The following is a 288,358-nucleotide window of genomic DNA, read 5'->3' as shown; positions in this document are numbered from 1 at the left end:
AAACCTCAAGGGATGTACCAGTGAGTTCACCCTGCTTCCTTGGAAGCAAAATCAGAGGAGGACCACTTAGGGTTCGCACCACCCAGGGAGAGGAGGGCTCTGCTCAGAGAAAGCTCAGAAAGCTTCCTGAATGGATCTCCACTCACGATGGTGTGGTCAGGTCGAAATCCTGAATGATCAAGGGTCGGTGGATTTCTCTACACTCAAAACAATGTAGAATAAGGAACGCTTATGTTGGTGCACAGAAAAGCCATAGAAAACCCCACGATGAGCAGCACAGTGCAGAAACAGAGCAACAACAGGTTTTCTCAGGAAGGCTGTGCCCTATGGGGGTTGGGGTGGGGAGCAGCGCTGTGCATCATGATGCAAGACTTCAAAATAGAGATCATAAACATTGGCCCCCCATCCCAGACTACCTCTGTGTAACTGCCCATAATCTAGACTTGTTATACGCCTCTCCCGATGCCCAATTTTCATTTTAGTTCCCCCCCCACAGTTTTGAATGGTCAGTATTATTGTTTCCCCCAATTCACTGTGGTATATATTTCATTTTCACATCATGTCCGGCGCTGGAGGTATAAGTTATGTAGAGACTGCTAGGCAGTGCTGATCTGTTTTGTAGTTTGGGTAAATTTGACGACACACGAGCACACGATCACAAGGCTGACTGTGTCTGTGAGCATTGTGTGAGTTTGTGGAAAACACCGAGAGCTGGCTGTCGTGGGGCACAACTGTAATGCCAGCACTTGGGAGGCAAAGACTGAAGGCCTGGGAGAGGCCAGCCTGGGCTGCGGAAGGAGACCATGTCTCAAACACACATAACATACACACCATACACAGAGGTGGCAAGGGCGTTGGAGGGATGGGGAAGGGGGAGAGAGGGAAAAGGAGGGACATGGAGAGGGAGAGGGAGAGAAAGGGGGAGAGGGAGGAGAAGAGAGCTCCTCAGAAAGTTGAACTTTTTAATACATAGCCTCTGTGGAAGAGTTCCCAGTGGAGTGCCTATCCAGCAGCCATGAGGTCCTCAGTATAATTTTTGGAACAATCATGATCTGTCAAGGTGACAGATCTGGGTGACTCATCTTCCATGGTGGTGGATCTCGTCAGGAAGTTCCCAGTGCCTAGTATGCACACTTGCACATTCTACCTTTTCACACCTTTCTTTCTGAATGGCACTGCTCTTTTCGCTGTTGAAATGGCTACTGTTGCTTTATAGCAGTTATGCTTAGAGATGAAGGAATGGCATTATTGTCTGTTTGATTGTACAAGTGGTCTCTGATGAGAGCTGCCATTTTTTTTTGTTTCTAAAATAATTATCCTTTTAAAAAGTAAATAAATTTCTCTCCCTCTTTCTTGCTTTTTTGTTTTTGTTTTTCTGAGACAGGGTTGATATGTAGTTTAAGCTGGCTTCAAACTTGTAATTCCCCTGCCTCCATCTCCCAAGTATTGAAACTACAGGTGTTTCATTAATATGCCCGAACTTAAAATTGTATACAAGTATATTTTAAATAATTAAAAAAATTATTTTCCCAGAATGTTTTCTGGATTTTGCTCTTTGGGAATTTGTGACTTTACAGGTTGATTTTTTTTTTTTTTTTTTGGTGATTTCACTACTCTGAACTATGACATTGGGATTGCATTTTGTAGAATTAAGACTCAGAGTCCCGCTGGGCATAGGTAGAATCTGTATTATGAAGCCATTTACATATATGACAGCATTGTAAATATTTTGAGACTATTTCATTCTTTGTTGAGATTCTTGGGCTTGTGGCTGTTACCCAGGACCCTAGCCAGTAGGATAAACAGAAAAGATGAATTTAATGTTTCAAATGTCACTTGGGATTTTAAGTCATGGCTGTTTTATTGACTGGGGTCTCTTTCCTGCCTCTATAGGAAATGGCGACCCACAGCTTACATCTATGCGTGCTCACAGGTTGAGAGAGAAATCAGAACTGGTCACCCTGCTAGGGCAGGCCATGTTCTCTGTGCAATCAGAGAGTCACCTGTGCCAAGAGAGCAAAAGACCACGCACAGGGCTCCAGTGACTCATAGCCAGTGGGATCCATTAAGTGTGGCCTCGTTAATGTCAGGTCTGTGTAGCCAGACCATTCTCACAGGGATTTTTTTTTTTGTGTGTGTGGGTCAGAGGTATGAGCACCATTGCCAAAGCCCTGCCCCGCCCACAGGAAGTGTGAGCATTCTCTTCTCATTGGGTTAATGCAGGACTATGAAAAGGGGAACAATTACTTCCCGCTAAGGTGCTGCTCTGGAGAAAGCTTGTATTTACAGAACAAAGTCATCGGGTGCTGTTGACAGATCCTGGCTGACCTTTGCTTGCCAACATGAGAGTGAGTCTCTCAGCAGTGAGACCGAATGCTTTCTGTTGGACAGTGTGACAGCTTGAACATTTAATAAAGCACGCCCCAAGACTTTTGTTACCTTCAAGTCCCTTAGAATCTAAAAATAGGAATTCTATGTTGGAAGGCTTCCCCATCAGTAAGGGAGCAAGAGGGCCCATGCCTCAGTCTACCCTCAGCTGTGAAATGAGTGCTCAAGTTTTCTCAACTAGTTTGCCCCAAACAATGCAATAAAATGTTCTAAGGGGAGAAACTCAAAATTCAGGGGTATCCTTAGGGACAGTGTATTTTTTTTTTTTATTATTCATTTGTTTATCTTTAATTTTCCTTACACATGGTACTGTGTTACATAAGGGCAGTTCTCACAGAAGATACCTTGTGCAGTGAACGTACCCCTGAATCCTCACCCACCCCCTTTTCACCCTCCGGCCTTCTGTTAGTCTTTTTCTTTCCCTAGACAGCTACACTTCTGTCTTCTACTTCCAGGTTATATACACCTACATGATTTTATTTTTCTATATACAATCTCAGAACAAAAAGAATTAGATAGATTTGTTATTCTGAGGCTGACTTACCTTGCTTAGTATGATTATCTGCAGTTACATCTATTTTCCTGAAAATGACACAACTTCATTCTCTATGACTGAAAAAAAAATCCATTGTGTTTATATCCATTTTCTTTATCTGTCCCTTGGATGTGTGGCTCCATGATTTAGCTATTGTAACTAATGCTGAAATAAGCATCGCTGTGAAAGGATCTCTGAGAGGTGTTGACTCAGAGGCCTTTTGCATAAACACCAGTGGGTAGAAGAGCTGGGTCTTAAGAAGCCTCTAGATAGACTTGTACAGGGGCTGCATAGGTTTACACTCCTACCAACTGTGTATCATGTTTTGCTTTGGGCCACATGTTCACCAGCTGTGAGGAGCAGCAGAAGCCGGGAGTAAATACTTAGGGAGCAAACGAAGCTCTTGGTGAACGTGTATCATTGACATGAGCACGGCCATGTCAAGGACCCCCGTGCCTCAGACCCATGAGAATGGCAACACCTTCCTCAGATCAGGCTCAGGGAAATGGCAAAGCCTTCCCCTGGTCTGTGGGCAGATCTTGGCAGTGTGTTCAGAGGGTATTGACTGCAGCTCCCTCTTCCCAGATGTTTATAGTCTGAGTGATCCCCTGTAGAGTCTCCTACCAAGGTTCAAGAAACCTGCCTCTTTGTTCATCTGTATACAATAAACCCACCTCCTCAGATGTATAAAATGAATGCCCAGAGTTTCTTTGCCCCTCCACCAGAGCATACTACCAAGCTGATCCCAATCCATGCCTCTGCCATGTGTGTGTGTGTGTGTGTGTCCCCGTCTGTCCATCCATCCGTCTTTTCTTCCTCATTGCCTTGTCAGGGGATCCTCAAGCTGTGCAGATCATAGCAACTAGCCTTTGTTGTTACTGAGAGATGGGGCTCTAGAGTTTTATTCTTTTACATGTGGGTATCTGCTTTTCTTGTGGGATTGTTTTTCACATTTTCATGGGGGGGGGGCAACAGGAAAGGGGTCTCTTCCATCAGTGAGAGTATTTACAGGTTCCTCAACCATTCTAGGCTTGGGTCCTCAGGGTCCTGGGGGGTGGTTGGGCACATCAGGCAAATTCCCATTATCCTTCATGGGCACTGGATAGTTGTGGGGTATGGTCTGGTTGATCAAGGCTATATATTTGATGTAGGGGCAGACTATGGGCATAATTATAGTCCCAGTCCTCTTGGTCTTGGTGGCAGCAAGGTCCAGGGTATCTACTTTTTAAAGCATAATTTGTTTTCTTTTCTCCATTGTGTGTTTTTACATGTTTGCCCAATATTAGAAGACTACAAACACATGAGTTTCTTTGGGTTCTCTATTTTGTTACATTGATGTAGGTGTCTGGGTTTTGCCACTGCTATGCTGTTTGTATTACTATGATTATGATATGAGTATAACTTAGAATCAGGTATGGTGTTGTCCTTTGCTTGGACCATCTGAGATCATCTGTACCTTCCATATGCATTTTTAAGATTTTTTTCTTTGTGTGAAGAATGCTGTTAGAATTTTATTAGAATTGCATCAAACCTGTAATTTACTTTTGGTAAGGTGGTCATTTCCACTGTGTTAATTCCAACAGTTCCATGAGTTAGGGAGTCTGACCATTGTCCAATACCTCTTCAGTATTTGAAAACTTTCACTGTGGAACTTCCTAGGTTAGGTTTATCCCAAGGTAACTTAATTTTATTTTGAGGTCATTGTGAATAGGATTATTTTTTATGATTTCTTTTTCCATGTGTTTATTTTTTATAAATGTAGAAAGGGTGTAGATTGTTTTTGTATTTTTGATTCTGCATCCTGCCACTTTGCTAAAAGTGTTTAACAGGTCTATTTTCTAGTAGAGTCTGTAGGGCCTCTCGTTTAGAGACCATGTCATCCTCAAATAAGAATATGTTGTCTTCTGCCCTTCCTGTTTGTATCCCCTTTATTTCTCGTCTTACTGCTCTAACTAAAGATCCAGGTACCATATTGATAAAGAGTGGGGCATAGTGGAGCCCTGCCTCATTCCTGATTCTAACAGGATTGCTTTGAGTTTTTCTCCATTTAGTGTAATATTGGCTATAGGTTTGTCATACATAGCCATTAGTATGTTGACTTACATTCCTTCTATTCTTAATCTCTTTGGGGGTTTTTAATTATGTATATATGTTAATTTAGTCAAAGATCTTTTGGGCCTCTATTAAGATGATCGCATGATTTCTGTCTTTGGAGTCAATTTTAATTATATTCATTGATTATATGTCAAACTATGCCTGCATCTCTGGAATGAAGCCATATTGATCATAATAGATGATCTTCACGTGTTCTTGAGTCTGATTTGCTAAAATTTTATTGAGAATTTTGCATCTATTTACTCTGTCTCTGTCTCTCTCTCTCTCTCTGTGTGTGTGTGTGTGTGTGTGTGTGTGTGTGTTTGTGTGTGTGTACATGTGCACATGAGTGTCATGACATACATGTGGCAGCTGGAGGACAACTTTCAGGAGTTGGCTCTCCTTTTCCATCATCTCTGTCCTGGGGGTCAAACTCAGGCCATCAAGCTTGGCAGTGAGCACTTTCACCCAGTGCTTATCAGCTATCGTCTGCATCTTTAGACTAATGAATTGAAACCATTAATACTCAGAGTTATTACTGAAGAGTGGGCACTCTAATTACTGTTAATTTATAGTATTTGGTCTTTTCTTGCTCCTCAATTGTGTAACTGGTGTTGTGGCATAGTTTTTTCTCTGTAACTTCATTGATGTTTATCTTTTTCTTCAGCCTGAAGGATTTCTTCTCATCTCTTTAGTAGAACTGGCTTGGTGCTCATGAGGCCCTTCAGGCTGATTTTGTCATTTTTCTTTCTTCCTCAGTTATGACAGATAGTTTTTTTGTGTTTGCAATTATTGCCTTTCACAGCTTGAAGTACACCATGGCAATCCACCCTGGCTTTCTAAGTTTCTGTTGAGAAAGCTGATATTATTCGGATGGACCTGTCTTTATTGTCTTAGTGTTCCTCTATGATATCTCTAATACACTTTCCTTCTTCTCATTTAGTGTTTACAAAATAACCTTACATGGATAGCCTCTTTTCTGGTCCTGTCTGGTCTATCTTCTAAATGGCTCTTGGACCTACCTGGATGGGCATCTCTTTCTCCAGATTTGGCTAACTTTCTGCTTGGAGTTTATTGAAAATGTTTTCTATGCTTTTATCATGAACATTTTTACTTTCTCTTATACTCATGATTTGTAGAGTTGGTATTTTAAAGCGTTTCTGAATGTGATGTTATTTTCTTATTCATTTATCTGTCATGGTCTGAATGTTCTAGTTCTTCTAGCTTCTTTTCAAGTCCACAAAGTCTATCTTCCCCTTCATCTATTCTATTGCTGGGGCTTTCCAAGGAGACTTTTATTTGACATATTGAAAATTTCCAGTATTTCAGTTTGAACTTTCTTCAGTATTTCAATCTCCTTATTCAATTCCATTTTCATATCCTGAACTGATTTCCTTATTTCATTAAGCTCATCTTTGTGTTCTCTTGGAATTCACTTAGTTCATCTGTGTCCTGTTTCATTTTTTTTTGCACATATTTGCAATTATTTTTAATTCTTTAGCTGGGATTTCATCTGTTTCACTATCATTGGAGGCAATTGCTGTGGGATGAGTCATTTCTGGAGGAATTATGTTGCCTTGAGTTTTCATTTTTTTTGTGTGTGTGTTTTTGCACTGAGGCTTGTGTATTTGATGTTAGGTTATTATTTAGAGTTTTTCAATGTCACCTTATTCTTTTAGTGAAAATCAATTGCAATGATGAAGAGGAAATAGATTGTAGTAGAATGGAGATGTCATTTTCTTCTACTCACCTGGTGTTGAGGGCATCAGGATCAATGCCCAACACTTCCCCCAAAGTAGAATATTGTCTTCAAAAACAATCATTGTCATATACTATGAAAATAAATTAAAAGTCCAATAAAAACAATCACCCTTTAAACACCAATCACTTTAGAAAGTATAGACACACTGACAGTGCTGTGTGTGTGCTAATATATCAGTTATGTGAGCACAAATAGAAAGTGAAAATCGGTTTGAGGCAAACAGTATTGAGTAGACAGGAAAAGATAGAGGAGGGAAAGCAATTAGGAAGGAGGACAGTTGGCTTGAGGGTGGAATGAAAAGAGAGGGTGAAGAAATGCAGCCAGGGCTGGTAAGGTGGATCCACGACGTATAAAGCCTCTTACTGCAAGGCCTGATGACCTGAGTTCAGTCCCTGGAACCTATGTGATGGAAGGAGATGATTCTTTTACCATTTATTAGTTAAAAAAAAAAAAAATCCCGTGCACAAATATTAAAGGAAAAGGAAAACCTGGAACAGATCCAAGCTACTGCCAGAGCACCCGCCACTGGTCGTTTCCCAGCTCTAAAAGGACCAGTGCAACCTTCGGGCTTGCCTCTTCCCTCCGGGTCACTCATTCCCCTTCTCCTCGGTCCTCCAAGACTCGCTAATCCACGGACGTTACAGAGACTGAGACAAACCAAGCTGACCTATGTGCTGTGTGACACTATGTCTGCTCACCCCAGATAGGGAACCAATGACAGACCAAAGTAAGGACACCACAAAGCCCAATTTGGTGAACCAAGGAGTTTGGGAGGAGAGGTTACCTACCAGAGCAGAAATGACTCGAAGACAGTGGCATCACTGAACCTCCCCACCACAGCGTGGGTGACAGCTCATGAAAGGTGGAGACCTGAAGGTGCTCCGCACCCCGCAGGTAGCTCAACAGTCTGGAGAGCATCTTTTCCAGGCAGCTCAGCTGATTTTCCAGAGAGCATGTCTGATTTGAGTCTCTTCTAGGCAGTTTGGCTAATCTGAGGGAGTCTTTGAGCAGTCCTTTCCGGTTATATTTGCTTGTGGGCAGTGGGGCAGTGTATCTGGTGAGTTTCAGGGACTCCCTGAAACTTTTGAGTTGTTTGCTTCCTGGGTTTTAAGGAGCTTCCTTGAAGGATGGACCTTTTCAATTCCCTTGAGCACATCCTGCGTCTTCACGAGCTTCCCTGCAAGATGAAATATTTTATCTCGAGGAGCTTGAGACCCACTGCGTTCTTTAGGTAATCCTATCTAAGGGGACGTGAACAAGGAAAGAAAGGTAAGAAAAAGAGAGAGAACAGCAAGACAGAGCAGGCCCGTTAAACTGTCACTGAGTACTAAATAAAGGAGAAATCAATGTGAAGAGGAGAGAGTCTGTAAGCAGTCTTCCTGTTTGCTGGTTCCAGTCTGGAGTTTCTTCTTGGGTTCCCAGGTGATGGTCACACCTCTGGGCAGTCCTTTGCAAGGTAGAATTGCAGATAGCGTCCCCACCAGCAGGCGGTCCTCCACCCCCTGGGTTGTAGATGCTGGTCAAAGGTCTCAGGGGTCCTTCAGCAGTCTGACTGTCAATGTTGGCTCCACCCCTGGGCGGTCCATCCTGATATCCCGCATGTGTTTGGAACCTGTTTCTGTGTTCCCCTGGATTCTGGCTCCACACAGGTTTATAGGGCAGTGAAGATTAAGCAGTTCTGATTCATAATTTCTTTCCTCTTGACTCTGCATGTTCCGAGTTTCCCTAGAGCACAGGGGTGTGGTTCTTAATGGGTCGGGGGGGGGGGGTAACCAAGTGGCTGGCTCAGCAGGAGCGCTTTTAAGTGGCGTCATAGTGCCATTCCAGGTTAATGCAGTTAGTGCACCCGGAAGTTGTTTCTGCAGCTGCACACACACAGATTGTGTCCCCCTTCCCCTTGAAATGCCCGTTACTGGGAGTGGAGTGCAGTTTCCAAGACTCTCCAACCTGATCATGGCTCTGCTTACTACCCTTCACTGGATGATGGAGTAGGGAGCCCCATACTTGCCATTCTCTCTGGGATAGACTGGAATCCCCTCCTGCTCTGCTCTGTTCTGTAAAGTTTCTTATTTTACTTTGCTGTTGAACTAGATATGTTCAGCCATCACACTCCCCCCCGGGATAGGTCTTCCACAACTTCCTCCAGTTCATTTCCCGCAGATTTTAGCACATTGTGCTTGTCACCCACCGTCTTCCTAAACTAAGTATTGTTTTCTTTTAAACATCATTAACACAATTCCCCTCAGTCATGCCAGGAGGAAGGGAAACGAGGAAACCAAACCAACACACACACACACACACACACACACACACACACACACACACACACACACACACACACCTGTCCAACTGTTCTTGGCTGGTTCCTTTCCCATCTTCCACATTTTTTTTTTTTTAATTTTGTCTTTAAGAGACTACAGATCGGCACAGAACTGTCTGTTTTTCCTCAGAATCATCGGAGGATGCCCTGTGATGCTGTGTTCTCCAACGCATTCATCTCCCATCTCACAGAAGAGACTGAGCCCTAGTGGCTGTGAATAGAAGCAGAATGACTTTTCCAAAGCCCAACATTAAGAACTGCCTGAGAGGAATTTGCTCTTCTGGATCAAGGGCTTGAGATTCCCAGCACATAATTTGTCCATTTATATTCTGATGACTTAAAAAAAATGTAAATATGACAGACAAGCCGACGCATTTAAATTATTATATTTGTTCTAAAAAAATTAAGATTGAGGAATTAACAGCTACATGAGTCTAGAAATATGAAATTTGTTTTTATACAGTGGCAACATGCTGTGCTGGTGTCACCTAAGTGGATTTGATCACAGAAATTGATATTCTATAATGAAAACGATAAGACCTGAATAGAGTTTTATACAAGAAAATTCTTAGTTTTAGTATCACAATACCTATTATGTAAATTTCTAGAAATACTTGAGAATCTTTAAGAATGTATGCATTTAAAATTCCTTTCATGTATTATCAACTAATTTTTAAAAAAAGACTCATTTGAAGAAGAGAGCATATGCTTCTAATGCTTTTATTATTGTTCCTTTCTCTCTATATATAAATATATATTTGTAAACAATTCATTTTACAAGCAAGAAGTTCCCTTTCCTTCCGTCTCAGCTCTACACTTGAGTGGTAAACAGTATTGGTAATTTAATGTAGAAACTGTCCAGTCTTGTTCCCTGTGCACAGAGAAATAGTTAATTTTGTTTACTTTAGTCTTTGTTATGAAAAGTTGGAAACTAAAATAATAATAAGCTAGTTTTAACTGCTGCTGAGCTACAAATATAATCAAAACGTCTTATTTTTTTTCCATTTCCCACTCAGCTTTCCTTCACACTTCACTGGAGAATTTGCAAGCCAATCTATGATGTACTACCTTTTCCCAGCCCTGGCATCACACAGGCGTGATGACTGTCTCAAAATTGGACATATTTATTTTTGGCGTTGTGTTCTCTTTTTGCAAGATGGATTTATTTATTCTAATTCTTTTTCTCTTTCACACATGGTAAAATAATTCGTCCTCACCTACGAAAGTCTTCCAGTTATAGTAAGGATTCTGTTAAATCTGTGTGATGGTTAATTTTACATACATCTTGTCTGCACCGTGGGGTTCACAGAAATCTGACTAGCCATGACTTCTGAGTGTGTCAAGAGGAATTTTTTAAAAAAAGGAATTTAGGGTTTCAATCAATAGATAGAGTAAATCAAGTAAATGGAGCTTTTTGTTTTGACCACTTCGTCCCAAATAAATACACAGAGGCTTATATATTAATTACAGAATGCTCGGCCAATTGCTCAGGCTTATTACTAACTAGCTCTTACATTTAAACTAACTCATTTCTATTAATCTATGTATTGCCACATGGTCCATGGCTTTACCAGTCCTCTGGCATCTTGCTTTTTGGGTGACTGGTTCATATTTCTCTTGACTCTGCCCTTCTTCATCCCAGTCCTCAGTTTGATTGTTCCACTTAACTTTATCCTGCCTTGCTATTCATCAAACAGCTTTATTATTAACCAATGAGAGCAACATTTATTCACAGCGTACAGAAGGGTGATTCCCACAGCATATATCTTCAAGTGTGTTTTCCCTCTATTTTCTATATGTCTTTTCTTCAATACATACATACACCCTGTTTTTCCATTTCAATCTCCTTAGATTGATTTCTGGAATCACTCACCCTTAAGACTTAGTGAGATATCTTTTTTTGAACAGTTTTAACTCATGTGTTTTACACATTTGTTTTTCTCAATATACTCTCAAAATATCTACATAATTATGTAATTAATAAGTGACCTTAGCAAAGTTACAAAATGGAAGGTCAACATTTAAAACTTGATCATATTATGGTGTTAATGTGTTTTTCACAAGTGAAAGAAAGAATGAAACTGTACTCTCATTAACAAAGATTAACTCAATGAGGATTCAAGAACTGAATATTAAAGTTTGAAAGTACAGAACTGTTCAAAACCACATAAGAAACAATTGAAAAATCTCGGTGCTGGATTTAAGGATTTGATAATAATAATAAAATAATAATAATAATAATAATAATAATAATAATAATAATAATAATAATTGCAGATACCACCCAAAAGTACAGTCAGTGGAAGAAACAAATTTTAAATTGGGATCATGAAAATTTAAGATTTCTATACATCAGAAGATACAATCAACGGAATGAAAATGCAACCAATGGGATGAGAGAAAGTATTTGTGCAAATTGTGTCTCTGAATAGGATTAGTACCCAGTATACATAAAGAGCTATGTACAACTGAACCTCAAAACACCAAATAATATAAAAATTAACAAGCACAAATATTCACTATCACTCATCCTTAGGGAAATGCAAATCAAAACCACAATGACCTTTCCCCTCACGTTGTGAGTCTGGGGCCTTCATCCTTCAGCCAGCCTTTCTCACCCTCAGAGTCCCTCAGTACATGTCTTCATCAGCTGATGGCATCTCATTTCCCTCTTAGCTCTGGTCACTGTTTTTCTTTTGCCTGTTCTTAATAATCTCAAATGACTCACCTCCAAGTTTACTGATAGCTTCTTCTGCCCACTGACTCTGCTGAACCCCTTCGCTGAAAATTTCAATTCCTGTATTTTGATTTTCAGCATCAGAATTGCTGTTTGATGTTTAAAATATTGCTCCCCTCTCTGTTGATGGTCCTGTTTTGTTCAGATATCACTTTGATAGATCCCAGAATCTAGGGTCTCAAGTGGGTGCCCCAAGAACCCAGACTCCGGTCCAGTTGATGCAACAGCACGAGGTTTATTGAAAGCGACTGTACAGATGGGCTCACTCAGTCCAAAGAGCAAGAGTCGCATATTACTGCAGCCATATGGGGGCTTTTAAAGGGAAAACCCACAAAAACCACAAGATTACAATTCCCATACAATTTCGTTTCGATTGATTTATGTCTAGAGGCTAATTTCATAAGATCATGGTCTGATCACAGAGTGATCACAGAGTGGGTGCAGTCACGCCTGCATGCACATTTTTCCTGAAACTTCAAGGGGGGTATCAGGGTGGGAGTGGAGTTTACACAAAGGTCACAGTGGTCCTTCCTAGAACACTTGCAACTATCCAAGTCCCAGTTGAGCACATCTCTTAATAGAAATCTCTTTACATTGTTACATTGTGGCAGGGGTGATTGAGTCAGGTTGCCCTTGGAACTAGTTTTCTTTTTAGTTCCTTATTCTCCTGGGGCTTGGGGGAGGGAGGGTGTAAGCCTGAAGGGTTAGGGTCTTTCAACTTTACTGTTTTGTTGGGTTGTCCGTTCATGTCCTGCTTGAACTCATTGGTAGTATCTAAGTTGGCTTAAAGCTGTGGTCAGGTTGGTCTGAGGCCACTGCTCTGGGCCACTCCATTCTCTGTTTCTTTGCACCTTGTGATCTTGTGTTGAGGGCTGAGTGTTGGGAGAACAAACATCCCCTCTCCATCATTTGCTGACTCCATGCAGGGAAAACTTTTACTACTTGGCTTGGCCTGCATCTTATCTACACTGGGTTTTCTTGAGCTTTGCTGTATGCCCGTTCCTCTAATTTCTCCTTCTGTAAGACCATTTTTTTTTCTTTTTTTAAAAAGGAAGGTTTTAACTTTAACATGGTAAAATTACATATAACAAAACAATTACCGAGCAAGAATTATAGTTACAATATTAAAGAAGATGTCCTATCTATCTTATATTTGTGAGTTTAAGGTTTTATATCTAACTTATCTTTTATCATAACTGAGGAAATTACAACTATCTAGATTTCAACCACATCAAAGACCTGAGAAGAAACATAATGGTACCTGAGAAATGGTAGATGGATGCAAGCAACTTTCGGGAATCTTGGAAGAGTAGACCAAGACAGCTGGCAGCCTGGACATGGACAGTCACCTAATGTTTCTCAGCATTGTTGGTACATTCAAATTGGCTACAGGCCTAGAGTATCTCACAGACCATTTTTAGAAGCAGGGATTTTGAGAGACCATCTTACCCTGTCTTGGCAGAGTACAGTGGTCGCTTTCCTTGTGTCCGGCTTGTCCAGAAAGGACAGCATTGCATTTGTACTGTCAGCCGTCAAGGCAAGGGCAGTTCTTTGCCCAGTAGGCCATTTTGTGCCAAAAAGACAAAGTTCCAAATGGAAATGTCTTAGAAGCCCAACATTCTCTCGGGATCAATTGGTGTAGCCAGGAGCAATTGTGTCTCATGTCAACAGAATTTTAAGTTATTTAAATGCCATATTCTCTAGGTCTATGAAGTGTTTGAAGATTACCTATCTATCTGAAATATATCTATGTATACCTAGAAGACTTAACTAACATGGCTACAGATATGATTATCATAGATGACTAATTATTAATCTATTTTTTAATTATCCATTACAATTTTAAATGAGTTACATAAACATAATACCTCAAACAAGAATAGAAATATATATATACAGTATAACAAAATTAACTTCAAGTTTGTATCAATAAACTAAAATTTATACCAATGTAAAACATTTTAAACAAGTTGTTCTTTAAAAGTAGGTTTATTAATCTACCCTTTTATCTTATCATGTCCATATCCTCCTATATATCTATATCATATCCCCTTTTCTTTTTTAGAAAGAGATCACATTTATAATCAACCTGTTTTAAATAAAAATATTGGTTTTTCTCTGTCCCACACCAGAGGGCTCTTTTGATTTGGGACACAAGAATCTCTTAACCATTTTTTTTTTAAAGCAATATGTCTGGGTTTAGAGGGGGAGTGAGCCAATTCCACCTCTAAAGCCAGCTTAGTATATTTGGGAATTTGGGCGTAGCATCTCTTACTACTTCCTGCTGGAGGGGGGCGCTGTATCTTATGGGGACACAAAGAAAATTTTAGGCCTATGGGGTACTCCGTGAGGCTGTATTGTGTGAACCAGTTGCCTTGAAACCGCTCTGGATGTTGGATCCTCTGGGCCATGGTGTCATCGGAGACCTTTCAGGGGGTTTTGGCTGGTGAAACCTGATGTATCTTAATCTGGAACAAATCCACAGCCTCTGGCTTTCTGTGGAAACAAAAGCAGAACCTCTTTTCCAAAGCAACATATCCTTAAATCCAAATTTTGAAGTCAAGGTACCTTTAAAATATACATTTAGGCATAACTCAACAGCTTTTGTAATCAAATGTTTTTCTTCAGTTATGAATATCAAAGACAAAATAATCCAGATTCTCTGTGTGGTAGCCATCTTTACGTGGCTTATTTTTTATATTACCTTGAGCCTATTGCTTTAAACTGTACCATTGTAAGACTGAAAAGGCACTGTGGCTGCTGGCTCCACCCACTTCAGCTTTCCAACATGGCGGTGGTACATTTTTCGCCAGCTCTGGGAGTCATCAAGTCTCAGAAATAGTGGGTCTAAGCTTTTATCAAAGCAGCGTGTAGCCCAGAAACCTCTTTAAAAAAAAAAAAAATACTAGTAAAGACTAAATCTACCACATAGCTTAATGTGGCGCTGGCAGATGCCTCATTTTCGCCATACTGTCGGTTAAACACACACGCCAGGAACCCGCCAGTGTTCAAACCTGCGTTTTGCGGCGTCTAGCTGCCCGTATGAGACAAGAAGCAGGAACCTGGTTTTGGCTCTGTTTAAAATTGGTTATTAAATATTCTCAGGTTTAAGGTGGAAACTCGAGCCGTTGGGCGCCATTTGTTGCTGGAGGGCTTCTCTCCAGGTTCCCCAAGCCCCACAGTCCCACAATCCACGTATAAAATAATCACTCAGACGCTTATATCACTTATAAACTGTATGGCCGTGGCAGGCTTCTTGCTAACTGTTCTTTTATCTTAAATTAACCCATTTTTATAAATCTATACCTTGCCACATGGCTGGTTGCTTACCAGAGTCTTTACATGCTGCTGGTCATGGCGGCAGCTGGCAGTGTCTCTCCCTGTAAGACCATTTTTAAGTGTCGCAGTTCCTGTGAGTTTCACGCCTGCTTCTTTTCCGGACTTCAGATGATCTACTGAATTTCTCTGCTGTAGTTTCTTGCCCATCACATATGTGGTCTTCTGCATCACTCATGTACCTAGTGTCCATCACTGCTGCCAAGAGCTTCTGACTTGAACCTGAGCTATGGTACTATCCCAGTGACCTTCAGAGTAATACAAAATAGAAACTAGTCCACTAGCCTAGTGGACATGGCATATAAGTTCTGTCCCTTTCATGTAGTTCAAAAGGAACAACCAGGAATTGGGCAGATTCCTCCTGGTTAAGCTGGGGACCTATTTTAGGCTAGGTCACCACAACATAGCACTGAAGTGCCCAGGCAGCTGACTTTACTTTTTTTATTCTCTGAATTTTGCCTCTGAAAATGTATATATTTCTTTGAGAAGGAAGAACTAGGGTAGATGCCATGTATTACTGCAATAATTAATTTACCTGCATTTTGCTTGATGAAGCATCATGGACTCCGATCCCAGGAGTCTAATGTAAAGGGGAACTGAGTAATGGAACTACTTGCCAGTTAGGAATCAGGATTTACAGCTTGCTTCTTGGACTTCAATACAAATGTGAGTTACCCCGTGATCTGTTTTAAAACATCCTGGAGGCAGAGCTCAAAGCCTTCATTTCCTACCAGCCCACAAAGGCTTCTGATGCTTCTGGTCTGAGCCAGCCCCAGAAGAAATTTTATAAGGTATGTAGTTTCCTTCGACCAGATGTTGTAGCTTCTAGATCCACGGAAGGATCTAATGTGTGCACAACTTCATTGTATCTGCATTCACACATGGCCCAGAGACCTCAGCCAACCTGGATCCTGATTGCATATCTGAATTATCTAGAGGCATGTTAGAAAAAGCTCAAGGCCTGGGCTCCACCATCTGAGAAGTGGCATTAACAACCTAGACAATGACATGAAGTAGGTGCCTAGACTGCTATTAAGTTTGAATCAGCAGATCTGAGACAGTCTGGCCAGGAGAAGTTTATCAGCTCACTTATAGATACAGTGCACAAGCAGGACTCAACATCAAAATAATTTAAAGTAAGTCTTTTTATTTAAGGTTTGACTGACTACCTACTTCTCAATGTAGAAAACAGACCCATCCTGATTGTGTGTGCTCTGTTTTCTGGGAACACTCATGGACCCCAGGAGATTGTTGCCTGGAAAAAGAGACGAAACTCTGATCCTGCTGGACTAGATAATTGGAATCATTTGGCATCGCCAGAATGGCACACTCTCAGAGATGGAGTGGTAGATTGGATTATTGCTACTGTTCTTTGTTTACTTTGGTATTACAGAGTGGCAGGAGCTCCGTGCCCTTCCTCTGCAACTTTACAGAACCTCTCACAGGAGCAGAGAGAGGAGATGTCCTTGTCTCAGTGGTGTGGGCTGAGAAAATGCATCACTCACACAGCAGAGATGTCCTAGGGTCCAGAGCCGTTTTTCTAGGCTTCTTGTACTACTGGCCAGTGCACCAGGAGGGAGGTCACACCAGCATTGGAGATTCTGGTGAAGACGATCTGGGGACAAATTCAGGTTTGTGGTCAACTCTAGACCAGAAAGTTTGCTGAGATGATGGCTAAGAGGATGAGAAAATTGAACAGCTGAGCCAGATGACTGCCTTACTGAAGCTTGAAAGTTAAACATATAGATTCCAGTTTACCAGCTACTGGCGGCTGTCACGGAGAAGTCACTGTGAGTTGTGGACACTGTGTGAGCCTTCGCCAAGCCACGGCATTTCATTTAGAGATTTTACTTACAATATGTTTCTGCTTTCTAAGCCCTGGTTGCTTTCATAGGATGATGGGGATGGCCCTTGAGCGATGCGTTCACCCCTTACAAAAACTGAAAATCCCTAATGTGGGTAAGGTGCAAGGATAAATGCAGATTTTTCTTTTAACAGCATAAAAACCTAAAAGACTCATTTTGACAAATCTGACAACTTCCTTCCATGTGGACCAGTCAATCAGAGTACTGGGTGAGAATGGAGCCAGCTTGCAGTCATGTCTTTCTCTGTGACTGGTAGCATATGCAAAGTAAGACAAAGAAATCTATATTTGGGTGCCACCCTCAGGGCCATATTTTGTCATTTGTCTTTGCTGCGAACTGCATCTTAAGCCTGTGAGGCTTCTCTGCAGAAACCAGAGAGAGAGAGAGAAAACAGAGTTCAGCCAGGCACACCTAGTCATGTAACTCTGTGAAAGTCAGTCTTCCGAGCAGTGTCGGGAGCCAGTCTAAAATGACAGGCAGGTGCTTCTGCTTTCTGAGATGGCTAACTGATGTCAGACTAATGGTGTACCACCCATAGCAGTTCCAATATTAAACAATGCTGGTAACACTTCTCCAACATGCCCTCGGCCCTGCAAACCGGAGCTGAATCGTGCGGTTTGCGGGTGAACGGCCCCACGGTTTATCATTTGGAAGGTGCGAAGTGTGGTGTGTAGGGAGCACAGAGCGTGGGGAAGAGCCTGGCTGGGGCAGTCCTGACTGGGGCTCTGGCTCTCTGGGTGACCTGGACGCCTCACTTACTTCCGAGCTTCTCTTTAGACAGTGTGATTGTAAGCACTGACCGGAACCGAAATGATCCACTTACTTCCCTATGGCACGTTTCCAGATGAGGAGAGAAGTGAGCGGACTTGGGCTGCCATTCCTAACCAGTGTCTTGGCAAACGAGTCAACAGTCACAGAGCGGTTAACTGCCCAAACCACACAAAACCTTACCCTCGGTCCTTTGCAGCTAGAGCCTTAAAAATGGAGAGACTAGGGGAAGGGTCTGAGAGCTCAGGTAAAGTCTTTCAATGAAATGATGCAACTTGACGAGAGCTCACAATGCCCATAACTCACAGTGACAGCAGCTGGTAAGGAATATTCTACATGTTTAACTTTTAGGTTCCTGTAAGGCATCTGGATTATCTGGGGTTATTTTTTGTTTTGTTTTGTTTTAGAGACAGGGTTTCTTTGTGTATCTTTGGAAACTTTCCTGGATCTTGCTTTGTAGACGAGGCTGGCCTCGAACTCACAGAGATCGGCCTGCCTCTGCCTCCCGAGTGCTGGGATTAAAGGTGTGTGCCACCACTGCCCGGCTGGATTATCTGTTTTACTTTCTATCAGCCTCAAAAAGCTATGGTCTATGTTTTCCTTTGGGTAAATATTAAAATTATTGTGTTTTAAAAAGTGAGATTATTAGACTCAGAAGAAAAACTTCGGGAGTAATTAAAGCAAACTCTTTGCAAATACCAAGTGCCTTTAAGAAACCCCAGGAACTGTTTGCTCAGCAACTGTCTTGTTTCCATTGCTATTCTGTGCACTTGGGAGGTGTGAGGTCGCTGGAGGGGTGTGCTGGAGCTTGCTTTCTTCCAGCACCTTTTGCTCATGTTCATTATTGCGCAGGAATCACCTGAGATCTCTAAAACACTGCCTAGAAGAAATCTTGCCATCTTGTGTCGGCAGATCAGGAGAGCATAGTACAGAAGTGGTCAAGAATGGTCTCAAAACCACATAGAAAATTTCAGTTAAGGCTGGGGTTCTGCTACAGCCTTCCTGGTGCTGAAGCCACACCAGCCTGATGCTCTCCTGGTGCTGACTGAGCTCACATCCTGATTCAAAGGACTGGAGGACTCTTGGGAAATGCATCTTTAACAATTCCACCTGGACATGGGCACAGGTGACATTCCTAGGTACCAGATGAGAGGCCTTGTTCAGGAATTCGGGGAATTAAAAGTATCAACCCAAGTATGAGGACAGTGAAGGTCACCGACCTCTGTCCTGGGTTTGAGCCCTAGGATCCATTTCCCCCTGAGCTGACCACTCCAGATGACCAGAGAGCATTTGTTTTTAATTTCATGCTCTCCTGAGATTAATGTACAAGGACATAAAGACATTGTCTCTTCTATTTGGAATTTTTGTTTGTTTGCTTAGGAAAAGCATATTTCCGTACAGTTTGTATGAACTCCTCGGATTGGCACTGCACAAATCATATCCAAACAAGTTTCCCCAACCTAATTAGAATATTGTTTTATTACACTGCACATTTCCTAAATCTCACGCTAATTAAATGTATGTTGTTCTTCATTATTACCAACAAAAACTATCTATGCTCCAGATTTATGTGTGGGTACCGTGGTGGCTGACAGCTATATCAGCATTTCAAATTGAAATGCATTTCAGAGGTTTAGAGCTTTTTTTTTTTCTGGAAAATTAATTGCAGCTGGAACCTGGCACAGCGGTGCTTGCAGATCAGCCCGGGGGCCTCTGTAGCTCCTGGCTCCTTTTTCTGGAACAGTGTGGCTAGGGGAGAGGAGCCAGGAGCGCTAGAGGGGAAGTAAAAGGGAAAGGGGGGGGGGGGACGGGACGAGTACTGTTCCTTTGTGGAGCCTTCCCACCCTTGCGGCCTCTGTCTGCAGGGAGATGAGCACTGCTTTGTCTAAAGAGTTAGTGGGCAGAGCCGGATCCCCGCCTGCCATAAACAAGCCTGCTAGGGCTTGGCCACCGCCAGTCATGGAAGAATTTCCCTTCTGTGTATTATCTTGAAAACCAACATTTTAGAAGATGGCTTGTTGGCGGTTGATCTCAGCTGAGATAGGGTTGGGGCTCTCCATGGGTTTGCTAGGTTGAAAGTGAGTGAATGCCCTTCTGTGGGGATTTAAATGTGAATGTCTTCCATAGGCTCTGGCATGTGAACCTTGGTCCCCTGTTGGTGGTGCTGTGTGGGAAGGTTTAGGGGGTGTGGCCTTGCTGGAGGAAGTATGTCATTGGGGGTGGGATTTGAGAGCTTAAAGCCTCACCCTGCTTCTGGTTTGCTAGCTTTGCTTCATGCCTGTGGTTCAGATAGGAGTGCTCAGCTTCCTGCTCCTTCCACCATGCCGCCACGCTCCCCGCCGCCACGCCCCCGCCGCCACGCCCCCTGCCGCCACGCCCCCCGCCGCCACGCCTCCCTGGCACTATGGGCTTTATCCATCTGGAATGATAAGCTCAAACATTCTTCCTTCTATAAGTTGCCTTGGTGTTTTGTCACAGCAACAGAGAGCTAACTAACACACCTCCAAGGCAACAGGACTTGTTTCCTGTTAATTTGTCCCTCAACTTTTCTAAAAAGAAGAGAGGCGACATTAATGACGAGAGCCTTTATAACTCAGGTTTCCCATCCCTGCTTTGTGAGATTTTTCTGGACCCCGCCCTCCCCACTTTTTTTTTAAACAAAGGAAAAAAGACTGCCTCAAAATACAAAACCAAAAATTCCACTAGTCTTGGCGTAGATGAGGAACTCTTCCTGCTTCTCCTGAACAAGGACAAGTAAGGAATTTCTGTTGAGTCCAGATGCTTGGCGGCGGCGGCGGCGGCGGCGGCGGCGGCGGCGGCAACTAGGGCACCCTGGCTTATGGAGGTGGGCCCCGAGAGCAGGAGCCCAGAAGTTTGGATCGTCAGCTGAGGAGCCTTCAGGAACAGATTACTGTGCCCCTCCTCTTCCTTTCCCTCGTCTCCACAGTTTTCATCCTGCAGGGTGTTTACCCTCGGCTCCTCCCTGCCATCTGCTCACCCTCTGCTGCACACCACAGCCTGGTTGCTTCCTATGTATCCACTCGGTCCCCAGACTGTCCCAGAGTTAAAAGTCCATCCAGTTCGCCCATTCTAGTTCTCTTAATAAGAGAATGGAGGGCGCTGGAGAGATGGCTTAGTGGTTAGGAGCACTGACTGCTCTTCCAGAGGACCTGGGTTCAATTCCCACCACTCACATGGCAGCTCACAACTGTCTGTAACTCCAGTGCTAGGGGACCCGACACCCTCACACAGACATACATGCAGCCAAAATACCAGTGCACATAAAATAAAAGTAAATTATTACAAGAAGTAAAAGAAAATGGCATTTGTTGACCCAGCATGAGTTGGGTGCCCAGCTTGGGTCAAATCCATCAGAATGGGTGTGCTGGCACCATGCATACTATATAGGTTGCTTTGCAGAGTCTTCAAGAACAGCATTGTCAAAGAACAGAGGTTGGCAGGGCCCAACGGTATACCTACCTATGTACAGGTAGATATGGGTGTACGTTTAGACATGGCTGAAAGAACATTATCATTGGTGAAAGATGGCTAATGTAAACTGGTTGGATTCAATGGCTGTTGAATCAGACATCAATACTCTTACAAAGCCCAGGTTCCCTTCAGAGACCCTGATTGAGAGGATAGAGAACAAGAGTCTGCACTCACGAGAAGCCCTGCTGGTGCATCTGATGAAGCGGCCACCTACCACCTTTTGAGAAGCGCCTGGACGCTGGACGTGCGTTCCAGCGTAGCCATTGATGAGTGCTGAAGTTTTTTTTCGTGGCAGTATTGATGGCTGTGGGGGAGCTGGAAGAGGTCCAGCAGTGGGAACGAATGCTTCCTTCTCCTGCCTGGATGGGACTGAGATGCACACACACACACACAAGCAAACACTTCTGGAGTTAATTCAAAGAACCTCTGAGTGTTTTCGTGTCTCTAGCTCTCCTGTCTGAAAAAGAAAAGGAAGTTAATCATGAAATAACATGGTCACGTTAATAATGCTGTCCCAGTCAGCACTAGTGAAATGTGCCAGGGTTGATTACATTACCAAGCCCAGAGGCTTGATTCGGAGCCATCAGGGGGGACATGAAAGGCACCTCTGTTGCTGCTGCTTCTAGCAGGAACATCAGCACAGAAGGTAAATTAATTTCTTTCATCCTTGTTTCCAGAGTGTCATACTTTGCTGAAAGTGCTAATTTCTAACTTTAAAACGCATGGATTTGTGGGTTTTTTTTTCCCTTTGTCTTTTGTAAATCCCAAAGTTAAAAATACAATTCCTGTTTACAAGTTTGCTGTGCTCTGTTGGCTTCAAGGGTGGTTAAGGTCAGCTGATGGGCAAATACCTATTGCACAGAGCCCAAGGTTCATCGTGGTTTATTAGGTTAAAAAAAAAAAAGGCATGCAGAACAATGAAATTAGAAAGAAATTTGGATGTGCGGTGCGTGCAGCCAAGCTTGCCACATTCCCTCCACATGCAGCGCGGAGGGTGGCCTTACAGCAAGCTAGCGCAGCGCACCTGCATTCATTTAAATGATTACATGTTCGCAGCCTCTGAGTGTGTGGCGCGAGCAGTCACATGCACTGCTCATTACACATTAAAATAAACCTGTCCGCACACAGCCTGTTCCCGCGGCGGCCGTTAGGAAACTAAGTGAATTAAATGAAAGCATGACATAAAGGCGATGCTGGGATTCAGATTGGACATCCAGGAAGCAGAGAAGTCACCACTGTCTTTGACCACGAGCTAGTTCCTTTTAGCCCGGGAGAAATATAGTTAGAGGAGCCACGAAAGAAAAGGGGTGTGTCTGCCGCTTGCCTCTGTCCGCCAGACCACTCGCTCCACACATGGCTTTGGGCATTAGCCCGAGAACTGTGCAGTATAAAGGAGGAAGCTGGATGGGGGTCGCCAGGGGGAAATGGGGGGGGCAGGAAAAAACTGAAATCCATGGAGTGGATGTATGCTTCCCCCTGATGTGTTACAACTGTCTCTAGTTACTATCTGTTCCTTTTGTTTGTTTTTAACTTATTTGCTGGGATGGGGGAGGGTGTGCTCATGCCATGGCCCACATGTGGAGGTCAGAAGTCAACTTACAGGTGTCAGTTCTCTCTTTCTACCTCGTGGATTCTGGGGATTGAACTCAGGTCATCATGTGTGGCAAGTGCTGTTAGCAGCTGAGCCATCGTGCTGGCCCTTAGAACAATATCTAAAAAATGAACTGGGTTTCTCCAGCTTCTTTGGGTGGCTCTAATCTGCAGACAGGTTTCTCATTCTCTCCTGTCTGTTCTTGGCTTTGTCAGCATGGGAAGAAATGACCTTCCACCCCTTTCTGAAGCATCCCCATTCCCAGCATGCTCTCCTGTCCTCCCGGTGAGGCTCCTCTTCCTCCTCTATCAGGGCCTACATGATTGGCAGGTGCCGCCGCTCTCTCCTCAGGTGACCATCACGTCCTGCCTTTACACATGTATGCCGATGTGAATCCACACTTACAACCCTGGCCTGCAGGGCTCTTGAAGTCCACATGTGCCTGTCCAGTAGGTTTGATGTCCACATCTGAAGATCTACAAAGATCTGGAACTCTACAGGGTGTGGTAGGACTCCACACCATTGTCCTCTAGGCCACCTTCTACCTGATTGCTCAGGCCAAAGCTAAGTCCCCTCTTCTGCCTTTCCCTTCTCCTCATATGCAGTCCATTAGCACATTGACTACAGACACCTCCCCTCAGGGCTTCCTAAAGCCTCCGTTGTCACATGGTGACTGCCATAGCTAGCAGCCTCCTCTGCTTCCGGTGACCATGATGCCCTTCCCCATTTTCTCTTCTGTGACATCAGTCTTGCCCATCCACCTTGGCATTGATGCTAGTTACAACCACCCTCTCTGAACTGACCTGACAAGGCAGCCAAAGAGATCCTCTAAAAGGACACGTCAGAAATGATTCCCCACCCCCACCCAACGTACATCTGGAAATGTACGCTCCCTGTTGCATTTGGAAAATATTAGAGCGTATAAGTGGCCCCATGCTCACATAGTTCTTAATCTCACAGAATGTTCTTTCAGGCGCTGAAATCAGACTCGTCATTCCTCAGATTAAAAATCTTCAAAGGCTAATAATCCTCACCACATTGAACAGCAGTTTGTCTGTTAAGAATGTGTTTGGCCCCAAGTAATGGAAAAACCAGCTAATGCATAAAAGGGTGTGTGTTTGCTAACCGAACAAGGAATCCCAAGTAGGCAGTTAATTGTGCTGGTGTGGATTTTTAATGAACCCAAGAAGTACGCAGATTCTTTTTTTTTTCCTCCCAGCAGGCTAATGCCATTTCACATTACGCTCAATATGCTTGTCACCTCATGGTTCCAAGATGGCCCTCACAGCTGCAGACATGACATGTATGCCATCCATGTTCAAGGCAAGAAAAGGGGGAAAGAGATGTGAATTGTACAGCAAACATTCGCACCCCACAGCTTTTGCATCCTTCGTTTCTTCCAGCTAGCATGTGTTTTCCCCAAGTTTCTACATTGTTTATTCCCTGTAACCACTCGTGTCAAAGCCCAGATGTCAACTACAAGAGAGGAGGGATCAAAACTAGCATTGGCTTGTTGCTCTCCGTCACATCTGTTCTCTGGCTTTGTCTTTTCTTATAGATTTTTATTGCCAGGACTGATAGAACCAAGTATCATGGGCTACTTCCCGATGACTGTCTCTTTTGATGTTTAATGTTTCGTTCTTTTCCTGGTTCTGTAGGCTGTTTCTTTACACTGCTATTTGAATCTTGGCTGTACAGAAGCTTTCCAGGTTTATGGGATCTCGTTGATTAAACCCCACTGGTATTTCCTGAGGTATTAGCATCCCATTCAAGAAGTTGTTGCCTTTGCTGGCTAGTCTTACAGTCAACTTGACGTAAGCTAGAATTATCTGAAAGGAGGGAACCTCAATTGAGAAAATGTCCCTATAAGTTCTGGCTGTAAAGCATTTTCTTTCTTTTTTCTTTTTTTCTTTTTCTTTTTCTTTTCTTTTTGTTTTTTGAGATAGGGTTTCTCTGTGTGGTTTTGGTGCCTCTTCTGGATCTCACTCTGTAGACTAGGCTGGCCTCGAACTCACAGAGATCCACCTGCCTCTGCCTCCCAAGTGTGTGTGGGGGGGAGGGTTTAAAGGCGTGTGCCACTGCCCCCCATGGGCATTTTCTTAAGTAGTGATTATGTGGGAGGGCCCAGCCCATGGTGGATGGTGCCGATCCTGGGCTGGTGGTCCTGGGTTCTATAAGAAAGCAGGCTGAGCAAGCCATAAGGAACAAGCTAGTAAGCATGGTGTCTTCGTCAGCTCCTGCCACCAGGTTCCTGCCCTTGTTTGAGTTCCTGCCCTGACTTCTTTCAATGATGGACAGCAATACAGACATGTAAGTCCAATAAACCCTTTCCTCCTAAACTTGCTTTTTGGTAATGATGTTTCCTTGCAGCAGTAGAAACCCTGACTAAGACATGGCTTCTGCCTCTATCTTGAAATGATTTCTCTGCCTTCCTCTCGTAGTTCCACAGCTTCGTGTCTGACATTAAGGTCTTTGTTTTTTTCAGAGACCTGAGAAGTCGAGGTTAACCTAGTCCATCTTCGCAGCACCATGTCTGTTTTGTGCCTTGCTGTCTTTGTTCCTTGGGCTCTGTAGTATTGTTTAAAGTCAGGTGCTGTGAATACTTTCTTTCTCGGCACTGCCTTGGTCTGATGTTTTCCTTATGACGCTTAGGGTTTTTTTTTTAATATTAAATTTCTATGATGAATATCAATGAGTATTTGATGGAAACTGCATCACCTCTGGATTACTTTATCAATATGTTCATTTTATCAATTTTATTTATTTATTTATTTTGGTTTTTCGAGACAGGGTTTTTCTGTGTAGCTTTGCTCCTTTCCTGGAGCTCACTTGGTAGCCCAGGCTGGCCTCGAATTCACAGAGATCCACCTGGCTCTGCCTCCCGAGTGCTGGGATTAAAGACATGCGCCACCAACGCCCGGCCATTTTATCAATTTTAATTCTGCTAAGTCTAGTGCCTTAATTTTTCTCTTTAGTGTTTTAAAGTTCCAATGTAAGTGACTTTAATGTTCATGGCTAAGTTTATTCCAAAGTCTTTTTAAAAGTTATTATAAACGAGGTTTTGTTTCCTAATTTCTTTCTTAGTAGTTCATTCTTGATATATAGAAAATCCCCCTAATCTTTGTGTATTTGTTTTGTTTCCTGCCTTAAGTGTTTTCTGGTGGGGACTTTTCATGTTTTTAAAGGATAAGGTGCCATTTGCAAATAGGCCTAGTTTGATTTTATATTATTTTTTATTTTTTTTCCTTGTGCCCTATATTGCTATAGTTAAAGCGTCAAGCACTGCACTGAATGAGAGTGGAGAGAGCAGACGACCTTGTCTGTTCCTCGTTTTAGAGGACATGCTTTCAATTTCCCCTACCTAGTATGCCAGCTACACATAGTTGCCTGTAGCTTTTATTACGTTGGGTTACATCCCCTCTGCTCCTAGTCGCTTCAAGGCTTTTATCAGGCAGACATATTGAATTCGTCAAAGGCCTTTTTTTCTTATCTATTGTTGGGAGAAAACCAGGGGAGAAATTTGTTCTTTTGTAATAACTTGGATTCTTTGAACATTCTCACTCTGTTTGTTCTTTCTTTGTAATTCATGTTTTCCTTTGGTTCTTTGAATTTATAACAGTTGTTTTAAAGTCTTTTTCTGTTATATCCAAATTCTGCATTTCTTTAGTTTTATTTTCTTGAATTGTATTGCTTTTCATGGAATTTTTCCATTTTTTTTTTTTTAAAGAGCATGCTTTGTGGTTTTGAGGGCAGGTAGATGCTTGTGGGAAAACTGAACACTTGCTAAAACAGCCACACTTCCTGTCTTGCTGATCACAAGGGAGGTGGTATCTAGGACTTCTGTGAGCATGCTTTCTAAGGTTAGAGTTTGGTCTTTCCTCCTATTTGTATGTATGTATGTATATATATTATATATTATATATATATATAATATAATGAGACACAATTTACTTTTAAGTGTCTTAATTTCTCTGAGTCTTATACTTGCTTCCAGAACATTATCAGATTATTATCCCTGCAATCATCTGCCTCTAGATGATTATGAGTATGAAATGTCCCTGTATGTTTTTTCTTAGGCTCAGTTAGTTACCTACCACTTGTTGTAGAATCTTATTTTAGCTAGGCAGAGATGTGTTACATTTGTTTATGCTGCAGAATATTACTTTAACTGTGTAAAGGTGTGTTACTTTTGTTTATGCTGCATTTGTGTAATTATATAAAGATGTGTTGCATTGGTTTCACCTTGCCTGCCTAAGGCACCTGATTGGTCTAATAAAGAGCTAAACAGCCAATATCTAGGCAGAGAAAGGATAGGCAGGGCTGGTGGGCAGAGAGAGTAAGTAGGAGGAGAAATCTAGGCTGGAGAGGAATGAGAGAAGAGAGGAGAGACAAAGGGAGATGCCTGGGGCCAGAAGCCAGGCAGCCGCCAGCCAACTAGACATGAGAAGCAGTGAAATTAAGATATACAGAAGTAAGAAAGGTAATAAGCCCCAAAGCCAAAGGTAGATGAAGAGAAACAGGTTAATTTAAAAGAGCTAGCCAGAAATGAGCCTAAGCTAGGCTGAGCATTCAAATCCAATAAAAAGTCCCTGTGCCATGATTTGGGAGCTGGTTGGTAGCCCAAAAGAAAAAAATCTGGTACAACCTCTGCTGTCCATAACTTTGAACCTGAGATCCAAGTCATGCAGCCATCCCATTGGAGCAGGTGATACAGAACCAAGCAAGCCCTTGGGTGACCCACATGTATTGCAAATAAGTTTTTCATTTTTTTCCTTTCATCTTGAAAGAGGGACCTGGGAATGGTTCATTTCCATCAAGCCATACTGTCTCAGAGAGCTGATGTGGCAAGGTTAAATGAAACACCATATGTTTTTAGCATTTTGTGTGTGGGCTTTTTTTTTGGGGGGGGGGGAATTGGGCATTTGACTGATTTTTGCAAATCTTTGGCTGTGTCCTAGGGGTCCACAAAGCAACTTAATTTCTTCATTAGTGCTTATTTGATATTTCCTTGGGGGAAGTAAGGGCCTGGCACTTTGCTTTTTTTTTTTCTAACATCACCGAGGAACTATGCTCTCAAACATACATGGAATATTAATAAAAATAAGTTATATATTCAGAAATCTAATCTCACCAAATTTGTCTGTATTGAACAAAAGTTTTTTTTGCTATTATGAATTTAAGGTTAGACTTAATATAAATGCAATCTTTAGAAGTTTAAATCACAGAATAAAACAACTCAGGTAAAATAAATTCTACTCAAGCTGCTTTTTAAATGTTAAAGTGAGACAAAGGCATTCATGGTCTTAAATTCCCAAATTAAAAAATTAATGATCTAATTAACATGGCCTCCAGCACAAAAGATAATACCTGCTTCATGACATATACACAGATGTTAGTTGAGTAAATTATTGATGAGAGAACTCAAAGTTGATATGAAGAAGGCAGAAAGAAGGATATCTTAGAGTTCCTATTGCTGCAGCGAAACATCACCACCGAAAGCATTGAGGGGGAAAGGGGTTATTTGGCTTATGCTTCCATATTGCTGTTCATCATTGAAGGACATCAGGGAAGGAACACAAACAGGGCATGATCCTGCAGGCAGGAGCTGATGCAGAGCCTGTGAAGGGGAGCTGCTTACTGACTTGCTCCCCATGGCTTGCTCAGCCTGCTTTCTTACAGAACCCAGGTCCACCAGCCCAGGGGATGGCACCACCCACCATGGGCTCTGCCCTTTCCCATCAATCACTGATTAGAAAATTCCCTACGGACTTGCCTAGAGCTCGATCTTATGAAGGCATTTTCCCAATTGAGCTCTCAGATGATTCTAGCTTGTGTCAAGTTGACATACAAAGTAGCCAGCACCAAGGATATAATAAAATGGATTTTATTGAAATAGAAAATAAAAATGCAAGGGAGTAAGTTCACAGAATCAAAAGTTGGCTCTTCTAAAAGTCTAATTTCATGGACAAATCTCTTTTAATATCTCAGTAAAGCCATGGGTTGGATACCCTTGTATCTTCAGGTTTCTTTTGCTGTGATGAAACACCATGACCAAAAGCAACTTGAGGAGGAAAGGGTTTATTTTATCTTACAACTCTCAGGCCACACTCCATCACTGAGTGACTGTCAGGACAGGAACTCAAACAGCAGGAACCTGAAGGCAGGAGCTAATGCAGAGACCATGGAAGAATGCAGCTTACTTGCTTACTCTCTATGGTTTGCTCAGACTGCTTTCTTATAGCATTCAGGATCACCAGCCTAGGGGTGGCACCAACCACAGTGGGCTTGGTCCTATTGCATCAATCACTAATGCCCTACAGCCTGGCCTACAGCCAGATCCTAGAGTGGCAATTTCTCAACTGAGGTTCCCTTCTCTCAGATGACTCTAGCTCACACCAAGTTGATGTAAAACTAGCCAGGACACCTGGTAATTATTGTCTTCAGGTAAGCTATATGTAAATGAGAACTAATGTTTATCCTTGAGTTTTGCTTAAAGGTACAAATTCAAACACTACCATGCCCAGAGAGATTCCTTTGAGTGTGACCATTTCCCTTCATGAAGATACTACCAGGATGCCAATATCTGAGACGCCTTCATGTAGGAGGGCAAGCAGGAGTTAGTCCTGAGACCCACGCTGTAGGTACAATCAGTGCAGCTGATGTTCAATGAGATGTTTGGAGTCTCAGGTCCACTTCATTGGCCTTTTTCACTGGCCTCTATGTGACCTGCAACTAATGCATTGCTCCAACCCTCTTAGAAGGCTGCTGTAGCTGCATCTTACACTCTGACTTGCACGAGCTGTATGCTAGATTTCAAGTAGCCGAGACACTTGAAGGACACTTTCTCACATCTCTCACTGGGACTTATTAACCATTGTACTAAACCAGCACTTCGGCTTTCCCCATCCTTATTCTGTATCTCAAGCAATCAGCTGTTGCTTCCATTTATATCTTATTCAACTTATGATGGTAAGTCATTTGGATGTAAAAAAAAAATCTCTTATTGAGGCAGATGAGGTATGCATTCATCAATTCAACAAATATTTATTGGACACCTACCATCTGCCTGGACTGCTGTATTAAGTGATGATTACAAAACCTAGTTCCCTTGTTTGAAGCAACTCTCTCTAACAGGATGGCTCAGTGCATACAGAGTACAGGATCAGCCTGTAGCCAGGTTTTTGCACTTGGCTTCTAAAGGAGACCGGAATTACAGCTCTGACCACTGTTTTGCACACTAGTCACTAAAACTGTTGCCCTATTATCTACCCGGAAGCCTAGGGTTTCCAAACATAATGAATCATCAAGGAATTCCACAAATATGTGTGGCATGTGGCAGGCTACCCAAAGGATACCACAGCAGGTCTTATCAGGCCCGGGATGGAGCTGGGAGAGGACAGAAGCCTAGCAGGTGGCAGGCAGGACGGGATAGTTGGAGTGTAGTGTATACACAGGCATAGAAGATAGCATCAGTAGATAGAGGTGTGACCGAGCGGACAGTGGGGGTCACGTGTACAGAGAGGGCAAAGTCTTTGGCGACACTCCCATCCTTCCGAGTTTTACTGTTCAGATTATCAATGGTAAGGTGACAGACACACTGTCATCCTCCACAGCCTTGAGGAGTTCTGAGACTAAGGGAACCTGGTCTTTCAGGTTCTCTAACTCAGGCCAAATTGAGATTTGTGGCTGATAAGGATTTCAGGACTAGCCAGTGTAATGAAGCGGAGTTGGAGATTTTATGAGAGATGTTTCACTGTAGGCTTAGGAGGGAGACTTAAAAGGAAGGATGCTCAGAAAGACAGACATACTGAGAGCATGGGTGGGGGGAGGGGTAAGAAAGACATATCCAGGTGTGTGTGTGTGTGTGTGTGTGTGTGTGTGTGTGTGTGTGTGTGTGTGTGTGTGTGTGTGTATGCTTCCCAAGAGAAAACACAGGAAAGACATCCCAAGCATGAATACAGGTTTCTCAAGTGAGGGTTGCAGGAAATTCTCTTAGCCTTAGCCATTGGTGGCTCTTACGTTACATGTCAAAAAGGTTCCTGAGAAACCCACCCTCTTCTCTCTTTTTGGATAAGTGAGAATGATGGGTAGCTCTGGAGATAAAGTTATAATCGGATGAGGTAAAAGCAGGAGCCTGTGGTGCTGCAGGAGGGTTTAGCCTGTGTCTTCCCCTGTAAACAAGGCTCTGGTGTGCTGCTTAGAAAATGGCAGGTTAGCAGCTGGGAAAAGAGAAAAGCCTCAAGCAGCTGTCAATTGTACCGGAATTCTCGCTTTTTCACCCAGATTCCTGGGCTAGAGATTCCTCTCTCCTTCTCACGTTCCTTTAGTTTGTCCTGTCTTTCTATCCTGCCTCAATGCTAAACATAAATGCTACAGTTGACTGGCTGAAAAAAGGTCTTCTTTATAAAACCAAGTCTTTGGCCTCAGCACTTTTTTATGCTAATTTTGAGAAGTCCTGAATTTACTTATGTGAATCGTATTTGTTAACATTTATTGTACTAGAAACAAAACCAGAAAAAAAATTAAAAATTGTCAATTTAAAAATAGCAAGATTGGGCTGGAGAGATGGCTCAGAGGTTAAGAGCACTGGCTGTTCTTGCAGAGGTCATAAGTTCAATTCCCAGCAACCACATGGTGGTTCACGACCATCTGCAATGAAATCTGATGCCCTCTTCCGGCCTGCAGGGATACATGCAGGCAGAACACTGTATGCATAATAAATAAACAAATCTTTAAAAAATAATAAGGTTAAGTTTATTGCACATGAAACAGAAAATGTTTTGATGAAACATAACTACTTTTCAAAATAATATAATGAGCAAACCAGACTGGCGTTATCTTATATTGTAGATATCTGGCTCAATATTAAAAAGTTAGGTGCTCAAATCCCTCCTGCATTCAGTTGGAAGCCATACCTCATACTCCGGAGCCTCTGGGAGGTGGACCACGCACAGAGAGAGGAGCTGGAGAAACAGGCAATGAGGATTTGGGATTAATACCAAATTGTTTTGACTCTGGGGCCTTCCTGTTGCCGTCTCGGGGCCTTTGGGAGAGAGCTACAGCTCACTGAGAGCCCCAGGTCTAGCCTCTGACCATGGACAAGCTGTTCCCAACACCTGTCTGCACTTCTTAGTGCTTTTCACCCATGTTCTGCCCTTGAGGACGAAGAAAGGTATAACCAGGAGGCAAAGATGAAACTCCCCAGTCAGTGGGGACCTCCTGTGTCCCTGCTCTCTGTCCCTTTCCTACTGAGACATGGTATCTGTACACTGAGGGGGCGGGGTGGGGGGGTGGGGGGTGGGGGTGGGGGACTGGGGTGATTCATCACAGATGGACACCATGCAATTGGCAAGCGAGAGGTACAAGCGCTCTCATTTATTCCAGTGTTAATGTTTATTTATTCTATATTTGTTTGTTTGAGACCTGGTTTTTCTCTGAAGCTCAGACCGGCAGAGAACTCAAAATCACAAACCTCCTGCTTTCACCTCCTAAAATCATCGTTTTTGTGTGTTGCGAATTTCTTATGCTTTTCTGGTCATTTGGAAATATAGATTATTTTAAGCAGCTGTTGCCTACGGCGCTATACAAGTGAGGACTAATGGCTCCTGTCTGTCTGGGGGCCACTCGTCTAATGTCTGTCTGGCCTCACTGCTGTCCCTTCCAAAGGTGCCTTCGCTTTCAAGCCTCACTCTTCTACAGGCCAGACTTCCAGTTTCCACAAATGGTGACAACGTGGGCTACTTGACCTTCTGTCTCTTTTACGTCACTCAATAGTGTCCAATTCCATCTCCATTGCTGGCAGTGATAGGCTTGCGTTAATATTGATAGTTTTATAATATTCAGCTAAGTATATGTAACACATTTGATGCATTCACTCATTCAGTGGTGTGTGCTGCTGCCAATTTCATGCTTTAGTTCTTGTACGTAGTTCTGCTGCACACGTGGACATGCCAGCGTCTCTTTGCTTCATCTCCTTTAGATATACTTCTTGTAGTGGGATTGCTAGATCACATGGCAGTTCTACTTTTAGTTTTTTAAAAGGCGTCTCCAGCCAGAGGGGTCAAGGACATCACAACACGGGCCACAGAATCAACTAAGCAGGGCTCACAGGAGCTCACAGAAATGGAAGCAACAAACATGGACCTTGTATGGGTCTGAGCTAGGTCCTCTGCATATATGTTATGGTTGTGTAGCTTGATGTTCTTGTGGGACTCCTAACAGTGGGGGTAGGGGTGTCTCTGACTCTTTTGCCTGAGCTTGGGACCCTTTTCCCTTTACTGGGTTGTCATGTCCAGTTGTGATATGAGGCTTTGTGCCCAGTCTTATTGTATCTTGCTAGGCCATGTTCAGTGAATGTCCCTGGGAGGACTGTTTTTTTTTTTTTTTTTTTTTTTTTTTTTAAGGGAAACAGAAGAGGATTTGATGGGGTTGGGGAGTGACTGTGAGGAGTGCAGGGGAAACTGAGGTCAGAACATAATGTATGAACAACAAAAAATTTTAAAAAAAGCAAAAGAATACTGTATCAAAAGTAGTATTTGTTTCAACAATGTAGTCATGGTTTAATATTAAGGAACAACAAGGATATAATTCAATGCATTGCTCACTAATGGAGAAAAATGTAATACTACAAAAGACATTTAATAAAACTTAAGTGTTCATTACTAATAAAAAAGTTTGCACAATATTTCCCATGATGGCTTCACTAATTGACATTTTCACCAGTGTGTCTGAAAGGTTCCCCTGCTGGGCACCTTCACCAACGTTCTAAAATGTCTCTGTAGTGATGACCACGCTCGTGGGTGGGTTCATCACCCACGGTTACCACTGCTGCTATTGGTTTCTGCCTGACACAGTCTTGCCCTGTGGCCAAGGCTGGCCTCAAACACCCAACCTTCCTGCTTCAGGCTCCCAGCTGCCGAGATGACAAGTATGTGCCACCCTGCCCTGCTCACTGGGGTTCTGATTTGCATTTCCCTGATGAGTACTAAGAACATTTTTATAAGCATGTTGGCCATCTATATCATCTATACCTACATCAGGCAGCTAAAACTTGTGAATTCATGCCCAGAAGATACTGTTTTAGCCCAGTCCTTCCCAACTCCTCTTCTACAATGTTTCTTGAGCCTTGGTGGGAGGGGTGTGATATAGATGTCCTGATTGTGGCTGAGCACCTCACAGACACATACTCTCTGCATTTTGACAAGCTGTGAATCTCTACATTATCCACTGCACACAAAGACACTTCTCTGATGTGGTGTAAGAGTCATGCTAATCAAAATACAGAGATAGATAGTTGGAAGGTCACTTGATACTATGTCCTTTTAGCAAAACAATAGTAACAGGTTCACTCCAGGGCCTCCAAGCTGCTAGCCATGCGTTCTTGCCAAATTTACTGTCTCAGGCATGTGATTCTTACTACGGTGAGCCTTAATAAGAAAGCAATTGGTTAGTCCAATAACATTAATGCCACTATTGTACTAATGGGCGTATCGTGCCATGCTGGTCTTTACTGTAACTTTCAAGATTCACAGGTAGATAGGATTTTTGATGACTTTTCTCACAGCTAATGCCTGCATAGCCCATTCTGGTACTATGAGAAGTAGCAAGAAGGAAGCTTCCAGGTCAGTATTGGCTTGATTGCCCCAAGTCCTGTCACCAAAGTCTATGGAGTTTTCAATGATAGGATCTTACTAACAAGTTGTGGTAGGTACCCAAAAGTAAATGGCAATGGCTTGCATTATATTGGGGGGTATGGTGGTATTTTATTTGTACTGAAACGTGATTTTAATTGTATGTTAATAAATAAAGTTGCCCGGGGGTCAGAGCTATTAGAGCCATAGCAAAAGGTGGACATTGGTGGTGCACACCTTTAATCCCAGCACTTGGTAGGCAGAGCTAGGTAGATCTCTGTGTGTTCAAGGATACAGCCAGCATTGGAGACACACGCCTTTAATCTCAATACCAACCATAGAAGACCTGGAAGTCTCTACAGACAGGAAGTGACGAGGCAGTCATATGTTTGGGTTTACAACCAATGAGAAGGCAGAACAGAAAGACTATATAAAGACAAACGCACAGGAAGTAGCTCCTTTTCAGAGAGGTCTCTTGGCTGAAGAGGCTAGCTGCAGCAGACAGGTAAGGCTCTTAGCTCTGATCTCTTGGCTTTCTTCTTTGCATTGGTTCTGTGTTTCTTATTTAATAAGACGATTGGTTACATCTATAGGGGGGTCTCTGGGATCACTCTGACCAATAACTCAAGGGGAGACATGCTGTGGGATGTTCTGTATGTGCTGTGGGAGCCCATTCTTGGGTTCCTCAGGGCTTTACCCAGCAGGTCCGCATAGAGGATGATTAGGACCACAAGCCTGAGTACAGGTTTCTGAGATGGTCTGCACTTGGCTGTGCTGGGGGATGGTCTGTATGTCAAGTTGCTCTGATTGGTCAATAAATAAAACCTGATTGGCTATGGCTAGGCAGGAAGTATAGGCAGGACTAGCAGAGAGGAAAAATAAAAGAACAGGAAGGTGGGAGGAGACACTGCCAGCCACCGCCAGGACAAGCAGCATGTGAAAATGCTGGTAAGCCATGAGCCACATGGCAAGGTATAGATTTGTGGAAATGGATTAATTTAAGCTATAAGAACAGTTAGCAAGAAGCCTGCCACGGCCATACAGTTTATAAAGCAATATAAGTCTCTGTGTTCACTTGGTTGGGTTTGAGCGGCTGTGGGACTGGCGGGTGACAGAGATTTGTCCTGACTGTGGGCAAGGCCGGAAAACTCTAGCTACAGAGACATCTCCCAACTAGTACTGGGCTTTTTTTTTTTTATTAGGCATTATGTGGCTTCTTGGGGGACCATTACCCCTTTGCAGGGTAACTCATCTAAGCTGTTTTTATTTATGTGTAGATGCAGAAATTAGGAATTTAGGAAGCATATAAAAGAGTGGAAGCTCATATGGCCTTTTCAAATATTTTTAGTGTTAGCTGCCCCCTTTTTCCTCTTCTGCCCTCCCCTCCCATTCCTCTTCTCCCTTACTCCCCCACCACCATTATTCCCTCTTTGCCCTTCATATCACTGGTGTTCTACTTTGCCTTCCTGTAGATGCTTCCTCCTCACCCAGCCCTCATGGCCACTTTCTAGTTTCTTGGCTTCTACAGGTACTCCCAAGCAAACACACAGATCTCAAGGTTTGATGTTGTGAGACTTACAGATGAGAGAAACTCATGATATTTGTCTTTCTGGGTTTGGGTTACCTCACTCAGGATGCTCTGTTTCCAGGTCTAGGATGACCATTTTAACGCACCAGTTCTCTTGGTTCAAGCACACAGGATAACGCTTCATTTCTCGTATCTTGTATAATTTCTTTACTAAGTGTTTTCTTTTTTTCCTTAGACATTTTTACTTATTGTTGTTTGTGCATGTGTGTATGTGATGGAACATGTATGGCAATTAGAGGACAATTGTGGGAACTGGTTCTCCTTCTATCATGCAGTTTCTGAGGTCAAACTCAAGTGGTCAAGCTTGGTGGCAAGATCCTTTACTCACTAGGCCATCTCACGGGCCTAGTGCTTTATAATTTCCATTGCAAAGGCCTTTAATCTCCTTGTTAGAATTTCTGTCTAAACATACACACACACACACACACACACACACACAGAGGCACGCACGCACGTGCACACGTACATGTGCATCCCATATGCGTGCATATTATATAAATGTATTTTGCTTATGTGAATTTGTTTTTGGTTTCTTATTTCAGTAAAGTCATTATTGGGGTATAAAATGTGACTTTTGTATGTTGATATCGTAAACCGACTGCAAACTATTTTTGTCATTTCTAACAGCTTTTTAATGGAAGGTTTACGTTTTTATATGTGTTGAACAATGTCATTTACAAATATGGATAATTAATTTCATCCTCTGCTACTTGGCCCTTCATTTTTTCCCTCTTGCCTATTTGCTCTTGCTGGTGTCCAGCACAATAACAGGAACAGTGAGAGTGGGTATCCTTGTCTTGTTCCAGATCTTAGAGGGAAAAATGTTTTTTCCCCCCTCTATTCAGTATGATATTGGCTCTGGAGTTTTAACTTTTAACCTTTAACGTTTTAATGTATATTTTACTATGTGTAGTGTCTGTGTGTGTCTGTGTGTGTGTGTGTGTGTGTGTGTGTGTGTGGAGAGAGAGAGAGAGAGAGAGAGAGAGAGAGAGAGAGAGAGAGAGAGAGAGAGAGAGAGAGAGAGAGAAAAGGATATTGAATCTTATCACATCCTTTTGCCCACGTGTTTTGAGATGATCATATGAATTTTGCCCTTGACTCTGCAGATGCCGCTGTGTTCTGTCAATATTTGTGTGACTCTGAGCCTTCTTTGTATCTCAGGATGAAATCTACTTGATCAGGGTGTGTGGCCTTTTGGTGTGTGTTAAATTTTGTTTGCCAGGATTCTGAGAAGAATTTTTATACTTCTGTTCATCACGAGTATGTTGGCAATTGTTCTGTAGCTGTTTTGGACTCAGGACAATACTGGCCTCATAAAAGAGTTTTGGCAGAATTCCTGCCATTTGAAATGGTTGATAGTTTAAGAAGAATTAGAATTAGTTCTTTTTAAATGTTTTATGGACTACAGCAGGAGAGCCTTCAGATCCTGGACTTTTTACAGTGGGAGACTTCTAATTACTACTTCAAACTTATCACTCATTATGGTCTGTTTAATATTTTCTATTTATTCATGCTTCAACTTTGGCAGTTTATGTATTTAGATATTTACCTATTCCTTTTAGGCCTCCAGTTTGCTACCATGAAATTGTTCATAATAGTATTTCTGTTATATCATCACTTGTTCCAGTTTTTCATCTCTGGTTTTGTCTAATTAGTTTTTTTTCCCCACTTTGCTATTGTAGCTAAGGGTAATCTTGCTTGTATTTTAAAACCAACTGTTATATTTGTCTTCTGTATTATTTTTGTTTAATGTATCCCTGCACTGATCTCTATTCTTTTCCCCTACTAATTGATTTTGGTTTATTCTTTCTTTCCTAAATCTTTGACATGTAGCATTTTTTCATATTTTGCCATGTTGGGCATAGGATACTGTACACAATAGCAACAATAGCAAGAAATCTACCACTGAGTGATACTCCCAGCCCAATACTCTTCTCTTCCTATTTAATTCTTTTCAATATATGTATTCATTAGTATAAACTTCTCTCTTAGAACTGCTTTTGCTGTGTCCTATACTATCCCACCCCCCCAGAAAAAAAAAAAAAACAGCATCTCATTCTGTAGCTCTGGCTAGTCTGAAACATGCTACGTGGACCAGACTGGCCAAGTACTCAAAGAGATTCTCCTGCCTCTGCTTCAAAATTCTGAAATTAGAGGCTTGCACCTCCACACCCAGCTCTGTGGTCTATACATTTTGACATGTCATGGCTTCACTTTTATTTGTTTCAAGACTTTTTGAAATTTCTCTTTTAATTTTTCCAGTGATTCATTGTCCACTTGGGATGATGTTGTTCAGTTTCCATGTATCTGATATTTATTTTTTTTATTTTTGTTTTATAGTTTTATTCCACTGTAGTCTGAATAGATACATGATAGTATTTTTATTTTCTTTAATTTTTTTTTAAATCAGGGTTTCTTTGTGTAGCCCTGGAACTGGCTCTGTAGACCAGGCTGGCTTCAAACTCAGAGTTCCACCTGCTTTCTGAGTGCTGGGATTAAAGCTGTGTGACACCAGCACTGGCTAGAATTTTTATTTTTCAACAACTTGTTGAAACTCAGTGTGAGGCTTTACATGATGATCTGTCCTATGAAACTTCTGCGTGCTGACAGGAATGAAGTGTGTTCTGCTGCTGTTGAGTCCAAACATCTGTAAGTTCACTGGAGGCACAGTATGGTTCAGTCCAGATGTTTACTGATTTTCTGTGTCAGTGATCTGCTCATGAGGAAAGTAGGGTGCTGAAATCTTACTATTATTACATTAAAGTCTATCTCTGTCTTTATGCCTAATAATATTTGCTTTATATGTTTAGTGGCTCAGTTTGAGAGAATTACACACACACAAATTCTTATTGGGTCTTTTTGAGAATTGATCTCTTTATTAACATTCTCATATTCTCATTCACTTTTTTCTCTCCCCCTCTATCATCCCTTCCTCCACCCCCTCTCTTTTCCCAAAGTCTTCATGTGTAGATTAGACTGGTTTTTGACTTCAGTAAATGGCCCAGGCGGGTCTCAAACTTACAATTTTACTTCCTCAGCCTTGTAAGTGCCAGGATGACAGATGTGCACCATGTCTGGCCCTCTATCTCTTTTTATAGTTCCCACTTAAAGCTTGCTTTGGCTGATGTTAATATAGTTAGTCATCTTAGTTTGGAAGTTCCGTTTAAATGATACAGCTTTTTCCAGCCTCTTATTTTCAGTCTGTGTTACTGGTGAAGTGAGTTTCTTGTAGGTAGCATATGGTTGGATTTTGTTAGTTTGTGTTTTGTTTTCTAGTTGTTTATTTTTTAAACAATTCAGGCACTTTGTCTTTGATTGGTAGATATAATGCATTTCCATTCAAGGCATTAATGATGAATATGACTTTCCTCTTGTTTCATTCATTGTTTCTAGTTATTTTGTATATTCTTTCCCACTTCTCCTTATTTTTGTAATTTGGTAGTTTTCAGTCATGTAGAATTCTTTCACACTGCTGTCCTGGTAAGTTTTGTACATTTATGTACATTCATGATGGTGGTTCTCATCCATCTGTGTCTAGTGTAGGATTCATTTCAGCAGTTATTATAGGAATAATCTTACATAGGTGAATTCTCTCTCTTTGTTTATTTTGGAAGACTTTATTTCTCTTTTTCTGAAGGATAGTTTCTGTGGGTGTGATCTTGGTTGACAGGGTTTTGTTCATCTCCTTCCAGGAGTTTGACTATAGCATACTATCTTCTTCTATTCTGGCAGTTTTTTGATGGGAGGTATGCTGTGTCTAATAGACATCCATTTATATATAAGTTAACAACTTTCTCTTTCATTTTTAGAATTCATATTCTCTGTCTCTCTCTCTCATATATTTGACACAAGCTATATGGCCTTGGAAAAGGTTGCTTCATGGAAGGTTCCAACTGAAAAGTTGGGATCTTTATTTTTATTTCACTTTTTAAATTATATATATATGTGTGTGTGTGTGTGTGTGTGTGTGTGTGTGTGTGTGTGTGTGTGTCTATGTGTGGGTATGTGCACATGAATGCAAGTACCCATGGAGGCCAGAAGAGGGCACTGTATATACCCTGGAGCTGGAATTACAGGTAGTTGTGAGCTACCTGATGTGGGTGCTAGGAACCAAATTAAGATCTCCTACAGAACTTAAAGAGCTTGTGATTGCTGATCCTAAGGTTGGAGCTGTAAATGAAGTAGGATAGCAGGGCAGAGCCTAAAAGATACCCTCAGGGCCCCACCCTACCATGTGGAGCATCACAGTCATGTGCCCATGGGTTGGTTACACTTGTCACATTGAATGAGTAGCAGCCTTCCAGAAGGTGACATGGAAGAAAATTATCTAGAAACCGCTTTGACTTGAGCTCTTAGTGCTATCTCCTAGATTGAAACAAGGAAGGTAACGAAGTGACTTATCCCCCTGAAGAGGGCTCAAGCATTCACTTGCCTGCATCATCATATGTGAAGGCAAGCACTGATGGGATGGTCTCCTCTGAGCTCCATTCAATGAGAGTGCCTGGGGCTGATTGACCCCACCAGTCATGTTCCTGGGAGAGTTTCCTTACATTTGTCTGCTTTCAAGTATTTGAGAAATGGCCAGAATGGACTATATGTTTTTCTTGGTTATATTCAAACATAGCAAAAATGAAGAGGAGAAGGGAACCTCTGTGTGTTGTTGAAATCTCCTGAGATACTTTCTCCTTTGTTTCTTTAGTTCCTTGAACCATTTGGACAATCCCTGTCTTCTACCCTGTTTCTGAGAACAGTGTTACTTTATACTGTTTGGGTCCTAAAAAATTTGGTCCTAAAAATAGAGCGGTGGGAGGTCAGGTGCTTCGGGCCAGAGGTATCAAAGTATTTGAGAGCAAAATTTTACTTACTGATTTTTTTTAAAGTGAAAGGCCCAGTATTGAGGTGAGCCCTTGAACTCTGGCTCAGCCAGGACTTGTGCCCCATCCTGCACCACAAAATAGTGACTCAGTTGTGGTGAGATCATCTCACCTCACTTGCCACAGACAATGTGGTGACCCACATGTGTGAGAATCCACTCTGAACAACATTAGGGATCATAGTCTACTGGCTGGATTTTCATATGAAGTGGTTCTAATTATGAGAACTAGTTAAGATCCCAGTGAAGCAAATGCCCAGACAACTGAGTGAAAATGATATGCATGTAGCAAGAGCCTGGCACTTTTCCAACTGGCTAAGTGTGAAAAATCCAATCACACTGGCTTTGCAAAATGTTCCAAATGTAGCATCATCTCAAGAAAGAAGCCAGGGGTCTGAGGGCCACCTACCTATGGGAATGGAAAATTTAGGGGTGTTTGCAGAACTTTGTGAGGAAAAGCAAACATCTCCCCAAATGAAATGTTCCCCACCAGTCACCCCATGATTGTTTCCTCCCGTTGATGCTCTGATACGCCACACACTCCAAGGCTCTAAGTGAGGTCTGTGCTCTTCTTCTCTATTCAGGAATGCCACACCATAGGCCCTCATTGTGAGAACTGCCACCCAACTCCCCATTGAATCAGACGGGCTAGACTCAAAGAGCATTGCAGATGGAGTTGGGAAGCAGAATCCTCACCAGGGCAAAGGTCAGATTTTTGCTTCCATTGTTCCCCTCCGAAACCTTCCTTGGACTCCCCACTTCTGTTAAGTTCACCTGCCTAGCGATTTGATGAGCGCTTCCAGAAGATTGACTTGGCAGCGGCTGGTACCCCTCCCCTCTGACTCAGGGCAGAAGTTAGCCAAACTAAAGCTTCCAAATATTTGCCCCCTACACACCCAGGAACACCCACCTCCTTTGCATTGATAGCGATATGAAACCCAACCAAATAGTGACAATGTAATATTATTGATCCATAGCTTGCTATAGCAAGGAGGTCAGCAGCCATCACCTCTGTTTGAGCAGAGACTCACAAGCTGGCAAAGGCGTGGGAAAGTGGCATGGAAAATGAGGACAACAGGTGTGCCGTGACTGGAGGTTGTTGGCAAGGAAGGAATTGGCAGCTGCTAAAAGTTGGTGTTCGATGGGGTTGGGTGGGGATGCATATGCAGCATTCTCTGATTTGATTCTAGGTTGCAACTGGGGACAGAAGTTGGGGTGGATGTCAGTTACTAATCAAGTCCTGGCAATATCAGGTCAGTTGTTACAAAAGTTCCTGTTTGTCTACTTGGACCATCACTAGAGATGGTGTAAGTCTGGCTTACAGCAACCTGGCATCCGGGCTGACTACTACAGATGAAGGGTTCATCTCCTGTGCAGGTTGCAAGACAAAGTTCTTTTCTGATTCATGATCTGGCCATTGTCCCTTGTCTATCCAGCCCCTCTTCTAGATAATTTGGGTAAGAAGGGGACATCTCCCTATATTTTAGAAAAAAAAAATACCTCTAGAGAGAAAGGCATTTGTAAATCTCTAGTTATATCCTCTCAACTAGGTAAAGAGGAAAGGAAGTACCTTTATCAATATATTTTAATGATGTATTATCTACAAACATTGGAGTTTAGTGTGATATTTCATAACACATCCAGCGTACTATGATTCAACTTCCCTCCCAATCCCTAGTAATAGCCATCCTGCCTTCAGACAGACTTCCTCTCCCCAGTTTTCATTGTGAGAACAAACCTTTCTTTTGGTGTCTTTAAAAAAATTATTTTATTTATGTGTGTGTGTGTGTGTGTGTGTGTGTGTGTGTGTGTGTGTGTGTGTGTGTTGGGGATTATATAGCTGGAGTGACAGGTGGTTGTGTACCACCATGTGAGTGCTGGAATTTGAACCTAAGTCCTCTGCAAGAGCAGCAAGTGCCATCTAAACCACTGAGCCATCTCCTCTGCACCTTCCTGTGTCTCTTACTCCATTTAATGTCTTCCCATTTCATCCATTTTGCTAGAAATTGCAGAATTCTATTTTTCTTCATGCCTAAATTGTACTTCATTGTGCATGTCTGACATATTTTGCTTATTTATTCATCTGTTAGGGACACCTAGACTATTCCATGCCTTGGCTATTGTAAAGAGTACTGGAATAGGCGTGCATCTCTTCAGTATGGTTAGGTAGAGAAGCTGGGCCACTGGATCATTTAGTAGTTGGAGGGTGTGTGTGTTTTACTTTTCATTATGTATATTCATTGTACACTGGTATTATATACATAAGGGCATTATGTATACATTGTATACGGAAGTACATTCTGCTTCATATCTCCCCTCTGTCCCCGACTCTTTCTCACCTCTCCCCCTCCTGAGTCCCCCTTTTCCCCAGGATCTTTTGCTTTTACTTTCATATTTTTACCATGTAGGGGTCTTGGTCAGTTCATTTTCCCTGCCAGTTAAAGAATTAAAAGGTGAGAAAATTTCTTGACTTGCGAAATCTAAGCACCACACACAGGAGCAGACAGAACCAGGAGTTGGAGAAGAGCATTCTGTAGGCACCTGAGAAAAAGACCCTCCACAAAGCAGAGGGGGGACTCAGGAAGCCTAAATCTCATCTCATCTCATGGCCTGGGGTTTAAGTCTCTGACAGTCTTCCTCCTCTAATATAGCATTGGTCAGTTTGAAGAAAGACTGAATGATTGATTGGCTCACAACTGTTGTACAACAAGTCTTGATCCAGCCTTGAACTTGTTGAACCAGTCCATAAGCAGGGGCCTATGGTGGGCGGAAAAGCCCACAAGGCCATTGTTTTAAGCCCACAGGCTTTTGTCTCAGGATGAGGAAGAAGCTGCCATCTTGAAAGGTCTCCACCCTTATTACCCAGCCATGGCCCCTCTCCCTATCTGTCTGCCTTCCAGGGAGTCTGCCTAGTTTCCAGCATCTCAATATCATATACACATGCATGATTTTATATATCTATATGACATCTGGAGCCACAGTGAGAGAACACAGGTATTTCTTGCTCTAACATGGACTCAATCAGCTCAGCATGATTATCAACAGTTGGCTCCAGTTTCTTGCAGATGATAAAATTTTCTTCTTTATGGATAAAAAAATAATTCTATTTGTACATTTGTATACCATTTTTTTTTCTTTATCCATCTTCTGTTGTTGAGCATCTCCATTGGTTTTATAAGTTAGCTGTTGTGAATAGGGCCGCGATAAGCATCAATGTACTGGTTTTCTCTGTGTTATGGTGACTTTTAGTCCCTTATGATAAATACTGGGGTTGCTATAGCTGAGTCATAGAGTGGTACTGTTTTTAGTTTTTTTGAGAGACCACTGTATTGATTTCCACAGTGACTGGATTAGTTCCCACAGAGGTATATAAGGTGCTCTTGTGTCCACATCCCTGTGAGTATTTGTTAGTATATATTTTGTATTGGTTGCCATTCTGCCTGGGGTAAGGTGGAATATCACTGTAATTTTCCTGGTGGCTAGTGGGTTGAACTTTTTTTCTATGTTTATTTGTAATTTGTGTCTCATCTTTTGAGAAATATCTATTCATTAGTTCATTTATTAAGTAGGTTAATTGATTTCTTGGGCATTTTTTAAAAGTTTTTTTTTTTTTGTGTATAGTCTAGATATTAATCCTGGCAGATTTTTAGCTAATGCAGATTTTTCTCTAATTCTCTAAACTGTCTCTTAAGTTGATGAACTGTTACTTCTGCTGAGCTGGAGCTTTTATTTTGTGAGGCCTCACTTGTCTTTCATTGGTACTGTTTCCTGAGTGAATGGAGTCCTACTCAGAAAGTGTGGCCTATGCCTCTCTCTTGAAGTGCTTTCCCTACATTTTCAGTTTCAGAGTTTATGTCCTACATTCAGGGCTTCAGTCCCTTTGGAGTTGATTTTTGTATGGAGTGAGAGGTGGAAACCCACGTTCACTTCATTCTTCTACATACAGACACTAGAGAAAGCTACCTTTCTCAAATGCATATTTATTTTTGGCATCTTCATAAAAGTAACTAGGTGGTTATTGCTGTGTGGATTTCTATCTGGGTCCTCTACTCCAGTCCACTGACCTTCAGGTCTGGTTTTGTGCCAGTACCACAGACCTGTGTTCTATGTTGTTTTGTTCTGTAGTATAACTTACAATCATGTACAGCCATAGGACTTTTGCTCAGGATTGTTTGGCCATCTGGGGTCTTTTGTGCCTCCATATGAATTTTAAGATTTTTTTTTTAATCTATGAAGAGTGACATTAGTATTTAATGGTGATAACATTGAGCCTGTGGATTACTTTTGGCTTCTGGGATCAGACTTAGGTCCTTGTACTTGTTTGGCAAGCACTATGTTGACTGACCTATTTCTCTCACCCTGAGAACATTTGCATCTGTGTCCATCAGTTTGTCTTTGCCTCCCCGACGCCTCCTTGTCATCACTGTCTTCCTTTGGCTTGGTTGTCAAGTCAACATTGGCTTCCTAAAAAGATGGTTGTACTTCTTCCTTTTCTATTTTGGGGATAGTTTGAGAAGCACTGGTGTACATTGTTTAACGGTCTGGTAGAATTCTATGGTGAATCCATCTGGACCTAGCCTTTTTTTAAAAAAATAATTTCTCAATCTTATTGTTTGTTAGAGATGATTTAAAATTATTTCTCTCCCCCCCTCCCTTCTCTTTTGGTTTTTTCGAGACAGGGTTTCTCTGTATAGCTTTGGTGCCTTTCCTGGATTATGTCATGTTGGTTTGATTTTAGTAGGTCATATGTATCTAGAAATCCATCCATTTCTTTATATTTTCCAAGTTAGTGGAGTATGAGATACACCATAATGATTTTCTGAATTTCATTGGAATCCAATATAATGTCTCCCCTTTCATCTCTTACTTTTATTAGTTTTCTTTTTCTTTTCTTTAGTTAAGGTTTTATTGGTCCTGTTTACCATTTAAAATTATCTATTAATTGTTTCATAGATTTTATTTCTTCTATTTCTATTTCATTAATTTCTGCCCTGCATGAAATAATTTCTTTTGGTATACTGTTTGGGATTGACTCATTCTTGTTTTTCCAGGGCCCCAAAGTATAACATTCAGTTATTTATTTTAGAACTCTGAATGTTTTCAGGGTAGGCACTTGTAGTTATAAACTTTCTCCTAGGACAGTCTTCATCGCACCCTATACATAACTTTTGGTATGTTACCTTTGCATTTTCATTTGATTCTAGTAATTCTGACTTCAAGACTTAGTTATTATCCAATATTGTGTTCTTTAATTTCTATATTTTTGCCTATATTCTGTAACTTCTTTTGCTGTTGGTTTCTAGTTTTATTCTGTACAGTCAGATAAAGTAAAAGAAATAATGACATTTTCATACATTTGTTAAGACTTGCCCTATGCCCTATAATATGATCTATTTAAGAGACGTTCCATAGACTACTGAGAAGAATGTTTATTCTGCATTGTTTGGTTGGAATGTTCTGTAGGTGTCCTGAGGTCTATTTGTTCTCATTTAATTCTAATGATTCTTTGTTATTTTATTGGGCTGACCTATTTGTGAGAGGGAGGAATTGAATTCATTGAATTCACTCATTATTGTTGTATTGGAGGTAATCTGTGTCTTTAAATATAGTATTATTATTTTTCATGAACTTTAGTGCACCTGTGTTTGGTGTGTATATATGTTTAAAATGGTAATATCCTTTCATGGATTGTTCCATAATTAGTATGAGGTAACCTTTTTTAAAATCCTTTCTGGCTGATTTTAGTTTGAAGTTGATTGTGTCAGGTATGAGAATAGCAATACCTGGTTCTTTCCTAGTTCCATTTGCTTAAACTATCTTTTTCCATTCTTTTACCCCCGGTTAACATCTGCCTTTGATAATGAGGTGCATTTCTTTAAAGCAACAAATAGATGGGTCTTTTTTCTTTTTTTAATCCAGTCTGAAAGCTTGTGTCTTTTAAAGAATTGAGACCATTGACACTCAGAGTATTGTCGGAAGGTATGTGTTAATTCATGCCATTATGTTGATTTTTGTAGTGTGTTTCACTATTTCTCATTTGGTTTGCTAATGCTGTATCATGGTTTATTCTTTCCCGTATACTTATGGATGAGCTTATCTTTCCCTTCAGTCTGAAGAATCTTTAGTATTTTAGTAAAGCTTGCTTAGTGGTCATGAATTCCCTTTTTACTAATATTTTTTATTTGTTGAGAATTTCACACATGTGTACAGTGTACATTGATCATACCCAAACCTTGCTCCTTCCCCCCAATTCCTCCTGGATCCTGACCCATGTCCCTTTCCCAAGTTCATGTCCTTTTTTTTTTTTTTTTTTTAATAACCCACTGTTGTTGGTTGGTTTTTACTCTTACTCTTTTGGCTCTTTGTTCTTTTTGGGGACCTGCCACCCAGCTCCCAAATAAATCACACGTAGCAGCTTATTATTTCTTATGAATGCCTGGCCTTAGCTTGACTTGTTTCTAACCAGCTTTTCTTTCTTTCTTCCTTCCTTCCTTCCTTCCTTCCTTCCTTCCTTCCTTCCTTCCTTCCTTCCTTCCTTCCTTTCTTTCTTTCTTTCTTTCTTTCTTTTTTTATTTTTGAGACAGCGTTTCTTTGTGTAACAGCCCAGGCTCTCCTGGAACTCAGTTTGTAAACCAACCTGGCCTTGAACTCACAGAGATCCGCTTGCCTCTGCCTCCCCAAGTGCTGGGATTAAAGGCGTGCACCAACACTGACTGGCTTTAACCAGCTTTTCTTAAATTACCTCATGTACCTTTTGCCTCTGGGCTTTTTCCTTTTCTTACTTCTGTATATCTTACTTTCATTCTTACTCTGCGTCTAGCCGTGTGGCTGGCACCTAGGGTCTTCCTCTCCTTGTTCTCTTGTTCTTTTTTCTTTTCCTCACAGATTTCTCCTTCTATTTATTCTCTCTGCCTGCCAGCCCCACCTATCCTTTCTCCTGATTTACTATTGGCCATTCAGCTCTTTATTAGACCATCAGGTGTTTTAGACAGGCAAAGTAACACAGCTTCACAGAATTAAACAAATGCAACATGAAGGAAAGCAACACATCCTTGCATCATTAAATAAATATTCCACAGCATAAACGAATGTAACACATCTTAAAATAATATTCTACAACAACCATTTAGTCTAATTAGTAATGCCTATATGTGTATGGGTATGGGGCCATCTACTGGAGGAAGGGCAACCTACCTGCATCTACACTCCAAAGAAAAATGACTCACTCTCTGGTAGCATCTTACCTGGCAGAGCAGTATTATAACATGCAGAGGCCAATAAGGCTACAGATGTCACCCCTGCCCCCCCCCCCAAGCAGTCTGTCTGTATAGCACCTTCCAGCACTATGATTACTAGCCAACAGGCAGGACATTTCCTGGTCAGGTTCAGCTCGGTTTCTTTATGTCCTGCAAACAAAAGGTATGGTGTCTTTATCAATAGGCTCTTACAATCTAGTGATTATGGGCAAGCAAAAGCAATAGCAATAGCCTGTGTTGTTTGGGGGGGGGAGTGCTTTGGGACCTACCTGACCAGAAACTCGTAGAGAGATATCCCACACCTGGCACTCACATTTTCATTTAACAATCCATGTCCTCTGGGAACAACGTTGTCTACCCAAGTTGGTTACCTCTGTTCAAATTCTTTTAAAATATTTTGAAGTGTACTGGGATCCCATACTGTTGTTCCTAAACCCATCATGTACTTGCACCACTTTATTATCAACTGCTAAGCTGATAGCTATCTAGGTTGATTGCATTCCCTAGCTATTGTGAATAGGGCAGTAATGGACATGGATGTTCAAAGTCTCTGTACCATGGGGTATATGCCCAGAAGTGGTAGAGCTGGGTCACAGGGTAGTTCTACCTTTGGCCTTTTGAGAAACCTTCACACTGATTCTGTAGTAGCTGAACTAATTCACACTCCCACCAACAGTGGATATGGATTCCTGTCTCTACATCCTTGACAGCACTGTTCTGTTTTTGTTTTTTGATAATAGGTATTCTAACTTGGGGGAAGTAACATCTCAAAGTAGTTTTAGTTTGCATTTCCCTGATGGCTGAGGATGTTAGACATTTAAAAACATGCATTAACATTCTTTTGGCAAACAACTCTATGTTTGGATCCATTTTTTAAATTGGGCTGTTTGTTTTCTTGACCTTTAGCTAGTCTTTGTATAATCTAGATATGAACCATCTGTTAGATATATGTAGCCTGTTGTGTTTTTAAAATGGCAGGAAGGAGTCACACTATACAACAGGGAGGTTTATTGAGGGGAGGGGAGAGAAGGGGCAGAGAAGGGGGCAGAGACCGGTCCCTGGGCACAAGAGCAAAGGAAGAGAATGAGACTGGAGGTGGGCAAGGCCTGCCTTTTATAAGGAAATGTAGTGAATGTGCACAGGGGTGCTCTTAGTGGCTGCAGCTGAGGACATATCCTGTCAGGACCCTAAGGGCAGGCCAGTACAGATGCCTAAATGCTAACATAGCCAGCAAAGATTGTCTCCAATTCTGTAGGCCGCCTCTTCACTTGACTATTTCCTTTGTTGTTGAGAAGCTCTTTTTAATCTCATGCAGTCTTATTTATCAGTAATTGGCAGTATTTCCAGAACAATCGGAGTCATGTTCATGAAGTCCTTACTTGTGCCTGTGTCTTGAAGTGTATTCTCTACTCTCCTGGTGGTTTAAGAGTTTTAGGTCTCATGTTGAGTTTCTTTATCCATTTGGGATTGAGTTTCTACAAGGTAAAAGGGAAAGATTTATTCCATTCTTCTACATACAGCGATCCAGGTTTCCCAAAACCATGTGTTGAAGATGTTGCCTTTTCTCTGTAGATGTAACCAATCGTATTATTAAAATAAGAAACACAGAGCCAAGGTAAAAGAGAAAAGCCGAGAGGTCAGAGCTCAGAGATAAAATCTTACCTCCTCCAGTGCTCCTAGCTTCCCCGAGAGAGCGAGGTACTTCCTGTGTCCCTGTTTAAATAATCTTTCTGTTCTGCCTTCTCATTGGTTGTAAACCCAACCACATGACTGCCTCATCACTGCCTGTAAGTACCGCCCTCCAGGTCTTAAAGGCGTATGTCTCCAATACTGGCTGTATCCCTGAACACACAGAAATCTACCTAGCTCTTCTAACCACCACGCTCTCACTATGGCTCTAATAGCTCTGACCCCAGGGCAACTTTATTTATTAACATAAAATTAAAATAACATTTCAGTACAAATAAAATATCACCACATTTCCCCTTTTCTATTTTAATAAAAAGAAAAAAGGCAAAAGGTTATAACTAACAAAAGAAAAACTATATACAAAAGTACAATAACTATATACAATATATACAAGTAACAAATACCTAAACGATGTCTAGTCCATTTGTATTTGACAAATCAGAGAAAATAATTCCCTTATCTATCCTATTTTAGTAAGTCCAAAATGTATCTAATTCACTTTCTATCCTAATTAATCTTCAACTATAACTAACTAATCTTCAACTCCCTCAGAGACCCAAGAAGGAAATAATATTAACTAACAAAAATAAAAGCAGGAAGTGCACAAAAGCAACTTCCAAAAATTTTGTGAGTTGACAGAAACAGCCAGCTGCCTGGACAGTCACCTGAGGTTTCTCCACAGTGTTGGGGCATCATCTTCAGCCTATAGGCTTAGCGTATCTGACAGACTCATTTGTGAAGTAGGTTGTACACAAGGTCAACAGTTCAACCTCACACTGGGTGAGAGCAGTCCATGTACCAGAAACACCTGAATTCCACTAGTGTCATGTCATGATTCAGGATTTTAAATTCTGGAAATTGTTGATGGTTTTTGAATTCAGCTGTCCATTCTTCTTGGCTGTGTATATATGGCTTCATCTAAGCATGCCCTTCTCCACATCCCTCTATTAAATGCCAGTCTACTATTGAGAGGCGTGAGCTTTCAGTTGCTGTTCCATTGCACAACAGAAGCCATCGGCCCACTGCCTGTTCAGCTGCCTTCAAAGAAAAGGGCACTGTACCTTTTCCAGATTGTGAAGGCCACTTCAGGGATGGTGCCATATTGTCCTGGCCTCAGAAGATGCCTTCTGATAAAGCCATAACCATACTTGTTTTGGCAGGAATCGGTAGTCCTTTGTTTCGTGTTCTGTCTGTCCATTTTGTCCTGTTGATTTGAGGATACTTTGTTGTCCAGTGGCTAACTTTTGCCACAATGAAAATTAACTCTATATGCAGTTTCTTCAATGCCCATATTTTCTCTGAAGTAGATTGGTACTGCCAGGAGCCGACATGTCTCAAAAAAGAAAAATTTCTAAGTTATTAAAACATTTTAAATGCCATATTCTGTAGATCTCTGAAGGGTTTGAAGATGACCTGTCTAAAATACATCTGCTCAATTTTTAAAACATATCTAATATGACTACAATTTCTATTGTAATGTCTAACTACTAACTTTCATTTCTTTATATCCTAATAGTTGGTAATAATGTAAAGTATTTAAAACTAGTAATTGTCTTTTTCTTTTCTTTCTTTTTTTTTTTTAAACAAGAACCTTAAATCTAATCTCCTTTGCTTAGCCTTTTTCCTAACCCTTTACAACTTGTAACCTACCCCCCTAAATAATGAAAATTATCCCAGACCCAAAACCCATTAAAAGAACCAAAAAACCACCTGCCCCACACCACTTCTTTGGCAATGTGGGTGTCATATTCTTAAAATTGCTTCCTGCTGGGTATGGGCGAAGTTATCTTTATCCTGAAAGAAAAATTTAGGTTAATTGTCAAATTCTAGGAAAGGTAACTATATCCTTCATTATTATCCAGTCTGTGTATAAAGCCAAAGTTCAGGGTTTATCTCAAGTCCTTATTCAAGTAGTCTTTGAGACTGGATCATCTCAGCTAGTCATCTCAAAATTGTTCTGAGCACCTTGTAGTTCAAAGCTGATCTGTAGATGATGTTTGTCAGCTTAGTGATATTATTATTGTCCACGTGGAATTGTTGTTGTTGTTGTTGTTGTGGGGCCCCATCTTCTTTCCGGAGACTTCAGTTGATGTTAGGCCTGGCCGTGATTTCCTGCAGAAAACTGATAAGAGACTCGAACACAAAGACATATATATGCAGCTAATTGAAGCCTTTTTTCTAGAATTAGTTAGTACTCTATATGACCATTCATATCTTAATAAAGTTTAAAATGTATATATATATAAATCTTGTAAATTTTGATATAAAATTTATACTTTAAGAAAAGTTTAAAGAATCAGAATAGAATCAAAGAGTTGAGATTAGTAATAGAATAGTCCCTTAATTAATTTGGCTTTTGTCCTGTCCCATAGCAGAAAATGGCTCTTTTATTCTGTCATGATACAGGGAGTTTGTATTTTCATTTTAACAACATGCTTGAGTTTAAAGAAGGAGAGAGCCATTCTCCAACTCCAAAGTCAGCTTTAAATTTTAATTGAACTGGGACTATTAGAAAACCAATAGTGTTAAATCTTTAGAGAAAAGCAGAAACAAACATTTAAGAAGACATAAAATTTTTTAGATAATATATACCCATATGCCATATACTCCCATATACTCTGTTTCCTGGGATAGATGATTTGTCCTTTTTCTTCAGTTGTCTCATTTGTCTTGTGTCCTTCAGATTCCTTAACCTTCATTCTCCTAAAAGACAAAAACAAAAACCTTCCCCCAAGACTAATTTTGGGGATGTTCCTTTTTGGCAAGTTATTATCTGATTAAATGAAAAGACATGTGTTACAGGTACAAGTTAGTTTAAATTGGATGTTCATGCTGATTGATGAACTATCACCTCCTCTAATTAAGAGGTTTTTCTTGTTCAAATCGAACCTTTATCAGTTTTGATGGTATCCACAGCTTATCTTCTCCTGTAGAAACAAAAGCAAAACCTCGTCCCCAACGTAATACATACCCTGGTTTCCATTCTGAGGTCAGCACATCCTTAAAGTATATAGGCTGATTTAATTCTGTAGTTTTTTCTATTACCCAATGTCTCTCTGCAGCTGTTGTTCCTTTCTCATTGGCATTCAGAAAATTCAAAGTTAATAGAGCATTATGCAGTCTATTTCTGGGGGTTTTTGTTACTCCTTTCTGTTTATTTAGCATATCCTTTAGAGTTCTGTTTGTTCTTTCTATAACTGCTTGACCTGTAGGATTATGTGGTATACCTGTAATATGCTTTATATTGTAATAAGCAAAAAACTGTTTCATTTTAACAGAGACATATGATGGAGCATTGTCAGTTTTGATTTGTGCAGGTATACCCATGATGGCCATAACTTCTAGCAAATGAGTGATTACAGAATCAGCTTTTTCAGAACTCAGAGCAGTTGCCCATTGAAATCCTGAATAAGTATCGATAGTGTGGTGTACATATTTCAGTTTTCCAAATTCTGCAAAGTGAAACACGTCCATCTGCCAGATTTCATTCCTCTGAGTACCCTTTGGGTTACATCCTGCTGGTAATGGTGTTTGATTATAGAAGGAACAAGTAGGACATTTCTTTACTATTTCTTTGGCTTGTTGCCAGGTTATGGAAAAATCCTTTTTTAAACCTTTACTATTGACATGATGTTTTTTATGAAATTCTGAGGCCTCCAGCACATTTCCTATCAATAATTTATCAATCTCATCATTGCCTTGTGCTAGAGGGCCTGGCAGACCAGTATGAGATCGGATGTGAGTTATATATAAAGGATGACTCCTTTTCCTAATTGTATCTTGTAATTGAATAAATAGTGAAGTTAATTCTGAAGCATCAGGGATAAATTCTGCAGTCTCAATATGTAATACCACTCTTTCAGCATACTGAGAGTCAGTTACTATGTTGAGAGGTTCTGAAAAATCCATTAATACCAACAGAATAGCATACAATTCTGATTTTTGCACTGAATTATAAGGACTTTGTACCACTTTACTTAAATTTTCTGATTTGTAACCTGCCTTTCCTTGTTTGTTGGCATCTGTATAAAATGTACGAACTCCAGATATGGGTTTTTGCCGTACAATTCGAGGCAAGATCCAATCAGCTCTCTTTATAAAATCAATTCTGTTGCTTTTGGGATATTTGCTGTTAATTTCTCCCAAAAAATTACTGCAAGCTCTTTGCCAAGGTTCACTTTCTGTCCATAATTTTTCAATGTCCTCCTTAGTTAAAGGTACGACAATTTCTGCTGGGTCTATTCCTGCTAATTGACGAAGTCTCAATTTTCCTTTCCAAATCAAGTCAGAGATTTTTTCCCCATAAGTTTTTAATTTTTTATTTGGTTTATTTGGTAAAAATATCCATTCCAATATAATATCTTCCCTCTGCATTAATATTCCAGTAGGGGAATGCCTAGAAGGTAAAATAACCAAAATGCAATCCAGCTTTGGATCAATACGATCCATGTGCCCTTCATGTACTTTCTTTTCTACCAAGGCCAATTCTTTCTCAGCTTCAGGTGATAATTCTCTTGGACTATTTAAGTCCTTGTCACCTTCTAAGGTTTTGAACAAATTAGTCAGTTCATCATTTTTTACCCCAACAATAGTTCGTAGATGAGAAATATCTCCAAATAATCTTTGAAAGTCATTAAGAGTCTGTAGTCTATCTCTCCTAATTTGCACCTTTTGGGGTCTAATTTTTTGTAGCTCTATTTTATATCCTAAATAATTAATAGAATCTCCTCTTTGTATTTTTTCAGGAGCAATTTGTAATCCCCAGCAAGGCAAAATTTTCTTTACTTCTTCAAACATTCTTTCTAAAGTATCTGCATTTGAGTCAGCTAGTAAAATATCATCCATATAATGATAAATTATAGATTTAGGAAATTTTTTACGTATCACTTCCAATGGCTGTTGTACAAAATATTGGCACAGAGTTGGGCTATTTAACATTCCCTGTGGGAGGACCCTCCATTGAAATCTTTTAACCGGTTGAGAATTATTATAAGTAGGCACTGTGAAAGCAAATCTTTCTTTGTCCTTTTCTTGTAAGGGTATTGAAAAGAAACAGTCTTTTAAATCAATAACTATGAGAGGCCATCCTTTTGGTAACAGAGTAGGCAAAGGAATTCCAGATTGTAGAGAGCCCATCGGCTGAATTACTTTGTTAATTGCTCTAAGGTCTGTTACCATTCTCCATTTACCAGATTTCTTTTTAATAACAAATACAGGAGAATTCCAAGGGCTGGTTGACTGTTCAATATGCTGAGCATTTAGCTGTTCTTCTACCAGCTCTTCTAAAGCCTGGAGTTTCTCTGTTGTTAAAGGCCATTGCTGAACCCATACAGGCTTGTCTGTTAACCATTTTAAAGGTAGAGCTGTTGGTATTTTTGGAGGATTATCAGTTGTTGTGCCCTGTTCCTGTATAATATGGATGGCTGGTGACCACTCAAAATAATGCCTTCTAATATTTCTCTCAGAAACATGTGCTAGTTTATGATTTGTTTCTGAGATTGGAGGGATTTTAATCTGAGTATTCCATTGTTGCAACAAGTCTCGACCCCACAGGTTCATAGCTATGTTAGTGACATATGGTTTTAATTTTCCTCTCTGTCCTTCTGGACCTATACATTCCAGCCATCTTGCACTCTGTTTCACTCCAGATAATGTCCCAATTCCTAACAGTTGAACGTTTACCTCTTGAAGAGGCCAAGCTGGATGCCAAAATTCTGGTGCAATTATGGTAATGTCCGCACCTGTGTCTACCAGACCAGACAACAAAACACCATTTATTTTTATCGTTAATTTTGGTCTCTGTTCATTAATAGAAGTTTGCCAAAAAATTTTCTTTATGTTTTCTCCTGAATTTTCTATTCTCTCTTTTTCATCATCCTGACCAGCATGATTTATTCCAATAGTCATTTGGTTATTTAATCGCTCAGAGCAGGGATTTCCTCTACAGCTGCAGGAAAGGTTTGAACTGGTTTTGCTATGGGGGCCTGCATGAGGCCCCTCCGGGAGTTTCCCGAAAACTGAGGCAAAGGATTACCCTGTCTGTCCTTTGTTGATCTACATTCGTTGGTCCAGTGTTTTCCCTTACCACACCTTCTGCATACTCCAGAAGGAAGGGGCATTCTGTTGCCATTGTTCCTTGAAGAAACATTGCTTCTAGGAATGACCTGTTTACAGTCCCTTTTAAAATGTCCTTGCTTTCCACACCCAAAACATCTAACACTCCTCAAACCTTTTGAAATTACTTCTCCTACCCACATATCATGCTCATCAACCTCAACATTAATTGTTTCTCTAATCCAATCTTCCAAAGGTGCAGATCTTGCCCTTAACGGCCTGATTATTCTTTTGCATGCTGCATTCGCATTCTCAAATGCCAAAGCTTCAATTATTGCCTTACTAGCTTCTGATCCTGAGACCATTCTGTTTACTGCTGAAGCCAGTCTTTCTAAAAAATCTGTGAAAGATTCTTTTGGGCCTTGCATAACCTTTGTGAATGACTCATGTTTTTTTCCTGGTTCATCAACTCTGTCCCATGCATTCAAGGCTGCCATTCGACATAAAATTACAGTTTGAACATCATATAAACATTGTGTTTGTATTGAAGCATATTGGCCTTCTCCAATAAGCTGATCCTGACAAACTTGTATTCCTTTATCCCTCCATTGTGTTTCTACGTTTCTAGCTTCCTCCTTAAACCAAGTCAGAAATTGAATTCTCTGGCTGGGTTCCAGAACAGCTTGTGCAAGGTCCCGCCAGTCCTGTGGTATAATCCTATTATATGTTGACCAAGAGTTTAACATTTGCTTTACATATGGGGAATGCATGCCATAAGATACTATTGCCTCCTTAAACCTTTTAAAATCCATCAGTTCAATTGGAGCCCAGATATTTTGTGTAGCCATTTGATCAGGCATCTGCTGTACGGTTACAGGATAAATTAAGGATGACTGTGTGAAAACAGGCTTTCTTTCTGTAACCTTATGATCCAAACTTGAACCAACTTCACTGTTAAAATTAACAGGTTTTTCTAAAGCTGTTATCCTGGCACTTAAATCGACTATCTTTTTAAATAGTAAAATGAGAATAAGCATGGTGATTAACTGCATAATTCCCATAATACTAATCTTTTCATATAGTTGTTCCATTGTCAGACTGCCTAAAATTTCAAACAAAACCCAATTTTCTTCCAATGTACACAGGAAACCCATTTTTTTTAAATGTGGAAAAAATTTGTCTTTTAAATAGTTTCCTTTATGACTTACCAAATCTGCGTAGAACAGTAGAAATCCGAGCGAATTTCAAAACAGCCACCTAGAGTCCTAGGTGTGAATCCAGAGAGAGAGAGAGAGAGAGAGAGAGAGAGAGAGAGAGAGAGAGAGAGAGAGAGAGAGAGAGAGAGAGAGAGAAACAGAGAGACAGAGAGAAAACAAGAGAGAAAGCAAAAGCGAAAGCGAAAGTGAAAGTGAAAGTGAAAGCGAAGGGGTAGCCGGCTAAAGCTTAAAGCCAGCCACTTGTTCCCTCTGAGCCGAGTCAAGGCTTGGCTTTACAGCCAGGGGCCCTGTTTAGCAGGGCAGGCCTGAGCTGTTTGTAGCACTGGCTTTAAGCAAGCAGCTCACAGTCCAGCCTGAGCCCAAGCAGACCTGGGCTGGGGCTAGGGAGCCGGCTGCTCCGGCTAGGGAGCCAGCCCCAAGCAGTTTTTAATGGATTCTTGTCACGTTGGGCGCCAGATGTAGATGTAACCAATCGTATTATTAAAATAAGAAACACAGAGCCAAGGTAAAAGAGAAAAGCCGAGAGGTCAGAGCTCAGAGATAAAATCTTACCTCCTCCAGTGCTCCTAGCTTCCCCGAGAGAGCGAGGTACTTCCTGTGTCCCTGTTTAAATAATCTTTCTGTTCTGCCTTCTCATTGGTTGTAAACCCAACCACATGACTGCCTCATCACTGCCTGTAAGTACCGCCCTCCAGGTCTTAAAGGCGTATGTCTCCAATACTGGCTGTATCCCTGAACACACAGAAATCTACCTAGCTCTTCTAACCACCACGCTCTCACTATGGCTCTAATAGCTCTGACCCCAGGGCAACTTTATTTATTAACATAAAATTAAAATAACATTTCAGTACAAATAAAATATCACCACATTTCTCCAATGCGTTTTTGAAAGTATTTTTTTAAAAAATCAGATTTGTGTAGTTTCAAGGCCTTGTATCTGCATCTTATATTCTATTACATTGATTTTTTTTTTTTGTGCCCGTACCATACTGTTTTCATTATTATGGCTCTGTAGAATAACTTGAAATCAGGTAAAGTGACATCTCCCACAATATTCCTATTGCTCTCTGGGGTCTTTTATGTTTCCATATGAATTTTAAGATTATTTTTTAACTATTTCAGTGAAGACAGTCACTGAAAGTTTGGTTGGAATTGCATTAAGTCTGTAGATTTTTTGCTGTGGTAGCATGGTCATTTTCACAACATCAATTCTTCCAATCTATGAGCAAAGGGAGTCTTTCCATCCTCTAGTGTCTTCCTCAATTTCTTTCCTTAGTGCTTTTATTACAAAGGTATATATATATATATATATATATATATATATATATATATATATATATATTTAGTCATGGATATTGCAGGGTTGGGGTTTTTTGGTTTGGTTTGGTTTGGTTTGGTTTGGGGATTTGTTTGTTTTGTTGAGGCTGTGAATGGAATTGTTTCCCTGAATTCTCAGCATACTTGTCACTGGTACATAGCAAGCTGCTAATTTTATGTCCTCTCGTTTTGCTAAAAGTGGGCATCAGTTAAGAGTTTTCTGGTGGAGTCTCTAGGATCTCTTACATATAGAATCACATCATCTACAAATAGGAATTCTTGGACTTCCTCCCTTTCCAGCTGTATTGCTATTGTTTGCTTCTCTTATCTTACTGCTGTAGCTGTGACTTCCGGCATCATAGGCAATAAGAATGGATAAAGAGACCATCGCTCTTGTCTCCTTCTTGATTTTAGGAAATGCTTTAAGGCTTCCCCCCATTTGATACAATGTTAGATATAGATTCTCATATATAGTCTTTATTAAGTGGAGCTATGTTCCTTCTAGTCTAAGTTTCTTTGTAAGTTTGAACAAGAGGGAATTTGGTTGGGCTTTTTTTTTCTGCATCTGTTGATATAACTATGTGGTTTCTTTCTGTCCTTAAGACTTTAATTTATAACATTTACTAATTTCTAGATATCAACCCCTCCCTGCATCTCTGGAATAAAATCAACTCGACTCTGTGGTGAATATTCTTTTTGGTGTGTTGGCAATTAAATTCAGTTGGCAATTATTTTGTTGAAAATTTTGTATCTATGTCCTTCAGGGTGTCTGGTTTACAGTTTTCTTTCTTTTTAGTTGCATCTTTGACTAGTTTGGGCATCATGGTGATAGGAGCTTTGTAAAGAAGAGTTGGTAGTGTTGTAGCTGAAAGTTTTCCTGTGTCCCGCCCCATCTGCAGCCACTCAGACCCAAATAAACACACAGAGGCTTATGTTACTTTATGAACTGTATGGCCTAATAGCTCAGGATTCTTGCTAGTTAGCTCTTACATCTTAAATTAACCCATTTCTATAAATCTATACTATGCCACGTGGCTTGTGGCTTACTGGTACTTTACATCTTGCTTCTCCTGGCAGTGGCTGGCAGCATCTTCTCTGCTCTCTCTCTCCAATTAGAATGTCCCACCTAACCTTATTCTGCCTCACCACTAGCCAAACAGCTTTATTTATCAACCAATCATAGCAACATATTTTCACAGCATAAGGAATGACATTACCCACCATGATGTTCTTTCCTTTTCTTTTTTGGAGACTAGCTGACACCCTGGTGTTAGTTTTTATTTCAGGTTTGATAAAATTCACAGTGAAGCCATGTGGACCTGGACTCTTTAGGATTAGTGTTTTAATCTCACTTCTTGGTATATATCTAGATTGTTTATCACATCTTGGCTTAATTGTGGTAGGTCATAGGTTTCTAGAAACTCATCCATTTCTTTAGATTTTCAGATTTAGTGGAATACACACACACACACACACACACACACACATTCCCTTTAAATATCTAATTTTATTAATTTCTGTCTTCACTCTCTTGGTTAGTTTGGCTAAGGGCTTATCTATCATGTTTATCTTTTTAAAGAACCAACTCTGTATTATTGATTCTTTGTATTGTTTATTTCCTTCTATTTCATTAATTCCTGCCTTGATAGGAATGATTTCTTTCTGCCCACCGATTTGGGATTTGGCTTGTTGTTCTTTTTCTCAGATATTTAAGCTGTATAATTAAGTTACTTTTCTGAGATAGCTCTGATTGCTTAAGGTAGGCATGAAAGTCATGAACTGCCTGCCCTCTGAGTATTGCTTTCATTGAACCCCACAGGCTTAGGTATGCCATATTTTCACTTTCCTTTGATTCTAAACATGTTTGTATTTTCTTCTTGTTTTTTTAAAGGACTCCATTGAGTAGTGTGTTGATTGACCTTCGTGAGTCCATGTGCACTCTGGGGTTTCTCTCATTGTTGATTTGTAGTCTTAACTCTGTTGTGATCAACAGAATACAAGGAATCATTTTGATTTTCATTTATTTGTTAAGACTGGCTTTGTGTCCTAAGGCACAATCTAGTTCAGACAAAGTTCTATGGGCTGCTTAGAAGAATGTGTACTTGTTGGGTCCAGGGTCTCATAATAATGGGGGACAGACCACCAAAGTCTATTAAATCAGAAGCATACTTTATTCCAGAAAAATAAAGAATAATAAAATTAAAAAAATAAAACACCACAGGGCACAAAAGCTTATCAGCTAGCTGAGACCACAGCCAATGTTGGAATTCTGAGGCTGTGGCTGTGGAGGCAGGTACTGGCCCCCATTTATAGTATCAGGCATGGGGTGCATGCTAGAAGTCATGTAGAAACATCAGGCATGGGATGCATGCTAGGAGTCACATAGAAACAACAATTAAAAGTTAACTTTGGTCTACGTAGTTGATGGCTATAAGAGTCAAGGGTGTTAAAAGTTAACCCTTGGCTGTTGACAGAGGAGCTGCTGTAAGCAGACAGCCATGGTTAGCAGTTAACCTTTAGAGCTGATGACTGTCAGTTTTCATCTCTTAAGCTTATCATTTTATATGTCTATATTCCCGGACCCTTCATCCTTTGTAGTGTTGAGTGGAATACTCTGTAGATGTCCGTTAAATACATTGGATCCATGATGCCACTTCATTCAGGTGTTTGTTTCACTTGTGTCGGGATGTCCAATCAACTGGTAAGAGTAGGGTACTGAACTTGCCCACTGTTACCGTGTTTTAGAAACTCTGTGACTTTGCATCTAATAATAGTATTTGTTCTATGAAATTTGGTGCACCTGTATTCCTGGTATTGCCAGAGGCTATGATGCCAGAGGCCATGTCAGAGGAGCAGCAGGTGGTGATTGAAGTTCAGGGTGTTGACCCACCTGGAAGAACCCCCCCCCCCATAATAATCTCAGTTAGGCAAGGCCCCTGAGACCCCAGACCCCAGAATACCTTTTGCTTCTGCTGTCCCTTTGCATGCTTGACGTTGCTATCTCTCTCTGGTATCTGCCGTGGTTGAATTGGGTGTGGGGAAATTCCCCACTTCCTGTAAGGTAATGTTTATCTCTTTGGAAACATTCCATTCTACTGGGCATTTTTACTTGAGAATTATTATGAAGATTACTTCCCCCCTAAGCTGTACCTCCTAATTGATAACAATATACAGAGCTTTGATAAATAAAAGTATATACAAAGATACGTTTTTCAGTCAAGACCTGTGAGTTCCACCTTAGAAGCTCCTTTAGATCACAGCTCAGGTTAATGATTAAAAGGGAACAATTGAATTTTCCAGCAGCCAGGCTGGCCCTAATTCTCTTAATGCTTAATAGAGAGAGACACGGTTCTTGGTGTCCTTGTACCCATTCCTGCCCTCAATTCTCCTGATAGAAGAAACTAGTGATAGATGGGTATACACCCTAAAGATCTGAAGTGCAGCCGACTGATTGTCTTTCATGTATAAAAGTTTAGGTTTGTGATTCCTTTAAGATTTCTTGTAAGATTAACTTTCTAGATAAACAGTAGAATGATTGATTCTTTGTAGCCCTGTGTACACCCTGCCAGTAAGGGAGCTGGTTGTAAAGAGATGCTTCCTGTCTGCTTATGCTCTGTGGATCTGCAGTGAGTTACTTAGATGTAAATGTGTATGGGATGTTGAGATGACTTTATTTTCAATCATGCAGAGGAGCTGAAAAACATGTTACCTGTATTCTGTAGGAATTTAGCAAAGTCACTGTATGGCGTAGAGATTAGGATAAACAGACATTTCTTAGAAGTACTTTGACCCTGAAGATTCCACGTGGAGAACAATGATTGTTTTACTGAGGGGCTGGCACCATCCCATGACCTTGGTCACAGGATACCTCAGGCACACCTGGGGCTCTTGTATTATTTGTGTATTGCACACAATGCTTAATGAAAGACTAGAGGCATGGAGGAATGCGATGCTCCCTTTAGTAAGATAGGTAGATTAAGGCTGGGGACCTTGGAATGAGGAAATAGTTTATGTAACAATTTATAAATACATCTTTGTACGGCTCTGAGGACACAGCTGGATCCAGCCCAGAGAGTCCATCAGCAGGGGCTGATGAATACAGAAGGAATAAAGAAGGAAATAATTAAGAGACTGTGTGAGTGTCCATTTTTCCTAACCCACTCAGACAGAACAAACCTTAGCTTCACCCGCACCATGGCTTCCCTCCGAACCATGAGCTGCCTAAAGGCTGGTCCCTGAGGCAGCCATATGGCATATATGTTTAGAGTCACACTGTCCCTCGATGGACTATTCCCTTAGTTTGTAGTAAGTGGCTCTCTTTATCTCTTGTCACTAGTTGTGGTTTAATGTCTATTTTTGGTCAGATATTAGGACAGTGACACATTCCTGTGTTTATAAGTTCATTTGTTTAGAATACCATTTTCTATCCTTTCATCCTAAGATACTGTCTGTATTAGTGGTGAGGTACATTTGTTGGAAGCAACAAAAATTCCTGCATTTTGATCCAATCTACTAGTGTATGGCTTTAAAAAAACTACTATTATTTTTTGTCCACATTTTAAACTCCTTTTGAAAATAATTACTTTTAATTAGCTGACAAATTTATCACTTATATATGTACTTAGTTATTAGGGGCATGGAGAGGCATAGGCACCATGGTACATGGGTACTGGTCAGAGGACAACTTGAAGGTGTCAATTTGTTGTATCCATTTCTTGAAACCCCCAGAGACCACCAAGGAGCCAGTTTTTGATGCAAAAACATAAGGATCCTTTTATTCAGGTTCAACCTAGGCCACCACACAGCAGATGGAAGGAAATGTGGTGGTGGCCATGAGCCCAGGTGTAGAGTTTTTATAGGGAAAAACCACAAGCCAGGAATTGGCAACTTGGGATTGGGTAGAAGGGATATGTATGAGGCAAGGTGATTTTTTTTTTTAAACTATTGGTCTAGACTTTGGGCACAAAACCACATTTGAAACCATTGGGTTAGACTTTTGGTGGGGAACCACAACTTTTTTGAACAGGATTATCTGGACTGCTCAGCAGGATTATCTAGATATCTTCAAGGGCCATAATCCACAGACAGGATGTCTGCAGGAGGATACTGCTCTGTATCCCTTCGAGTTGTCATGGCACATTCCTGAGGCCCTTCCTGGAACTGAGTCCAGCAGGCAGTCTGAGATGGTGGCCCTTTCCCTAAGGTGGAGCCTGTAAAGTCAAGTCTAGACCTTCACAGGTCTAGATATTCTCTTCTTTTATCATGGGTTACATAGGTTGAACTCAAGTTGTTAGTGTTTACCTATTAAGCAATTTTGCAAGTCCATTTGTGCCTTTTGATTGGTGAACTGAGACAATTAATACTCAGAGTTATTACTGAAAGTTGTGCATTGATTCCTGCCTTTTTCAAAAAAAAATTTTGTAGTGTTTGTTTTTTTTTCCTCCTTATTATAGTTTATTGTTTCCTGTGGCCTTGTGGATGAATCTGTTTTTCTCAATCTATATGATTCCTTCAAATATCTTTGTAGAGCTGGCTTAGTCAATCTAAAGTCCTTTATTTTTATTTTAGAAAGGTTTTATTGTTCCTTCAGTCATCATGGATAGTTTTGTTGGGTACAATAGTCTTAGCTGGCAGTTATCTTTCAGAAGCTGAAATATATCTTTCCAGGTCATCCTGGTTTTTAAAGCTTCAGCTGACAAATCTGCTGTTATTGGGATGAGCCTGCCTTTACAGGTGACCTGGTGGCTCTCTCTCTTTCACTATACTTACTTTGTTCTGTATATTTAATATTTTAATTCTGTGATGAGGAGGGGAGACTCATTCCTGGTCTTGTCTGTTTACTATCCCAAATGCCTCTTGTATCTGATTGGCTCTTCTTTTCCTAAATGGGAAAATTTCAGTTATGATTATTTTGAAAATGTTTTCACATCTTTAAAATGATATTCTTCTTCCTTTATGGCCATTATCCATAGATTTTTTTTTCAAAAAAAAAAAAGAACATTACATTAAATTCTCAGTAGCACCTTCTTTTAATGTGTTTTTCTTTTGTTGAAGTGTTGTTTCCTCCACATTGTCTTCAAGTTCAGATGTCCTGTCTTCTTGAGTCAGTCGATCATGGATACTTTACTTGGTATTTCTTCTTATACTTACATCATCACAGATTGTTTCACTCTAGTGTTTCTATCTCATGGCTGAATTCTTTTTTCATACTTGGTATGTAGCACCTTTCTTATTTTGTTCAGATGTTTGTGTCTTTGCATGTACTTAAAAATCATTATTTTGAATTTTCTGGGATTTCATCTAACTCTCCTCACTCTTACTGTAGGGTTAATAAATGTTGGAAGAATTATGTTGCCTTGGATTTTCATGTTTTGTTTTTGTGGTCTTTTTTGGTTTTGTTTTGCACTAAGATTTAAACATGTAGTGTTATTTTGCTTCTTGGTTTATTTTTTGAGCTATATTCTTTTAGTTGGGGTATCTGTCATATGCAAGTGGGCCTCAGTTGTAGAAGAGCTGAGTGCATAGTTCAGAAACTAATACCTCAGTCCTGGAGATCAGGGTGGCTGACACAGATTCTATACTGGTTCCCGTGTAGGCTATTAACTGGGAAGACAGCTGCAGCTGCTTGACTTTGTCACTATGCAAATGTCACATTAACCAATTTATAACTGTGGTCACTAGACTCCAGTGACTGTTGGAGGATAGATAACTAAGGGTGGATTTCAATCACTAGTGTGGGCAGGGGTAAAGAGCAGCTTAGAGAAGAAAACAAATGGAGGTGGGCAAAATATAAAGGAGGCAAAGCAGAGCTATTAGAGTCTACAGATTTTACAGATTCTAAGAGGTAAAAAGGGAGCAGATACGAGTGGGAGGAAGAAGAAAAGATGTAGGAGTGAGGAGAGGAGTAGATGAGATGTAGCTGAAGACTATAAGGGAAAGAGTATTGAGAAAGCCTTAACTGAGGGGAGAGACACAAACAACAATCTGAAAGTATAACCCAACAGAAGAAAAATATGAGACCTATGTGCAAGACTGGAAATGAAGTAGTACAAAGTAAGAACAGAGGGGGAAAGCTGGCTGCAGAGGTGTGGGTGCAGGAGAGCTGGCCCCAGAGGTGTGGGTGGGTGTGGGAGAGTGGGAAAGCTGGCCCCACCCCTCAGCAGGCCAGAGAGAAAGCCAGTTCTGGTGGCGTGGGTGCAGGAGAGCTGGCAGGCTGATCAACTCAACAGATCAAGGGCTTTGAGTTGGCCCACCTCACAATCTTCCCCATCTAGGAGCTGTTGGAATGCGTGAAGGGGTGGGTCCTTCAGATCGTAGCTGCAGGACTCTGTGACTCAGGGCAACAGCAGAATATCTGAGAGTCTCTATCAGGGTCCAGTGTTGATGTTGTAGCAGAAGCCAAAGGCCTTGAAGGAGCCTAAGGACTCAGTGAAATGAATACTTGCAAGTAAAGATGTTTGGGCTCTTTGGCAGAAGGGTATACTGCTAGACACACTGCAACTTGCCACTATGAATGAATGAGATGGAGATGTGCTGTGAGAGGACATCCTGTACACTGTGAATGTATGTTGCTCTCATTGGTTGATAAGTAAAGCTGTTTGGCCTATAGCCAGGCAGAATAAGACTGGGTAGGAAAGCCAAATGGAGATATAGGAAGAAGGGCAGAGTCAGGAGACCAGCCAGCTGCCAAGCAAGCAGGTCATGTAGAATATGAGATAACAAGCCATGAGCCACATGGCTAAACATAGATAAGACTTATGGGTTAATTTAATTGTAAGAGTTAGTTAATAACAAGCCTGAGCTAGTGGCCAAACATTTATAATTAATATAAGCCTCTGTGTGGTAATTTGGGAAGCATCTGCCGGGTATTTGGGAGTTGTTGATGGGGCAGAGACTTCCACCAACAGAGATGTAGGAAAGATGGAGGAATGATGCATGCACAGAATGATAGAGCATTGATAGAGAAGCAGATGTTGCCTAGGGGGTTGATGAGATGTTTTTTGTTTTTTTCTTTCTTTTCTGTTCTAATTTTTATTTTTTATTTATTTTTTGGGGGTGGTGGGGATACAAGGGTGGCAGGCAGATATGGATGGACTGAGAAATGAGTGGGTTTGGGGTACATGATGTGAAATACCCAGAGTCAATAAAAAAAATCATGTTAAAAAAAAGAAACTTAAAGAATCCTTATGGAATGAATTGACAGCACAGCTGTATTGAGTTCAGGGCAATGTTTTCAGATGGCTCTAGTTCCAAGGTTCCCAACCTTCCTAATGCTGTGACCCTTTCATACAGCTCCTCATGTGGCTGTGACCCCCAGTGATCTATAGTGTGGACTTTGTTCATTTGTCTGTTTTTGACAAGTTCTCACTATGTATCTCAGGCTGGCCTCAAACTCACAGATCCTCAGTCCATTATCATTATGGTGGGAAGCATGCTGGCATACAGGTAGGCATGGTGCTGGAGAGGGAGCTGAGAGTTCTACATCTTGGTCTGCAGGCCACAGAAAGTGAACTGTATGCCACACTGGGCATAGCTTGAGTGTAGGAGACCTCAAAGCCCACCTCTACAGTGACACACTTCCTCCAGCAAAGCCACACCCAACAAAGCCACACCTCCTAATAGTGCCACTCCCTATGGAGGCCATGTTTTTATTCAAACCATCAGTCAGGTCAGAGCCCTCATGCTCTATCAGTCCTGGGAAATGCTCTCATAGACACACTTGGAGGTGTGCCATACTATCTTCTAGGCATATCTCTATTTAATCAAATTAACACATGAGATTAATCATCATGGGGAAATCACAGAGAGATTAAGAGTTGATTTTTATGAGTGTAGATACTCTAGAAGTCTTGGAAGGTGTGGTGTTGGTACCACTGTGTGCTCCCTTGTGGCTTTCCATGTGGTAGGCTGCAGTGGGCTCCCTCAGGCACTATGAATTGACTGAAATGTGGTATTATTGCCCTAATAGTTACAAGGGACCTAACGTGTTTGTCCTCTGACACTGATGTGGAACCAGGCATTTAATGAGAAGCAGTGTCAAGAATCACAGCAGCGTAGTACCTGCTCCATAACATTCATGGGTTTTGTCAATGACACACGATCAGGTGTCATTGTAGGTGGGATACGTAGGTGCTGATGCGAGACAAATTATGCATTCTACTGCTGTTGCGGGCTTTTGTGCTTAGACACGGGGCTCCCCTCCCAGATGAGCATCTCTGTGGGGAGGTGATGGACATGGTCTTCTGCCCGGTGCTTTTAGTTTTAATGCTCACCAGATCAAGCAGAAGTGGACCACAGCTGGAGCCAGGCAAAATTGCTCTCAGCTGAGGTGCCCACAGGAGCTGTAAAGAATAGAATGATGATGACATCAGGAGCAGTTTCTACCTGGACCTTGTCAATCTGTACCTTGGAGTTGGGGGCACAGCCAGTCCTTGGCTGTAGAAGAAACTTAAGAGATCTTACTTGGTTTCTTTAGCGATGTGTGTGTGTGTGTGTGTGTGTGTGTGTGTGTGTGTGTGTGTGTGTGAGAGAGAGAGAGAGAGAGAGAGAGAGAGAGAGAGAGAGAGAGAGAGAGAGAGACCTAAATGAAGCCACATGTGACTGGCCACACGCTGCTCTCAGCAGGCTCCTGGACCCCAGTTCTTATGGATGGTACTTTCAGCTCCTCTCTGTGTTACCACACCCGTCCCCTATTATGTAGCTCTCAGTGGGTGTGTTAGCTTTCTCACGACCATGACAGAACACCTAGCATTAACAAGACTACTTACTCACATTGCAGAAGGCACAGGACATGGTCGTGGGTTTCTGGGACTGTGGTGAGGCACAACATCATGATGGTGGGGGCTGAGGGAGGAAGAATGAGCAAGGGTCTGGGGACCAGGCATAGAGGTAGGCCTCTAGTAACCTATTTTTTCCAGCTACCTCCTGTCTCCTAAATTTTCTACAGTCTCCCCAAATAGTGCCATTGGCTAGTGACCAGGCATGCACTAAATGACCCTATAGGAGGCATTTGGCATTCACACCATAACAGTTGGTCTGGGACAGTCCCTCCACCAAGTCAAGTCTGCCTCATGGGAAAACCATCAGCTGAGGCAATGTTGTAGAATGTCTGTGGAATCCCAGAGATGGCGATTTGCAGGGGTTTGACTCTTACATCTGTCCAAATTGGGACACTGTCTCCTTTTAAGACAGGTCTAGGCTGTGGTATTCTGAAAATGCATGTCTGTTTTCAAACGCTTTGAATGGTTTCATTCTCCTTTCCTCCCCCCCTCCACTCTCTCTCCTCCTTTCCCCCTCCCCCTCCCCTCTCTCTCTCCTCCTCTTTCTCCCTTGTTTGAATAGGTTATTTCAACAGCTTGGTTTTGTGGTCAGATATTCTTTCTTCCTGTTGATCCAGTTTGTTGTTGAGGCTTTGTGTGTGTGTGTGTGTGTGTGTGTGTGTGTCTCCCTCTCCCCTCCCCTCATGTGTGTGTGTGTGTGTCTCCCTCTCCCCTCCCCTCATGTGTGTGTGTGTGTGTGTGTCTCCCTCTCCCCTCCCCTCGTGTATATGTGTGTGTGTGTGTGTGTGTGTGTGTCTCCCTCTCCCCTCCCCTCATGTGTGTGTGTGTGTGTGTGTCTCCCTCTCCCCTCCCCTCATGTATATGTGTGTGTGTGTGTGTGTGTGAGTGTGTGAGTGTTAATCTGACTTACTGAGCTATTCATTCACAGGCCTCCTCACCCCTGGTTCTGAAACCAGGGTAATACCATGCCCTAACTCTCTCAGTCTTTTAAGATTCCAGGCTCCTGCTCATTTCCAATGTTGTCACCTCCTGTGCCTCTATGTCACTTTGGTTCTTCTGTGGAGAGAAAAATGAGTGCTGGATGCATCTATTTAGACACCTTGTCTTCTGAACATTATTTTTAAAATGTTAAAAATTTCAAGCAGAGACAAACATACAAAAGTCTCTAAAAAATGGTTAGAAAATTTGCATCTTATGGTCAGTTACTGGGAAGTTTCCTATTGAGAAGTGGGTGTTTTGTTTTAGAAGTGAACTTGTAGTAATCCTTTGCTGGGCTTATTAATGCTTAAAAGATAAAGTTCCTTATTAGTGCTGGTCTTAAGTGCATTTAAGATCCAAGTATGACAGCTCACCTATATAGTTCCAGAACTTGAGAGGGTGAGACAAGCCTGAGCTACAGTGAGACTCATTTCCAACAAAACAAAACACAACCCAAAGAAGGTTAGTGGTTGTGGTGATTTGAAAGAAAATGGCTCCCATAGGGACTGGCTTTGTTGGAGAAGGTAGGGCCTTATTGGAGGAAGTGTGCCACTGCGTGTGTGTGTGTGTGTGTGTGTGTGTGTGTGTGTGTGTCTGTCTGTCTGTCTTCTGTGTGGGGGCTTTGAGGTCTCCTTTGCTCAGGCTAAACCCAGTGAGACTCACAGTTGCTTCTGCTGCCTGTGGATCAAGATGTAGAGCTCTCAGCTCCTTCTCCAGCACCATGTCTGCCTGCATGCTGCCATGAAGACAATGGACTTAACCTCTGAAACTGTAATCCAGCCCCAATTAAATATTTTCCGTTATAAGAGTTGCCAAGGTCATGGTGTCTCTTCACAGCAATAGAAACCCTAACTAAGACAAAAGTTGGTACCAGGGACTTGGGTATTGCCGTGATATGTCAGACTATGCTTTTATTTGAAGGAATGTGGACTTTGGGACTGTAGATTAGAAATACAGTTGAATGCTTTCAGTGGGGCTTAATGGGCCATCCTAGTAGGAATATGGAAGACAGTGGTGCTGAGGGTGATTAACTGTTGGCTGGCTCAAGAGGCTTCAGAGGGGAATAATGTTAGTATGTGACCTAGAGATTATTCTTTTTTTTTTTTGTTTTTTCGAGACAGGGTTTCTCTGCGTAGCTTTGCACCTTTCCTGGAGCTCACTTGGTAGCCCAGGCTGGCCTCGAACTCACAGAGATCCGCCTGGCTCTGCCTCCCAAGTGCTGGGATTAAAGGCGTGCGCCACCACTGCCCGGCCGAGATTATTCTTGTGGTATCTTGGTGAAGAATGTGGCTGACTTTTGCCCTTGTCCAAAAAGTTTACCTGAGGCTAAAGTGAAGAGTTTTGCATTAATTTCATTGGCAAAGGAGATCTCAAAACAGTCTAATATTGGCTCTGTCATAGGGTTATTAGTGTTAAATCTAATGAAGATTTATAATGAAAAGGAGCAAGCTAAGCAAAGAAAAATACAAAATGTACAATTTGAGGAGAAAAGGGTACCAGGAAGTAGAATGGGGCTAATTCCTGTGTTCAAGGAGATAAACAGATTAAGAAGTGGAATAAAGGGAGTGATGCCTATGGACAAGATCCCACCTAGCTGAACTTCCAACTTGTGAAAAGGGATTAAAGAAAATTTCAGAGATAGGTACGGTGGTACACACCTTTAATCCCAGCATTCAGGAGGAGGAAGCTGGTAGATCTCTGAGTTTGAGGCTAGCCGGTTCTATAGAACAAGTTTCAGGACAGCCAAGCTTAGGTAGTAAAGGTAACCATGTAAAACAGAAAGCTGGTGAAGATGTAACTGAACAAAGGGAGCATGTTCCAGCCACAGTAAGCAGCAGAACTTGGCAGCTTTGGCCATGTGGTTCTGGCTGAGAGTCAAGGACAGAAGAAAGGGGTTATGAAATCTTCCTCTAAGACTAAAGAAAGCCTCTGAGTCCAGGCCTGTGTCAGGGGTGTCCCTGAATGAGGGCCTAGAGAGGCCAATGTGTGAAGCTGTGAAGGTGAAACCTGGATTGCCTTGGAGACCTCAAGATGTTGGAGAGGCCAGAGCCATGGGATACATGCTGAGGAGAGCTGCTAACAGCCCAAGAGAAAGAAGTGTGCTGCAGTCAACAAAGCTGGAAGGAATTGGAGATCTGAAGAGTGTTTTGACATCAGACATGGAGGTGCAGAGTTTGCTCAGCTGGTTTTCTGTCTTGCTTTGTCTAGTATTTCCTCACTATACTCCCTTTCCTTTGTTTTGGAATAGTAATGGATATTCTGTGCCATTATGTTGGAAGTATGTGACCTGCTTTTTGATTTTGATTTCATAGTTTACAGTTAAGAGATTGCATGCATCTCCGAAGAGACTTTGAACTTTAGACTTCTACTAAGTTGGAGACTGTCATAGACTATGGGGACTTTTGAAGTTGGAATGGATGCATTTTTGCATTATGATATGGCTGCAGGCCTGTGGGGGTCAGGGAGTGGAATGTGGTGGTTTGAAAGAATACGGCTTGGCTCCCCGTAGGGCGTGGCTTTGTTGGAGTAGGTGTGGTCTTTGTTGGAGGAAGTGTGTCACTGTGTGTGTGTGTGGGGGGGTTGAGGTCTCCTATGCTCAGGCTACACCCAGTGAGACTCACAGTTGCTTCTGCTGCCTGTGGATCAAGATGTAGAGCTCTCAGCTCCTCCTCCTGCACCATGTCTGCCTGCACGCTGCCATGAAGATAATGGACTAAACCTCTGAAACTGTAAGCTAGCCCCAATGAAATGCTTTCCTTTATAAGAGTTGCCGTGGTCATGGTGTCTCTTCACAGCAGTAAAACCCTAACTACGACAGTGACAAAGGCTGTCATCTCACCAGTGACTGGAGTGTCCCTGGCTTGGTGAGCAGGTGAGCCTTCAGCTCCCTTGGATTTACAGGCTCAGTTCATTGCTAGCAGCCACCCTGGCTGAAACCCCATCCCTAATTCTTTTAAGAAAATCCACGTAACCATAGGCCATGAAAAGTAATTTTAGATAGACTTCTACAGAAGTATACATCCATTATCTAAGTGATACTTACCCAGTTACTGGCAAATCTTAGAAACCTGTTCCCTTAAAAACATTAATAAGACAATTAAACCTAGTTAGACCATAGAATTGTTTGTAAAACTGAATTTATTAAAATGCTCATAATTAAAAAATATTAAAAGGCATAGAAATTAACAAACATCAGCTACAGACATTACACTGATGCTACATGGTATAGGGAAGCATCATGAATTTCAGTCCCTTTTCAGCTAAGCTGCGCAACGCTTGCTTCCATTTTTCAAACATAACGGGAACGCAAGGAGCTCACAAGAAGTGTGTAACTAACACGTCACGTTCTGCCCCCAACGCGAATGAATGTCCTATGAAACTCACGACTCATGCGCGCTACAAAGGAGAGAACTTGACGAACTTGTTACCAGATGGCCTTGTTTGGTTTCAAGACAAATTACAACCTTCTATTTCTAATGGAACTTCTAAAAGATCTGAGGAACGTTTAAAGAAAAATCCCCTGAGTATTGGGTCTACCGCTTCAATTCATTAAAATTCAAAGGCAATATAAAAGGATAAAACTTTTCTAGTGGTTAACTCGGGATAGGTGGAGGGCCAGATCCTCCCCCCACCCAGCACTGTCATGCCCTTGGTTTTCCTGGGGCTGGGGGCTACCTCACTGCTACTGACAGATGCAGACTGCCACTGCAGGTGTCTCTCCGTGCACCCCTCCCCCCCCTGCCCCATTCCTCTCCGTTACCAACTTGGCACAGGCCGGAATGGGAATGATACTGATGCCATGGGACCCTACAGCTCACTGCAACTCAGCTCTTCAGCATCCTGGTAGCATTAGACATCACACTTGCTCCCTTTGGAGAAGCAGGGTTTTCTTTCTTTCTTTCTTTCTTTCTTTCTTTCTTTCTTTCTTTCTTTCTTTCTTTCTTTCTTTCTTTCTTTCTTTCTTTTTTTTTGTCTGTTTGTCTTCTCCTGTCCACAGTGGCACTCTCTACACTGTGAAGGGAGTTCTTGGCTGGGGGACATTGATGAATAAATGCACTTTTCATTTGAAGTTTTCTCTGTGTATATGAAGAAAGGAGGAAAAGAGAGATCTTTCTTTCTCTGGGTTGTAAGGTGTGAGTACTTTCGATCCTTAGGAAACAAGCACAGGGTCTGGAGAAGAGGTAATAGAGTGAGTGAGGAAGACCAAGGCAGTCTGGGTGGGGCCAGGGAGTGGCACCTGGTGTCAACTGTGGGGTGAGAACATCCCTGGTGTGGGGAGAGGCAGTCGCTTCTGTCTCAGCCCAGTTAGACACTGTATGGCAGGTCCTGGACACCCAGTGCAAGGGAGGTGGGGAAATGTTCCCGCTGACCCCACTGGGCTACTCAAAAGCTTTGATTAATCATGTTGATACTCTAATAGGCCATTCCGGGCAGGCATTTAAAACTGCAGCCTAGAGAAGGTGTTCTCTAAAACCGTTCACTTTCCTTGGATTGGCTCCTGGGCACCCAGGCACTTCACACCACTCCAGTCAGCAGAGGCCCTTCTCAAATGCTGTGAGGCGGGTCCTCCCTTCTTCACCCAGCACTGACCTCTGTCATCCATCCTCAAGGGTGCGAGGTGTAACCACATCTCCTCTAGACCTACTAGAGGAACGCTGAGCATGTGTAGGCTGCAGAGCTCAAGAAACCGCTCAGGAGAGCAGCAGAGAGGGCAAGGCACCAGGGGGCAAGGGCTGAGCAGCAAGCCACGGGCAGACGACCAGCCCTTCCCTTAATTGCCTGATGGCCTGGGAGGCTGGGGGCTCACATTAAATCCAGGGTCTCCCCCCCTCCAAGAGCAGTAATCCAGGTAGATCTGTCTCCAGCACAGCTGTGATTACCAAATGAGCTAGCGGGCCTAGGAAATGAACAGAGACGGCAAGGAGGCTGGTCACTGTGGCAAGCAGAAAAGTCAGTAGGGCTCCCAGTGAGTGACATCAGCCACACAAGGATCACTGGACAGGGCGAGCAGTCATCAGGCTGCTGCTCTGGCCACGCCCGTTCCCGGCAGGCTACAGTAAGCCTTTGCAGTAAGACAAGCAGAAGGCGCTTCGTGATTGGTAGAGCCTTCCTTCTGGGTAAGTCAGTTTGCACAGTTGATGGGCTTACATTTCCCAGCCCATCGTGTTGATAACAACACAGTCATAACCATTTGATTATCCTGTCCCTAAGAAACTTACATAATCAACAAGAGGTAAATTAAATATCCAGATCAGTCGGAGTTACCTTTTTCCTACTTTCTCATCTTACTCCCTTAAGGTCTGCAGAGCAGTCAACACGGATCAGGTCCAGAGCATGCTGGGAGTGAGTGCTGCTGGAAGGCAGAGGTGTCACTGTGGAGTATGGGGACAGGCTTCATTTAATACCCTCTCTCTCCATGCTAATCTAGGATGAGTATTTCTCGGAGGGGGCAATGCAGGCTGAAATGAAGATGGAGTCTTCTGCAGCGAGGTCTCCTTCCTTAGGGGTGGAGTAAGACACTGAAATACTGTGAACGCTTCAGTCTACCTGGCACCGCATATGGCATCCAAACTCAATTCTGAGCTGGCTATTGTCAAGGACACAAAAGCGATTAAGGCTGAGGTATGCCTGGTCTTTGGTGATGGTACTGCCAGGACGAAATAGGTCTGGGATAAGATTTGGCAAAATGCAAAAACTAAGCACAGGTATGTGCTTGAGACCAGAAAAGCCAAGTCCCCAGGAAGGACTCAAGCATGCTTCGAGGCTTTTTTCTGTTACTAAAATTCCAATTTATCAAAAAAGGGGAACGTATTCCGGGTTTCCAGGTAGGTAGGCAGTTTTATGCCTTTCTTGATCAAAGTTTTCCATTTCCCAGTTCCTGTGTGGCTAGCCGAAACTGAAAAAACGGTACAGGCAGAAATCGGCACAGTGGAGACTCCGGTTTGCCTAAGTGACGGAGCAACATCCTCTTTAGTGATTCATGACACATCGGACAGTTAATTATTTTTAAAGTGCTTCTTGGGACATAAAACTCTCCCTCATTCGAGTTTTGGGCGGACGTTGTTGTCAACTACCTCTCCCATCTTCTCGGCTATGAGAAGCCCCATGTTTTTGGTCAGATCTTTGACGTGACTCTCATGAAGTAGCTTCTGCGTGAGGTACTTCTCTCTCTTGATCTTGCTTTTGGTGGTTTTGGACACATCTGGAATTGCATACGAAATGAAAAACTTCACGGAGTAGATGACATGCTGTGGGACAGAGGGAAGACAATGTTAGAGGGGCACAGCTAGTTAATAAGATTATTCTTGCTCGTCATTATGGCAGTGAGTCTGCACAGGACAGAGATTGCAGCCGTTCAGTCTCAAAGCAACAGGATGTAACAAGTGACCTGTTAGCCTTCAGATATCCCATGTTTCTGTGGCACGTGGAGAGAGAGAGAGAGAGGAGTGTATGTTAGTGTGTGTATCTTCATCCACATACATTCATCTTACAAAGAGTGAAGGCAATTGAGTTCCCTGTCATCCAGCACATGGGAGACTGAGCCTTAGGTCAGTCTAGGCTGTGTAGTAAAAAATAAAATAAAATGAATGCTCCCAGATCCTCTGTAAGTTACAAAGTCAGGCCAGTGACAGAGCGGTTGTATTTTGTGTGCCTTTTTCCAATTCCCTGTTCCTTTTCCAAAAGTAAATATTATATGTGCAAGTAAATTTACTATAAAGAAAAACACCAAAATGTGTATGTATTCACTACTAATGTATTTAATCTTACTTGATTTGAGCTTTATAAAAATACTTAGTCATTTAAAAACAATTTTGTGTATGTGTGTGTTTTCCATGTATGTGTGCCATGTTTGCGCACTGCCCGTGGAGAACACAAGGGGGCATCAGAGCTCCTGGAACTGGAGTAACAAATGGTGGTGAGCACCCATGTGGATGCTGGGAACTGTTTCCGGGTCCTCTGCAAAAACAGCAAGTACTCTTCCTAACTGCGGGGCCCTCTCTCCAGCCCCTCTACACGGTCTTCGGAAAAATGCCCCCTTTTAAATTCAAAACGGGTTTCTAAAATTCCTCCCTGCCACTTCTGTAGCCGGTTCATTAACTTTCACTGTTGTGTGATGCTCCTGGTGAGCGCACGGTTAACATACTCGTTCCCTACTGCCAGGCACTGGGCTGGCTTGCAGTTTTCCTATTAACAGTGCCCTCGTGAACATGCGGATCCTGGAACAGTCTCTGTAAGTTTCTAAAGAGCAGGCACCTGGAGGGGGCGCTGCTGAGACAGCTGGACAAAGGCATGTCCAGTTTTACAAAGTAACAAAGTACTTTCCCCGAGCATGGGCAGGGGGGCTTAGCTCACACCAGCAGCGGGCAGTGTCAGCTGTGTTTCATCGGGCATCACTTCGTGCCATTCCCTGCCCCCCCCCCCCCCCCCCCGCCTCCTTTTTTCCCTTTTTGCTAATGTTCTGATTTGCTAATGTTCTGATTTGCGAATGGACCCTGACTTTGGTCCTGCTTTCTATTTTCTGTGATTGCTGATGAAATTAAATTTCATTTCTTAGTCACTTGGTTTAAAGGCCCTTTGGCTATGTATTTTTGGTGTACAAAAGGCATAATGATGAATTGCCATAAAAATACTTAAAAATGGATTAAGATGAGTTGCCATAAAAATTACTTACAAAATTGGTTTGTGCCTAGTGCCAAACAGTGCTTGGAGCTTTGGGAGGACCTGGGTCAGTGCAACCCCACTGAGTGTGACAGGATGCTGGACATGTCGTAGACACTTCCGGCAGAGGAATTTACACATACATAACTCAGCAAAGGGAATAAATCATGCAGGTATCGGGAGGGCCAAGTCGGGGCAGGGGAAACTTCCAGAACATGATCTGGAGTGGCGATACTGGGAGGAGGAGTGATGGTGAGAACCACAGACAAGGCTGGACCGTGTGAGGCCTTGGAAGGCACAGCAGGGACTCTGGCTTTTACTCTGAGGTCAGAACACAGTAGTCTCCAGGTAGAGGCCAGGCCCCACCCAGGCAAGACACAATGGCGCCTCTGGCCTGGTGGACCTTGGTTTGTGTCAAGTTTCTCCAAAGCCCTGTGTTGAAGGTTGGCTGCTCGCCTGAAATTCAACTGAGGGGATGGGATTTGGCAGGAGGAGGTGAGGTTATCATGGTGTGTGCTAGACTCTATCTCCTACCCTCTGCTTATTGGCTGCCACGAGGGGAGTCGCTACCTCTCCACAGCCTTCTCCTGGTTTGGGATGCTGTCTCAGCAGAGGCCCGAAGGCAGCAGGTGACCATGGAAGAAACTATCAGGCAAGTAAACCTGCCAGGATTGCTCGAGCAACGTGAGGCTAGCCGGCACAGGGAGAAAGCAGGCAAGACTGCCGTAAGACGTGGTTAATGGTCTGCTGCTGAGGAAAGAGCCAACAGGCTAGGACGCAGTGGTGAGCGAGAGGAAAAGGGGCAGAGGGACTCTAAGAACACTGTCCCGAGCAACTGGCCAGACGAGGATGTTGTCTGGAGTACACAGAGGAGCAGACTGGGTAGACCAGAGAGGGAACGAGAACACGTGGGAGTACGTCTGGAGATAACCACGAGGAAAGGTGTGGTGGCGCTGGGCTCCGGCTGAGCTGGGCAGAGAAGCTTATGTTTCTCATCCTCGAGGCTGCAGGACAGGCTATATGGGGTTTCTCTGCTAATCTGATGTGGCCAATGATATAGACTTACCTCAGTACCACCTTTATGATATTCCATAGGATTCGGCACATTTATTTCCACTATCATTTGCTTAAAAGTTAAAAGAAAAATTCCTTCTTGTTTTCTTTTTTTTTGGTTTTTCGAGACAGGGTTTCTCTGTGTAGCTTTGCGCCTTTCCTGGAGCTCACTTGGTAGCCCAGGCTGGCCTCGAACTCACAAAGATCCGCCTGCCTCTGCCTCCCAAGTGCTGGGATTAAAGGCGTGCGCCACCAACGCCCGGCTCTTGTTTTCTTTATTGGTTGCTTGAAAATATGTCATTTAATTTCCGTGCACATGTGTACATTCCCAGATTTTTCTGATTAATTTCTCATTTAATTGCACTGTCCTCAGCAAAGCCACTTGATCTAATTTTAATTTTTAAAATTGTGCTGAGACTTGCTCTGTGGCTTCCCCACGTGACGTGCCCTGGGGGATGCCGCTCTGTGGAGAGGAACAGAACGTGTGCGTTACCCTGGGCGCAGCGTTCTGTGGGTGTCAGGCAGGCCCTCTTGGTCTAGAGGGCAACTTAACTGTGAGTTTGTTTTCAGTAGCGATGACCTGTCCACAGCCGAAGGGGGGGCTGATCCACATCTGGGCAGGAGAGGCTGCTCAAGGAATTCACCACAGGACAGATTGACAGACATTCACTATAGCCAGAGCGGGGGTGGGGTGGTGGTGGTCAGTGACTTAGGCAGTGAAGGAATGGTTACAGTGGACAGAGAGGAGAGGAAGGGGAATGGGACGCCAACACCGCCATGCCCTTGGGGACCCAGAGTGGATGCTGCGGCCACCAGGTATGACGAAAGGGGCACAAGAGAGGAAGGACAAGATTCAGCTTCTCCAACTTCATCTGCGCAGAGGTTGCTAACGTTCACAGGTGGCGGGGGTCATTTCCTGGTTTAAACCAGTATGGCACGATGCTGTCTTTTAAAAATTCTCCTGCAGGTTCAGCCTACACATTCCACGAGGACATCTGTATTTATGAGCCTGCGAGAAGGGCCTGATGGTTCTTCCTTTTCTCTTTAGAGTTGAGGATTTTTGTTTTGTTTGAGACAGGGCTGCACAGGGGTCAGGCACCTCTGCCTCCCCGGCACTGGGATAAAAACACGCCGCTGTGTCCACCAGATCCCCTCTTGTGCCAAGGCTTGTCTGTGTCTAGGATCTAGGTTAGTGGTTCTCGACCTGTGGGTCACGGTCATTGGAAAACACATATTTCCGAGGGGTTTAGGAGCCCCCAACTATAAATTTATTTTCATTGCTACTTCATAACTGTAATTTTGCTCCGGAGCGGTGTCTCAGTTCCTAAGACCATCAGAAAACACGCATTTCCGATGGTCGCGACCCACAGGCTGAGAACCTCTGATGTAGGTTCTTTCTAGCCTCACGGGAGCCAGGGTAGGGTTCCTCCTCTGTGTTCTCTGAGAGTCTGCTATCACTCTCTGTAGTGGCTCAGCAGTGTTGAACTGTGGAGAAATTGCAATTTTTCCCTCTCAATGCACTTCTAGGTCAGCACTCTGAAGTCGTTGTCTCCAGCTCTGCGGTCGCTGCGGAGAATCCTCCCCCATTCTAATCCTCCTGCTCTTTGTCAGCTGCCTGCCTCTTTTCTCTGGCTCCCATCTTGGGCGGGTTGCATCTTCCTTTATGACCCATGTTGTACTTTCCGCTCCATGTCCGACACCTTTTGTCTGTTACGGAAAGTGTTCCTCTCCTCCATCACCCGTTTTCTTAGTCTTCAGTGGTTTTCTTTTCTTTTTCTTTTCTTTTTAAATCAGATTGCAAAGCCTCGGCATTTGTTGCATTGGTGTTTGCACATGACAAAACACTTACCTAGAGTGGCTTACACAGGCAAGGGCTGATTTCTTTCTTTGCACAACAGATGTTGAGGCTGTCATTTGTTACCAGTTAATCCACTCTGAGAAAGACATTGGCTAGCTCAAGTGACAGTCTACAGCTGTGTCGTTTTCTCAGTACTAATGAGAGAGAGAGAGAGAGAGAGAGAGCACTAGGAGCTGATGTGCTACATGTAGCACATCATGATAACACAGATGTATCATAGCTCCATGGGCAGAGGCCTTTCGCAATCCAACACACTGTTCAACGCCCCAAAGTGCACAAGACACCCAGTTAATACTGTATTAAGTGGAACTGCATCTCCCTCGACATGGCACGCTTTTTAACATTGAAAGTGGACAGCCATTTCATTCACAGAGTTATGGAAGGTCTAGTCTCAGGCCAATGCTGATTCGATGGTGTCCTGAAACAATCTTTAGCAAGCAGTAAGAAGGAAGGATTATATAGTTTGTAGAGTTGGCAATACTTAAGGACATAGATAGCCTATGCACAGGCAGGACTGTAGACCATCTCAGAGCACGGTTCTCTCACCTCCATGACAATGATAAAAGCCAGCTTGGCGGCAATCACATGCCAATAGTAGATGTTGTGTTTATACTCTTGTGGGTGCCCAGGTGGGTTTCGGAAGTCACGGTACCTGAAAACACATCCAGGAATATCAGGAGAAAATCTTTTTGATTAATTAATTAATAATTAATTTTGATTAATTAATTAATATTGTAAACCAGGGCCAAATTTTAAAACCAGAGTTTTCTCTGATGCAAAGACTTTTACTACATTTCACTTAAAGTTCAGTTTGACATCAAACATTAGAAGAAAATTATCCAGCCGTCACTTACTAAGCTTGCAATCAGAAAATGATGGATTCTAGCTATGTAAAATAAGGCGCATCTTTATAAACTGACAAGTATTTACATATTTTCCACAAGGCTTTATCCCTGATTTCTGAAAAGACATAAAACACTTTAGCTATCTTGGGGCATCAGATCTGTACATTTCCATAGGGATCATCAGGCCGACTGGGCCATAGCGCCCGGTACTGCCTGCTGGTTAAGCCTTTCGCCTAACTCTGTTGTCTTCATCAGGCTGCCCACGTCTAGTTTCCTGGCTATACACTGTTAGACGACAAGAATGCAGTTACTGAGATCAGAATATGTACAGTCCGAACAAGCAGACCACTTGGAACAGTTGTTTTTGGCTCTGTCTGACTTCTAGGTTGTGTTATTGAGAATCTGAACCAGCATGGCTTTGAACAGTTGAATTAAATGAATTTGGGTTTAAGAATCCATAATAGAGAAAATAAATTTGCATGACCTACATGTTCAACAAACTACCCACTGGTAAGTGAGCTAGGCTGCACTACCCATGTTGACTTCCCAGCCCCCAGCACAGGGCACAGGAGACACCTCATTGCACCCATCTTTCTGTCTTTGCTGAGGGAGGTGCCAGCGTGTCATCCTTGAGCTGTCTTACTTCTCTTTCCTTGCGCTGCTGGGAACAGAACCTGGGGCCATGCCCACGGGAGGCAAGCGCTCCAACCGCGAGCCTGTGTGCCTCTTTCTTACTTTGATTTTACTGAAATAGTTTTGCCATATATCCTAGGTTGGTCTTGAACTCACTATGTATCCCAAGCTTGCCTCCACTAGAAGCAATTCACCTGCATGTCCCTCCTCAGTGCTGGGGTTACGGGCATGCACCACATTCCCGGTTTCCCTGCTTTGTGTAAGCTAGGCAAGAACTACCAATTGAGCTACATTCCCCAGCCTCACAAGACAGTTTTAAGAACTGAATGATATGAATGTGTAAAACTCTCAGCTATCTCCATTTCTAAGAATTACAAGGCTTTTCTCCTCCATCAGTTATGATGTATCCATTTGAACACGTTTCAAATTTGGCTTAAAAGTACTACCCTTGGTCTTCATTAGCTTTTTTTTTTCTTGAGTATTATTAAAAAGAAAGCCACATGAAAACTGTCTCTTAACACAGACTTAAATCACACCAGATAGAACCTTATCACACATGCCAAAAAGGCTTTTCATAAGACGAAATCCATTTTTAAACAGGTGAATCAAAACTTGCCTGCACAGGGTATAGTTTCCAAGCCCAATGTATGGGTTTTCCTTGTCTGCGTTTTTGAAGTCGGTGATGTTGAAGACGGAGAGAGTATTGTTGATGTAGCCGTCCATGGTGTAGTAAGTGTGCTCCCCGTAGGGAGGGATGGAGAAGGACCAATAGTATACCAGCCGGGGGATCATGTCTGACGTGAAAGCAATGATCATGGCCTACGGTGGAGGAAATGAGAAAAGGAATATTAGAATGGTCGCTAGATGGTCATTAGAATGGTCACTGTGGCTCATGGCGTAACAGAATCATTGTTTTTACCGATTTCCTTTCTAAGTGTCAGGTATGCACCTGTAAGCAGAGGACGCTTTGGGAGGTCTTCCATTCTAAGGGCAGGTATGGGGGAAAGGCCCGATAGTTGCTCGCTGAGCTTCTGAAATTCTTTAAACGCCATTTGTGGAGAATAACTGTACTGAGGCACCATGAAGAGCAGGACTGACTTGCAATAACTTGTGTGTAAATCGGTGCTACTCCAAGTTGTAATAGCTAGTTAGCCTCAGAGCTCTACTCGAGAGAAACGAGAGTCTACTGTGGTTTAGATTTAGAACGCTCTTGCAATATAACACTGAGGTCACTATTAGGAAGATAATCTTGCTTCATAGGACTCATTTGTGTGATAAAGAATTTATACAAAGCTGATTTTTTTTCATAAAAATCACTTGTCTCTCACAAAGAAGAATGAAAACTGAATAAAATACATCTCTCTTGATGTATAGTTATATACAGCCACTGGACTCACGCTCCTTACCCCCATGGTATTTTAGGCTTACTTAGACAATCCATGGCCTGATAAACAATATTGGGTTTGTTTTGGTCACCCAGTCAGAAAACAAGGCTACCTTATGACATCTAGTATCTGAGCATCCAAACTTCCAAAAGATTAACTGGATAAAGTTCTAAAATCATAAATTATCACATAACACAGTTTCGTATGTTCCTGCATAGAAGGAAGAGACAGGTCAATGATGAGTCCATGTCTGTGCCAGGCAGAAGTGTCCTAGGATGAAAGCCTATTTAGAACCCCACAGACCTTCCCCAAAGATCTTTAATTTGGGCTTTTAACTCTGGTATATGAAATTGGTTTGCAGGAAGGACAAAGGGTATGTACTTTAGGCTTCACCAACTGAAGCACAAGACCAGACATGTTTTTGGCACCAAGTGACTTTTAATAGTATTCATCTGGACACATGGTTTAGTTACAGTGAGACCACAAACCAACAAACAAGATTCGGGCAAAGCAAGAAAACAATTAAGCCTCCCTACCCCCCACTAAAGCTAGTTACCTTGCTTTCTGCAATGTGAAGAATCTGAGTGTGAGTGTGTGTGTGTGTGCGTGTGTGTGTGTGCCTGTGCATGCACACATGTGTGCCTGCGTGTCAGCAGTGAGGTATGTGTGTGTGTATATGTATGCATGTATGTATGCAAGCATGCACACATGTGTGCCTGTCTATCAGCAGTGAGGTATGTGTATATGTGTATATGTATGCATGCATGCATGTATGTGTGACTGTCAGCAGTGAGGTATGTGTATGTGTGCATGCATGCATGTATGCCTGCTGCATTTAGCAGTGAGGTGTGTGTGTATGTATGTATGCATGCATGTGTGTCTGCCTGTCAGCAGTGAGGTAAGACAAGAAGATTTGGTGTTTGCCAGATTTCAGTAGATGAAGTTTTCCTGTTATTATTTAGCTAAATGCTATCTTTTTACAGAATCACCTGAAGACGTGCTTCAGGAAAGTACAAAAATCCCAACAAGGAAGATAAGTCTCTCGTTTCCTGACAAGGTATCTTTCCCCCCCTGAATTGAGTGGCTCCGAGATACACTGCAAGAATACACATAATGTAGCTTGCCTCATTTCCCATGCTGTTCTACACACAAGTTCCATTTATATCAAAATAAATTAAAATTGCTCTTCAATAGCAGATGCTCTGGCAAGGCACAACAATGTCAGCTGCGCTTATTTATGGAACCAGCAGCCTTAACCCAAATGACTTCCCAGCACACGCCTGCCTGGCGTCTCCTACCTTGGTGGCCTCTCTTCCCTCTTTTGTACACGTTGGGTTGTGGACATCATGTGGGGGGTTCCAGGGGGAGGGTTATATATGTGTGTGGTGACAGATAGTGTCTCATGGTTACCTGTATGCATGTGTACAGTGCATTTTATAAGTATAACAAATGCTAATTGTACGGACTGAAGGATGGTCCACAGTGTAATCAGTGACACAGTGTAATCAGTAAGGGGCTTTGTTAAGGTATATTAGAGAAAAAAATAATCAGTAGTCCCAGTTAGCCAGTGGGTGTGGGGGGGTGTGCCCCCGTGTGTGTGAACACACACACACACACACACACACACACACACACACACACACACTCTCACACTGCTTTGGAAACCTAGCCAATCCTCCATCTGTGCTCGTGGAGAAGAGCCACGGCACGGATCTAGGGAAACGGTGTTTAACACAATCACTCCAGAATGCCTGAGGAATTGGGAATTTGAACCAGATCAATTTTCTTGTTTGTTGTTTGTTTCTGAAGGTCAAACAAAAAGCCCTCCAGTTTCAAACCTTCCTGCCCAAAGTCTTCCTAAAGCTCCCGGATCCACGTTCCTGCCCTGCCTAACGTACTGTAGCCTCCTGTATGTGACAGATTCGTGCTTTCGTGACGGTAGCACTCGAAAGGCCTGGCTGTCACGGTTCTAAACGTGAGTCTTCGTTTTGAAACACAGTGGTCATTGAAGGTAGGGGCCACTGGGGTGAAAGAAACTGATTTAATCCATCAGCTCCTCAAAGCTAGAGGTAGCCTGCCATTCAGAAAACTGGTGGGGGTGGGGGTGACAGCTGTGTCCCACATAACTTGTTTCATTGTAACCAGTCAGGGGTGGGGGGGTGCGATGACTGGCTTTGAGGTGCCTGTCAGTGCCTGTCAGAGTCCTCAGGGAGCCACAGTTAATGATGTCAGGTAATGAAGTTAAACAGTAGCAACCATGTGAAGGAGGACCGGGAGGGATCCATGTGTCTGCTGGAACTCACCGACTTCCCAAACCACGCTGAGACAGAATCCCTCATCTACCAAATACAAAATGGGGTTCTGAAGTGTGTGCACAGGGCCGGGGTCCCACAGCTCAAGCCGTGGTGTGGGAAGTGGAACTCAGAGCGGCCTGACTCCTCAGCCCACTTCCCTCCTCCAGAGCCTGTGACAGACATGGCCTCTCGCTCTCTCTTCTGCTTTCCCAGGAGTTCATGGGGGACCCAGAAACTGTGCTTTAAGAAGCTAAAATTTTTTTAAAAAATCATTTTGTCCGGGAAGCTGGCCTGGTGAGACTGGTAGTGAAATATGGGTAGAAATAATCCTGGTTTGGAAGACAAGGGGAGGCAAGAGATCCTTGGATAGGCTGCCATTAAACTGCTTTGCCTGAAAACTGCCTCTCGGCCTGTGCCCAAAGAAGCAACCTGTACAGGCCGTACAATCCAGCTGTGCTCTCACAGCTGGGACACATGTAGTCATGAAGCTGCTGCAGCCATGACGTAGGGACTGTCCCACCTCCCCGTAAGAGCCATTTCCCTGGAAACAAGAAGGTAACCAATACCCAGTTAGGATGGCCAATTTCTCCTTCATCACAGTTAATGTTTTAAAGATGTGATTTTAGAATATATAGTGATATATGGTGGGATTCTTTTAATGTGTTCTGACTCTAAATAAACCCATATCTGTCTGTGTTTAAAAGCACCCTTTGGTGATGCTTTCTTATGTCATATATGAGTCAAAGGTGTCAGTACTTATTACTCTGTTTCTTTTGGTAAAGACGTCAGCAGAGAAGCAGCGATACTACCCGTGGAGGATGTCCTGATGTGGTGAGTCAATAATAATTATAAGCAATTAAAATGTGTTGTAAAAAGATAGTTGCAGAGCAACTAAAAGCCATACTGGGGGCCAGAGAAGCAGCTCAGTGGTGAAGAACACTTGCTGCTCTTGTAGAAGACCTGGGTTCTGTTCCCGGCACCCATATGGTGGTTCACAACGATCTGAAATTTCAGTGCCAGGGGGTTCTAATCCCTTGTCTGTCCTCACTAGGCACCAAACACACATGTGGTCCACATACATGCAGGCAAAACACACATACCAAATAAAAATAATAGTGGGAGGTGTAGACTATGAATCCCAGGCCTACTCACATTGGTCACCACAGCCAAGATGGCTATTCCTTGCATGATGGGCTGCCACGCGCCGATATCCCGGGCTTTTTCTGGCACCATGCGTCTATACTGAGTCGTCAGCTTCCACGCGTCCACTCTTATTTCCAATATATTGTTCACCAGAGCCAGCAGGGGAGCCAGTGGAAAAGAGGCCACAAATAAGGTGACGAACCCAAACTGAATAACTGTCAACGGAATGGACACATGTCATGGAGGGGAGGACAGACGGCAGGACAACGTATTTTTCCTTTATTCTTGTAAAGAAAGAGAAAGGCAAACAAAGAACCCACCCAAGGGAGGAGACACATTCACAGTCAGTCACAACTCAGCGCTCACAGCAAGACAATGTAAACAAAACACAAATATGAAATCTAAAGAAAGGAGACTGAACATGGCTTATTTCCTTCACATATATTCACTCAAAAGAAACAACAGATTGAAAACTCATTGACTCCACCACAGTGACTTCCTGGTAATATGTTCCCTTTTCCTGTTAAGATAATGTTAGAAGCAGATTCATGGCTTGGGAATCTAAAGAGCAGAGTGGAAGTATCTAGCAATCAAAGAGAAACCGAAATGTGTGGCTATGAAGAGGATGACGGAGAATGTCGGGAGTGTGCTGGCAGTCAGCAAACAGAGTGCCGAGCCTTGAGAGACTTCCTCCACTCAGCCATCCTCTAAGCCCTACATCCCACCGTCCCACAAGCCCTCACCCCTGCATGGAAGCTACTCGTGCCTCCCTGAAAGTGGCTGCACATTCCAAAGCCCGGGAGATTCTTGACCCCGCTAAAGACAGATCGTTTTTGACAGGGCCAAGCATCTCCCTCTCCATGGGATGGTTTTTCTTGACTTGTTCCGCTTAATTTAAAAAGCCAAGTTATATATTAACTAAGAGCCTCTAAAACACAATTACCCACAGGGCTTCAACCGCTTTCCCAGTTGTAGCAACTAACAATGTTTTAGCGCTGACTTTTCCTCCTGTCTTATGCGCCTTTCTGCCATGGTCCAATCCCTCCTGAGCGATGATGTCACCCTCAAAAGCCTTCTCTGCAGAAATAACCCTGTTGGAGTCCTCCCCCTGCTTTGCTCCTTGCTCCTCTCTCCTGGCCTCCTCAGCACTCTGGCAGTCTCTCATGACTCCAGCTAGGCATGCCTGACCCACCCACATGGCCTCACCTACAGCTCCTCAGTGCCTGATCTGTGCACCCACTTTTCCCAGTAACATTGCCATCCTGATGTCCTACAGACCCCAGAGCCATCTCTACACCAGCTCCCCTCCTGCATATTCCATCTCCTGGAAGTTATCTTAGAAATTCTCTTCCTCATCTGCCATCTGAGTCACCCCTTCAATGGTCATCAAACCAGTCCCCCCTCTTCTATTCCCATGAATATTCCCACAACCTCTGTTAAGGCACTCATCACTTAAATGAACTAACTGCTGATGATGGGTGTGGTGGCGCACGCCTTTAGTCCCAGCACTCGGGAGGCAGAGGCAGGCGGATTTCTGTGAGTTCGAGGCCAGCCCGGTCTATAGAGATATTTCCAGGACAGCTGGGGCTGTTACACAGAGAAACTCTATCTCAAAAAATAAAACAAACAAAGAGTTAATTGTTGTAACCTCGTAATTATTGTCTTCTCACCAAATAGAGACCCCATCCCAAATAGCTTCCACTCTGCTTCTGGAATAATCTGACTGTCAACAAAAACACTACATAATTCTCTTGCTTACCAATATTCCCACAATCCCCCATTCTTTCTTATGAATCCCAAGCCCCTGCCATACACACAGAGGCCACCACGTACGTCTGTAGTTTACTTAATGTTCTCACCACTGAGCCTCCGCTTCAGCCATGCTTTGTCTACAGAACTCTGAAGCAGTCACAGGGGTGACTCTGTATTGTAAAACATGCCCGGTTCTCTACTATTCGTCGTGTACCGTCCATTTCCTTCCCCATTCTTTTGATACTACCATTCTCTTTTCAAAAATCAGATTCAAACACCACCTGCTTGACCAAGTCTTCTTTGGCTTTTCTAAAGTAAACCACTGTGTGTCAAGCTCCATGAGAACATGCACCAAGTCTTAGCTTGGTATCTCTGACAAATAATACAGTGCTTGGCACAGTGGTACACCCACCCCTGGGCACTGCAGGAAGAGACAGGACTTCCTCATCTGCCATGCTAGAAAGCCATTCCTTTAAAGACTAGAAGTCTTCTCTGCAGGTTGTAGATAGGGGCACAAGAAGCAAAGAATTGGAAGGCAGGCCCGAAGTCTAGAGAGTGCAGCACATTTGGGAGGTGTGGTACAGGGAGAAAAGGGGTGAGCCGAGGGGATGCTGAGGAGCCGAGACATTCACAGCAGTAAGCAAATGCAGAGAAGAATAGATGGGGATCACTGTGATGTGTCTTGCTGTCACCTTGACGGGACCTAGAATCTCCTGTGAGATGCCTCTGGGCACGCCTGTCAGGAGAATCTTGATTACATTTATTGATGGAGGAAGACTCTTTGACTGTGGGGTGGCTATTCTGTGGGCGGGGACTCCTGGGCCAATGTGGGCAATGTCAAAAGCAAGGTAAACATTAGCATGCATACATCCTTCTATTTCTGCGGATGTGATGTGACCAGTTGCTTCAGGCTCTGGCTGCCTGGACCTCCCCATTGTGAGGGGATGGATGTTGAACCTGGGGCTATAATGAACCCTTTTTCCCTTAAATGGCTTCTCTCAGGCTATTTTAACTCGGCAATAGGAAAGGAATGAAAATAGCCATTATTCCCATGACTGGAAACTGAGCTTGGAGATGGGCTGAACAAGGCAAAGGCAGTCCAGAGACACAGGGGGGCTCACGGCCTCACTCTGTTGCCCTTCACTGTGCCATCGGCCAACCATGAAGCTGTCACCAAAGACACCTGTGTCTAGGACAGGTAGAACCCAGGTACAAAACTGCATCTTCCGCTTCCAGCTCTAGTATCAATTGCTGCTCTTCTCTCTCCTCTTTTTTTTTTTTTCTCTCCAGACAAGGTTTCTCGGTGTAGTTTTGGTGCCTGTCCTGGATCTTGCTCTGCAGACCAGGCTGGCCTTGAACTCAGAGAGATCCACCTGGCTCTGCCTCCCGAGTGCTGGGATTAAAGGCGTGCACCACCGCTGCCTGGCTGCTGTTCTTCTCTTATGTTCGGCACCGTAAGTCCTCAGAGTTGAGGACCTAACATTTTGCCTTTGGCTAATACCTCCGAATGATTCAATCTCAAATCATGGGGAAATGTACTAAATAAAAAAAAAAAAAAAAAAAAAAAAAAAAAAAAACATTTGCTGGCAGCAGTAACAGCAAGAACAGAAATTCTAGGGCACAGCACACAGCCTCAGTGGGCACTGGGAGTAGGCGGGGCAATGCAGATGTGAGATTGACTAGCAGGTGCAGACCTGCTCCAAAGTCAACAAATATCTGTGAGTACTAGGCTCCAAGTACTGGTGCTAAGGGCTTGGTAGCTGAGTCTAGTAGGGGGAGGGGCATTCATACATGCACAGGATTATGGGAGCCAGGGCTGCTCGGCCCTACAAGAGCAGCAAAGCAGAGTGGCTTTGCCGAGGGCCAGTAAGAGCCAGTCAGACAGGGAAGAAAGGGAAAGAGCTGTGGTTGGTGGGAGGCACCGACCACCTGTGGGGAGCTGACATTGATGGATGTGGGAGAGCACTGTGAAGGTCACCTCGGAGTGACATTACTCCCAGAGACAATATTTATGTTTAGAGAAATGAACCAAGAATTCAAAGGGCACTGAAAATTATATCTCTCACAGCCTAGAAGGACTAAACACAGATTTCACTGTGTTACCAAATACAAAGTAACATATTGTCTATGCTCTGAAACTGAGGAAGCTCTCCAAGTCATTGGGAATTGTTGGGATGGCTATAAAGCATTGTCAGAAACCTCAAAGTCTGTCTATAGCAGCTGTTATGATAGAATATATGTACACATATAGTAGAATAGGATGAGACCAAATTAATTAGTTCATAACTATTTAACAGGCCCATGAAACCCAAAAAGTCTGTTCACCATCTCCCCAAAGCATGGCTATGTAACTTTTCTCCTTAATGTCATTCACTTAACTAATCAGTTGGTGTATGTGGGGGGAATAACTTCCTCTGTGCAAGTCTTCGTGCTGGGGAGAGGCTCCAATAAGTAACGTCCTATGCCAGGGAGCTACTATTAATGCTGATCACAGCGCTAGTAAGACATAGTAATTGTCTCACAATCCATTCCGTACTGATGCTGCGCCCTTAATAAAAACCAATCTTGATAAAAAACAAAAACGAATTTCAAATCTGACCCCAGGCTGATACACACAAAGTGGACTGTTTTCCTCACCCAGACAACTATTTCTATGTATTATGCATACTTTCTAAAAAGATATTTTATACACAGAATATGATTTAATAACCTACCAACTGTTTGCAGGAAGTAGTGTCCTGGCAGAGACACTAACCCCTTTGCACAAACACGAAGCCTATCAGATTTTGTGCCTGTTTTTCTGTTCTCCCAAGCTTAAAAAATTGTGATTCGTCGTAAAGGTTAGGTCAAAGGGCAGAGATACAAAATATGTAAATGGTCAGCCATCTTTTAGAACTAAGTATGTCATTCACAATAGAAAGGTTAGTGTTCCTGATGAAAATCTGTTCTGAGATGCATCGATTTAAGGCAACAGAGTTCAAAACCATGTTCATCTGATGAAGAGGGAGAGCCTGTGCAGGTAGTTCACAAACAGACAAGACACCCACGGAGGTGGGGCAGGCCCTGTGCCAAGTCCTGACTAACTCCAGGCCAGCAGAATGGCTCCTCACCCAGAGGGTCATTCAAGGCACCACATGCAAACCCTGCCCAGAAGAAACAAGAGGCCATCTAAAGCAGGAGTGAGGTATGAAAGGGAGCCAGGGACCCTTCCTGCCATGAGGAACTGTGTTCTCACAGGTTTGCTCAGTGATTCTGTTCTGGCCAATAACTGCATGGATGCTAGCATAAGCTGAATGAATCGTACCTAGTGACAGTGATTGGGGTTCATTCACAGACAACATGGTCAGCATGCTTTGCGAACTTACAGTGAAGACCTCATGGAAAATTCCATTTCAATGCATGGTAATAAATCCTTAGCTTTGAACAACAATAAGTACTAACAAAACCACACACAGCCATCATATTTGAAACCTTTGATTTTTCTCCACTCTATACTTGTACCCAGTGGAGAAAAAAAAAACTATTCATATCAATGCGCTAAATAATTTTGTAGCTCAACCACAGATTCCTTCAGCTCCAACACATACCCCAGCATATTTTACTGAATACTTACTCATTTCAAGATACTCATAGAACAACCCCAGCCTGCCCATGGGCTGCAGATGGTAATCCTGTTCCCATCGTGGAGTTATCTTCTCTGATCCCGAAACTCTTTTATATCGTCCAATCAGATTCATGACCCATCTGCCAGGGGAAAAAAAAAATCAAATTATAAATTAGAATGAATATTGTCAGACCCACATCATGAAGAATTTCTTTGCTGTCTCAAAGCTGAATAGGTAGTCCTCCCAAGAAATTAGCTTCTCCTTTGCACGCTAAATATCTTCAGTTTGATGGCTCAGCAGTTAAGAGCACTGACTATTCTTCCAGAGGACCCAGGGTTCAATTCCCAGCACCCACATGGCAGCTCACAACTGTCTGTAACTCCAAGATCTGACACAGACGTACATGCAGGCAAAACACCAGTGCACATAAAAAAAAAAATGATTAAAAATATCTTCAGTTTTCCATTTTTTCCCCCTCTAATCATTAAAAACATTTTTTTTTTTCAGGGTGAAAATAAGCAAAACGAAGACGGTGATGCAAGCTGGCGGTACCTGCTGCAGACAAGTTCTGTCTGTAACGGCGTGCAGGGGGAACCGAGGATGCTCACCTTGTGGCATTAAGTGTGGGGCTGTGACGGGGGCAGGGGACCTGAGCAGCAGAGCTGGAACCTCCAGGCTGGGGACTAGTGGCCACAGACAGCCTGAGGCAGGAGCAGACCTGCCTTAGACAGCACGACACAGACGCTCCGGGGTTCCCCGGAAGGAGGAAGCAAGGCTAGGTAGAGCATGGGGGTGGGGAGTGGGATCTAAGAGTGAAGGTTGGGGTATTCCTAGGGAAGTGGGGGGCTACTGCAGAAAAGCTAAGCACAACAATGTCAAACCAGGTCTCAGACTCTGCCATGAACCGAACAACTGCAGGACATGAGAAGACACGTATGTCCTTTAGATGGGACAGAGTCAGCCCTGCACACCACCGCATGCTGCTCCCATCCAGCTGTCTGTTTTCTCTTCTTGAACATCATGCTTCTCGTGTCCCTGATAAATGCTTCCCACCCTTCCCAGGGCACTCGGCCTGGAAGAGGGACCCGAGACGGCAACAGAATTGTCTCTCCATGCACCTGTGACATAGAACCTCCGCCCCCTCAAGTAACAGCTGGCTTCAGCACACCCACAGCACGTCTCCCACACTTTGGGTGCTTAGACAGCAGGTTCGTGTGGGTTTGGAATTCTGACACTGAGGACTCATTACGGGGCTGTGGAGACAACTGCTACAAGAAAATGGTTCAGGCCCTCACCTGTTCCTCGAGGGCACCAGGCGCTTAAGATTCGAGGCTGACCGAGTTGACTCGCTAGGCTGGGCTTCTCCCTGCTGCTGGCCTCTCTTCAGCCTTCCTGGACCTTCTAGTAAAGCTTACTCAGGGCAGGTGCTCTTCCACAGAACATAGGCCCGAATTCCCCATTTCTCCCCACTTCTTTATAGGAGGCCAGGCAAATGGAGGAACTCAGACTGGGATGCCCTTGAATCTGAACCCACACTCTCCTGCTTCCTAGCTTCTCTGGTAAAGTTAAAATGTGCTGATATACATTGGCGAGGGCTGATGCCGGGATTAATGGGATTCAAGGCGGGTAAGAGGAGCCAGGCCCTTCCTCACACTCACAGGACTTCCTGCCTACTTATACACGCTCACAGGCAGAGGCCACGGAAGACGGAGCTAAGATACTGGGACCTTGACTTCAAGGTGTGGAATGTGTGTGGACCCCGAAGCCTCTTCTATGTCAACCCAAAGATCTGAGGGCGCCCTGGAATCTGCAGTAGCCATTCAAGGGCCACACCTCACAAGCCTTCATGACATGGCAAATATTGGCTTGGACTCTATTTGTTTATTTGTTTATTTATTTATTTTTTTGCTCTGCCTCCCACTCCCCAGCTGCTTCGGCACACTGTCCGTGCCCTAGAAAAAGTAGGCATTTTTCTTCTGGGGATTCCAATCCACCTCACTCAGCAGATACTCCCCCCCCCTCCCCCCGCCCCACACACACACTGTAGATCACAGCAGACGACTCTCTGCCTGGCTTCAGGAGCTAGAGACTCCAAGCCTCTTGCTCCATTTCCCTGAATCTTTGGAGTTTTTCAACAGAAAAAAACCCAAAACAAACAAACAAAAAAAACCAAACAACAACAAAAATAAAAGCAAAAATAAAACTGGGTTGTGATTCTGTTACCAGCTCTTAACCTTGACTACACGAGAATTACCACAGATTAAAAAAAAAAAAAAAAAACAACAAACCAAAAACCAAAAACCCACCAGAGAGCCTCTCACGCCCCTGCTAAGATTAGAAGCTGAGGTTACAAAGTCATTTCTGTACAAATCTACCATTAACAAAATGTTAATGTTAATCTAACATTAACAAAACACATAGTACTAAATTTCCATTTACTCAGTTATTTTTTTTACTATGTTGTGATAGCATTTTGTATCTCATTCTCTCTTGGCCTTTTATCAAACTAGAGCCAGATGCCATTTCCATTTAGGTACATCCCCTCCCCCCAAGCACACATCACTCTGACTATTTCACACCTGATGTCAATGTTCTTGTGAAGGGTGAGTGTGTCTATCGAGGCCTCATCCACAGCCTCTCTTGAAGAGGGGTATTTTCTCCTACAACAGCCCCTTCTCTGGTTATGTAAGTGCATGGTCATTTTGACAAGATAAAAAAATACATAAGGAAAAAAAATGTCACATCCACCCCCTAGTTAAATCTAAGGATACTCATGTTCTAAGTGTTCGGGGGTTTTCATTATTATTTTTTTAATGTTAACACGGTCTTTTGTAAAGAAAAAAAAATCCCTAGGATGCCTTGAATATCAGTGCTGGGATGACCAGAGGGCCGACATTCTCAGGGTCCAACAACACACCAATCATTTATTCCCTCAGGTGCTTACACCCAGAGTTTTCTCTGTACCTGGGATCAGTCTCCGTGTAGGCTCAGCTCAGTGTAGGAATCCAAGCTGAATGAAGGGTGTGGACCTGAAGTGACCAAGTCTGAGAAATGCTGATCAAGTACCCTTTACTGCATTCCTTTGACATAGCAACCTCACATGAACGCTGTCAAGCCTCTTCCCTGACTCCAACACTCTTCAGAGGGGTGAAGTTCTGGGAGGAGGTGTAATGGGCACACCACTGTACCCGTTTCTGTGTGGAACTAAGGCACTGCTCCCCACACAGCACAGCCCCAAGGACACTGCTCCAACTGAGACTTGGCATTCTTAGGTTTAGAGCCAGGGGAAGAGAATTAAACACATGACATTATTTTCGTTGGCCAGAATGGAAATCTCTGTACTTGTTAACAATAAGCTTACTTGAAGTCAAAATTTCTCAGAATTAATTTAGGAAATATACCCTCCCCACTAACTTTTAAAAACTCAGAAAATAGTTCACGGTCAAGCAGTTCCTTATCAAGAAAATTTTGTGTTAAATAATCTACTTGGCTTAGAAAGTGCTGCTTTGGTAGTATAAGAATGAGTTAAAATATTTTAAAACACATTTTCATATTGAAACAGCGTGATTTGCGCATGACCTACTTTCACTTATCTGGAAAAACAAGACTATGAACTTGATGAAAGGAAGGGGTTGTTTTCTGTGCAGCAGGATTAAAGTTATCTCCCAGCTAAAGCTGGAATCCTTTCCTGGGATGGGAGTGTTGTCTTTGCTCTCTCTGAGAAGGGCCGTGACAGTTCCCATCGAAGAGGGAGAAAAAAGCCCCAGTGCTGTGGACGCACTGAGACCAGAGTCAGCTAACTATTCCAGAGAGAACGAACAGAAACCTGGCAACACAGGAGACACAGATTCAGGGCAGAAAGAGAGACAACATCGTAGGTGGTGGGGGAGGACAGTGGAGGATGCAGGATGCTGCAGCCTAAACCAGGTGGTGAGTTTTAAGCCAATCTACCCCACTGTGGAGCAGGTACAAGACTTTACAAAGCAAGGATTTTAATTTTGAAATGTAAATTCTAAGTTTACCTCCATGCGTGAGTGAGTGGCTCGAGAGGCCATTTAGGCGAGGTGATACTCTGCATCACACTCGGTCATCAGTGTTGACATGGAATAGAAAAGGGTTCACGGAGGATGCAAAGAGGTAGAAGGGGGAATCAGAACTTCCATGAAGCAAAGATGGAAACCAGGAACTCCTTTGAAAAAGCAAGCGTGTGGGCAGGGCAATGGTCTCCCAAAGGGGCTCCCTGCCAGTCTCCAGAACATCTGAAGAACGTTAGGTCTCATAGAAACATGGGCCACAGGAGACCATCCTGGATGTAGGGAGAGATGAGAACCACAGGGTGGGGACAGAGGCATGACAGACAGCATCCCAAGTGAAGGGTCTGGGTGGCCAGAAAAGGCAAAGGCTGTTTCACCCGAGAACTTCTGGAAAGGCCCTGGCTAGGCAGCACCGTGGTGTTAGCCCAGTGAGACCCATGTTAGACAGCTGACCTCCAGCTTACTTCAAACCTTATTTTAACCCAGTGACTTTGTAATAATAATAATAATTTGTTGCATTGCAATGGAAAACTATGATATCAAGTGTTCTGTTGGCAGGAAATGCAGATGGTGCTGGGCTGTCGACAGATCCCACAACAGGGCCCTTGCTAACTATCTGGAGGGTAACTGTGCCCTGCTGCTGGTGTCTGTCTCTCTCTCTCTCTCTCTCTCTCTCTCTCTCTCTCTCTCTCTCTCTCTCTCTCTCTCTCTCTCTCTCTAAGGAAACCATTCAAAACCCCCATGGTAACTGTTTCTGATGTCTTGGGGATGTCGGTTCTTGACAACACTGAGTCTGGAGTCACCGGATTCTGGAGTTGAATCCCACAGCAACCTCTCACTGCCAGTGTGATCTTGGGTAGACCATTTAACCTCTTAAAGCCACAGATCTTCATTAGCAAAAGGAAGATTCAAGCAAGATCTATGAAATTAAACTATATCAATGTATACATGCACACATAAACATGCACATGAGAAACACAGAGCACCTGCTGCAGAGACTGGTACACATGAGGCATGTAACACATTGCTACTAATGACTTGATGCATGAGGGCGGGAGATGCTATGTGGATGTACGGCCGTGTATAGTGCACAACTCTAACAAGGGCCCTTTCTCACAGGCCTCTGCCGAGTCGGCCACCAGTGACAGCCTAAGAGGCATAAACTACAGCCAGTGGGATTTCTGTTAAACGTGAAGATGAGGAAGGTCTTCTATAACACTACTCTATGTGCTTGTGTGCATGCGTGTGTGTTTACACATGTGTACAGGAGCATGTAAGATCCACAGGTTGGCATCAGGTGTCTTCCTCAATCAGTCTTCACCTAGCTTTTTTCAGGCATGGTCTATCACAGATCCCAGAGCTAGCCAATTCAGCCAGCCAGTGAGCTCCGGGGATCCGCTTGTCTCTACCTCCCCAGTGCGGAGGTTACAGGCATGTACGACAGTGCCTGGCTTTTTATATGGGTACTGGGGATCCCCAACTCCAGTCTTCATGCTCACACAGGAAGTACATTACAACTGAGCCATCTGCTGAGCCCCTGTAGGTCATCATTAAACACGTATAAACCACTGGTTAGACCTTTAATCTCAATGGATTCTAGTCTGCTTTAGAGAGAGCTGTGTGGCTATGTGGGTAAATCATTTCCGTGGGTGGGCTGACCTGTCCCCCACGCTGACAGCCAGGACTACAGATCTGGTACTCACGGGAGCAGCACTTCCTGTATGTTATTCCAGATTGCCTTTCCACCCATGATGATTGTCAGCTGCGTCGTCAGTTCAAGGAGACAGCCACCTGGGTCACACTGGCATGTTCCAAAGAAAACAACATTTAGATTTCAGGTGTGCAACTTGCAAAGAAGCATCACATTAACATCTCTACTTGTTCTCTTAGGCTAAAAATATCCCCGCAACACACAAGGAAGTCACTATTCATTAGGCAGGCGCGAGAGAGCTAGCAGCAGCAGCTTCAACTGTCAAGAGGGTAACGCCATTCTGTTTTCTCACCTCTTCGTTTCTGTACTTGCCCAGCCAGTACACCGGGTCCCCTGGATAGCCTACAAATTTGCCCTTAAAGAACGCGATGTAGAAACATGAAGAGTAGTAGTTGACGAACTGGAACAAGAACATCTTCATGGTCAGGCTGTTCTCATAGTCAGTCTGGGTCCTTGGGAGTTCTGCGGTTAAAACAAGAGCAAGAAAGACCCTGAAATCCCAAACGGCTCTGAGACGCTAATCAAAGACTCTGATACCTGAGATAACATGCAGAAAGGATTACAATTCACACTGTTTCTACTGAATCTGCTTTCCATTTCTTAAAATAGCCACTGTGTTAATTCTGCGTTTACACATTGTTATGCGTTCCCCTCCCATATAAACACAATATCCTCCACGGCAAGCCAAGCACGCACATTTACTTTTAAACTGCTCCTTAAAATTTATAAATGCCTTATCATCAAATGGGCAAGAACGGTTTTGGTCTAAAACCCCAGAGTTATTTTTGTTGTGGCTCTAGGGATCAAATCCAGGACCTCTGCCACTGAGGAACATGCTCAACCCCTTAGAAAATTAGCTGTGAACTGCCAAGGAGAGGCAATTCTTTTGTCTCCTGAAATTGTAAGATGGGTGGAAGGAGAGCCATTGGCTGGAGGCATGTGGGAAATACAAAGGTCTGTCCTCCTAGCTACGAATCTCAGCCAGTCTGACTGTCATTGTGAGAACGACCCGGCGCATGCGGGGTGTGGGAATCCCCCAACTCTAGCCATGAAGCAGCTGCTTGGGACGCAAGCCAGCCAGAAGCAACACCCATTACATCAGGCGGAGCTGCTGAGAACTGTATTAACAAGGACAGCGTGGGGGATGACATGCACCGACAGGGCAGCTTGTCCTCGCTTTGGCTGAGGCGCGCACTTGCCCCGGAGCTGTGACCCTCTTCCACTTGTTTGCAATAAAGAGACTGTTTGCTTTCAGCAAGAGAACACACGATCTAACGTCATCGAACATATTCTTCAGCCCTGTGTGTTTCCAGAGCCTGGACATTCCCGCCATTGTCTCCCCTGTGTCCCTTCTTCAGATACAAAGATGCACACCACATACTTCCCATAGGGGGCTAGAGAAAATACGTTTACACTCAAAATTTCCTAAGAATTTCAACCTACAGGGACAGAAATAGCTAAAGGTACTCTAAATATCTCGGAAATCATTCCAGCCAGGCAGGACCTCACCGAAGTTGGTGATCATGATGGCCACCTTCTCGTAGATCGTGTTCAGGATCATGATGATGATGAAGCTGATGATGGAGGCTGTGATGGAGGTGGCCATCTGCGGCGTCAGGTACTTCTGGATTGGGTCTGTCCCGTTGATGTTCTTGGGGAGGGTTGTCGAGAAGACAATGAACACGGACAGCCTGTAGACGATGATGCCGATCACAGAAGCGATGATGAGCAGAATCTGAAAGCACCAGCAGCGGCGGTGTGAGCCTCGGCGAGGGTCAGGACTGCACCGAGGCTGGCCCCCGTGCTTAGATAAACAAGCAGCAGGTGCCGAGTGCAGGGCATCTCTAGGAAGTGCCAGGGAAGAGTTGGAAAGTGGGGCGGAATGGGAAGACACATGGGTACCACAGGGGGAGCATCCTCCGTAGTAGGATACTGTTGATGATCAGACTGTGCCAGGCAAGAGGAGACACGGTGTCCTTTACTACATATTCTATACAATTGTCCTATAAAACTAAGAGTGCCGAGGAAGACAGCCTATGTTAAAAGAAGTGGTATCTTCAGACAGCACAAAAGAGGAGTAACATTCTAGGCGGAAGGAGTGTTCATTGTAGTGATATTTTCTTTGTGCTCTAACAAATAAAGCTTCACCTTGAGATCAGAGGAAAAAGCCATATTAAACATAGAGGTCAGGCAGCGGTAGCACACACCTTTAATCCTAGAGCTTTTGGGAGGCAGAGATTCATCCGGATCTCTGTGAGTTCAAGGCCCCACGGGGAACAGAGCCAGGCATGGTGGCACATGCCTTTAATCCCAGCACTAGTTAACCATAGAGGTCTGGAGGTCTGTACAGACAGACAGGAAGTGATAGAGCTGGGCGGAGAGAGGAAGTAAGATGGTAGGGCACAGAAAAGTATATAGGTGTGAGTATATAGGAAATAGCTCTCTTGGGCTGAGGATTTCCTAGCGGTAAGAACTTGTGGCTGTGGCTTGTTCTATTCCTTTGATCTCTCAGATTTCACCTCAATATCTGGCTCCGGGTTTTTTTTTTTTTTTTATTAAGATCGTTTAGTAATTCGTGTTACAGTCCATGATCACAGAAGCAATGCAAATGTCCCTTGTACAATACTAAATGGTCCAGGTGTGCACTCAATCCACAGAGAATCGGTCCTTCCACCAGAGAACCAGTCACCAAGAGTCAGCATGGGCTGCCTTTGCCTTTACCATGGTACCAGGGTCTAACTGCAGCACTGGCCAGTAGCGGGCCGTTGGTATTGGCGGCAGGCCTCTGCTTTAAGAGCTCATGCTTGCTATTCACATTCAGGACCTCCTGAGCCGTCGTTCACACGGGCATCCCCACAAGCTCTACCGTGCAGACCCGCTGCATTTCTGACTCCTACTTCCCAGGATCACTGGGTCGCCTGCTGCAAAGCCTGCATGTGGTAGGATTTTACTTTCTCAGTAAACAGGCTTGCTCTCTTTGGTCATCATGAACTGCTTAAGACCCTTAAGACCCTTTCCTTACTTGACAAAACAGTATTTAGACTGGTTGTTCTCAGCCTGTGGGTTATGACCCCTTATAAGGGTGGGGGTGGGGGGGGTCGAGTGACTCTTTCACATTGGTTGCCTCAGACCATCAGGTTTATCTGATATTTATGTCACGATTCATATTAGTATTAGCATATGAAATAAATATGAAATAGCAATGAAATAAATTTAAGATTGGGGTCACCACAACATGCGGAACTGTATTAAAGGGCCACAGCATCAAGGAGGTTTGAGAAACCACTGATTTAGACAACATTGGAGAGGCTCCTTTAAATTGTTCCCTTATATCTTCTTTCTTGGATATACTTCAGAACCCTGGACTCTGACTGCTTATGAGGAGAGTTGGGGAAAAGCAGTGGAGAACAGGACTCTAGCACCAAGCAAGACACACCACATGTCAACATGCGCTGAGCAACGTACAGGGATGAGCTACAGACTCCTGCACGTGAACCCCAGGTCTGCCACTGGCTGCGGATCCTTGTACAGGTCAGCCCCAGGCTTCACTTTCCTGATGTGATGGGAGAACACTACACCAAGACCTAGGCAAAGCACTTGGGTGGTGTTAGCTGCGATTATGGCGACCAAAGTGTTAAAAAGACATTTTCTAACTTGCCGTAAAATCTGCGGAAAGAGAAGGCATTGTATTTCCCTGTAATCTCGCTCATTATCTCCTCTCCTTCACAGCTAAGTCTTGTGAAATGAAAAGGATTGCGTGTGTGTACGTGTAAATTAGCTAAGGCTGAGAAAAATTGGAAAAATGTAGCGTCCTCCTCCCCCAGCATAACACAAACAGGCCATTTAAGTTTCTCTGATAATCACCCCCACAATTTACGTTTCCAGTTACTCAGCACCACAGCACCCTTTAGACGCTTGCTCGCTGCCAACCTCAGCGCCCTTTCACTATTGAATCCCTGTAAGTAGTCTGTACAGTAGGCAGGGTCAGAAGGAAGAGATATAGGCTGAGAGAGAGTTAAAATTAGTTCTAGATTAAGCTGACAGGCAGGGAGAGCATGAGCATCACAGACTCAAAGACAGACTCTGGCAGCTCGGCCTCTCCTTGGCTCGGCTTGAGACTCTGGTCAATCTCCCACGGCTCTTCCAAACCCGGAGGCCTCCACAACTTTCCAGTCTGCTCAGAGCAGGGCACTTTCTTCCCTCAGGTTTATCTCTTTCTGACTCCACCTTTGACATTTTTCAGATCAAACTCGAGTGCGTGCTCACTCTAGAGAACCTGAAAGTGCCCCGTGGTGGATGGACTTAAGAGCCCTTTTCCATCTAGGAGAAAAGCCCGGCTTTGCTCTGTAGGGTCAACCTCTCCTTATATCTCGGCCTGCTGGGTGTCCACTGGATGCTGTCTAGGTTACAGTAGCTAGCCCTCATCAAAATTATCCCTCAGACCTGGAGTTCAGTTTCAGGAATTGGAACCAACCTCCCCTATTTCATTATCATACACTCCAAATGGAAACTGGCTTTATCACCTACAATTTTAAAAAACCTTTTAATTATAAAAAAAAGTAACATAAAGAAAAATGGTAAGACCATTCACTATTAAAATAAAAGCAAAATTCTTTCAGAACTATGCCTTATTTGCATATTAAAAGCCAGTTTTCATATTTTTTATCTTTCCTTTTAACTCATCATAAGCCTTAAGAATTTCCCACAACATGGGATATTTCATGAGCATACTTTTGCAAGGATGTACAATATTCCATTGTCTGGCTAAGTCTGAAGTAGGAAGGACATTTTGGCTGTGGTGTTCATGTGTGTATAGGCCTATATGTGTGCACATGTGTTATAAAATGAGATAATGTCTATGATGAAATCTTAACCTCTCCATAAGATTTCCCCTTTATGACAAGATCTTGCTATGTGGCCCGGGCTGACTTGGAACTATCCTGCCTTGGCTCTGTGAATTACTAGGATTTACAGATCAGGGCAACCACTCTGGACTTTGATATAGTTCTTGATGCACAGTTTCTAAAAGCTAAACTAAGCTAGAGCACATAAATCTTTCTGAGTGTGTCTTAATACACACGGTCAACCTGCTTTCTAGGAAAGATGGAGAAACAACATCACCTGGTCCCAGGGGGAGAGGCTGACGCAGCAGCCTGTGACCTCAACATGGCATCTCCAAGGAGGCCGGAAGGAAAAGCTCGTCATGACGTGCACTGGTCCTCCGGGGTCAGGACATTTCCCACACGGGCCACTGTGTCTTTCTGGGTTGGTGCACACGTGTGTACATTGTCACCTGCTGTGGAGCTGCGGTGGCTGTCTCACAGCCGACTGTGGTTCCGTCCTAAAGGTATCTGTCTGTCCTCGCATCCCTCTGTGTGTTTGTTATTTTTTTCCGCTATTTTATTTACATTCAATGTGTCGAAATCTTTACTTTTCTCTGAATCTGTACTTTTGTCTTCCACGGCTAGCGAAGTTTAGAAAGTCATTTCAGACCTACAGACTGCATTCATTCACATTTACTTCTAGTTTATGGCTTACAGTTAAAAAAAAAGTATTTTTGGGATTTATGACAGCACGTGGTTCAAAGTACGACCCTGACCTTTCCTTTCCCCAACAGCTAGCAAGCATTCCCACTCTTCATTAATCTGGATCTATAACCCTGCCTTTCGTATGCATTAAATCACAAGACCAGAGCTTGGATCTGGCTGTCACATCCCATTCTTTAATCGGTTTATTCCTGAGCCCAACAAAGCTCTCATTAAATTGTGTTAATAATATATTTTAATTAATAATAAACCAGAACTATTTTGTAAGTCTGGTGTTTTTTAGCAATGTCTTTATTTTTTTTTTCTTCCCCACCTAAAATTGGTTGTTAAAATTCCTTTTCTTTTCTTTGGTTTTTAATGCCTTCTCCTTTGGCATATCTTTTTGTTATGGAAATTCCTACAATTTTTAATTTTAGTTGTTGCTGATGCAATTTCTTGGAGTCCCTACTGCCTCCCACCTGCTACTTCGGCAGCAGCGGGGAAACTCCTGACCTGTTGACAGACATGGAGTAGAAGGGACAGAAAAGCCACAGAGGACAGGAAGGTGCCCCGACCTGGCAATACTCCATGCGGCAGCCAGGGAGCACTCAGGAGCCATCTCCCTATATGACGCCATGTAGTGACCGCTCTGTAGGAGACCAGAAAGGCTTGCACTTTCCTTGGTATTTTAAATGAGATACTAAAGAAATCGTCATGTAATGTAATAAAAAAAAAAAATCAATTAAGCACAAGCTTGTGACAGTTTCCTACCCAGAATAAGACAGCGCTCGCACATAGGGTGATCCGGATACACTTCCCACAGGTAGTAAACGGGATGCGTTCCTCCTCCTGATGAAGAAAAAGAGCTGGTCAAGAGGGCAGGGCCAATGAAATGGTGGATACCTCTGGAGATGTCAACAGGTCTTAGACTCAGCTAACCACCACCAAAACCCCAGTTCGCACGCATACTGTTCTCACTCACAGCCAAGCAGTTAAATGATCTCAGACACCAGGCCAAGGACAGCATTCATCTGTTTGTTTGTTTATTTGTTTTGGTATTGGGTATTGAATTCAGGACCCTGAACTCACTGGGCATGTACTCTCAGTTATCAGAGCTGTGGTTTTTGGTAAAGCTTTACATGTTAACGTGGTGTAACAATGAATTTTTGGAGCATTTCCATCTTATAGTTTATTAAGAGAAGGAAACAAGGCTCCTCCTGATTTACCTGGAAGAACAGCCAGTGTGTAACACCAGGTGTTAACCCTGGCTGGCATTCAGTCTGTGCCAGGTAGTCTCCTGAGTTTTACACATATCAAACGCCATCAATGCTCATGATAGGAACACAGAAACATTCTATCACTCCATTTTATAGAGGAGGAGGAAACGGAGGCACAGATCCAGGATCCCCCCAGCCCATAAGCTGCTGCCATGCCTGCAACGTCAACAACATACGACTCTCCTCTCTCACCCAGGGAGGCTGCCCAAGGCAACACGGTGACGCGGGGAATAAAGGAAGGTGAGGTTTCATTCGGAAGTTTTAGCAAGCAGCATTTCACCAAGGATTTAATTCACGAGTTGACAATTTTAAATGACCAGGCCATCTTTGCTTTGGCTCTCCATAGGCTTTGTCACTGCTGGAGTTTCAGCTTTCATACTGAACTATCCACTCACAGGTACTGCCCTGTCCGCTCCAGCAAGCAGCAGTCATTATTCAGAATGGGGTTCCCTGCACCCCAAGAGACAAATGCCACCTGCTATGCTATTTATAAAATGAATAAAGGTGTTCCTCAGGTGTTCCCCCACCTCTTCTAGCACCCACATTCTGAAAATCTGGGGGCTGATTTAGGAACCTACAGTTGGGGATATTCCTCAGACATGCCTTCCAGGAGCTATTCCTTTTCAAAACTCTGTTCCCACACTGGTGACCAGGGGTAGCTCTGAATCCCCTGAGTTGTTAGAAATACAGTGGAAGACTCAGAGGTCAGCTCTTGGGGGTTGGGGGATGACCAGGGAGATGTGCAGCATTATTTCCTCTCTCTTTGCAGCAGTCATTGCAGCAAACATACTCAGCCAGTGACAAATGCCTCACTCACACAGCCCTGCCACACGGTAGGATCTCAATATGCGTTCTCCTCCTTCAACCCCTTCTGACTTTAGATTAAGAGTCACGGTATATTTTTGTGCCCATCCCAACCAGAAGGCGGGCCAGTGACTGAGACTGAGCACCAGAGAGAGGGATGGCCAGCTCAGGATGTAAAATGACTGCAAGGAAGATGCCTGTGACAGCCGAGACATCTGTAAATGCCAACGCATCTTTCCTTACTCACCTGTGCCATTCTTGCTGTCTCTAAAATAAATTCATTTTACCATAATTGCAAGAGAGGGGCCACAGTGGTCTCCACATACACTGTTCTAAGCAGTGCTCAGAACACATCTGGGATGGATACTCAGCACCTCAGAGATGCCACAGTGGGCTCAGGCATCTGCACTGTTCACCTTATGATGGCTTGGTGGATTGTGCTGCAAACTACTTCAGAGAAAGCACTGCACTAAATCACCATGCTGAGAACATGCAGGGGTTGCAGTGCACTGCATCACCTTGCTGAGACCCTGCAGGGAGAGCACTGCACTTCATAACCTTACTGAGAACCTGCAGGGACAGCATATACTGCAATAGAACAGACGTGTACCTGAGTGATCTCGTTTATCACCACGTGATTACACTGGGCTTCATACTCTGGCCGGGGCTGTTCCTCATGCTGTAGCTCAACAGTGTCCCATTCATACTCAAGCTCTGCCTGGCGCCGCTTCCAAAACTCCAAAAACAGCGTCACTGACAAGAGAGAAGAGGACAGCTTGGCTCTTTGAGGCTGGTGTCAGAATGCCATGGCGGGAATTACCACTCCCATTCTTGTGGTGAGTGCAATCTATTTATAGATTTAAGTAACATTTAAAAGGCAGAAAAGGGTTGTTTTCTTTAAATGAAAATGTTGGTCCTTTACAAATGCTGTAAAACATGATGGTCGGGGGGTGGGGGAGTGGGGTGAGGTGGGGTGGGGTGGGGCAATGGGCACAGTCAGAAGGCAAGTGTGTATGTCGGACACAAAGCCTGCAGCCCACGCTTCTCCAACTGGACACACAAGGAATTCACTATTCAAGAGCAGCCAAGTTCAGCCTCCCCCCACATCCTCAGTTCTCCTCTTCCTCCCTCCCTCTGGGACTGGAATGGAAAGGAACAGTTACTTTATCGCTCTCTAAATAAGCCCAAACAGTATCATTATATGGAAAATGGCTCTACTTCTGAATTTTGTACAACTATGAAAAAAAAAAACTTAGGCATCATTATTTTTCATAATCTGTAACTCAAAAGAGCTAAAAATGTTAAGTGTTAATGGAGGATGCAGCTTCCCTAGGCTCTTTTAATTAGCCTACTGTCTTTAACTCTTCTTAAAAACTGAAATTACTGCAGTTCCATTCACAATTACCACTCCAGTGTCCACTACATGCTGAGAAGAAGAAAAAGAAGAAGAAGAAGAGACTCCTAGCTGCGTGGGAATGACAGGCACAGCAGACAGAAGAGCAGACCTTTCTGGACACACAACAGAAACATCCAACAGTCCACTGGTTCTCAACCTGTGTGTCATGACCCTCACAGGGGTCACATTATCAGATAGCCACATTATAATTCGTCACAGTGGCAAACGTAGAGTTATGAAGTAGCAAAGAGAATAATGTCATGGTTGGGGGTCATCACAACATGACGAATTGTATTAAAGGGTCGCGGTGTCAGGAAGGTTGAGAACCACTGCAACAGATGCTTCAGGGACAAGCCACCAGAGGAGGGGACCATGTGGGTATCTTGGGACGGCTCAGATGATCAGGTAAAGGAGGAAGGCGGCAGGTGAAAAGCTTAGCTTCCTTAGGGAGCTGCCCATGAGGAGTCAAGGAGGCCGAGGCACTAGGTGCTTTCTATTCTGGTGCTGACTGAAGGGTTATGATGAGTGACAGGGGACAGCCAAGTGACAGACCTGCAGGAGGGCACAATACAAAGGATACGATGAGCCTTGAAAGGATCTAGGGGTTTAATACAGGTTGGGAGGAGCACTGAACATGGTCTAGTAAGAACACGATTGCAGGAAGACCTACATGCAAACACTAGATAATGTGTGAAGGATGTTGCAATGGACAGAATAGATACAGTTGTAACAAAGGGGCTAGAAGAGACCAGGAATGCAGGCCAGGCTTTGGGTTGAGCAGTGTAGTTAGTAGAGGATCACATCTCAAAGGGAAGACTCTGGGCCAGTGTGGTGCTTTGAATGAGAATGACCCCCCCCACCCTGGCTCATATATTTGAATACTTTGTTCCTAGTTGGTGGAACTATTTGGGGAAGACTAGGAGGTGTGGCCTTGTTAGAAGAGGTGTGTCACTGGGGCAAGCGTTGGGGTTTCAAAAGTCCAGGCCATTCATAAGCTCTCTGACTCCGACTGTGGATGAAGATGTGAGACTCACCATGACAGACTCAACCTCTGGAATGGTAAGCCCAATTAAACATTCTTTTATAAGCTGTGTTTTATCATAGCAACAGAACAGTAACTAAGACAGCCAGTGATAATTTGTATCTTGGGGCGGATGTCTAGTCAAGTACTGGAAGGGCCAGCCAAATCAGGAGTCTGTTTTAAGTGTCAGCTGCGGCCTAACTAGGAGCAGATGGGATCACAAAATGAGGGGTCGACAGGGGTCCGTCTCACCCGAGCTACATGCAAGATGTACTGGGGAGCTTTAAGAAAGTCCTAATCACAGGCAACAACCCCGGGATTCTGGTTTAACTGGTGTAATAGGCCTGGAACGAGGCATGCTGTCTGAGCACAGGTGTTGGTTGTTATTTTTTTTTTCTTGTCTTCCAGTCAATAGTCAAGGTTGAGAGTTGGTCCTGCAGAGCTGAGTGGGAAGCCTGCAGCTAGGAGGAAAGGCTGGGATGCCAGAGAAGGAGCCTGGACTCAACACTTTCCAAGAGAGAAGAGCAAGGAAATACTCAAGCACCCACTTCCCAGGCTTGCTCGTATGTCTACTTCACCCACAGTCAGCTGGAGTAAAAATGGTCTGCAGGTTGGAATTGGTTCCATTCAGGGCAGAATGCTGGTTCCACTGAAAAGCACTCAGGCCTTCAGTGTAAATGGATGTTTCCTGTCCCTACCACCAGTCCCAAATAACCGACTCAGAGGCTGAATATTACTTATAAATGCTCGTCGATAGTTCAGGCTTATTACTAACTTAAATCTTACACTTAAAGTAACCCATAGTTCTATTTATGCTTTGTCACGTGCCTCATGGCTTGTTACCTCTTTTTACACATCCTGCATGCTAGGTGGCTGGCTGGCATCTCTCCTGACTCCGCCCTCCTCCTTCCCATCATCCTCAGTTTGCCTTTCCTGCCTAACTTCCTGCCTAGCTACCTGCCTGTCAGCTTTTTATTAGCCAATAAGAGCAATACATATTCACATTATAGAAAAGGATTGTTCCACAGCATCCTGTGGTATCTCTGAACTTGTCTAAGGGGGAATGAAGTAACTGCTTGTCACTGGATAAACACCTTCAGGACACTAGGCAGTTTTGTGGAGCAAGCTGTGACCGCCAGTCTTGTTGCCCACAGGAGCTATGCTAGCCTCAAGTGGCAGGCATTTCCTGAGACCCCTTCTGGAGAGTATGAGCCACCTGGTGGCAGCCCTCTCAGGCTGACTATGGAACTGAAGCACCTCAGAAAATACCCACACAGCCTATCAAACAGAAGGCCTACTTTAATTTACCCAAGTATGCGGCCCGCTCCAGAAACTGACTCCACTGTCTTGTAACTATGAGACCTTTCTAGTAAAGCATACTCTCTCTCTCACAAAGAGCACCCTATTTCCTCTATCAATTGCTGTGGGATGTTCTGTATGGCAAATGTGTTGCTCTGATTGGTCAATAAATAAAACACTGATTGGCCCGTGGCTAGGCAGGAAGTATAGGCAGGACTAACAGAGAGGAGAAAAGAAAGACCAGGAAGGCAGAAGGAGTCATGGCCAGGCGCTGCCAGGACAAGCAGCATGTGAAGACGCCAGTAAGCCACGAGCCACATGGCGAGGTATAGATTTATAGAAATGGATTAATTTAAGCTATAAGAACAGTTAGCAAGAAGCCTGCCATGGCCATACAGTTTGTAAGCAATATAAGTTTCTGTGTTTACTTGGTTGGGTCTGAGCGGCTGTGGGATTGGCGGGTGACAAAGATTTGTCCAGACTGTGGGCAAGGCAGGAAAACTCTAGCTACAATCAATCCCCCTTTTAACACATGAGGCATGCATGTAAGCCTGACCTGCATTTGCTTCTAGGCTTATGTCTGTCACGGCCACCATGTCACTGTCATGGAGGCAGGGATGTCTTGTTAGCAAGCATACACTAGACATTAAACAAATGCACTGAGTGAATTAATTGAAGGGAATGTACCAGAAACTGAGTATCCCCCAACCTTGGCCTGAGGAACCAATCTTAGAGTTGCATATCAGATATCCTGCATATGATATATTTACATCATGATTCATAACAGTAGCAAAATGACAGTTATGAAGTAGCAACAAAATAAATTTACGGCTGGGGGTCACCACAACATGAGGAGCTGTATCAAAGGGTCACAGCATTAGGAAGCTTGAGAACCACTGCTCTTGTCAATCAGATGCAGTTAAAATTCTCCCAGTACCCACCAATGTAACAAGAGATGAAGGAGGGTTGCATGGATCTCAACATCAAAACGATTTCTACTAATTATGATAGTATTGCATCAAAAGAAAAAATATGTATCAGACGAAGATGACTAAACACAAAAAGCGGCTGAGAGCAGTGTAGTATTATGTTCTGTAACATAAAAAGGGCAAGACACGGACTCTGAGAGGCCGAGGTGCTCTGATGCTGTAAGAGTCTGAGATGTCTTAAAAGGCCTCTAACTCCAGATGTTGTTACTTACAAGGTTCTCTCTGTTACCCCATTCCGTGTTTCTAACCCAGACTCTCATGCAGACTTTTTAATGCTCACTAGCCATGTCTGCGTGTCACAGAAATGGGGACAGAGGAGGGAGCAGGATGGACAGCTCAGGCCTGGGACCACCACTTACAGTCAGTTCCTTGATCTCCAAGGGTAGGTCACTGGACCTTCCGATTCCCTGGATCTTCAGGAGCCAGGGGTCTGCCGGTTTCCCAGAGATCACTAGGCCTTGTTTAAGGCTTGCCCTCACATGTGATCACTGAAAACTGGCATTGTACAACCAGGTGTCTAAGCCAGGAGAGTCAGGTAAGGAGGAATGTCAGGGCTGGGATGCGGTCATGATCGTTAACCACAGCTTGTGCTTGGGAGTCCACGAGTCAACACAACCACCCAGGCTGGTGCAGCCTAAATGGGGGATATCTCTAGGTAAGTACACGATCAGCACTATACCGATGATAAAAGTTTTTCTCCCCTCAACCTTTTCCATTTTTAGAGAACAGAAAGAGTCAGGGCCAGACCCACGGTTCTAAAGGAGAGGTTATAGGAGCGGAATGGCCGTGGTGAGGGATGACTTCAGAGCATCCCACTGCCTGGATGCTGCCATTCCAGACTTTCTGTAACAAGGTTCACAGCAGCAGTCCTCACAAGGCAGACGTAACAAGGAAACCAGCATAAAGCCCTTGGAGAGTTCATCACATACACATGCTCAAAGCTTTGTACGTATGATGCTACAGGCCACGCAGAGACACTTCCTGCATTCTGAAGTCAGACAAGATGGATCGGCAGCCTGGTGCATGACAGTTCCGTAACCAGGGTGCAGTTAACGATCACAGGAGGGGAAGTTAATTAGGAAATCTGAGGTTTGGCTCTCCTGCGCGTGCGCGCACACGCGCGCGCGCGCGCGCGCGCGCGCGCGCGCGCACACACACACACACACACACACACACACACACACTAATGCCTCGCCTTTCAGGTTGAAATGCATGTACCTTTGAAAATGGGAATCCCCCCTCTATATAAGAATGTTTATACCAATTAAACACTCAAACGTATGCATTTAAATAAAATGCTTTCCTGTTACGTTATTGATGCTGCACAGATTAAAAAGGATGAACAGCACCCAGTTTCTGTGCAGATCTTGCATGTTAAGGTTGCACTGTTTCTATTATTACAGACAACTTGCTATTATCACTACAGTGAAATATACTTAAAAATTTTTCAATTTTGTGAAAGTGGATAAAGAACCAAGCTCACTGGTACCCCCATGCTGCTCCCTGCCCCCCCCCCACCAGGCAGGATCCCAGCTGTGGGAATTCTTGTAGCACAGGGGTAAGCATTCCTGACCTACAAGCCATGCTGAGTGCTGACTTTGGAATATTTTAGATTTTGAATTTTCAGTTTAAAGACGTCCCTGTGATAGTCTATTTCAAGGGGAAGAGGAAGAAGTAGAGGAAGAGGAAGAAGAGAAGAGGGGAAAGGAGGAGGAAATGACTGAGTTCTGAAACACTTGTGGTCCTGAGCATTTGGGATAACGGACACTGAGACTGTGATGGCTTCCGATGACTCACGCCCTCTGCCCTTGCGTAGTCCCCTCCACCTCATCCCCTCATTGCTCAGGCTTAGCTGCCTGACTTGCTGCAGCTGATGGGACATGAACAAACCATGCAATAATAGGCTCAATGCCACTGTTGCATGGGTGGGTGCATCTTGCCTGGCAAGTTGGTACCCAGGGCGCAAAAGTGGCATGACTTTTATAGGGTGACCAGTTGTTTTTTGCTTGGATTTGGGGTCTGTTTCACAAGAGAGATTTCAGGCCCGGTACTATAAACCTGTTCAAAAGCCCATGGCTGGAGAGGCCCTAGGCCCTAGGGTGGGATCTACTATTGTCACTTTGCTAAATGGCTGAGCTGTCAAGCTGTCACTTCTAAGCATCTAGTTTAAACCCACAGATCTGGGCTGCTCGCAGCCTCAGCGGAGAAGCTTTTCCTTGTGCTGAGCATCAGGTAATGAACACTTCTAACTGGTCAAAGTACCGAGACTAAGTAACCACGAGTGCTTAGCCCTCAATGGGACATCTTTTATCAGACCCCTGCTGAGCTCGGTTCAGGGAACATTGAAGAAGAAGAGGTAAAAAGAATTTAATAGTCAGAGGAGAGGGAAGAGTGCCATGAAATCCTGTCTTCTGGGAAAGACGAGGCTATTGCCCTCACAGACTCATAGCAGCTATGGGTTACCTGCAGGAGACTCACACAAAATAAGCCAGCCTGATTACCACACAGACTGTGGGTGAGCTCACAGGACCACGCCCCTAACTGAGGGGCTGTTGGCATTCAGTAGCTGCTTGGGGAGGGGGAGTCATTGGAGGGGTGGCCAGAGGTAGGTTTCCATGTTCCGTGGATGGTAGCACACCCAGGTAGCATTAACTTAGTGGGTTATTTTAGAAGAGGGGTCCATGAAGCTGAGAGAGGATCTGGGGGCAACTGGAGAGGGGAACTGGGGAGTGGATAGGATCATATTTCATTGTAGCGATGTATGAAATTCTCAAAGAATCAACATCAATACTTTTGAATGTCCGACACGTTGGGGCTGGTGTTCCTCTGCTTCCTTTTACAGCTCTGAAGCCCCATAAAGAATCCTAGGCTAGACCATTTGAGGGTGAGAGACCATATGGAACCCCACAGAGCAAGCCAGGCTTTGTCCTGCCAGATCACCTCTATACCATGAAGCCAGTGGCTTACCACAGAGATCAGCTGAGCCAGGAGGCAGGAGGCCATGTGTGACTCAGAGAATTGAGAGGAATAATAAAACGGGAAACCAGGTGTGTTGGCGAAGCCAGGGCCTCTTGAGGTAGATTCTCATACAGGAAAATCTAACGACACCTAGAAATGAAGCTCCGGGGGAGCCGAAGCGCAGCCAGGACACCGTCCTAAAAGTGGGCGAGTTTAATAGCTTACACAAAAATCGTACCAACAACACCATCAGACTGAGAGAAAAGTGAAAAGCAACTTACCCCACACTCCCATAAACACCGCGAAGACCAGGGTTCCAAAACTGTCAAAGATGCACAGTTTCTGGAAAACAGAACAATGGTATGTAAATAAATGAATGCTTCACTTGTCAGAATTCAGCAAATCCTGAGCGCTCTGTGCGCTCTGCAACCTGAGCGGTCGCTAGGGCCGGTGCCGTCTTAGCAACCACGACACGTACGACGTGCTCGCAGATGGAATTTCTCGCATTTTTAAAAGCAAACAGCTTTCGCCGCCTGAGCCCGAGTGCATTTTCTAGTGGAATCTTTCCCACACCGCGATAAAGAAATAGGCGCATCTGCTAAGATTGCAGGCCGTTAAAGCATCTTTTATGAGCTGTCAGAGTGACGCGAAGGACGGAGCCGGCGGCGCTAAGAACCGAGTGCCCTCTGAGCAACTTTATGATTTGCTTCTTATCATTGTCTCATTCCCCTCAGAGGATAAATTCCAGAAATACCTTCTTTTCTTATTATTAAAAAAAATATATACAAAGCTGAGTTTATGTGGTGATGGCTTTCCCCCAGGAGCGCCCTGCTTCCTCCACTCCAAGGACAGCTTCGCTGGACGGGCTTCCAGTGGGATAAAGGCTCTGCAGGAGCTTCTTCTATCTATGTCTGCAGCATTATTAGGTAGGACTACCTATATAATAATTATCATAGAGGATGACCCTCTCACTGCCGCCAAACTTGATCTCTTCGCTGGTCCATATACATAGTCTTTACGACTTCCTGGAAAAAGTTTTAGTCGGTTACCAACCTTCAATAGTGAGCATCTATCAACTTCCTTAAGAGAGAACCCACAAAGCTCACAGAAAAGTGGGGGACCTGTATTCTGCCTGCTTTACAAAGTGGCCACGTGGAGAGGAAACGGGGTGTGTGTGTGTGGGGGGGGGCAAAGGCTCCAGGTGAACAAGGACACTTCTGCAGTGATAACACATTCAAAGCTGCTTCTAAGTAGGGAGTGGACTTTGCTTTACATAGTTTTTCTTTTCTTTTTTTCTTTTTTTTTTTTTGGTGTGTGTGTGGGTTGCCTTTTATACTCAAAGTGATGTCATTTTCATGTATGCAAAATCATTGGTTATTTTCATAAGACCCGTATCTAGTTAGTTATGTTCTCCTCCACCTGGCTTCTGAAAGAGATAGATGTCCCTTCAACCATCCACGTGGACCTTGATCCAACAGCATGATTCTAAATGGTCGCATGAAACAATTCCTAAAAACACACAAGCAAACACCCCTTCAGCTCCAGGAAGAGGGACTTGTCACGCCTAGCTGTCCTGGGGAATAGAGCTGAGGCCTGTGTCCCACAAATGATGCTTTCGTATCTTCTTATCTTTGCCTTTTAGAAAAACTGCCTGCTCTGAGATGTCTTTCAACATGATGGTCTGCCCTTTATTGCAAATAACTGCACACAGGGAGCCATGAAAAGTATTCCAAATGTGTACTCTCCTCAAGACCACTCCCATTTGGAATTGGTACAAGTCATGCCAACTGCCTAGTGCCCAAGGAGTGATATGCCTGGTACCCCAGGGCAGGTGTAGACATAGATGAAGTCGCCATGCTAGTCACATATGGGAGAATCATGGGCACAGGAAAAGAAGTAGACATTTGGCCTTTCTGCTTTGTCCCACGAGAGCTACAGGAGCAGGAGCAGGGGTGATGATATGGGACATGCTTGGTTAGCAGCCTAACTTAGCTCAATTGGCAGCTGGCACAGTGGACCAGATGCCATAGTAAGAACAGCCCAAGTCAGTATTTTGTTGGAGTCACATCAGTTAGTGAACATCTCTTTAGAAGAGATGCAGAAATTAGCGAGTCAATGTACTAAAGATGGAAGACACAAGAAACTCCTCTTTTCTGCCCCACCCTCTCCCCCTTTCCCCCAGATGCTTGTCTTGGTCTCCTTCCCTTTGTCCATGGCTCCCACAAAGTTCAAGAAGTCCTCTAGGAAAAACAACAGAACCAAAGACCTCCAGGCACCCCCAGACGATGAAAGACACTTGAAAGTCCTGAGCTAAGGTGGGGTGAGTGGAGTCCAAGGAATGAAAGCATGAGTGAGGAGGGAGGGGGGGAGAAAGGACATCTTAAGAAGGGACCTTCCCCTGTGGCTTTCTGGGAGCACCACCACTGTACCCGCCTCAGGGCCAGAGCCTCCGGGAACACACTAACAAGTGTCTTTTAATTTATCAGTCAAAAGCCAGTGACCAGCAGCTCCCCTGAGTCTCTGTAATCTACAACACACAGTCGACTACTCCACAGTTCAGGCATTGCCTTGGCCCAAGGGGCAGGCAGTGAAATCTTTTTAAATCTATAAATTAAGCGTAGAAATCAGTAAGGCTGACAGTGGGCCACCATCATCATAATTAGTAGTAGGAGAAGTTTCTCAAACACAAATCTGGATTTCAGGGTTGTGTGCCTGGTGCTTACCAGCCAGTGAGGAACGGGGCATGGCGCTGGCGAGCAGCGCAGATCTGCTACAGCTCCTGTCCCTGCCAGTTTCTAGGTGTGTGAGCATAACAGACCGCTTCGTCTCTCAGGGCCTCCGTGTTTCATCTTGTAAAATGAGAGAATGATTCTGCCTACCTCACAGGTACTTTACATCAAATGTGATGTTATCAGTAAAATATAAAACAGGCCTAGCAAGATGGTCCAGGAGGGTAAAGGGGCTTTGCTACACAAACCTGGTAACTTGGAACCCCCCAAAAAGTGGCAAGAGAGAACCAAATTCACAAAATTGTCCTCTCCCTTTAATGCTTTCTTGCTTGTGTGTTGTGTGTGTGTGTGTGTGTGTGTGTGTGTGGACAAGAGGACAGAGAAGATTCACATCAGACACCAGCACAGTCAAGAGAAGCCAGGCTGTTTTCCTCCCTGCCGAGGAAAAGCATCTGTGATGTAGTCAGAATAACTCTTTCATTTTACAGGTTGAGAGCTGAGGACCCGAGCGATCAAGCTGTCTGTTAAGCTCGTTGCCCGTCGGTACACTCCCTCTTCCTTCACTGCTCGACCTAAGCTTCCTGGGTCATAAGAGCTCACCCCACTTGCCAGCATTTGGGGTATCACGTGTGTTTTGTCTTGCAAGGATGTTTTGAGGAAAGCATCCTTTCCCAATCACTGAGATACAAACCCTTCCTTCTATATTAACAGAAACAGTCTTAACTGACCCACAGGGTCCTTAAAAATCCAAGCAGAGTTTCCACATGCTTTGAAAGGGGGAAATACAAACTGCATGATTACAAACTTCAGGCTTCATTAGCACACATTTATAAGCACACATTTTAGGTTTTTTTATTCACTTGAATTAAGGCAAATACTTGCAATAGTATGTACCTATGGCCGAGGCTACAGCTCAGTGGTAGGGCAACCCCCAACTCTGAGAAAACTAAAACTCTATTCAAAACAAGCTGAGTTTGGGACTTTTGTTGGGTCAACTGAGATCCTTCGGTAGGTTCAAACCCACTGTCCTTACTCTCCCTGAGCTGTGACCCTCAATTTATTACCTGTAAATGTACCATAAGCATGTGCACGGTCCACTACCTTTCAGTGTGTTGGGAGGGTTACTCAAGAAACCCCTTTCTAAATCCCTCAGAGGGGGAATAATTTGTATGTTATGATTTACATGATTATTTTACGTAAGGATCTAGAACAGCAAAAGTTACCTTCGAGGATTCACAGGTGATATTCAGCCTCCAGAATGGACACAGCTTGTCGCACTGGGGACACATCAGGATCTGGCCGCCGATGTCGGGGTCACAGACCTCTTTGCTAACAGAAGAGAAATAAAGCAACTTAAAAACCTTAGCAAAGGGCTTCTGTTTTCAAGCCTCATAATAAAATCCAGGTCCATCCATGACAAGCAACAGAACCGAAGCCTATGAAACAGGATCACAAGTGACAGTCATTGTTCTGATGAAGGTTCGCCACACAGAAATGATAAAAAGCATACGGAATAGTAAACGGTCTACTTCTTTTCTTTAAAAAAATATATTTTTTAAAATATGTAAATATATATTTTAAATATGTAAATATATATTTACATATTTCAAAAAATCGTAACCTTTATTTTTATTTCTCTGTATAGGCGTTTGCCAGCATATATGTCTATGAACCATGGGCATAGAAGCCAGAGAGAACACTAGATTCCCTGGCATTGGAATTACAAATGTTTGTCAGCCAGCAAGGGGTGCTGGGAATAGAACCCAGGTCTTCTGGAAGAGCAGTCAGTGCTCTTAACCACTTAGGCACCTCTCCGGCCCATAATATTTTCATATAATCTATTTTGTTAATTCTTCGAGAATTTCACACAATGCCCAAATCTGCTCTTAACTCAGGGACATGACAAAGGGCTGTCCTTCATAACTGCTTTGGCTGGAGATCTCTGAATCACAGAGAGCCCAGAGAAGCAAGGCTGTGGGGCCTGGGGGGAGAGAAACCGGCTGCCTCCACATACCACCCAGGAACCTGCTGGGCTCCATAAAACCTCTCCAGTTGCTGTTCGTATTTGATCTAGAAATACACTTCCACTTCTTCCATGAGCCTCGGACAGAAGCCACTTAACCCCCTCCCCCCACATCCTAGATCCTAGGATTTGTCAAAGCATTATATGTCTGGCCTTGATTATCCAGAGATAATAAGAGCATATTTAGTAAAGTTTGTGGACACAAAATCAATATAGAAAGTATACACAGAGAAACAAAAGAGATTTTCTCCTTATCTACCTGTTAACAATTGGGAAATAATTTTTAAAACCTGTTTTTCAGTAGCTTAACAAGTATAGTGTCGAAGAAAGAATCTAATCAAAGAAGTATTAAAATTCATATGGAAAAAACTGTAAAACTTGGTCAAATGGAGTGAAGACCTGCATCATGATTTTCAGAATTGTTTGTGGTGGTGGAGGTCAGTGTTTGTGTTAGATCGCTTCCATTTGATCTATAAATCTCACGGAAGACCCAAAATTCAGAATAGACAATTTACTAATTAGGCACTGCTGGTACAAGCGAACAGCCAACCAACAGCACAAAACGAAACATGCAAAGATTTCTACCCTTATCCAAACATCTGGGCCCAAGTTTAGGAAGATGAGAACGGACAGCTCAATTCATGACACTCGGAAAAACAGGACCTTAAATAAACCCCAATTGTATCACCAAAATAAATTCCACTCAGGAAATGAGAATGACAGCTGCAGAATAGGAAAGAGAAATCGATGGCACTGGAGAGCCCGGCTCCACAGTTAAAAGCGTCCATACTGCTCTTGCAGAGGACCTGAGTTGGGTTGCCAGAACCTACACAGGGCAGCTCACAACTGCCTGTAACTCCAGTTCCAGAGGACCTGATGCCCTCTCTGGCCCTTGGGGGCATCTGTTCTCGAGTGTATGTCTTTGTCTGCGCGCGCGCGCGCACACACACACACACACAAACACACACACACACATTTGAAAATGAAAGAAATCTTTTTTTAAAGGAGAAAATAACAACAATAAAAGAATATTTCAGGGGCTGGAGAGATGGCTCAGTGGTTAAGAGCACTGACTGCTCTTCCAGAGGACCTGGGTTCAAGTCCCAGCACCCACATGGCAGCTCACGACTGTCTGTAACTCAAGATCTGATATCCTCACACAGTCATACATGCAGCAAAACACCAATGCAAATAAAAATAAATAAATTAAAAAAAAAGAATATTTCAACAATCTTAGGTTAAGGAGAAATGCTGTCAACATGGAAACAAAACCCACAGAGGAAGTTACTCATACATTCAAGATTCAATGAGAAGAGGCAAGACAGTGTAGACTGCTCCTACAGGTGATGCTATTTCAGATGGACCCTGCTGCAATGGGGCCAGCATTATCGTTGGTTAGGTGACTGTGCACCTAGCCCAGAGAAAGGAATGGGTTTGGGAAGCATGTCTGAGAGAGCTGAGTAAGCGCTCAGAAAACCCACCCATTCACAATGCCAATGAGAAGGATAAAAATGTTTAAACTCACCCTTTTCTGAACTCGGAAAATTAACCAAATGCTTACAGCTACCTAATGACCCTTCCGTGTGTGTGTGTGTGTGTGTGTGTGTGTGTGTGTGTGTGTGTGTGTGTGTGTGTGTATAAAGGGACTGGCTAATCTGTGGTTTGTAGGATTTTAACTAGGCCGGCTGCCATGCCTGTCTCCTCAGGTTCGTGGCAGCCTTACAACCCAGCAGCCTTCCAGCCATTATGAACAAGAGCAGCCCCCTAGCAGCCGAGTGGGGCAGACAGTGTCTGTAGCTGCTCCGGGGACCCCTACCCAGGTGCGTCCGTGTTTGACCTGCCCAGCAGCTCCCTGGAAAAGCTTCATGATGTTCAGGATGAGCTTTGTCATTTTTTCACCTCATACCCTGAGCTTCTACCATGAAAAAGCACAACCTCCAACTGTCTGCTTTAAGAATCTCCAGGAGTTACTTAACATAGCACCTGCTTGAGTCAGTAATAACCGTAGATGTGAACTCAGAAACTTTAAAGGAAGAACGAGGTATGGGATATCCACAGACACCAAACCTCCAACATATCTGTGAGATGTAGAAGGGCCACATGCATGTGGGCTAGACAGTATATAAGTCAGGTAAGAGCTAAGAGAACCTGGAGTCTAACCCTGGGGTTCTGCAGAAGCCAGAAGGAAGCCTTAGGAGAACCAAATGCTGTCCCCCCGGAGTGTCGGACACATTCCCAGTGTACATGGCAAGGAAAAAGGACAGGGCCCAGCACCAAGGAAATCACCACAATCCAGCCGCTGTCGAATGATCTACTGAACACAGATTTTAGTGCCCATATAAGGCAGGTGTGATACAGACCATGGGATCAGTGCAGGAAATGAGCAAGAGAAGCAGAGACAGAGAAACAAAGAGAAACCGCAACAAATTCTGAGGGGAAAGCTCATTCCCAGGGTTCCTACGGTGTAATATTTAAAATGTCAAATTCCTAACATTGCAAGTCACAGGCACATCCGAAACCTGAAAAGTACAGCACTAACAGAGTAAGGATCGACCTGGGGATACTGGAACATTCTATTCGTTAAAGTCTTTAAATAAGCAAGTATGTATAGAGAACTAAAGGAAATCCTACCTAAGGAATTAAAGAAACAGTGTGAGCATGTCTCACCAAACAGGAAAGCAGTAAGTTCAAGAGAACTAACTAGAAACTTAAGCAAGACACAACAACATCAATGAAAAAATTCACGAAAGGCATGCCTCTGCAGATAAGACACTTAATGTTGTATCTATTAAGATTATACAGTCTGAGAAATGGAAAGATAAAGGAATAGAAAACACCCATGAATCTAGCTTCAAACACCAGCGGGACTCTATCAAACACACCAGCACATGCATCCTGGAAGCAGCAGAAGGGAAAGAAACGGATAAAAGGAATAACTGAAGGATGGCTAAAAACTTACAAATTTTGACAAGAGCTTTACTCAGCAAGCTCTAAGAAGGATACACTCAAAGAGATTCAAACCTAGGAAGACCACACTCAGAGGCTAAGACAACCCTAGGGAAGAATCCTGCAGCAGAGAGAGACTCATGACTGGTCACATACAGAGCTCCTCAGAGAGAAAAAAGTTGGCTCTCTATCAGAAACCTCGAGTCCAGAGGCCGTGGGATAATGCTTGCTAAGTGATGAAAGCAAGCTGTGTATCCAGATTCGACACCAGCACAACCAGTCATCAAGAATAAAGGAAGAATTAATGTAAGTCAAGAAAAACAAACATAGCACTCGTTCCTTCCAGGGTCTACACAGCCCTCATGAGACATCAAAATGCTACCTGGATCTTGAACTTCTAATGTCTAGAATGGTAAGAAATAAGCCTTGTTATCAGTGACTAGCCCTGCTGTTATATTTGTTACATCAGCTAGGTAAATGTTCACAGCAGACGTGTGTGTGTGTGTGTGTGTATTCCTAACTGCCTAACATTCATCACTTGATGTATAGATAAGGGATATGGCATACCCATGCAATGGTGTATTATCTGGCCCCCAAAGAGACTGAGGTATCAATAAATACTACAACAAATAACCTTGAAAACACCAAGAGTGATAGAAAGCAGGCACGAAGAGCTATGTACTACGTAGTTTGGTTTATACAATGTCCACAAGAGACAGATCTATAGACACAAAGGTAGATTAGTGCTTTCTAGAAGCTAAGGAAATGGGAAGTTAGGGGATCACTGCTAATGGGCACTGGTTTCTCTCAGAAGGTATACTGGTTACTTTTCATTGCTGAAAAATAAATACTGATAAATACTATGAGCGAGGTAACTTCTAGAAGGGTTTAGTCTGGCTTTTACAGTTCCAGAGAGGTTAAGTGTCCATCATGGTCAAGAGACATGTCTGCAAGTGGCCGGGATAGTGGCTGGAGCTGGAAGCTGAGAGATCACATCTCTACCACAAGCAGGAAGTAGAGAGAGCAGATTGGGAGCGGGGTGAGACTACATAATCTCCAAGCCCTTTGCCCATGACGTAATGACTCCAGCAAGGTCATACTTCTCAAACCTCCCCCAACAGCGCCACCAACTGGAGACCAGATGTTATGATGCCTGAGCCAGTGGGGACATTTCTCATTCAAACTACCACATTCCACTCCCTGGCCTCCATAAGCTTATGGCCATATCATAAAGCAAGATGTATGTAGTCCAACATCTCAAGGCTCCATAGTTCTTAAAAAAATTTTTTAAAGACTGCTTAAAAGTCCAAAACCCAAAGTCTCTTTTGAGACTCAAGGCGATCTCTTAATTCGATATGCCCTCATAGAATCAAAATGCAAATTACATACTTCTAACATATAATGGTTCAGACTATTCATTACCATTTGAAGAGAGAGGAATTGGGGGCATTGTGAGGAAATACTGGACCAAAGGAAGACCAGAACCCAGCAGGTCAACCAACAAATCCCACAGCTCCAAATCTGGTGCCTGGGACTTTAGTTTCAAAGGACTTAGATGGCTCTGTCCATCCAACTTTGCTGGCTGCAAGAAACAACCCTCTCGGACTGGTTCCACTCCCTGTTTACAGCTCTTCTTGGCAAATATCTCATGGTTCTGGCATCTTCAACATCTTGGGCTCTCCACTGTAACCCAGGCTTCACTTTCCAAGTTTCACAAAAGGGCTTCACAGGGCCTTCATGGAAGGACTCCTCTGTCACACTCTGCCCGTGCCTCAGTGGCTTTCTGAAACTGTGGAGGAAGAATCCATACCCCTTCTCTCTTTCACCTTTTAGCCTTTAAAGCCAGCACCATGTGAACCACACTGCCAGCTCTGGATGTCAGCGGGGGATGGTCAGTGGTCCCCGGAACCACATTAGCAGCAGCTTGTGTTTACAATTGCTTCCTAGGAGCAGAGAATGCCTTAGGTCTTTTCAACAATTAAAAGCTCAGGTGGGAGGGTCTTGCTCTGAGTGAACTCTTCCTTCCCTTTATTTCAGTGTAGAGCAGACCTCTCCTTAGTGTGGCTAATCTCCCTAACTACAGTCTTTCTTCTAGCACATTCCTTGGCTATAATATTAAGCTTCCTTAGGGTCCCTTTTCTCTCAAAACTACCTTTTGTATTCTTGTTCCACTTGCTCCTTTTCATTATAAATATGCACGAGTCATTAATAATAACCATGCCACAGAGTCAATATCATGATGTCATATTGCCTCTGCCAAAAAAAAAATTTACTCCATTAATTTTTAATTTAGTGTTAGGCAAGTTCTCAGGACATGGACAGAAAGGAGCAAGATTCTTTGCCAAAATATCTCAGGAATGGCATCTAGCCCTATAGCTAATATTGTTTCCTTCTGAAACCTCTGAAGTTGGGCCTCCAAGTCCATACTGTTCTCAGTACTACTGTCTTCTAGGGTCCTACTAGTATGGCCCTTTTAGGTCGTGCTTACTGCATTTAATTGAAGATTTTCTAGCCCAAAGTTCCCAAGTCTTCCACAGTCCTCCAAAAATCAACATGGTGAGATTCTTCAGAGCAACAGCCCACTCTCTGGTACCAACTATATTAGTTCCATGTCTGTTGACATGATAAAACACCATGGCCAAAAGTAACTTACTGGAAGAAAAGGTTTATTTTGGCTTATAGTAAGTTCCAGGGGGATGAGAGTTTATTATGGCGGGGAGGCATGGAAGCGAGCGGCAGGATGATGGGAGGAGCAGGAAGCTGAGAAATCACACCTTAACCGCCAGCATGGAGCAGAGAGAGTGAAGCAAGGCAAGGCTATGAACTCTCAAAGCTCACCCCTAGTGATGCAGTTCCACCACCAAGGCTGCCCTGCCTAAACCTTCTAAAACAGTGCCAGCAACTGGGAACCAAGTGTTCAAATGCCTCACCCTATGGGGGACATCCTTATCCAAACCACCACAAGAGGTGATAAAATGTTCTAGAATGAGGGTAGTGATAATGGTAAAAGTCTGTAAATGTATTTAAAAATCTGGGTTATAACACTTTACATGGGTACATTTTATAGTAAATCTATGAATAAATAAAAAAGATATTTAAGGTTAAATGCACACCTTCTTGGCAGGGGAGGGAGGATGGAAATACCTGTAGTACTTTCTACTTATGTCCTGCATGTTTTTAGAAACACCCATCTTAAATGTATTTTGTAGTGCTATAAATATGTGATTAAAATATAATGAAGGTAAAGAAATTTAGTTAAGCACAAGACTGAGTATAATTCTTTCCAAAGTGTAAAGCGTGGCACACAGCCAAGCAACACACTGTTACTTAAAGGTAACTGTCCATTCTCTTTCTCAAATTGAGCGATGGACCACCATTCCTTATATCTCAAATACATTTTCTATTCTTAGGAATCTAATACATGTATTAAAGAACTGAGAATATTTAAAACTTAGATATTATAAGCATTTAAAGACATTTATAATAATAAAGTAAAACCACATAGTTTTGGACACAGGCAGTATGTCCCTAAGACTCTCATTCCATTTCCCATAATCTGTGTGACGTGTCAGGTAATATGTGACTATCACGGTTACTTCATGAAAGGTTTACAAGTACCAGAGATGGCCTAATGGGTAACAATGCTTGCTCTTTGGGCATCTCATCACCAGCATCCATGTAAAATCCAAGCATGGCTACGTATACCTATACTCCAGTACTGGGGGTAGAGATAGCATGATCCCCTGAGCTCAATGGTAGGCCAACCTAGGAGAAAAGGTGAACTTCTGGTTCATTGAGAGATGCTGTCTCAAGGTGGTAAGGCTGACAGTGAGAGAGGAAGACACACCTTCTGCTCTGGCTTCTATGTGCTCACATATTCCTGTGCATGGACCACAGCCAGTATCCAACACACACACACACACACACACACACACACACACACACACACACACACATGGACCTTGCAAAAGTGAAGCCTGCTCAATCTAAAGCTCTATTCTGAGAGGCCATGTGGGAATGGAACAACATTAGCCCAACAAAGAAGCCACAGACAGAGGGAAAAGGTGCCCACATTCAGTCCTTGGCTGCAAATTCTTTTTCACGAAGAGATAGAGGACTTCAAACAGACATCTTGGGCACACTGGCTCTGCAGCCTGCCAGGGGACTAGGTAATGTGCCCATACATCAGTACGACAAGCAAACATCCCATCTCAGAGCCAGGCCGACATGCTCAAGGCTTGAAAAATGTCATCACCTCATCACTGAAGCCCAGGAACCGCAACCTGCCTCTTACACCTGGACTGAGGCCAGTCCATCAGGAGACAGTGTCCTGCATAGTGAACATCCAAAGCAGATGCCCATGATAACCCAGCACAATGCAGCGTGCCCCAGCACCCATGGGGCTGGTATTTGAATGCCAGTATCGACCACAAACAGAGTCTTGGGTACTTGATTATGCCCACTCTGACATTATCAGGAATAATTTTGTAAAAGTAAAAAACACCAAACCAGAACCGAGTTACTCGAGTTTCCGATCATGCAACTCTTCATCGAATTAAAAAAAAAAAAAAAGTCATTTCTAAACACAGCTTTTTTACTGGAACCCTAGGAATTCAGAGCTTTTCTTGGCCCAGGTTTACAAGGCCGTGAAACATCCCTCAAGAGTTCAAGGGCAGCCTTATCTCTTTCCTTTTCATAGGAAGAACTGTCTTTAAATGCCAGAGTGTTTTTTTTTTTTTTAATCCTCGTCATAATGCCCCTGTCAGAGGCAGTGTTGGATTATCTGAGAAAAACATTTCCATTTCTTTCCTTCCTCTTCTCAGAACAAGGAGAGAGATCGTGCAATGAACTCCTGCGGTGAGTTCTCCTTTACCAAGATGGTCTAAGGCCCAGGGAACCCCCTCATGACCTATCAGTGTGGAGACAAGGGTTAAAGAGAGATCACCTCCAGGTGCAGTTATCCTGATTGAGATAGCCGTAGAGGAAGCAGGCCACGCCCACCACAGCTGCAAGCAGGAGCATCTGCGTGTAATAGCCCAGCCAAGCAAAGTAGATTCCAATCTTCTCTCCGTAATACTTCCTGGAGGGAGGGAGAGAGAGAGAAGATATTTTTAGAGGATCTTCACTGTGCAGCTTCATCTTAGCATGGCTGCTTGGTTTCTAAGCAAAGGAGGCTTTTTATATAAAAACTCCGATTCGGTTCACCCCCCTAACACGCTCGCTTCCACAGTGGCGCCTAAGTTTAACTATGGAACAGAAAGGATGTTCCATGCGCAGACACAGAGTGAATTTAAAAGTGACCAATGGAGGGAACAGTGCCACAGAGGGGCCAGCTAGGGTGGTCCCTTGTTCTTAGTGAAGACGAGCACCATGTTACCATCTCCGAAAGACCCTTTAGTATGTGGGAGTCCTCTGCCTATTCAGCTACCCGCTATTACATACTCAGAGAAAATGTAAGCAGCACAGTGTAAAACCTGAACCTCACCGCTGATACAGTGGCCTTCCCTTGTGTGGGGGTACATCCTGGTACCTGTGACCCCCGGATGGTGCCACCCCACATGCCAACTGTGGCTTCTCTCTACACAAACACACCCACACACCTCTGGTGCACTAGGAGAAAGCCAGTTGGAAAATAGGAGTCATTCTTTTTCACAAAACACTACCGTCTTTCTGACCACAAGACGCAGGCAAAAACTATTCCTGCTAGGGCGGCAAGTGTATTTATTTATTATGTATATAACATTCTGCCTCCATGTACCCTTGCAGGCCAGAAGGGGGCACCAGATCTCATTACAGGTGGTTGTGAGCCACCATGTGGTTGCTGGGAATCAAACTCAGGCCCTCTGGAAGAGCAGTCAGTGCTCTTAACCTCTGAGCCATCTCTCCAGCCCCGCCTGGCAGCTTCTATACTGTTGGTTTCCACTCTGTTTCTGTCTTGGTCTGTGGACACAAGTGAGACTTCTGAGGGGCTGCGGGTTCAGCATGGAGCCGAGCCAGTCTCCTTGGGCCTCACCTAGCGGGAACTCAGCTGTGAGTACAGCCTAGATTCCTGGGAGGCTGGACCAGCTCCTAAGACAAAGGTCTGTCCAGCACCACAGGCTGCAAAGGAAGGCAGGAGCCACATGGAGAGGAGTTAGGACACGAGAGGGGCAGAGGACGACATTTTCATATGGCTGGGGCTTGGTGTCTGCCTCGTGGACAGCCAGAAAACAGCAGGCTTGGACAGTGCCTGGAGGTAAGACCTTGGCCAGGGTTTGGGCCATTCTGGCCTGTTTTCTCTTTTCTATGTTCTTGCTCTGCTTTGAAAGAGGCTTGAGTGACATCAAAGGGTTCATGGGCTGGAAGCCTGCTCCCCAGTGTGGAGGGATTACAGGGGGGGGGGGGGACCTTAAACAGCAGACCCTAGGGGGAGGTCACGCAGGAAATCACCCTCGGAAGGCATTATGTAGGTTCTCGTGCAACCATTAGGACTACATCAAGAGGACTACATCATGTCTCACCATGAGTTTAACCCTCTTTGTCCCCAATGTCCCTGCCACGAGACCACTTGCCCTAAGAAGACACATCCAGCATGTTTCTCACTAGAGACAGTCTGGATTCAGTGTCCCCCAAACTGTGGGTTAAATAAACCTCTGTTCTTTATAAAGTAAGCTGACTCAGGTGTTTTGTTACCATAATGCAATCTAGGCTAACACAACTCTTACAAGCCATATATTTTGGATATGATGTATTTAAAACTGGGATCCTTAGAAGCTGAATGGTCAAATTTTTCAATGGTAAAAAAAATACTCTGCCACATTTAGGTAAATGGCCAAGCAGTCTCCATGTGGCTATTCAGTGACAGAATTCAACTCTTCTGAAGGTATCCCTGGTACAATGGAGTCAAAGCCAGAAAGGCTTTCCAGATCTGTAATAGAGCCCTGTCTCTTATTGTGAACCTGAGAATACAAAGGATAATTTCAGATGTGAGAGTCTCTGGTCATTGTCCTTCTCCACCAAAAGGATCCTAGCTGCTAATATCAGTTTAAAAATTCAGCTTTGACTATTCCGCTTTGGTGTCAGGGTCTCACTGCGTAGCTCAGGCTAGCAGTGTTGAGATTTCAGGTGAGCCCTACCAAGTCTGGCAGCTGGCAATTAAAAGGAGCCGTCAGTCCCCAGCTGCTCGACCTTCCTCACCCCACCAACTACTGTCCAGATGCACATTTCAATTGTGTTTCACTCTATACACTGCCTTTCCACTCTGGAGTACAAGCCCCTGCCTCATGCACACATACACCTCTGTTTCCAGCCCCTTAGCATCATTGTTGTGGTCAATTGGTACCTCTGCTTTGCATGGCTAAGACTGGAAACACTCTTCAGAGCTGAGACAAATAGCCTGCTAGGTTCTTCTTCCTCTGAACACTTTGTTCTCTCAGGAGTTAACGGTCCTCCTAATGAACAAATCTCTCTAGACTGCTCCCAACCTGGACTTCGGGAGGCTGACCGAACTTTCTACTGAACTTTTTCCTATCCTATTTTTATTTTCCCAAAAGCTGTTATTTTATTCTACAGTGATCTTGGCTGCCATCTACTCAAACTTTATCTTCTTTTCTCAATCTGAGGTCACGAAGGGGCCACTGGAGGAACTTTTCTTTTCTGGGCCAAGGCAGCTTCCCACAGATTCATCTTTCTAGTGTGCTTGGCTCACTTTTACAAAAAGAAAATTCCCCCCTTTTAACGATCTCAGGGAACTGGAGACAAAGGTCAACAGCCTGGGTTTGTGAGAGGTCACTGGTGAGGTAGAGAAGGGAACATGTGGGATGGGGCTGGGATAGTGAACAAATGCACCTGATTTACTTAAAATAAGACCACTGCAGTACAGTCAGACGCAACTGCTTTCCGCTAGAAGGAAATTGATAAAATGGAAACTTCACAAGGATGACAACCTCAACTATAGTCAATCTTCCATGCTTGGGTCCTGCACCCAGGGATTCAGTCAACTGCTCACTGAAAACATTGGGGGAGTCTACGGCTATACCACGCTGAAGGCACCCAGTCTAGCCTGAAGACACTGGGGCAGACTTCATCTACATTGAGTATTTCCAGACTCTTCTCCCTGATGTCACGCCCTAGACAGCACAGCACAGCACCCACATACGTGGTATTTCCACCACTTTAGGGATTATGAAGATGGAAAGATGAGTTAAGGTATATGGGAGGAGGGGCACGGGGCATGTAAAGGCCTTTCATGTAAGGAACTTGAACGGGTCTCCTTATTCTCAGAGGCTCTGGAAAACCAGTTCCTCATGAATGCCCAGGGAAACTGTGTCTACATGTATAATATCCACATACTATTTTATCTACGGGGTCATCAGAGTCCACAGAAGCACCTCTGTAAGACAATGACCCAGACAATGGTAAAGGAGGGCGGACTGAGGGGGGCCAAATGAGATAATTAAACAAATCTTTCTAAAGTAATTAACCTAACAAACAATTTTTAATGGCTGCTGCCTTCACAGAAACAGAGGGAACAGGGCACCGTGCTAACAGAAGCACGCGAGACTGCACGCCAAGTATCCCTGCACAAAGCAGGCCACGCCCCCGGGACAAGGAGGACGTCACTGCTGCAAATGCACAGGACAGAAGGCGAGCTTCAACATCACAACGCCCAAACTACCAGCTTCTGAACTTTAACTCTGATGTTCTGAGAGACGAGCCGCAACGCAGTTAGGATTTCCTACGAGACCCTTAAATGGCACCCAACAGCAAAAAAACACGGAAAAGAAAGGCTCACACCTTACCGCACAATGAGCTAATGACTCCAGTGCTTATTCCTGTGCAACAGAGGATTCTAAGTCCCCAACAGGCAACCCCTGACCTCTGAGAGAGAAGACCGTCTTTCCATTCGTGGTAGGCTCACATTGATAGTAAGTCACGCTGGGGCCTAGACGGTGTGCTCACGACGAGGTGACTCAGGACAGAGCCAGCCATGCCACAAAGACCAATTATATTGTTGTCAAGTTGGGGCTGTGAGCCAAGTGAGACGGCTGGACCTGCGGGGGTTGGAAGGGACTAGATTTTTTTTTTTTCAGTACCGGGGATCAAATCCAGGGCAAGCCTTAGATAAGTGCTCCACCATTGATCTAAGACTAGACACGGGGGCACATAAACTATGATCCATCCACTCTGGGTCCATAAGAAAGCCTTGAGAAAACACTGGGTATCACGGAGCTGGGTGAGGCCCTCTGGTTGGCAATACTGTTGGGCAGCTGCCGTGTGCGCAGACCCCACAGGGTACCCCTGAGTACTTCTCACTGGAGCGCTCTCTTCTGCTCACCTGATAAGGTCCAAGGGCTGCTTCTTGTATATGCTTCGAGGGTGAGCCCACTCCCTGTACAGGAGGTAACGTTCACTAGGACAGCTGGGGTCCTCCGACTCATAGTTGAACTGGCACTGAGAAGCAGGAAGGAAGAAATAAGCGTCACAGTCCTCAACTTACAAATCTGACTGTTAAATATGGCACTGATGGCCATTTGTGGGAACTGGGGCCCCACCTGCTGGAAGGGAGGGCCATGCCATTTAATTCTCCCCCCACCCCCACCCCCAGACAGGGTTTCTCTGTGTAGTTTTGGTGCCTGTCCTGGATCTCGCTCTGTAGACCAGGCTGGCCTCGAACTCACAGAGATCCACCTGGCTCTGCCTTCCAAGTCCAAGGCATGTGCCACCACCGCCCGCCTGCCATTTAATTCTTAATGATTCTAAAATAAGGGTGATCACTATTGCCCTTGGGGGTTATCTGGGAAGAGAGATGGCAATAGATGCTTGGATAGTGATGCTAGCAGCTGTCGCTTCTAGGGGACAAGGCAGGGGGGTGGCTGGAGCCCCATGGATGCCGATGTCCTGAAGTGAGGCAGTCCTAGTCAATGAGAAAACTGGGCCACTCAAGGCCTCAGAGCCTCACAGTCAAGGAATATTTATCTGAAAGCCCAGCCCTTCTTGGATCGGGGGGTGGGGGGGGGGTGGGGGGGTGGACCCGGGCACTGGCTGGTGGGCAGCAGGGCCACTGCCATAGCCAGTCTTCATCGTCTCTCAGCCCAACAGTTCTGTTGATGACACACAGAAAGTAAGTGGCAAAGACTGTATCATGTCACTCACGCACAGAACCATATCACCATGAAGCCCAGCCTTGGTGAGAGCCCTGATCTTTGTTTGTATGGTGTGAGCTTCCTCCTCACACCACACAGGACCACTCCAGGCTTGGAGATAGAGAAGACCCAGGCACAGGCAAATGTCAAAAGAATATTCTAGGACGGTGGTGCCCCAAACTAACATTTAGAGAATGATGTACAACCGTCCCTGGGCTCAGAAGCTTCCATTGCTAATTTTGCTGGGGTACACACACAGAACGAACGTTCAGGCTCAGTGACCACGCTGGATCTCCCTGGAGGCTCCTCCATCTTGGCCATCTTGCCCCTGCCTCCCACTCTCTGCTTCTCCATGTGAATCGAGCCTTTATTTGATGTTCTCGTTTTGTTTTGATACATGGTACATTTTAAGATTTTCTTCACCCACCCATGCACATAACATACAGTAGCAGTGATCAAACTCAGCCTTTGCTTTCTTTGGTTGTGGAGATTTAGAGAAGCTGATAGTAAATGCAGCAAAGTAACAACGTGATTGATGTGGAGTTTAACAGATTTCAATGACAGGATACAGTAACACTTTTAGATCCATAACATCCTCCTACATATGTGCTCATGAAGGACTGGAGTGAGCACATTCGGAACTTTCAGTCCATAGGAGATGCTAGGGGGCTTCATCAATCCTCCTGAATCCAGCGAGTCTGTAGCCTTTGAACAGTACTTTCATAATGTCAATAATCTGGGGCTTTGTCACTGTGACGTGAACCCCGATAAGCCCCTGTTTAAAAGCCCTGGTATAGCTTGGAAATAGTATTTTAAGTGAGAAAAGTCTATTTACAGAAAATGTCAAATGAGAATTTCTAACATGTTTCCCTTATGAAAGAAACAAAGGCCCCTGCTTTTTTCCTGGTAATGACATCTGTCAGTAGTTATGAAAGTAGCTATCACTCAAATGACAGGGACTAATATTTTATATAAATTTAATTAGCTCTCAAAACAACTCTACGAGGTAGGAACCATTGCTACACCTTCCTTACTGACAAGGACACGTGGGAGCAGAGAGAACAAGGCCATCTAGCCGGGGGCGGAAGAGTGGGACTTCACTTCCAGACACGCACACAGCCTAAGTGCTGACCTGTGTGATCTGTACTACTGCCACATTGCCCGAGGGAGGGCACTGTGCATTCTCCCTAGTCCTTTAAACCCTGTACCATCTCTATGCCTGGGGTCCGTCAGTGAGAGTGCTCTGGATCCTTCTTGCCCTGGATCAGGGATCAAAAAGACATTGTCTTTGTCTTATCGAGGAGGAGACAGACAGAAGGTCTAGGAGTCTAGTCCTTCCCTGCCAGCACCCGAGTACTCGGCTTCGCCATTTGACTTACATCGTGTAGAGGGAATGCTGCCTTGTAGATTCCAGAACTGACCAGTCTATTGATCCCAAATTTGCTAACGTTGTTCATCACTTGGTATTTGACTCGAGAGAGGATGAAATAAACCTAAAAAGATTCCAAAGCAGACCACGTCATTTTTTTTTTTTGTGGTAGAACTAGCTCATGCAATCAGTTCATTACCATAGTAGAAATCTGTCTGCACTGAAATAATACCAGTAATACAAATAATAGTATCTTTTATCTTTTAAAAGCAGAACCACAACAACCCAACCGAGCGGCTAAGTATTCAACAACAGATTTCAAATCACACCAAAACGGAAATCGTAGTCTGTTCAGACGTACAATGCGGCTTCTCGTGGCAGGGTTGAAAAAGGAGTCTCTGTCAAGGATGTAGAAATCATTCATGCGGCTCTTCTCAAAGGGCGCAGTGAAGAACTCCTGCTCCGGCTTGATGACACTCTCGTTCACGCGGAGGACCTTGGTGAACCAGTTGAGAGTGCCGAAGGGTGAGCGGATTTTCAGGTCATTGGGCTTCAGGGGGAGCTTGATGTGCATGATCTCAGCGTAGGTGCAGAGTACCTCCCAGGGTGCGTGCACTTTTACAAACACAAGCTTGTCATCAGAAACCTACGAAGGGACAACAGAAACCAAACTACTGTTTTCACAGTTGTGGTGATATACTGTGTCCCCCAATAGACTGTGTCCCCCCAATGAAATTCATCTGAGGATCAGAGGAAAAAAGCCAGCCACTGTAGTAGACATAGAAGTCAGGCAGTGGTAGCACAAGCCTTTAATCCTATCACTTGAGAGGCAGGGATCTGTGCTGTGGGATGTTCTGTATGTCCTGTGGGAGCCTGTTCTTGGGTTCCTCATGGCTTTACCCAGCAGGTCCGCATAGAGGATGATTAGGACCATGAGCCTGAGTGCAGGTGTCTGAGATGGTCTGCACTTGGCTGTGCTGGGGGATGGTCTGTATGTCAAGCTGCTCTGATTGGTCAATAAATAAAACACTGATTGGCTCATGGCTAGGCAGGAAGTAGAGGTGGGGCTAACAGAGAGGAGAAAAGAAAGAACAGGAAGGCAGAAGGCGTCACTGCCAGCCGCCACCCCGACAAGCAGCATGAAAAGATGCCGGTAAGCCACGAGCCGCGTGGCAGGGTATAGATTTGTAGAAATGGATTAATTTAAGCTATAAGAACAGTTAGCAAGAAGCCTGCCACGGCAATACAGTTTGTAAGCAATATAAGCCTCTGTGTTTACTTGGTTGAGTCTGAGAGGCTGTGGGACTGGCGGGTGACAAAGATTTGTCCTGACTGTGGGCAAGGCAGGAAAACTCTAGCTACAGATCTGTCTGGATCTCTGTGAGTTGAAGGCCACACTGGGAACAGAGCCAAGTGTGGTGACACATGCCTTTAATCCCAGCACTAACCATAGAGGTCTGGAGGTCTGTACAGACAGACAGGAAGTGACAGAGCTGGGCAGGAAGAGTAAGTGATGTAGTTGGACAGAGAGCAAGCTCCCAAGTACAGTGGTTCACAGAGGGTTTCAAATAAAGTAACACTTACTGATCTTGTTGCTTCCAGCTGCAGGCCATGACAGATGAGGTTAGACTCATATGCTTGTCTTTTCCTCTGAAAGAGAAACAGGAATATATGTTAGACTGCCAGTTTTAGCAGAAAAGACTTTTTTTTTTTTAAAAAAAAGAAAATAGCCAAGTATTTTGGCCTTGAAGAGACACATTTGCTCAAAATGGGACAGAGGCAAGAGAGTGTACTGGATTCCCTATGCTCTCTAGAGGGCCATGGGCTGGCTGGCTGGGGCTTTGGTCCTTTAGAGGTACATAAAAATTACTGTGGCACAATCACTGGCTCCTAAGAGGACACAAAAGAAATGTGATGTTATTTTTTAAAGGTTCCAAATTTTTAAACTTTTATTTCTATACTATATATTCAAATGGTTCAGTATTAGATGCATATAGATTTTAAACACACACACACACAATCTATGCATGCCTTAATTAAGTCCACACAACAATACAAACAACTCTAGTAAGATTCACAGTATTTGCAATGAAATGTTCAGAAAATCATATACATGTCAAGGTCTCCAAACTAGGGAAATATCTCCTAATATGCTCCTCTATTCCAGAAGAGGGCAGCAGATCCCACTGCAGATGGTTGTGAGCCATCATGTGGTTGCTAGGAATTGAACTCAGGACCTCTGGAAGAACAGGCAGTGCTCTTAACCACTGAGCCATCTCTCCAGCCTCCAGAATTTCCATTTCTGATAATGGCTAGAGATGAGTTGAGGCAAACCCTCTCACTGAAGACAACAGAGAATGGCAGATGAGTTGTGTTTTTTTTTTTTTTTTTTTTTTTTTTTTTTAAACAACTCCATCAGCCACATGCTGCCAGATGGAGGTCATGATAATCCGGGGGAAACAGTCAGCCACTTTCCCCAGGGAGTACCACTTCTGACTTGCTACTGAAAGTTGCAGAGAAGGCCCTGAGCTGCTATGCCCCAAACACAGAAAGCTCCTATTAACATACGATGTGGACAGCCAGTATGTGGCTGACCCTGAGTCCATGTGGGACCCCGATAACACTCTACAGAAACATTGGACCCAAAAATGGTTTTATTTGTCCTCAACGATCGCACAGTTCTAATAATAAGCAAATACCACTTTGTGCACATTCAAGATAACTCGAGAGACACCCAAACAAACGCTAGAACTTCCTCAAAGAGCACCCGGCTGGCCTGAAGGCTTGAGGCTTTCCCACCTGCTTCCACCAAGTACTAGGACCCTCCGAGGCCATCCTCGCCGCCTCTCCAATAATCTTCGGGCATTTTGATCTTTTCTACCCCTGGGCTGTCTTATTTCCAGCTCGCCTCGGTCAGTGACTCAGTTGACTCTTAGCTCAGCAGCACGTCGTCATCTAGAGTCTAACCCTCACGTTGGTTCTCTCACGGCAAGGCAGCCTTGTTCCTGACCACATCCTCACAAGTGAAGAAAAACACTCGGGTTCGGTGGAGATTGAATGAGAATGGCCCCCATAGGTGCAGATGCGTGGATGTTTGGTAACCAGTTGATAGAACTACTTGAGAAGGGTTAGGAAGTGCGGCCTCGTTGGAGGAGGTGTGTCACTGGGGGTGGGCTCTGAGGCTTCAAAAGCCCACAGCAGGCCCAGTCTCAGTCAGTCAGTCAGTCTCCCCTCCCCTCGTGTGTGTGTGTGTGTGTGTGTGTGTGTGTGTGTGTGTGTGTGTGTGTGTCTGTCTGTCTGTCTGTCTGTAGGAGGCATGAGTGTGTGTGTCTGGGTGTGGGAGGCGTGTGTCTGTCTGTCTGTCTATGGGGTGCGTGTGTATGTCTGTGCTGTGTGTATGTGTGTGTGTGTATTGTGTCTGTGTGTCTGGGTGTGTGTCTGCACATGTGGGGGCATTTCTATGTGTGTGCCTGGGTATGTGTGTATGCTGCTTTTCACCAAAAAGATAGAAATTCTTAACTATACTGAAAAAAAAAAATAACAGGCTGAAGTTGTTAAGATTTATAGTGAGAATGCATCTTCCACGAAATTGTGAAGGGAAAGGAATGCATGGTAGTTTGCTGTCAAAGTTCACACTGCTGATGTTAGAGCTAGAGTACATGACACATTTAGTGGAAAAGCAGTGTGTGTGTGTGTGTGTGTGTGTGTGTGTGTGTGTGTGCGCGCGCGCGCGTGCGCACGTGCACATGTGCATTCACAGAGCTAGTTTGGTATTTGGTACTGTCTATGACTTGGGACATCCACTGGGGTCTTGAAATGCATCTCACATATGCATTTAGTATAAGCGCACTCAGTATGCATTTATCAGTTTATGATATAAACATTTACTAAGGTCTTGTTATTTTTCGGGGAACTGGCAAACTTCTCAAGGCATATGGACATTTTTCCATGTCTGCTATGGAGGATCTAGAGAAACTGCCCACGACCTCAGACTTTCTCCCAGTTGAGAACAAAAGCACTGACTTCCATGTTTCAAGGCAAAGCAACTGATTCCTGCTGTTTTCTATGGACATTCCGGGTCCTTGCAAGAGCCTGTCTCCACCACAGCAGGCATGCACAGATGTCCTTGCGCCTGGAGCACTGCTTCTCAACCTGGGGGGTCACAACCCCTTTTAGGGGTTACATATCAGGTATCCTGCATATCAGATATTTATATTATGATTCACAACAGTAACAAAATTACAGTTATGAAACAGCAACAGAGTAATTTTATGGTTGGGGGGGGGTCACCACAACATGAGGAATTATATTAAAGGGTCACAGTGTTAGGAAGGCTGAGAACCACTGCTCTAGTGTCCTGTAAAGTTTAGCTCTACTCCAGACCCTGTGTCCTGAGTGGTTCTTTTGTTGTGGTGGTGCAGGTTGTTTGTTTGTTTTTTTGTTTTGTTTTGTTTGGTAAGTTAACACAAGTTAGAGTTATGTGAGAGGAGGAACCTCAATTGAGGAAATGCATCAACCAGACTGCTTGTAGGGCATTTTCTTTATTAATGATTGATATGGGACGGCTCTGCCCCGTGGGGTCGATGCCATCCCTGGGCAGGTGGTCTTGGGTTCTATAAGAAGGCAGGCAGAGCAAACCATGAGCAGCAAGCTAGTAGGCAGCTCCCCTCCACGGCATCAGCTCCTGCCTCCAGGTTCCCACCCTGATCCCCGCCAGGGGTGGGTGGGTTGTGACCTGAGTTGTACAATGACACAAACCTCCCCTTCCCGAGCTGCTGTTGGTCATGGTGTTTACCGCAGCAGTGGAATCCCTAAGACATCCTGAATTGGAAACCAAGGGCCATTATGCAAAGCAGAATTCATTCTCGGGGTGGGGAGGGAGGGGGAGAGATGAGGGTGATGTCAACTCCAGAGACAGACTTAATGGAAAGCTGTTGGGGACCCCAGTGGTGGCAGGGATTTCATTTCATGGTTTATCAGTCACTTCTCTGTCAGGGTGACAAAATTCCCAACAGAAATCATGTAAAGCAGGAAGGCTAGTCACGGCGGGGAAGGCAGGAAGGCGCGGCAGTACTTACGGTGGCGGGGGTGGGTAGTGGCGACCTGTTCACATGGTGGTGGATAAGAGGAAGCACGGGCCAGAATGTGGGGCGTTTACCCACCACCCCCACAGCTTCCCAGAGTTTTCTTGAGTGCGATCAGCAGGAAATATTAGATAGAAGGATTTATAGCGGAGAATCTTGTGGAGATAAACAGATAGAAAATAAAGGATAGCCTCGAGAGGGCCTGGAACCTATTCCAACGGGCCCCGACTGTCTCTGGTCCAGGATTTTTATAGAGACGCCAAGGGGTGGAGCAAAAGACCTCCTCCCCCAGCACAGCCAAGTGCAGGCCATCTCAGACACCTGCACTCAGGCCCGTGGTCCTGATCATCCTCTATGCGGACCTGCTGGGTAAAGCCACGAGGAACCTCAGAACGGGCTCCCACACCAGAACCAAAGGTGAACACAACCTTCGAGACCCTGTCCCTCATGAGCCCCCTCTGCCAGCTAAGCCCTTACTTCCTGAGAGTTCCACAGCCTTCTTATATAGTAGCACTATAAACTGGGGAATGAGAGCTGGTGGGGGACATTTCAGATCAAAATCTAAAAGATACAAAGACTTGGGCTCGAGCAGGTAGAGTAGGTCTTAATGACAACAGAGGCGCCAGTCAGAAGCGGGTTATCTCCTGCAGGTTAAGGAGTATTTTAATAAAGGCGAGTGGCCCTGTTCCAGATCCCCTGCTCCACTACATTCAGGACCATCATGCTCAGCTGTCTCCTTTCTGGTCACCAGCCACCCACCAGGGAACTGTCCCATATTTCCAGGGTGCTCCTGATGCTTGGCCCCTCACCAGCAGAACCCATTCTCTGTGGGCTAGCTTCCTTCTTGATAGAGACAATGGTGGCCACTCACTGCACACTTATGGGTTTCTTCCTTTCTGCCCATTAATTGCTGATGCCATCTCTCTCTTTGTGGCATCTGAATTCCCCCCTTTTATTTCTCTCCTTCAGCTTCCTGGGATCATGTTTTCTATTTCCTCACTGCTCTTACCTGTCAGCCAAAAAAAAAAAAATCACTTTAAATGCTTTCCATTCTAAGACTATCAAATTTCCCATGGGCCTCTCTTACCATTCCTGCCCCTTGAGATGCTGATATTTTAATATCAGTATCATTAGTACTTAATACAGACCTATAAAATAGTCTGTGTATCAAAAATGTCTGATGGATGAGTAAACGGAGTGCGCTGTAGATGAACGGCTCCCTGTTACTCAGAAATGGGACCGGCAAGTTCAGAGGACCACAGTGTAACAACTCGGCTCCTTCATCCTTAACCCGAGACTGGTGGGTACTACAGGGTCTGGTGGAGGGGGAGAGGTACAGTTTCGTCTTGGGGTACCCAAACAGCAGAGAGCACAGGGCTTCCAGGCATGTGAGGTTTCCAGACCCCTCAGAGAGTTTGGTGAGAGGACGGAAGAGGTAAGGTCCCGAGAGCGAGGCCATCCTCCCATCAAGCACACTGAGCAGACCGCTCCTGACTGGATCTTGTCAGCTGCAGGGCACACTGTGTGGTGCAAGCCAGAAGCGGTCCGTTCTTCCCCATTGGTCTTTTCTGAATGGAGGTTGTAACTCCTCACTTCTCACGGGGGCACTCTCCTCTCAGATTCTCCTCTATCTCAAACAGCCCCTTCGGCTTTCACAGTTTGGATTTCCCTTTATTCCTGGGTTAGGGTCAAAACTCTCCCGTTTACCACTTCTGTGATGTTGGGCAATACTCTGAGGTAAGTATCATTGTTTTCCTCTCTAAAGTCCGTGAAGAAATCACTTCCCCTTAGGGTTAAAGATTAAATGTGACTCCAGGTTTACAGTGTAATACGAGATGCCTGTTACACAATCCCCTCTATTCTTGAGGACTTCGAGAATCACCTCTCCTTTCTAATGTAAGAAATCTGAAAAGACTGGCACTAACCATCCACTCTTCCTCCACACCGTACACCCCGTGGCCCCAGTCCTTCCAGTGTCCACACTGTACCATTTTACAGGGATGCTTCGACTGGATCTTCACCTCTAGTTGCCTGGCCCTCAGCCTTTTGGACTCACGCATGCATTGTGCCCATCCCGACGCTGATCTTTAAACAATGTCTTTGATATCTGCTGAGTATGTATTCTTTCCATCCTCTGAAGGAGATGATGGATCTGTTCAGCTCTTCTCTTCTGCCTCCCTTCTGCGTGTCCCAAGGCCACTGATAGACACTGTAGCACATGTGCCCATCATAGATGCAGAAAACATAAAAACTTTCTTCAAACTCATTTTCATGCCTTAATAACATTCTTTCAGGGAGCTGGGCTAATTTTATTTAGCCAATCTCAAATTATTAGACATTTAGATTGTTTTTAATTTTTCACGATCATGAAAATCCTTGTGGAACAATCTTTGTGCACCTTTGATTACTGCCTCAGGGCGCAATACTAGAGGTAGAACTATAAAATCAAGCATGTTTTGAAAGTCCTTTAGCATGTACAGCCACACTGCCCTCCAGAAAGGTTGCACCAATTTATCTTATTTTAGTTCTTTACAAAGAACTCCCGAGGTATTTACCAGACTTCTCTTCAGATAATTGGTAGAGCTTGGAGTTGGCTTATAATGTCCCCCAAACTATAAATACTTAAACAGTTGATTCAAGGACAGGGCATTTACATTTGCTTCAACATGTTAATATACCACCCTGGTGTTACTTTAACAAGGTGGATCCTATTATTTTCCTTGGGCACGTCAATTCACAAAGAACCGGTGGCATATTTTAAAAATTGATCTAACCAGCTTTCGTTGTGTCAAGCAATAGAAGTAAATGAGCATATGTACTCCATTTGTCAAACAGGCACAGAGCGGGAAGTGAACCGCTCACTTCAAAGACCTCTGAAGTCTGAGTTAAAATCATCGTCTTTACTTCTGGGTAGAAATCACACTTGCATCAGTAACCATTCTTGACATCTGTAAAATTAGTGCAGAATGCCTTCTGTGTTAAAACCAAAGACAAGTCATATTGCACATTGACTAACACAGCCATTGCTAAAAAATTATTAAATAATTACCTGAAGACACACTTTTAACTAAAATTTATCTCAGAGGCTTGCTGGGAAATCTTACGTATGAGACCTATATCTTTACTATGCTCTCTGATATGGATTTGGCAGGAAAAAAAAACAGACTTACAGTCTCTCTCTCTCTCTTTTTTTTAATTGAGTCATAAAGTAAATTGTGCTGTAAATCCCTACATCTTCATGGAAGCAAATCTGTCAGCATTGCAATGAGATCTAACTTCTTTATGCACGGAATTCTGGGAAAGCCAAAGTGACGAGCCAAAGTTACTAATCATTGTGATGATGTGTCCCTCACAGAAAGATACACAAGGACTGTCACTGTTGGGAGGGTGGGCTCACAGCTCCAAGTGAAGATGGAAGAGAGCATCTACTACCCACCCTCCAGAAACAGAATTTATTTATAGCTCTTTTTTTTTTTGAGAGGTAAATAAAGCTCTCAGAGAAATAAAGAACACTAGGATTAAAACTACAAAGGACAGACTGATATAATTAAAGAAGCCTTCAGTTCCTAAGCACCGTAGATTACCGACTCTATGTCTCATTGGCTTAATAACGTGATTGCTATACAGGACTTACCTGTGATTTACACTGCAAATCCTGATTATAAACAGGAGTCTCTACCACTCCTTCACAGGCCCCTGCTTTGTCAGTGGAAAAAACAGGGACTATAGTGACTAAGATGTCAAATAATGGAGCACACTGTGATTAGATGCCAATTACTTAGGATTAATGAGATACACGTAGATTAACTTCAAATATTCTTATAACTCTGTTAAGCAAAGCACCAATGGTTCCGTCATTTTATTTTCATTTGGCTAATCTGTGCAAACTCTACAAAGACCCACGAGAAATAAGTCAAAGGTACTTAATTCACATAAAAAGTATTAATTACTTTATGTGCTAATTTATTAGTTACGTAGCATGTGCTCCAAAAGGTTTGGTAAGTAGAATACATAAACTAATTAATTGTGGCTTAATTTAAATTCATGTGTTGGTGATACATTTAACGTTGGTGGACCAGTGTGACGAGGAATTTACTCAAGCAGGTAATGTGTGTTCACAAAGGGCCAAAAAACAGGCAAGCATTTTTAATGACAAGCATAAATGAAAGTCAATATTTAGCTGAAGTTCAGTTTCAAACTTTACTTTAAAATGAACATTTCTAGTTGAATTAAAAAAAAATACACACTTGTCGTGGATCATTGAAAAAGCAAGATAACTGGAAGGAAAACCATCTGTAACTTACCACTGAGTAGAGGGAGCAAAGGATTGTTAAGGTAGTTTACAAGCTTAACAGCTTTTAGTAACAACATGGAGAACTCAACTTCAAATACAAGCCCAGGCCTTTGGTCTAGAGCAGTGGTTCTCAACCTATAGATTGCGCCCCTTGAGAGGGGGGTGAACCACCCTTCACAGGGGTTGCATATCAGATCTCCTGCATATCAGGTCTTTACATTAGGATTCATAACAGCAGCAAAATGACGGTGATGAAATAGCAACAAAATGATTTTATGACTGGGGGTCACCATAACACGAGAAGGTGTATTAAAGGGTCACAGCATTAGGAAGGCTGAAGACAGCTACCGATTCAGTAGAGATGAGAAGAAGTCAAAGCGATCTGCACACAGGCAAGTCTAGATACAGTCAACTCTTGCCGCCCAGAGGATGGAGGCAGGACTGTGAAATGCAGTGTTCTGGACACGACATGTCCATGGCACTCATGAACTCACAGCAGCTGTGGTTACCACCCATGTAAGACCTGTACAAGATGGCCCTGTCTATCATAGGTGGAGGAGGGACTCAAGAGCCCTGTCCTTCCCTGAAGAACTATTGGCAGTATTAGTAGCTAGGAGAAGAGGAGTCCTTTTCTTCAGGGGTAGTAGAGCCCCTGGTAAACTGTCCCTGCTCCAGGAAATTCCACCCTCCAAATGCTCACCCAGAAAACACAAAACAAGAACACGTGAAAGTAGCATGGGGGGGCGGGGGTTGTTTAGAACAAAGGGTTTCCCTGGAATGGGAAGAGAGAGTAATTGGGGGGTGAAAATGAACATCATATTATATAAAACTGCCGATGAATAAAGAAATACATTTTTAATGAAAAAAAGGAAGAAATATTTCCTAGAATGCACCTTTTCACGTGCATGTGCGGGCGAACACAAGCAGATTTGTTTGTGATGGTTTATCCCCCTCCAGCCTTTTCTGTGTAGGAATGTGGTCTTGTTGAGGAACCCTGGTCCCTTTAATAAATGGCATTCAGAAAGGTGACACAGGGACTGTGAGTGCCAGGGCAAACGCTGGTCTTTCTTCAGACCTAAGGCTAGACGGTAAGAGGAGCATTCAGCGAAAGGGTGTTCTTTTCCCATCTTTGAAAGTACCAAGGTCATCGATGAGCTGGCCTGACACAATCTGACTCCCCTTTCCAGCCTATCACTGCTCTCTGCCTGTTTCTGAGGTTCAAGGCCAATGACATTAACCACTTTTGGATATAAGCAGCAAGGTCCAGATTCACTGCTCTTGTCTACGTACTCAAGAGTAAACCCAAACAGGCAACACACTTTCTAGCTGCAATTTAAAACTCCTAATTCTAATTCAGTTTATTTCTTTGAAGCTTCAGTTTTAGTATGGTAAGCAGGGTAGAAAGCAACGGGAAAGATAGAAATCTTTAAAAGGAGCTCCTGGCATTAATTAGTGCAAAACATTAAAAAAAAAAATCGAAAGTAGATCTGATTTTTCTCTTAACACATGAGCCTGAGTGCCTACGACCTGGGAAGGTGACGTCATGAAACAGTGGCTGTGAGCATCGTCTAGTAACTTATCATAATGTGAACCTCTGGCTTCTGATGCCTGGACTATATGGGGAAACACTCATTTCAGGCATTCTCTATCATTTACCACCCTCCCTTATCGCTGGTTATGAAACTAGAGGGGGTTTTCCATCTGTCAATCATGCCTCCAGAAGATCCTCTCACCAGAACACGGCTGGCCATTTGAACCGGCTATTTTGATTGTAGTTGTGTTGTGAACGTTAGCTCACTATTGGTCATCCTCCCCCGTTCTGTGCCAATGTGGAAGCTCGGAGGCAAATGTGCCAGCTCAAGTCTAACTTCTGAACAAAACCTTATGGCTCACAACATGATTCATTTTAATTTAATTTAATATAATGGCCTTTGTATTCCTTTCATACTGAATTAACAAAGTAATTTACTTTAATCTTAATTTATTTCTTTTAATAACCTGAAATGGGGTTTCCCTTTTCTCCCTACCTTTTATACTTGTTTACTTTAGGTGATGAAACTGTATGTATTTATCATCTACACCATACTTGTTTCACATATTTATACATGTGGAAGGCTAGCTTTCAATTAGATAGCATTCGATTACCTCATACTTATCCTAGGAGACTGAAAACTATTCTCTTATCCATTTGCAACAATGCAGTACATTAACTGTGGTCACTATGATATACAAAAGATCTCTTGAAATGATTCTTCCCAACTAAAGATGTTATACCCTTTGACAATCATCCTCCCAAACCCTCCACTCACAAAGCTCTGGGAAACACATTCTGTTCTCACCTCTGAGCTTAACTTTCAAATAGTCCACAGAACTGTCAAATACTTCCCAATAACATAAATTATTTAATGTAGTATTAGAAATGAGTAGGAAGAAAATAAATATGAAACTACATAGCATGTTAAAGCCAATAAGAAACAGTTTTGCATTATCTACACTGCTATCTGTTGTCTTATTGGCTGAAAACAACCACAAATAACAAATCCTTCATATCTGTAGGTTTTTCATCCACAGATTCAACTAAACTAAGATAGGAAATGTTTGGGGGAAAATTGCATCTGGAGTCATACATACAGACTTTCCCCTTGTTATTCCCAAGCAACAGAGTTTAACAGGCATTTATGTTATATTGTGTTTATATTAAGTGATGCAGAGATGATGAAAAGCACCTAGAAAGATGTGGGATTATAATGCAAATATCCTGCACCATTTTGTATAAGAGACTTAAGCTTCCTCAGATTGTGGTATACTATGGTACCTTAGAACCAATCACTGGGTATATTCAGAGTCTATCTATGCACCTGAAATTAACATACCTTAAATTGTGCTTAAAGAATACCCAAGCTATCACCTCGACCATGATGGCTGGCTAAGAACTCACTCTGTAGACCAGACTGGCCTTGAACTCACAGAGATCTGCTTGCCTCTGCCTCCCAAGTTCTGGGATTAAAGGGATGCGCCACGTTACCTGGACTTCTAGTAGATCTATTAAAATACATTAGATAAAGCTCAAACCTTAGTGTGTGTGTGTGTGTGTGTGTGTGTGTGTGTGTGTGTGTGTGTGTGTATACATATATACATACATATATATATACATATATACACACACATATATATATACACATATATATGTATATGTATAAACAGTTAGCAATCTAAAACTAAAAGACAACAGCTTAACTTCTGAAAAGGAATCTACCCGAGATTTACCCTGGGCATAATAGTTACTGGTCAAGTTTTGCAGCTATTTCTCTTAATACCATAAACAATAAAGCAGCAGCTCCTCCAATGAGTTCAGAAGTCCTAGCAGTTGTACATAACTGAGAAAAACCAAAGAGCTACAAGGCAAAGGATCAACAATATAGTAGTAATCTGTAGATATTATGTTCTAAATCTGAAACAAAGTTAAAAGAACGTATGGGCACATGAGAATCAAGGAGTTTATCAAAATATCTATACAGACTCACAAAACTCAAAAGTCTTACGTAAAACCAGTCAACAAATTACAATTTAAAAGACTCCAACAACAGCAATAAAAATTTTAAATAACTAGGAAAAGCTAACAAAAAATATACAAAACCCATGTGGACATAGTAAGACTTCACTACAGGATATTAAAATTTCATTAAATGTAGTAGTGCACTGTACTTATCATACTAGACGTCTTATGAACTTGTAAGCATTTCTCAAGAGAACTCATCTGGCTTCTAAGTAAGTAATTCTGCCTTGGGGGATTCATCTGAGCAAGGCCCAACAATTCAAAAGGTTCATGAGATTAAAGACTAACTAATATCTGCATTATTATATAAATAAGCTCGATTGTTACTTTAAAATTTTCATTTCTTAGTTTCTGAGTCAGACTCTTCTGACCCATTCTAGAGAATTCCTAGCAAATTGTTAGATCCTAAGTTAACTTGTAAGCCCCACCTGTCCAAAGACCAGGTAACTTCCTGGGATTCTGGGAGTTGTAGTTCTTAGAAAGTAACAACAAAGCCTCATGGGAAAGTACAGTGGTTTATGGGTTTTGTCCATATAATCCCCAACAATACATGCCCCAGGGCCACACAGCTGAAAAGTTTTTCCATCTTGGTCAGTACTTAATATTTTAATAAAAGTTTGCTTTAATTTGGCCAGAATGGTAGAACTGTTTTTTGTTTTTTGTTTTTTTTCTGGTGAATTTCAATACTAACACAATGTGAAATACAAACATCTACTTCTATACATACACCTTTCCTCAACTTCAAAGAAACTAAGTGTCCATCAATGAATAAAAATGGATAAGAAATGGATAAAAATGAAATAAAACTTATTCAGGACTGCATGTACCACTTTTGTGTTGTCTAGACACCACTGCCCCCCCTCCCACCATCATTTGATTATATCATCCTGCGGCCAGGGACACATCTATCTGGAGGCAGGTTAAGTGCCACTAGACAAAACCCAATCAAAGCAGCTCAGTCCTGTGACTGTTAGCGGTTCTAGCAAAAATGGAAAGAAAGAAGCAGTTACTACCAAGACTGTGATGGCCGAATTGGAGCAACTTGGGGGTGGGTGGGGTGGGTGGGGTTAGTGTTTTATTTAAAACATCTTTGCTCATTACAATATAGATCCGACATATTTAGTTGCATTTGTTTTGGTGCCAGTCACTGATGGCAGCTTGCAGACGGCTATCTTCCCTTCCACGATTACAAAGAAAAGTCTGAAGTTTTTCTGACACTGGGTGATCCGGTGACTCAGGAAATAAATGGAATTAATCCTGACTCGCATGGGCCGTGAAAGACTCCATCTTACTAGTCCAGCCCCCTCCGCAGACACAATGATAGAGTCTAGAATGTCCACAGAAAACCATCCCCACGGACACTGAAAGGGCCCTGACATAAAATGGAGCAGTATCTGGGTATCACCTACATACATCCCCCGACACATTTTAAACCATTTTCGGATAGCTACAAAAGCTAGAACAATGTAAATGGTTCTTTACATTGTACACCTTGCTAAATCTAGCATAATGCAATGTTTATATCAGTTGTTTATATTGTGCACCTTGGAGAATAATAAAGAGGAACACATTTGTATGTGTTCAACAGGAGCACTTCTTACATTTAAAAATTTTTAGATTTATTTATTTTATGTGTGTGAGTGCTTTGCCTGCATGTATATCTGAGCATGACTGGTGCCCGTAGCGATCAGAGGAGAATAGGAGAGGGCCTGAACTGGAGTTACAGATGGTCGTAAGCCATCATGTGAGTGCTGAGAACCAAACCCTGGCCCTCTGCAAAAACAAGTGCTCTTCATCACTGAGACACCTCTCCAGTCCTTTTTGGAAGATTTTTTTAAATTGTAATCTGTGGTTGGCTAAATACATGGACGCAGAGCCAGTGGACCAGGGAGGCCGGCCATTGCTGAATGACAACAGACTATGAGATGGCAAGGGGTGTAACTCAGTCAGCAGAATGCTTGCTTAGCATGCTTGATGCCTTGAGTTCCATCCCCCAAGTCAATAAATCTGCTCCTTAGTCTGGTTTCTGTTGCTGTGATACACACCAGGACCAAAAGCAACTTGGAGAGGAAAGGTTATCATCGAGAGAAGCCAAGGCAGGAACTTAAGGTGGAAACTGAGACAGAGACCATGGATGGATGCTGCGTACTGGCTCATTCCCTGCTTCTGCATGGCTATCTTTTTTTAATACACCTCAGATCTACTCACCCAAGGATACTGTGGTCCACATTGGGCTACACCCTGTTCTGTTAATTAGCAATAAAAAAAATACCCTCATCCTCATAACTACAGTCATGCTTATAGGCCAAAGTGATGAAGGCCACTCTTTAATTGAGGTTATCTCTTGCGAGGTGTGTCAAGTTGCTAACCAAGACTCACCACCACTTCTGGCATGATAACATTTATCTATAATCCCAATACTCAGGAGTTATAGGCAGGTAGATCAGTCGTTCAAGGTCACCATTTCATAGTAAGTCAAGATGAACCTAGACATCATGGGATCTTGACAAAGGAAGAAAGAGAGGGAAGGAGGGATGGGCAGAGGGCGGGGGAAAAAGAGACTAGACTGGGAATTCCAGTGGGAAGGCTGCTGCCTTGTTTCTGAAAAGAGAGAGATTCCTTCTGATGCTGGCTGCCTGGAGTCCCAGCTGTCACCTCATACCCGGGGGGATGCTTGCTTGAGGATCAGGACAGGAGGATGGAATGGCCTCATTAAGCCAGAAAATCACCTGCCTCAGAACTGGCTCTACCTCCTGATTAGTTACGTAATTATTTCCTTCCAGCAATTAAGCCATTTGAAATCTTGTTTTCTTGTACTTGCAGTAAAAATCATCCAAACTGAATCTGTGCAAAGCATAGCATAAGACAAATAAGGCTTGCTGAAACAATTCACCATCCCTGTCACATAAAATGCAAAAGCAAACAACTTAGGCTTTTAAAAGGAAGTGTCAAACTTAGGACGTGATTTCACCAACACAAAGGGTTAAAAATTCATACTATTTAAAAGCTTGGCCGAAACGGAATTTTCTCTTGCTCCTGAAGAGACATAGGTTTTTAAGTGTATGTATATTTAGGGTGCCTGTGGCCCTATTCATCCCACAGCCCTAAAACTTGCTTAGAGAACTCTTTTGATCAATCCTGGCAAAGCCAATCACGGTGTTGTTTTAGGAAATCAATATGACATACACAAACCCCTTTTTCTTTTAGGAGAAACAAGACTTTGAAATTGCCTTTCCTTGGTGTTGTCCTAAATCCTCACTAAGCCCCGACAAGGAATACAGCAAAGCTCAGAAACGTCTGTCCAATTAATAAAAATGTGCTTCCAAAGCCCAGCTTTCAATTTTGACAGAGTATAAAATTAAGAAATATATACAAATGCAAACTGAAAACACTTCAAAGCACAGCTTATGAATATCAACATCAAGGTACATCACTCACTGTGTTGGATGACTGCCAAATTTAATGATGATTTTTTTTTTTTTTTTGCCTCCTGACTTATGAGAGTCACCCTGAGACCTAAGTCCCTGTCTAAAGCAAATGAAAAACTTATTAATAATGTGAGTAGATCCAGGGCCCCTTCACCAAGCAGTAAAGCTCTTGGTCAGGGCCAGGTCATTTTCTTTATACTTTAAAAGGATTTGATTGACTTGTTTAACTTGCTTTACATAAGCCCAACCCAGCTCTATCGGCATATGGGGGTGGTCCATGAATATTTGATAATAGTAAATATGGATGCACAGGCTATTATAGCATCCAGGGAAAGTGATCAAGTCCAATAGCTACCTTCTTCTTGTGATAAAGCTGGGTCACAGGAGAGTCATGCCTTTTATAGCAGAGCATTACTTTAGGAGCACACCAAATCCCAGTAAAAATAGAAGCTACGACATTAACATTTATGACTTATATGTATTGGAAATTTATGTAAGATCTATGCATGCTACTCTACTTTATCTTTATCATACTACCACATGATAGATGTTGAAGTCCTATTTCCCCAAATCTAGGATAATATAATGAGCCAATATTTTATATACCAATAAGAAAAAAATTTCAACCAACTAGAATTATAATAACCTTTTTGTAAGATGCAATCTAAATTCCAAGAAGTCTAGATGTGGCGGGGGGGAAGTTACAAAATCGGCAAGGAGGTTTGCCTGAGGCACAGATCCACTCCACCCAGATGCTTCACTTGCTGAGCTCTGCCCGATACAACGTGCGCACAATGGCTGTGGTCCCTGCCAGGTCCCGGCAGTGAAGACACATGAGCTCCTCCTTCATCTACTCTGGCAGCTCCTCTGCTCTTTGTGCTGAGGCCCAGGTTGATTCTGGAACTGCCTAATGAACATGACAGAGCCTCCGTTTCAACCTAGGTTCCTGAATGACTCCACATAGCACAGCCCAAACCCTAAACCATGTGCCAAGTGAGAATGCCACTTTTTACTTTGGCTCAAGGAATAAATGCACTTTTTTTTTTTTTTTTTGATGAAGCCACTATCACCTGGGGAAATGTTCCATATAAATCAAATTGCTCTGGCTAGGGCAGTGGCTGAATTCTGAATTTGACTCTGAATGTCAATTTCTAAATCCTGGGCTTCTTCTTTTGTGCCAGGCAAACTTAAAACTCTAAACTTAACCCTCCTCAAATTTAAACGCATGAATAAAATGGTTATTCATTTCATTTTACAAAAAGATTTCATCACTTTCTTTCAATGAATAGGAGGAAATGAAAAGACTAAAGATTGGTATGGTTTATGGGTAAAGTATGGCTAAGGACAATGGAAGCTTGTGTGTATGTCCTAACAGCGCGTTCTCGAGGGGGCAGACATAAAGATGGAATGATTTCTAGAGTGGATCTAAGCATCTGTGTCCTACACTTCTTCTGTCCTGTTTCAGTTATGTGCAGCTTGTGTTCCAACAAAGAAGTTCCAGGTGGCTGTGCTAGCCCTGGCCTGTTGCTTGAATTTTTCAAAGTATGAATGGCTTTGTTTCCTGAGAGGCCTAAGCAGAGGAAATCGAGGAAGAAGCATGGCCACCAATGGACGCAAAAGAGGAAAAGGTGAGGACAGAAAACACTGAGGGTCCCAAGCACAGGGCCTGGATTCAAGAGGAGAAGCTGAACTTGTCTTCAACTCTGACTAGATGAAGCACCCGCAACCTGGGGTGATTATCTGGCTTCGCCACCATCCACTCTCATTCACAGAGAGTGTGGTGACAGAGCCCAGTTCAGGTGTGGTAAGAGTTAACTGAGAAAAAAGAATGCAAGCAAAATGCATCCCTGGCAGCCCAGCGAGCACACATGGAATGCTAGCTGTTACTGTACTTGTTAATTATCAGCCTCCTTTCCCAGCCAGATGCAAGCCGCCCGGTGTGCCTTAGTGTAGCTCTCCTCCACACAACAGAAAACACAACTCCTTCAAGGTAGGAAACCATTGAGGAAGTGCCTGAGCAGGCTCTCACATCCAACAAAACTCCCTGCTAACATGCCTTGAAGGAGCACGGGCTGAGAAAACAGTGAAGAGATGTTTGGTTCACGGTACTCCACATCAGTTCACACACAACGGCTTACATAAAAACAACACACCTTTTCTCATCTCACAATATTAAAGGGAATAAGAGAAATTAAAACAGAAAAAAAAAAAAGACCCTACCCTTTGTTTTTCATTGGTTCCTTTTTTGTTGTTTTCTTTTTTCGTTTCGTCTTCATAGACGAGGACAAAGTCGATTCGTCTCTGGCCATCAGTGAAAAAGAGCGAGTCTGGCTTCCCGTTAAATTCTTCCTGTGGGGAACAGAGACAAAAACGCGGTCATGTGAGTTTTTGGAAAGGTAATGATTGACAAGTGTGCACTTCTATGAGTTCAGTGACGGAGCTCACTGAGAGAGAAATACATTCATGCCTAGTTCCCTGATCTCTACAACATTATCTGTTCTTGGTGGGAGGAAGTCTGTGACTTGAGGAGCAGGGGATTTACCTGGAAGGCTTGGGAACGGTCAGTATTACATGCAGGACACAAGTGTCCCAGATTCTACCTGCCTGGACAGCAGAGGGGAGTCAAGGCTGGACAGGAACTCAGTAATAAGAACTTCCTGGCTGTAGGACTGAATTTTTTAGCAAGAAAAATATGACACTTAACACTATTGATGGAAGCCTCATCATTTGTCTCTTATTTTCTAGCTTTTAATTGCTTTTCATGGCATTTGCATCATCTAGAGGTCATTGCTTCATCCAAGGTATCATTTTAAACAAATGCCGAAAGGAACTGCCATGTGCACAAGGCCACATGAGTCATTGGTGTTTGTCTGAGGAAGTCTGTGACTTGAGGAGCAGGGGATTTACCTGGAATGCTTGGGAACGGTCAGTATTACATGCAGGACACAAGTGTCCCAGATTCTACAGTGTCTCCTGACCCATAGGAAGCAAATTTTAAAACTTGTAAATATTGATAGTAACACATTAAATGAGTCTTCAAAGCTTGAAAGATTATAGCCTAAAGTGTATATGGTGGTACAAGCTACTATAATCCCAGCACCAGGGAGGCTGAAGCAGGCCAGCCTGAGCCACAATGGGGCACTCTGTCTCAAAAAAAAAAAAAAAAGGGTAGGTGGGGGATATTAAATATAACAAAGTAAGATAGTACAGCAGGAGATGGGCCTGATATATATATTGCCATCCCTCTGTTCCCATACACACATGACACCGTTGGTTTAATCTGCTGTGAGAAGCCCGTGTTCTCACAGACTATAAAAAATGCTCATGTTAACTTCACTGTTTAAGAACCAGACTGCTTTTTAACTGGTAAGTGATGGTTTAAAAATTTCCCCCACTAAAAACAAATGGGGGATTGTGTTTTACAATCATTTGACGGAATGGCTTGCACGAGACGTTCATTAGACGTGATTAATTCTCTTGTGCATTCAAGCATCGATCAGCACAGAAACCGTTCAACTCCGCCACCACCACACCACCTCCTTTTCTTCACACCTTTGAAAAGACGAATCTTTGCAAGCCATAACACCGCTGTGCACTCTTCCTTTCCTCTCTCCCAACAGGGGTGTGTGAAGGCTTTCTCACCGTCACTTTCTATTCGTCAAGCTACCTGACCTGCAGAAGCTGCCTCCGTCCCCATATCCACGAAGTCAGTGGTTCTCAACCTTCTTCACACTGTGACCCTTTAATACAATTCTTCATGCTGTGGTGACCCTCAACCATATAATGATTTTCACTGCCACGTCCTAACTGTTATTTTGCCACCATTAAGAATCATAATGTAAATATCTGTGTTTTCCTGATGCTCTTAGATGGCCCCCGTGAAAGGTCTTTTGACACCACCCCACGCCGCACAGGCTGAAGATCTCTGCCCTAAGGGCTGCCATTGACAGTATGGCTCTGCCTATGGACTGTTCTTATCCAGGGCACAGAACATCCATGGAAACAAGACACATTCCTGGCTTTTTTTTTCTTCTTCTTCATTTGCCATTTCAGGCATTTAAACTAACATTAAAAGTAAAGTTATATAAAAGTGCTAAACCCTGTATTTTCCATTTCAACTACAGGGCTTTTCAGGTGCCGTCACGTCTTCTCTCTGTTGAAGGTTTTACTATGGGTGATGACTAGGGCAGCTGCCAGAGGGAGAGGGCCCGTGAAGGGGAAAACCAGGAATGATTTCTCAGAATGGCAGTGGGAAGTTGGTAGTGTGCAACAGGAAAGCCTGGTTATCATTGCAGACATCTGAGAAGTAGACAAAGACAACCTGATCTCGGGAGCCTTTGGTGGAGCTGAATAGATTGAAGTGCTGAAGAACTGGGCCTGGAGTGGGCAGCACCATAGTGCCAGCCACACACCCTGGCCAGGCATCACCCCCACACAGCGGCACAGGCTGGCAGCTATATTCTAAATCAGCCAGTGGGCACAAGAACCTCTTGTGTGCAATACAGGACCATGGCTCTTTGTACGAAGACCCCAACGAGTTGGCACAATTGCCTGTGTGAAGCTAATGGGGAGAGTCTGATATGGAACTGTCAGGCTGGGCTGCCAGGGAGAGTGTGCCAACTTCCTACTGGTGTAAAAACCAAACTTCTCACCTCTTGGCAGAAGACATACTACCAGGCAACTGGGAGGAAGGGACAAGTCTAAATTTAAAAAAAAAAAAAAATCCACGAACAGAACCATTTTGTTTTTTGAGAAAAAAAGGTTGGGTTTTTCAATATCAATTTTACTTACAGGCCTGACTCAAACAACAGCCCATTAAAATGATGGGCAACCTAAAAAATGTATTTCCCAAAGTTTTACTTTATCTAGAGAAAGACATTTTTTTTAATAGTTTCTCAAAACAAACTTTGATCATCTTTTAAGTGACTGGAAATTCAGAGACAGACCATTTGCCCCCGGCCACTGGGTCCTCTCTTGGTGTCTACTGAATTCTGGTGTTTAGTCCTTTTGCCTAAGTCAAATGACACAAAAATGAACAGCCAAACAGAATCAAAAACTGTGGAGCCCAGTGATTCCTGTTAAGCAACTTAAGTTTAAAAATATTTAAAGGAAAGGCTTACAATTTATTAGGTATTAACTCATTTTAGAGATAAGAACTTGTGTACAGCTACTGACTTTCTCACTGGGAAATTTAATTCTTATGCTCATCAAGGTGACTTCTTAACTTTTACCCTGAGAGTCTCGGGCGAATGTCTTCAATGTCAAGGAAATAAACATCCTTTCTGATCTTTGTGATTCATCCTTCTTCCTGGAAAGTGTCCAGAAACTTTCGAGTTACAGTGTCGTGTCTATAATATACTCCATCTTTTTATACCTCCCCAACCCAGTCCCGAGGAAATGGACTCTCACTGTGCATCCTCCTCTCCCAACCTGACCCAATGGTTCACCTTTGATAAGGGTTCGAAGCACTACTTACATTCACTTGTCACTGCATCAAAAGAAGACAAAACAACCCTGTCATCCACTGCTGAACCATGGCCAGGCCCCACTGTCCTTCAGCTTTGACAATCCACACTTGGGACAGGGACGGCTCGGTATGACCACTAGGGCATCTTAGCATCAACATTTGGGTAAGATGGATCACAGTGACGGTAGGAAGGCAGGCCGGCGGTGCTCAGCCACAGGGCACGTCCCAGGCGCCTCTCAATCTGCATTCTCTCATTCTAGTCACTCTTTCAATGAAACAACCCAAAAGGCAGGACCCTAGCCTGCACATATGGGCCAGCCAAGATGGCTCAATGGGCAGGGATACTTGTTTCCTGGGTTCAATCCCTGAACCAACATAGTGGAAGGAGAATGCTGACCCCGGAGGTCGGGCTTATAAATGGAAGCCACACACATGCTTGCGAATAAATAAAATGTAAAGGAAAAATACTAAATGCTGGCAGCAAATTACATTGTCCATGGATTGTAAGATTACAGCTTCCCACAGCTTCTTCATGGATACTTTGTTTGGGTTCAGTCTTTCCCCCAGACTCCTCATTTCTCCATCCCCATCACTCCACCACCTGCTTCACCCTTCCGTTCCCACTACTCTCCTTTTCTAGTTTCATTTCATCTATAGTCTGCTAGCCCCGCCCCTACAGAATGGCCCATTCCCAGTGTCCTGGCTTCCACATGCACTCAATGTTAAACACAACAATATCTGAAACTAGGACTCACATACGAGAAAAGACACGTTGCTTCTGTCTTTGGGAGCCTGGGTGACTTCACTCAGTATCATTTTTTCTCCCAGTTTCATCCATTTACCTGCAAATTTCATTTTTCTTTGTCTAGGCACCACATATCTATTTATCAGTGGCTAGACCTCCGGGTTGTTTCTACTTCTTAGACATCGTGAGTTGAACCTCAAAGGACTTGGAGGTACAAGCATCTCTGGAGGAGGATACACAGTCCTTTGGGTTCAGGCCCGGGAGTGATACAGCCAAGTCATGCAGGAGGTCTGTGTCTCCTGTTCTGACAGAGCTCTACACCAGTGCTTCACAACCATCCCAAGGCTGCCACTCACGGTTCCTCGTGTTGTGGTGACCCCTCCCCCAACCATAAAATTACTTCGTTGCTACTTCATAACTGTAATTTTGCTACTGATATGAATTGTCATGTAACCATCTGTGTTTTCTGATGGTCTTAGGTGACCCCTGGGAAAGGGTCGGTTGACCCCCTCCAGGGGTCACGACCCACAGGTTAAGAACCACCACTCTATACTGGTTTCTGGAGTGGCTGCAGCAGTTTGTGCTCCCATTAACAGTGTGTAAGGGTTCTCCACAGCCACACCAGCATTTGCTCTCACTGTGTCTCCGGTGGACGGCCATTCAGACTGGGGTGAGATGGGATCTTAAAGTGGTTTTGGTCTATGTTTCCCTGATTTCTAGGGATGCTGAACACTTTTTAAAGTGTTCACAACCATCTGCATTTTGTCTTTTGAGAACTTTGTTCGGTTCCATTACGCATTTACTCAGAGTTGTTTGCTTCATCTGTAGTTTTTTTTAAATTCTCTGTAAACTCCAGACACTAATCCTCTGTCAGATGTGTGCCTGGCAAAGGTGGTACCCAGTCTCGGGCTGCCTCTTCCCTTAGCTGACCGTCTTCTTTGCATGATCCAAGCAGGATGTGCCTTTCCCTGGGGCAGTAGTGGCAAGAAAGTTATGGGAGCAGCCAACTCACCTCTTGCCTGGATCTGAGCCCTGCTCTCCAAGAGGTCACTCACACCTAGCACTATAAAATGATAAGAAACCATGGCTAGGGAGGCCAAAGGCCCCAGGACAGAATCTACTGATGCTGTTTTGCTAAATGGTCATCCCTTTCAGCAAAGTGTCTTCTAAACATTGATGTTTTGACATTGGGATCAGATTCATGAACTCAGAGCAGCTGTGGTTACCTGCTTAATAACTGTACAAGACAAAGTCAGCCAAAACTCCAACATGAGTGGGAGGGGTGTTCTCCAAGAAGGAGCTATGGGAAGTTGATAGCGGCTGCAGGAGGGAGAACCATTCTTTTTGGAAGGTGTTCCCTCTGGCAGGTACAGGGCATGGTCCCACATCCATGCACATATGGGCAGCACTCATTGACGCTGGGAGCGGACTGTGGTCGTTTGAATGAAAATGGCCCCCATAGGTTCAGATTTGTGAATGTTTGGGCCATAGTTGGCAGAACTGTTTGGGAAGGATTAAGAGGCGTGGCTTTGTTGGAGGTGTGTCACTGGGGAGGGGGCTTTGATGTTTCAAAAGTCCACAGCATTCCCAGTTATCTCTCTGCCTCCTACTTGCAGATAAGATGTAAGCTCTCAGCTACTGCTCCAGCACCATGCCTACCTGCTACTATGTTCCCTGCAATAACAGTTATGTACTCTAACCCTCCGCAACTGTGAGTGCCAAATTAGATGCGTTATTAATAAGTTGCCTTGGTCCCGTCTCTTCACGGCAATAGAAAAATCAACTGAGACAGGGATATCCTGAGGGGGGACTTGGAAAGTATAACAGGGGATGAATATGATCATATTTTATTGTATATGGCTATGGAATTCTCAAGAATAAAAAAAAATACAGATTTGTGCTGGTCCAAAGCTTGGTCAAAGATGCTTCTTATGGCAGGTAGTTGTCCGTGTTGAGGCCCATCACTGCTCAAAGAGCTGAGAGTAAGTGGCGGTGACTGCTTAGCCATAGAATGGGACATCTACATAACCCCCTGCCCGAGGCCCAAGAAACATCACAGAAGGAAGAAGGGAGGTAAGAAGCCAGAGGATATTGTGGGGGGCTGTGAAATGCTGTCCCCAAGACAGGACAAGGCTGTCAGACACACGAGCTGAGGAACTGTGGTTAACTACATAAGATGAGGCCAGTTAAATATCCCAGCATGATGCTGAGGGAAGAAGGGGATAGAACATGGAGGTATGGGGGAGTAAGGGTAGAGACTATCAAGACACACATATGGGTCTTGAATACATATATGGAATTTTCAAAAAGAAAAAAAAATTATTTTGTTCCATGCCTTCAAACTAGTATGAATTTGAGAAGGTAAAAAAAAAAAAAATGTACGTTGTTTTTGCTGTTGTTAAGGAAGTGCACGTGGGCCCTCATCCCAGTCACAGAATCAAGTGAGACTTCCGGTTACTATAGGACAATGGCTAAGAGAAGATGTCTCAGAGTGAGTGCTTTCCTGTAATAACTTGCCAGGGAAAGTCCACTGAGGCAATCTGAACTTCCCCTTGAAGAGGAAGCAGTCACAGCAGAGGGAAATGATTATGGCCATGTGGAGTGTGTCCCCTGGACAGACACGAGGTGAGGCAGTGAGAGGGGCCGGAGGAAAGGGCTGCGTGCATGGACGTGCTTTGTGTCACTCAGGGCAGGCACAGCGGAACACTCCTCGCCCCACTAATAAACGCTCTCAGGATCCTTGACATCAGTTATTTCTGTGACTATAAAATAACTTGTCAACACTGGTCTGTCTAGTCTCACGTGTTTCAAATGACATTAAAACAGGTACCCCCAAAATCCCTGCTGGAACCCAGTCCCACCTCACTCCAGCAGAATCTATTACCAACATTTGAAATGCTGAAGTTAAATTATTTATTCACAATCAGGATGGAATGTGGCTGTATTCGAGTCTGTGCTCACACTCATGTTTACGTATGAGAGGCTCTGACACTCGCCTCGGACAGCGGAACTGATTGCATCGCACGAGTTTCCACACAAGCTGAAACACTGGAGTGGTCCGGGCTCATCTGGGCTAACAGCTTTCACCTCACACAAAGCAGCCCTAAGAAAGGCTTGTTTTCCAATAATAGCTAAGAAATTGCACTATGAAAAATATCCAAACTTTCCTATAATTAAAAGAGCAACCGTAGTATGAGTGTAGCAAAGAAATTGCTCTCTCCAGTTCCTGTGACTAGAAAAATGAAGTAGTTAATTCTAAGACCATGTGGGGAGGGAGGGGCACTACTTGCAACAGAACTAAACTAAAAATACAGTACCTTCATTGTACAGTGAACTCTGAATTCTCTACACACACACACACACACACACACACACACACACACACACCAAGTTCAGGTCAGAAGCCTTTATTCAGATCTCAAAACACAGAATTTAATTTCACTGGCATGCTACAAATGGCATATTTCCATTTTTCCTACCTACTAGAAAGACACAAGGTATAAATAAGTGAAGTGTTTTCCTCTGAACAATAATGGAAACACGCTACAAGGCAGATCAAATTTCACTCCTTTTATCTGATCAAAATGCAAACTGCAAATCAATGTCAAACGCCAAATATGAAGCTAAAAAAGTTCTAGGACTGCAGCAGCTGGGGGAAGGGGGGCTGAGGGCTGAGAGGGAAAGACAAATATTTGAAGAGAGCGGGGAGGGTGGAGGAGAAGGACGTAACACATTAGTCACAGGGAAAGGAGAAGTGTGTGGGCACACAGAGCCGGCACCCAGGAGCTTCTCTCTGACCAGACCCGGCATCCCAGAAGGTTGACTGTGAAGAAAGGGTAAAGGGGAAGACGGTCCCTGAAGGGAGGGCTGTTTTTAGAGTGTGTCTCAGGATGTTCCGAGAACTTTTGGTGTTGACTCTGGGACAATCAAGGTATAATCAGGTGGGAGCCAGTGATTTCTGTATGAATCAGTCTCCCCTGGGCTCTCTGTTAACTATTCAGTTCTGAAGGCAATGACCAGTTTTTGTTCACCCTGGGCTTTCTGTGGGGCCTCTCCATGTATTAGGACTTCAGGGTTTTTCCACCCCTCTAAACCACACAGACTCCCCTTCTTCTCCTAATGGAAAAAAAAAATCATGTTCGGTACAAAATAACTCTGAACAACACAGTAAAGTATAAAGGAAGAAATAAAAGTCCTATGTAACCCTGTCTCCCAGAAATGAGCTGAGTTTTTAAATATTTTTGGAGAGCATCCTTCCAGGCATGCTCACGCACATATTAACTAAAATGGTACCATACGCACACACTGTTTTACAAACATCGATCAGAGGCATTTTCCAGCTTTATATAACGCTCTGAATCATCATGTTTAATAGCTGCAATATAATTTAGCTAAACAGTTCCCCCACTGATGAACACAGAAGTTGCTTCCAATTTTCTGCTTCCATAAACACTGCTGCAATGCGCTTCCTTGTACATATGTATATGTGCACATGTTCAATTACTATTTCATTAGGCTAAATTCTGGAAGCAGATTTTAAGTGCTCCGGCCTGTTCAAATGCTTCAGATACACGAGCCACTAAAACCATCGTCCCAAATCACACGCCCACCAGCACAGTGTGAGAATGTGAGTGCGCCAGGCACCACCCTCCCTAGATTACAGACTTCCACTTTTTCACTACTGCAGCCAAAGATGTGTGTTTTGTTTCTTTTTTTCTTTTGCACCTTTTAACTAGAGGACACTAACATCATTACAAGCCCTGCCCAAAGGAATTACTACATTTTTAAGTAGTACCCATTGCTACCCTTGACCTAACTGGATGCTTTAGAAGATTCTCTTGAGCTTTCGTGGTGAAATCTCAGGCCACACAGGGAAATGGGCAAGAGGGCAAAGAATGGACTTCCAGGACTCTATGTGGTTCAGTCTGAAAACCCTGCTGCTACAAGACAACACGTCAGGGCCAGCATTGGTGGAGATGTGAGGGAAGGGCTGGCAGAGGGGCCAGTGCACCCCTGATGGAGCCCTGCAGCCCGCTGACTGCAGAAATGAGGGTGCGTAACCACTGTGGACACTGGTGACCACCTGACGCAGAGTGATGCTGGCTGAGACACAGTTAGAAAGGCAGCAGCCTGCACTTACGGAGGAGACGGGAACTGTACAGACAGAGACCTGAGGATGCACTCATTCTTACCCAGTGCATCCTGGAAGGAAAAGGGTGACATAGTCCAGGCACTGTCAGCCCGCCCTGGGTTCAGCATGGCTGACCCGTTATTTTCATGCCGACATTAAACTGAAATGCGTTCATTTCAGAAGGTCACCAGAGCAACTGGCTGACTTTTCATCAGAGATTACAGGCCACTCTCACAACTGCCAAACATCGGTTAGGCATTCCAACTCACACATTTCTCTATATTCAGAACCTACCACTTATTCGGCTTATAATGATTTTGGTTTCAAGTTAAATTTGATGTCAAGGTCTTTAAAAAAATGTGCTGTCTTTTATCTGTAAATTATTTCCACAACTTTCCAAGTGGTAGCATTTGTTATTTTCAGTTATTTCTTACAAGACACAGATGTGGTTGCTTGTAAATACTGGGCTATATCATTACAATGTCTTTTTTTATGTGCCGTGGCTTCCTGATTCAGCGAGTGCATTCTGTCATCGCTTCCCTGTGCTCTATGATTAGGACTCCACATTCCAGATGCCAGCAAGGACAAGGGCACGCCTTCTCCAGCATCCTTGTTGCTGTTTAAATATTCTTAAAATTTCTGAACTAGAGTAGAGGACGTAGGGAGACAGAACGCTGAGGTGACCTTTAAAATAAAATTTCTTTAACAGGAATTCACTGGGCCTGGGGAATGTGGCTCAGTGGTATTAGCCTGGTCCCGGGTTCCATCCAAAGCGCCACACAGAAAATGAACTAGCTGTGGAGATAAGCTATGGGAGACCGCGGTCAGGTGCCTTCCTGCTGGGCAGGGAGCTCCCCTCACAGCCATCTCTGAAACCATGGAAACTATAGTGTGGCTGACTTCATCTACATGACTTCATTCTTTTTAATTTCCTGTTTTCCTACAGGTTTTCTGCCGTTAAAAAAAAAAATCAAACAATAAACACACACAGGTTAGCCTTAAAAATCAGAAAAACAGCATTGATGTGTCAAACAATGAAAAGTGAAAGTGCCTATCGTAGTTCTTTTTATGATTTCCTTTTCTAGAACAAAGTGCCATCTGTTTACACTGTTCTCAGCTGCCAGTGGCGGTATTGGTAAAAGAACTGTGAGGGAGAGAAACTACAAGGAACTGCCCACCTACTACCCACTAGACAAGGTGCGGTGACAGGCTAAAGACCCATGGCACAAGAGGATGTGTCGGAGACAAGGGCTGTCCCCGGAAGCTGGCCTCCAGGGGTCTCGGGTCCCCAGCTCAGTGTGTCTCAGTTTAACACAGTCTATGGCGGGTTCCGCTTCCACTCACTTGCGTAACAGTTTGAATCCATGTGGGATTTTAGTTTATACCATCTTCTGAAGAATGTTGTGCAGGGTTTTCTGCCGGAAACAAGATGGCTGTCCTAGATTACATGTCTGAACTTGTAAGCAACAGCTCCCCATGTTGTATTCTGGAATCAGCTGGAACCAGAAGAGTGATGCTCTAGCTTCCGGTGTCTTGGAGCATTTTCGTGGTGCCCTACCTGTAAGTTGAGTCACTGTAAGATTCTTGGTCTTCAGGAACACTAATTTCAATGTAACTTTATAACGGTATGTTCTTCTCCACCTCCTGTGTTTTTCTTCTTCATTAGCCATATTTCAGCTACTTTTAACAAATCTAACTTGTTACGTATTAAACGCTAACTTCCTATGTCTTAAATATACTGGTCGACCCCATTCACCAAACTCAGAGCTGCAAACTGGCCCCTCTGCCCCATCATTCACGTCACATGTTCCCCTGGTCAACAGTCTCCGTCTCTAAATAAAGAGCCACTGCCCAACAGGTTCCTCGGCTGAAAACGAACACAGCCGTTTCCCAATACAGCTGTCCACACTGTGACTTCCTGATACAGCTGTCCACACTGTGACTTCCTGATACAGCTGTCCACACTGTGACTTCCTGATACAGCTATCCACACTGTGACTTCCTGATACAGCTGGCCACACTGTGACTTCCTGAGGACACAGCTGTCCACACTGTGACTTCCTGATACAGCTGTCCACACTGTGACTTCCTGAGGACACAGCTGTGCACACTGTGACTTTCTGATACAGCTGTCCACACTGTGACTTCCTGATACAGCTGTCCACGCTGTGACTTCCTGATACAGCTGTCCACGCTGTGACTTCCTGATACAGCTGTCCACACTGTGACTTCCTGAGGACACAGCTATCCACACTGTGACTTCCTGAGGACACAGCTGGCCACACTGTGACTTCCTGAGGACACAGCTGGCCACACTGTGACTTCCTGATACAGCTATCCACACTGTGACTTCCTGAGGACACAGATGTCCACACTGTGACTTCCTGAGGACACAGCTAGCCACACTGTGACTTCCTGAGGACACAGCTGTCCACACTGTGACTTCCTGATACAGCTGTCCACGCTGTGACTTCCTGAGGACACAGCTATCCACACTGTGACTTCCTGAGGACACATCCATCCACACTGTGACTTCCTGAGGACACATCCATCCACACTGTTACTTCCTGAGGACACAGCTATCCACGCTGTGATGTCCTGAGGACACAGTTATCCACGCTGTGATGTCCTGAGGACACAGCTGTCCACGCTGTGACTTCCTGAGGACACAGCTGTCCACACTGTGACTTCCTGATACAGCTGTCCACGCTGTGACTTCCTGAGGACATAGCTGTCCACGCTGTGACTTCCTGAGGACATAGCTATCCACACTGTGACTTCCTGAGGACACATCCATCCACACTGTGACTTCCTGAGGACACATCCATCCACACTGTTACTTCCTGAGGACACAGCTATCCACGCTGTGATGTCCTGAGGACACAGTTATCCACGCTGTGATGTCCTGAGGACACAGCTGTCCACGCTGTGACTTCCTGAGGACACAGCTGTCCACACTGTGACTTCCTGATACAGCTGTCCACACTGTGACTTCCTGATACAGCTGTCCACGCTGTGATTTCCTGATACAGCTGGACACACTGTGACTTCCTGAGGACACAGCTGTCCACACTGTGACTTCCTGAGGACACAGCTGTCCACACTGTGACTTCCTGAGGACACAGCTGTCCACACTGTGACTTCCTGAGGACACAGCTGTCCACACTGTGACTTCCTGATACAGCTATCCACACTGTGACTTCCTGATACAGCTGGACACACTGTGACTTCCTGAGGACACAGCTGTCCACACTGTGACTTCCTGAGGACACAGCTGTCCACACTGTGACTTCCTGAGGACACAGCTGTCCACACTGTGACTTCCTGAGGACACAGCTGTCCACACTGACTTCCTGATACAGCTGTCCACACTGTGACTTCCTGATACAGCTGTCCACACTGTGACTTCCTGACACAGCTATCCACACTGTGACTTCCTGAGGACACAGTTATCCACGCTGTGACTTCCTGAGGACACAGCTGTCCACACTGTGACTTCCTGAGGACACAGCTGTCCACACTGACTTCCTGATACAGCTGTCCACACTGTGACTTCCTGATACAGCTGTCCACACTGTGACTTCCTGATACAGCTGTCCACGCTGTGACTTCCTGAGGACACAGCTATCCACGCTGTGACTTCCTGAGGACACAGCTGTCCACACTGTGACTTCCTGAAACAGAGCACAGCTGAAGGCACAGTAAGTCTTCAGCTCTTCCCTGGTTCCTGTGCAATTTCTTCCACAGACTCCATCGGAGTTACAACCTGCCACCCCCCTGGTGAAATGAGGTTGACAGGCATCTAAGGGTTTTCCTGACATGGCAAGATGTCTTTGATGAGCGCCTCATTGTGGGGGGTGGGGGTGGGGGTGGGGGCGCAGCCTCATGTTCTCTTCAGCTCTTCCACTGCCAGAATCCACAGCGGGGCTCTCCTCTCTCAACTTCTTTATGTCCCGTGCACCTCTCAAGCCATAGTGTTCTCTTACCTCTGATTCGGGAATCGATAGTCTTAATGTCACTCAAACCAACAGGAAGGAAAACCCAGAGCCCAGGAAAGCAAGTGACTGTGCCAGCTGGCATCAGTCGGGTGATGTTCTATCGAGATGCTACCTTCTCCCTTCAATGCAGAAGGTGGTCAGAGGGGGAAGGGCTGATAGCTATGCAGAGGTGGTATTTCCCCGACACACAGCCCCAACAACTCATCCATAAAAACGGAGGGAAAACATTTTAAATGGATCACAAGGAAGCATATGAATAAAACTTTGTGTGCTGGAGAGATGGCTCAGAGGTTAAGAGCACTGGCTGCTCTTCCAGAGGTCCTGAATTCAATTCCCAGCACCCACATGGTGGCTCACAACCATCTCTAATGAGATCTGGTGCCCTCTTCTGGCCTGCAAGCAGAACACCATATACATAATAATAAATAAATCTTAAAAAAAACTTTGTAAAACCTCACTCAGTTACTGGGAATGTCCTAGAAATTAAGTGCTCTAAAGAAATGAGGGTTGGTTTTTTGTTTTTGTTTTTGTTTTTTTTGGTTTTTCGAGACAGGGTTTCTCTGTGTAGCTTTGGTGCCTTTCCTGGAACTCACTTTGTAGACCAGGCTGGCCTTGAACTCACAAAGATCCGCCTGCCTCTGCCTCCCAAGTGCTGGGATTAAAGGCGTGCGCCACCACCGCCCGGCTTTGTTTTTGTTTTTTAAACAGGGTTTCTCTGTGTAGCCCTGGCTGTCCTAGAACTTACTCTGTAGACCAGGGTGGCCTCAAACTCAGAGAAATGCCTGCCTTTGCCTCCCAAGTGCTGGGATTTAAGGCGTGTACCACCACCACTGCCTGGCAAGAAATGAGGTTTGAATGGAGCTCCTGCCGAGGACAGCATCCATGTCAGGCGGCTCCCAATCACCTGCAACTGGAGTTCCAAGGGACCCAGTGCTTTCCAGCCCCTGTGAGCATCTGATTTAACACGCACAAGCCCACACATAGATACATATGCAAATACACATATAATAGGGAAAAAACCCTCAAAAATGGCTACTTAAACTTTTGTGCTAACGTTTCTCTCGTGTACATAGAATTTTTGGTATCTTACAACAATTATACTGTACATAGCTTCAGCTACTGTTACAGTTACTTAGGAGGTAAGTATGAAGGAAGGCAAAAATGAAAAAAAAAAAAAAGATAAGGACTTTGGCATCCAGGAGATCTATGTTCAATCCCAAGTCTGCTGCAGACGGTGAGCTGTGTGCCTTGGTGCATGTATGCTGTCCTTTCAGGTTGACTCACAAATTGGGAAGAAAGATGGGGTTCTGTGCTGTTCAGGACTCTGGGAGGAGACAACCAGCCTCAAGTCTGGGGTACAGACAAAGACCAGTAACTGTACCCCACAGGTGTTCTCTACTTAAACATGTCCTTTCCGGATTCCTGGGTCAGGAGTCGCTACAGGCCCTGTCCTCACTGGGTGCTTCTAGCTGCATCATGCTCTTTCCCTCGACATTCCTGGCCAAGGGCTGCCTTTACTGTTCACAGCTTCCGGTTGACTTTGAAGTGGAAACTAGGTTGATTTGTTGGATTTCTTTTTTATTTTATTTTACTTTTTATCGATTTTGAGTTTGTTGAATTTCTATGAAACTGAGCCTTAGTGCTTTAGTTTGAGGTAACAGAGGCTTGTTAGCTCTCTTCAGTTTTGAGTTAAAAGGGTCTGATGTGGAAGGCCCATTCCATGAATGAAGGATGCTAAAGGTTATGAATGTTACCATTAAATTGTACCCTGCCCTTCCACACAACCTATTTCAAAAATACTTATTTTTAAAACAGATTTATTTTTTAGTATGTGTATGTATGTGTGTTTGAGTGTAGGTTCGCACATGTGAGTTCAGTGTTCTTGAAGGCCAGTAGAGGATCACAGCTCCCCTCAAACTATAGTTACAGGAGCTGTGAGCTGGCTGCCATGGATGCTGGAAACCTGACTCGGGCACTCTGCAAAAGGAGGATGGACTCTTAACTGCTGGACCATCTCCAGCCCTCTAAATAAAGTCATATTGTCATGGAGAATGAATACAGAAAGAATAATGAACAGTCAATAAAGATAGAAGGTTGGAGTCAGAGAAGATAGGCGAGAGAAATGTCCTAGCCACGGGGACAACTTCCACTGTGGCAATCTTAACATGAAAACTGGCTGGAAGCCTCCTGGCAGGAGCATGAAAGAGAAACGTGTTCAATGATACAATCCTGTTATCAGAAGGAAAGGAAGTAGTCTCTGTCTTCCGTGAGGGCAAAGTCTTGTAGGGGACATTTTACAGAAACACCCAGATTTCTCTAACAATGCCTTTAAAAAGTAGGGAGTGGAGCTATAAAAATGTGCAGAGAATCTCTGACATGTTCGACTCTACCTCTCCCCTCACGTCTGAAACAGTCTCCACAACCCTCCGGTCCCCCAGTGCGGCACTCAGACTGAGCTGGATTCTCAGCAGCTGGATCACAGTCCACACTGCACACTCTACCTTCCATTTCACCCCATGCACCGCCTCCACAGGAAAGCTCCTAAACAAGCATGCCCAAGTCCCACAAGGGGACAAAACCCTTCACCTGCTCCCAGTGACTCCACAGAAAGCCTAGACTTCCCAACTGGGTATGCAGGATACCTCTTGATCTGACTATAGTCTACAGATTATAAACACAGTCCTCTTTATGCTAACTATCCAGCATAAGCATCTTTCCTAATCAGAGTTTGGACTGTCATCCACCTCTACTCCTTGCTCCTGTAATGCCCTCTTCTCCTTCTCTAAGCACCTACCCAAATTCTACTTCTCCTTTATTTTCTAAGCCAGGACACGTGCGTCACACACACCTCTAGTGACTCCTGACCCTTTGGGGCAGGGGATCTGAAAGGTCAAAAATATTTCTGTAATATAAAATTGGTTTGCTTTTCTTATGTTAACATCTGCAAGTCAGTGCTTACGAGTGGAGGCAGGCTAAAGAGATGGCTCAGTGTTTAAGAACACTGACCACTCTTCCAGAAGACCTGGGTTGGACTCTCAGCACCCACACAGGGCTACAACCTCTGTACCACCGGTTCCAGAGGATTCCATGCCTTCTTCTGGCCTCCACTGGCACCACACAGCACACATGTGCTATACAGACAAACACACAGGCAAGCCTATATCTAGAAGAGAAGTCTCTTTCTAAAGTGGTGGAGGGTAAGAAGCACTGCTTTACTGAACACAAAGTGGCTCACTGTGCCCGCAGTCACTCCCTGTCCACACTTGCTGTGCAAGAGAAAGCCCTGGATGCAGAGTAACAAGCCACAGCTTTGCTAACTAGCACATTCTCCTCATAGCTGTTTAACATGCTGTGTGAAGAGAGATGTTCTCATAAAGCATGGCTACCTATACATCAAAGTTCCCTGACACCTCAGGAGAAGTGCTTCTGGGGTGTGCACTGGAATAGGAAGCATTCTTTCCATTCCACAGAAAAGTGACCAACATCTGGTTATAAAGACTTAGGTAGTTGGCAGATCCTTTCAAGAAAACAGATTTGCTATTAATGACAATGTCCTAACACATCAAGCAAGTATTAGAACTTAGCATAACTGCATTCACCACGGCCATCTGACAGCCCCCTAATAGTGGCTTTCTGCTGAGATGGAAGGCAATGCTAAGAAATGTGTTTTTTTTCCCTCATTTTTGTATAAGGAAACGAGTAAATATTTGCAAGAGCTACCAATCTGTAATATCTACCGTGAACTGCTTTCTAACTGCCCTGTGCATGGTGCAGAAATCACACTTGTGTGAAAGGTTCATTCAAAATGTATGAAACTCTTACCAATGTTCTTTTACATTCTATGGCGCAACCAACTTTTCAGAAACCACCACTTCCTGAGTTTTGATGTGGGATCCAAGAATACACAAGTACTTGAAGAGGCTCTGAAACAGTCCTTTCTCATCCAACTGACAATCTGTGAAAGCCTGAATAATCTATACACACCAACCAAAACAACGTATTGCTACTTAAAAAAAATATTTTATGTGTCTGAGTGTTTTGCCTCTATGCATGTCTGTGTACCATGTTGCCTATCCGGTGCCCATAGAGCCAGAAGAGGGCATTGGATCCCCAAATATTGGCGTTACAGATAGTTGTGAGCTGCCATGTGAATGCTGAGACTCGAACTTGGGTTCTCTGGAAGAGCAGCCAGTGCTCTTAACTGCTGAGCTGTTTCTCTAGCCCATGTTGCCACTTTTAACTAAACAAGCAAATGTGAAAATCCAGCTACCTACTCTTCTGCAGACTTGCAAAATACATAAAACAACTTCACTTCTCCCATGTTAAATTATTTGGGGAAAAAAAGAGGTTTAACATTAAAATATGCCAATGTACATTAACATGCTTCAATATTAGTTTATATTATCATTCTTAGGTTTATTATTGGTTATGTTTAAATTGATTATTAAATGTGTTAAATTTCCCCATTTTAAGTTCAGCTGAACACTATGTAAGCCCACATTATGGAGTATAAAATGTAAGGCCATAAAAGTTGAGAGCTCTGGCTCTACATCATTCTCCTAATTTTGCATTAGGAGAATTACCATAGTATGATGCCATGCATACATAACACAATGTCATGTATTTGTGTGTATACTCTCACTTGAACTGGACTATGGCACTGAAGGGAAAACTTGTTCTTCTTTTAACCCGTGACACCAAGAAAAGCCATTCAGTGGACACTTGTCTCACTGGCTTGGGGTTACAAAGTCCAGTGCAAACATTCAATGTAACCACTCTGCTAAAGTCCTAAAACAGACCAATGCTAAGGATCTAATCTTGCTGGTGGGCAAAGGCCACTGAAGATGATGTCGAAAACTTAGCAACGCCATCCCAATGCGGCCGCCAGTCTCTCTATCTCTTTAAGGTTTTTGTGTCTGCTCCGCTTGTTGGAGGTGAGTCTGGGGGGTCTCTCAGTGACTCTTGGGATGGACGGCCTTGAGCTCCAGATCCTCTTGTTTCACACCCTCCTGCATAGCTGGGATTTCAGGCCAATGTTGCTGCACCTGCTGGCAGGGGGCTTCAATGGTTATTCACCTTATCTTTGTGCCTGTAGGTCCTCTTTCTAGAATCTCCTTTATCTTCCCTGGTAAAGTCTCGGGGTGGGGGGCCACACTTCCCTTGCCTGCCCGCCGAGGTTCCCTCCCTTACAGCTCGGAGCACCTTACCCTCTCCTTAAATGTCATGTCTCGCCATTCTAATTGTCGAGCTATTTGTGTAATGGCTTAATTAAAGTCTGTCTCTCACTAGAACCTATGCCCCGAGGGGACACAGGCTGTGCCTTCTTTCCATGCCGTGTCCCAAGAGACTTACAAAAACATTAAATGGATAAATATTATTAAATAAATCAACTGAAATTAGTTCCCCATTTATCCTGTGACATTTTATAATAAGGCAGATGAAGCAACGGGGGAGAAATTCCACTATGCATCACATAAGGAGAGGGACGGGACTGGTTTGCATTTTGAAAAGAAGCATTTACAGGCGTGGGTACCAGTGGATGGCACAGTGGTGACCAGAGACTGAGGCTGTGTCCCCAAGAAGAAGAGTGGAGGAAACAAAGGTGCCGAGGAATATTACTACTTCCTGCCAAAACAATCCAGGTACATAGTATGTCATCTTTGTTGGCATGCACACACTTGGGTCCTAACCGGGAGCAAGGAGAGTGCAGCATGGTCCTTTCTATGTGTACAGCAGGATCTAGGTAACTCTGATTCCCAGGCTGCACTCTGTATACATACTGGGATGTACACATACATACGAACACTCCGACAGACCTCACAGACTTCCAATCAGCCAGCCAGGATCACCTGCACACGCAGCTGGCAACCGGACACAGAGGTGGACATGTGCCCACTCTTGGCCCTGAGGGCAAACATCTGAGATGCACTCTTTTTATTTCCCCACTGAGCACACAGGTTCATAAATATTGAATGACTAAATGAATAAATTTTTACTACAAAATTTAGTGAAGTTGATGGTGGTTTATTCAAAACTGAATAATTTAAATAGGTCTTATTCCTAATTCATTAAAAATTCTATTAGCGAGTTTTAGAAAAGGGCTCAATATATTTATTGACAGATTGTGCTGTTGGCATTTGATAGCACTGCGGGGTATAATTAATTCCCGGCCCACTGATAATTTGGTCAGAACGTAAGAACTGATAACTGTACTTCCTTGGGGGATATAAGTTACCAATGCTTTAAGGGCCCTGTCTTCTAAGAATGGAGGCAAATTTCTGACACCTACAGCGTGACAGCAGAGGAAACAGACGTTAGAGGAGAGCGGACGGCTGGTTGAGCAAGGTCCACTATGGCCACTTCGGGGCTTCGGCCTTCGGTGTGCCACGCATCCATGACCACTAGGCAAGGCTGTTCTCTGTGTAACTTTAGGAACATGTTTTCCACATTGCTCAAACGCCTCTCAACCCTTGCACAGCACTGTACCACATGCTGGTAAAGAAATCTATCACCGACTTTCCTGTTGTTTATGTATAAGGAAGTAGAAGCCCTAAAGCCAAAAGGAAGTTGCCTATGGGAGACAGAGCGCAGAGCCACGAAGGGACACAGAGGGCTTCCAGTGCCCCGGTCCCATCTCAGGCTCCACTTCCTTTGTGGGGCTTTCGGAACAGCTTCTGCCTACAGCAAAAGGAACAGTTCTTATCAGGATGTAAAAATGTTTCAAAAAAATCTCAAAAGTCCCTCAATGCTCTCACCACCTTCTTCATTCATACTTCACACGTCATGTGTTTACATTAAATATGCCTAAAGTTGCAGGGCACAGTGGGCATGCTTGTGGTCTCAGCTCAGAAGGCTGAGTGGGGAGGGTTAATGGTTCAAGGCCAGCCTGGGCTAATAGTAGGACCCTGTCTATAAACCAACAACCAAAAAAGCATTTGAAGCTTGCAGGCACCATGGTGACAGAAAAGCCCTGCTGAACTGCCTGCTAAATCTGATGGTCTGTTTTTTGTTTTAGGGCATTTAACGGAGATCAAATTTCACCCCAGCCACAACTCACATACAGACCTGATAGAGTCTAACTCATGTTAACACCATAGAACAGAGCGCTCCAGTACTGCTTTGCTCATTATAATTAATGAAGATGCTGTCTGGTAGCAATTACAATCTGTCAGGTCACATTAATCTATATCTCAAAAGGTGACTTGGGAGGCGCTATAAATGCAATTTTCCTTTGAAGAAGAAATTTGGATTTTCTAGGTAAATATGTCTCTACAGTTTTTTGTTTGTTTGTTTGTTTGTTTGTTTGTTTGTTTTTAACCAGAGAGTGACTTAAGGAATGCAGAAGACTTTTAATAGAGCCAGCAAGATGGCTCAGAGTATAAGGGCAAATTCCATATGTACACCAAGATGTATGTGGACCACACACACACACACACACACACACACACACACACACACATACTCATACACTCTCTCTCACACACAAACTCACACACACGCACACATGCACACACACACTAAATGTAGAAAGGAATTTAAGTCTTATACTAAAGATGTACCTTTTATTTCTATTTGATGAAATGACGGAAAACTACAGTTAACTAGGAGGTTTCAGAAATTAGAAGTTCTTGCAAAGTGCAAAATACAGAAGGGACAGACATGGTTGTAAGACGAATTACTAAATGGTGTTATTAACAACAACAACAACAACAACAACAAAAAAAAAAAACAGAGCTGGGTGGTGGTAGCGCACGCCTTTAATCCTAGCACTCGGGAGGCAGAGCCAGGCAGATCTCCGTGAGTTCGAGGCCAGCCTGGGCTACAGAGTGAGTTCTAGGAAAGGTGCAAAGCTACACAGAGAAACCCTGTCTTGAAAAACCAAAAAATAAATAAATAGATAGATAAAGGAAGGAAGGAAGGAAGGAAGGAAGGAAGGAAGGAAGGAAGGAAGGAAGGAAGGAAGGAAGGAAGGAAGGACGGACGAACCCAGAGCCAGATATTGGGGTGAAAACTGAGAGATCAGAGGAATAGGACAAGCCAAGTCACAAGTTCTTACAGCTAGGAAATCCTCAGCCCAAGAGAGAGCTACTTCCTGTACACTCATGCCTATATACCTTTTTGTGCCCTGCCATCTTACTTCCTTTCTCTGCCCAGCTACATCACTTCCTCTTTCCACCCAGCTCTATCACTTCCTGTCTGTCTATACAGACCTCTATGGTTAACTAGTGCTGGGATTAAAGGTGTGTGCCACCATGTCTGATTCTGTTCCCAGTGTGGCCTTGAATGGATCTCTGTGTCCCGAATGCTAGGATTAAAGGCGTGTGCTACCACTGCCTGACCTCTATGTTTAATATAGTGGCTGGCTTTTTCCTCTGATCCCCAAATAATCTTTATTGAGGTACACAAATAAAATATCACCACACACGGAACCAATCCCACTGGTCCTGGTCTCCCCTCTGTGATGTCCTAGGAATCCTGTGGATTCTTATTATGTCCACAGTCCCACTGCATCCTGTGTTTTCTCTTTACATTTTTATTGTGTTTCCACATCTACGCTGCTGCAGGTCACAGCATGGTCGGATCGCTGGCCAGCAGACTCTTAACATTCCTAGCCATCCCTGTGCTGTGCTTCCAGATGCCTTCTAGTCAGATGAGATCCATGGTAAATACAGACATCATAACTGCTCAGAATGCTCAGGGCTTCCTGCCCTCCTCACCATGTTTTTGTTAAATTAATTTTGACATCTCCATGGAACGGAAAGCTCACTGAATGTCCAATGTGATGCTTTGTGAAGCAGAATTCACAAGGCATTTACAGCCATGGATTTCTGAAAATAAAGGAGTAAAACCAGGTGGAACGAACAGTTATGAGGAGGAAAGGATTTTAATCAGTCAGAATTCTGAGGCTGATTGTAATAGATTGAATATGGGAAAAATAAAAAATGAAATAAATCAGATGCATCAATGAGATACACTGAACCAAAGGCAAAGGCTATCCACAGCCACAGCCACTCTATCATTCCGCACATCCCATTAATGAGTCCTGCTCTCCATGAGCCACCCATGGCCTGTCTTTCCACTCACCGACACATCCTGATTCACGTGTCCATTATCCTCTTCTGGTCCTGTTCATCTGACTGCATGGGAATACCTCTAAGGTGTTGGGTGTTTTCACAGAGAGAAGTCTTCCTACTGGAATTAGTCTATCAGCTACCTTTGCCTTCCATTCATGGTCTTTAAACTATACTTTATGCCGGGCAGTGGTGGCGCATTAATCCCAGCACTTGGGAGGCAGAGGCAGGCAAATCTCTGTGAGTCCGAGGCCAGCCTGGTCTCCAAAGCGAGTTCTAGGAAAGGTGCAAAGCTACACAGAGAAACCCTGCCTTGAAAAACCAAACAAACAAACAAAAAAATCTATACTTTACAGGGCTGCAGAGGTGTCCCTTTAGAGTTCAAGAGTACTTATTGCCCTCCAAGAGGACCTCAATTCAGTTCCCAGGACCCACAATGGGCAAGTCACAACTGCCTGTGACTCCAGCTCAAGGGGACGCCACTTCTCAGACCTCCTTGCGTACCAGCCTGCACATGCATATATACGCACACATACCTAATTTAAATTTTCAATGACATCTTTTAAAAAGGGCTTGTCTTTTATTTAAGAAGCACAAAGAAAGGAAGGAAAGGAGAGACACCCTTTACTTTGCATCTTCGTCAAACAATTATTACTGCCTGATGGTGTGAGGTTCTTGCACAGTGAATCAGGAACTACCTCTCAATATGTCCCCTTCCCAAAGGGGGTACGCAGAATGGAGACGGCTTCACCAAGCCTGAGCAGAAGCCTAGGTCTGTCTTCTCTGGGGGCAGGTGCGGATGCAGCCTGGATTTCCACGGACTTCCTGACACTGTCATCACACGCTTAATTCATGCTTGGCTGAATTAGCTCAAGGCCTGACCGTTCCACGTCATCAGCCTTCAGCTTCTACACTCCTGCTCTTTACTTACACAGCTGGTATTTATGAATCAGGGGCAGGAGCTTACTTCATATTGATTTTTCTCTTCTGTAAATTGATTTTCATCCATTATCCACATTCTTCCTACGATCAATTACCCGGTAAGCGCAATCTTCAGGATCATATTTCTTCATTTTGTATTTAAAGGCTTTTCCCCCCTATTTTTCCTGACTGAAATCAAAGCACATGAACATATAGTCATTTCCCCCTACTCCACCTGCCTAATAACTCCACTAAAAAAAAATAAATAAATAACACGTTCAGGCTAGAATTCTGTTCAAGCTGAAATGGTCAGCCTCATGCTGGTTCCTGGTGACCTCTTTCTAACATTCATAAACAATCTACTTAAAGACCTTCTGTAACATTCTAGGGGACACACAACCCTACTTCGACACACTCATTTATCAGTCTGCTCTGTACTCAATATCCTCCCTAAACCAATGCCCCTCCCCTCACATACATTTTTTTTAAATGTCCCATCTGTCACTTTAGTGTTCTGTTACCTATATCATCTATATCACCTCACATCACCTCAAGACCACTCACTGGTTCCCCAAGCCAGTATCCTAGCTTTGGGATACGGTGGCAGACATGTAACACCAGCCCGAAAGTTTAAACCTATCTGGAGAGATCTGAGGCAGTCTCACCGTGGCCTGGAACTTCCCATCTTCCTACCCCTGATCCAAAGACAAGAGATTACAGGTGTACTTCTCCGAAGCCATCCTGGGGCAGCCTGGACACCCCTGACAGCTCAACAGGGCTAAGCTACTTCAACGGAGTTCATTGTCATTCACAGAAGCTTGACGACCTGTTTGCTCTACCCCTTCCTACAGGGAACTGCCTTCCTCCCCTGGGGCCCTTGCTTCGGCTTCACTGTCTATCACAGCTCCAAAAGCGACCACTCATTCACCAGCATTGTCACACTAAGCATTTGTTGGCTTGACGTTGTACTTTATTTTTACCTTCTTCGGAGCTGTGGGGAATGGACTGCTGGGGTTTGAACCAGGAGTGTTGCGCCCGCTAGGCAATCACCGTCTCTGGGCCAGATTCTCATTATCTTTTATTTTGAGACAAAAAATCTCAAGTTACCCAGGGTAGCCTTGAACTTGCAAACCACTGGCCTCGGCTCCCCAGAGTCTGGGATTACAGCCTGTGTGCCAACAGGACTGGTTTATTTTAACGGTTTTAAATCAACGATTGAATGATTAGAGCGCTCCAGAATGTACAGAATGGGATTTGTTGGCATTTTGAGTTAAACTGGCTCCAGTGGGCCGGGCCTGGCTGGGCCTATGGTCTAATTACCACCATTTCTCTAGGAAAGGGCCTTCTGCATTCCACAGAATTGACTCAGACAGAAATTTCTGAATGGCATCTTTGCATGTCTACCCACTTCTGCTCATTCTTCTCCATCCTAATAATTCATACCTCCAGTTTCTGGACGGCCACACCGAGGGAGTAAGTATTCTTCCACATTCCCACAGAGTACACAGCTCCTCACCTTTCCCCTTCTGAATGCACAGCAAGCTTGCAATGTTGAAACACCTCGTGAATGCCAAACACAGCAAAATGGCCCGCGTGAGCACTTCTTTCTTACTGGCTCATTCATCTCTGATTTCGCCCCTCTTATGAGAGTCCTTCGGCCAAGTCAAATATTAAGTTCCTTTGTTTGTGTGACTGGGATTGGGGGCGCTGCGGTCCTTTTCTCTTCCCACTTGAAAAGGTCAGTGCAGACGACACAGGACAAAGCCATCCTGTCTATCTGTTTACACAGATAGGATGCACACAGGAGAGTGTGCATCCCAGCGAGGGATGCTAAGGGGGGGTGGTGGTCCCACATCACTCTCACAAGTACTCATCCTGAGCATCATGGAATTGGAGGCAGACTGTGGGACTTTAGTTGACTTGGGAGATTAGCCAGAAAAACCTTGGACACGGTAAAATACCTTTCAATAGCTCCAGTATCCAGCTGCCTCAGAAATAACCAAAGCTGGGGTGGGGTGGGGTGGGGGAGGGGAGCAATAAATGATTAAAATCCTTGAATCCATTTTGATTTGATTTTTGTTGTCGTTTGGCTTTTTTGTCTTGGGGCAGGGGTGAGACAGGCCAGCCTGTCTCCATTCACTATCTAGCAATCCTCCCGCTTCAGCTTCCCGAGCACTGGCATTACAAATAGAAAGAAGCCTTCACGCCCAGCTTTGAAACAAATCCTGACCCGCCTGCTGGAAAAAAAATCTGCAAACAAAAGTCTGGTAGACAGGGAGAGGGCAAAACTGACTTTTTCACACGATTCCAGACTAGTCATTATCTCAGGAGGACATTCCTGACAGGGCCATGTGGGCAGGACGTAGTTGGAGAGCCCCCGGAATGGGCCATTTACTTCCCTACTGCTGTCCCTGAAAATCCTGCCGCGCTCACACTGCCCTCTCCATCTCTCACCCATCACCACACAGGGATACCCAGCTCCCAACTCAGCCCCGGCAGTGCCAGTGCCCTGCGGCTCCTCGGTAGCGTGGCTGCTCATCACCAGGGCTCTTGTCCCTTCCGTGCCCAAACTGCCACAGCCAATAAGGACACCGCCATCCCTCTGGAAGGTCCTCTCCGTTTCTGGCCATTACCACATTCTTCTGCTGTCTTAAAGAGGCCAGGGGCCCCTGGTCTGTTTCTAATCACAGAGCTCTTCTTCCTCCTTTTCATTCCTTCTCTAAAGCCACATCACAGTTCCCCCTGTCAGGGTCACTTGGCCGTCTTCACACCCGCTCGCTGAAGCCTTCTCCTCATGTCTGAGGGACACTGTAGCAGGACAGATGAGGGACACTATTGCTCTCTCCCTCTCTACAACTGCTCCCGCCCTGTGCCCTCTTCAGGCTCAGTGGCTGAAAGCAGTTGGTAGCTGGTGAATCTCCCAGCCTCCCTTTGTGACTCCAATAATCCCGCATGGGCTTTCTGCTCCGGGTCCTGAGCAGGTGCGGCTCCTCCCACACCAGGGTGACCCCTCCCCGTGTGCCCTGCAAACCCTTCCATGCCCTTCTTCTGAGCCTCCATGCTCTGGATTCAACCGCTTCCCTTAAAAGGATCCTCCTCAGAGCTAGCCATTTGTTTATTCCCGTCCTCTCAGTGTGCCTGTCTCACTGTCAGACTTCCTTGAAAGAGAGGCCAATATTTTCTATTTTCCGCCTTCTAGTTCAGTCCACAATCCATTCAATTCTTCCGTTCAATTCTGCATTACAGCAACATTCCCAGTGCGCCCAGAAACACATCCAAGTGCTCCTGTAACTATGTGGTTCTCAATAAGAGCAACTTTGCCCCCTGGGACATTTGGCAGTAACTGCAGTATCCGAGAGTCACCCCTCCCCCATGCAAGAAGGTCTCACTGAATCTCTTGAGTGGAAAACAGGGCTGATCTTCAACATCCTAGGACACACCCTGACAATCCAACAAAGCAACCCAGCACAAAATGCCAGTAGGGCTGAGGCTGAAAGATGGCAATGTAAGTAATGTAAGGAGAACCCTTGGCCACACAGAGTCAGCTCACGGCGTGTACTGCCTCCAGCCTTCGATCTGTGGCTCTCCAGAAGAGGCAGCCATCTGCTGACCCTTGAGTCACAACCAGACATTCATTAGTGATTCAAAACTTAGCTCACTGTTACATCTCCAAAACATTACACCTGACCTAATTCTTAGTGATGTCTCCACACCACACCACACCACACCACACACACACACACACACACACACACACACACACACACACACACACACACTCAATTCTGCATTACAGCAACATTCTTTCAACATCCTACAATTGACAGCTTCAGCCTGTCTTGAGCCCTTCTTACGGTTTACAAACCAGACCTCATCTTTATTCCTAAGCTATATTTTGTATCTTGGGTCCCCCTAAAGGTTCATGTGTTGAAAGCTTAGCCCACAGGTAGCACTCTTGGGGTGGCAGACCCTTTAGGAGGTGAGGCCTGTGAGGTTATTAGGGGTGTGTCCTTAAGGCAGTTGTGGACAGTGGCCTCATCCTCAGTTTATATGCTGACAGGCCGTGAAATGAAAGGTTCGGTTCCATTGTGCACCTCCTCCTTCCTTAGCACAGGCCCAAAGCAATCCCGCCAGTCAGTCACGGGCTGGAACTTCAAACTGTGAGCCAAAGGAAGCCTTTCCTCTTTCTCTTTGCAAGTTGCTCAGCTGAGGTATTTGGAAAACCGACACATGCCCCCTGGTACGAGCATCCAATACATCAGCAATCACCTCTCCCCAGTTCTCTCTCGAACATTCCAACTTCAAAAAGTGTCAAGCATGCTGGCATCTACAGCCACAGCCCCGGATGTCTCATGTCCATGGTCCTCTGCCCTTCTTTTTTCTTTCTTTTTTGTTTTTTCAAGCATCCGCAGCTCCTTCATCCTCATCTTGATTTGCTGAACTGACTTGACACAAGCCGACTTGGTAAAATCAGATGCCTGCCCCTGCCATCCCTCCCCTCGCCGCCATGTCTACCGCACTGGCCCTGAATGGGCAAGCCCATGGCCATCGCGTTGACCATATTGGTTACTTTTCTACTTGCAAGGGTCAAACCCCTGACAAGAACTTGAGGGAGCGAGGGTGGTTTTAGCTCACGGTTAAAAGAGACGTGGTTTATCGTGACAGGGAAGGTGAGGAGGCTGAGCATCAGCAGTCAGCAGACAAAAAGAAGTGACGTCAGTTCTCAGCTCATTGTCTCCTTATTCAGTCAGGTACCTCAGCCCGGGGGAGAGTGCTACTTAAGCGTGGGGTGAGTCTTCCTACCTCAGTGAACCCAATCTAGACACTCCCTTCACAGACATATATCTCCAGTGTCATTCTAGATTTTTGTCAGCTGATAGATACAATTACTCTCCTCACACAGGCTCTTGCTACTGTCAAAACTCATGTTAAATTTCTCCTTCACATGGCTGCCTCATCCCTTCCCCTCTTCAGATTCCTTCGTCTCTTCTCCTTCCTCAGTCTTTGCTAATGCTTGCCACCCATGTCCCTGGTAAATGAGTGATCAGAATAATATTCCAACAAGCTCCTACTTTCAAATCTAAGCATGAGCATCCCTATTGCTATGGCCAATCCCTCTCCCTCTGGATCAAATTACAGTGCTTCCTTGCCCTCTGAAAGATGCTGTGGTGGTCTAAATGAGACTGCCCCCATAGGTTCAGACACTTGAAGACATACCCAATCTGTGGTCTGTGGGCTGCATGTAGCCAGGGATGGCTATGAACGAGGCCCAACACTTTTCTTCCTCCCTCCCTCCCTCCCTCCCTCCCTCCCTCCCTCCCTCCCTCCCTCTCTCCCTCCCTCCCTTTCTTTGGAACTGGAATGCTCAGTTCTTGGAGTTCTTTCAGCATGAACTCCATAGATGACAGCATCACGTTACAATATCAAATGGTTGGCAGGTCCGGTGGTCTCCCCGCCTTTGCTCTGTTTCTTCACAGTCTATTCTGAACACATCGAAAAAAGATCTAAGGTCAGGGACTCCTCTGTTGGGGACCCTCCCATCTATCCATGAAATTCAAACTTAAAAATGCAACCAAAGCCTTCACAAAGCCCCCAACCGACTCTTCCCCCCATCTTCCAATCTACCACAAGCTGCCTGGATTTCCTTCCATGACCATGAACATAGGACAAAAGTGCCCATTTCCAGTCCTCTTTCTAGGCCACTCCTGCTTAGATGTGTTTCTCTTCAGCTTTCCCTCCACACGGATTGCTCCAGCACCATGATCAGGCCTTTTCACTTCTCAGTGAGATACCCTCTAGCACTCTATTTACAACTGCCACATACACCACCGCAAACCCCCCCCCCTCTCTCACACACACACACATACACACACATGCAATCTCTATTAATTTTCCCCAATGATTTCTCATTTGATATGTATATTATTTACTTTGTCTCTTTTAGCAAAGCATGAGCTCCAAAAAAAAAAAAAACAAACAACAACAACAAAAAAAAGGGATATTCTTTTCTGTGTGTTCAGTATAGTACCTAAAATAAATGCCAAATAAATATTGGTCTTTAGAAATTAATACTTAGAACCCTTCCTTGGGGTTTTCATGTATTTTCGATAGGTTGAAGAGGATTAAATCAGAATTTTAGGTAGCTGACAATAATTTTTAGAAACCAGCGTCTTGGCTACTTTTCTATTGCTATGCTAAGATATCATAAAACCAAGGCAATTTAGAAAAGAAAGCATTTAATTTGCGGTTATGATCCCAGAAGGTGGCAGTGGTGGGGGGCATGGCAGGCACGGTGCTGGGGCAGTAGCTCAGAGCTCACATGGCCACGAGGCAAAGGAGAGAGCTACCTGGGAATAGCATGGGCTTTAGGAACCACTCCCAAGACACACCTCCTCCAACAAGGTCACACCCCTCACCTCTCCACTTTCGCGCTCATCTGAGTCTATTTTCTAAGTTACTAAACCCTATGACTTCTAATCTTCCAGGGTTAGCCTGTTGGGATCCTAATATTCTTTTTTTTTTTTTTGGTTTTTCGAGACAGGGTTTCTCTGTGTAGCTCTGCGCCTTTCCTGGAACTCGCTTTGGAGACCAGGCTGGCCTCGAAGTCACAGAGACCTGCCTGCCTCTGCCTCCCGAGTGCTGGGATTAAAGGCGCGGCGCCACCACCGCCCGGCCGGCCGGGATCCTAATATTCTTTGGCCAGTCCAACTTTTATTTATTTACTCCAAATTTGGTAGATGCTAAACAATGAAAAATTGTTTAGATCAGAAGTGGTAAGATTACTCCTGCCTCTAAGAAGCCAGGAGAGTTATATGCAGACTTCCAAGTTCCACAAAGACAGATGGGGTGTAACAGTGGGGATCAGATCACAAAATAGTCCCTTAGCCTCCCATCTCCACAATTCCATGTCGATCATGGCTACAGGCAGATGCAGGGATGCTAGTTCAAAGTCCTTCCCACCCCGCCTCTCAACTGTGTGCGCTCAGGCTGTCAGATCACTGCAAGTTCCTGGGTCATGGTCAGTAGTTAGCATTTCTAGAAACGAACATGACCATCACCTCTCCCCACTGTGGACCCTAATGTTCAACTCCTTGGGATTGGAATGAAATGAAGTCTGTGGGGCCAGCCATGATTCACTAGCTTTCGAATTTACCCCTTAGAGCTCTTAACCAGATGCGGGACTGAAAGTCCTGGGCGTCCTGGGATTCTGGGGCATCCTACCCAGCAGAACATTTCTCTGTTCCACTGCCATCAGGATGGAATTGATCCCAAGTTCTAACTCTATTTTTATAGCCCCTGGGTTGGTTGGTTTGTCTTGTTTTTACATTTATTTCTTTTGTGTGCAGGAGCATTCGTGGGCACGCACATAGTGTGTGCGTTTAAGTCAGATGACAACCTGTGAGAGTCAGTTCTCTCCTCCCAACACCTGGATTCTGGGGACCAAACTCAGGTTACGGTGGCTTGGAGGCTAGTGCCCATACCCACTGGGCCATCTCACCGACCCCACCCTCAACTTCTAAGTCTCAGCTCTTCAAGATGGTCTGAGGCTCAGGCACTCGGTCCCAGCCTCATTTTCACCAGCCCCTTCCCCAGAATCCTAATCCTCCAAGTCTATGTTCACCTATGCCTCCACTGACAGTCACTGCTCAGACAGCCACCGTTTCTCGAGATCATGAACTTACCTCTGTAGAAACTGTAATGTGATGAATCAGACTCCATTCACAGAAGAGAGCAGGTAACATGAGAAAAATAAAACAGCATGGGGGGCCTCTGCAAGACCCAAGGTGGCTCAGAGGGTAGAGCTACTTGTCGCCTGATACGAAAGCCTGACTGCCCAGGTTCAATCCCTAGAACCAGATGTAAAGGTGAAAGGAGAGAATTGACTCCACAAAGATGCCCTCTGCCCTCCACAGGAACGCCATGGCGCATGTGTTCCTCCCACTAACAACAATACTTAAAAAAAAAAAAAAAAAGCAGTATGAGGAAAACAATCGTAATAAAATGTTAACTATTTTCACTGCATTTAAGCAAAACTGCACCAGGACTGAAATGATTGCCTACCACACAAGATCACCAAGTTTCTCTGTAAACCAGTATTTAGCCTTTTCATACTGACTTCCTCCCACACATCTGCCTTACCCGACAGTACATGTTAACATTTCTAGTTTCGACAGGTCCCCAGCTCCCACAAATTAGAGACAGCAAGAACATGTGTGCCTTGTATCTACATCTCTGTTCACCCCATTACAATGTTAGTATTCTGGCTAACTCGATGGCTTCTGTCTGCAAAGGGAGCAAGAGATGACAAGAACGAGTGTGTGTGTGTGTGTGTGTGTGTGTGTGTGTGTGTGTGTGTGTGTGTGTGTGTGGTGTGAGTGAGGCAGCGATCGGAGGCTACAGGGAGGAAGAGTGGAGGGCAGGGGAGCTGCTGCTGTCTGTAGGCCATAAGCAGCTGACAGGGATGTCAGTCTCCTCAGGATTAATGAAGACTCAGGCTCTGCCTGACAACCACAGTAGACACATGAGCTGTCTCATTCTGTCTAACAACAGTGACCAAGGCTGGTCATCTAACGCTGCTCTAAAATAGATCTTGTAAAGGAAGCAGACAGAAAAACATTTTATTCTTCTCCCTGTTGAACAAACTAGATAAATGCACTGTTACATAAAAACCACCCGCTCTTGATCCGCCGAAAATCTCAACTATTTGAGAATAAGGCTTAAGTAAACATGCTCTGTGGCTTCCTGCAATTCAGCACCCTGCAACCGAACCGCCAAAATGCCGGATTGGGGGAAAAAATTAAAGAATTGACTTTTTCAACTTCTTTTATTTTTCCCAGTATGGTTTGCGACTTTGCTTTGCTGTTAGGTCCTCTGACTCCCAGGTCCCATCACTGGCGCCAATTTAAAGATCTGCTTTGCATCAACTTACCTGATATCCTGGCATCAGTCTGGCTCACCTTTGTCTGGAAGAGCAGAACTCTGTCTTCCTCGACTCTCCTTCCTCCTGCCTACATCAAAGGCTTCTCTTAAATATAACACACGGTTCCCTGGAGTGTCCTATTCCCAAGGGACCTCCCTCTACACACGCTGCTTGTTTACTGTGGAGACAGCATATGGCAATATATGTTTCCTCTCAGGCCCAGGAGCACTGTCAACAAGTGCTGGGAAGGATATACAAGCAGCTGTTTACAAGCTTCATAAGAACTTGCATGTCATGAGCATCACAAACAGGTAAGGAACAGGAACACAAAGAATTCCTTCCTGAAGCCTCAGGGCAGCAGAGGAGCTATTAGCAGCTGGCTGCTGCCTGAGGGAGAGTCCATTTCCTTCAGGGATGTGCAACCTTCCCCCCACTACCCCACCCTGTAAGTCCTCCATGCCCTAGGAGATGGCCCTACACCTGTGTACACACTGGAAGCACTACCTGGACTCAGTAGGTCAAGCAAAGAGGAAATGAAGTTGGGAGGGAGATATAGTGGTGGTAGGTAAGTCAGGGAGGAGTTGGAGGGGGAAGTATAGGGTGGACATGATCAAATATATTATATTCACACATATATTACATATGTATTATATTTGATGCATGCACACACACATATGCAATGCTCAAAGAATACACTTAAAATATGTCTTAAAAAGTAATTCCTTCCTGGATGGTAAGAACGTATAATTGGAGAAAGACAGTCACCAGGCTTTCAGTTGCTGTGATAAAACACTGATCAAAAGCATCCTGGGAAGCAAAGCGTTTATTTCCTGTCACACTTTCGGTTAAGAGTTCACCACTGAAGAAGTCAGGACAGGACACTTGAGGCAGGAACTGGAGCAGAGACCAAGTTACTGGCTGGCTCAGCTCCCTTTCTCCTACAACTCGTGCCCACCTGCCCAGGGAAGTCCCTGCCCCCAGTAAACCGTGGCCTTCCTTTTATTGTGAATTATGAAAACTAACAATTATGAAAATGCCTTCAGACATAGCTGTAGACTAATCTGATGGAGGCCCTGCCTCGGCTGAGATTCCCTCTCTGCAGGTGCGTCTTGGTTTGGGTCAAGTTGGCAAAACTAACCAGCACACAGGCACACAGAGATGTGTTGTCAAGTGCACACACAGGAGAATCATATATACCATATCAACAGTGTAGTTCAACAAACACTAAAGTGAAGATTCTCCTGCTTTCTACGTCCTCAGAACCAAGGTTGAAATAAGTCTGTCCAAGGCAACCGCAGTTGGTGATGCTAGATTCCACCTGTGGTCATCTGATCTCAGACTAGTCAGTCTTCTAACTTTGAAAACGGAGACGTGAAACTCAAGAAGCGAATGCTGGTGATGGAAAATGATGGACATTTTTTCTGCACTGTGCACTGTTATCTGTGCAGATGTTGCTGAGGCGGGTCAAGCACCTCAACACACTAGAAGCTGCTGAGGAAACTTATGTTTTCATGCAGAGAATGGGTGTGAAGTCTGTGTGTTTACCAGGCACACCAACACCCTGCTGCATGCAACTCTTGTTACATCAGCTATGACGTGTTATAAAGTTTCATCGGGGTAAAAGACGAATAGCCTTCTGAGTCCGTATCAGTGGCGTCTGCTTTTGCATCCAATTGCTCTGCCCTTCGAGACATGGAACTAGCGGAGTGCACTCACAGTTCCCCCTCACTGACACTCGCACTGACTGTATCAGGGAGTCACTGAATGCCAGGTCTCTGTATGACAGCCAAGTGCTTTTCACAGCAGGCCATCTGCAAGGACGCCACAGGAGCACCGCTCTGAAATGAAATGGCACTGTGGGGATAGTTTTTATGTGCAATCCTTGTCAGTCAGTCCATAGCACTGTCTGGGTTCTATCCTGTGGCTCAACATAGCGGACAATCCATAAGGAGTAAGAGACTGGAAACATACAGAATCCATGATGCAGACACGCTCTGCCAACTACTGGAGTGGTGAAGGTATGTTATTACACTTTGAAAAAAAAAAACTCCAAAAGATACACACACACACACACACACACACACACACACACACACGAGTCACACATATGGACACACAGCGTACAGACACAGACACACATACTCACATACACACACTCACACACACACATACACACATACTCACATACACACACACACAGAGACACACACAGAGTCACACATACGGACACACAGCATGCACACACACACTCACACACACATATACACACACATACACATGGAGTCACAAATATGGACACACAGACACACACACATATACACAAACAAATACACACACACAGACACATATACCCCCACATATATACATACACACCTTGAGTGTGCACATGCACACATGCGCACATTTGCACTGTGAAGGAAATGGCAGACAAGTTATTTACGGCAACGAAACAACTGGGTGAATCCGGGTGAAGACTGCTGTGCTCTCCCATTTCTCTCGCGTGAGTCACAGAGTCAAGCACTTAGGAGCCTAATATAAAGTCTGCTTTGAAAGACATTCTGCAAGGCAGCCTGCATGCTTAATTTTCTTTAAACAAGGCACTAATAAAATCACAGTGGCAGCTAATACGATTTTTAATTCCTTGAGGGTAGGAGCCATGGCTAATTTTCAGTGTCTGACTGAGTGGGAACATTAGTTTCCCTCTTGGTAGGAACAACCAACAAAATATTCCTAGTCCGACCAGGTTGTATCACTGAAGGTTCCTGAAGGACACGGGCCGCTCCATGGTGAATAACAACACTGGCCAGAGCATCGTCTGTGCTCAGTCAAGACTGATTTCCAAGGTTACGGAGAGCAGAAACTGACAGGAACAGAACCAGCCAACGAAGCAGGAAATTTTAGCAACATCTCGGTCCCGTACTACGGAATGAGTTCCTGTCAGCAGCAGCATATGCAGTGTGAAATCAAACCCAAAGCTCACAATGCTGGGAACGCTCAAGTTCCGTGAACCTGCTCCTCAGGGACACCATAGACTGAACAGTCACAGAGGGGCCCTATGCCAGACCGCGCCACTGAAGAACAGGATTTCATTTTTCAAAGGAAATCTTGATGACAAATGAAAACTTAAGATGAAGTACTTACGAACTCTGGAGTTCGGAAATCCTGCTGATTCTCCAGCGAGCCAAAGCTGGGACAGACAATTGTCTGGTCAAGGTTTTCCAGCACTGAAAACAAAGGAGTAAAGAAAATAAATAAAGTACAGATGTCTCTGGATCCACACAGCGACAGGAGAGGTGACAGTCAGCATCTGAAGCCCATTTCAGGTGGAGATATTAACACTCTCCACTACCGACATCTTCAGCAACCATTTCAGCCATGAGGCTAGGTCTCAAAGTGCTCTAGGCTCCATCTAGCATGGAAAATCACCAGCCTCTACACAGCAATTAAATGTTGAGTGCAGCTAAGGAACTCATTATCCTGCTAGCCTCTCGGGGAACGGATGAGTCCAGTGAGGACGGTCATTTTTGGTTTTAAAATATATTGAGAAGCAGCACGTGACAGACATTTAACAGGAGCCAAATAAAACTTTCCAGTAGGTACTTTTAACTAGTAACAAACAAGCAAAATTTAATTACAATAATATCATCTAACCCATAACAATCCATTAACATTTGAATACATAATCCATATGAAAAAATGATCAGTGAACCATTTTACATTTTTTGGGGACTATGTCTTGGGGATCCAAGATGAATTATAAATATGTGTCTCAGTACGGATGAACCCCAACTCCAAAGATCAGCAGCCACCTGTGACTACTGGCCATTGTATTAGGTGACTGCCGTGTTAGGTGAGGTCGAGGAGCCAAGTCCAGGAAGTGGGTCATTCCATCATGTCTGTCCTCATGTTGTCCTCAAGACCCTGTCATAAATAAAGGGGCTGGCCCAGTGCAAAGGACACTGGGAAAGCAAACCAATCATAGGTACCATGTGGGTCTAGAATGAAGAGCTTTAAAGAAGCCAGAAGTGAGAAACTTCCTAAAGGTAGAGTTGGGTGCTGGGGGTTGGTCAGTAGTAGAGCACCTGCCTGGTTCAGTCCTGAGCACTTAAAAAATTGGGAAATTTCAAATAACAATAAAGTGTTGGCTTATATTAGGAATGATGACACAGCCATCTAACTTGGACTTTGTAAAAGCAGATCCTTAATTTAAAGAGGTATGAAATAATCATTAAGTGCATTGAGAGATCATTAACTGTTTAAAGAGGTTTGACTAGATATTCTCATTTATCGACAGGCCCAAGTCTCTTCGGCAAGCCACTGACATGAAAGAGGGCCAGGTTAAAAATGTAAAGAGAGCTGAGACACATGGAACCATCAGCAGCACACATCCTCAAATGTTCCTGCTAGAGCAGCTAGACAGGGCCTTTAATTTTTACCTGGGGTAGTAGTATGAATTTTATAAGTCACCACACACTTGACTTCTTGAATACACAAAAAGTTTTTGTGAAATAGCTGGTTGGTTCCTATTGATTAAAAAAAATAAAATAAAATCCCTCTTTTCACTAGCCTAAAAAAAGAACAGCTCAACTTGCATAGGGAAATTCATGAGGGACCCTAAGGTTGTTTACAAAGCCAAGTCATCAGCCAAAAGTCGAGATGATTCATCTGTTTAAAAAAAAAAAAACAACAACAAAAACCCAATGTCAGAATTACACTTTAGATTCCCACTGAATACCTTTGTTTGCACACTAAACTCACATATTAGTGTCCCCTATGACCTGAAAAGAAAGGCCAGTAGATGTGATAGCACAAGCAGGGGCCACCTCTTCTGAAGAGACCATCAGAGGACCCTCTACATGAGAACCAGAGGAGAAATGGAAAACAGAGGCAAGAGGAGGCTTGAAGGACATCTCGCAAAGGAGACAATCAAGGTGGGCGCCTCTGAATAGCCCAGGAGGCTTGCAATTTTCATACAACCAGTTAAGTTTAGAGCTGATTATTCCAAATGCCAAACAACAGTTATCCAAAATAATTACATTCCTGCAGACCACCTTCATAACTTCCTAAAACAGTGGTTCTCAATCTGGGGTCATGACCCTTTGTGTGTGTGTGTGGGGGGTCATATAACCCTTTCACAGAGGTCATATATCAGTTAGTTATCTTGCATTACAATTCATAACAGTAGCCAAACCACAGTTATGAAGTAGCAATGGAAATAATTTTATGGTTGGGAGTTGCCACAACCTGAGGAACTGTATTAAAGGGTTGCCACATTAGGAAGGTTGAGAACTACTAGCCTGAAACATGACTGTATATACACCAGGCTATGAGAAGTTCTCCATGGATGGAGTACAACTTGGTTCATACTTGGAATTAAAGAACTAACCTCTCCACAGCATTAACGGTAGAGACAGTGAAGATAATACAAGCGTGGTATTTATGATATATTGCTTTATAAAGTTAATGAAACATCATGCTTGCATATAATTTTATACAGCCACTATAAATCTGATGGCAAGACTTCACTTGGCATCTCCTCTAAATTCCTACAGGGTGAGATGTGCAGTTTATCTATCATGTATCGGGAGTCCAAAGCTCAGTGGCCGTTTCCTCGGGTTCCCTTTCTTCTCCTTTGGAAAGGGAGACTTCAGAGGTGTTCATCTCGCCTAGTGACAGAAGAACAAGATGGGGGGCCCAGGTGTTCCTCTGAGTCACAGGCAAAGATGTGGAGGCACAGATTTGTGAAAGTACAGAACTCAGAGGTCTGGTTATTTTCACAATGAACACAAGCACAGTCACAGTTAATGTCAACACAGAAGAGAAAGTGAATTGGGGCAAATAAAAACAAAAATGGCTTTTACTGCAATGCCGTGTGAGCATGATAGAACTACAGCTGTTTCTCCCGGAATAGAACACAGCTGAGAAGCAGATGACACAGGATGCTAATATAATAATTCATCTTCCTTTACTCAGGGGCTCAGGAAGTCTTTGGGGGAAAAAATTCATTTCTTGGCAAAAAATAGTTTAAAAATTAAGGTGAAAAACTGAGAATTTCTTATTAAAATGGCGAGAGGATACTTCTGAGAGAACCAACATACTAACTTTAAAAAAAAAATAATTTTACTTAATAGCTTTTGGAATGTTCAGAACACTGGCTGTTCCGGCGCAGGACTCAGATTCGATTCTTGGCTCCCCAAGCCTCTGCAACCCTATTTCCAGGGGTCTGACACCCACTTCTGACCGCCGACAGTACTAGACATGCACGTCGTTCACATACATGAAGGCAAAACACTCACCCACATAAAATAACATAACAACGAAAAAAATCATAGTATCGACTGTATTACTACAAGTAAAAATCAAACGACTGAATGCTTAGCCCAAAAGAAGCCCATAGAATATTCACTGTTGATAATCTTAGTAGTAAATCAATCACCTAACAATGATTATAAATGGGAGGAAGTGAGTTTATTTTTAAAACTTTATCAATGCAGTTTGTGTATTGAAGTTTGAAGGTGGAGCTAATTCTAACTTATTCAGCACTGTAAAACCAAGGACCCAATAAAACTACATAGGAGTTTGGCCATATTAATGGCTTAATAACAGGACACTGGCAGCCTCCCCAAAAGTGAGTGAGTCATGTGGTTTCTTGTGTATCAATCAGAAAAGGAGTGACCTGAATTTACTACCCTGGTTATGAAGATATGACCTGTACTACAACATTGATTGAGATTGTGATATAAAGTAGCCAATAGAGTCATTATCTATAATCTTATAGCTCTGACAATCTATGACCTATCAGAAAACACACTCAGGAAATCCATGGTCGAAAACCAAAGTGGCTTATGATAAGGAGGGCTGTGGAATAGAGGTGATTAGAATGAGAAGAGACGGTATCTTACATACACCGGCAGGGGCAAGGAGTTGGCTCTAGCCGACTTGTTTATGGAGGTACTCACTTACCACTGAAATGATCAAAACCACGGTGGATACATGTGAGAGCAGGTAATAATCAGGCCTGAGCTGGGGGTCTGACCATGGTGTAAAGAACTTGCCTAGCATGCGCAAGGCCCCAAGTTCAACACCCAGGACTGGGGGGAAAAAGAGAGAGAGTAAGAATGGCTGGACCAGGTACTGGGAAAATAATAATAAGAAGAAGAATGGCAGGGCCAGGTGCTGGGGAAAAATTTTAAAAAATAAGAATGGCAAGGTCAAGTGCAAAGGGCCTGGACTAAGGACGCTGACAGGGCTCAAGTCCTAATATTATCTGTTGAGTACTGATTATTATCAACATGTTTATCCCAAGCTGGCAATAACAATTTCCCTGGTGATGTCACGGGGCCATGTAAAGATACTAGTGACATTTCAAAAGCATGCTGTTAGATAAATAGAATTGAAGGGGTGGAAAGATGACAATTAAAAGCACTTGCTGACCTTCCAGGGGACCTGGGTTCAATTACCAGCACTCACAACACCTGGGACTCCAGTCTAAGGGATCCAGTGCCTTCTTCAGCCTCCCAGGGGGACCAAACACAAACATGGTCCACTGACAGATACACAGGCAAAATACCCATACTTTAAAAATAATAATTTTTAAGTGAACACTATGTAAAATGTAAATTAACTTTACATATAAAAACTCAATATGAAAAAAAAGTGAAAATGCAAAATTACTGGGCATACTAATCTGTGCCCAGCATTTCCAAAGTCTGATCTATTTATTCCTATTTTCCTCCTTATTCCCTCAGATGATGAATAATAATTTAAGGTTGTCAGTGACCTCAAGTCAACAACTAAAAGTTCAACAAATGGACTGTGAATCAATCTGAATCCAAAAGTGTACATCTTTGAGATATATTGTTTTTGTCTTCTGGGTTGCTAGAAATAATCCAAAGACACCCTATTAAACATGAGTTGATAAGAGATTAAAGTAGCATTGTAAATAGAAATCAAAAGAATATCAGCAAAAAAAAAAAAAAAAACTTTGCCAACAGACGGGCAGATAGAAACAGACAGACATGTCAGGTGAGGTGGCACTCAGTAGCACTCAGGAGGTGGAGGCAGGATCAGGTGTGTCAACCCAGCCTTGGCACATAGCAAGCTGGCAGCCAACCCTGGGCTACAATGAAATTCTTCCTCTAAAAATAACCAAACAAACTAATACGACTTGAAAACCAAAGGGGGAAAAACAATCAATCAATAAAATTGACTGATAGCAGTTACAATCGGAAGAGCATTCATTCATGCAGAAGCACTACAAAATCAAGAGATGCTGCCAAGCCTGCAGATTCAGGAGCTAGGTGAGAAGCACGGGCATATGCAGTCTGTAATTACAAGTAATTATGTAATTATAAGTAATATAAGTAATTACTTAGACATGGGCTTTTTGTGGTGTTGGGGATTGAACACAGACCTCAAGAGTACAGCCATGAAATGAGTACAAATCACCCCAAGAAGAATAGTAAAGAACTTGCCTCCAAAAATTCCATGATCCAGTGCATGTACAACTAAAATAACAGAGTAAGTTAAAGGAATGACCTCCCTCATCATGGGAAAGCAGCCACGTTTATACACCCAGACAGGGCAGGATGTCTAATGGCCTACCAGAATGTTCTACACCTGGAACTTTCTCCTCCCACTTGATAGAAGCCTCAGGAATCTTAGGGTATATGATACTTGATCCCAAAGCCTGCCCTTGCCAGCCACTAGGCTAACACACTTGAGACATTCTTCTCAGCATGCTCTGCCTTCCAGAAGTGCTGGCCTGCCCCACCTCACTCCTATGTCACTTGGCCACCGAGTCTGTCCACCCCACACCATCCTGGACAGTCACATGTGGTCTCCAGCTTCCAACGTCCCTTTCTCTGGTCTCAGTTAAACAGTGTCCACTGTACCCTGGTGACAAGTGAATGGTGCCATCTCTCATGCCAAGAGGAGGCTGTAAGGTTATAGATGGTCACATCAGAACTATAAAATAGGTTCACTCAGAGACATAACTGAGAAGAACATTAATAGGGTAACTTTAATGATTAGTTTTTGTCAATTTAACAAAATCTAGTGTCACCTAGGAAGAAGAATGTTGTAGAATATTATTTTAAAGTGTGTTGCTTTTGTTTATGTTGCCTTTGTCTAACTCTGTGAAGCTGTGTTACTTTGCCTGTCTAAAACACCTGATGGTCTAATAAAGAAGTGAATGGTCAATAGCAAGGCAAGAGAGAGAAGAGAGGTAGGGCTAACAGGCAAAGAGAATATATAGAAGGAGAAATCTGGGAGGGCAAAGGAAGGAGCCAGAGAAGGAGGAAGACATCAGGGGCCAGACACCAGCTACACAGCAAGTAAGGTATATAGGTATAAGGAATAGAGAAAGACAAAAGCCCAGAGGCAAAAGAGAGATGGGATGATTTAAAGTTAAATAAAGCTAGCTAGCAACAAGCCAAGCTAAGGCCAAACATTTATAAGTAAGAATAAGCCTCCATGTATGATTTATTTGGAAGCTGGGTGGCAGACTCAGCAAAAGAGCAAAAACAGACAACAGAAGACCTTCAATTAGGAATTGCCTCCATCAGATTGGTCTGTGCTGGTCCCATTCCTGAGCAGATGGACCTGGTGTATAGGAAAGGTAGTTGAGGAAGCAGGGGAAGTGAGCTGGTAAGCAGCATTCCTCCATGGGGCCGCCTTCAGTTCCTGCATCCAGGATGCTGCCCTGAGTTCCCTCAGCAATAAACTGTTGTTGCCCCAAAGTATAGGTGAAATAGATCCTTTCCCCCACCAAGTTGCCTTTAGTCAGCATTTTTTCTTTTCTTTCTCTCTCTCTCTCTCTCTCTCTCTCTCTCTCTCTCTCTCTCTCTCTCTTTCTTTCTTTCTTTTTTCGAGACAGGGTTCCTCTGTGTAGTTTTGGTGCCTGTCCTAGAACTCACTCTGTAGACCAGGCTGGCCTCGAACTCACATAGATCTGCCTGGCTCTGCCTTCCAAGTGCTGGGATTAAAGGCATCTGGCCTTAGTCAGCATTTTATCACAGCAATAGACGCAGACTAGAGCAGGAACATAAAATACAAAGATGGGAATGTTCTTTCAAGGGGTACCATGCTGTGCTTACTACATGGGGCCCTAGACTTGAATAGTAAGGCTACCACGAAGTCTAGCCCCACAGCTCAGGTAGAACTCTTAACCCAGGTCTCAATGTTCTTATCAACAAAATACAGATTATAATACGTTCATCAAAAGGTCAGCACGGAGAATAAACCTACTGAGGCAAATACATCAAACCCTATAAAATACCGGCTGATACATTACATTGCGCTTCACTGGATTTCAACACCCTTACCCTTGATGGCACTATTTTTCCTTCTAACATTCATCTTGATCATCGCTACCCTTCATCTCTTTCTTAAGCTCTAAGCTAAACTGCAAGCACAGGAAGAGGAGGCATTAACTTAGCTAATATTTCTGAACGGCCACAATGTCCTCAGCACAGCTGGCTACTTCTCTCACGAGAAAAGAAAAACCCATCAGAAAAATATCTTTGCTGAATCTGGATGACTCCATCTCTCACCCCACCTTGGTACTGGCATGGACATGCAATGTTTGCAAAACACGCGAATGCGGCATCTGCACACAGTCAGTGCTGGAATACAAATGCCAGGTTCAAACCGAGGGCTTCCACACCGCACCTTGTCTTTTCCCTCCTGCCCCTCCCTCTCCATCTTTTCCTAACACCGATAATTCTGGGATCATCTACCTCACCTACTTCCGAAAATAAGAAGGGAGGGAAAGAGAGAGAGGCAGGGAGGATACCATTCATAAAAATCTAAACTGTCACACTAAGGAAGTTTCTCATTCCTGGTGGGGACTAGGACTATACATACAACTGAAACATTCTGTGATTTACAGAACTAAATATTTCCCTCAAAGCATCCCCCATCACCATGATTCCCTTCCTGAATGATGCATAACCATGGATGCTGCTGCTCAGAAGCTGAGATCAGCCTCAGCTTCTCCGTTTCCCTCCATCCTTCCACTCCATCCTTCATCAAATCCCATCTTTTCCACTTTCGGACTCATAGCATCTCCTGTCTGGAATGCACAACCCTCAGCCCTCACAGAAGCCCATGTCTATTAAAGATACTCAGGGAATCGACAAATGACAGAACTTACTATGAGTTCTCTGTCACTCTAGCAGAGCTCTGTCCTGGTTAGTTTTGTCAATTTGACCAAAGTTACAGTCATCTGAGAAGAGGGAACTTCAACGGAGAAAATGCCCCATAAGACTGTCTTGTAGGTAAGCCTATAAGGTCATTCTCTTGATTGATGATTGATGGAAGGGCCCAGCCCACTGTGGGTAGTGCCACCCTCGGACAGGTTCCTGCCTTGGCTTCCCACGATGATGGACTGTAAGCTGTAAGCCAAGCTGCTTTCGGTCAGTGTAGTGTCACAACAATTAGAAAGCACACCAGAACAAAAAGTGGTACCACATTCATAGGGCGTTTCTGTAGCAGACTTGACCGTGTTGTTGGGGAGAGGACTGTGGAAGGGGTTTGGAACCTTGGGCTTGAAAAGCCATTGGGTGTTCAGAGCTTACTGAGACTGTTGTGAGAACCTGGACGATAATGCTGAGAGCAGTGCAGACAATGGAGGCCTGGTTTGTGAGGATCCAGAGGGAACTTGAAGAGTTCTTCAATGACGCTATCAAGGTTGTTCATGTGCTATTCTGAATTAAGAGTATGTGCATCTGGGGGCTGGAGAGATGGCTCAGAGGTTAAGAGCACTGACTGCTCTTCCAGAGGTCCTGAGTTCAATTCCCAGCAACCACATGGTGGCTCACAACCATCTGTAATGAGATCTGGTGCCCTCTTCTGGCCTGAAGTCATACATGCTGTATACATAATAAATAAATAAATCTTTTTTTAAAAAAGAGTATGTGCATCTGGTTGTTGGTTGGTCTTCGGTCTTTTTTGGGGGACCCACCACCCAGCTCCCAAATAAATCACGCACAGAGGCTTATTCTCACTTATGAATGCCCAGCCTTAGCTTGGCTTAGTTTCTAGCCAGGTTTCCTTACTTAAATTATCCCATCTACCTTTTGCCTCTGGGCTTTTCCTGTTCTCTTATGTCTGTAAATCTTACTCTTACTCTGTAGCTTGCTGTGTAGCTGGGTGGCTGGCCCCTGGAGTCCTCCTCCTTCTCTGGCTGTTCGATCTTAGATCTTTCTTCCCAGATTTCTCCTATTTATTCTCTCTGCCTGCCAGCCCCGCCTATCCTTTCTCCTGTCTTGCAATTGGCCAATTCTTTATTAGACCATCAGGTGTTTTACACAGGCACAGTAACACAGCTTCCCAGAGTTAAACAAATGCAACATAAACAAAAATAACACACCTTACAATAATAGTCTACTACAGCATCTGGTTGGCTGGAGCTGAGAAATCGGATGTGATTAAGAAGAGACCAGCAGCACTGAGGTGAAATCTTCAGGGAATGTTCATCAGGGTCAGCAGTGTCCAGAGGGGGCCAAGGCAGCATCTCAAACTGACAGCTGAATTAGGGAATGTGTAACAGTCTCCCAACTCCCCCACAGGATACTGGTTTTGACGGCACAAAGGAGTCATGGAGAGCAGCTGAGGCTTGGCACTGTGAGAGGCCAGGAGAGGCCATTGGTGAAGGTGCAGCCTCAGTGGCAGTGGAGACCCCAGGATGGAAGGGGTCATAGAGAAAAGCTGAGGCTTGGCCCCATGCGGCAGGATCAGAGTCCTTGAACAGAGGCCAGGGGGCCACTGGTGAAGGAGCAACCATGGAGGAGAGCCTGCCTGAGCCTATAAAATGTGCTGGGTGAGCTGTGAGAGGCAGGGCCCAGGAGGTGGAGCTGCCCAGGTGCTTTGGTTCCAAAGATCGTGAATCCTAGGTGCAAGACATTAAGCTGCAGAACTGAATTTATAGTTTGGTTTTACTTTGTTCAGACTGTGGCTATACACTGGTTCTTACCTCTTGAAATACGAAGTATGTAATCTATTTTTTATTTTACAGGAGCCCACAGTTAAGAGACTGTATTTTCCAAGAGATTTTAGACTTTTAGAGAGACTTTGGATGTTCTAAAGAGACTGGGCTTTTAAAGTGCTGACTTTTCCTTTAAAAACTGTGGGATGTTCAAACTTACACCATGTTTTAGACTGTAATATGAACATGACATCTTTGGACAAAAGAGAAAGGGAAGTTTATGCTTTAATAGTGATATGTGTTTGTGTTGACAAGCAGTCAGGTGTATTGGTCAGTTTCTGTTTCTGTTTTTGTTTTTTGTTTTTGTTTTTTTTTTTTCCAACTAGACATGAGCTAGAGTCATCTGACAAGAAAATCTCAATGTAGAAAATGCCCCATCAGATTGACCTAGGGGGCATTTTCTTGATTGATAAATGACATAGGAAGATCCAGTTCACCATGGGTTGTGCCATCCCTGGGCAGGCAGTCTTTGGGTGCCTGGGGTGTATAAGAAAGAAACCTGGGGAAACCACGGAGAGCAAGCCAGTAAGCTGCACTCCTCTATGACGTCTGCTTCAGTTCCTGCCTCCAGGTTCCTGCCTTGAGTTCCCGCCCTGGCTTTCCTCTATGATGGACTAGAACTGTACACTGGAATAAACCCGTTCCCCTCCTGCTTTTGTCCATGGCGTTTTATCACAGCCTCAGAAAGATAAGTAGGATGAGTTAGTTCCCGGTGCCCTGCCATTCTTCCCAGTGAATGTAGTTACTTACATCAGAATGAAGTTCTATCTCCAGACAAGCTGAGCCACAGTGAGACTTGCATAAGCAAAGAAGGCGTGGTGATGTGTCTCTTCTAAACACTATTCTTCAAATACCTGGCAAACCCTTGCAAGAAGGAAAAGACTCAAACTGCTTCTCACCCTACCCAGTTCTCGAGCCCATCACCAAACTCCCCTACCAAGAGCCCAAGACATTCCACAGTAGAACAAAGCGGGGAGGAAGCCTCTGTCCCTCTTGGCTCCAGGCCAAGAGAAACCATTTCTAAAGACGACTTCCATCCACAAACATCCCCAGCAGCATCTCCAAGGAGAGCTCCGATGAGCACCACCCTTTGCACACACTCCCAGTGCCAATCTGGGCTCCTCTTATAAACATACTTTGTCACTACACCCTTCCCCAATAATTCAGCTCTGAATATATCTCAGAAGGCCAACATGTCTGCTTCAGAAGAGCTGAAAACAACATCACACTGTTCATTCTCGCAGCCCACAAAGCTAGTCCATGCTTTACAGTGTCCCTGTGTGTACGCGCCGTGGACTCACAAGAGACACACTGAAGTCATTTGTTCTTTTACCAACTTCCGTTTTCTAGCAGTCACATATATACACATTACTGATGTTAGCCAGTTTTCAGTGGACCATTTCGTAGCACTAACAGTTGCCAACCGTTACCACTTATTACCAAATCAATCACCCAAGAGATTGTGTAACCATTAGGCAATAATTCCCAATTCCCCTTTCCCTCTTCAGGACAACCTCTAAATCTTTCTGTTCCTATTCATTTGCTGCCTTCTACATATGGCATACACCTGGACTCATATTGTATCTGTCTTTTATTATTTTTTATGTGTACAGGTATTTTGCCCACATGTATGTTTGTGCACCATGGTACATGCAAATGCCCACTGAGGCTGGCAGAGGGCATCATATCCCTTCAGAACTAGAATTAAGAGACAGTTTGTGAGCCACAATGTGTGTGTTGGGCATCGAATCTGGGTCCTCAGGAAAAGCAGCCAGTGTGCTCTTAACCATTGAGCCATCTCTCCAGTCCAACATCTGTCTTAGTATTTCACTTTAGTGCAGTATTTTGAAGTTTCATCCACGATCCCTTTTTTATGATTGATTCCATTGTCTACACATGCCACATTTTGTTTGAACACTCACCTACTGTTGAATACTTGGGTTACTTTTATCTTTGGGCTATTACAAACAGTGCTTTAGTGAATCTGGCAGACATCTAAGTTCCTGTTTTTCAATTCTTCTGAGTTTAAACCTAGAACTGGAATTGGGGAGTCGGACAGTACTTCTTAGCTTTTAGAGGAGCTACCAAAATGTTTGCCACGGTTGCTGGTGTGTGACAATCCCATTCACAATGTCTGAGTGTTCTAATGTCCCCATGCCCTTGTTCTTTTCTGTGCTGATTGCTTTTTTCAATAGCAGACATCCAGGTAGGTGTGAAGTAATCCTGAGGTTTTCATTTGCATGTGTCTAATGACCAGTGTTGCTGGGATATGTTTCCCTTGCTACTGGCCATCTGTACCTACTCTATAGAGACTTGCCAGCTCAAGACCTTTCCCCAGTTTTCAAATGAGTTGTCTTTTTGTGGAGCACAGGAATTATTTATGTACTCTGGATACTAAAGACCATCTAGATACATGATTTCTGATTATTATTCCTTAAAAAAAAGTCTCATTTCTCAACAATACCCTTTGATGCACATGTTTCTAATTTTGATGGTATCTGTTTATACCTCTTTTGTTGCTCCAGCTTTTTGTGTTTCTCCAAGAAGCCACTGTCAAATCCAAGGTCATGTGATTTGTCTTTGTTTTCTTCTAAGAGATTTATGGTTTTAACTCTTACAGTTGGGTTACTGACTGACTTTGAGTTAATTTGTATATAAAGTGTGAGGCAGGAACTCAGCCTCACTCTGTGTGTGGAAATTCAGCCAACACAACACCGCTTGTTAGAGACCCTTCACTCCTCTCTTCCCTTGTGGAAAACTCAATCAGCACAAAGACACTGCTGATGGCTGTGGCTTTGCATTAAGTTTTAAAATCAGGTCATGTGAATCTCCCAACTTTCTCCTTTTTCAAAACTGTCTTGGTACTCTGGGGCCCTTTGAACTCCACATGATCAACTTTTATATTTCTATAAACTTTTCCCATTTAATACACACCTATAAATTAAAATAACCTATTATATAACCGAAGAGTAATGTTATTTAACTGTGCTGATTTGGCATTTTTGTTTTCTAAGTCATGGCCGCAACAGTTGAGGTTCTGTAAAAGACAGATGGTATTCATTATAGAAATATATTTTAAGCACATCTTGGGAGGCTCACTATCACTTTACATCTGAGGGGTCCAGTCTCCTAGGGCCCCCAGGGTTCCCAATGCACACCACCCTGGCTTTGCTGTTGGCTAAGGCTCAGGTGAAATTTGGTCTAGTCCTTGGCCTGGAGGTTTCTCAATTATAGTGACTGTACATGTCCTGGGAAGGAAAGGAGACTATTCAAACTGCTATTGCCCATAAACTCAAACCATATTTGAGGCATAACTCCATGTCCAATCTACCAGAGTAGGCCTGATTTCAAAATGAGTTTTTACAGCCTGACAAAAATTAAGACCGTAGAAATGAGAGGGAATAACCAACAAAAAAGCCCGTACAAGTTCACCTCCCCTTATTTTAAATCTTCTAGAACAAAATTTTTCATCTTGAGAATTCAGAATGCATAAACAAAAGAACTCTTCCATGTGTTCATTGTGTACTGAGAAGCAGCCTCAGCAGGCTCTGGAACAACCCTCTTAAGCACTTCATCAAGTGGGCTCAAGTCTGCCGGGTATAACAATCAGAGGGATGGCCAGAAAATTCCTTCTAGCACTTTCTGAATGTTTACTGTAAGGGAAACTAAGAATGCTTCCCCCACAGGACAACAGAATGTAAACCCCATCACAGCAGACTGCCACAGACATGCGGAGCAGTAAGCAGGCCAGTTCCTCAGAATGGAGAGCAGCTGGAAGGGGGAGGGGGACCACAGCCTCTCTAACCGCCTCACACTGAGTCCCCTCCACACCAACACCACCTAGCAATCACCTACAAACAACTCTAGGCCAGGAAACGAATCCTAAATTTGGGTAAAGGGGGGGAAATAATACAGTATTTTTTCATAATTAAATTAGCAGAAAAAAAGTTACCAAATTCTGTATTAGTGGAGGACACACACGTTTTGGTGTTTTCCGTTTTGTAAGAAATCTGATGCACCACAAAATCTTTAATATTAGTTATACTTCTTGTTTTTATAATTATAAAGGAAGCAATATTTAGGTGCTTGAATCTTTCAGAACTATATGATAATAAGAATGGGTTGTTTTAAATAGAGAAGTCACACAGAAAAATTGTATTTCTGTGGTGGTGTGGGAAGTAGGAAGCTATATTATAAAACTGGTTTGTCTCCTACCTCAAAAAAAATTGAAAACAGAAATTCAAATAGATATTTGCATACCACGTGTAACAAGGCATTATTTACAACAGTGAATGGTTGAGGCTATCCATGTCTATCAACAGATGAATAACAGACAAAACGTGGCCTGTACATACAGAATCCTGCTCAGCATAATGGGAAGGAAATCTAAATATGCTATACATGGGAGAATCTTGAGTATTATGCTAAGTAGAATAAGCAGTCATAAGATGATAAATATATGATTCCATTTATATGAAGTACCACAGAGGTCATCTCCACACAGACATGAAATGAAATGGTGGTTGTCAGGGGAGGGGAACGTGAGGAGCTAGGTTTAATGGGTGTAGTTTTCTATCTGCAAGATGAAAGAGTATGGAGTTGGATGCGGGGGATGGATATACCACAATGTGAATGTATTATATGCCCCTGGGCTACATAATTACAAATGGTAAGATGGTACGTTTTAGGTTATATATATATATATTACCACAATGAAAAAAAAATGTTTAAGAACATCTATTACCTGATGTGGGTTGGACTGCACCAGGCAGCAGAAACTGTCTACACACAGGGCAGCTCAGCCCATGCCCCACCCCCTCAAACTGAACCCTCTCCAGGCTGGAGACCAGCACCATGGTGGGTGGGAATGGGTGGAGACCTCACATGGTGTCAAGATCCCAACTCTCCCCTCTGGCGGGGGCCACAGGCCAATAAAGTGCACAGTGTGTGATTTTTCAAGAAGGAAACAATGCTTCTATGTATTATAGGGCCTAAGACTTCGTGGGAATAAAAAGAAAGTTAAGCAAAATATGCAGTGCCGAGTCAAGGGATTTTTAATTTTTTAAAAAAACATTTGTACTTTCTACACTGGCTGTGAAACACAACCATAGAGAAGCACTTCATCTTAGCGCATCTACCCTCCATTATGCCTTTCACAAAGAGCCTCGCAAATGCCTGGCTCTCCCATTCACCCTCCACATCCCGTTCCTCAATGAACCGCATCCGGTGAAGGGGCTGCACCCTGAAGCCAGCTACTTACTTCTCCACTCCCACGGGCCTCGACAAAGCAGCTACGACTCAGAGTCCTTCACGCATCCCATCGTCCTTTTCACATCTCAGCTCTTTCCAGCCAAATCACGACATCCGACACCAGCCCGAGCTGGCAGGATCAGTGCCATCACTACCTCTGCACCTCTAAGGAGGCGCAGAGAAGTCAAACACTGTGTCTAAAGTCTGAACCCAGGATCTGAACCCAGGAGCTCAGGGGTCAGACGTCTGCACCACCGCCTTTGGGTCTTCCGCCATTCTGCCTCCTTTTTCTCTGTACTCTCTATGGTCATCTGAGTCCTAAGTCCGCACTGAGTCTGAATTCTCTGAGGGCACAGTGTTGCCCTGGTTCATAGCTGAACGAGAGTACGGTAGTGTCCCAGATGTTAGGCACTCAGTAATGTCCTGTTGATGGCTCCGAAGATGAATGCACAGTGTCTAGAAGGGCAGTTGTTGGAGGCAGGCAGATCTGAACTCAGACCCCAGACTTACCGCTTCCTAACTGGCCTGGGCGGCATAGACTTCACTGTTAGCATCTAAAATGGAACAATTCTTCCCACCCCGGCTTGTTTTGAATAAAGTATAGTGTGTGAGATACTTAGCTTGGTGCCTATACGTGGGAAATACCCAGCAAGTTCTCATACTGCAAAGAAGAAGAAATGCAAATGGAGTAGGTTGAGAAAGATGCTTCCAGCAGCTTATTGCATGCCCTGTTACAACAAAAATTAAGGAAATATGGGGCTGAGAATGCAGTTCAGTGGCAGAACTCCATACTGCAGAAAATAAGAAAGCATGCATAAATGTGCAAATACCTCCCCACCCCCTGAAATGAAGAGGACTCAAACCAAATCCCATTTTCATGCACTCACCATTGAATGCTTTTCCAAGTTTTCGACCTAAGGAAATGTTTTTAAGTCACTAGTTAATAAATAACAGACTAAGGGAGACAACGAAAGTTCCATCCCAAAGGCTCCATTTCGTTGTTCAAGTTAACATTTCAGAGAAGAAAAAACTGAACAGCTCGGGTGATCTGAGTCCAGCCAGCCATCACCTATGAGTTGCCATCCGTCAGAGGTTATGGTGCCAGTCAAGTGCAGCCCTACAGCAAATGCCCGTCTCAGCCGTGTCCCTCCCCGCCCCCCCACCCCCTGCATGTGGAGCCTCAAGGTGACTTCTCAGACGTGGGCATGGAGCCCTCCTGCCAATCGTTCACTAAAGGAAGAGGGGGAGGTGGTAACAGCCAGCCTATGAGTTAACTAGCCAGTCTGGGTAAATCGCTTGTTCTGAGGGAAACAGATCTGGATGGAAAGAGACAACAGCATGTACAAGCAGTATCTGGCTCTGTGCCAGGAATGATGCTTAGGAGCCTGTGGCACCTACAACCTGCTTGGTAGTCTGTCCCTGCAATGTAGTGACTCCATGTGATTACCCTGGCAGCCTTCTGACAACGGCATCTCTCAGCCCTAAATGCAGCGTCTTAGAAAACTTAAAACAACCAGCTCTTTGAACCTCTCTCATTTCCCAGTATTTTTTTTTATTTTATTTTTTATTTAATCATGTTTTGTAACTTTCCTCTCTTCCTTGCTGAGGTGGCAGTTGGTAGCTGATCACTCTTGCTCTCCTTGCTGCTGGGGTGGCCGAGGGGACAAAAGGGAAGCCCGTGTATCCGAGTACTCCCACTGCATCCGGCTCCAGGCTTTTTCCCTGATGACCCCAAAGAGTCACCAAATTTTTTGCAAACCCCAACTGAGACTTCGATCTTACAATTGTTCTCAGCAAGCAAGATGCAGCTAAAGACGTTCAGACATTTACCCAGAGCATACCACAATGTAGTACTGTTTGACATGTTTAATGGTATGTGTATGAATGTAGCTACAGCACCTTAGAGATTCGAGCTATTTTGGATTTCTTAAACATGCACTTAATTTGTTATGATGGGAATGATACACATGGCTGAGGCTGCTCTTCCCTCCAGAGCAATAATTCTGCTACTTGTTGCAAGGTCAAACGTCTTCAGTTGCTGCTCCTTTGTGAGTGCATCTAACGTCTACTTTTGTCCTTGTAATTCTGTCTGTTCTCTCTCTCTCTCTCTCTCTCTCTCTCTCTCTCTCTCTCTCTCTCTCTCTCTCTCTCTCTCGCTCTCTCGCTCTCTCGCTCTCTCTCTCTCGCTCTCTCGCTCTCTCGCTCTCTCGCTCTCGCTCTCGCTCTCGCTCTCCCCCTCATTTTCCAGTTCTGGTGTTTTAAACTATGGCCTCACACATTTTCAGCTGGAAGTTTAACCCAGAGCCTCCTAAGTGCTAAACACACACTCTTATCGATCCCTACACCCCAGCTCTCTTTTTGCCTTTTGATTTGGAAACAGGGTCTCACAAAATGACCCAGGCTGCCTTAGAACTTGCGGTCCTCCTGCCTCAGACTCCCCAGCAGCTCTTTTTAGGTGCCAAGTCTACAGATCCGTCACACTTGCACACGTAAAATAGCTATCATTTATTTAGTGGGCAGTCTGCACTGAAGTAGACCTTTGGAGATAGAAAAGGTAAAATGGCTGCTAAGACGCTTGCATGTGATGGCCCTTTATAAAGCGACAGCTATACACAGCACATGGCTGCCCAGGGCTTAGCCCCCAAGCCAAGCCCTGATGGAGGTTCAGTGGAAACCACGGACCATCTAAGAGGTCAAGCTGGTAAGAAATCTGGGGCTGGAACGAACACAGTCAAAGTGGTGGTGGCTGTGAACAGAAGTCAATGGCGTGCCATGAACGTGAAGCTGCTAGAAGCACAGATCTTGAAGGCTGATTGGAGAGGAAGGTTAAAGATGTTCAGTCTAAGAGCAACTGCTACCACTGCCCTTTGCTTGATGACCCCAAAGAGCTATCCCTGGAAGGCTCTTCACTTGATGAGTTATCCCTGGAGGAGCCCACATGCATCGCATCCATGTGCACTCTACTCTCTCTCTTTTTCTTTCTTTCTTTCTTTCTTTCTTTCTTTCTTTCTTTCTTTCTTTCTTTCTTTCTTTCTTTCTTTCTTTCTTTCTTTCTTTCTCTAACTCTCTCCCCCTCCATCTTCTTCTCTCTCTCCCTTCCTTCCTCCCTCTCTCCTTTCCTCCCTTCTCTCTCTCTCTCTCTCTCTCTCTCTCTCTCTCTCTCTCTCTCTCTCTCTCTCAGCTTTTGAAACACTTTCCTTCAAAAGAAAAATTAAGCAGGAGGGAATACCAATGTGTGGTATAAAAGTTGAAGGAGGAAACTGGAGGTGGAAAGGTTTAAGGTTTACGCAGACAGGAGGCAGAGACATGGGGGGAGCAGGAGGGAAAGAGAGCCAACCAAAACCAATATACAAAAAAAAAAAAAAAAGACCAAAGGAAATCTGACAGCTGATAAGCTATTCAAAACCAATTTAAGTTTAAACGGAGGTACCCTGTATAGGCAGATAAAATGGCTATCAGAGACCAGAAGGTTATTAAACAAAAATCCCACATCCAGGGCTAGGCTTCCCCCATATGAACTGTTTCCTGAGGAGTCCGTCCCTGATACCCCAAAACAATACAGATAATTGCCACTGCTCTTGGTGGCCCACTGAAACTACTTGGTAAGACCCAACTACTGAAGACACCACACACCTTGGCCACAGAAATCCATGTAAATCAGTGGATCTGGACCAGAAGCCTCCTCCTGGTGGGCTAGCCATACTTGGACAGTGCTGCGTAGGCTGCTGCGGGAAAACTGCCATCAACAGTCCTGTTCAGCTGTGAACTCTGTGTGCAACAATGCCGACCACACAGACAAGGAGCCACGGTAGCAAGTTTGTTATGGGAGTAATCAGCTGCCTTTTAAAATTGAATTTGAGGCCTGCTCCCCCGAGAGAGCTTCTATCTGGGCCTGTAAACCCAGTCAAAAGCGTAGAGCTGGGAAGAGCAAAGGCCCCAGTGCGGACGCTACTGCTGTGGCTTTGCTAAGTGGACCTGATGTGCCTGTCCAATTTCATTCCAAGTAACAATGTTTATGTCCATACAGTAGAGCTACTGGCAGCTTCGGTTAGAGAAGTTTCTTTTTTGCTGAATGCCTGGCCATAAATGGGATATTGATAGCAGCCTTTCCAGGGCATAAAAAACATCAGAGATAAGGGGCAGAGAGACTGTTAGGAGCTGGAGAAGCAAGGACACATCAAAATGCTGACTTCTAGGCATAATGTGGCTGCTGAACTACGGAACTCAAAACATCCGTGCTCATTTATACACGATCCACGTAAGATTGGGCTTACCAACACCCTGTCACGGGAGGAGCTGGGGTTCGTGAGGCCCTGCCCATCTCTGAGGATTTAGATGGAGATGATGACTGATGAGGAACGGGGAGACCTTCCTCGGTGGTGTAACCATGGGTACCATGTGCATGACTTGTAAGCCAATTCCCAGCCACGCTTCTGTAAACAAACCATAACGGAACTCACTGGGTCAAACGTGAGTGTGTGCACACATAAGCAACTAATGAGGGTGGGAATGGGATTAGAAAACAGGAACAGGACAAGAGAGGGTAGACGGGTGGGGAGAAGATGACCTGAAGACGCTGTGTACGTACACGAAAACGGCATAATGAGACCCATTATGTATAATTAAGATAGGCTAACCAAACATCAAAATTGTGTAATGCCTAAACTGGGTGTCTTCTCTGATTTGGGCCAGAGTTCACTGTGCATGAAGGACTAGGAAATTCAGTAGGAAATCTTAACATTTAATTTTTAAGAACACAGTAACTGATGCTATTACATGAAACACTTCTACTAAGCTCCTGGAAGGAGTGACTAATTATTTGACTACACATCGAGGGAGCGCAATGTTTTGAATGCCTTCACTCCACAAGCTCTGTGGATACAGCAATGCTGAGGATGATCCTGTCATCTGCCACCCACCCTCCCTCCTCCTTGTGGCTGGAACCATGGCCCAGGAGGTGGCTTCTCCCCTCTGACCTCAGCACAAAGCCACTTCCTGGACCGTGGTCCCCATCCTCACTGGCCTTCTTACTTTTGACTACTCAGCATTTTTTTCTCCGTGACCTCAATTATTTTTTTATTCTTCTCAACATCAACATTTTCCATGGTCACGTATCTTCTATCTATACTTAACAATGATAATGGCAAAAAAAAAAAAAGAGCTCTTTCGATAACGAAGCATTATCAAAATGTCAAATGTGTTTGTCCTTTGACCCCACAATTCCACTTCAGGAACTTTGCAACACAGATACGAAAAGATAAAACATACCCACGGATGCCACATGTTCAGAGAAAAGCCTGGACGGGCATATCTCAAATGACTGTGGCTACATATAAAGAAACATAGTTATGAACATTATTCTCGGTTATATGTTTAAAGCTTAAAACTTTTCCATTAAGTATATACTGCTTTATAATCGGAATAAAACAATAAAGATAAGGTTATCATAAGCAGTTAAAACAACAACCTTAATCAGCCGTCCCCAGCACACTTATTGCACTGTAGGTAACACAGTCCAAGATCCTAAGGGATGGGACTGCAGCTCCATGGTGGTGACATGCTTGCTTAGCATGTGCAAGGTCCTAGATTGACCCCCAGCAATACAAGAAAACAAAAACAAAAGAGTCCAAATCCTAACTACTACGGATGAGCAGCTAGGTATTGCTGGCACTCCTCAAATGTGCATTCCGCCTCCACCTGCTCTGGCAAAGGTCAACTGTGGATTTTACACCTGCTAGCCTGATGTCCATCTTACATTTTTGCCCCACAAACATCTCAGTGATCTCTGTCACAGCTGACCAAGACAACTTTTAAAGACTCTTGTTGGCATTCTATTGTGGTGCTGGGGGAAGGGGTGTCAGTTTTTCTGCACCCTGGGCTGGCCTTGAGCACCTTTGTAGTTGAGGTTGGCCTTTAGTCAAGATCCCCCTCCTCCTTGGCCTCCCCAGCACTGAGATTACAGGGGTGTCCTCTGTGTGGGAGATCCTTCTTGCCTCTCTGGATTCTTCTACTGGTATCTCCTGCTTGACTGGACCTCCCCTTCTGGGACCACTTAGGGCTCCCCCTCCAGTCTGTGCCATGGGATCTGTTAGCACATCTTGGCTCCAGTGCCTGGCTTTGTTTCATTGCTCATCTCCAGATTCTCATCTCCTATGTCCCTGTTGTCTATGTGACAGTGCCACAGAGAAATGCCCTAGCGTCTCAGACACACACTCCCACCCAAAAGTCCTCTCTCCTTCACTTCCAAAGACGCTCACTCCTCTGCCCTGTGCCAGCACACCCAGCGTCCTGTGGTGCTATGGTTTCTGAGCTCTTGTCTTCCCTTCTCCATCTTGCCCCACCAGTCATCCCAGGCTACTTCCCTCTCTTCTGTCCTCTCAACTTTTACCCTCTTCCTGACCCCATCTCCTCTTAGCTGTCAAAGTGACCTTTGGGGGGAAAAAATCAAAACTCTGAAAAAGTAGCTGTGTGCTGTAAATTCTTTAGTGACTTGCTAGGAAGGAACCACTTCACAGTTTGTAAGCAGCATGCGCTGTTTCTGTAATGTAGAGAACTAAGACTATCATTTTAGTAGCAGTCTAGCTAACATACTCGAGGCCAGGCCCCACGCCCAGCAGGAGACGGTCAACACAAAACGAACTCAATGGTATTTTTTATATTTTTTTATTTTTATTTTTGGTCTTATCATGCTCTGTTTGGGCATTTTTTATTTTACTGGTCTTTGGCTTATGTGTTATGGTTTGCGATTTTGTGCTCTTATGGGTTCTGTGTGTGTGTGTGTGTGTGTGTCTCTGCATGCTTTTACTTTTTTTTCTGTTGTTGTTTTTTTATTCTGGTTGGTTAGTTTGTTTGTCTTTTTTTGTTTTCTAAAGAGAGAGCAAAAGAAGGCTAGAGTTGGAAAGGTGGCGGGGAGGGGAGGATCTGGGAGATGAGGGAGGAAAAAACATGATCAGATATATTATATGAAAAAAATTTTGTAATAAAAAAATTCATCAATCAATTACAATAAAAAATTTAAAAGAAATCAGAGAAGAGAAAAGTGTTTTGTTTTGTTTTTTACTAAGGGAGACAGTAAATGAAATACTGGCAATAAATAAAATATGGGCAATCTTGTTATAAATGACTTTCAAATAAATGAGGCAAATTTTACATTTAAAAAAAGACATCTGGTTAAAAAGAGACTGTTATGCCTGGGTGTGGTGGTACAGGCCTGTAGTCCAACACTAGGGAGGTTGAGACAGGAGGAAAAGGAATTGAAGGCTAATCTAAGCTACATGGTTAGACCTTACCTGGAGAGAGGCATGTTCACAAGTAGGTATGCTATCCTGTCTCCATTCTCAAACATAATGAAGGGGAGGGAGTGGGGCCATGGAAGAAAGAATTAGAAGGTGGCTGAGTGCCTACAACATCTGCTCCCTCATGTACACAGCAAGGCCAGTCACAACAGCCCAGATGTGGAATCAGCTAGATCTCCATCAATGGACAAAGAACTGTGTGGAATAACAAAGTAACATGGATGGAACCAGAGGACACTGTGTTAAGTGAGATTAGCCAGGCACAGAAAGACATACTGTTGTTAGCTGTTTTTTTCTTTTAGGGGGCCTGCCACCCAGCTCTCAGATAAATCACACAGTGAGGCTTATTCTTTTTTTTTTTTTTCAAGAATTTATTTTTATTTTATGTGCATTGGTATTTTGACAGCATGTTTGTCTGTGTGAGGGTGTCAGATCTTGGAGTTACAGACAGGTATGAGTTACCATGTGGGTGCTGGGGTTTGAACCTGGGTCCTCTGGAAGAGAAGTCAATGCTCTTAACCACTGAGCCATCTCTCCAGCCCCCGAGGCTTATTCTTAATTATGAATGTCTGGCCTTAGCTTGGCTTGTTGCTAACCAGATTTACTTAACTTAAAATTATCCCTTTCTACCTTTTGCCTTTGGGTTTTTACCTTTTTCTATTTCTGTACACCTTTCATTATTTCTTACTCTGTGGCTTGCTGTGTAGCTGGTGTCTGGCCCCTGATGTCTTCCTCCTTCTCTGGGTACTTCTTCCTCCCAGATTTCTCTTTCTATATATTCTCTCTGCCTGCCAGCCCCACTTATCCTTTCTCCTGCCTTGCTATTGGCCGTTCAGCTCTTTATTAGACCATCAGGTGTTTCACACAGGCACAGTAACCCAGCTTCATAGAGTTCAACAAATGTAACATAAACAAAAGTAACACACCTTAAAATAATATTTCCCAACAACACACTGCACCTTTTTGACTTCTACGCAGAAGCAAAAATGCTGGGCTCGTGGAAATAGAGCAGAATTGTGGTTTCTAGAATCTTGAAAATGTGTAATAGTGAGGGCAGGGCTGGGTGGCGATGGTACACGCCTTTAATCCCAGAGCCAGGCAAATCTCTGTGAGTTCAAGGCTAGCCTGGTCTACAGAGGACAGGACAGGCACCAAAACTACACAGAGAAACCCTGTCTCGAAAAACCAAAAAAAGAAAAAAAAAATGGTAAGGGCAGTTAGTAGGCACAGGGGTACGGTCAGATAAAGCCTTCTAATGTTCCATAGCACAGTGCAGAAACAACAGATACCATCAATCAATTGTACACTTCAAATAGCTAGTAGAAAGAATTCTGAGTGTTCCCAACATAAACAAATACATACCAGGTATTCTCATATGGTATTTGTGTGTGTGTCACACTGTTTTCCGTAAGTATGTACAATTGCTATGCCAATTAAAAGTTTAAAGAAAATTAATGTGAGATTACAAGCATCTTGAGAAAAGGAGTTATATCTATCTATTCTGCTACAGACCCTCAGGGCCTAGCCAAGGTCTTTATATATTGACTCTAAGAAATCTTTGATAAAGAATCAATGGCATAAAGCAGAACCTACGTGACCATAAAGTTAAAGAAAGCATATTTTATGTCTTTCCTGTGGTTTATTTCGCAGATGAAATTTATGCATCCATATGATATAGTCTCCCATGTACAAATTTATTGAGAGAAAAAGATGAAAGAAAAACAGGAGGTGGTCATTGAAGAAAACAGCCATCGCTAGGTGAAGACATGAGCATTGAAAACAGGCGTGGGGAGCTGGGAGATGGCTTAGTCAGCAAACCAGCGGCCTTTCGAGCACAAGGACCTGAGTTCAGATCCCCAGCACCCACGTACGAGGCCAGGCACATGTGGGATATCTGTAACCCTCATGCTGGGGGTGGGGGGTGGGAAGGGGGACCGAGAGGCAGATCCCTAGAATTCATTAGCTGGCCTAGCTTATCAGTGAGCTCCAGGTTCAGTGACAGACCTTGTCTTAAAAGAAAAAAAAAATAGGGTGGAGAGATAGAGAAATGCCCTCAACCTCCGGCCTCCACAAGCACGCACACCCACATGGACATATGCACATAACCACATGAACAAATACACACACACTACTCATGTGCACAACCCCACACGTTCATACAAGAAAAAGTGAGAAACGACAGTAGAATCATATACACTTATACTGCATTGCATCATAGAAATATAAAATGCAATCACAACTATTCAAGTAATATATAACATATGTAGTATCTGCACGGGTGCTTTGGCGGGCAGGAGACATAAGCTGAGGCTGTGCCCCTCAAAAGTTCCCATTCTCTCTGAACAAGAAGATCTACTGTGAAGGAGAAACATGGGTGTTGACTGAAGAAGGCCGAGTCTCAAACAGTTCCTATGATTGACAGGAGAGGTGACCAGGGGTCCTGGCTTCTGTGTCCCCCGTCGTCCCCCCCCCCCCCCCCCCCCCCGTTTTCTGCAAATACTTGAAAGTCTGAGTTGGTTTTCTGGCCTCCTGTCCCTAAAATAATGGCTCCCAAATGTCAGTGAAAGAATCAAGTAAATAACCACCTGCTGAACTATCAGAATATAATCCGTACACCCTGCCAAGGAGACTCTCGGCTTGCAGCTGGGGTAGTGGTCGATCAGCCTACGGGGTTCCGCCCAAGGGACGCCATCCCCAGTCCTTAGGCCACAGGGTCAAGGACGTCACAATCCCGTTTTCTCCTTAGTCACTGTACTGACCACAGTGGAGTGTGCTGTGGTCACAATGATCAAACTCTCCAGTCAAAACCACAGTGACAGGCAATGCCCACCGTCTTCCGTCCCAGCTGAGAAAAGCAACTCAGAGAAAATAATAGACAGCTAGAACTATTATCTCCACACACAGAGCTCTAATAGGAAGGACAGAGTTCCTGGCAGGTGCTACCAGAAGGCCTTCCCTCCCAGGGGGCAAAGAGGGAAAAACACCTCTTTACTAATAGCTTTCCTATTTTCCTGATTGAAATGAACATCACCTCACTACTGAGAACATGAATCCAGTGTACTTTGGTGCTGAATGGCCATCAACCAAAAATGCCCACGGGGAAAAATACTTCAGAGTTTTTAACCTTTTACAAGTTTCTTGTTCCTGAAACATGAGTTGCCATTTTAGTTAGGACTTTAAGGGTGTTTGGAATTGGGGAATTGACTAATACAAGTGAAACTTAAATTTCACATTTCTTCTGTAGTAACTCCACTCCCTATGCTAATTTCAGTGACACGTCTTCTTAATTTCTCAAACAAAATGAACCTGCGAGGAAAAGGAGGCTCGAAACCATCTGCTTCAAGTCCTTGGTCTTGAGGACAGGACGAGAGGCCGGGAGAGGGTGTGCATGGTTATGGTGTTGTGGCTAATCTAGGAACAGATCAAAGTCTCCTCCTTTCTCTGTCCTCCTACCTCGACAGAAGCAAAAATCCACGAACCGGAGAGCCAGCGCCTGCACAGAAACATGTGGTGATTATAGGCCTGATAAACAGCAATCACAGCATGTATCAGTGAGACTTCTGTGGTGAGAGCCCTGACCTACCAGGACATAAACCAACAAGGGCAGAGGACACGGGGACATGTGCTTGAGAGACAGACAACACACAGGCAAGTAGCAACTGGCTTAGCCATGGAGAAGCTCCATCCTAAAAGGCCAGAGGCAACTTCATTTCAACCATACAGGTTCTTCTAGAAGAGAACGCAAAGGTGGGGCAGGATGGGTGAGTTAAATTCCACTAAAAATCAGTTAACTCACTCTCTCTGTCTCTGTCTCTGTCTCTCTCTGTCTCTGTCTCTGTCTCTCTCTCTCTCTCTCTGTCTCTCTCTGTCTCTGTCTCTCTCTCTCTCCTCCCTCCCCTGCCCCCATCTTCCATGGTAGTGGTGATGGTGGTGGGGGATGGGACAGCACAGGAAGGATCCATGGACTGGTTCGAAGTCCAACTCAGAATGGAGAGCCACACACAAACGAGTTCCCACAAAAGCTGACTGTCAGTGTGGAGACTCCAAGACTTCTACCCGGCTCTCCCACCGGTTCTATTTTCTCACAGAAAACTAACATCCTTGTGGGGAGATCAGAGCTAGGGACTGAACACAGAGCCCCGCGCAAGTGCCCCGAGCCCTGTCCGCAGCCCACCTCCACCTCCCCCTTTCTTGTTCTCTTTTTAAAGGAGGAAAACAATTGTAAAATCTATATTCTGCTTGAAGTATTTCATAAATAGCTGGAGTCAAGAATCATAAAGACCTAAAAATACCAATACCAAGGTTTCCTAAAAACAAACAGTCCAGCAAGTCACTGTGGAGGAGGCCAGGAATGGCAGAAGGAATCAGCAAAATTCCCTAGATAACAGTGCGTGGGAATGTGTGGGGAGGGAATGACCGGGACGTGAGAAGACACTAATTCATCTTCAGACTGATCATCTGAGACAAATACACTCATGAGATAACAAAAGACATTACCAAAAAGGGACACAAAAAGAGAAGCATTTGGAGGACCAAAAAAAACCAAAAAAAACAACAAAACAAAACAAAAAACAACTATGGAACCTCAAATTGTAGCAGAAATAAAAATTTATGGGTTTGAGAGATCCAATTCAGGCAATGTTCATTAAGCTGACCAAGAGACCAAAGAGGAATTGTGCAAAGTGTGGGAGCCACTATCAGATGACAGAAGTATTCATGACCAGAGAAACTAGAAAAGAAGAAAAAAAATCCAGGCATATAGCACTTCTTTTTTCTAGAATTAAAGGCGATTTTGCTCCTAGAACTAAACTTTCTCCCTTAAAAAAAAGGTGTGGTGGTGCACACCTTTAATCCCAGCACTTGGAAGGCAGACAGATCTCTGAGAGTTCAAGGCCAATATGGTCTACATCAGTGGTTCTCAACCTATGGGTCATGACCCCTTTGGGGTTGCATAAAGGACATCCTGCATATCAGATATTTACATTATGATTCATAACAGTAGCAAAATTATAGTTATGATGTAGTAACCAAAATAATTTTATGACTGGGGGTCACCACAACATGAAGAACTGTATTTGTTAGACCCCAGAGTTCAGGGTCTCGAGTGGGCACCCCAAGAACCCAGACTCTGATCCAGTTGATGCAACAGCAAGAGGTGTTTATTAATGTGGCTGTACAGTCGGGCTAACTCAGCTCCAGAGAGCAAGAGTCGCATCTTACTATAGACACATGGGGGCTTTTAAAGGAAAAACCCATAAAAGCCATAAGATTACAATTCCCATACAACTTCGTTTCACAAGATCATGGTCTGATCACAGAGTGGGTACAGTCACGTCCACATGTACATTCTTTCCAAAACCTCAAGGGGGGTATCAGGGCGGGAGTGGAGTTTACACAAAGGTCACAGTGGTCCTTCCTGGAATACTTGCCACTATCCCAGTCACAGCTGAGCACATCTCTTAACAGAAATCTTTTTACATTGTTACATTGTTACAGGGGTGGTTGAATAATGATTGAGTCAGCTTGCCCTTGGAACTAGATTTTTAGTTTCTCATTTCCTGGGGCTTGGGGTGTAAGCCTGAAGGGTTAGGGTCTTTCATATTAAAGGGTCGCAGTGTTAGGAAGGTTGAGAACCACTGCTCTACATAGTGAGTATGAGGACAACATATTTTAAAAACAAAGAAAAGGAAGGAAGAAGAGGGGAGAGCTTACCAGAATGAAAGGATCTGCTGATTCCCCACATATTAACAAAATATCCTAAATCAGGATTCAAAAAGAAAAGCCCACAAAATTCCAGAGGGAAGGTTTTCACACAAAAGCTTCAAAGTCGGAATCTGATGTGCGCAGCTTTCCAAGAAATAGCTCAAAAAACACCTTGGAATGCAGGAGGTGTCAAAATTCTGAAAGCTGATGGTTTCCACCCTGAAGGAACACACTTGGCTAAGCCATCACTTAAGACCCAGGAAGGCATTTTCAGATGTATGCCTCCCATCTCTGGAATCCCTGCCTTCCTCTGTGAGGCACTGGAAATGTGTTCATGAGATACTAAGCCAACCACAAAGACAACACATAGCAGGCCCTTGTACAAGATAGATCCTAAAAAAGTTGGCAGGATCATGCTAAGCAGAGACCGTTCTCCACTGAGAGGAACAGAAGGTTTTGGGGGCTCTTCCTCCAAAAATGACCCCGACAGACTCCCCATGTGGCTGGGTACACTGAACAGAGATTTACAAGTGGTAAAGAATTTGAGGTTGAATTATTCATAACTATATCAAAAATTAAGGATAAAAAAGTCAATATAGAACATGTAATCTAATCTTGAGAGAAAAACATAAACTAAACTATATTAAACGGCTCATCTGTGGTGAAGATTCCACAGCTGCAATAAAGTAAACACTGAATATTGATCTCATCCAAATCACAGGACAATTACAATATGATTACAATTGGCAAAATGAGAACAGAGAAACAAGGGGCAAGGAGATATGAAACAAACTAAGTACTGGCTCCAGAGGGCAATGCCTAAAACTGAAAAACAGGTAAGTTACAATTTCAGGATGTCGATTAGAAATATACTGCAGGGAGATGACTCTAAGAATCAGCCCAAGTTGAAAACACTGGTCTCTAGGGAACAGCGAATAGGAGATAGTGCCACTTTCACAACAAATCTTAAGAATGACTTAATTCACTAATTATGCAAGCATAAAGCTAACTCTGTAAATCTCTTTCTTTCTTTTTTTTTTGTTTGTTTCTCTCCTTAAAAGGGAGAGAGAAACCAAAAAGGAGGATCAGCAGTTAAGAGTATTTGCTGCTCTTGCAGAGGACCCAGTTACAGTTCCTAGCACCTACATGGCAGCTCACAATACCTCTAATTAATTAGAGGCTCACAATGCCTCCAATTCCAGTTCCAGGGAAATCTGATGCCCTCTTCTGGCCTCCATGGGTTCCTACATACACATGGTATATAAACTCATGTAGGCGCACACACACACACACACACACTAATAATCAAACAAACGACTTGGTTTTTACAAAAAGAAAGAGATAGACACACAGACTAACAGACATATACTCCAGGGTCAGTGACTGAGACTAAAAAGAAAAAAAAAAAAACTTGTCCATGTTCTTGTCAAACATCCCATAATACTCATCACCTGTATATGTAGATGCAAAAATGTATCAATGCACAAATCATAAAATGTTCTTTTGGGGGAGCTTTAATTCTGCAATCAAAGCCCAGTGTAAGTACTTCCAAAGCAACTCACACCGTTTAGTGATAAGGAGGAAACAAACAGGTTGCTGTGACAGATAATACCACAGGCAACTATCTGGGGCAGTGGTGAGAGAAGAGTCCCTGAGAAATGACATCTGAGAGCTGAAAGGATGGGACAGAAGTTGACTATGCAAAAGGAAAGCTCTGGGGGAAGAGGGAAGACTGAGGGTGTGGTAGTAGCAGAAAATGTTTTGGTGTGCGTAAGACAGCCTTGGTGTCAACTACCAAGACTAAAAGAAAACAAAGGAGTGCATCCTCACGTCAGACATCTCATGATACCCAGCCAATGTGACCCCCAAAGGAAGGCAGAGATGAGGGGCTCAGCACCAAACTGAGGTAGAGGAAGAATCCAGATGGAACCCAAAGAAACACACAGGGCCAAGCAACAGCAGGGCACCACAGCCTCACAGAGCTCTCTGATGCAGAAGGTGGAGTCACACACCAGTCAGTAGACACTGTTGAGGGCCGGAGACCAGGCTGACAAGAATGGAGACAGAGAAGACAAACTCAAGATCACTTTGAAAGGAGAACTCAAGTCCTGGAGGGAATGAAGACAGCAATAGAGAAACCCAGGCTGGTGTCTGCTGCGGGATAGCTTTCTGCACGCCATGAAGATGTGTTGCTCCCATTGGCTAATAAATAAAGCTGTTTTGGCCTATGGCAAGACAGCTTAGAGGTAGGCAGGAAATTCAAGGAGAGAGACAGGAAAGAGAAGGGCAGAGTCTGGAGAGTCGAGAGTCCAGCTGTCGCCAAAGGAACAAGATGCCAGCAGATGGATAAAGCCACAGAACATGTGGCAAAACATAGATTAATAGAAATGGGTTAACTTAAAATATAAGAGCTAGCTAGCAAGAGGCCTGCCATAGACCATGCAGTTTGTAAATAATATAAGCCTCTGTGTGTTTGCTTGGGTCTGAGTGGCTGTGGGACCATGGGTGGGAGACATTTGTTTGGACCGCAGGGGGGCGGGACACAGGTTCCCAGTACATGTAGATAACATTTCCACTCTGGAAATAGGGAGAGGGTAACACCTACCACCCATAGACAGGGAAAGCACTAGAGGAAGAGGCAGGATGGAGTAGGTGAAACATGAAGCAGATCTTGACTTCATCCCTGGAGAAGCAGGTGGATGGAGAGTTTGAAACTCAAAATAGTTAAAAGTGTTGTAACTGAAGACTTGGGGTACAGAAGAGTGTGTGGAGAAAGGAGGCTCAAACCACACCAGTGGGGGGAAAAGGTCAACGTTCGGACATTCTACAATGAAGGAAGTGCTAACAAAGGACAAGGAATGGACACAGGAGCTGGGAAGACAAACTGGGAAGCAGAGCCAAGACGGAAGTGGCCTGTGAGCAGAATCCTAATGCAGTAGCATCCCAGAACGAGGGAAACAGAGCGTTTTAAGAAGGTGACACACCAGATAAGCCTGAGCTCCACACAAATACCTGCGTGACTCACTCGGCAGGAACGGGACTCCGTCACGGCATTCCTCACCTAGAAGTGTGTTCAGATGACCGAAGGGTCCAGAATAGCGACCCTCCGATCAGCTAGAATAAGGATGTCTCATCCTGCCAAGCTTAGTAAGAAGTCTCCAGGAAGCAACCAAGAACCCGTGACCCACCTATGACCCACAAAGGGCTGATAGGCAAGCTTCCCAAACAGGAAGCAGTCAATGTCCCCGCAGAGGAAAGATTTGTGAGCATAGGGCAGAACCATTTTATAGGGCTACTGTATTTTTCTAACTCAGGGCCTGTGGGAAGAAAATAACGCGATGAAACGATAATGTCTCATTTGACTGGTGCAGGAACTAAGACAGAGGGATTAAATGATTTGCCCACAATCACACATGTAGCATGCCGTGGAGGCAGGATTCTCAAATCCAGGATCTCAGTGATGGAGCACAAATCACAAACCATTTTGCTCATCTGCTTCTTCCAAATCAAATATATCTGAGAATCAGATCATGAATTTCTAAAGCTATGACTTTAGACCACAGGTGGTCATTAGCTCTACCCTCTTAAGATGATGTAATTGGCAAAGAGTGAACCCATTCACATAAAGTGCTTTGCTGTGCACACACACTGTGTGTAGCAGGAATCTTAGAAGGTCTTGTTAATAAAAACAAACCTGAGGCCAATTATTTGGGGTGAACACTGGAAGGTCAGAGAGACAGAACAAGCCACAGCTACCCTCACCTGGCCAATTTCTCAGCTGATCTTGTTTCCTCAGACTGGAAGCCTCAGCTGAACTATTTCTCAATAGCCTGAAAGCTTAACCAGTCAAATGCTTCTAGTTTCTGGTCCTCGTGTCTTATATATCTTTCTGCTTGCTACCATCACTCCCTGGGATTAAGGCATGTGTCACCATGCCTGGCTCTTTCCAATGTGGCCTTGAACTCACAGAGATCCCAGATGGATTTTTCCCTCTGGAATGCTAGGATTAAAAGTGTGAGTGCCACCATTTTCCAGCCTCTGTATCTAGTGGCTTTTCTGTTCTCTGACCCCAGATAAATTTATTAGGGTGCACAATATTTTGGGGCACACAATACCACCACAACTGTGTGCAAATTACCTCAGTCAGGTTCATTACCACACACGTCACCACTCAGCCGTGCACCTGGTCCTTAGCACTCACTCACCTTGAACTTAGGTACTGTTTGTTACCACCTGTTCATGTTCCCTACTCCAGGCCCCGACAGCCACTGTTCAGCTCTCAGCTTCTGTGAGTTTGACTTTTTCAGATTCCATTTGCCTTATTTTACTTAACACAAGGTCCTCAAGACTCATGTATGATTTCACAAATGGCACAATTCCTTCTTTTTATGGCTAAATAATACTCACAGATATGTACACATATACACGCACACATACGTATCCCATAATTTCTTTATGCATTTATCATCAATAGGCAGGTATTTCCATATTTGGGCCACAATGAATAAAGCCTCAAAGGCCATGGAGACCCAGATATTGATTTCATTCCCTCCAGGTGATGAGTAGAAACAGGGCTGTCTGGTAGTACACAAGTTCTACTCTGAACTTTTTCCCGAACCACCATTCTGTTTTTCCTCACATTCCCATTGTGATGTCGCTTTTCTCCACACTTCCCAAACAACTGTCATCTCATCAACTGAACAATTCTCGATAGAAAACCCAGGATGCTAACGCAGTGGTTCTCAACCTCCCTGATGCTGTGACCCTTTAATGCAGCTCCTCATGTTGTGGTGACCCCCAACCATAAAATGATTTCATCGCTATTTCATAACTGTAATTTTGCCGCTATTATGAATCATAACGTAAATATCTGTGTTTTCTGATGATCTTAGGCCACCCCTGTGAGAGGGCCATTGGACCCTCCAAAGGGGTCAGGACCCACAGGTTGAGAAACACTGAGCTAAAGTCCATACCCTTCCACCAGGACAGCAAATGATTGCAGTTAATAAGCAGTCTTATTTGGAGACCTCAACACTGGGCCAAAGACATAGGACTTTGAAATCAGAAAGACTTGGGTTTAAATTCCAGCTCTGTTCCTGTGTGTGTGTGTGTGTGTGTGTGTGTGTGTGTGTGTGTGTGAGAGAGAGAGAGAGAGAGAGAGAGAGAGAGAGAGAGAGAGAGAGAGAGAGAGAGAGAGAACTTGTAAAACCTGAGTCTTAAATTGCAGGGCAGGGCTGGAGAGATGGCTCAGAGGTTAAGAGCACTACTTGTTCTTCCAAAGGTCCTGAGTTCAATTCCCAGCAACCACATGGTAGCTCACAACCATCTGTAATGAGATCTGGTGCCCTCTTCTGGCTTGCAGGGATATATGCAGACAGAACACTGTATACATAATAAATAAATAAATCTTAAAAAAAAAAAAATTGCAGGGCAGTTACAGAAGATCAATAGTGTGACCTAGCCGGGAACATTGTACTTTATAGGCTTAATACATTAATTTCTCTCTTCTTTTTTATTTCTAGAAAATGCAGCCATGCCTCTGAAGTTCGGATAGCAAAAGTTAGTTACTCATCAATAGGCTTTTACTGGACTGTTAAATTCCTCATCCAAAATGTAAAAAAAAAAAAAAAAAAAATCCAGCAGAAGTAGTTCTTAAGATTTTTGTTTTAAAAGTGATAAAAAAAAATGCGTTTTTTACAATATAGTAAAATTACTCAATATGAAAATATTTTACAGTTTGGAACTAGGTGTGATGGCCCACACTTGTGATCTAGTACTAAGGAAATGAAGACAGGAAAATCAGGAGTTTAGAGACATTCTTGAGACACGGTGAATTCAAGGAATTCAAGGCCAACCTGCAACATGAAAACCTGCCTCAGAAAACACGAGAACAAAAAAATGGTTTGCATTCATCTCCAAGTCAGTTTGCTCCTTTCAACTCACACTTTTAGGAGGGTTTGTATTTTGGAAGCGTTTCCCTGACTTTGTGGCAGTTTTGCTTACACACACCCAGGGTTGTGACAATCTCTGCGGACAAGGAACCTGTGAAATGTCTTATGCAGATTTCAAAGTAGGTCCATGCATTTTGGCCACTGTTCACCATCTTAACATCCTAGGGTCTACCCACAACACTGCCCAGCTTGCAGTCCTGGTTCCAAGAATGTTAAACTCTGAATCTTCCACCCGTTGACAATCATTTTATCTATCGTATTCACACTGAGCATCACGGCCACCTACAGGCCATGGAGCCACAACCAGGAAACACAGGCACACCAAGAAGGCAATGACTTCCCAGGAAAAACCACCATGCTAAACACCCAGGATGACAGAGGGAAATGCATTGTTTTCATCATTTAAGAAAACTTGCATATGCAAAAGCCAAGGAATTTAATTCAGCTATTTGGCTTGTGGCCTCTCAGAGTTACATATTCAGCATGAACACAGAGATGATTTAAAACACATTTCCATGAAATACTATTTTCATCAGATAACTTTCCATCTGCTGAGGAGGTCATAGGCTCCCTTTCATCACATCAGCACGCTATTCAAAGCACCCTGAGCTACATGCCAGGTCACCCAAATCTTGTTTTCATTATATTGCCATTAACACTCTCTTACCAAACAGTGCCCCCCGCCCCCCAGCTACACACACACACACACACACACACACACACACAGGATCCTGACCCATATTGCAGTAGGTCACAGGAAATAAACTTAGCTGTCAGAGCTAGTATACAGAATCCGATTATTTTTAGCAACACATGAGGACGGACGAATTAACCAAAAGTTAGAGAACTGCAATTCAACGGACGGTATCTAGGACCTAACGCACACCATCCAGTTACACAGTGCACAAGAATGTTAGGGGCCGTGCTCCCAAACCGACCACGCGAGTGAGGGGATCCCTAGGTAAACGTGCTCTTCAAACACAACCGAGGGGATCTTACCCAGACCGGATGGTCGGAGAGAATGAGGAGCCAGAAAAGGCCTCCTGGAGTCAGGAACATCACCTGAAGGATGAGGAGGTATCAATAAATACAATAAACAAACATAAGGCCTGGAGCTGGGCAACAGAAAGCCCAGAAGAGGCATCAGACCTGAGTTTCAGGCCTGCCTCTGCCACAAAGGTCTGGCCTTGACCAAGCCACTCCAATTTCCTGGATCTCGCTTTTCCTTCTATTATGACATGGTTAGGTCAGTTAGTCAGTCAGTTGGCCAGACATTTGCTGCACACTAGAATTGCCCGGGAGCATTTTCAGAAACCCTGTTCCTTCCTCCAGAAATGTGGTCTTATTGGGTGGGCATCAAGGTTTCTCCAAAACCTCCAGGTGCCGCCAATATGTAAGCAGGGCTGAGATTTACCTCATGAAGCGACCGCTCAAATCCCCAGCGTCTCAACATTGGGACATAATAATTCCCCTGGGTAACTTCTTAAAAGCCCAGTGGAGACTGCATCCCAGACAATTAAACCAGCACCTTGGGGCTGGGGATCAGGTCCCAGACATCTGAAATTTCCCAAGCTGTACTGACACCCACTGTTCCAGACCTGTGCTTTGGTTTCCTATTCCGGCAACGGTGGCCGGGAGAAGGAAAGGAAAGGAAGAGAAGCCGGTAAGTTTCTCACTCCCTCATTCTGTTAAACTAAAAAGAAAACTGAACACCAGAAACCACCGGTGAGTTTTCATTGGGTTTGCACACAGTAGCTGATTTCAGGTGTGTACGTCCTTCATGTCGGTGCGTGACAGGTAGGAAAGTTCCAGACTGCTCATGTTCTAAATTTAAAATCCAATGGCATGCTTCCCTGACAATGACTCCATGGCGTGTACTCTGCAGCCCTTGGGTAGAGTCTGACTTGCGTGACTGCCTGTAACATGAGCATTGCATTCCTCACTCCCGAGGTTACTTAAATCCACTTATTAGGCACTGGTGAACCAAACAAACAGTAATTAGAAACCCCGCAGACAACCCTTTCAATCTGGTGCTGAACTACCCATTGCCCGCCCCCAAGCCCATGTACCCAAGTCCACAGCACGGCAAAATCGGAGCCTCCGGAACGCTAACACCTCAGTGAGACACAAGCCACCTCGGGGACTCCTTGGGACCGTGAAGGGAGCCAAAGGCTGCTTCAGAAGAAGGCTGTTCTCTTCCAGCCCCTCTCACAGCTGGGTAAATATGACACTGGCCGCCTGTGTTTCAGAAGTCCCAGGTGCCAATGAACTCTCCAGGGGCCAGAAATGAGAAACACCTCTAAGAGACGGCCTCATTTCCAGGAAAAAAAAAAAAAAAAAAAGAGCATCCACACCATGGTGCAGCTTATAAAATAATGGCAGTGACGCCTGAGGCTAAGGGGCTAGGGTAGGAAACCCCGGACCAAGCAGAGCATTGCCCCGCCCTCAGCATCCAAGCCACATGGGTTGGCTTACAGGGTCTGCTAAGCTCAGGAGCTGTTGGCCATCCTGGCCTGCACTGAGATCTTGGTGAGTGCTAAGGCTGCTGACATTCCAATAGAAAGCTGGCTCCTTGCCACTTTGGCAGAGGCTGGGGGCAGGCAGAAGGGAGTCACAGGCAACAGCCATTCTTACTTTAATGCAAGTGGGCACTCCTGCTAGTGACTCAGACAGACCCCTATTCCTGGGCAGAGCTGAGGGTTGAGGTGACCTCAGTAGCCAAGGAAAACCCCTCCCTGCCTTGCGTGGGCCTCTTCCAAGGGTCTGAGAGGTTCACCCAGCCCTCACCAACAGTAAACAGGAAGCTGAGAACAAAGACTGTTTTCACCCAAAGCAAAGGCCTACTCACTTTATTAAGTGGTTCTTTCCATCTTAGGCTTTAAAGGGGAGTACAGCTCTCCACTTGGGTAGTTAGGAGTGGGTGTGGCCCTGGAAAATGGCCTAAATGCCCATGAAGAGCTGACCAAAGTGAAACCACACACACACAGAGGATGGATTGCTACATAGCATTTCAGGCCAGCCAGCACATGGATGAGTCCCCATGACACATGAACACATGGAGAAAACTGCATCCAGCCTCAATATAAAAAGCGAAAAGTGCAAACGTCAGCAGTCACTTGTGAGGCGAGGGCTGGGAAGAAGAATACTGTTTTTCCTTTACTGTCCTTCAAAGCGGTTCCATTTACTTTTCATCCACTTGTCCCCCTGCCCCCTTAATAACAGACAGTAACAACGTGGCAGAGCGCTATCTTTTGGGTTCTTCTTTATACTAATCTCCCCCTATGAAAACAAAACCATGCTATTTTTAAATAGACGTGAAGGAAACTGGGACTCCTCAAAATCCCCATGCCCAAGTCCTAGCCCTCGGCTCCTTTGGAGGGGACCGTTTGGAGACGCAGCCTTTAAGGAAACAGGTTAACTAACATGAGGCTATTAGGGTGGAGCCTAATCCAGTCAGACTGCTGTCCTGAACTGAGGAATTCTGTCTGCAGGAGGTAACAGGTGTGTGTGCGGGCACTGAGGGAAATCATATGGGGACAGAGGGGGCAGCTGTGTGTGTGGGGGAGGGGGGACACGACTGACCCCAGGAGACCAGGAGTGCTGACACCTTGACCTAGGCCCTTCCAGAACAGTGAGGAAATAAACATCTGAAAATAAACAACCCTTGCTTAATGGCCTGCTCTGTGATGCTCTTACGGCTGCCCTAGCTAATGAATACAAGTCGAGAAAAAGCAGACTCAACTAAGGTGCGTATGAGGCCGTGCGCCGCTGAGACTCTTCAGTGGGCTGCTCTGACTCTCAGAGCCACTTGTGACATGTGAGCAAACTGACATTGTAGACTCAGAATGCCCCCAATCAATTTTAAGTTGCTTTTACATAAAAGTAACTGCATGGGCTAATGCCAGTGAGTTTTAAACAACTGAATTTCATGGTTCCAGCTTTAAACTCAGGAAAGCCATTTTCATAATGAAAACGTCAATGCTTTCTAATTACGGATGGAATTGCCAACCTTAAAAAAAAAAAAACTGACAAGAGGGATCATTCTTTCCACTCTTAAATGAAAGGGCTTGATAACACAGTGAAATGTTTTGCAATTGGAATTACCAGAAATTGTCTAGAATTTAAACCTGGGATTTTTCCAGTTGTTCAACACTTGACACAGGCCTCACAGCCTCAGACCGAATGAATCCCAAGCCCTTTCTCTAATTCTAATTGTCACAACCCCTGGTCCTGTGGTTAGTGTCATTCTGCAGAAGCGAGGATGACGGTACTGTGTCTAACTCAGCAATGCTAACATCCCATGCGTGTGACGCTGGAGGTACAGCTGAGGGCCTTGACACATGTCAGGCAAGCCATGACCCACACATCCACACTCTTTTCCCCTGTAAATCTGGCCTTCAAAGGAAGATTAATTGTATATTTTAAAAACATATGTACACTAACACAAATATGCACGTGCGTTTGGAGGTCCGTTTTAACAACTAAACATTATCTCTCAGCCATCACAGAATGAATATATCAGAAGCCCGTGTAATATCTCTGCTCCCTGGAGTAACACTTTATCTAAAACGCTGTTTCTCTTCCATCCAGGACAGGCCCCTGCATTTACTGTATCACCAGAGTGTGTAGGACTTCTGAAAACCCAAATTGACCAAATGAGCTGAGTGAGATGGACTGGATTACTTTCCCGGAGTTAACAGAAACTTTCCGATAAAAGAAGAAGCTGAGATGCAGGGAACACTCTGAAAGGAGGTGTGGGCAGGGAGCACAAGAGACTGAGGTAGATACCCGGCAGCGTGCCCCGTGTCTACACCGCTCAGTAGAGACACATCTTTAACACGGAGAGTGAATGCCATCATAGGAAGACACAGGAAGATGACACCTATAGTCCCAGCGATCGTGGAACGGAGGCAGGAGGGTGGCACCTTTGAGGCCAGCCAGAGCTACACAGTGGAACACTGATGGAAAAAAAACAAAAAGGAAAAAAAAATGACAAGAATTCCTTTAGGAAGAAAACAAAGGCTAAATATGAAATACGGCCAAAGATTTGTATGAATAAACAGCTCATAATTATTATTATTTATGAAAGCAAAGAACTGATGCATGAGATTCGCGACAACCCAGGAGTGAGCTCATAAATGAAACTTCAAGTCAAATTCCCCTCATGTATATGACCCCACAGGCCCTGTGCCGGCATCCCTGAAGACTCAAACTGGCCATTTCCTCCCGGATTCTAAGGTCCTGTAGAACACACACCACAATTTTAATGTTTTTAACATTATTTTTATTTTTATATTTATGGATGTTTTATCTACGCATCTGTTTGTGCAGCACACGCATGTCAGGTGCCCAGCGGGGGCAAAAGAAGGCAGCAGATCCCTTGGAACTAGACTAACAGTTGTGAGCTGTCATGCAGGTGGTTGGAACGAGACCCAAGTCCTCTTCGAGAGCACCCAATGCCCTTGACTGCCAAGCCATCGCGCCAGCCACCCAGGTACCATATTTTCTTTACTACCTTAATCATAAACTACGACAGTGAGCACAAAATAAGTATCTGCTATGTGTTCACAGGTAAATAGGACATAGTAAATTGCATGTAACAGACTCTTACTCCGCTATTTAGTGGGCTTTTTACAGATGTAGAATATAGATGATGAAAAGTTCCAGAACTAAGTAACGGTGATGGTTGCCTAACTGAATATGCTTAGTGCTATAAAAATTAGAAAATGGTTAAAATGATAAACTTACGTACATACTATCACAATGAAAGAAATAAAATAAGTGGAAGGATTTCTAATAGAGCAAGCTCAGTGAAAAAGCAGGAGAGAACTGCATGAACCTACAAATGGCCTTTGGAAGGGGCGGGAGGATAGTTTGTCAAAGCATGTCCAGCTTCTCTTTGGGAGGTAATGTTAGGGGGTGGGAATGTTTGTTACTGTGGTTTTTGCAGCTTTCCATAATTTCCAATTTTTCTATAATAGCTCACCTATTCAACACTTGCAAATAAAAAGGGGTGTGGTACAGCTGAGGTGGGAGATATGAGGGTTTATGATCAGCAGGTTAAATCCGGATCAAAGTCGATTCACCTTGCTCCCACCCTGATGGACTCTACACTGCCTATCACTTTTTCTGTCCTTGCCTTGCCAGTGACGGTCCAAACATGTGCCATGTGAATTAAGACTTTTATCTTTATTATAAGGAAATGCTTCCCTTCTTTTCTTTTCTTTTCTACACCTGAAAGCAAGCATTTCAGACCTGTTGTACCACCGAGCATGTCTCAGCCAGGCTGAGCAGTCTCAATGGATAGGTTTGTTCTGGACAAACACATAAGTGACCAGATCATGAACAGCTGATCTCAGAAGACGGTGAATGTCTTCAGAACAAGATGTAGAGATGGTCTGAGGGAACACTGGATTCCCCATAGTTGCAGATGAACTAGAAGCAAGATGTTTAGAGTCACACAAACTCAGGCAGATGCCACACAAAGGACTGCCATTTATCATGAATGCCGTTTGTCTTAGTGACCCCAAAAATGGAGACAATAATGCTTCCCTCCTGGAAAGTTCTGAGCCTGTTCTTAACAGATGATCGGGTTGTAACATAAGCTTCCTTCTACTTCCTATTCAATGGAGCATCTAATCCAAAAAAGCAACAGTGAAATGTTAAAGTATTAGCATTAACAGTCACTAAGACAGAAGCATAGGAAAATGTTCTACATACTTTCTAACTGACCCCAATGAAGACCTTGTAATAAAGTTCACGGAAATTTTCCTATTCTTTGTTCCTCAATAATAGAAAAAACATTCATCACTACGGGTCGGTGACCTCATATACCAGAAAAACCATCAAGACGCTTGCATTTCCTTTTTTGACAATCCTGTTTTGGAATCTTGCATTCCTTTAACTATCACGGATCCTGAGAGCCCTCACGGTCTGTTGCTACCCTAGCAGGGCTGAACACAGTGCCAGCCAACTTGACTCAGAGTGGTGACCATGGCACTCCCCAGACAGTCCAGATGTCCAATGGGACCAACAAGGCCCTCCAGGTCTGTTCCATGACCTTTGTTCTACATTCGGACTTGAAGTTACCCATGCTGTTTAGCAAGCAGATAGCATCAGAAGTTGCATCAGATCCACACGGAACCAAACCCCTCCCTGTGGAAAGGCAGTTCCTCTCTTTGCTAAGATCAGCCTCCTTCCCTTACAAGCACTCTTTGCCTTACTAAGCCAAATACCAGAGCCTCTCCAGCTGTCCCGAGCTTCCTTTGTGCTCAATAAACTGCACAGACTGAACTCACTACCTTCAGGCTGGAAAGCTCAAAGTCACATCAGCAATAAGCCACTCTGGCCCGATGGAAGAGAAACGGGGAACAACATTGCTGAGGTCCATCATGGTCTAGAGCAAAGGTATGCAGAGGGCTATTACGTCTGCACCGTGAGGAATCTGCCTGGGCAGGATCCTAAAGGCTGGGGAGTTCAACCGAAACAGACCTGCTCTGTTCCGCGGAGGGTCATGCTGCTTCGGTCTTCAATGCCGGAAAACTGGCCGCCACGGAACTCTGCTTGTAGTGCCTGCCTGCCTGCTCTCTTCACACGGTCACCTCAGAATAAAACAGGGGCACTTCCATTCTCTCTCCGGTCCTTCAACCCCATGTTTCCTGCCCCAGAGAGCCGTTGGGAAAGAACACTGCCACCGCTTACTTGGAGCAAATGAAGAGGCAGAAGCTAGCCTGTTTGAAGGAACTGGAAAAGGGTCCAGAGCCAGCATCGGGAGCAGGGCTGTGGCCAGTCCCTGTGGGGTTCTAGCAGGTGAGGGCCTGCCCAGTGGGCGTCAAGGGCACCCCTGCCAACCTCAGCTGGAGCCAATGCATCCTCCAACCAATCCTCTGCTGTGTCCCTCTGTCACTCATTTCTAGAGGGTGTGTGTGTGTGTGTGTGTGTGTGTGTGTGTGTGTCGCACATGCACGCACCTTTGCACACACATACACTTGTTTTTGTTTTTCCTAAACAATGGTTCTTGGTATTTCACACATGATCCATTAACAGAATCTGGTAAAATCCAAAAAAACCTTTCCCCTAGGAAAATCCTCAAATGCAGACACACACAGACAGTATTGTATAGAACCTGTGGGAATCCTCAAACTCCTAAGCCCACTACAGACACCAGAAGGAGGAATACTATGCAGCCGGAACATTTCTGAGACTCCGCCACATGCCGAGCACCAAGAAGAACCCACCTCCAGCTCAGCCCTCGCCATTCTGAAGTCCAGCCCATTCTCCCATGACCCGCCTTCGTTCCATGCAAAATTCCTCCTGGGAACACCTCGCTGGCTCTGGGTTACCAAATCGGGGACACGGCTGGTCAGTACTTTAAATATCATCTCTTGAATAGAAATACGAAACACACCACCCCAAATGTTTCCCCAAGGGCCACTGTTTCCTTCTCTCTCTCTGGCGGCGCTGCGCCAGAGATCTTATAACATTGACTGCCCTCATGGCGTCGCATGCCCTCTCCTCCCGTTAGGGCCGTCAGCAACACGGAGGGCACCGTCCGCAACTAAATCCTGTTTTATTTCCAGCTTCTAGTGAAGTCCCCACACTGGAGGAAAGCACTCCACTGGGGTAAAGAGATACAAATCAGACACTTTTAACACAGCTGTCCTAATGCTCAACCTGACGGGAGGAGTGATGTCAAGAGGAATCTTACAGGGCAGTGGCAACAACCTAGGCAAAAGGAACGTACAGCAAGGGCAGGCAGGAACCGGGGTGGACAAAGGACACAGTGTGGAGGGGCTACCCACCACCCCCGCTTTTCCCCCAGAGTACTCGTGAATAGGAGCAGCAGGAAATATTAGAAGGATAGAGGAGAGAGAGAGACAGATAGAAAATACAGGATAGCCTCGAGAGGGCCTGGATCCTAATCCATCAGGCCCGACTGTCTCTGCCCTAGGGTATATATAAGGGAATGCCAAGGGGTGGAGCAAAAGACCTCCTCCCCCCAGCACAGCCAAGTGCAGATCATCTCAGACACCTGCACTCAGGCCCGTGGTCCAAGCACCCTCTCCATGCAGACCTGCTGGGTAAAGCCACTAGGAACCTGAAAACGGGCTACAACAACACAGTATTTCAAAAGTCATGGTGACCACAAAGTCAGGCAGAAGGTCAGAGGCTGAAGAGGAATAAGGCAAGAGGAGCCTGGGATGAAACATGCGGGAACGTGGCTTTCTCCTCTGGGAGATATTGTTTTCCTGTTTCTTGTTTTTACTCGGTAAAGTAACAAATAATTGTTACAGAAAATGGTAAGTATAAATAAACAATCACGACCTCACTGTATACAGATAAGCACTATCGCGGTCTTCCATCTTTACGTACTTTATAAACATATATGCCTGTGCACATGACTAGTTGTTTCCATTTTACTAATCTGTTTACTATATACCAGACCCTGTGCTATATATGAAATCATTTAATCACTACTATTAGTCATAATCCCTTTGAAAGACAATTATGGATGAGGGTGCTGTCCAAGACCACACAACTCACAGGCAGCTAGGCTGAATTCAACAATAAGCATTTTCATTTCAAAATCTCATTTTTTTCTTTTTTTAAAAATTCTCACTTGATTGATTTTACAGGGGAAAAAAAATCAATTCAGTTTTCCAGTTTTCTCAGCGAAGCCCCTTTGGGATCCTGATTAGCACGCGTATAATCCTGGGAAATTAACTCTTGCTTATGTCATTTTCCTACACAATCTCATCCCAGTCCATGGGTTTCCTCACTTACGGCATATAAATCCTGGAGGGTGACACATTCACACCCCTGCTCTGGACGGATAAATCTGGAAATGGAGCAGAGAAAGGCACATTTGGAACAAGTCGGCAAAATGAAACTCAAACCAAGATGTGGTCACGTGGGAGAGAGAGCCGGAGCCTGGCTGAGAACATGGGGAAGGCAGAAGGCAAAAGGGATATGGTGTTCCATCGAAAGCACAAAGAGGAAGCAGGGGTGGGAGGAGGAAGAGGAAATGGAACACTGTGGGTAGACAGTGGGTGCCATTCAAAGGGAAGGGAAAACCAGATGGGAGGTGTGGCTGAGGGAGGGGTGGTAATGAGCTCCATTGTGAGCAGTCAATCACCATCACCGAATGCATTCCAGAAGCCCAGAATCAGGAGCAAAGGAATGGGCCCATAGACGGAGAACAGGGAGGGGGTCATGGCGTACCCTGGAGCAGGGACTCTAAAATGCCAGGGGTGTGAACAGCATTGCCCCTGGAGAGCAGGCATGGTTGAGAGAGGCAGAGGGACCCAAATTCACTTTGAATTAAATCAGTAGAGCAGGGAGCGAGGAGAAGGACCAAGGAGAGGAGAAAAGGAATCACAACCCTTCTTGAGAATCTTTGGCCCTTTGGACTTCCCAGAAAGAATCTTTTTTTTTTTTTAAATAATTCGGAGGTCAGTCAGTTAATTTTAAACAGTGAACTAAATCACATAAAGTTCATGATGGGGTAGGAATTTACATCTCTAGGCTGCCTCTCAGAGCTTTATCCACCAGCCATATGGAGCCAGTGATTAATATTCAGTAGGAAGGGAATTTATAATCATGCGCCTGCCATTCAAATGTGAACTGTTTTCTGCTCAGTACCCCCAGTAATATCTGAATATATCTCCAGTTTAAAATACATTTATGAATAATTTTATGTTTCCTAGCAAGAATGATAATAGAACAATCTATTTTCGCTGCTACATGAAACAAAAAAGGAGGAATGAATGGTTCAGTTAATCAAGGAATTTAATATGCTTTATAATAAATATCAAACAGTCATTACTTGGGCTATTTAAAGGGTGGCTGGGGTCAAAAGATGATTATAATAGCTAGCGTCTGTGCCCACATTTATTTTCTCTCCGTTACTTACATGTACAGAAGAAACTTCCTGGATTCACAAATTTGTTTTACCACATTAGAATGCTGGAAATCAAATTTGCTTTCTTGATTTATATACAGGCAGTAATAATAAGATTCCATAATGATTAACAGCAGTCACAATCAAATAAGTGGAAAGCACAGCCTATCCAAGGTACCAGTACAACAAAAGACAGACAGATATGAAAATAAATTACCCAAAATGCCTTAGGTAAATGTGGTCTAGAATCTGAAATGACCACTGTGGTGGTGGTTAATGAGGCCAGAGATACAATGCATGGTGATCCTTTATCTTGTGTGTGTGTGTGTGTGTGTGTGTGTGTGTGTGTGTGTGTGAGTGTGTGTGTATGCAAGCGATCACATGTCAGGTACATGATCAGTTTTACGGCACCATGATCATAAAGAGACCTGTGATAACGTCAAGGGGACACACCCAGGGACAGACAGAATCATCTGGATGACACAATGCAATGACACACTATCCCAATCCCAATATGCCCTCAACAAACACCGCCATTAAGTCACCTGTTCTGTGCCCAGGCCACTTACTCCATTATGGTCTCTAGTAGTGAGGATGCTCAGTTTGGGATTTATTTCTCTATGCTTTTGTTTTCATGTTGTGTTTTTGAGATGGGGGTCTCACTATACAACCCAGACTAGCCTCAAACTCAATGATTCTGCTGCCTCGGTCTTCCAGGGCTGGGTTTGCAGGAAGGCACACCACCTGACTGGTTTTGCTGTTCTGTCTGGGATGGCTCTTCCTAAACGAAGAAGCCTGCGATTCCAAGGTAACGCCTACAGACCACACTCATGGAGCGGTGTAGCAGCATCCACGGCAACCTCCTCCATCACAGTCCTGCTTTTCCTGGAGGACAAAGCTGTAGTGGGACCAGTCTTTCTAAGTGGAAAGGTGACCAGGGTTAAAGGTGACCGGCAGATTAAACATGTGGGATTAGAATAAAAAAGAGAAGGAAGGCGGGAATGGGATTACATTCATAAATTACAGGAACAGGTACTCATAAAATTGAGAATTCTCTAATAAGTAGACATCTTGACAATTTGAACATGTTAAAATGTAAAACTGATGGCTTGATTTGATAGCATTCACTACTATAAGAAAGAGGTACTTATTATATGGGGAAATTTTAAGTAAAAACTAGCTTATTCTCAATTATAAAACAGAGAAGTAAAACGTTAAGTCAAATCTTGAACAGTTATTTTAAAAACATGATTGTTTCATGACTTGCCATTCAGAGGAAAACACATAATAAAACATCTGAGCCAGGAAACTTCCCTTTCAGGCACCCGAATGCACTGTGCATAATTCAGGTTTCTAGCTCATTATTAACTAATCGGTAGGCCTTAGGTTTTCATTTGTAACTTGGGGAATTTTTTACAACTCGTTTAATCATAGGTCTTCCAGTGAAAAGGTTAAATACTACATTCTCTACCAAAGTGTGGCAAGCATTTGATAAAAAGCAAAATCATCTGGAACACCTGTAATCCTAGCACTCAGGAGGAGGAAGCAGGAGAGACCAGGAGCTCGTGCCCAGCCTTAGCTAGAGCAAATTCAAGGCCAGCCTGAAGTCCCAGCTCTAGGGACTCTGTCTCAGAGAGTAAATAAACAAATGACAAACAAAAAAAAAAATACCAGAATGATAATATACTTACATTATAGTCTAAAAATCAAACTTAAAATATGGGAATAAATAGCCGGGCGGTGGTGGCACATTCCTTTAATCTCAGCACTTGGGAGGCAGAGGCAGGCGGATCTTTGTGAGTTTGAGGCCAGCCTGGACTACAGAGCCAGATCCAGGAAAGGCACAAAGCTACACAGAGAAACCCTGTCTTGAAAAACCAAAAAAAAAAAAAAAAAAGGGATAAAAACCGGGCTGGGGGGCGGGGGCTGGACTGTTAGATGCTCAGTGAGTAGAAAGTCTTGCCACCATGTCTGATTGCCTGAATTTGCTCCCCCAGGACCCACAGGGTGGAAAGAGAGAACCTACTCCCCACTCAAGGTTGTCCTCTGACCTCCACATGTGTGTGCTGTGGCAAGCATGTATCCATGACAGAGAGAGAGAGAGAGAGAGAGAGAGAGAGAGAGAGAGAGAGAGAGAGAGAGAGAGAGAAGAAAAAGGGAAAAAAGAGAAAGTAAATAAATAAATGTAATTTAAAAAATGGCATATATATACATATATGTATATATATGTATGTATGTATATACACACACACACACACACACACACACACACACACACACACACACACACATACACACATACATATTTTTTTCCCAATAGTTCTAGCAAGCACTTGTTAGTACCGACAAAACCTTCAGCAAACTGCCCAGTCCCACCCAGCCCATCTTGACAATTTGAACATTTTAACATGTTCAAATTGTCAAGATGTCTACTTATTAGAGAATTCTCAATTTTATGAGTACCTGTTCCTGTAATTTATGAATGTAATCCCATTCCTGTCTTCCTTCTCTTTTTATTCTAATCCCACATGTTTAATCTGCCGGTCACCTTTAACCCTGGTCACCTTTCCACTTAGAAAGACTGGTCCCACTACAGCTTTTTCCTCCAGGAAAAGCAGGACTGTGATGGAGTGGCAAATAGTGAACATCATGGCCTCAGAAACCAGAAGTCCCATGTTCAAGTGTCAGATCAGTCCCTTGTAAGTTATGTGATGTTGGCAAGTTACTGGATCTGTGACTCAGCTTTTCTTTTTTTTTTTTTTTTTTGCCCACAGAAAGGAGATGACAGTGGTGCACACCCACCAAGATCCTCATGAGGAACCACTGAGAAGCGTACTCGGAAAAGAACCCAGCACACAGTCCATGCTGTTAAGAACTGGTTTATTGATAAATAGTCTTATAATTATCACCATGACTACTAATATAATTATCCATCTTATAGGCATTCCATGAAACAAAAACCAACTCAGGCAGGTCTGCGTCCTCAAGTCTAATAATCAGCTGTTCATAGACTTCCCTATTTTAGTGTATACCATAATTAAAATGCAAGGCCCGAGTGTGCTCTTAGTGAACTACGAAAGGCCATTATTCAAAGGCTAGCGAAGGGAGAGATACAACTGGGTATGCATCTGCCAACACAGGTTGACGGCCCTTCTTTCCTTAGCGGTCTCCACAGTTCTCGGTACACTGCAATAACATGTACAAATAAGGCCACAGTAAACCCACCTCCACCAAGTTTCCCCAGAGATCATTTTGTGGGGGAACATAGTAAAAACACGCAATTTCTCTTGATTCCTAACCTAGTCTCTGGTCTTTGAGAGCACAAGAAAGACGGTCATCACAGGGCCAAAGACATGGATCTGAGCAGTCAGACATCACCTAGCAACCGCAAGAGATACCCCTACCATGGATGCTCAAGCTCTGATATGAAATCACGTAGTGTTTACATGGGACCTATTAAGCCTCCTCTCCACTGTACATCATCTGGAGACCACCGACAGCCAATGCAAAGCAAATGCTATGCAAACAGCTGTGGAGCTGTGTTGTTTATGAATAATGATGGCGATGTCTCCTATCTGTGCCACAGCTCTTCCCCAATATTTGGATAGGCAGTTGGCCGAATTCAAGAATGGGGGCGCTGTAGATACAGAGGCATAACGACACTGCCTCCCCTGGCAATAATGGCCAACAGCATCTCCATCCTCCTCTCTCCAAAACTTCGTGGCCACCTGCAGGAGGTATACACAACTGTAGTACAGATTCAGGTGCCCAATAAGTAACCCTCCCCTCCCAGGCCCTTCAAATTATATAGCTCAACGGTTTTTTGTTATTGCCTTCTTTCTTTCTATCCAGCACCCATCCATCAAGACTCTCCTTCATAGATTGCAGAACCTTTTGGAAGAGCTTTTGCAAACCCAAAGCATAAATCAAAACTCCCCAGCCTCTTTACAGGCGTTATCAACATACAGTTATGAAATCAGCAAGCTGGGAGGACTCTCGGATACATAATCTAATCCAAATCCCACGGTTCACTGACTGGGAGCTAGGATATTGGCAATTACCCAGGACAAGAGTAATAACTGGCTCAAAGTAACTTAACATGTTTATATAACTTGGGCAAAGCACTGTAATTATATATCGTCCTGCATTGAGACCTTAAGTCCTTGTTGAACAAGGTTATTCATTTAAATCGAGGTTCTTAATGATATCTTGTACCTTCTAACTTGTGTAGATATAAGGTTAATACTCAGAATTTTTAATCTTTTGTGCCTCTTCCTTGAACTCTAATTTTACATCACTGTTATTAATGGCATCAGCATGCCACTCTCAAATTATTTCCAACAAGGAATAATTTTGTATGTTTAGGATTTCTGAATTTTATTTTCTCTGCCTACAATGGGATTAATGGCTAGGGCTTGAGGGGAGATAGAAAATCAAAGTTTGGCCTCCTGTTGATTTCAAATGAGAAAACCTAGTAGGGAGCTACATGATGAGGAAAATCATTAAAACTACATTTATTTTCCTCAGATGTGATGTCCTTCTCAAAAGATGCACCTTCTATCTGCTATAGGGAAATATTCCGATATTATGTGAGTAACAAGCTAAGTAAAATGTAAATTTATGCCAGGACTGATGATGTATGCCTACAATTCCAGCATGCAATAGGCTGAAGGGAAAGAATTGGGAGTCCAGGACCAACTTTGGCTATAGAGGGAAATGGACTCAAAAAACAAATAAGAAGAAAATTTTAAAACAAGCAAGAAAATAATCTTTTAATTCTGTGGCCTCAACTTCTATATCTCATAGTTGGATTCCAACAGTGAAATCAGCCTAGAAAGCTTTGGGAGCAGGCAAGGTCACAAAGCTACTGTTAGGCTCTTATATCTCATGATATGCAGGGCAGGACATCCACAGGGGTCAGACCTCCCACAGCTGAAAGCAGAATATTTCCATGTAGAAGGCCAGGATCCATCCCGATTATTGGTGCCCTTACTATAGGGACTGCTAAACAGTCTTTATTTTACTTCAAAACCAAAATGTTGACAGACATTAGAGACCATCAAAATTTTCTTTCTCTGAATAGTCTTATTCCATCCGATGGCAATGTGATACACGGGCAGCTTAACAAAGGTGATACCAAACAGCCAGAATTACAAACTGCTCCCTGCCCACATGTGAGGGGTGGGTGTGCAGCCTGAAAATAAACGGACACAATAGGCCCTTATTAAAACAATGTTATGGTCACATTCTACATCCAGAATAGGCAAAAAAAAAAAAAAAAAAAAAAAAAAAAAAAAAAACCCTCAATGGTAATTTTGCTCCTCAAGGAAGTTGAAAAACAAAGATATTAACACCCAAAATGAGGGGGGAAACCATGACATTTTCCTGCTCTGTGACGGTTTCCACAAATTCCAAAAGACGATTAAGTGAGGAAGTAAAAGTCATAGCCTGGGCCGGGCGGTGGTGGCGCACGCCTTTAATCCCAGCACTCGGGAGGCAGAGCCAGGTGGATCTCTGTGAGTTCAACACCAGCCTGGGCTACCAAGTGAGTCCCAGGAAAGGCGCAAAGCTACACAGAGAAACCCTGTCTCGAAAAACAAAAAACAAAAAATAACAACAACAACAACAAAAAAAGTCATAGCCTGACTAATTTTGTTCCTCAGAGCCAGTATTTACTCATATATCTATTTTTAAGTATGCCAATAACTAAATCGCTCTATGCAAAATACAATAAAGTACAAAAACTAAAACAGATGCCTGCTATGATTGACATCTACAACATCCCCCACAGAGGGACACTGTGGTTGTGAGACATCAGGGGTAGGATGATGGAGGCAGGCGTCTAGGAGCAAACCCTTGAAGCTTATTTCCACCTCTGTTCCAGCCGCGGTCTCTATTTCTTGTCTGTGTCATGTGATCATTTGCTAGTATCTGCTCCTGTGGTCAAAGACAGAGCCACCCCTGCCTGCTACATGGCCTCACTTCCAGAACTGAAAGCTGTCTGAAATTGTGAGCCAAGAGAAACCTTTCACCCCTTGGCTTATCTGTCAGGTGTTTTGGTCATGCACCAACCCCAAAGCATCTCATTTCATGCTAGCCTTCCACATCCGTACTGTTAGCTCTGAACCGCAGCAAAACGTGAGAACTGTTTGGTTCAAGAGAAGAGTAAATTACCCCCCACCCCCACAAATTCCAATAGTTATGGGCCCTGGGCAACGAAACTCCTCCACAGTGCAATGTGAGAGTCAACGAACACTGACGGCCACCCATATGGGCCCTGCCTAAGAGGCAATGGCAATTCTTCACAAAAATGGTTGTTTAAAGAGCTCACTTAAACTCTGAAAAATGACCGGGTGGTGGTGGTGGTGGCGGCGGCGGTGGTGGCAGTGGCGGTGCACACCTTTAATCCCAGTACTTGGGAGGCAGAGCCGGGCAGATCTCTGTGAGTTCGAGGCCAGCCTGGTCTATAGAGCGAGATCTGGGAAAGGCGCAAAGCTACACAGAGAAACCCTGTCTCGTAAAACCAAAAAAAAAAAAAAAAAAAAAAACCCTCTGAAAAATACAATTATACTGATAATATTCTGGTAACTATGAATTATCTGCATAAACAATTCCTTAAACCCTTTACCCTGTTTCCTGTTATATTCAGAGTAAATCTAGGTCTCCAGGAAAAATTAATTCAAAGCATTTCATTTAACTTCAAAATTATGGAAACAGAAGTAGAAGACATAAACTTCCATCCGCTTTCAAGCCACTGAATTCTCTCAACGGTCTTTCTGTGTTCGTCTACACGCTGCAAATGACAAAGTTGGTAAATGTCCTGTGTCTTCACCCCAGGGAGGCCCTTGCTTTTTGTCTGTTTGTTTGTTTCTTTGTGATAGGGTCTCTCTATGTAGTACTGGCTATTCTGGGACTTGCGGTGTAGACCAAGTCCACCTGAAACTAACTCAAAGATCCCCCTGCCTCTGCCTCTCAAGTGCTGGGATCAAAGGTGTGCACCATATACCCAGCCCCAAGGGAGGCCCACAGAAAGTTCTCCAAACTCTGCTTTTCAAGATCACAATGTATTTTGTTTTGTTTCATTTGAGGCAGTATCTCGAGGAACTTCGGCTGGCCTCAAACTCACTGGGTAGCTAAGGATGAACTTGAACACCTCTCCCTCTTCCCCCCACCTCCTAAGTATAGAAGTGACAGGCCTGCACCACGTGTTCAGCAATAAGTGTTCATGCTCCTAAAGCAACAAAATTTCAAAGCGTAGGTGGTGACTGAAGGCCTCTAAGAGACAGTCTGAATAAAATACAAGTTTAAAACACTATGGAAAATCAAAAACGGCAGGAGAATGGGCAAGAAGGAATGGAGAACAGAGTATTAATTTTGTTCATTTGCGTGCTCTCTCAAAGTACACACATGGTAATGACCAATCCGGCAAGACCCACCCATTAGAGTGATACTGGCACCAAAGATATAGGTGAAACCAACCACCTTCGAATTGGATTTAAGGCCTTGTAGACAGGAGGAAACCCATGTCTGGCACTGTAAATTTGGCCAAGAACCCATGGCTGAAGAGCTCATAGGCCCCAGGAGTGTAGCTACTATTATTACTTGGCTAAATGGGCATAGTATCAAACTCTAAATACCTATCTCCCTACCCATACATTACTACAACTTGGAAGGTAGAGACAGAAAGGTCAGGAGTTCAAGGCCATGCTCAGCTATATAGTAAGTTCAAAACCAGCCTGAACTACATGAGACCCTGCCTTAAAAAGAGAGAGGGCTGGAAAGATAGCTCAGCATTTAAGAATGCTTACTGCTCTTGCAGAGAACCCGAGTCTAGTTCCCAGCACATACATCAGGCAGCAGCTCACAACCCTGTGACTACAGCTCCAGGGGATCCGACAACTTTTTCTGGCATCCAAGGATGGCCACTCACAGGTGGTCGGTCCTCCCTCCCTCCCTCCCTCCCTCTCTCTCTCTCTCTCTCTCTCTCTCTCTCTCTCTCTCTCTCTCACACACACACACACACACACACACACACACACACACACACACCCCACAGGGGCAGGGGTGGATAAAAATATAAATCTTTGAAAAGAAGGAGGCTGAAATACTTTAGAACGGGAACTATGTGCCCTGCCGACAGATCAGTTCTTGTAAACACTGATTTCCAACTGTTCCACATCACATTCAGGAGTGAGAAGAGTTCTCATGCTCTCAAAGGAATTTTCTGAATTTGCAAACCTTTATTGGTTGTGGAATATTTAATAGACCAAAATCAAAAAGACAGATTGTAATCTAAAGAAATAAATATCTCAGAAGAATTACTCAAAACAAGACAGAGTACAACCTAAAACTATCTCTGAATATTTCATGAGTGTGACAGGATGGAGAAATGCCCTGTGGGGTAGGACTATCTTAATAAAACAATGTGGTTTTTTTTAATTATGCATATTGGGGTTCTGCTTCTTTGAAATGGAAACAGAGTTTGATTCAAACCACATTATTTTATTTACCAGGCCTTCCAGGCTTAAGACATACAGCCATTGGGATGATTCTCTACATTGGCCCGCAATTAAGTCGTTCGAAGCAGGCTGATGTCTACACTGTCATTTTATGTTCCCCCAAAGTCCTACATGGTGCCACTAGCAGATATGAAGATGAGCTTTAGAGGAGGCGAGGACCTGGGAGGCGTGACATGCTACATCAAGGCTGCCATTCAACTTGAGGAATGGCTACCATCTGACGGGGGAACAGCTTTGACTCCAGCAACACATGTGCCCCCAATAGGCTCTGGGGGGTGGGCACAGTGTGACCTAGAGCGAATTCTAAGATTGACTCAATGGCATTCTGCCATAACAGTGTATCTCGACCCTGTGTTTGGATCTTCCTCCACAATCCTTCGGGTCTATTAACTCCAAACTCCTGCTTTAATTTTGTTTTTCTAAAAAGTTCTTGTTTTCACAGGTTCTTTTTCCTAGCTCATATAGTCTCTATAGACACAGAAGAAACAGCAGTCTAACTGCCTACATAAGTTTCCCAACGAAGTAACAAGACCGTGTTAGAAGTAACAGGGTAATTCTGCACCTCAGTTCGCTTGTCCATCCAACCGATACCCTCCCAACTTGATACATCTGTCCTAAGTAGACACGTGTGCCCTAACTGAGCCATAGAGACACAAAATGAAGCCAGCTCCATCATAAATGAACATCAGGAAAAGGATGACCTCATAACAGGATTTACCCATGGTTGGGTTTTTCCTCTTGTTAATTCATTACGCTATTCCATTTGTCTTCCGCCCAGGGGGAGTTTAGCAGGAATTTTCAAGCCATTAATAAAATTAAATAGAAATGAGATAATATACATTTAAAAATAAGATTTAAGCTGGGCATGCTGGCCTGTAATCCTAGCACTTGAAAAGGTACAGCAGAAGGATCAGGAATTTAAGGTCAGTCTACAATACATAGGAAGTTTGAGGCCAGATTGGGCTACATGAGACTGTGTCCCAAACAAAATGTAATAAAAATGACTAAGATGCCAGGATATTAGCTAATCAAGTAGCTATACTGCTTCTATTTGTTTATGCTTATATCTGTAACTAGATGGTATAGACATACTGTATCCTTCCGAGCTTCACATCATGAAATCCCAGCTGTCAATTTGATGGGCCTCTGGGAGGTAACTAGGGTCAGATGACGTCACGAAGGTGAGGCTCACCGTGGGATTAATGCTCTCACTCTTCTAAAAAGAGACAGGGGTGGGCACTGCAAGCCAAACAGAGAGCTCATGGCAGGCACTGAGTACGCTGCCCCCTCCACTTACATTCCCAGCCTTTTTAACACAGGCACGGAACACAAGCTTCAGTCTCGGGCTAAAGGACCTCCTTATAAAGACGGGACGGAACCAGGTGACGTCATCTAGTCTACAGTCGGACCAACCACTGCCTTGTCTACTTTCAGACACTCGTAAGGAAACAAGTCTATATTTGGTGATCATTAAGTGCATAATTAACTCACAAGAAGCGCCTCCCCAAATCCAACAGGACTGCCTGTATATCCACCTCCACATGATCACAGGCCACTGCTCAGCTTCCTCTTCTCAGGCCCCAGGACCTCAGCCTACTGCTCTGTCCTCCCTGTGGCAATGCTTATTTGGACTTGAATTCTCAAATATAGAAATATTTCAAGCACTCTTATTGACCCAGGTTAAAAAAATCCTGAAGAACTCAAAAAGGGATTAGGCTGGGAAAGTGTGAGCAAACCAAAAACCACAAAACAAACTTCCCCTGGGTTTCAGTCCCTCGCTGCTTTCAAAGAAGGCTGCTGGTGAATGGTCCTGATCAGAATCACTTACTGCAGAAGGTAAATGAATATATTCATTTTAATTCATTTCTACCATAACATTAAGAACAGTGAGCCCCAGTATTAACTGAATGAAGTCACCAGAGGAATAAAAATCAATTAAAGATGTACTGTGTGCTTACACACAGACAGACTTCGCAATTCAGTGTTTTAAGCTAATTTCCCTCTTGGTATTTCCAGACCCTAATTCAGTAACACAAGTAATGCTTATTAGTAATATTAATGCACCATATGTTATCACTGTCAACTTAATAATCTTGGGCTTTTCTTTTTTTCTTTTTTTTCTTACTAAAATGTCAATCTAACTTCTGGAGTCCCACCCAAGAGAATCTATGCAAAATTGTAATTAACAGATTCATTCTATAGGCAGAGTAATTAGCTGTGAGCCCATTCAATGAATGTCTATAATGAAGCTATTTTATATATTACAATAGTTTCATTTGAAGTCATGAGATTTACATTATCAGGCCAATAGAAACAGCTGCTGGCCCCAGGGTCTATGGCCATGGACATCCATTAGCTCATTTTATCTTCAAAAATGAGAAAAAGAAAAATCTCTGAAAAGTCAACAGCTTACTACGGCTGCAAAGTCACTATGTAACAGAGTCATTTTGCAATTCAGGGATTCCAGCATGAGAAAAGCCTCCTAATGAGTCGTTCCCACTGCTTTGGACTAGACAGAAATCTAAAACACATTTGCCAGGAAGACAATGAAAAAGCAGATTAATGCTAGGAGGGTATTTTCTATAAAAGAAGCCACTGACAATAACTCAAGGAGGAAGGAGGGGGAAAAATCAATTTAAACTTTGTTTTTAACATGATAAATCAATAAAAAATGTTATGCTTCTGATTTTTATATTAAAAACTAAACAGTATATTAAATTTTATGTCAGTACATTGAAATAGTTGATGACTTCACTACAAGATACTACAAAGGTTCAAAGGAAATATTCTCATTTCCAATGCCCCTTATGCAGCTGAAGTAATACTTCTAATGGAATGTAGGAATAATGAGAGACACTTGCCCACAAAGGTGGTCTCAAGTGTGATCCCACAAGGGCCACTTGAAGGGCTCCTAAGGACAGAAGCTACCAAAACTCTTTCTTTTTCTTTTTTCTTTCCTCGTTTTTTATTAGTTCTCCAAGAATTTCATACCCTTTATTTTGATCATAATCATGCCACACTCTTTCCAGCTCCTTCCCCCCATTTCTTACCCAACTTTACATCCTCCTTTTTTGTTGTTGTTGTTGTTAACCTGCCAAGGACATTGTTTGCTGCCCATATACCCTTAGATGTGTGACCTTCAAAAGAGGGTGGTCTACCCACCAGGAGCTACACCCTTAAAAAAAAAAAAACTAACTCTTCCTCTCCCAGCAACTATCAATTGCCCTTATCTGATGTCCACACACACCCTTGCCCTGCATGCTGGAATTTTATCTGGCCTAAGCCTACACAGGTCTTGCGCAGGCTGTCTCAGGGGCTGTAGATTTCCTATGTGCAACTGCCTACTGTGTCCAGAAAACACTGTTACACTGTGGTCATCCACCACCTCCCTCTCTTACACTCTTTCTGCCCCCTTCTTCCAGAATGATCCCTTAGGAAGAGGGGGTGTGATACAGATGTCCCATGTAGAACTACCATTCCACAGCCTCTTCCTCTCGATACCCTGGCCAGTGGTGAGTCTCTATGTTAATCTCTATCTACTGCAAATAGAAACTTGACAGAACTCAGAATCACTGGCAACAGTCTTGATGAAGGGTTGTCTCCATTGAGATGGCCTGTAGGCATGTCTGTGGGAGACTGTCTTAACTGATATGAGAAGACCTAGCCCACCATGGGCAGCACCATTCTCTAGGTAAGAGGTCCTGAACTATCAGAACAGAGAAATCAAGCTGAACACATATAAATGCAAGCATTCATTTCTCTCTGTTCTTGACTGTGGATGTGACATGACGAGCTACTTGAAGTTCCTGCCTTGACTTCCCCACCATGATGGACTAAAGCCTAGAATTCTATCTGAAATAAACTCCTTGCTCTGCCACCACTAAGTTGCTTTGGGTCACGGTATTTTATCACAGCAGCAGAAACAAAAGTAGAGAGGAAGGACTCTTCTCTGTCCATTTAGAACTTTGTATGTAAAAGTTCAAGTTCATGAACTTAGTAAAATAAATGACACGTCACACACATACTAGCTCTAACAGAAGTCTGACAATGAACCCTAAAGTTTACTTATTCACAAAATTTATCACTTTCTTAATTAAAAACTGGCCCAGCAGCACCCCCCACCCACCCGAACACACACACACACACACACACACACACACACACACACACACACACACACACAAAATCAACCATGTATCCATGTATGTCTCAGTTCTATCCAACAGTCAGAGGATGTTGCCTGTGCACGCACCCACACATAGCTAATTTCCTCTCCTAAAACAAACAAGACCTTTCTGCCCTTCACACAAACTTCCACTCATACCCAAATCCACTCACCATCCCCGTCAGAATCCAGGCAGGGCAGAGGAAACCATCCACAAGGAACAAGGCTTGCCCCAAGGATGGATCGGGGTAAAAAAAAACCAGGAAGATGCAGGAGGAAAGCCACCGGGAAGAACAGTCGCCCCAAAACCGGGGAGACAATCGGACACACTCGCTAAGGAATGGCATCAACCTCCACGAGGGTAAGAAAAAGTCAAGAGTCCTTCACAATTTTTGGGTTCCAAGTCGTTTACTAAATGATGGTGGTTTTGGACTAGAGGACTTTTCCCGAAGACTGAGAAAATGTCCACTTTTCACAGTATAAAATGCAAAGGAGGAGAGCTTTGTCAGTGGCAGGCGCGGGATTAAGGCACCCGCAGCACACCCCACCAGCATGTCTTCCTCGTGTTGCTCAGAATCATGCAGCTCAAGGTCGCCAGGTCCTAGGGAGCTGCTTCTCCGCGGACCTGTTTGCTGCCAGAGGCACCTTTCTTCCTTTCTTCCTTTCTTCCTTTCTTTCTTTTTCTTTTGATTTTCTGAGACAGCGTTTCTCTGTGTAGCTTTGGAGCCTGTCCTGGAACTCAATCTGTAGCCCAGGCTGGCCTCAAACTCACAGAGATTCGCCTGGCTCTGCCTCCTAAGTGCTGGGATTAAAGGCGTGCGCCACCAACGCCTGGCCCAGAGGCACATTTCTACTATGCCCAGGAGGTATGTGGCTTCCCCACATCCTAGTAAGCACCGGGTCTCTTTCAGGCGGCAAGCTGAGGCGCAGCGTCTCTCTCATACTCTTTTCACCGTCTCACACGAAACAGCCAGAGCCTGACTGAGGAAGGGCAATGAAAACACAATGGCAATCTGGTAGCGATCTGGCCCCAAGATTTCGGAACCACGGGTGTAGAAGGTAAAGAGGGGACCTGCGATACAGCATAAACTATTAAATCCAATAAGGGGCACTGAGACAGGCTGGCCCCTATCTGGTCTGCTTCAAGCAGGAGGCAAGAAGCATCACACTGGACAAGGATTCCAGGCAAGAAGGCAATTAGAAGACACCAACAAGAGCCAGACAGAACCAGTGGACCTAAGCCGAGGAAAAAACACTTCCAAGGAAGGAGTATGGACACATGGGGGCATGTGCTGGGAGGCAGGCAATATTACCAGAACTGTGTCAACTCAGGGTTATTGCTGGGCTAATAGTAAGTCCTGAGCCCTTCAAGGCTTCTCACATAAAGCCAGAACTGGTTCCTCAGACTGGGGTGTGGCCCCGCTAGGAAGTGGGAGCCAAGAGCTAGCTCTAGGTGGAGTGTGTGTGGATGGGGGTAACCGTTTGATTCAGACAGCTCCTAGCCCTCTCTGTAACTCAGGCAGCAAATGACTAAGAGTGTAAACCAGACTCAAGAAATCACATGAGTCACACTTCAGGGAAACCGGCATGGGTGCCAAATAACTTCTCTGAGAACTGGGAACACATGGGCTTGGACAAATATTGTGGAATCTAATATCTGGGGCCAACACTGAATGCTGCTCCTTCCCTTTGCATGGGCCAGTTTTAGTTTTGGGTTCTTGGAGCAGTTCGGTTACCAAATGAGGCTAAGAATATCCATCTAAAATATGCCTCCGTCAAGAAACAACAATAAGTGCTGACCTTTCGGAAAAATTAATGATTATACTTGGCATTCTTGTGCAGAAGGAACAAACCTGCACGCCCTTCTCGATGGAGTGTTAGCACACATGAGCACCAGCAGCATGCTCACTCAGGGATAGCATGCAAAACGACTTTGAGTTTGGATTCTGAGAGCAAAGCAATTAAAATCTGAGTCTCCATATAATGAGCCATGAGTTCATTCCTTTTCCTACATCCCCCTCCCCAACAACTTAGTTAGTAACTTCCTATTATAGGTGAAGGCATTGTGTGAGCTAATGATGAGATTACAAAAATAACCAAGCCCCCAAATGCCTGACTTTAAATAGAGTGAAAAAGAGTAATGTTAGGTAGCACTTTAAGATTTAACCCAAAATGTCTTTTCCAGATGTCCTTGTAGTTCAAATACACTGGACTAACAAGAATAGATAACCACACACAGATGCATCTCCCAAAAATACCATTCAATGTGAAAAAGGCCAGACATGAAAAATTATTATACTGCACTCGGTTCCATTTACGTGAAATCCAACAGCTGGCAAACTTGGTTTGCAGGAGAGGTCATTAAAACGCTCCCCTGGACTGAGGAGAGAAGCTAAGTAAAAGGGAGGAAGGGGTGTTGGAAACGGCCTACGCCTGCTTGTGGGTGCTAGGTACACCCAGGATTGAATCTGCCAAGCTGAACGGTTAACAGTGCATATCACTAGAGATGAAGTGAACTTTACAAATATAACCCAAAGCATCACTGGAGCCAGGCTCACGGTCAGACAAAAGCATGTCAGAAGGCTGCATCAGTACCTCGCACGCTTTCTCAACTTCACCTATAAGAAGATTCCCGTTTGGGAAGGACCACGTGCAATGGATATAAACGTAAACTGAGGTGTCGTTCTAGTATGAACAATCCTAATACTGGAAAAGAAGGGATTTTTTTTTTTTTTTTTTTTTTTTTTTTTTTTTTTTTTTTTTTTTTTTTGGTTTTTCGAGACAGGGTTTCTCTGTGTAGCTTTGCGCCTTTCCTGGAACTCGCTTTGGAGACCAGGCTGGCCTCGAACTCACAGAGATCCTCCTGCCTCTGCCTCCCGAGTGCTGGGATTAAAGGCGTGAGCCACCACTGCCCGGCGGGATTTTTTTTTAATAGCAAATGAAAAAGAGCTTTTGGCTCATGCCCTCCTGGCCCATGAACTGAGCAGAAAACAAGCCTTGCTTTTGTCCTTCCCTATTATTCTAGATGCTGTGACCACTCACAGGGAAGGGATTCTACAGAGAGATTACCCAGCCGGGGTTTTAGGAGGGAGACGCTGGAGAAGAGCATCACAGTCACCTGTGGGGTTTTCCCCCCTCACAGGACCTGATTCATGCTCCTGATTCATGGGCTTGGTCGTGACTCCCGGGAAAGTCAGTCCCCCCTCCTCCTCCCAACTGAAGTGACTCACTCCGCTCAGCAAACACAGCAGGAAAAGAGAACGTGGTCCTGGCTGAGAATCCAGAAGGTGTATTCTCCTCTAGGCCCCCATGCCTTTGAGGTCAAGAGAGGAACAGACTGGGTGCAGGGGATGGCTGTACCCACTGTCTCTCCTCTTTTTTTGATAACTCAGGAGAACTAACAGAACTGATGGCATCTACGGTCTCCACATCCTCTCCTTTAAAACTTACAGAAGGGCCGGGCAGTGGTGGCGCACGCCTTTAATCCCAGCACTCGAGAGGCAGAGGCAGGCGGATCTCTGTGAGTTCGAGGCCAGCCTGGGCTACCAAGTGAGCTCCAGGAAAGGCGCAAAGCTACGCAGAGAAACCCTGTCTCGAAAAACCAAAAAAATAAAAAAATAAATAAATAAATAAATAAAAATAAATAAAAAAAATAAAACTTACAGAAGGGAGAGGATTGTGCTAAGTTGAACTGCAAAGCCATTGGGAAGGGGTCTGACCAAGTTTTGTTGCCTCTAACCCAGTGCGGCTGTTGCAGCCAACACACAAAGGAATAGTGGGACTTAGGACTGTGAGCAACAGTACTCTTCAAGGTGCATTAAAAGCCACAGAAATCGATAGAAGCAAAGCCTGTGCCTGGCCAATTCCCCAGGACAACTGGAATTGGAAGCCTGAAAGCACACGCAGGGTTTCACACACATTCGCCAAATGTACATCTGAGCCTTCTCCCAGCCCTGCTTTTCAAAGATGCTCCGCTAAGATCACGTTATTTTTAGCATCATGAAAATAACAGCTGCACTGCCAGCCAGCCATCCCCCGGTGAAAGCTCCTCCCCTGGCTAGAGGTGGGCACACCCAAGATCTCTCACTCTGCTATCCCGGTTTGCTCTCCCTTTACAACCTTTAAATATAACTTGCTGAACTCAGTTGATAGGTCTGCATTAGCCTGCCAGGAGGTCCATGTGCTGAGGGTAGGGGCCATTTATCCTATCTACCGCTCACTCCCTAGTTGCCAAGCACCACACCTAGCACCCAGAAGGCACTGAGTGGACTTGAGGTGAATGAGCAGAATTGGATGTATCACATCTAGACTACAAACTCCACTGAAGGTGGAACCATCGCTATGTGCTTCTGTATCCTCAGACCTTACACAGCAGATGGCCTAGAGGAGGTCTTTAGTAAACATTTACCGAATTAATACGAACAGAAAGGTGAGACCATTCTTGTGTGCTGGCGTAAATGAAATCTCTATGCATATGGATATTAAAACAAAAAACAAAACAAACAAACAAAAAACCACAGGTCTAGTTTGCAAACAGGGCTCACTGCTAGCAATCCAGTCAGAGTTCAAAGAAACTTTTCTGGTCAAATTAAGTTAGTCAACACTATCTATGATTGAACTCTTCAAAATAAGTACATGAAGTATGAAATGAGCCAGAAGCCACAGCTTAGGCCACTGGAACGCCCAGGAAAACCATGATTACCCGATCGCTGCAAAGCCTTTGGTGTTTGCTTACCCTGAGCATGATGAAAGGCTTGTCTGCAAATGTTCGCGTCTCCTCTATGATTTGTAGGCTGCAATGAGCCTGTTATAGATAGAGCCTGCACCCAGTGGTCACTAAACACCATTTACATTTAAATGGAGGCAGGAAACGTGAGAAGCCCTCGTGGCAGAGGCTGGACTCCAAGCCCTGTGACTGAAGGATAGAAATTAGGCTCGCTTACAGTGGAAGTCCCTTATGCTGGAAGGCGCTTACACTGGAAGAAGGCGGAAATGTAAAGCAGTCTTAACTCCCCTCTTCCTTCCACTTTGCTCTCCCTCACCCCAAGAGGATGCAATGCATTTGCTTTCCTCAGCCTGGTGTTTCTGATGGGGTGGCCTGCAGTCCAGCTCCAACAAATGGATACAAACCAAATTGCCCCCAGCTTCTCAGCACACAAAATGAGAAAGCATTGTCTCTTATACTTAGCCTGTAAATGACGTAGAGATTTCACTCTTGCTATCATTAAATTCCAAAGAATTAAAACTACAAGGGCAATTATATATATATATATATATATATATAGTGTATTCGTGCCTTTTACTTTATCGATTTCCTTTGCGCTTACTTGTGTCTTTTAACTGCTTTTGTTTAACTTTTAAGCTTTACTATTTATTTACTATTTACTATTAGAATAAGTAAAAATTGATGGGAACCTCACCTCCCAACTTGGTGCAACTATGCCGGCAGCTCACCCACCGTGTGTGTCTGTGATGCCCTTATCCTTGGTCAGAGACACCTCATGCAGTGGGCAAGAGCCAATGCAGATGCTTAACTGGTCCAAGTGCTGAGAACAAGTGACTGTAGTATTCAGCCCTAGATGGAATATCTACCACAATGTCCCTACCCTAGGCTCAGCAAGCATCAAGGAAGAATGGACGTAAGGAATGTAGCCCGGAGGTGAGGAAGTAGGGAGAAAAGTTGTGAATGCCAGTCATTACAGGTGGGGACTTACAGTTATGGTCACCTGCATAAGACCTAAGGATCAAGTCAGACAAAATTCTAGCATGGACCATGAGAGGCTCCCAAGGCCCAAGCTAGGGGAAGGAAAAGTCATTTTTCTTTGGGAGTGTAGTTGACCATACTCCAGTGGAAGACCTAATACCTGTATCTATTCAGGCAGCACTAATTGGACTCGGCATGTTAATTAATGGAGGGGTAGGGAGGGTCATATGGAACGAAACCTTAGTTGAGAGGGGGACATATTGGATGGTCCCAGAGGAATTTGGAGGGGTAAGTGTGGGGTAAGTATGATCAGAATACATTTTATACTTCATTATGGTCTTATTTCTTATACATTTTTAGAATAAAGGCTATCAAAGTACCATCTATCATAATGACCCTTTACACTAGATCCTCATATCTTTCTTACTAAAATCGTATCAAGGTGATACAACCTTGTTATGAAATGCATCTACTACTGTAAACTCTTACCTGCTTTTGAACACCCCAATCACTTACACTTCTTCCTATTTTAGTTGTTTCATAATGACTGTGATGGACTGGCCGATAGGCCAAGAACCATCCATTGTGTTGTAGTAATCCTGTAACTGGCATGCCAAGGGCCAGTCACTCTCCAAGAGGTCTAGCTTTCCAGTCAGCTGCCAGCTCTTTAGCAGTCGGTATCTTCATCTTATTTACCCATCAGAAACTATCATCAGGCACCATGCTGCCCACTAGGGACCACAGTCCTCAGGATAGTAAAGTAAGAAATATAAAATACAAAGTGACGATGGGATGTGGAAGTAGAAATCACTGGCTTAGGGAAAAGGTGAAACTTCTACAGAACAACCAAGAGGTAATCCTGGGTTCAGACTTAGCTAAAAACAGCTACACAAACGATTGGCAACATCAGTTTGCAATTGTGGAGGGCTTAGTTCAGCAGGCATCGCAATCCTGCAAAGTATGTAAAAGTTTCAAATGATGTCATTCATTTGATAGTCCCACACCCTGCATGTCATGTGTTCTAATGTTCGCCCCATTTTACAGAGGAAGGTCACGTCGATCACTCAAGGTCACAGAGCTGGTCAACGTCTGGACCAGATTGTGAACTTGCATGTTCTCCGTCTCTGTGTTGCGCCAGGCAAAGGCATCTGAAGAAGTATGGAGGCAGACGATAGAAGACTCTGAGAAAACTGATGAGCACCTGAGAAGGCCAGGCAGCCAACACGAGATGAATAAAGCAAACCGAACAACAACAACCCAGGAACTACGTCCACATCACAGGCAGCCAAAGTCCAGACCCTAGGCCAGCACAGGGCTACTGGTCTGCATTATAGCTAGCCAAAGCATGGCAGGACACCAGTCCACACCACCGGCCAAATGAAAGTGATGTTATCACTAAGAGATGGCAGATACAATCTTTCCACACAGGGGAGAGTCATCCTTTCCTCCCCATCTACAGAGTAAGGCCCTGTAGGCTAATTCAGGGTTTCATCCTCAATTCCAGCCCTGGCTGACCTGGTCCACACTTTCCAGGGTTCGGAAGGAAGGATGACTCCTCCAGTACGTGGCCTGGTCCCTCTTCCTCTCCAGATCCATATCAATTCCCAAGGCAACCCTATAGCCCTGGAAGTCTCTACAGAGAGGAGAATGTCGTTGAGGAGGTCAAGACCCAGACCACCTTGAATTCTATATGACATTCAGGGACAAGGAGAGTGAAACGGATGCTCTCTGCATACACAGAGGTAGAAGACTCCAAGGTTGAGGGAGTGGAAAGCTGGAGTGTTCTAAACCCATCCCTCCTCTCAGAAGGTTCCTGACTGGCTGCCCTCTGTTGGCTAGTGAACGTGATGCTGTATTTCTCACATTGACAGTGGGGATCACAAAGAGTTCTGACCACTAAGAATCTCACCAGTTCTCATGCTCGGCTCCTTCTCTTATCATGTTCCAAGAGCTAGTTTATAATGAAAGCTAGTCGCTGTCTTAGTTAGGGTCCTATTGCTGAGAAGAGACACCAAGAGACCATGGCTACTTTTATAAAAAAAAAAAAACATTTAACTGGGGACTGGCTTACAGGTTCAGAGGTTTTTAGTCCATTATCGTCGTGGCAGGAAGCATGGTGGCATGCTGCAGGCAGACACAATGCTGGAGAAGGAGTTCTACACACAGATCCTCAGACAACAGGAAGAGAGAGTGAGCCACTGGGCCTGGCTTGAGCTTCTGAAACCTCAGAGCCCGCCCCACAGTGACACACGTCCTCCAACAAGACCACACCTCCTAACAGTGCCACTCCCTCTGGGTCTATGGGGGCCAATTACATTCCAACCACTACAGTCACCTACTTGAATGTCTCCTTCCTCACTTGCTATGCAGATACACACTTCCTCGGGAAACTCTCTGCCAGCCACTGGGGGATGATATGTGCCACAGACTGATGGAGCTATAACGTCCACATTTCATCAGCCACGTATTAAGGAGCCTACTCCGCAGTAACCCCTTACAGCCTTTAGTTAAGATTCCCTAAGAAGAATTACTGTTGAAATATGCTTCCTAGTATTTGGAAAACATTATCAGCCTGTGAAACTACATAGGAAAAAAACCCAGTAATTACCTCTGCAGAAACTGTCGGGTATTATTCCTTAATTCTTACCTTTAAACACACAGGGTTGCAGACTAGCCACTGTCATGACTGCCCTCAGCCAGCCAATCACTGAGCTCCTGGGTACATAACAAGATAAAATAGAGACAGGCAGCTGTGGTTCAGAGGAAAGTCTAGTGGTGTCAGAGGTTAGGAGTAGCAGCTCCCATGACTGCCTCAAAAAAAGAAAGAAAAAAAAAAAAAAGAATTGACTACATTAGTGACACTGTGGCTAGAGACTGTAGCCTTGCTGAGCAGCATGGTGCCTGATGCATAGTTTCTGAGAAGTGGGTGAGTAAATAAGAGAGAGAATAGTACTGATTACTGAAGAGCAGGGGTGTGTGTGTGTGTGTGTTATGTCCTCTTCCCTTCCCAGTATTGATTACTGAAGAGCAGGTGTGTGTGTGTGTGTGTGTGTGTGTGTGTGTGTGTGTGTGTGTGTGTGTGTCCTCTTCCTAGTACTGATTACTGAAGAGCAGGTGTGTGTGAGTGTGCGTGTGTACGCATGTGTGTGCATGTGTGTGGCCTCATCCCAGCTCTAAACTTGTCATCCTACATCCTCCCATCCACCTCATAGGGCTGAAGGGACAGGCTTTGACAGGTGAGAAGCTGGCCTCAGGTGACAGGCTCTAGGTGAATCCCACCAGGTGCTAGCTGACACAAACTCACATGTCACTCAAGACTGTTTCCTGCCTTCCAGTTCATAAGGAGGGCAGCAAGTGTCTTTACAGGCGCCCTCTTCTTCCATAAAGTTTCCTTCTACCCTCTTTAAGAATTGCCTTGCTGGGCGGTGGTGGTGCACGCCTTTAATCCCAGCACTCGGGAGGCAGAGCCAGGCGGATCTCTGTGAGTTCGAGGCCAGCCTGGGCTACCAAGTGAGTCCCAGGAAAGGCGCAAAGCTACACAGAGAAACCCTGTCTCAAAAACCAAAACCAAAACCAAAAAAAAAAAAAAAAAGAATTGCCTTTGCCCCAAAGAAACCAAGAAACTCCTAAAAACTCCTTTTCTTCCTCGTTAAGGAACATCTAAAGCTACTACACTTATACCCATTTCTTTACATATTACTGGGAAATCCTGGCTTTTCTTTTCAGAAAAAGCCAATTGTGTCTTACACAACTGAAACACACAGGACCTGTTTCATAAGTAACAGAAAGAGATAAAATGATTCAAATGAACGCAACTATTTCAAATCATTATGCAAATGAGAGCAAAACCTTAAAAGCAATAAGGCGCTAATGTGTTTAAAATTAGGTACTACTGTTTTTCTCTTTAGAATGATTTTTCTCAAAAAAAAACAGTACAAATAAGAAAACAAAATGTTTAAGATCGTGTCTATGTAATGATGCCACAAGAAAAACTCAGCCGTCATTCTGAGTGTGCAAAGCCAGGCATGTATTCTTTCAAACATCTAGCTACGATGTCTGGAGAGATCATAAAATTTCAATTATGTAAACAGAACCTTGGTTTCTACAAAACAAACTTTATAAATAAGCCTTTAATTTGCATACGTGTACTTTGTAAAAGAACACCAATTCATATGACTTTGACCCAAGGGTAAAGTTCCATCAAAGTTAAAAGAAATATTACAGGAAAAAGAAAAAGAAAAAAGAAAGAAACTTTAAAAGATCAATACCTTTTCCCCCCAAATCTTAATTGTTTGTATTTTAAAATAATGTGGCAAATTGTAGAGTTCTGATATCCTAAAATAAAAGTTCTGATATCCTAAATATAAAAGCAACATCTGGACTCCACCAAAGAATACATTTTCCTTTATTTGTGTTTTTGGCTGCTGAATGACTTCCTGCAGCAAGATCCATCAATTGGTATGCAGAAATGTAGCCAGGGCACCCATAAATACCGAGGCAGTGAAAGCTGTCATTAACCCTTCAGTGTGTCTCTGTGCGAGTTCCGCTGCGTCCTTTGGCTGAACGACATCTGCCTTGCTCTCTGGCCCACGCCCCAAATCCTCCACTGCTGACACATTCATCTGATGTTCCTCACACTGGCTGTTTCTCAGGATGGAGGCCGATTAATTTTCGCTGCAAAGCCGGAAAGACAGAGCTAAGCAAAACCAAAAAGGAACCCTTGTAACGCCACAGGCCAGGAGTGACTCAGGGGCAGAGCACCGGCCTGGTGTGCGAGAGGCCTGGACTTCCACAATTACGGCGATACGAGTGTGGCACCCTCACTTGGCTACTTTAAAATCCCACACTTTGGGCCCTAACATTTACGAATCAGTCCAGAAGCACATTTTCTTGGCTGGAGGTAATTAGATGTGCCTCTTTGTTTTCACGCAGTCCCAGGCCTGAACGCACTGCGTCTAAAGTGGATCAGGCAGTTTCAATCATATAGCATGGAAACTAAATCAACCCAATAACAAATGTTTTGCGAAGCACCTACTATGTGAAAGGGCATCATGATGAGTAACATAGAGCGTCCCTCAGTGAGACGACAGCTTTTGGTCAAGACGTACTGCTAATGGGAAATGAAGGGACAGCTACAGGGTAACTTTAACTAAAACCCACTCTTCCCAGTCTACCCTGTTACAAATCCCACCTTCAGAGTTCGGTACCATTCTTTCCCTTAGGCATGCAGTATGCAATTCTTAATGCTGCACTCTCTCCCACAAATGTCAGAATTTAAAACTGTATCTCTAATGGAACTGTCTGTGGGAGAGTTTGATCTAAATTTCTTGCCTTCTACGGGGGGGGGGGGGGGGGGGGAGGAACCAGCAACATATACCACTGTAGGAGCCCTGCCCTCACACAAACTCTTTCAGAGCAGTTTTCTTAGAGCTCTCTTGTCACATGCAGAACAGTGGGTTGCCAAAGAGGAGAGAGACTAGAGGACCTTTCGGAAAGCTGTTATTTGACTTCAACGTTAGAATGTGGATGGCAAGTCATGACTAGGTGTGGAACTAGGTGTGGCACACAAGGCTGAAGGAGAAAATGTCTTTGATCACTGTTTTAAACTCTCATCTTTTTTGTTAAAGAAAATGCACATATATGTATGTATGTATGTATATGCACACACACACACACACATACACACACACATACACACACACATACACACACACACACACACACACACATGCGAATGTCATGTAAGTTGGAGATAGAACTGAGTTCACTTGGGGGTTACATCATTGGGGAATCATATCCCCACCATTTATCTTCTCATCTCTCCCCAGCTGGCTCAGCTGCCCACACCTCTCTACAGCTAGATCAGCAAGGTCCCATGCTTTCTCCTTGGTATCACTTCCGTACCAGGACTTCTCCTGACACACCCCTCGATTACAGAGCTAGTGATAGATTGCTGCAATACGGGGTGCAACAAAGCGGAACCACTGAATGTATGTGCTCTTCAGATAACACAGACGAGAACTCGACACAGCCATAAACCGCTAAGCATTGTGTTAGGTCACTACAGGCGTGAGTCACTCGGTGGCTCATGCCTGTAATCTCAACTCTCAGGAGGCAGAGACAGGAGGATCGGGAGTTCAGAGCCAGCCTCAGCTACATACTGAGTCCAAAGGCAGCCTGGCTGTAACAGGCTGTGTCTCCGAAATAATAAAATAAAAATAAGTAAATAAGCAAATATATATACATATGCATATGTGTATATATGTGTGTGTATATAAATATATATGCTTATTTTTATTTTATTATTTCAGAGACACAGTCTCTTACTATATATGTATATATACAAACATACATATATATATATATATATATATATATATATATATATATTTCATTCATTCTTTCAGTAATTAACTGATTGGCTTCTACCTAAGCCCTGCAATCTTAAAACTCAAAGCCAACTTATATTTTAGAAGAGGGTGAGAAAGAGACATGATTTTAAAAAAAAATGTCTTTATGAATAGAGACAACATTTGAGATAGTTTATATAATCTCTACAAGACTTAAGTGAACTCCACCCAGCACTAAGAAATTTACACTTCAGTGGTAGAGATAACAAAAGCAGAGATAAAGAAACACAGAGACAAACAAAGCCAGGATGAAGGCTGAGTACTTATAACCAAGAAACAGGAGATGGGAGACCGCATGGGGGTCGACGAGGGACGGCGTGTCAGCGATATCTGCAGGAGTTTGCAATAGGCTCGGAATGAGGAAGAGTCGCTGAGAAAGAGAGGCAGGGGGGCTGGAAGCAATGGTCTAAACCACAGCAGCCACGAAAATTAGGACTTAACAGACACCAGCACCCCACCCCACACTGCCCATCCTTCCCATCCCTCAACTCCAGAGGGGCAGTCACACTAAGTACTACAGCTAGAATGGGCTGCTTAGAGACGGCCCTCCTTCCTTAAGCTCAGGACAGAGTCCTTCATATTGAATCACTACAGCCACGTCTACACCCAAATCCTGGGAAGGTTTGCAGGACCCTCTCCATCCTCCTCCGCTTCCCAGCACGCTGCCAGCTGCAGATCTGCTCTCTCCATGACGAGTTCCAGGTGAATCAAGATCTTTCAGATGCTTAGGGAATTCCTCACAGGACAGTCACCCCATGCCCTTCCACCCCAGTGTCTGTGCCCCAGAAACCTCTCCTGCCTTTTCTGCACCTGCATGGGCCAGACTTCCCACAGCTTCGCCACCTCCTCTGCGAAGTGCCCTTCCACAGTTTTGCACACACTTCAATAAAGTCACCCTCTACAAGCATCCTGTTTCAAGGGACCCCATCCTGGGAAAGGGGTGCATCCTGCCCTGATCTAATACATACCCTCCTGTATTTAGCAGAGGAGGGCTGCTCAACTAATGCTGATGAGGCCTAACAGACTAGACCTAGATCTGGGGGTGATTAAACATGAAATGGACCAAGGGAACAGTAGATGTCTTTCTAAGAATGTAGCAGTGGAAGAGAACAGAGTCTGAAGAGGAATGGCCGGACCATTATCTCACACCTCCTCTGTCCACTTCCCAAATGGCACGACAATCCAGGATGAGAAATCACCAAGTCAACTACAGGAGACAGATGGCAAACCTAAAGCTTTCAACCACCTACCATCTAACCTAACTAGGAAGTCAAACCCACCAATCAACTATCCATATCAAACCAATCCATCTGAACCCTGAATTCTTCCTCATAGCTCCCATGTCTGGAACCACTTTCCCTTGGCAGAGTTTGAACCATAGATAATGCAAGAAGATAAAAACTTTTAAAAAACAAACAAAAACAAAAAAAAACCCTACTATACAAACCATTTGGTGAGTGAGAAGCGCTAAAGAGATGCATTCATCGAGAGCTTCTACGTTCTACCACGAAAACTATTGCTATCATTTTAAGGGGCTTGGCGAGGGGGCTGAGTGCCAATGCATGAATGAAGGTCAGATACCGTGTAGAATATTCTCTCCTTCCATCGCGTGGGTCCCGGGGATCGAACTCGGTTCCTCAGGCTCGGTGGCAGATGCCTTTACCCAGTGGTCCATCCCGTCTGTCCTATTTCTATCACTTTTTAAATCAAGAAGAAATGATGCTGAGCCAACTCACTGACTAACTGGAGGTGGGGAAGGACATGTGGAGACGGTCAGGGACAGTCCTCTGCAGCGCCAGGCACTTGCAGTGATAACCGTCTCCACTAGGGCACTTCGGCAACTGCGGCCTAGATGAGATTTCTGCTGAAATGGAGAGGACAAGTTTTGCCCATGGGTTCATTCACCAGCACGCCTTTTATTTCCGGTGGCCATGACGTAAGCCAATGAGACAGACACCATGGGAAGTTTGCCATTTTCAATTCCCCACATGGGACCTCCGTTCTGCAAAAGGAGGTCCACCTGGTACCTAAGTACTGAACAGCTTCAAGATCCACCTGAACTAATGTTTATAAAGCTCTAGAAGGCAGTCTCCCAGAAGGCTTGACTTCATACATGTAGGGGAAACATCTATGATACCATCATCTAGTTAAAATGTTTGAGTTTCATTGCTTGCAATCAGCCTTGGATGACGTCCGGACCTCATGGCAAAGTCATTTTCCTGCTCCGAATTGTTAAAGCCAAGAGAAACTCTCAGAAAACACTAATACCGACTATGCTTTAAACTACTCTACAACTATCGGGGGAGTGAGGCGGACTGAAGAAATGTATCAGTCAAGAGCTTTGACACTACAAGATTCGAGGCAGAGGTTGCAGTTACAATCTTCATCGTCTCCCACAGCTGGAAATTAGCATTACTTTGTAATAGCCTGTACAGCACTGTCAGCCTACCTCGGTAACCCCCAAGAAGGCTTATCATTCTGTCATTATCACTTATATGACATAAACATAAGGCATGGTAAAGCATTTCCTGACACAAAAGTTACTGTACTCCACATTCAAATTATAGTTCAATTAAGAACAACCAAAACTTGGCAGAACCTGCTTAAATACTTGTTGCTTGAAAAAAAAAAAATCGGTTGTCTACTAGCTACACTAAAGTATCAATCTAAATACTGGGGGGTAAGGTAAGAAGAGGCAGAGGTAATTAACTACACCTGCTGTTTTACTTCATGGAACAAACCTGAATCACATGGGTCACTAAAAGCAAAGCCTACTGCCAGGCTCTGAAGACGAACCTATGATACCTAATCATGTAACAGAGGCTAGACCAAATTAGATTTTCTTTCTAAACTGAAATCTGATGGCGCCAAGCAGTTACAGCGATCCTCTTGCTTAGGTCAACTTCTAATTCCGGCTTGATGCTCGCTTGAGTACCTCGCTAGGACAGACATGAATATTTTCCTAAGAAACTGATTGTGTTCATTTGAGTGTAACTTTTTAACGCCGCTCCCATGGATGGTACTCCTACGTAACGGTCACTTACTATTCCAGTCCCACTAAACAGCCGCATCCTACATCTTGTGCCCGGCAGCGGCCAGGTACAGAGCCTTACTTAACATGCACAAGTCTGGTAAATCAGAAACTTGGGCTGAACAGTGTGAGGCGCCAAGGAGGTCAACCTGTGCGCACTTTTCTCTCCTCTTTGAAAAGGAACACTGTCTGCTCTCTCCCCAAAGATGAGTACCTGGCAAATCGCTCTGTCAGAACGAAAGGTCGAGGCTAAGTCTTGGCGTGAGATCCCCAAGTTTGTCCTAGACCCGGGTGTTATCAAATTCCTTTGATTTAAATGATTCGGGGGTAAAATCTGAGAGGAAGGAAACGCCACACCCAGCTCCTAAATTTACTTTGTCAAGTGTTTGGAGGCCGTGGGGAGGAACAGTTTGACATCCAGGAGGCCTGGTGGAAATGAGCCACCGTCCTCCGCCCGGCGTCGCCCCGCGTCCCTGCCCCGCGCTCGCCGCTCCAGCCCTTTTGTTTGCGTCACTGCGGGCCGATGCCGGGCTGCGGGCGGGACCGGCGTGCGGTGTAGCCTGCGGCCTCCGCGGAACCGGATCAGGTGTGTCGTGAACCCGGGAGCAGGGACCCCGAAACACCGCCCCGTAGCGGGCACAGGAAAAGCCCTGAAGTTGCTTCTGAGCCGCGGCTTCCGAGCAGAGGCGTCCGCCCCGGATCCCCGCGCCCCGGCCCCGGGCACTCACCGATGTCTCCATCCTCATCGTCGTCCTCTTCCAGCTCCATGTTCAGCAGGACGTTCCTAGTCATCATCTGCATGTCTCCCCCAGACTGGCGCTCGGCGCTACTCGGCTCCGTTCGGCTCCGCTCGGCTCGGGCCGCAAGCTCCGCTCAGCCCTCTCGGCGGCACAGCCGACTGCACTCCGCCCGCGCTCTGCTTCACCAGCCGCGCAGCCGGCGACTGAGCATGCTCAGAGAGACGCCGCCACTCCCGCCCCAGATCAAACCGCCCCGGCTTCGGGGCGCCCAGGAGGAAGTGGGGGGTGGGGGGAGGCTGGGTTTGCCCTGCTGCGCCTGCGGGACGCGCTGCAGCTGCAGACGCAGGCCGGCTCCTCGGAGGAGCTCGCAAGGGCTTTAAACTGTTCTGCAGAATGGCAAGGCGACAGAATGTGCCAGCTTGCTGCGGAGCAGCGGACACGTGCGCAAGGAGAGTAATCGCAAGGAGTGGTCGCGGGGTGCAGCGGGTGCTGGCGATGCAAATCAGACCTCAAAGCCAGGGACTAGGCCGAACGCGTCACAGTTACGTGTAAACTCTTGGAATAGGGCAATGTGGGAAAGCACGGTACCAGGAAGAACAAAGAAACGAAAGGGAAAAAAAAAATGAAGGCAGGGAGTGAAGGAATGCCTCCCTGAAAACTCAAGGACTCTGGGGCGCAGAAACGAAGGGAGTTCGCTCCCCAAACGCTGGGAAGCAGTCAGAACCGCAGGGCCCTTGGGTCGCCCGTCTGCAGAGCTGCTGTCAAGGACGCTGGTGACAAGTCGTTTCTCCGCAGTGCTGGGATGGGGCTCACTCTCTGGTGGAGCACTTGCCTCCTGAGCCCATTCCTGTTATATGGCCCAGCACTGCTCAATGACGCCAACTCGACTTCGTATTTTATTCTCTCATATACTTACTCTTTCTCCTCTTTCCCTTCTCAGATGCTGGGAATCCAGCCCAGCACCCCTGGCATGCTAGGAGAGCACGCTACACCGACCTATATTCATAGTTATTTTTAATGTTCTCACGGGAAAGAAAAAAAAAACCATTGAGATCAATATTAACGTAGGAATGTAACCACGAATATGCACTAAAAGACAGTACGTATTACTCTTTAGAAAATGACCAGGAAACACTATCCCTGCTTCTTAGGTTACAGTTTTAGTAAAGAAGACTACTTCTAACATAAAAGTAAATGCAGAGCTCTGGAGATAATTGAGATGAGAAGAAAGAGACAGACAGACAGACAGACAGCCATGACCTGTAATGCTGTTTATGGCCGTATGGCCTGTAATCCCAATTAGACCTCTAATTCCAGCGCTACAGAGACTGAAGCAGGGGGTTTTGAAGCAAGACTGGTTGGTCTTCAGGACAGAGCGGGAGGGGGGAGGGGGAGGGGTGCCTTCACTGAACTCTCAGCTCCAGACATGTTTGGGTTACAGGAGCACTTTCCACGTTCTTCGTTGAGCAAATACTTAACTTGGGGCTTTTTACGCGCTGCGTACGCTTCTAAATGTTGTACACTCATCATTTCATCTCAAGCCCGCAGTTGTCACCCTCTTTCCCTTGAGCCCCAAACCAGTGGACAAGCATCTGGTCTGAAGCCACACAGACAGTCTGTGTTAGGGGGGGGTCTGCGCTGTGAGCACCTCATAAACTGCTTCCAGTGGCACTTCCGTACCACAGCTTCCAAGCCTCCAAGTCTCATCACTGACCTGCCACAGTTCTCAGCACACGTTTTGGGTTTTCTGACCCAGGACTTTGCTCAGAGCTAATTTATAGTTAGAAAAGTTCTGGGTTTGATCCTGAGATAAGTTTCAGTGAGTCATTTGGAATTTTTCACAGATTTTAGCGATTCCATTTGTGTCTGTCTTGATTAATGTTGCAAACATGGCTAGTCTTTTATGTAGATATGGCTTTTGCCACAAGGAAATTGAATTATTTACTTAGGCCAGCTGTGAGCCTATTATTAGCTATTGAGGGCTGAAGATGGAAGCCAGTGAAGTACCAACATCCACCCATTTCATCCGTTAATGCGTTCCCTACAGTTCTTCTCATGCATTGTTTCTTCAACTGATCAATATATGCTGCAAAAATAATCCAAAGAATAGGCCTATTTAGGAGCCACACCGTTGACCCTAAAAAATAGTCTGTGTTATTTATAGTTTGTGAGAGAAAGTGCTCACACAATTGTGTGGCCAGCATATTTGTAGCTTTTCCAAGTGAGGAGTCCCAGACCAAGTATTTTCTCTCCTCTTCGTCTTCAGCCATAAGGATGCTTTGTTGGCCCAGCCTGTGAATGTTGGTACTTCTCTGGCTCCTGTCTTCAGCCCTCTTCTCCTTCCCTGTAGAACTGATGCCGTTCTACAATTTTAACTATCTAGCACAAGAAACAAGAGGTCTGTGGGCATTCAATCAGTGTGCCTCTATATCCTGAAGCTCCTGATACCTGGCTTTGAAAGCCCTACAGTTGCCATCTTGAATTTCTTTTTTTGTTTTGTTTTGTTGTTGTTGTTGTTGTTTTTGAGACAAGGTTTCTCTGTGTAGCCCCAGATATCCTGGAACTCACTCTGTAGACCAGGCTGGCCTCCAACGCAGAGATCTGCCTGCCTCTGCCTCCCCAGTGCTGGGATTTAAAGGCATGCACTATCACCACCCGGCTTGAATGTCTTAGTAACATTGTCTTTGAAATTTTATCTTGTCAGTGAGGTCAGATGGAACAATGCCTCCATTCGTGTGTGATTCCGCTTCCTATCACTTCCCTGTCTCTCTGTGAAATGAGCTCTCAGCATCTCAGCAGTCAGCTGTCTTCTTGGACACCCCTGCCCTGCCTGTCGTCCTGAGCATACATGAGACCACCATGGAAGTCTGGGTACAGACATAAGGATCCAAGTCACGGTGAGGCATGGTGGCAGCTGTCCCTCACCTGGACTGCCAGTACCACAATCAAATCACCCAGACTAAGGAGTAAGGAATGTCTCACTCATGCCCAGGCACAGAGGTCACCATCTCAGTCATATGGATTGCAGGGAAAAGCCAGGAGAGATACCTACCTGCCTTGACTTCTGTCCCTTGTCAAAGCACGGTTTGTCAGACCAGCACCTGATGGAATGGAGACCCCACAGCTGGGCCTTGTATGCTCTTTGAACAGAAGACTCTATTATTTTTATATCATTTTATAATTCTAATATTTAAGCTATGCTTTTAATTATTTGTATATGCAGTATCTGTGTGTGGATTTGTGCACTTGAGTGCAGTGCCTAAGGAGGCCAGAAGAGGGCATCGGGTCCCTTGGACCTGAAGTTGTAAGCTGTCCCACATGGGTTGCTGTGCTAGTCTTAAGCACCGAGCCATCTCTCCAGCACCTTACATTTTTGTCTTGTACCTCTTGTGTGACTTTCTGGAGAGGCATGAGCAAATGTCTCCTTAAACCAGATGAAGAACCAATAACAGCCCCAGTAACAGCTCCATTGGACTCTGGGTATTGGAATTACTCACAGGAGCAGGGATGGCTTACAGGCAGCTACATCACCGAAGAGCCCATCCCCCAGCACAGGTGAGGAAGAAAGAAAGCTTCTGCTTCCTTGTCGCTCCCTGAATGACCTGTGGGTGGTTCACCAGGTCCGAACCTTCTTCCAGCCACTCAGACCTGGGAAATCTCTCTTCAGCCACTGTTGCTGTTTGCATAACCTTGGGGGATGGGGCTTCAGAATCTTGTGAGTTTAAGAAATTTCTGAGGAGGCTCACTTCCTGACTTTTAAGGAACCTTTCTCCAGGGAGGGAGGCTTGGCTGCTTTCATTCAGAGGGAACTGCTACAGGACAACACTGACCCCTGAAAATTGTGTAGCTGGAACCAACTGCACCATCTACCTGCAGCCTAGATCCCTGTTCATATTTCCAGTATGTGGGGATATTTGCCTACATACTGGATAGCTCTTATACCTTTCTTACACGGTTGAAATTTAGCAGATTCATTCTAAGTTTATAATCTCTGCCCTCCAACTGCGTGACCCAAGCAAGGAGTGACACGAGCTTCTTACAGAAACCAGTTAAGACAGAAAGACAGACATAAGATCACAAGCAAGGGTTGTTTTGACTCCTGCTTCTCCCTGTCCACCTTAGCCAGCTGTGGTGCTTTGAAAGAAAATGGCCCCCAAGGGAGTGGCACTATTAGGAGGTGTGGCCTTGTTGGAGGAAGTGTGTCACTGTGGGGGCGGGCTTTGAGGTCTCTTTTGCTCAAGCTTCCCTTGGTGTGCCTGCCAGTCAACTTCCTGTTGCCTGCAAGATGTAGCACTCTCAGCTCCAGCACCATGTCTGCCTGCAGGCCACCATGCTCCCCGCCATGATGATAATGGACTGAACCTCTGAACTGTAAGCTGCCACCCAATTAAATGTTTTCTTTATAAGAGTTGAAGTGGTCATAGTGTCTCTTCACAGCAATAGAAACCCTAAGGCACCAGCCTATTGTTAAACCCTGCTGTGCCCACTTCCTGGCTACCATAAGCAGAACCTGTCTTATCTATCGTGGCATTTTAGGGAAGACCTAGAGAAGCTGCAAGATTAATGCATGCAACTGCTGTCTGCAGGGCTGATCTAGGCAGAAAGAAAAGTAAATGCAAACGTTCCCAGGAGATGTAGCGAAGAGGATGTGGCCTAATGGGATGGTGAGCAGGTGCCATTAGAAGAGCAGTAAATACACACTAGCCCAGCTTCTGACTGAGTACTTTCTTCGAGAGGCACTGGAACTGTTACTGATACCATAGAAGGACCATTTATTTATCAGGAGAGATAAAGCAAGAAATTCTGTGTCTCCTTAAGCAGTACAGTAATGGAAGGGAATTTCTACAAGATTCCAGGTCGAACTCAAGACATTAAGAAGTCCATTAGAGCTGCGTGTGGTGATGTTCCCAAACTCTCCAGGAGGCTTCCAGGCCAGCCAGGGGCTACTCAATGAAATCCTGTCTTTAAAAAAAGTGTGTGTGTGTGTGTGTGTGTGTGTGTGTGTGTGTGTGTGTGCCCCCTACTAGTCAAGGCACAGTGCCTTACTTTTCACTGTGGTCATCGTGAGTACTGTAAATCTCTGGGTCTTATTTTTGTAACTGATATATTTCCACTTTATTCTCTGCTTTTGTGAGACTGACCTTTATATAATCTATAGTGGCCATAACACTTAGAATGCTGAAGCAGGAGGATCGTTTGAGCTCAGGAGTTTCATCAGCCTAGGAAACCTTGCCAGATCCAGTTTCAATGAGTTCTTCATAGAATCGAAATCATGTCATCTTTGACTTTCTGTAATTCCTTATTTCACAGGGTTTAATGTCCTCAGGGTTTATTCATGTCACATTGGATAACATTTTCATTTTTTTGAAGGTTAATTGTTCCATTATGTATATGCCACATCTTCAGGGTTTTTTTTTTTGGGGGGGGCGGTTATTTTGTTTTGTTGTTGTTGTTGTTGTTGTTGTTTTTGCTTGTTTAGGGTTTTCTTTATTTTGTTTCTCAAGACAGGGTCCTACCAGCTCCCAAATAAAGACAGGGAGACTTATTATTAATTATGAATGCTCGGCCTTAGCTTATGTTTGTCCCACTAGCTCTTTTAACTGAATTTAACCTGTTTCTTTCATCTATGTTTTGCCTTGGGCCTTTTTATGTTTCTTTTGTATGTCCTACTTTCCTGCTTCCTTCATGTCTGAGTGTCTGGCCCATGGCATCTCCCTGTCATCTCTTTTTCTTTCTTCCCTCAAGCCTAAAAACCTCCTCCTACTTACTCTCCCTGCCCAAAGGTCTTGCCTATACCTCCTCCCTCACTATTGGCCATTCAGCTTTTTATTAGACCAATCAGGTGCCTTAGGCAGACAAGGTAAAACAGCAAAACATCTTTACCTGATTAAACAAATGTAACACATCTTTGCATAGTTAAACAAATATTCCACAATACAGGGTTTCTCTGTATAGCTTTGGCTGTCCTGAAACTATGTAGATCAGGCTGAACTTGAACTCAAGAGATCCAACTGCCTCTGCCTCTCAAGTGCTGGAATCAAAGGTGTGCACCACCACACCCAGTGAGTTTTCTTCCTTCCTTTCTTTTTTTTTTTTAAGATAGGGCTTTCACTAGGTAACCAAGGTTGAACTTGAACTTGCTATGTAGTGTAAGCTGACCTTTAGTTCTAGATTCTCCCACCTTTACTTCAGGACATCTGGGATTACAGGCAAGTGATATCACACCTGGCTTTTGACTTGATATCTTACCTGTTGTGACTAGTGTCAAAATGCACATGTGAGGGCAGGTACTCTCTGGCACAGATTCCATCTCTCTTGGATATGGACCTAGTATTGGGATTGCTGGACCATGTGGTAATTCTAGTTTTAGTTTTTTGAAGAACCTCCAAGCTGTTTTCCACAGTGGCATTACCAATTTCCATTGCAAGCCGTAGCTTGAAAAGGTTTTCTTTTCTCCATCTTTGGCAAGCCTTTCCTTTTTGCCTTTTTGAATAATATTCATTCTGAAAAAGATGTAAGCTCATTTTAATTGCCTTTTTTAATATTTGGTTTGTAATGTTCAGAATGTTGTCATATACCTACTATCCATTTGCAGGCTTTCTTTTGGTAGATGCCTGTTGAGGTCTTTAGACCGTTTTCCAGCTTTAGGTCTTACACTTGAGTCTTTTAACCATTTTGAGTTGATCTTTGTATGTGAGATGAGATGTGGATCTGACTCTCATTTGATTCTTCTGCATATGGACATCCTGTTGTCCTAACAGCATTTAGGAGACTGTCATTCCCCGCTGTGTGTTCTTCACACATTTGTCCACAATCAATTGACTGTAAGAATGTGGATTTATTCCAGAGATCTCAACTCTACTCCATTGTCCAATGTGAACTTTGTTTTGTTTTGCTTTGCTTTTTTATGGCAGAGTCTCAGTAGTTAGTCTCCACTGCCCTGGGGCCCACTATGTAGCCCAGTGTGGTGGTCTGAATGAGAAATGCCCCTTATAAGCTCGGGTACTTGAACACATTGTCCCCGGATGGTTGTGCCTTTGGGAAGGTTTTGGGACCTTGAAAGGGCGGGGCTTGCTGGAGGAAGTATCTCACTGGGGGTGGGGGGGAGTGTTCACTCCCTTTGCTTCCCATGCGAGCTGAAGATGTGATCTCCCAGCCTCCTGCTCTGTTTCCCAGCTGCCATACCTCCCCCAACATTATAGATTCTCCCTCTGGAACCAAAAGCCAAAATAAACTCTTTTTTTCTGTAAATTGCCTTTGGCCACTGTGTTGGCTATTCCTGGTTAACTTGACTACATCTGGAATTAACTAAAACCCCAAAATGGAGGGCACACCTATGAGGGATTTCTGCTTAATTTGAAGTGGGAAGATCCACTTCTAATTCAGATCTTTTGAGATAGGAAGACAGATCTTTAATCTGGATCTGATCTGGACCACAGCTTCTGCTGGAAGCCTATATAGGGACATGGAAGAAGGAATATTTTGCTCTTTGCCTTATTGCCCTCACCTTGCTACCAAGTCCATTCCCTTCATTGACATTAGAGCTTACTTCAGGATTCCAGTGTATACAGAAGATCAGCTGAGACATCCAGCCTTGTAGACTGAACTGCTGGATTCTTAGACTTTCATGGCCAGCTATTGTTGGATTAGCTGGACTACAGCCTGTAAGTCATTCTAATAAATCCCCTTTCTACCCACACACACACACACACACACACAGAGAGAGAGAGAGAGAGAGAGAGAGAGAGAGAGAGAGAGAGAGAGAGAGAGAGAGAGAGAGAGATATTAATTATGTAAGTTTTGTTACTCTAGAGAACCCTGACTAATAAAGTCATGTTTTTTTTTATCACAGCAACAGAAAAATAGTAATGCAACCAGGATGGCCTCAATCCTGCAGCAAGTCTCCTGCCTCTACCTACTGTGAACAAGATTGTGGATGTGAGCCATCACACATGATTCTTGTTGAAGGAGAATGTGCTGTTGTTTTCTTTTCTGACTGCTGGGGATTGAACTCTGGGCCTGTGCTTGTACATGTTCTACAACTGAGTTAGTGTCAACCTCAGAAAGAATACATCTTTATTAATATATTCAACTCCCAGAATGACATTATTTGTAACTTTATCTCATTTGCTGAGCCTTTATGGCCTATACATCAGAAATATTTACTCCTTGGCCCTTTCAGAGAACATTTACTGACCCCTGGATTATGTTGCCATTCCCCAACTTACATTATAGAAGGTACATTCTACTTTTAATGTGGCAATGTTTTTCCTTTTGAATAATCTATAATCTTCTTTATAGACAATGATAAAGAACCACTTATTGATGTGTTGATTTTTTTCACTATTTTCAACAATTACATATCTCTCCCTAGAGATTATCATGGAAGAAATCACCAAAGACTTCATAGGTTTAGAAAAAAAGTTCATGAAAAGACTCCAGATGAATGTTTTGGCCAGATGTCAAGTGTCCTTTTATTTTTAATGGTTTTGAGTTTCTTGATATAGGCTCTTGCTGTTTGGTCCAGACTGGCTTCTGCTTCAGTTTCTTAAGGGTTGGGATTATAGGACTGTTCTACCTTCTTAAATATTCTCTTCATTGAATCTGGAAAGAAAGTAAAATGATGTTCAATAAAGGAATTATGAGTCAGCCACATTTTTCTTCCCAGAAAACTAACCACAAGACCCCTCACAGTCATGATTTGGAGGGCTAAATATTGAGGTGTCTCCCTGCTCCCTTCTGAGCCTTGGGTGGCCTTGAGCCCCATCCTGACAGCATGCATGCAGGAAGGGCTTAGTAGCTTTCTTCTAGTCACTAACTTTTCTGGTGGAGGTTCTGGGTGCTACCTCCAATAATCTTTCCTCCATATGCTGTAGTTGCCAGAGCTCTTCCTGGTACATTCCATTCTTTGTGTCTCCCATGAACTTGTTCTCCTCCACAATGATCTCACTTGCACTTTGTGAGGTAGTTCTTGGCTATGGTTCCTAAGAGCTCCAAGACTCTTCCTGGCAGAAGCATCCACCTTTCTGATATTTATTAACCCTACGCATCCATCTCTGGGTTGTCTCTTTTGGCACCTCAGCTTAAGTATGAAGGGTAAGGAATTGAATGGCAGATGATGCCCATATTGGTGACCAGGCTGTAGAGTTTCAGACTCCTGGAAAAGGAAATCATAGGGACCATGGAAGCTCTGTGTGTCCTCTGTACCCTGATGCACAAGTTCCAGTTCAGGATGTTCTCAGTCTGAGCTGCTATTCCTTGCCCTGCAGCCTCTTGAGCATTACCAGCCTGATAAAGCCAATACCCTGGCCAGCCTGGGTCCCCACTGCCTTGGGGTAAATAAGTAGCAGGAGGCTGGAGACCTGTGAGAAAAGAATATAACCACCTCATTGAAGAGAGACCTGGAGAGAACAGGAAGTGGTTTTTATTGTTTGTTTATGGTTAAAAAACAACAAAATAACATAAAAAAGGATCACCTCAACATTTGTGTGTGTAGTTTAAAAACATTTGCATACATCCACACTGCTGTGTAATGGATCCCTACAGCTTTTTTTTTCTTCAGCAAAACTGAAACTCTATGCTGTTTGTGCAATCTCCTCTGCCCTGCACACAACCTTCTCTTTGTGTTTATACTTGTTCTGAATGTAAACAAAGCGACTTCATATAAGTGGATCAATATAGATGGTGTTTGTTTATCTATATTGGCTTATTTTACTTAGCATACTGTCTCCAAGGTTCAGAAACTAGTTCAGATAAAACTTCTCTTTTTTCTGGAGAATAGAAACCAAGGTCACTAGCAGGCATGAGACTCTGAAAGTTAACGCAGAAGAAGGAATGGAATAGTTACTGAAGACTCCTAGAAATGACATGGGTAGGGAACTGGCAAAGGAAGTCACTAAAACCCCACTCGAGGTCATGGAATTAAAGTGGAACCTGTCAGAACAGTCATGTGGGGAGAGGTTTTGGTGTGGGGGTGTTTCCCATCCCCTTGTTTGTCTTAAGGATTTGTTGATTTCTTAATTTTTTTTTTCAAGACAGGGTTTCTCTGTGTAGCTTTGCGCCTTTTCTCGAACTCATTTGGTAGCCCAGGCTGGCCTCAAACTCACTGAGATCTGCCTGCCTCTGCCTCCCGAGTGCTGGGATTAAAGGCGTGCGCCACCACCGCCCAGCCCAGGATTTGTTGATTTCTTATACAGCCCACTTGACGGGTGTCTGTGACAAGTAAGTGGGCAGTTGGCCATAACTAGGGTCAAGTTTGACCAGATGAGCTCAGCAGTAGGGAAGAGGGGAAAGGAATTTAGGGAACAAGCAAGGGGCTGTTTTTGCTGATGTGTCTGGGATGCTATGAGGCAAAGCAGAGAGGCTAAGCATGAAAAGATCAGTCAGCTGTAGAATGGGGAGGTAGAACTGTGGAATTGCAGGCGTTATTTCTTCCCTTTGGTTTCTTGCCTTTCCAACTCTTTCTCCCTTCCGTGGTCAGAACATCCTCCTGGTGTAAAAACAAGTGCCATTGCGTCTTTCAAGCCCTCTAGGTCACTTGTGGGATTGTGGGTAGCAGCTAAACCTTGTCACAACTAGAGGCTTTGGGAACACTTCCAGTGCTTCTACAGCATCTTTAATGCCTTCAGCATCTTCACGTATCTGAAGGCTTTATCCTCCATCACACCTCCATGTTACTGTTTCTGCGTGGGTGGCGTCTCCCCATCTCTACACTTGACTGTCACTTATCCGCTGGGTTGCAGCTTAAATTCTGATTCTTTGTAGAAGCCTTCCTTGATCTTCCCTGGCCCGTATCGAATGACCCTGATCCACACTGGGAGAGCAGCTTACTTTGACCCCATTCTAGCATTTAATTTGCTTTCTTCATAGTGCTCATTTCACGGCTTATTTATAGCTGAACTATCTGTATGTATGTTCTGTTCAGGAAAGGGACCCTGTGTGAATAGCTCTCCCTAAATATGAAGCAACCAAGAGTGAATTGCTATGTTTTCCTTTTCACTTTTATTAGCCTTTATTAGTTGGACAGACTAATGGATTTCATTGTGACATTTCATACACGTGTATAATATATTCTGATCATCTTTTAATCACCTCTTATTATATCCAATCCCCCTCCCACGGTTCTCCTTTTGTACTTCCAAACCTTCCTTCCACTTTCAGGTATTATTTCTATTGTTTCTTTAATAATTTCAATAATAATTTAATAATTACATGTATATGCGACCTGTTGAGTCTGTTTAGTGTTGCTATATAGCCCAAGCTGGCCACTTGGGTTATATAACCAGTTAGGAAGCAGTCATTAATTGCCTGTAGTTCTTTATCTAAGGGTTTGTTTGTTTTCACACAGGAACCTCATTTAACCAAGGCTAGCCTTAAACTCACTATGCAGGCAAGATAGTCTTGAATTTCCGAACATCTATCCTGTCTCTATGTCCCAAATACTAGTAGTATTAAAAGCTCATAGTACCACACCCAGCCTAAGGTGTTCTTTAAAATTAAAATTATTAATATGTCATGGATGTTTTTTTGAAAGTAATTCCACTTTTTTTCTCAACACTCTTTAGCTTCCAGGATGGCTCATTCATCAGAGTTCCTCCTTGTTTGGTGGCTAAATCTTTAGATGGCTAGCTCTGTATTCTATCTTCCGTCATATATTATCTTAAATATATTGTAATATTCATTCAATTCATTCTCTATATCTTGAGATACATCCATATCTCCAACTTGGAAATTTCTTAGGTGCTCCATTTTCTCACCCCCAACCCTCCACTGCACATTCTGGACTTCTTACCTCTAAAAGTTACCTAAGTCACCCTCGTATTGTGTCTCACACCTGTGTCTTCATTACAGGTAGCCACCAATCTACTTAGCAATTTTCCACACGCTCCTTACATCGTGCTGGCTACTTTTATGTCAACTTGACATAAGCTAAAGTTATCTGAAAGGAGGGAACCTCAACTGAGAAAATTCCTCCATAAAATATAACTGTAGGACTTGTTCTTATTTAGTGTTTGGTGGGGGCAAGGCCCAGCCTATGCCATCCTTGGGCTGGTGGTCCTGGGTTCTAAGAAAGTAGGCTGAGCAAGCCAGTAAGCAGCCCCCCTCCATGGCCTCTGCATCAGCTCCTGCCTCCAGGTTCCTGCCCTGACTGCCCTCAGTGATGGGGGGCATAAACTGAAATAAACCCTTTATTCCCAGAGTTCTTTGGCCATGGTATTTCATCACAGCAATAGCAACAACGTAACCAGTGCTGTTCCCAATGAAACGTGGCATCCATGCTCTCTCACCCTGGATCTGGGCAGAGTCTGTGATGGCCGTGACCATCATAATACAGAAGAAGATATAACAGGTGACTTCTGAGGATGCACAGCCAGAAAAAAAAAAATGAGCTTTTCTGCTTGGTCTTCCTCCTCTGTGGGGATGTCCTGCCTTAGAAACCAGTCATCTTTGTGGTATGATTGAGCATTCCTTGGGTATATATGCCCAAGAGTGGTATGGCTGGGTCTTGAGGTAGATCAATTCCCAATACAGTTATTGAATGAATACTGTGAATATAACCAATGAATACCACAAATGTAATTAATATCATGAGTGTAATTAATGAATATTATGAGTGTAATTAATATCTTGAATTCATGCCACTGAATTGTGAACTTAAAATTGGTTACAATTGCAAATATTATATTCATTAAAAAAATAAGGTGGAATGTAATTACCATTCATTATATATGAGTATAAATTGAAAAAAGGAAAAAGAAAAAAGAAACCAGTCATCAATGCTATGACGAACCTCAGATGCTGCGGTGGAGAGTTCATGTTTCAGCTGCTAGGTACAGTGAACCATCACTTACCCACATGTAGTCGAATGGGCAGATTCAGACGATTCCAGGCCCCAGCTATGAAGCCTTTCAGCTGAGGAATGAGATGTAGGACAGTGTGGAGGTTTGAAAGAAAAAGACCCCCATAGGCTCATAGGGAGTGGTTCCATTCGGAGGTGTGGCCTTCTTAGACTAGACGTGGGCTTGTTGGAGGAAATGTGTCTCAGTCACTTCCTGCCGCCTTCGGATCCAGAGGTAGAACTCTCAGCTACCTCTCCAGCGCCGTGTCTGCCTGCATGCCGCCATGCTTCCCTCCATGACGACGACGACGACGACGACGACGACGACGACGACGATGATGATGGACCGAACCTTTGAACTGTAAGCCAGCCCCAGTTAATTGCTTTCCTTCGTAAGAGTTGCTGTGGTCACAGTGTCAGCAATGGAAACAGCAAGACCCGCAGAGACCATCTTTGCTTTCAGTTGCCTGAGTTCCTGGCTCACCGGAGCCACCGTAAGGAGCAGGTGGTTATGTTTTATGATAATGTGTTACATAGCTACTTTTCTGGTCCCTGTGACAAAACAATTGACTAAAACTCCAGGGAGGAAGGACTTATTTTGGTGGCGGGTTGGAAGACACAGACGGTGCACTGACAGATGGTGTGGTGTCTACGGTGCCTCTCGCTGTGGCATCAGGGATGTAGGCGGCTCCTCACAGGGTGTCGCATAGGAAGTAGGTGAAAAGTGTGACAGCAGCACATTAAAGCCAGGTTTGGTGTCCTGCACCCGTAATTCTAGCTGAGGCAGGAGCTTAGAGCTCTGGAGTGAAGGACCATCCTGGCTACATAGCAAAATCCGGTCCAGAAAAGGGGTGGAGAGGGAGATTGTAGTGATGGTCCAGCAGTTAAGAATGCATGCTTCATTTTGATAGAGAACCAGAGTTCAGATGCCAGCACCCTCGGGGAGCATTTTACAATCATCTGTAACTCCAATTCCAGAAGATCTGATGCCTCTGGCCTCCCAGGGCTCCATACCACCTGCACATATATACATGTATACATAATTTAAAATAATAAAATTAAATATTTTTTAAGAGGAAAAGAAAAAAAGAGTCCACAACCATTTATGGCGGTGTGTGGTAGCAGGTAGGCCACAAACAGGAAGCAGAAAGAACAAACTGGCGGTGCCAGGAGGCTTTTAAATCTCAAACTTTACCCCCAGTAACACATTTCCCCCAGCAAAGCCACACCCCTTAAGGCTCCATAAACAGCCTCACCAACTGGTAAACACATGTACACATTCCCAAGAATATGGGGCGGGGGGAGGCATCTCATTCTACACATGAAGATCTTTCTCTACCACATACTGATAAATAGGAGGAACACAATGCTAGGAACTTTGCAAGAATGCATCTGTGCGCATTCTGTAGGGAGGAATCTGCATGTACTGCAGATTGCTGATGATTCTTGTGTGTTAACCTCCCACCATACACAAAACACACGGGGGTGGTGGGGGTGGGGTGGGGTGGGGTGGGGTGGGTAAGACTCCGTGGCCTTGGATCTGCAAACCCTACCCTGCTCCTGGGGAGGGAGACATATGGAGGCAACGCAATCTCACAGATAAGAGCCACCTGGCCAGAAGGATAAGCCTGAACTTTTAATTGATTTTCTTTGTTCTGGTTCTTCTATAAAACTGCTAACGAGGGAAGAATTTATAAGGTGGATTTCACTCTGGCTTCCTAGATTGCCATCTTCTGGGAGAAAGCGCAGCTTGAAGACTCAATTCCTGGCTTTTGCTGACATGACAGACACCAGTCTGTTTACAGTACATGGTGACGTTGTGCCCAGGCATGTACAGCCAATAGGCACAGGGTCTGTTAACAGTATACCATGTCAATGTGTCCAAGCACATACAGTCAACAGGCACAGGGTCTGTTTACAGTACACCTTGACATTGTGTCCAAGCACATACAGCCAACAGGCACAGACAGGGTCTATTTACAGTACACCTTGACATTGTGCCCAAGCATATACAGCCAAGCTGAAGGTTCTGAAACTGTGAGTCAAGACAAGTAGTTCATTCCAAAATCTGTCAGGTTTTTGGTCACAGCTGTGCAAAAATAACAAATACACACTATTTTATAAATAGCCTTTTCAGAAACTGTCAAACCCTGGGAATACATATGTACATAGACATTATAAATAAACAATGTTGTATTTGGGGATGAGTAGATCCTGGAAAGGAATATGAAAGGATGATCAATTACCATCAGTTATAAATTTGGTGTGTTTGGTGTTTATTGATTGATTTATTGATTGATTGATTATAGTGATGGACAGAACTCAGGACTAGGAAAGACCTTTAACATAGCACTCCATCTCAGGTTCTGTTTTCATATTTTGCAAAGCCATCTGAGGATAGTCTGGAGACACCAAAGAGACAGTGTGGTGGTTTGAACAGGAATGGCCCCCATAGATTCAAGGGTTTGAATGCTTGCCCAGTATGACACACAGTTCACTTCCTGTTGCCTGTGGATCAAAATGTAGACTCTCAGCTGTCTCTCTACCATCAAATCTTCCTGCATGCTGTCATGCTTCTCCGCCATGATGATAATGGACTAAATGTCTGAACCTGTAAGCTAGCGTCCATTAAATGTTTTCTTTTATAAGAGCTGCTGTGGTCATGGTGCCTCTTCACAGCAATAGAAACCTTAACTAAGACAGACAGCTTTTCTGAATCAAAACAGAAAATGGTTAATAGAGGTCATTTTTTCCCACCTAGAACTTTGTATCCTTACCTGCCCTACAATTTCTTCATTTTATGTGTATGGATGTTTTTCCTGCGTGTGTGTGCTTGGTGGATGTGAGGAATTGAACTCAAGTCCTTCAAAAGAGCAGCCAGTGCTCTTAACCACCGAGCCGTTTCTCTAAGCCCTCCTTTCCTTCTTTTAAAAAATATACAGATATCCCTGTTGTGGAATATTATTTTAACCAGGCAAAGATGTGTTGCACTTGTTTGTGCTGCGTCTATTTAATTATGTAAAGATGTGTTGAATTTGTTTCACCTTGCCTGCCTAAGGCACCTGATTGTAACAGGAATCTTAAAGGGCCTTATTAATAAAAACAAACCTGGAGGAAGATTTTGGGGTAAATTCTGAAAGATCAGAGAAATAGAACAAGCCGTAGCCAACCTCACCTTGCCAATTCCTCAGCTGATCTTGTTTCCTCAGACTGGAGGCCTCTGAGTCCTCATCTGAACGGATCTCAGCTGAACTCCTGCTAAAATCCTAAAAGCTTAACCAGCCAGTTCCTGGTCCTCACACCCTGTATACCTTTATGCTTCCTATCATCACTTCCTGAGATTAAAGGCATGAGTCACCATGCCTGGCTGTTTCCAGTGTGGCTTTGAGATCCATCTGGAATGCTAGGGATTAGAGGCGTGTGTGCCACCATTTTCTGGCCTCTATGTCTATCTAGTGGCTGTTCTGTTCTCTGACCCCAGATAAGTTTATTAGGGTGCACAATATATTGGGGGACACAATATCACCATACCTGATTGGTCTAATAAAGAGCTTAACGGCCAATAGCTAGGCAGGAGAAAGGATAGGCAGGGCTGGCTGACAGAGAGAATAAATAGGAGGAGAAATCTAGGCTTGGAAGAAAGAATGAGAGAAGAAGGGAGGAGAGAGAACAAGAGAACATGCCTGGGACAAGAAGCCAGGCAGACTTAGAGAAGTAGAGACAGTAAGATGGGCAGAAGGAGGGAAGGTAACAAGCCCGGAGGCAAAGGTAGATAAAGAGAAACAGGTAAATCAAAGTTAAAAGAACTAGCCAGAAAGGAGCCTAAGCTAGGCCAAGCATTCAAAACTAATAACAAGTCTCTGTGTCATGATTTAGGAGCTGGTTGGTGGCCTAAAAAAAAAAAAAAAAAAAAGCTTGGTACATATCCCCCAAGAAATGCGGACCTTAAAAACCTAGTCAGTAGCTTAGTAGCTTCATATTCAGGTAGTTGCTAAAACAATAATGATTCCTGGGAGAAGGAAGAGATAGTAGATGCAAAACCTTCCTTCTTCAGAGGCCTGTTCTGGCCACCCTGTTTCCATGAACCTGGCCTTTGCATCTGGGGTGAGGCGGGCAGGCTCTGTGGTGGAACACTGCCTTGTCTTGCTGAAGGCCAACCACTCCCCTGTCTCTGATACTTAGGATGAGCATGCAAAGAGCCTTGCAAATCAGTTAGAGGGAAAACACATGGCCTGGTTATGGCTCCTCTGTTTATCTTCTATGTCACCGCACCCCAGGACGGAAGGCTGAAGATTTGCCAGCCTAGCCATTCATCAGAGAGGCTTTTTGAATGGGTCATTTAATTTCCCCCACAGGTATCTGAAGTTCTAGCTATACTGTACATTAGGGGAAGGAGGTGGGAGGGGTATCTTTAAATGGTTTGTACCTTCTCAGAGACCGGCAAAGGGGAGCGGTTAGGTTGTAGGATGTAGGCAAGTTCATAAATAGAGGAAAATGTTCCTATCCACAATTTTCCCTGGCTCCTTCAAGTTGCATCTCTTGAACCAGTGTTTTCCCCCCACACACAGGTAGCTCTGCACACAGAGTACTTAGGTTGGAAATGAAAGCCCCAAGATGTAAACTTCTGAAAGTCTTGACTATGCTGCTTACAAACTGAGTCACCTTAGGCGAGCTGTTCACTTTGTCATGCCAGGTTCTTTGTGGAGAGGAGAAAAATAGTGTTAGAAATGAGATAGCTAACACAATTTATAGCAATGTTATTATTACAAGAGATGGTCCTTGTCTCCGATGGGCTGTGCACCTGGGACACGGAGGTGACCAGGACACTACTTGGTCCTCAAGGATCTTAGATTCTGATGCTAACTTTTAAGTACCTTTGATATGTGTAGGTATGTGTCATGCATTTGGTAAGGACTTTCATGGTGGTGGTGGTTTTTACTCTTTTGGGGGGCCCACCACCCAGCTCCCCAATAAATCACACACAGAGGCTTATTCTTACTTATAAAATGCCCTGCCTTAGCTTGGCTTGTTGCTTGCCAGCTTTCCTTAACTTGAATTATCCCATCTACCTTTTGCCTCTGGGCTTTTCCCATTCTCTTACTTCTGTAAATCTTACTTTTACTCCATGGCTTGTTGTGTAGCTGGGTGGCTGGTCCCTGGAGTCCTTCTCCACTGGCTGCTTTTTTTTCCTCCCAGATTTCTCCTATATTTTCTCTCTGCCTGCCAGCCCTGCCTATCCTTTCTCCTGCCTAGCTACTGGCCATTCGGTTCTTTATTAGTCCATCAGGTATTTTAGACAGGCAAAGTATCACAGCTTCACAGAGTTAAACAAATGCAACATAAACAAAAGTAACACACTTAAAAATAATATTCCCCAACACTTCCGTATGCCTGAAATAATTACAACAGGAGTGTCATCCCTCAGAATTCCTGACCTCTCACCTCCTCTACTTTGGATGCCCTCTGGTTGAGCAGTCATTCTCTTAGTAAAGTGAGAAGTGACAGGATGTGCCTGGAACTGTGCTAAACACCTGGGAAGGGGGACTTCATCTGATAAACATGGTATTTCCTGATTTCATTCACAGCATATTTGGTTTGCCTGAGAAGGCACTGTCTCTACATAGTGAAAAATCATAGTATTTAACTGTTTGACATTTCATCTCTGTATTTTCTAGACTCATTGACAACATACATGAAGCAAGTTTTTCTAAATAGCAGAAGGACAGACAACAAAGATTCATCATGTGCTCCTTTGGTGTCAGGCTCTGCCTAATGTGTACATTTTCTTATGCAATTGTCATACCAAGTGTGATGGTTCGCCATCATTGATGGCTTATATGAATTTAGAATGGTCAGGTCTGGAAGAAACACCTTTTCTCACATCCTGGCAGATAGACAAAAGCCAGCACCCCTCCCCCGCCCCCGGGAATTTGGGGAACTCATTTCCACTTGCCAAAAGAAGTCATTCTCCTTGTCTCTATCAAAAGGGACAAATGGCCCTTCCATTAACACATGCCCGTGGTGCCTATCAGCATTTCAAGGTCCATGCCAGCCTACAGGCTCCCTTAGTCCCTACTCACAAGTACTTGTTATATACTACGAAGTCCCCCACCCCAGCTCACAGGCTCCCTTCCTCACAGGTACCCATTCCTTTATAACCCTGAAGATTTTTTTTTTAATTTTTATTTTTTGGTTTTTTGAGACAGGGTTTCTCTGTGTAGCTTTGGAGCCTGTCCTGGAACTCACTTGGTAGCCCAGGCTGGCCTTGAACTCACAGAGATCTGCCTGCCTCTGCCTCCCGAGTGCTGGGATTAAAGGCATGCGCCACCACCGCCGGGCAACCCTGAAGATTTTTATTCCCCATCACTTCTCTCTGTTTTCCTGAGACACAGGTAGGCAGCTTGGAATAATACTTTTTCCTTCTCAGTCACAGAGCGGCTCTTTCGGTTTCTCTACCACACCCCTCGCACTCAAGAATCCGCTGGGAGACAAACCTCTGGATGGCAGCATCCACGGACTGGGGTTCTGGGCTGAATACGAAGGAGGAAGTGAGCTGCGCTCCAGCACTCATCACTCGCGGCTTCCTGACTGTGGATGGAATGTGACCATCCGCCTCCTGCTCCTGCTGCTGTGCCTGCCATACCGTGACAGGCTGCATCCTGCAGAACCGTCAGCCAGAAAAGCTGCTCGTTCTTCAAATTGCTTGTATTAGGTATTTTGTCCTAGCAATGGGGAACAAAAACAGTACTATAGTAAACTGGTACTTTGCTATTATAAAGATAACCACATTGTCCTAAGGCATGGTTCTTAACCTTCCTAATGCTTTAATACAGTCCCTCATGTTGGTGACCTCCAACCATTAAGATATTTTTTTTTTTTTTGGTCTGGGCGGTGGTGGCGCACGCCTTTAATCCCAGCACTCGGGAGGCAGAGCCAGGCGGATCTCTGTGAGTTCGAGGCCAGCCTGGGCTACAGAGTGGGTTCCAGGAAAGGCACAAAGCTACACAGAGAAACCCTGTCTCGAAAAACCAAAAAAAAAAAAAAAAAAAAAGATATTTTTTTTGCTCCTTTTTAACTGTGATTTTGCTACTGTTGTATGTAAATCACACATATCTGTGTTTTCCAATGGTCTTAGGCAAACCCTGTGAAAGGGTTGCTTGACCCCCAAAGGGGTTGCGACCCACAGGTTGAGAACTGATGTTCTAAGGCCTTTGGAACCTGTCTCTGGGAGGAATGTAAAAGCAAAGTTTAAAGGACTATGCTGGTAGGAGTTTGAAAGACCAGTACAGCAATAGAAATGCAGACACTGGAGACTTCTTATGCAGGGTCAGAGGGAAGCGAGACGATATTTAGGAACCGGGTTAGAGGTCATTCATGTTATTACATCGTGGTAAACTCGAGGGGAGCTGAATTCAAAAGTTACAGACTAATGAGCTCCGTGGTGGAAATGTCAAGGAAGATAGCAACCACGTCGTGTCATGGCTGTTACTCACTGCTCTTAGCAAGAGCTAGTGGCAGCAGTGTAGAGAGCAGTGAGTGGAGGAGAAATATATGAAAAACGTGCAGTTTGGCAAGGAAAGGTGTGTGCGTTCAAAGTTGTAGACAAGTAGATGGGGAAATGGCTGTGACTGTTACAGGGGTTAGCACCACTAAGGAAACACCTCAGTGCTTTGCATAGGATCAATAGCAATGGTGCCCTAATGTTAAGACTCCATCCCCTCAAAGGCTCCAAGTTGTAGCTTGGATATTCATTTTAAAGGAGGGCGCTTAAGATGGAAAACATCAAAACCAATATTCCACGATGAAAAATAACCACCTAGGGAAATGCTTCCCTGGTGTCAACCTCAAAGGCACCACACAGGCTATAACTGAAATCCAAAGAGGTCAGGTTACACGTCAAACTAGCAGCAGACCTTGGCAGCATTATTCACAACACAGTGCTGAGTTTACAACCATGAATGATGCAAGAGTTATGGGGCCACACAGGAGAGCACCACATTTCCAGAAAGCCACCCAAGCTATGCAGCATGCGGCAGGGTCTGCTTCCCTATCAGCAGGTCCCAAGAAGCCATTTATGAAGCCGAGAAGTCTAAGCTGCAATGGAGATGCCGGGATGTTGGAGATGCCAAGACTGTGGGACATCCGTGAGGGGAAAACTGCGGGTGTGGCGTGAAGCAGACTCAAGAGAAAGACTGAGCATGTTAGAGGTGGCACTGAAGAGGCTCTTGTCACCCAGGTGATGGCGGGACAAGCCTGCGATGCTGGACATGGTGCTACAGGGCTTGGCATTTGTCCTCCTAAGTTTTGGCTCTCTTTTGGGCTGGTATTTCTGAGACAGGAGAGCTCTTTATAGGTAGCAGGGAGAAAGGCCCATAGTGAAAATTACAAGCTGGCTACAAACATGGGATAAGCTAAGAGAGCCCCGTTGAACAGCCAGCAAAACATTCGCAAGGTTAGCAGCAGCAGTACTAACCAGGCCTGGTGGTTAGTGTAGGTCAGGAGCTAACATCACCGGTGGTCAGAAGAACGCTTCCGGATCTCCCTACTTGAGGAAAACTGTGACCAGGACGTGGTGATCTCCACGGTTGGGCCAAGAACATGCACAGGGTGTGTCTTCCCCTAATTGGCTCAGCCGCACTATGCTTAGAGAGTTAACCAATCTCAATAGAAAATAGCCCAGTCTTTGTCCTGTCTCTGTCATATATCTGACAGAAAGCCCCCAGACAAGCAGTTCAGTGGTTTCTTCTGTGTCTTGGGTCCCCTCCTAGCTAACCTTCAGGAGTTTCTATCACTTTTCTTTAGTTCTTCACTTTGGCTCCGTTTCCCTGAATAAAGCTTGCCTTTGCCTTGTTTACACCCCTGTGAGACCTCATCTTCAATCACCATCACGGTGAGACAACAATTTCTATGGCCACTCTCAGGTTGGCTTTGGTAACTGTTGCGTGTCTGACACATTAGGTCCCCGTGTAGTCCCTGCCTGGACCAAGAAAGGTCCACTGCTCTTAGAGAACTGCCTTATCTCCTGGCTCTGCCCCCATCCCTCCCCCTTGGAATGGGAATGCTTACTCTTTGTCACTGTCTATCAGAAGTGTGTAGCTCCTTGTTAAGAAACAGCCTTGAGTCTCAGAGGAGACTTTTGACTTTTGAACAGTGCTGAGATTCTTGAAGACTTAGGGGGATGTTTAGGGACAAGCTAAGTGTATTTCTTACTATAAGACAAAAGCAAGACTTTAGAGGAGAGGGGTGGAACGTTATGACTTAAAGTGATGTGTTTGGCGATGGAATTAGAGTTACTTAGGAAACAAACCTCCAGGCATGTCTGGGCAGGCATTTCCTGAATGGTTTAATGGAGGAGAGAAGTTCTACCCTGAATGTGGATCACATCATCCCATGGGCTGGGGTCCTAGGCCCAGGCAAGAGGAAAGTGAGCAGATGGCCAGCAACTTTCCTGACATCCGGGACACTGTGACCAGCTTCCTCGTGTTCCTGCTGCAGCTTGTAAGAGAGGGAGATACAGGGGGCCGACAGCGTGGGGCGAGGGCTCTGTTGTCTTCTTGCTGACTGTGTAACAGGAGACACAGTGAAGGTATTTCAGTGTGCAGATTACAGGTTCAGCTCAAGGTGACTCAAGTGGGAGGATTCGGATGGGAAGGCTGAGGGAAATGTTACTGAAGTAAAAAGTGTCTTTTTTTACTCTCGTGTGCTACTGTTTTTTTTTTTCCCCCAATTGAAACACTGTTGTGGGAAGGAGACTCATAAATCCCATGCTAACAAACTACAGGACCCAGGAAGCTCATAAAAGTTACAGGATTCACCTTCCCGAGGTTCTACGGCAGGGGGACTGAAAGGACAGCCTACAAGTTGTACAGGGGGCTTCAGGAACGCAGCTTTTGTGACTCATCGGCCATACTGGAGAGGGCTTCTTGGTGATCACCCATGTTCCTGCAAGAACCCCTCACTCATGCTCCTCTAAATGATTCCAATAAACTCATTAATTCCCAGGCTGGACTCGAGTGAAACTGTTTCTTCCATCTGTCGTTGGTGTCCTATCTGGGACAAATCAACATCTGTTATGTTTTCCCAGAAAAAGCCCCACTGTATTGCCCATGGTTTTACCAACCTAGGTCCTTAAAACCGTACACTAGGCTGGAAAATAAACAAACACAGTTTCCATGTTCTTGCCACAAAAGGAGGGAAGAGTTCTCTAGTTCTGGGTGGGAATGATACATCCATTTTAAACTACTCTGGCAGTCTTTATTTGCTGTCCTTACACTAATTTTTTTTAAAGGCAAGATCTCTCTGTGAAACCCAAACTACCTTCAGACTTGCAATCCTCCTGCCTCAACCTCCTGAGTGCGAGTATTATAAGCGTGTGCTCCTTTACTCCATGTGTTTATCAATAAGAGTGAATTAAGTTCTTACCCACAGTGAGGCCAACTCAAGGCCTTGTGCCCTTTACCGCTGCTCTTCCCACTGTAAATAGAAACTTCCCTTTCTCACCTAATGCATGAAGCACAGGTATCTGGACCACAGCTGCCACCAACATTTCCCCTTTATTTTGTAACCACCTTACTCCCTGAAATAATTTCTCCTGATCTTTGATTCCTTTACTCCAAAATGCTTTCTTAGAGCTAAAAACAAGTTTTCCTCTGTGTAGAGACCCACAAAGGCTTCCTAGTGAGAACTTACTCAGGGTCAGAGAATCTGGGCTTGTTTTACCCAGCAGGACTGCATAATGGGATGATTTGACCATGGGCGTGGTTACCAGGTGTTTGGAAGGGTCTACACTTGGCTGTATGGTGTGCTTTGATCTTGCAAGGGGGAGGTCTTTTGCCTCTTCCCTTGGCATTTGTATTAAAAGCCCTTTTCAATAAACGCCTAGGGCAGCTGGGTATTGATCCAGGGCCCTCCTGAAGCTCTCCTGTATCTCTCTCTGTCTTTCTCCTTGTAGTCTAGGTCTATCTTTCTACATGATATCTTCTCATTCCTCTCTCCTCCACCCAAGAACCCTTGGTAAGGTGGGAGCTGGTCGGTGCTGGTCTTCCACAGACTCCCACACCTCTAGTGTTGACCAACTTTGAGCTCTGATCCCTCTTTGAGACCTTTCTGCATGAAACTTACCCAAACCCACGTAGGCCTAGTATTCTTCTCTGAACTTGATCGCGCGGGAGGCCATTCATTTAGAGTAGCTCCCTGTGACCTCTTGCTCCTAGTTCATTTTCAAGTACTCTAGGGTGTGTCCTCATGGGAGCCAATCCCACTTTAGAGGCCCAGTGGAGACTGAAGATGTTCTAGTGAAGTCAGTTGGGTTGTATATTTTGAACTCACAGAGAAAAAAACATAACTGAATTTTATACACTCTTGGAAATCAAATAAAAAAATTACCCCTCCAAAAAAGAACAGAAAAGAAAGTCATGTCTGATAGGCAAAATAATTTACTGTGAGTTATTAAGTCTAAAAATCTCCAAGGGCAGCTCTATAATGATTTCCGAAAGGATATGGAACACAGAATTTATTGCAAGATTATACAACCAAAGACAGCCAATGGCAGCCGACAGTGTGCTGCTGCTGCTGCTGGCCAGGGGAAGCAAGCCCCAGTCCTGTAAGGTGGATGAGATACTGGCATTGTTGCATAGCATCCTGTGTGAGCAGAATTATTCTGTTGCTGCTTTCTATATGAGAAACACCAATGGAGACATTTTTTCCCATGGGGAAGTATATTCGGCATTCCATCTAAAAAAAAAAAGTTGCATGTCCCCTAAGGCATAATGGAAGAGTCTTATCCAAACTGTTCCCTCCTAGAAACAAAAGTGCTCACAGGAAGTGGGAAGAGCTTTTGTTTCCTGTTGGCACCAGGCTTCTTTGTCTTCCTTTGTATGTGTCTCACTGATAGGCAAAATGACAGTCCTCCGGTAGAAGTTAGAATTATTGCCTAAAATATCTACTCAAACACAGTCTTTTATTTCCATTGTGACTGGCTTCCAGTTGTGCTTCATCGTTTCCAGGCGGGTTACTGCTTTCTGTTACAGGTTGCACTGTGGAAGACATCTTTAGTCTCTCTGACCCTCTACGGAGTTACCCCGGTGATAACTGTAAGCAGGAAAATGCTAGCATTTTCTCTGGCAGGGAGAGGAAGACATAAATATTTGATCTTAGATCAGTGATGTGTGTAATTGTTACTATGGAGAAAACCTTTGATTGCTGCCCAAATCTAGAGGCTATTAAAATTTAATCCCTGGGTCTTCTATTTCTTGCCCTAAAACTCAGAACATTTCATAGCATACACATTACCTCTTCTTTCTCTGTCCCTATGACACATTCTTCTTCATTTCATTGGGATTGTACCAACGCTTAAAAAATTGACATGAAAGCAACATATTAGCTCAAATTCATAAAAATTTTTAAAAGGATGAACAAAAGCCAGAAAACTATAGTTTCATAGCAGTTAGATGCTGTTCATAAAGCCTATTTGCAGAAATACAGCCATTAATGGAAATCTAAAGCATTAGTATAACGTCTAAGGTTTTTCCCTTCTGATACAACTGTAAGTGGGATTTGGCTATTGGCCACCTCACTGCATTGTGTCCAGATGAGTGGAGGCCTAAGGAAGAGCATACTCCTGGGGCTTACTTGTCTTCATTAGTTCTGAAGTCTCTCAGCTGTACTCACAGCTCCTGCGAGAACACGATTGACCGGTCTACGCTCTACCTCTTCCAGCTTCTCTCCTTCCCTTCTGGTAGTCTGGGGTAGGACTCTTAACGGGCTACAAAGTTTAGCGAGGCACAAGAGAGCTGGCCCTGCAAGACTGTGCAGGGGTAAATGAACAAACGGGCAAACGGGGGTGTAGGACTCCCAGGACCCAGGATTTTATTGGCGTTCATCATGCAATCAGTTTCTTCTCTGGGACTTGAGATGTGAGATGCTCAAGTGTAAGTTAGGAAACAAGTGACCCGAAGTCCAATACTAGTGAAGTCACTTATTTGGGGTGAAAGCTCTAGAAAAATATTCAGTGTTTGTACTTAATTTTTTTTTTTTTTGACAACTGGACACAAGCTAGGGTCATCTGGCAAGAGCAACTTCAATTGAGTCAATGCCTCTATCAGATTGGCCTGATGGCAAGTCTGTGCAGCATTTTCTTAATTGATGATTGACATAGGAGGGTCCAGCCCATTGTGGTCGGTGCCACCCCTGGACAGGTGGTCCTGGGTTGTATAAGACAGCGGGTTCAGCAAGCCATGGGAGCGAGACAGCATTTCTCCACAGCCTCTGCATCAGTTCCTGCCTCCAGGTTCGTGCCCCGACTTCCATCAATGAGGGATTGGGACATGGAATGCAAGCCAAATAAAGTTGTCCCTGTCCCCAGTTGCTTTTGGTCCTGCTGCTTATTACAGTGATAAAAAGCCAACTGGGATGGATAGAAAGCTCGACTTCCTCATCCATCCATTGAGAAAAACTAAGCTTTATATAAACATTAAATGAAGCAGTGTCTGTGAAACGTGAAGAGAGAAAATGGCCAGAATAGACTGTTGATTAAGGAGTCATTACTAGCCTCTTCCATGTGATTGTAATTCTCAGCATTCGAAATATCATTCTATTTTAATAACAGCTACAGCAGTGACAGCCTAATGGTTTCCCTAGGCATTTTCTGGGAAAGAAAGCTAAGTGAGCAGGCTCTTCTCATCTCTGTATTCTTCTTCTCTGACACTGCAACCTTCCAACTCAGTGCTGCGTTTGATTCTGTGAGCCGCCACGGCAGTAAAGGGCTGGTAGCAGTCTTAGGTATTTACCACAGAGTGTCACTTTGATCCCGGGTCTCCTGTTCACTTTCTTAGCACACTGTGGTGGAGCTGTTCTGGTAATTGAGCAACAAGGGGCCTTTTGGAGGCCTGAGCCATCTTTCGGAGACTGGCTTAATTCAACATAATGTGATCATCTCAATGAATGTGATTATCATCCGTTTTCCTACATGACATAGGTCTGTTCTTTATGGGGGGGAAGAAGAAAAGAAAAAGGAAGAAAGAAAAAGAAAAAAGAATCCTACTGTGCTTATATACCACATAGTCTCTACTCCTCCACTTGTGATTGACACCTAGGTTGCGACTATGACTTAACTATTGTGATGGAGATTGGCATGCAGGTGTGATAGGTGGACTTGACTCTGTTGGTTAAACACCCAGGAGTGGTAAGCCTGGGTTATATGGAAGGGCTAGCACAGTAGACAGGTGAATGCAGTGAGCATGGGAGCAGAGGCAGTGGCTTATCATGGACCCCACAGCAGGAGCTTCTGTTCTCCAAGGCTAGCCTCTCTGATCCTCTGTGGATCAGCTGTTCAGATAGCCAAAGAGACCCACATACAGTTTACTTCTCAGCCTCTACTGAGTCCCCCATATTACCCCTCCTTCTAAGATGCCCAAATCAGGACAGAGCCGTTGTGGTTAATCTTGGCTGTCAAATCGGCTCTATCTGGAATCATCTCAGAGATAAGCTGTGGGCACAACTGTGAGGCTTACTCTTGATTAGGTTATTTGGAGTGAGAAGACCTACTGCCCTAAATACAATGGCACCTTCTGGTGGCTGCCAAGATCAAAGGAACCTGGGGGGGGGGGAGCTCTTGCATTGCCTGTCTCACTGGTGAGTTCACGATCTGGTGTGTGTCTTCATTTACTCACTGCTGCCACACTCCTGTACTGCCATCAGGACCCAGCTTCTCCAGGCCTTTGGCTTGCCATGTGAACTGAGGACGTCTCTCATCAGGAATCCTCCAGGCCTTCTTCACCAGGTTGGGAGGCTGAGCAATTCTCAGCCACTCCAAAGTACAGACAGCCATTTCCAGACTAACCAGATGGCAGCATATAAACCAATCTAATAACCCTCCTTCTTGTATATATCTGTTCTGCTGGGAAGCCTGACTAACACAAGGGCCAGGCTCCTTCTCCGACTGGTATTATTGTGACTTCCTCATTTCTACCTTCTGTGTAAGATGATTTACAGCATGTGCTGTCCTGGCAGGGAATTTAAATTCTGGCCAGTGCTGTGGAGGATGGAGCCAAGTTTTGGACCCATGGGACTTGGGTTCTGAACTGGAAGCTATACATACTGCAACTAAGCATGGGGTGGGGACTATGACATTTCAACACAAGCCTGGGGAAGTAAAACTTTGAAAGACACAGCTGCTGCCTCTAATCAAAACCTGGGGGATAATCAGCACATCTCCTCAGCTGGACAAGCTCTCTTCACCATGGATCCAAGACGTAGATTGCAATAGAACACTTTTTTTTTTTTTTCTTGAAGTACTTTGGATATAATAACCCATTCATTCCCTTCTGGTCTGAAAGCTTTCTGCTAAGAAATTTGCCAATAGTCTAGTGAAGGATCTTTTGTATCTGAAAAATTCTCTGCTTTTGATTTTTGACATCTCTTGTTTATAATGGTAAGGATTTGGGATTCATAGGCCAAATCTCATGATTTCATAAATGTCGGTGTATATTCCATCTATATGTATATCCTTTCCCCAGTAGGTTGCTCAATTTTCTATTGCTATGGCAAATACCTGAGATAATCATCTTAAAAACAGAAAAGTTTTTTCCCCTCAAGATAAAGGGTTCAGTGTATGACCTATGTGCTATGGTGATATTTTGTTTGTACTGAAATGTGATTTTATTCGTATGTTAATAAATAAAGTTGCCTGGGGGTCAGAACTGATAGCAAGCCATAGCAGAAGTCTGGCAGTGGTAGCACACACCCTTAATCCCCGATCACATGACAGGCGGATCTCTGTGTGTTCAAGGATACCGCCAGCATGGAGACACACGCCTTTAATCTCAATACCAACCATAGAAGACCTGGAGGTCTGTATAGACACGAGGAGGTCATGTGGTTGGGTTTACAACCAATAAGAAGGCAGAACAGAAAGTCTATAAAAAGACAGAGACACAGGAAGGAGGTCTCTTGCGGAGGGAAGGACAGCAGCGGCAGTGAAGGGTAAGGTGTTTAGCTCTTAGCTATCGCTCTGACTTCTTGGGCTTTCATCTCTGCATTGGCTCTGTGTTTCTTATTTAACAAGATGGTTGCATCTACAATGTGCCCTTTGTATATCATGGTGAGTCTGGATAAAGGTCCTAGTCACAATATGAGAGAGAGATAAAGCAGAGAAAGAAGAGGTCAGAGTCCCCATGGGCACACACTCGCTGGCCTAAATTGTCCCGCTTCATCTTACCTCATGCTTGCATATTTCACGATACTATTATGCTGGACACATAGACTTTGGGCATGTGTTAGTCAGACTGTCACTACAATGACAACTACCTCACAGGAAAAAAAAAACAAACAAACTTGAGGTTATTGAAAGCATACTTCGGCCCATGGTTTCAGTTCATTGCCTTTTTCCCACTGATTCTGGGCCTATGGGGAGGCCCAACAGCAGCGGAAACATGGCAGAGGGGTGTAGCTTGTGGTTGACTGGTAGCAGAGAAAGAAGGGACCATGGATAACCTTTAAAAGTACAACCCAGGGATCTACTTCCCCAGGGATATACTAGGCTTCAGGTCC

The 288,358-nt window shown here is 44.1% G+C and overlaps 1 protein-coding gene and 3 long non-coding RNA genes across 7 annotated transcripts; 2 read left to right on the top strand and 2 right to left on the bottom strand.

Moving 5' to 3' along the window:
- Positions 1–72,389: 72,389 nt before the first annotated feature.
- On the bottom strand, positions 72,390–271,709 carry Ano6 (anoctamin 6). Of its 4 annotated transcripts, XM_006974328.4 has the most exons (21): positions 258,961–259,184; positions 220,503–220,565; positions 185,458–185,540; positions 150,284–150,412; positions 133,286–133,351; positions 132,063–132,347; positions 131,712–131,825; positions 129,525–129,640; positions 125,154–125,288; positions 116,463–116,568; positions 112,792–112,852; positions 105,458–105,600; positions 103,538–103,615; positions 98,751–98,976; positions 97,534–97,703; positions 97,234–97,331; positions 91,505–91,635; positions 86,149–86,354; positions 81,934–82,136; positions 80,386–80,491; positions 72,390–75,517 (listed from the first exon to the last, which is right to left on the bottom strand). In XM_006974328.4, exons 1-21 carry the CDS (start codon positions 259,031–259,033, stop codon positions 75,308–75,310), a joined length of 2,802 nt encoding a protein of 933 aa, XP_006974390.1. In that variant the 5' UTR covers positions 259,034–259,184; the 3' UTR covers positions 72,390–75,307. The 4 variants fall into 4 exon arrangements, with proteins under 4 accessions (XP_006974390.1, XP_006974391.1, XP_076412779.1 ...); XM_006974329.4 differs by lacking the exon at positions 220,503–220,565 and having other exon boundaries at positions 258,961–271,709; XM_076556664.1 differs by lacking the exons at positions 220,503–220,565; positions 258,961–259,184 and adding an exon at positions 200,565–200,740.
- On the top strand, positions 83,676–86,121 carry LOC121824490 (uncharacterized). The gene is made up of 3 exons (XR_006066393.2): positions 83,676–83,759; positions 84,512–84,677; positions 85,779–86,121. It is a non-coding gene; the product is annotated as an uncharacterized LOC121824490 (long non-coding RNA).
- Positions 92,330–93,389, top strand: LOC121824489 (uncharacterized). Its single transcript, XR_006066392.2, has 3 exons — positions 92,330–92,704; positions 92,977–93,055; positions 93,187–93,389. It is a non-coding gene; the product is annotated as an uncharacterized LOC121824489 (long non-coding RNA).
- Positions 253,174–258,948, bottom strand: LOC143269811 (uncharacterized). The gene is made up of 2 exons (XR_013046566.1): positions 258,447–258,948; positions 253,174–253,465 (listed from the first exon to the last, which is right to left on the bottom strand). It is a non-coding gene; the product is annotated as an uncharacterized LOC143269811 (long non-coding RNA).
- Positions 271,710–288,358: the final 16,649 nt, after the last annotated feature.

This window comes from Peromyscus maniculatus, chromosome 20 (genome assembly GCF_049852395.1).
Source record: "Peromyscus maniculatus bairdii isolate BWxNUB_F1_BW_parent chromosome 20, HU_Pman_BW_mat_3.1, whole genome shotgun sequence".
Classification (NCBI taxonomy): Eukaryota; Metazoa; Chordata; class Mammalia; order Rodentia; family Cricetidae; genus Peromyscus; species Peromyscus maniculatus.
Note: the sequence above shows the minus strand (reverse complement) of the source record. Positions and strands in the feature narration are given on the sequence as shown.

What these genes read in the sequence shown, in the direction of transcription:
- Ano6 (XM_006974328.4), bottom strand. Translation starts at nt 259,033, where the DNA reads ATGCAGATGATGACTAGGAACGTCCTGCTGAACATGGAGCTGGAAGAG. An exon ending in TCTTGGCTGTGGTGACCAAT is followed by an intron (nt 82,137 to 86,148) that starts GTGAGTAGGCCT and finishes CCTCCACCGTAG; the next exon opens with GCCATGATCATTGCTTTCAC. An exon ending in GGAAACTATACCCTGTGCAG is followed by an intron (nt 80,492 to 81,933) that starts GCAAGTTTTGAT and finishes ATGTGTTTTCAG; the next exon opens with GTACCGTGACTTCCGAAACC.